The 231,777-nt window shown below is 38.5% G+C and overlaps 6 protein-coding genes and 1 long non-coding RNA gene across 13 annotated transcripts; 3 read left to right on the top strand and 4 right to left on the bottom strand.

Annotated features, from left to right (window-relative positions):
- Window positions 1-12,991: 12,991 nt before the first annotated feature.
- On the bottom strand, window positions 12,992-22,652 carry LOC124222652 (transient receptor potential channel pyrexia). Of its 4 annotated transcripts, none has more exons than XR_006884059.1 (2): window positions 21,455-22,652; window positions 12,992-13,507 (listed from the first exon to the last, which is right to left on the bottom strand). XR_006884059.1 is itself a non-coding variant. In XM_046633852.2 (2 exons), exon 2 carries the CDS (start codon window positions 17,984-17,986, stop codon window positions 14,978-14,980), a length of 3,009 nt encoding a protein of 1,002 aa, XP_046489808.1. In that variant the 5' UTR covers window positions 17,987-18,033; window positions 21,455-21,637; the 3' UTR covers window positions 14,582-14,977. The 4 variants fall into 4 exon arrangements, 3 of the variants coding, with proteins under 3 accessions (XP_046489808.1, XP_046489810.1, XP_046489809.1); XM_046633852.2 differs by lacking the exon at window positions 12,992-13,507 and adding an exon at window positions 14,582-18,033 and having other exon boundaries at window positions 21,455-21,637; XM_046633854.2 differs by lacking the exons at window positions 12,992-13,507; window positions 21,455-22,652 and adding exons at window positions 14,582-18,033; window positions 20,406-20,468.
- Window positions 22,653-23,054: 402 nt separating this feature from the next.
- Window positions 23,055-24,410, top strand: Polr2M (RNA polymerase II subunit M). Its single transcript, XM_046633855.2, has 4 exons — window positions 23,055-23,286; window positions 23,359-23,614; window positions 23,691-24,059; window positions 24,138-24,410. Exons 1-4 carry the CDS (start codon window positions 23,135-23,137, stop codon window positions 24,348-24,350), a joined length of 990 nt encoding a protein of 329 aa, XP_046489811.1. The 5' UTR covers window positions 23,055-23,134; the 3' UTR covers window positions 24,351-24,410.
- A 155-nt stretch (window positions 24,411-24,565) lies between these two features.
- Window positions 24,566-27,119, bottom strand: RpL13A (ribosomal protein L13A). The gene is made up of 6 exons (XM_046633856.2): window positions 27,011-27,119; window positions 26,372-26,502; window positions 26,066-26,175; window positions 25,270-25,415; window positions 24,946-25,068; window positions 24,566-24,698 (listed from the first exon to the last, which is right to left on the bottom strand). Exons 1-6 carry the CDS (start codon window positions 27,029-27,031, stop codon window positions 24,615-24,617), a joined length of 615 nt encoding a protein of 204 aa, XP_046489812.1. The 5' UTR covers window positions 27,032-27,119; the 3' UTR covers window positions 24,566-24,614.
- Window positions 27,120-28,206: 1,087 nt separating this feature from the next.
- LOC124222657 (uncharacterized) lies at window positions 28,207-30,874 on the bottom strand. 3 transcript variants are annotated; one of them, XR_006884062.2, is made up of 5 exons: window positions 30,796-30,874; window positions 29,915-29,954; window positions 29,664-29,842; window positions 29,462-29,570; window positions 28,207-28,899 (listed from the first exon to the last, which is right to left on the bottom strand). It is a non-coding gene; the product is annotated as an uncharacterized lncRNA (long non-coding RNA). The 3 variants fall into 3 exon arrangements; XR_006884063.2 differs by lacking the exon at window positions 30,796-30,874 and having other exon boundaries at window positions 29,915-30,350; XR_006884060.2 differs by lacking the exon at window positions 30,796-30,874 and having other exon boundaries at window positions 29,664-30,350.
- A 2,301-nt stretch (window positions 30,875-33,175) lies between these two features.
- On the top strand, window positions 33,176-46,224 carry Chd64 (calponin 3). Of its 2 annotated transcripts, none has more exons than XM_046633857.2 (4): window positions 33,176-33,400; window positions 45,247-45,383; window positions 45,503-45,707; window positions 45,818-46,224. In XM_046633857.2, exons 1-4 carry the CDS (start codon window positions 33,347-33,349, stop codon window positions 45,986-45,988), a joined length of 567 nt encoding a protein of 188 aa, XP_046489813.1. In that variant the 5' UTR covers window positions 33,176-33,346; the 3' UTR covers window positions 45,989-46,224. The 2 variants fall into 2 exon arrangements, with proteins under 2 accessions (XP_046489813.1, XP_046489814.1); XM_046633858.2 differs by lacking the exon at window positions 33,176-33,400 and adding an exon at window positions 36,144-36,288.
- A 163-nt stretch (window positions 46,225-46,387) lies between these two features.
- On the bottom strand, window positions 46,388-48,313 carry mRpS6 (mitochondrial ribosomal protein S6). Its single transcript, XM_046633860.2, has 4 exons — window positions 48,125-48,313; window positions 47,759-47,898; window positions 47,422-47,583; window positions 46,388-47,336 (listed from the first exon to the last, which is right to left on the bottom strand). Exons 1-4 carry the CDS (start codon window positions 48,167-48,169, stop codon window positions 47,240-47,242), a joined length of 444 nt encoding a protein of 147 aa, XP_046489816.1. The 5' UTR covers window positions 48,170-48,313; the 3' UTR covers window positions 46,388-47,239.
- A 23,180-nt stretch (window positions 48,314-71,493) lies between these two features.
- Window positions 71,494-230,564, top strand: dpr12 (defective proboscis extension response 12). Its single transcript, XM_046634921.2, has 7 exons — window positions 71,494-71,546; window positions 158,079-158,176; window positions 176,680-176,870; window positions 179,388-179,549; window positions 200,834-200,968; window positions 223,336-223,549; window positions 228,326-230,564. Exons 2-7 carry the CDS (start codon window positions 158,101-158,103, stop codon window positions 228,445-228,447), a joined length of 900 nt encoding a protein of 299 aa, XP_046490877.1. The 5' UTR covers window positions 71,494-71,546; window positions 158,079-158,100; the 3' UTR covers window positions 228,448-230,564.
- Window positions 230,565-231,777: the final 1,213 nt, after the last annotated feature.

The following is a 231,777-nucleotide window of genomic DNA, read 5'->3' as shown; positions in this document are numbered from 1 at the left end:
GAAATCGATTGGGCGCAGTCCCAATACGCTGCGATCAATGCATCAAAAGTTACAGCCAAAAAACGAGAACCCGTGTTTTCGACATTTCTCAGCAGGTGCATTTTCCTTCGTAATTTCTCTCCTGTTGATCCCACGCTCTTTTCGCTGCGTTTTCTGAGTTCCTGGAGGTCCAATTAGTCAGGTAAGAGTCATACCAAACGAATCTGAGACCTAAAATTTTTGGTCGAAAAATGAAGAAAAAGTAAGGCTAGCCCCTTTGCATTTTTTGCGACAATTTTCGCGATTTTGAAAAGTGCTGGAATAAATCAATTGTGGCACGATTCCGACGAAATTTTGCAAAAGAAATCGATTGGGCGCAGTCCCAATACGCTGCGATCAATGCATCAAAAGTTACAGCCAAAAAACGAGAACCCGTGTTTTCGACATTTTTCAGCAGGTGCATTTTCCTTCGTAATTTCTCTCCTGTTGATCCCACGCTCTTTTAGCTGCGTTTTCTGAGTTCCTGGAGGTCCAATTAGTCAGGTAAGAGTCATACGAAACGAATCGGAGACCTAAAATTTTTGGTCGAAAAACAAAGAAAAAGTGAGGCTAACCCCTTTGCATTTTTTGCGAAAATTTTCGCGATTTTGGAAAGTGCTGGAATAAATCAATTGTGGCACGATTCCGACGTAATTTTGCAAAAGAAATCGATTGGGCGCAATCCCAATACGCTGCGATCAATGCATCAAAAGGTACAGCCAAAAAACGAGAACCCGTGTTTTCGACATTTTTCAGCAGGTGCATTTTCCTTCGTAATTTCTCTCCTGTTGATCCCACGCTCTTTTCGCTGCGTTTTCTGAGTTCCTGGAGGTCCAATTAGTCAGGTAAGAGTCATACGAAACGAATCGAAGACCTAAAATTTTTGGTCGAAAAATGAAGAAAAAGTAAGGCTAACCCCTTTGCATTTTTTGCGAAAATTTTCGCGATTTTGAAAAGTGCTGGAATAAATCAATTGTGGCACGATTCCGACGTAATTTTGCAAAAGAAATCGATTGGGCGCAGTCCCAATACGCTGCGATCAATGCATCAAAAGTTACAGCCAAAAAACGAGAACCCGTGTTTTCGACATTTTTCAGCAGGTGCATTTTCCTTCGTAATTTCTCTCCTGTTGATCCCACGCTCTTTTCGCTGCGTTTTCTGAGTTCCTGGAGGTCCAATTAGTCAGGTCAGAGTCATACGAAACGAATCTGAGACCTAAAATTTTTGGTCGAATAATGAAGAAAAAGTAAGGCTAACCCCTTTGCATTTTTTGCGAAAATTTTCGCGATTTCGAAAAGTGCTGGAATAAATCAATCGTGGCACGATTCCGACGTGATTTTGCAAAAGAAATCGATTGGGCGCAGTCCCAATACGCTGCGATCAATGCATCAAAAGTTACAGCAAAAAAACGAGAACCCGTGTTTTCGACATTTTTCAGCAGGTGCATTTTCCTTCGTAATTTCTCTCCTGTTGATCCCACGCTCTTTTCGCTGCGTTTTCTGAGTTCCTGGAGGTCCAATTAGTCAGGTAAGAGTCATACGAAACGAATCTGAGACCTAAAATTTTTGGTCGAAAAATGAAGAAAAAGTAAGGCTAACCCCTTTGCATTTTTTGCGAAAATTTTCGCGATTTTGAAAAGTGCTGGAATAAATCAATTGTGGCACGATTCCGACGTAATTTTGCAAAAGAAATCGATTGGGCGCAGTCCCAATACGCTGCGATCAATGCATCAAAAGTTATAGCCAAAAAACGAGAACCCGTGTTTTCGACATTTTTCAGCAGGTGCATTCTCTTTCGTAATTTCTCTCCTGTTGATCCCACGCTCTTTTCGCTGCGTTTTCTGAGTTCCTGGATGTCCAATTAGTCAGGTAAGAGTCATACGAAACGAATCTGAGACCTAAAATTTTTGGTCAAAAAATAAAGAAAAAGTAAGGCTAACCCCTTTGCATTTTTTGCGAAAATTTTCGCGATTTTGAAAAGTGCTGGAATAAATCAATTGTGGCACGATTCCGACGTAATTTTGCAAAAGAAATCGATTGGGCGCAGTCCCAATACGCTGCGATCAATGCATCAAAAGTTACAGCCAAAAAACGAGAACCCGTGTTTTCGACATTTTTCAGCAGGTGCATTTTCCTTCGTAATTTCTCTCCTGTTGATCCCACGCTCTTTTCGCTGCGTTTTCTGAGTTCCTGGAGGTCCAATTAGTCAGGTAAGAGTCATACGAAACGAATCTGAGACCTAAAATTTTTGGTCGAAAAATGAAGAAAAAGTAAGGCTAACCCCTTTGCATTTTTTGCGAAAATTTTCGCGATTTTGAAAAGTGCTGGAATAAATCAATTGTGGCACGATTCCGACGTAATTTTGCAAAAGAAATCGATTGGGCGCAGTCCCAATACGCTGCGATCAATGCATCAAAAGTTACAGCCAAAAAACGAGAACCCGTGTTTTCGACATTTTTCAGCAGGTGCATTTTCCTTCGTAATTTCTCTCCTGTTGATCCCACGCTCTTTTCGCTGCGTTTTCTGAGTTCCTGGAGGTCCAATTAGTCAGGTAAGAGTCATACGAAACGAATCTGAGACCTAAAATTTTTGGTCGAAAAATGAAGAAAAAGTAAGGCTAACCCCTTTGCATTTTTTGCGAAAATTTTCGCGATTTCGAAAAGTGCTGGAATAAATCAATCGTGGCACGATTCCGACGTGATTTTGCAAAAGAAATCGATTGGGCGCAGTCCCAATACGCTGCGATCAATGCATCAAAAGTTACAGCAAAAAAACGAGAACCCGTGTTTTCGACATTTTTCAGCAGGTGCATTTTCCTTCGTAATTTCTCTCCTGTTGATCCCACGCTCTTTTCGCTGCGTTTTCTGAGTTCCTGGAGGTCCAATTAGTCAGGTAAGAGTCATACGAAACGAATCTGAGACCTAAAATTTTTGGTCGAAAAATGAAGAAAAAGTAAGGCTAACCCCTTTGCATTTTTTGCGAAAATTTTCGCGATTTTGAAAAGTGCTGGAATGAATCAATTGTGGCACGATTCCGACGTAATTTTGCAAAAGAAATCGATTGGGCGCAGTCCCAATACGCTGCGATCAATGCATCAGAAGTTACAGCCAAAAAACGAAAACCCGTGTTTTCGACATTTTTCAGTAGGTGCATTTTCCTTCGTAATTTCTCTCCTGTTGATCCCACGCTCTTTTCGCTGCGTTTTCTGAGTTCCTGGAGGTCCAATTAGTCAGGTAAGAGTCATACGAAACGAATCTGAGACCTAAAATTTTTGCTCGAAAAATGAAGAAAAAGTAAGGCTAACCCCTTTGCATTTTTTGTGAGAATTCTCGCGATTTTGAAAAGTGCTGGAATAAATCAATTGTGGCACGATTTCGACGTAATTTTGCAAAAGAAATCGATTGGGCGCAGTCTTAATACGCTGCGATCAATGCATCAAAAGTTACAGCCAAAAAACAAGAACCCGTGTTTTCGACATTTTTCAGCAGGTGCATTTTCCTTCGTAATTTCTCTCCTGTTGATCCCACGCTCTTTTCGCTGCGTTTTCTGAGTTCCTGGAGGTCCAATTAGTCAGGTAAGAGTCATACGAAACGAATCTGAGACCTAAAATTTTTGGTCGAAAAATGAAGAAAAAGTAAGGCTAACCCCTTTGCATTTTTTGCGAAAATTTTCGCGATTTTGAAAAGTGCTGGAATAAATCAATTGTGGCACGATTCCGACGTAATTTTGCAAAAGAAATCGATTGGGCGCAGTCCCAATACGCTGCGATCAATGCATCAAAAGTTACAGCCAAAAAACGAGAACACGTGTTTTCGACATTTTTCAGCAGGTGCATTTTCCTTCGTTATTTCTCTCCTGTTGATCCCACGCTCTTTTCGCTGCGTTTTCTGAGTTCCTGGAGGTCCAATTAGTCAGGTAAGAGTCATACGAAACGAATCTGAGACCTAAAATTTTTGGTCGAAAAATGAAGAAAAAGTAAGGCTAACCCCTTTGCATTTTTTGCGAAAATTTTCGCGATTTTGAAAAGTGCTGGAATAAATCAATTGTGGCACGATTCCGACGTAATTTTGCAAAAGAAATCGATTGGGCGCAGTCCCAATACGCTGCGATCAATGCATCAAAAGTTACAGCCAAAAAACGAGAACCCGTGTTTTCGACATTTTTCAGCAGGTGCATTTTCCTTCGTAATTTCTCTCCTGTTGATCCCACGCTCTTTTCGCTGCGTTTTCTGAGTTCCTGGAGGTCCAATTAGTCAGGTAAGAGTCATACGAAACGAATCTGAGACCTAAAATTTTTGGTCGAAAAATGAAGAAAAAGTAAGGCTAACCCCTTTGCATTTTTTGCGAAAATTTTCGCGATTTCGAAAAGTGCTGGAATAAATCAATCGTGGCACGATTCCGACGTGATTTTGCAAAAGAAATCGATTGGGCGCAGTCCCAATACGCTGCGATCAATGCATCAAAAGTTACAGCAAAAAAACGAGAACCCGTGTTTTCGACATTTTTCAGCAGGTGCATTTTCCTTCGTAATTTCTCTCCTGTTGATCCCACGCTCTTTTCGCTGCGTTTTCTGAGTTCCTGGAGGTCCAATTAGTCAGGTAAGAGTCATACGAAACGAATCGGAGACCTAAAATTTTTGGTCGAAAAATGAAGAAAAAGTAAGGCTAACCCCTTTGCATTTTTTGCGAAAATTTTCGCGATTTTGAAAAGTGCTGGAATAAATCAATTGTGGCACGATTCCGACGTAATTTTGCAAAAGAAATCGATTGGGCGCAGTCCCAATACGCTGCGATCAATGCATCAAAAGTTATAGCCAAAAAACGAGAACCCGTGTTTTCGACATTTTTCAGCAGGTGCATTCTCTTTCGTAATTTCTCTCCTGTTGATCCCACGCTCTTTTCGCTGCGTTTTCTGAGTTCCTGAAGGTCCAATTAGTCAGGTAAGAGTCATACGAAACGAATCTGAGACCTAAAATTTTTGGTCGAAAAATGAAGAAAAAGTCAGGCTAACAACTTTGCATTTTTTGCGAAAATTTTCGCGATTTTGAAAAGTGCTGGAATAAATCAATTGTGGCACGATTCCGACGTAATTTTGCAAAAGAAATCGATTGGGCGCAGTCCCAATACGCTGCGATCAATGCATCAAAAGTTACAGCCAAAAAACGAGAACACGTGTTTTCGACATTTTTCAGCAGGTGCATTTTCCTTCGTTATTTCTCTCCTGTTGATCCCACGCTCTTTTCGCTGCGTTTTCTGAGTTCCTGGAGGTCCAATTAGTCAGGTAAGAGTCATACGAAACGAATCTGAGACCTAAAATTTTTGGTCGAAAAATGAAGAAAAAGTAAGGCATTTTTTGCGAAAATTTTCGCGATTTTGAAAAGTGCTGGAATAAATCAATTGTGGCACGATTCCGACGTAATTTTGCAAAAGAAATCGATTGGGCGCAGTCCCAATACGCTGCGATCAATGCATCAAAAGTTACAGCCAAAAAACGAGAACCCGTGTTTTCGACATTTTTCAGCAGGTGCATTTTCCTTCGTAATTTCTCTCCTGTTGATCCCACGCTCTTTTCGCTGCGTTTTCTGAGTTCCTGGAGGTCCAATTAGTCAGGTAAGAGTCATACGAAACGAATCTGAGACCTAAAATTTCTGGTCGAGAAATGACGAAAAAGTAAGGCTAACCCTTTTTGCATTTTTTGCGAAAATTTTCGCGATTTTGAAAAGTGCTGGAATAAATCAATCGTGGCACGATTCCGACGTAATTTTGCAAAAGAAATCGATTGGGCGCAGTCCCAATACGCTGCGATCAATGCATCAAAAGTTACAGCCAAAAAACGAGAACCCGTGTTTCCGACATTTTTCAGCAGGTGCATTTTCCTTCGTAATTTCTCTCCTGTTGATCCCACGCTCTTTTCGCTACGTTTTCTGAGTTCCTGGAGGTCCAATTAGTCAGGTAAGAGTCATACGAAACGAATCTGAGACCTAAAATTTTTGGTCGAAAAATGAAGAAAAAGTAAGGCTAACCCCTTTGCATTTTTTGCGAAAATTTTCGCGATTTTGAAAAGTGCTGGAATAAATCAATTGTGGCACGATTCCGACGTAATTTTGCAAAAGAAATCGATTGGGCGCAGTCCCAATACGCTGCGATCAATGCATCAAAAGTTACAGCCAAAAAACGAGAACCCGTGTTTTCGACATTTTTCAGCAGGTGCATTTTCCTTCGTAATTTCTCTCCTGTTGATCCCACGCTCTTTTCGCTGCGTTTTCTGAGTTCCTGGAGGTCCAATTAGTCAGGTAAGAGTCATATGAAACGAATCTGAGACCTAAAATTTTTGGTCGGAAAATGAAGAAAAAGTAAGGCTAACCCCTTTGCATTTTTTGCGGAAATTTTCGCGATTTTGAAAAGTGCTGGAATAAATCAATTGTGGCACGATTCCGACGAAATTTTGCAAAAGAAATCGATTGGGCGCAGTCCCAATACGCTGCGATCAATGCATCAAAAGTTACAGCCCAAAAACGAGAACCCGTGTTTTCGACATTTTTCAGCAGGTGCATTTTCCTTCGTAATTTCTCTCCTGTTGATCCCACGCTCTTTTCGCTGCGTTTTCTGAGTTCCTGGAGGTCCAATTAGTCAGGTAAGAGTCATACGAAACGAATCTGAGACCTAAAATTTTTGGTCGAAAAATGAAGAAAAAGCAAGGCTAACAACTTTGCATTTTTTGCGAAAATTTTCGCGATTTTCAAAAGTGCTGGAATAAATCAATTGTGGCACGATTCCGACGTAATTTTGCAAAAGAAATCGATTGGGCGCAGTCCCAATACGCTGCGATCAATGCATCAAAAGTTACAGCCAAAAAACGAGAACCCGTGTTTTCGACATTTTTCAGCAGGTGCATTTTCCTTTGTAATTTCTCTCCTGTTGATCCCACGCTCTTTTCGCTGCGTTTTCTGAGTTCCTGGAGGTCCAATTAGTCAGGTAAAAGTCATACGAAACGAATCTGAGACCTAAAATTTTTGGTCGAAAAATGAAGAAAAAGTAAGGCTAACCCCTTTGCATTTTTTGCGAAAATTTTCGCGATTTTGAAAAGTGCTGGAATAAATCAATTGTGGCACGATTCCGACGTAATTTTGCAAAAGAAATCGATTGGGCGCAGTCCCAATACGCTGCGATCAATGCATCAAAAGTTACAGCCAAAAAACGAGAACCCGTGTTTTCGACATTTTTCAGCAGGTGCATTTCCCTTCGTAATTTCTCTCCTGTTGATCCCACGCTCTTTTCGCTGCGTTTTCTGAGTTCCTGGAGGTCCAATTAGTCAGGTAAGAGTCATACGAAACGAATCTGAGACCTAAAATTTTTGGTCGAAAAATGAAGAAAAAGTAAGGCTAACCCCTTTGCATTTTTTGCGAAAATTTTCGCGATTTTGAAAAGTGCTGGAATAAATCAATCGTGGCACGATTCCGACGTAATTTTGCAAAAGAAATCGATTGGGCGCAGTCCCAATACGCTGCGATCAATGCATCAAAAGTTACAGCAAAAAAACGAGAACCCGTGTTTTCGACATTTTTCAGCAGGTGCATTTTCCTTTGTAATTTCTCTCCTGTTGATCCCACGCTCTTTTCGCTGCGTTTTCTGAGTTCCTGGAGGTCCAATTAGTCAGGTAAAAGTCATACGAAACGAATCTGAGACCTAAAATTTTTGGTCGAAAAATGAAGAAAAAGTAAGGCTAACCCCTTTGCATTTTTTGCGAAAATTTTCGCGATTTTGAAAAGTGCTGGAATAAATCAATTGTGGCACGATTCCGACGTAATTTTGCAAAAGAAATCGATTGGGCGCAGTCCCAATACGCTGCGATCAATGCATCAAAAGTTACAGCCAAAAAACGAGAACCCGTGTTTTCGACATTTTTCAGCAGGTGCATTTCCCTTCGTAATTTCTCTCCTGTTGATCCCACGCTCTTTTCGCTGCGTTTTCTGAGTTCCTGGAGGTCCAATTAGTCAGGTAAGAGTCATACGAAACGAATCTGAGACCTAAAATTTTTGGTCGAAAAATGAAGAAAAAGTAAGGCTAACCCCTTTGCATTTTTTGCGAAAATTTTCGCGATTTTGAAAAGTGCTGGAATAAATCAATCGTGGCACGATTCCGACGTAATTTTGCAAAAGAAATCGATTGGGCGCAGTCCCAATACGCTGCGATCAATGCATCAAAAGTTACAGCAAAAAAACGAGAACCCGTGTTTTCGACATTTTTCAGCAGGTGCATTTCCCTTCGTAATTTCTCTCCTGTTGATCCCACGCTCTTTTCGCTGCGTTTTCTGAGTTCCTGGAGGTCCAATTAGTCAGGTAAGAGTCATACGAAACGAATCTGAGACCTACAATTTTTGGTCGAAAAATGAAGAAAAAGTAAGGCTAACCCCTTTGCATTTTTTGCGAAAATTTTCGCGATTTTGAAAAGTGCTGGAATAAATCAATCGTGGCACGATTCCGACGTAATTTTGCAAAAGAAATCGATTGGGCGCAGTCCCAATACGCTGCGATCAATGCATCAAAAGTTACAGCAAAAAAACGAGAACCCGTGTTTTCGACATTTTTCAGCAGGTGCATTTTCCTTCGTAATTTCTCTCCTGTTGATCCCACGCTCTTTTCGCTGCGTTTTCTGAGTTCCTGGAGGTCCAATTAGTCAGGTAAGAGTCATACGAAACGAATCTGAGACCTACAATTTTTGGTCGAAAAATGAAGAAAAAGTAAGGCTAACCCCTTTGCATTTTTCGCGAAAATTTTCGCGATTCTGAAAAGTGCTGGAATAAATCAATTGTGGCACGATTCCGACGTAATTTTGCAAAAGAAATCGATTGGGCGCAGTCCCAATACGCTGCGATCAATGCATCAAAAGTTACAGCCAAAAAACGAGAACCCGTGTTTTCGACATTTTTCAGCAGGTGCATTTTCCTTCGTAATTTCTCTCCTGTTGATCCCACGCTCTTTTAGCTGCGTTTTCTGAGTTCCTGGAGGTCCAATTAGTCAGGTAAGAGTCATACGAAACGAATCTGAGACCTAAAATTTTTGGTCGAAAAATGAAGAAAAAGTAAGGCTAACCCCTCTGCATTTTTTGCGAGAATATTCGCGATTTTGAAAAGTGCTGGAATAAATCAATTGTGGCACGATTCCGACGTAATTTTGCAAAAGAAATCGATTGGGCGCAGTCCCAATACGCTGCGATCAATGCATCAAAAGTTACAGCCAAAAAACGAGAACCCGTATTTTCGACATTTTTCAGCAGGTGCATTTTCCTCCGTAATTTCTCTCCTGTTGATCCCACGCTCTTTTCGCTGCGTTTTCTGAGTTCCTGGAGGTCCAATTAGTCAGGTAAGAGTCATACGAAACGAATCTGAGACCTAAAATTTTTGGTCGAAAAATGAAGAAAAAGTAAGGCTAACCCCTTTGCATTCTTTGCGAAAATTTTCGCGATTTTGAAAAGTGCTGGAATAAATCAATTGTGGCACGATTCCGACGTAATTTTGCAAAAGAAATCGATTGGGCGCAGTCCCAATACGCTGCGATCAATGCATCAAAAGGTACAGCCAAAAAACGAGAACCCGTGTTTTCGACATTTTTCAGCAGGTGCATTTTTCTTCGTAATTTCTCTCCTGTTGATCCCACGCTCTTTTCGCTGCGTTTTCCGAGTTCCTGGAGGTCCAATTAGTCAGGTAAGAGTCATACGAAACGAATCGGAGACCTAAAATTTTTGGTCGAAAAATGAAGAAAAAGTAAGGCTAACCCCTTTGCATTTTTTGCGAAAATTTTCGCGATTTTGAAAAGTGCTGGAATAAATCAATTGTGGCACGATTCCGACGTAATTTTGCAAAAGAAATCGATTGGGCGCAGTCCCAATACGCTGCGATCAATGCATCAAAAGTTATAGCCAAAAAACGAGAACCCGTGTTTTCGACATTTTTCAGCAGGTGCATTCTCTTTCGTAATTTCTCTCCTGTTGATCCCACGCTCTTTTCGCTGCGTTTTCTGAGTTCCTGAAGGTCCAATTAGTCAGGTAAGAGTCATACGAAACGAATCTGAGACCTAAAATTTTTGGTCGAAAAATGAAGAAAAAGTCAGGCTAACAACTTTGCATTTTTTGCGAAAATTTTCGCGATTTTGAAAAGTGCTGGAATAAATCAATTGTGGCACGATTCCGACGTAATTTTGCAAAAGAAATCGATTGGGCGCAGTCCCAATACGCTGCGATCAATGCATCAAAAGTTACAGCCAAAAAACGAGAACACGTGTTTTCGACATTTTTCAGCAGGTGCATTTTCCTTCGTTATTTCTCTCCTGTTGATCCCACGCTCTTTTCGCTGCGTTTTCTGAGTTCCTGGAGGTCCAATTAGTCAGGTAAGAGTCATACGAAACGAATCTGAGACCTAAAATTTTTGGTCGAAAAATGAAGAAAAAGTAAGGCTAACCCCTTTGCATTTTTTGCGAAAATTTTCGCGATTTTGAAAAGTGCTGGAATAAATCAATTGTGGCACGATTCCGACGTAATTTTGCAAAAGAAATCGATTGGGCGCAGTCCCAATACGCTGCGATCAATGCATCAAAAGTTACAGCCAAAAAACGAGAACCCGTGTTTTCGACATTTTTCAGCAGGTGCATTTTCCTTCGTAATTTCTCTCCTGTTGATCCCACGCTCTTTTCGCTGCGTTTTCTGAGTTCCTGGAGGTCCAATTAGTCAGGTAAGAGTCATACGAAACGAATCTGAGACCTAAAATTTCTGGTCGAGAAATGACGAAAAAGTAAGGCTAACCCTTTTTGCATTTTTTGCGAAAATTTTCGCGATTTTGAAAAGTGCTGGAATAAATCAATCGTGGCACGATTCCGACGTAATTTTGCAAAAGAAATCGATTGGGCGCAGTCCCAATACGCTGCGATCAATGCATCAAAAGTTACAGCCAAAAAACGAGAACCCGTGTTTCCGACATTTTTCAGCAGGTGCATTTTCCTTCGTAATTTCTCTCCTGTTGATCCCACGCTCTTTTCGCTACGTTTTCTGAGTTCCTGGAGGTCCAATTAGTCAGGTAAGAGTCATACGAAACGAATCTGAGACCTAAAATTTTTGGTCGAAAAATGAAGAAAAAGTAAGGCTAACCCCTTTGCATTTTTTGCGAAAATTTTCGCGATTTTGAAAAGTGCTGGAATAAATCAATTGTGGCACGATTCCGACGTAATTTTGCAAAAGAAATCGATTGGGCGCAGTCCCAATACGCTGCGATCAATGCATCAAAAGTTACAGCCCAAAAACGAGAACCCGTGTTTTCGACATTTTTCAGCAGGTGCATTTTCCTTCGTAATTTCTCTCCTGTTGATCCCACGCTCTTTTCGCTGCGTTTTCTGAGTTCCTGAAGGTCCAATTAGTCAGGTAAGAGTCATACGAAACGAATCTGAGACCTAAAATTTTTGGTCGAAAAATGAAGAAAAAGCAAGGCTAACAACTTTGCATTTTTTGCGAAAATTTTCGCGATTTTCAAAAGTGCTGGAATAAATCAATTGTGGCACGATTCCGACGTAATTTTGCAAAAGAAATCGATTGGGCGCAGTCCCAATACGCTGCGATCAATGCATCAAAAGTTACAGCCAAAAAACGAGAACCCGTGTTTTCGACATTTTTCAGCAGGTGCATTTTCCTTTGTAATTTCTCTCCTGTTGATCCCACGCTCTTTTCGCTGCGTTTTCTGAGTTCCTGGAGGTCCAATTAGTCAGGTAAGAGTCATACGAAACGAATCTGAGACCTAAAATTTTTGGTCGAAAAATGAAGAAAAAGTAAGGCTAACCCCTTTGCATTTTTTGCGAAAATTTTCGCGATTTTGAAAAGTGCTGGAATAAATCAATTGTGGCACGATTCCGACGTAATTTTGCAAAAGAAATCGATTGGGCGCAGTCCCAATACGCTGCGATCAATGCATCAAAAGTTACAGCCAAAAAACGAGAACCCGTGTTTTCGACATTTTTCAGCAGGTGCATTTCCCTTCGTAATTTCTCTCCTGTTGATCCCACGCTCTTTTCGCTGCGTTTTCTGAGTTCCTGGAGGTCCAATTAGTCAGGTAAGAGTCATACGAAACGAATCTGAGACCTAAAATTTTTGGTCGAAAAATGAAGAAAAAGTAAGGCTAACCCCTTTGCATTTTTTGCGAAAATTTTCGCGATTTTGAAAAGTGCTGGAATAAATCAATTGTGGCACGATTCCGACGTAATTTTGCAAAAGAAATCGATTGGGCGCAGTCCCAATACGCTGCGATCAATGCATCAAAAGTTACAGCCAAAAAACGAGAACCCGTGTTTTCGACATTTTTCAGCAGGTGCATTTTCCTTCGTAATTTCTCTCCTGTTGATCCCACGCTCTTTTCGCTGCGTTTTCTGAGTTCCTGGAGGTCCAATTAGTCAGGCGAGAGTCATACGAAACGAATCTGAGACCTAAAATCTTTGGGCGAAAAATGAAGAAAAAGTAAGGCTAACCCCTTTGCATTTTTTGCGAAAATTTTCGCGATTTTGAAAAGTGCTGGAATAAATCAATTGTGGCACGATTCCGACGTAATTTTGCAAAAGAAATCGATTGGACGCAGTCCCAATACGCTGCGATCAATGCATCAAAAGTTACAGCCAAAAAACGAGAACCCGTGTTTTCGACATTTTTCAGCAGGTGCATTTTCCTTCGTCATTTCTCTCCTGTTGATCCCATGCTCTTCTCGCTGCGTTTTCTGAGTTCCTGGAGGTCTAATTAGTCAGGCAAGTGTCATACAAATTGAACTTGAGACCAAGCATTCTCACTTTGACGTCATTTTGCGAGAAAAATCTATCGAGCACACTTACAACGGACTGCGAACAGTGGTTCGGAAGTCTCAGCCAAAAATTCTGAAAATCATCCCCGGATCTACGCTTGAAGGGGAAGGAAAATGACAAATTCATAACCGCAAAAGTTTGTGATTTTATTTAATCTCAGTGTATGACAGTAATATGGCTGAATTTGAGTACAAGTTTTTGTATGTCATGTCAGTGTATAGTATATTCAAAAGTTACCAGACCGTACTGAATTAAAAAACTAAGAGAATTTGCCTCAAAATGAATGCAATATACATTACTTCGAGGAGAATACGACAAATATTGAATGAGATACTTGTTCTCTCAGTTTCCTAATATAATTTGTTTTATTTTTCACACAGTTGTAATGCATCTCCGCAGTATACAACATTTTTGCTAATTCACTGTCACTTCTTTATGTCACTTGTATCAAAATTATTAATAGTCGAATTTTCCTGTATATACTTCGTAGTTTGTCAGCTGCTGATCCTACGCCAGCTCAAACACCCGTTTTGCAAGATAAGGCAGTTTCTTCGCTGCTCGCTGTTTGCTTTCTACGTCTTTCACTTCTTTCTGAGGGTCCAAATCGTCTAGAAAGGGTCGTACAATTGATTTTGCGACATCAAGCTTTTCTTTTTCAACATCACCTGAAAAGCAAGGTTAACCCGATTAATCCTAGTCTTAGTTTTCAGTTTCTCATTCATTCTCGTACAACTTACACTTATGTAAAATATAGTAGTAGCTTTGCTTTTTTCTTATTATATTCCTGAATATTGAAATGGAAATATTCTAGAAATATTTCATATATAACATGTCACCCCTTTCGAGTTTTACTGAAAATTTCCACAATATCCATTTTCGAATAATTCTTCTGATGCTGGTCCAGTTCTTTTTCTGTCTTCTTGAATCTCCACGAGACCGATTAGTCTAGAGAGGGTTGTACAACCATCATTTTTGCCACAAGAACTGCTCGCGTACAGTTTAGAGGCGCTGCGAGGAACTTAAAAAACTGACAACTCGCAAAGTCGAAATACCTTTGTATTACTTTGCAAGGGTACGTCGAAGGGATCCCAATAAGACAAATTTTTCGCTCTGAAAATTTCAGTGAAAACAGACTCACCCTGCTAGATTTTTTCGTTTAAAATAAGGCTGACTTCGAAAATTTCCAGAATTTATTCACTAAGAATATTCAATTTCATATATCGATGTGGTTTCGTAAAAAAAAATCGACTACACGCAGTTCAAGGACTTTGCAGCCAACGGATTAAAACATCAATCCGAAAAATGTAAAAATTTGGTCATAATAATCAATATATCCGTCCTTCAACACGTCTTTCACGATATTTTGAGCATTTTATGATCGCGAATAAGATACTGCAATAAGAGAATGGACGGATCAGTTCTTTGATTGCATAATTTATTAAAAGGAGTTTGGCAATGTTAGCTAAAAGTTACAGCCGAAGAAAGGAGAAATTTCGTCTTATCCCTGCGAATGTTCATTCTATCATACTCTTTTGTTGATTCAGGAGTTTATGAAGTCTACGAGTCAGGCAGATAAGTTCAGTGCACATCGAGTCTGATACAAAAATTTTACCGCTTCAAATTCCCGACAGTTCTAAACATTATTAAGCCAACATTTCGTTTCGTTTGTCACGTGACGAAGTATATCTGTACGCGTTTAAATATCGCCAGGTACGAATTACAAAAGAAATAACACAATGTATGATAAAAGTGCTTCCATTCCGTGCTTTAATCTGTTTCAACAAAAATACATGCCTATTTACAATATTTGTTGAACAACATTACTTAAGTACCTGAAATTTGAGTATAAATGGCTCATCTCAGTCAATTGCGATTCTTTTAGCTACATCAAGTTCATTGTAAAATCATCAAATAAATTCACGACATTGGTTTTTATCTTAGCTCAGTCAAACCAATCAGTTACGAATCACAATACGTAATACAAACATCCTACGCAGACGGAGTTGTTAAATACGATACAGATAATATTTTCTAATATTAGTATTACATGGAAAGTAAAGTATTTTCAGCACACTGTTATCAGTCACTGGAAAGTTGACCTCACATGACGTAATTATAAAAAATATATCACCAAGTCAGCGATCTGAACTTTTCACGTTTTCTGAACCGTTTCTCGAATCCATCGCCAAGGCGACTACCAAATCTTGAATGAGCTTCTGATTTTGGTCACATATTTTTTTGAGCTCACAAATTTCCTCCCTCAATTGACTTATGTCACCGCCCGAAGATCTTTGAATCGTTTCCGGCTGACTAGACGCCCTGACGACCGCGTCGTCCTCGTCATCTTCGATGTGAACATCGCGTCTCAGCGTTGATTCGCCATCGCTTTTTACGTAAGTGTAAGTAGTACTGCAACTCGCCCTGCTGCGAAGAGTTCCGCCAATCGGTGTGGACTTCCGGTCCCTAGCTATCCTGTAAGCGGAGGCAAGGACGTCGGGCGGAAGTCTCTTCTCCCTGGGATTGAGAGGCCGAACAGTAAGAACGACCCTGAGGGATGGAGGTAGAACGAAGGCCGTCCACTTGAGCATTCTGATGAGTCGCCGAGGCAGAAGACCGAGGAAAAGTGCGGTCTCGACCTCGCAGATGAGCTTCGTCTGTCTGACGAGTTTGGCAAGGCCGGCCGTCTTCTGGAGGCCCTTGATGTCGTGTACGGCGATACCGACTAGCAGATTCATCAGGACGATCGTGACGAAGAGGAGAAAGAGCAGAAAGCAGAGCTGAGCCGAAACCTGTAAAAGGACCCAAGACGACCCGTTGGACTTAGCCATGGTCTCAAGGCCGTCATTCCCAGGAAAGAACAGGCTCTCGAAGTCAACCTCGCCCGTCATCATCACAAGTACCTTGATCAGCCCGGTGTGGGGACGGCTGAACGCTTTCGATTGAGGAAACATAACGCAGAAGCTGGCGGTGAAGCCGATCAGCAGACAAGCATAGGCCATGAGAAGCTTTATGACTTGGGCCTGAATGCTGGTGAACATGGCGACGTAGGCACCGAACATCGGGAGTTGTCCGATCATCAGCATAAGGTTCGTCCACCCGCAGAGAACGGCGTAGGCACCAATGTGGTTCTGCCAGCTGTAGGTTCTTCCAGTGAATATGAACGAGCTGGCGAACACGCTGATGACGACACACCACTCGACGAGATTATCGACCTGGGTGAAGAACTGCCGGACAGAGACGAAGGTCGAAATCCCTGCTACCTTCCGCAGCACTTCCAGCACCGTGAGTATCGTTAACGCGTACCACGCGATCTCCATGACGACCGGATGATGGTACAATATCTCGTTGATGATACTCGTTGTCGTGTTGTTACCGGGCTGTCGGCCCTCGTCGAACACCCCCCGACTCTCGTTGTAGTAGTTATGAGCAAGCGCAGTCATCACCCAGGCGGTAACGACGAGGACGTAGAGGAGGTAGAAGAGCAGCCTGCCCACGTAGTACTTCCTGATCTTCTGCCACTTAAGGTGAAGGAACGACTGGCAGAGCGGGTGTTCGAGGACCTCCTTGTACCCCTCGGTGATGAAGGTGGCCAGGTAGCCGATCTCGCTCTGCCTACCGTGCTGCAGGAGCGGATGAAAGTCAAGCCTTAGTTCGACCTCACCGGTGGCCGAGCCGTGCTGACGTAGTGCGATTGAGCTGTCGAGTTTCTCCTTGAAGACATTGAGGGAGGTCGGTGTCTTTCTGAGTATTATGGAGAGCGCGGTGGTTCCACCCTTGGTCTTGGCGCTGAGGTCAGCGCCGTTGAGTATCAGGATGTCGACGCACTGGGACAGCTCGTTAATGGCGGCAACATGGAGGGGTGTGTATCCGTATTTGTCGGCCTTGTTAACGTCCGCCTTCCAGGCGACGAGGAACTCCGAAACGTCGAAGGCAAGGGTGGATCTTCCCAGTGCGACGTGGAGCGGAGTGCGTCCGTCGTTGTCCTCGTCGTTGGGGTTGCTGCCGCCTTTCTTGAGCAGGACCTTGACGCCCTCCAGCGAGTGCGCCCTTGCCGCCAGATGAAGCGCTGTCTGAGCGCGATGGTTCTTCAGGGTGGGATCGGCCCCGTGGTCCAGAAGAATTTCGAGATTCTCGGCGCAGCCTGCCTCGGCCGCGAGGTGTAGGGCCGTATCACCCTTCCTGGTGGTCACATCGACTTGGCAGCCGGCCTGGAGAAGTGCAGCGAGACATCCAGGGTGGTCGCGATCAGTGACGTAGTGGATGGGCGCGAGGCCCGCACAGTCGAGGGTGTTGAGGTCGGGATTTCCAGGAGCAACGAGCCGCAGGACCTCGAGTGCGTTGCTCCTGGCCGCGCAGTGGAGAACGGTGTCATCGCCGGTGGGTACGACCTGGGCCACACCCTCGTCCAGGAAGAACTTCGCCACGTCGTAGGAGTTTCCAAAAGCCGCGTACTGGAAGGGAGTGTACATTTTTCGGGAGTTAACGCGGGCCCCGTTTTTTATCAGAAACTTAACACCCTTCAGGGAGTTACTGAACGCGCAGAGATGCAGGGCCGTCAATCCCTGCTCCGCTTCGGCGTGGTTCACGTCGACTTCGGCTTCCAAAAATTTTGGGAGGAGCTCGTCGCGGCCAAGGAAGCTTGCGTAGAGGAAGAGCGCCTCGGCTTCCACCGACTTGCAACTCTCAAGGACGCGTCCGATGCTCTGGTCGGTTATTCGGCCCAACTCGACGTCCTCGAAGAGCTGCAAACGCCCCCCGACACCCCTCATGTGCTCGGTAAGGATGCCCTTGACGGTCTCCCTGCAGACCGTTATCACGTAGTTAGACTCCTCCGTAAAGGAGCTTTCGCTCAAGCACATCGAGTAACAGTGCGGCTCTTCGACCGGTGGCGGTGTTCCAAAATCCATGCAGTGTTCCTCCGGTAACCATCCGTCCTCTACGGTCGCCTCCTGTTTCACCAGCGAAGAACGATCGTGACCTCCTCCTATCCAACGCGTCAGTAACAGTGACGTCGCTGTTCTCCGGTTCAGCTTTTTCGGCGTCGGTGACGCCACCGCTTGTAAACTCGAGGTTCTTTCCAACTGCACCCGCTTCTTTGGGGGCGGCAGGCTTGGCACTCCCGGTTGCTTCTCTCCGGCGCCCATTTTTCTCGTTTCAGCAGATTATCTACATGCTGCCGGGAATCTCGGACCTGAAAATCGACGTACACGGATATTAGATAAGGAAATTTGCGACCATCGCAGAATTGTTATACGATAATTGGCGTTAAAGATATCGATGCAGTACACTGTAAAATACTAGTTATAATCGCATCGACAGCGCAAAAACGCTCCACGCGTACATTAGAAACTATAAATATAAATACCAAATCGTATCATACAGAAAAGTAACGAAACTAGTCTACACAAATTTCGTTTCCTCCCAAAGTGCACTTTAATCGGAATGGGGGTATTTTTTTTCTTGAAATCGGTTGATTTATTTACAAATGGATTGATTCAATAACGCTGAGGACTCTGTGAAATAATTATGTTGAAAATGTTACTTGGTACTTTGAGGATATTGTTAGAGTTTGAAAATATATTTTACCTTATAATATTAGAGACTGGGCACTCGAATATTTGTGTCTGTAAAATAGGTGTTGTTCTTCCGAAGGATTTATGTGCACTGACTTCTCACAACTTGCTCGGGGAGGACTTTGAACGTTGACGGAAATGGGCAAGGGCAAAGAAGTGTGGTGTAGATAATTTTAGTTAATTCAATTGGCCGAAGAGGTTACTCATGGAAAGGAGTGGGAAGGCTCGAGAGGTCATTAGTTGGAAAATAGTGGTAAAAAGATTAGACATATCTCAAGGTTAAACTCTACCCGACCCTTCCATACCTGGGCGACCAATTAGTAGATCCGATTTTAGAAGCGGTTCCCTTCTTGGTATAATTACAATAGATGCAATATATCGCAGAATACTGCTGAACGGTTATATTGCAGAATTTGAATAGTTAATGAGGTATACCGGTTAAGCTACATGACGATTAACGATGTTCGAAAAGGTCGACTTATGGTGTACGAATATGCGTCCTTAATAGGTTAAAATTGAATGCTACCTGAGAACAGATCTAAAATGCGCCGCTTTCCCCGACCTATAATGCGATGCGATTCCAGATATAAGTTAAAAAAAAAAAAGAAAAAAATAACTCGAGACCGTGGGTATGAATCATAATCGCAGGGTTTACCATTCTAGACTAAAATGTATACCATACAGATCGTACAACTGACTGTTATTAAATTCATACAACAAAACTTGAATTGATTTCAATTGCTGTTAAACCGTCGATTGAAATTTGTAGTCTACGTCCAATCAGTGAATCCAATTTAATTGACAACAGTTCTTTTCAATCTGAATTTCAAAGCTACCGGTCAACAGCATCAGAAAGGCCGGTATGAGTTGAATTTCACAAACTGCGATGAAACCGACGACCAGGGCGTTCGGATTAGAAACAAAAAACCTGCAGTGAAATTTTCTGAAAGATGTTTCAATCTGTTGGTAATTCGTAGCTGAATTAAAAGTCAATATTTCGAATGACGGTCAATGCACTAAGACGAGTTTCGGAAGGATGCGGCTCTGATTCATGTTGCCTCGATTATCCTTATCGTTGTTTTGAAAGAAATCGCATTCCAGTACTTTCCCATTCAAAAGTTACTCACTTCGGTTCCTCTGACCTTTGAATACTCAAATGATTCACTGTTCGTGTCGGAAAAGCCAATTTATCACGACATTTGCTTGGATCCCAAACCTTACCGTCAGCCAAGTTATGCGCACATGAAATCATAATTAATGGACAAAAGAGGACACCTGTATTGTATGTACAGAAAAATGATAGTTTACGAAAAAAATTGGTATTCATAAAATATGATTAAATTACGTAAGGCTCAAAATATGCACAAATTTATTCCTGGTGCTTTGCTATATTCGAGTTCTGCTAATTCGACCGTAAATTAAAATCGTATAATAAAGTTCATCGGGTATTCCAAAATTCCAATCGCCCACGTGAGAGATTCTCTACGCGGTTTTTTTTTTTTTTTAACCGCTGACGCGTGTCTTAAGAACTTATCTGGCGTAGCAAGGCATAAAATTCGGCAATCGAATCATCGTCTATCAAATGCAAATCTCGACAGACGTTTGTATTTTACCTACGAACCGAAATACAGTGGTTAAGTCAATAAAGTTGTCCGTGTTAGAGCCCATGTTTCCGCGAATAGTGATTGGATATTTCCTGTACATCATAAAAATCCTGTTTAGCCCCAAATTCAGAATCATTCGCGCTATTATAGATAATGTATGAATTATGGCGTTACACCCGTTCACAGCATCGCATATTTGACGAGATATTTTCAAATCTCTGTTGTTTCAACTGCATGGAAAATTACTGTGCGAAATCCTTATTAATCATATTCAAATTAAATGCGCAATAACTGTAGGTTGAATATTTGAAGTATAAACGCAGTTTGCAAGAATATGATAAATGAATGCACAAACCCAAAAAAAAAAAAATAAAAAAAAAACTAACCACAAGACAGTGCCGCTAATAAGTTGATCCTCAAGATGCTTATTATTACATTGATCTTATTCCAAGAAGTGAAACTCGCCTGTGACATTAGCTCAATGTCTATACACAGCAGGCTTCGTAATTCTTGCTAATTTTTCCTCTTCTCTTTCAACCCATACGCCAATGGATTGATCAATGCAAACTGACGGCTGTCACTGACATATTTTCACATTGTTTTTTTTTTTTTTGGAAAATCATTGAAATTCAATAAAACCACCAGAATTTTAAACATCCGAAAAATGTGTTCCGTTTCTGACTTTCGTGACTTTTTCTGCATGAAAGATTATCGGGAATCATGAGTAAAACAATTAATTGTTGTGTTAATACCGGATCTTGGTTATTCAGCTACGCACCACGCGGAAAAACGTTCTTCCAACCACTTGACGTCAGCGAATAATTCAGAGAAGAAAATCGAATGGCATCATTTCTCATAACGTGACGTGTGTTTAAATTACAATTTCTTGCAATGAATACGAAATAAACACATTGCGAGACCGTGTGTACGTAAATTTAAGCATATTGTTGACATGTCCGAAAGACCGAAACCGTTTCATCTCTAGGCCACATCTCCTATTATTCGTTTATATAGGTCTGTAAACTCTACGGAAATAAAAGACTACACTAAGGTTTGTCCACGGCCAGCATAATAAATCAGCATGGGACTGATTTGGCTCGAGGTCTGACTTAAACTAACGGGTTCCTCTGAACCATTCATAAATAATAGCTGAAACGTTCGCTATATACACTGTCCCACTCCGACTCATTCGACCCGATCTTTTGACCCGAAAGAAAAACCGAGCCCATAACAACATCGCAATACGTGTATACAGTGTATATGTATATTGTTTGCAAATTGGAACAAACATGGAGAATCCTGTCGCGTCATACACGTTTAGCACTATAGTTAGAAACTGTAATTTTTACCGGATACCGCGGACGATTTATCCTGATTTATCATTTAATCCAACCGTTTATAACGGGCACTGATAATTAGCTTGCCGCGTACTTACCGTATGAAAATTATTGCTGGGTGGAACACGATCGTTGTAACAGCTGACACGAAAACGATTGTGCGATCGTGTAGATCGTGGAAACCAGTCGCCGGCATGACCACCACTCCGCTTCTCTGCATAACCAACCGTCCACATGATACGAGAGTAGGTGGACGAACACGGTACGCTGGTAATAGTGAACAAAAATTTGACGTAAACTGTATTCCGCAACAGTCTGATCATGAATGAATGCAGGGAATTTCCACTGACGGTACGTAACGAGATTTGTTACGTTATTTTGTAATGGATGCAGAGGATAAAAACCGGAAATTTGTTGCCCACTGACTGCGAATAGTTTCTATGTGTACAAGGATGATTGTCGAGCTGTATTTTCCTTTCTAATATAACTGCGAACACCAGAGCGGTAGAGGATAACGCGATAAGTAATTTCGATTCGTTGCTCAGTCAAGGGTCTGAGAAAATTCTTTACACGTTACGGTTAACAAATGGAATTCACGGTCATTAACGTGCCTGTGATTTATGCAATTTAGCTGTATTATACAGCGAAACAATTCGCGTTCGTATTTGTTAGTCGTGTGTGATATTTATCCGTCTATGCGGTATAGATATACGTAAAAGACTGACTACCTTGGATTAGGTGGTGTTTAGATGTTTTAACTTATTGCACGTGTTCGTTTAAGGAATGAACAATTATCATTCCTGAATTATACCACGAGGATCGTAGAAACCGGTCTTTCTAGGAAATCAAAGAATAGTTTTATATTCCCGTCACATTGCTTTCATATATACAGAATTCTTCTTATAGCCTGACATTTTTTCAAATCAAGACAATCTTTACAAACCTAACAAACTTTTATAGTATTTATAAATTCTCCTTGTAATAGGACTTCGTGATTTTATTTATACGAAAGTTTTCATCCTTGTTAACACGAGCTTTGAAAACTGAAACTTACGCATACTTTGATCACACAAAAACTAGCTTTTTTTCTCGGATCAGGTTTAACGAATGTTATTTCTGCTTATAGTATTCAATTTTATTCGATTATAAGCCTTAGATAGCCATAAGGTTTGATATAAGATATACACATACGTACCGTCTGCCTTAGATCGTTCATCAACTGCAGTCGCAGTCCGTTAGATTTCAAGTTGAGAATCTCCCTTGAAAAGAGGATTTGATCTGGGTTACTGCAATTTAAGTACAAAGATTGAATACTGTCCAAAATTCAAATGAGCATTAAACCCACCTGAAAAGAGAAGCATATAAGCTATTTTGTTACAGCACTCGGTCATTGTGTAGTCGACGTTACGAACACTTCGTTCAACTTATTTTTGAATTTGTAATACAATAATTCAAGATTACTGCTAATTGTGTTTCTTCGCTTCTCTGATTTTTATTTTTATTTTTTTGCTCATCATCGTTATAAATATTCTTATCGATTTTCATTCGAGTTAAAATAGCAATTTTGATAACTGAATTAATTCGCGACAAAACGCGTTTGCCCCTAACCACCAAAAACCGTTTATACACGAACGTGATTTGGGTAACCTGCAATCAAAGAGTCGCTGCTTCCTTTGCTGCGATCACGCAAATCCTAATATAACCTCAAAAATCGCGTCAAACGTTGCAATTGACGTTTAACGTCAGAAGAGAGAGGTAAGCCACAAGCACAGTACGAGATGTACCATGAAAAAGTAGTAGCGAAAGTTCCGGGCGCAATTTTGCCGCCTTCGATGCGAGAGAATCAAGGTTACATCGATGATCTCTCCTCGAAGCAAATATTCGAATTGGAGGAGCTCTTGGAGCGGCAAAACAAGCTGCTGAGAAACGAGTACGTGTTGCGCGAAGCGCGAGGTTTCTGTCACAGGAAAAATCCCTAACCTCGGCGTTATTTCTGTTTCAGAAAGTTCGTGGCGAAACTGCCGGACAAGGGCGCGAAGATAATAAATTTTCGGGATAAAATACAGCGAGAATTAAAGTCCAAGAATGATATTGAGAGGGCGGGTGATCTCTTCTCGAGGCTCAACATCGCCTCCGAAGGCAAGGCAAAGATGAACGAACTCGAATGGACTGGAAAATACACCGAGGATCGAGGAACTGTAAAGGTCGTCCAGCTGGACAGCGACGACGAAGACGATCCCCTGAAGATACTCGCCCAGGTTTGATTAGAGATATTACCCTGTTCGCATCGCCCTTTCGTGTCGATTCTTATGAGTAAAAAGATCAAATTTACAGCCCACAGGGAGCGGCACGCACAAGAAAAAGGTGGTGCATCTGCCGCCTGAGGAGAGTCTGATTACACCGGAAGACTTTAAGGAGATTGAAACTTTCGATGACTCAGTCAGTCTTGAGCACGTTAAATATATTCTGGGAGTAGTCGAAAGGCCCAGAGTTAAGGGTGAAAAGGAAAAGCACGAATCGTTTAAACCGTACAAAACAACCAGAAGCAACGTTCACGATCCTTCAAACGAACTCAAAAGGCGAAAGCATCCGCACTGGGAAGTTACCGCCGCTACTCCACCCCCTTCGATTCATGGAACGGTCAAGGAAGTGAACATAACAGAATCTCTAAACTTGCAGAAGAAACAGGCTGAAAAATTCCAGGTTGAGAATCGGTGGATTTTAATTTGATTTCTTTTTAATAGCCTTCTTGATTCTAATTCCTGAATACTTTCTATGCAGGAAATTCAAACACAAAACGCAATCATGAAACTCGCTGAACAATTTACTTCGCAAATTGGCGATTCGGCGCCGCGTATGGTGGGAAATCATCGTTCAACGATCTCGAACGGCAGCTCCTCAGATTCCGAGGGCAATGATGAAGAAAACGAAGCGCGCGATGATGACGACGATGACGACAAGGCCGGAACTGTTACTTACATGATCGAAAATTAGCCATTTAATTGTGATGTATCAATTTTGTAGAAATAAATGAATGAATATATTTTTGCAAAATTTCCCGTCGGTTCATTTATTCTCCGTGTTGGTAAATTAAATTTTTAGCTAAAAACGTCAAGAAATTTAAAGAATTTTCAATTTAGTTACTCGTGAAAAATTCTATGATAATTTTGTAAAATTAAAGGCATGAACACGATTAATTTACAGTATGATTTTGTTTTAGACAAAACTTTATTGTGTCTTTATTATATAATGCAGCAATTAGTTGTATCCAAAGCTGTTGATGATCTTAGTATAGGGTGCCGTGCTCTTAACAACAGCTTCTCCAGCTTGTTTCGTAAGTTTCTGTAAACAGCAGTAAAAACACAGGCGATTGAAGATATGAAATGAAATATCGATGTAGTACTTTATCGTGGAAAAATACAGGAACATTAATCTCAGCTATAAATTTTCACCACTGTTGCGGAATTATTCACCCCTCAGTCGCAAATTACAATTACATAACGTAACGGAATGCTCATTTGTACGGCACTAAGCAGAAGTTCCCTGTGGTACGAATGAAGAAAAAAAAATACATAAATCATATACAAACCTTAAGCTTATCCCTCTTCTGCACTTCAAGGATGGATCTGACACGCCTCTTGTTCTCCAGGGTGCGTACAACAGCCTTGTACTTCCATCCAACCTCGTGGGAAAGTCGACCGACATGGCAGTACTGAAAGAGAAATGACAACATTTTTATGTCAAGTTGCAGCACTTGGCGATGATTCAAGTTCACTTGTCACCAAAACTCAGCAAAGATTGTCAACAAACGTGGATCACTCCATTTTCAGTCGCAAATTACCATACCATCATTGTATGTAATGTCGATATATCGTTGAAAAATGAACAAACAGAAGTATAAGATAAATTTCACCTTTCTGCCAGGCTTCAAGCACATGACTCGCATCGCTCCTGGAACGACAAGGCGTTTCCTGCGATCATAAGGCGGTGGGCAACCCTCGTAAACCTTTAATCTCCTAAGAGCGTCCTTGCCCCTCTGGGTTTTGTGTGGTACCATTCCTTGAGAAATCCAAGTAAAAAAAAAATTTTCCTTTAATTCCGCGAAGAGCGATTACTTTGTAAGTAAATAACAGATATGAGTATCTCATTAAAAACACTTGGTTTCATAACACTATCAAATAATGTAGGTAAGAAGTTGGATAATCATTGGAAGCGATGACATTTAAGCGAATAGTTTCGCAGTTTACAAATCTACATATTTTTCAGAGATTGAAGTTACTAATGTTAAGGTAACACAAGAGAAAAATAACTATTTTGTAACTTTGAAGTTACTAGCGTAAAGTTGTGTTTGCAAAATATCAATAAGTTAATGCCATGGTACAGATCGCTAAATTTTAGACAGTTTGGAATTTTTCAGAAAAAGTATAGTTAAAGTGTTGCAACATCATATATTTTCGCACGAACCAGACGCAATTCCAAACAATCGTGCTTTATCCCAAATGAATCCGACGATTAATTGGCTCCGATGAAATCAGAGGAAAAATATTACCAGTGATCAAACTACTCGCGACATACATAAATAAAAAATCGAAGAATCATTCGAGAAATAACAACCGTCAGGATATTAACAATTCACGGTAAAAACTTTAGAATGAATGCAAGACTTTCACTCTTTGTAGAAAAAAATTTAAAAAAAAAAAACAACATACCACGCACGGTCTTCCAGAGGATTTTGCTCGGGGCACGGAAGTGGAAAGGCCCACGCGCCGGGTTAACGTTACACCTCTTGCGGAGGAAAGACATGAACTTCAATTTGTTCCTGTAACAGAAAGAAGATGACGCTTTGCATTAGACAAAAATCCAAATAACGGTGCGCATTGTCCGATGGAGGTTTGGGAGATCATTGCGTATCGTAGTTTCATATCACATCAAATAATGTAGGTAAGAACATTGTTAATCATGTGGATTGTTCACCACTTTTTTTTATCTAATCGACAAAGAGACAAGTTACGTACCTGAAAAAGTTTCCGGATATATTGAGCTGCTCGCTCCGAACAACGATGACTTTGTTGCCCTGCAGAATTGTTTTGGCGATGATAGCGGCCAAGCGGCCGAGAAGATGGCCACGGCCATCTATCAGTATTGGCTGTAAGAAAAAAAATTGTAAAGAAAGATTACTTGAAAGTCAGTTTTCGACTGAAGGTGGGCGAAGTTAGAGGCAGAAATTTCACAACGGTTCGCGGCTATCGGGCGAGAAGACAGAATCAGTTATCAACGATTCGATATTGAGGCGCACGTGTTAAGCGTCATTGTCAATTTTATGGTTAGAAAGAATTTTCAGTCGGTTCGATCAGCCGATTCGACCGAAAGGCACGGAACGAAGAGGAAAAATAACCCGAAACACATTCGCACAAATGTGACGATCCAGCGCGACTCGAGAACGCGAAATATGCGCAGGTTAAAAACAGCAACACGTGTAAACCACAGCCGTAAACGAAGTGACCAGCCGTACATTTTGTCGGAGTAAAAAGATCTCCGCGGAGACTGAACGCCGTTCACTTGGCTTTTCAGTGTCGCGGCTATGTTTTTCGCACGATTATTAACCCTCGGGATCCCCGTTTCGCATTTATAACCGGTAATTTTACTCTACAAACCTTTTCACTGAAGCCAGTCATTTTGTTACCCGACCGGAAAAGGGTCTACAGAAGTGAAAGGAAGTCAGAGCGGCCGGAAACGGCCATTAAAACGCGGCGCTGTCGGCGCAGATGCGTTCAGCTATCGGCTAATGTTCTGTGGCTGCGTTCAGATCGAATTTCAATTCAAATTCTGTCGCAAGTGGCCGTGAGGATTTTATTTTACCCGTTAATTGTGCCGTTTCTTTGACTCGCAAAGACGATGATTATTTGACGAAACTACTTATAGGTCATTATCCAAAATTCGGGGTACATCTTATCGATCGATATTGGTCCCATCGTCCATGATTGGAGAAAGTGTGTAGAGTCTGCGAATCGCGAACAGCGAAACGATTATTATCGATCGGTAAAATGTATGCCCAATTGCCGCAATGCAGGCGTTTTTCGTTGCATGTCCCCTGAATTGCATAGATGCAGGCAAATTAAACTTGCGTTGCATTGTTTATCGGACATTTCCACGAGATAAAATCCAGCATACACGAAAATAAGGTACTCGGTCGATGTTTTTAATGGAAAACTGCAGCAATTATCGCGTCGTGCTCAGCTACAAAGATAGCAATTAATACTTGTAGGTAGGTGAAAGCTGCGTTCGAAAATCGCTCACCAAATATTCACTGCACTGTTATGTCAATAATTTGAATAGAGAGATGAAAATATCGAAACACATTACAACAAGACCTGCCATACCGACACAACATAGCGTCGAGAATCGATCGATGCTGCCACTGTGCGACTCGAGGCCAAAGGCTCGATTCTTGACTCCTTTTTAATTCAAAAGAGAACCAGCGCATAAACAGCGAGCCTTTTCGCTTATGTATATCGCCTGCTGCGATCATACCGCACTCACACATATTACTATAAGAGTTATTATATTATATCATCGGAAACAGGAAGCACTGATAATTGAAACTGGGGCGTCGACAAGGAGAGGATAGACACTACGGTACTTATTACAAAGTAGCTGAAAGGATATCGTTATACATACGTCTGTAAAATATGTATACATAATAACATCGTGATGAATATAATGTACATAAATACACCGTTACACGCATATCATAAGCAGCTCGAAAAAAATAACGTGTATTACACTACGCTGTTTGCGGGCGCTGTTCTCGTTCAAGAGAACGACACGCCCAAACGATGCAAAAGTGTCTGTTAAGTTAAATTATTATTCACAGCGAAATATTTGCATTGTTAAGTAACGACGATACTGCCGCAACGGTTATTAACATACGAAGTACATTCTCATCGACGCGACGTTCGGTTCTTTTCTTACAGATTCCCAGTGCAGTTGATCGTTACGTAAATACTAATAATAATTAAAAAATAATTTAATTATCTACTTATATCCATAATCTGTGCAATTCATAGAATATGATAAATTAGTCGTCGTCTAAATCGACTATTATAATCATCATCCTCGCGTCACATACGATTTTACCTCGCTTGCAGAGCAGCGACTATTTATTTGTATAACGCGTTATGCATATCGATGCAGCTTGCCAATATAACCGAACCCGATGCACGCCCCTGCAGTAAACGATTTCTGTAAACCGCATTGCGAGTCTGAAACATCTGCACCCTAAACCAACCTTGGCACGTGGCTAATTCTTCCTGAAGGCTGCTCATCCACCAGGCCATCAGGCTCATCTGCACCCTCGCCCCAAAAGCATCGGCATTCCTGATCGCCATCCTCTTCCGGTTCCTTTTTCAAAGCCCAGAAAGCGCCAGATGTTCGACGATCATTCTCAGGGTCGAACGCTCTCCTATGTTATGTTTCTTCGACCCGCCACAAGCATCGTTTATTTTGAGGAGCAACAAGACGCGGACGCTTCTTCATTTTTCCCCTATTACAATAAGAGAGATTTTTAGTTCCGGTTGCCGCTCAGTCTGTAACTATTTTCATTTTATACCAAAATCGAAAAATCTAGTTCCAGGTAGAAAATGAAAATTAGTTTTCTAGCTGTTACGGAAAGTCTAGTTTCCGTTACTATTCTTTCTCATTACGATCACTGTTGCTATATTTTCTTGCAACTGTTGCGAAAATTTAATGCTTGTGCAACGATAAATTGACGTTAAAGCCTTATTTGACTAAAAAAGTAGAAACTGAATTTGCGTTGCAATAACCAAAAAAGGATCGATAATAGCTCGTTTTTCGTAACTCCAACAATATTCAAACAGTTTTTCAAACGATTCCTGTTTTACTGAATTTTTCTAGTTACCGTAATAAATGAAATTTTTCTCAGTGCAATCAACGCAATTACAAATCTAGCAAAAGTCCATCCGCGTCGTGTGTGTTTAAAAATAAATCTCGTACCACTTTTCGCAATTCTATTAACGACTGACTGAGTCATCCTCGCAAACTTGTACAATTGTTCCGTTAAACAAGCTCTCAAATATTATATGTACCTATAATAATCATCCGTTGTACAGAGTCCGAGGAATGGAGATCGTGAATCCACTACGCCACTAACGGAATTCGCTTGCACAGCTGGATACAAGAATTTACAGAGAGACTCTAGAGGCGTGGAGTGAAACGATGAGAATTATTATCACGGTAAAGTATATCGAGATTTTTTATTTTTTTTTATTTTTTTTAACAAAGGTTTACCATTCACTCGGCGAGAATAACGAACCGACGCCGCTGCAGAGACGCTTCTTGAACACCCTGTACATTCGTCTACAGGATGTGCATCGGCATTAACAATCAGCTCAGCCATAGTGAGGCACCCACGTGACTTACACGGTTCGACTTGAATTCTTAAGCCAGTTTCCCGCGGATGAAATCACCTGCCGAAAACGTGAAAAGGCGAGTCAGGAAAAAGAAAAAATGTGCACCGCGTGGCTCAATGATTCATTTACCAGCTAAAGTCCCCTCTTTACGGTGTATTGTAGAAGAAATCTGCAAATTTTTTCCATTACTTTCAAAAACCAAAATTGTCTTCACCCGTGGTGTACGAATCAGTGGCATACTTCAACTTCCACAAGTAACGTAAGAATTTGAAGATACGTTAAATTTCTTCAGGATTATCGTACACGCTCCAAGGAATAATCGTATATACACATACGCGTACGGTACGGCGAATATTCCTTATTGAATTACAGGCATAATGTCATAGCTGTTGGAGAATATTTGTCGTCGAATAAGTAACACGCGATAACAATAACAGTGTGAGAACGAAGAGACGCGCATACTTGTTCTCGGTTCATTATAATACGTTACAAGAGGCGAGTGTAACGGCAAAGCCGTAGCTTTATATAGTCAGCTTTCTGCGGCACAACGACCGACGATATTGTAGCTTCGTAGCTTCGATGCCTGTACAGAGGATCTCTCTCGACCTTGAGACCGCTTCTTCGCGAAATGCTGCGAAACCGTGCCTCTCAACCGGCTCGTTTGTACATCGTGCAAATTCGTACTCTTTGTAAGACCGAGTGCTGGTAATATCGCAGAAATAAACTATACACTGCCCCGAATGATATTCGTTATTTATTAGAAATTTTAAATAGAATATTTGGAAGATAGAAAAAAAATTGGAGGATAGTTTCCAGGACTATTTAAAGACAAGCAAAATGTCAGGGATATTTCCACGATGACCATTGAGGCGAAAGAAAATTTGATCAACGAACTAAACGAACTTCGGTGTCCCGTCTGCTCGATCCTTCCAAATTCTGACTCATATTGACGAGTAGTCCTGCGCTTGATTATCCTTCGGGTAGATATACGTGTAAGCTTAAACTCACACCTTTCGGATGCTCGCTCCGAGGGTCCGGTTGACACGTGTCCCCCTTTTTTCTCCTCTCTTCGAACGGGGTCGTCGAGTTCGTCCTGCAGGCAGCGAATATACCAGATTTTAAAACGAGTTTTACCTCCTTTCGAAAGGAGAGGAGGAAGAAGAAGAAGAGGAAGAAGAAGAAGAAGAAGAGGAGGAAGGAGGAAAGGAAGTGGAAGAAGAAGCAGAGGCTTGTACAGGCCTCGACCAAAGTCCGGGCTTTGGGTACGAGGCACACTGAGAAAAATTTCATTTGTTACAGTGACTAGAAAAATTCGGTAAAACAGGTATCGTTAAAAAAACTGTTTGAATATTGTCGGAATTACGAAAGACGAGCTACGCCTAACCATTTTGCGCTATCGTCGATCCTTTTTTGGTAATTGAAACGCAAAATCAGTTTCTGAGGTTTACTCTACACTTTTAGCTAAACAAGGCTTTAACGTCAATTTATCGTTGCACGAGCGTTAAATTTTCGCAACAGTTGCAAGAAAATCTAGCAACAGTGATCGTAATGAGAAAAAACAGTAACGGATACTAGACTTTCAGGTACCAGATAGAAAACTAATTTTCATTTTCTACCTAGACACTATGTTTTGTCGATTTTGGTAAATAATGAAAATAGTTGCAGACCGAGCGGTAAACGGAAATAAAAATTTCTCTCGGTGCAGAGTCGTTACCAAACGGGGGTTCTATGACCCATTTATGCCCCCTCCCTCTTTCTCTCTCTCTCTCTCTCTCTCTCTCTCTCACTCTCTCTCTCTTTCTCTACCTCGGTTTTACTCGTACGTAACCACCTACGTGCATATACCGCACATTCTTTCTCTCCTCGCGTTATCGAGTAACGAACAACGAGCTGTTGCTGCTGCTGCTATGCAGCATTTGGACCTCGAGAAACCTGGTGTAACAACCCCGTCCTTGTCCCGACGGTCAAGTGGAATGTCAATCCCGCGATTAGAGTATTATACGCAGGAAACTTGACACGCGTAGCTCGGCCTGCGTGCACGCCTTTTAGTTTAGTTATATATTATGAAAAATATATCCATTCAGCGGGAATTTACTATATGTATATACATGTATATGCGCAGGAATTTACTATACATACATATATATATATATATATACACATATATGCGTGGCTAAACAAACAAGTCCATGTGTATATTGCTTATTCGCCCTCGATCTGCACGTTTCCGCCGCGTATAAGCTACTTATCACGTATTATTATTGATACGATGTATGTACGGAGGTACATGAAATTTTCATGCTACATTGGACTGAACATTCTCTTCGTTAAAACCTTACCCTAACATGATGGAAGTAACGTTAGGATTTCACGGTCTGCAGGAATATAGTCGCGATACAAAACTACGATAATTTAATCGCATCCGCAACATCTATACATATATAGACGGTTATATACTGAGAGAAATTTTTTGAAATATGCAATTCACCGACGGGTGACGAGAAGTCAGCCTATAATTGAGCGATAACCCGTTCGCATTATTATCGTTTTAAATAGTTTCGCGAATTTCGCTGAAATCAGTCTACAACGTTATAAATTAGCCAAGTAATTGAAAATGCGACGATTTTTCATTTATATTTACGTACGTAACCACATTTTTCGCGACAAGAGGTCAAAGCTCGTGAGTAATTCCGTATTTTAATGACGATGAGTATACACGATCGAATGAACGAAAACTTTGTGAACTTTTGAAAAGCGCGCAACGAATCGCGACGTTGAATTTTTCAAGCATAATATCGTCTCGACGTTCGCATGCCTATATTAAGACATATTGCAGACTTTTCTGCTGGAATGAAAACAGTTTCTCAATACCATCCACGTACAAGGCTAAATATACGATATTTCCAACGTAACGAGACGTGCTCCGCGTACGGAATCATAACGCGATGGTAAATTTATTCGACGAACAGACGTGAATTCGGGAAGTGAAACCAGTTTCGCGTGAAAATAATTATCCCCCTCGTTAAATCGTCCAAACGTACGATTTAAATTTGGATTTAAAATAACGATAAAACGAAGATCTAGGCTACGTTTCACGTTTGCGCGACCTTTGAATCGTGCACGATATATCTACAGGAAAATTAAACAGCGTTAATCCTTAGCGTTGAATTCGTATTTTGACAGTTACGTTCGCGGCAAGGACCGCCGGCACTCCGATTGGCGGCTGTTGAATCCGTCACGTCACCGGCGGCCAATCGAAGCCTCGAATCGCTTCCCACGTGACCCGGGAGTCCGAAGCATCCTCGCGATTGGCTCTCGAGTCGCAGCTGGAGCTGCGAAGAGGAGGAAACGGAATCGTGGAAGCCCGGTGCTGTCACCTTTGACGGCGAACAGTAGAGTTGCGACCGTTGAAGCGGCAGCTTTGTAAAACCCGTTTCATCACCTGTTTTTCAGTGTTTAACCGTAGTACCGCAGTGTTATTTCGCACCGTTTGATCCTACGCTAAAAAAAAAAAACAAAAAAAAAAAAAAAAAGAAAAGAAACACAACAACAACGACAACAATGGCTAACAACAGAGCAACCAAGTCCGGATTCGCCGCCGAAGCTCAACGCAAGGTGAACACACGACACGATTCTGCGTTATCTTTACACCCGTTTCTCAATTTCAAATCTCGATATCGCTCCGGATGTATCGTTAAAATATTCTTTTTTATTCGGAACGTTTAACGCGGGATGCTGGATACCGTGTATCCCCGATATTTGGGGTGGAACACTCGCTCCTCGTGTAGTCGAGTAAATGTAGGTCAACCGAGAAATCGTTATTTCCCAGATACCCCGAGGCTCCAGACTCTCCGTCGCCTCCTGGACCAATTTCCCGCTTTTTACACCCGCCCTCGCAATATCAAACGGCTTGAACCGCATGTTCCGTGAAATTTTAGAAATCGGTTTATTCGTCCGGTTCACCCTCGTGCCGAATTTAATCACTAGAAACGTGGTGCTTTTCCGATATTCGCGGCTTTGAGCATCCCCGTAAGACTCGAAGAACGATTGAAAAACGTACGTCAGAATATTTGACGGGGAACAATACACCGAGTTTCACTTGATTTTACGGACAGGTGATTTTTCAATCTAATAAAAATTACGGCCTACGAGACAACTAACAGTAAGTTATTACATATTAAAAATGATTGGTCGAAAATTGGTCAAATATTGTTTTCTTTTTATTGATTGTTTAAATTGTTGCAACGTAAGTTATTATAGTTACGTTTTACTACGATTCGATGACTAAAAATTTTCACACACGTATGTATCAAATATGATATGAAAAAGTTTTTTTCCTTTCAATGAAAATATACCAGATTCTCGAATAAAATCAACATTTAGTTGCTTTGGTACGCAGTTTAATTTCTGAACGGTGTGACGTTAAATTCGCGAGATTAAAACAGTCGTTTCGCGAAACTGCTAAATTCTCTCGTGATTAGCTGACAGAGATATTGAGAAAATGTGAGAAATCCGGAAGGTAGAAATTCACCACCCGCGCTATTTAAAATTCGCCAATTAACGGGTGAAGATAATTTAATTGCGAGGTAGCCGGTGAGTTTCGCGGCGACCCAGTTTTGCGATTAACGTGTAAAAGGGATTATTCTACTTTCGTTGCACGTAACTTAAGTACGAGACCCGGTGACCATGGAACACTTTTTCATCCGTTTACGGTGCGGAACGCTGCTCATTGAGCGGCTGCCGATGATCCAAATTATTTTCAACGTCAGATTAAACAACAGGCTTGCAAAATGCGATTTTCGATTGAGTATTTGAATGAAATTTTTTTTTTTCCATTTTTAGGGGTGCACAATGCAGTGCAAGCCAAAATAATGAGGACGTATTTTTTGTTTTTCGTTAAGAACGATAATTTTTCATGTCATAGGTGATTGAATTTCACTGATTTTCATATATATATAGATATATCTTAACATGGGTGACGTCACAATGTTATAGTTTTCAAAGTTTTCAATCTGTTATATTAATGGCAATTTTGATTCAATCGAAAAAATAAAAAATACGTCCAAAATATTTTTTTCCAATCTACAAGAATATGAAATAAAAAAAATTCATTCAAACAGTCAATTTTGACTATCGATAAATTATTCCCGAAGAATATTATTGCAAGTATTAGGCGTATCAGTCTGGCTGTATTATGCCGCGATAATTTTTGATAGGTTTCCGATATTAAGGTTGAGGATTAACAGTCTTTCCTTTATGTATAATACCGGCAGTAGTAATCGACGTCCAATTGCAGCCGGAGAATTTAATCGCGAGAATAAAATCTTTATATCTACAAGTCGAAATCTAGAGAGTGGCTTATCGCTTCTAGAAAAATTTACAACGGAATCCTAGTTATATGTATATGTATATATATTGTGTCATCGCTATATCGAGGAGTGATTGAAGTATTCCGAAGAAACACCCGACTTCGGTAATACTTGAAAGAGGAAATTACGATTATCAGGATCAAAGGTGGAAACGAGATTACTTTTCGCGGTTTTATCCACATCCTGAATACCGTAACGAGGATGAATTCTCGTAGGAGAAAATTATCGGTTAATTGTAATTGAATTAAAACCGCACTTGAAATACATCAGTGTCGATACACTCAGAGAAATTTTTAGCTCCGGTAAACGCTCAGTCCTCAGCTGTTTTCATTTGTTACCAAAATCGACAAAATATAATTTTAAGTAGAGAATAAAAATTAGTTTTCTAGCTGTTACCGGAAAGTCTAGTATCCGTTACTGTTCTTTCTCATTACGATCACTGTTGCTAGATTTTCTTGCAACTGTTGCGAAAATTTAACGCTCGTGCAACGATAAATTGACGTTAAAGCCTTGTTTAAATAAAAAAGTAGATTAAACCTCAGAAACCGATTTTGCGTTGCAATAACCAAAAAAGGATCGATAATAGCTCGTTTTTCGTAATTCCAACAATATTAAAACAGTTTTTTTTTTAACGATACCTGTTTTACTGAATTTTTCCAGTCACCGTAACAAATGAAATTCTTCTCAGTGTATATCGTACGAATTACGATAATTTCTTATCGTCTTTGGAACAATTTCACCGGTTCTGAAAAAAACATTTAAAAAAAAATAAATAAATAAATAACCCGATGAAACGTGAATAATTTCTATAATTACAAAATGACGCAAACGCGGAGCGTCGCGAGTGCAAATAATCGCATAGACCAGCGAGCGTGAAATCGGTAAATCTAATCGCATGTCACTCGCACAATGTTTGTTGTATGTAAGGTGTTGCATGTGTGCGTCGTGTCAAAGATACGCAATCTGCGAATATAAAGATAGCTAAAATCGCGAAATACTGCAGTACGATTGCCTATTTCCTCAAAGAGGTGTAGTCCAGTTGAATTGCCAACATCGTCGCTGATACATCGTAGATATTGCAAACGTAATTACGTATATTCGAGAAACTTTGACGTAAACATGGCGTCGAGAAAAGTAAGTCGTTTTCCATTTGCGGTTTATTAATCAGGTCCGATCTGTTCGTTACCTCGTCGACTCAACGTTGTACGTACAAACGTGCATGTATTTGCGTCAATTTCCGTTCGCGGAGGAATTAAGCCGCGAAATGATATATCGAATCATTTTTCATTACCGCAAACTTGTAACTCGTACAACAATTGTTCCACAGTGTCTATCCATATAAGCTTGATTTATTTACTTGCTAAAAATTATTTCGCCGCGGTTAGTGCCGATTCTTTCCGTCCTTCTCTTTGTGTCAGGATAATTTATTTACCGTCGCACCTGCTGAATTTAATTACTAACAGTTTAAAAGATAAGAGCACTTAAGCGTGCAAAGAGTTTCTGACGTAAATATATAATAAATATATATATATATACGTGTATATTTATAAGCCGCGATAAAAATAATTTGGCGAAAATGTACGATGGCCGGTTAAACCTTTCGTTACATTTAATCAACGTCCGAGGTGAAACGGTAATTAGCAATTAGTCCGACGTCGACAAAGCGGCTCTTCGTACACATTAAACACATTATACACATTAAAGTGTGCATTGTACACACAGCACAGAGCCATAATACCGATTGGACAGACTTCCTGTTTTCCATACGGCAAGTACACACATCGACATTTGTCGGAAGTTGAAAGTACGAAGCTAATTTGTAAGCTCAGACTGCGGTTACGCCTCGTTATTTCACCTTCGAGGTAAAATTATCGAATAACGATCGAACCTCGTGTTCGCGGAAGGTGTCTTCCGCGTAATCTGCAACGCGAAGGACAAGTCCCGTCATTCGGCATGCAGAAAGCTTGTAGAAACAAATTATAAGCATAAGCAAAACTAACAACAAATCAACGTACATTAAAATTAAGGTTGAAAAATAATGAAAAGTAATGACCAGAGAAGGAGATAAAAAATAGATAAACAGGTAAACAGACCGAAAGGGAGTACAAAATAAAGACGGAACAATAAATATGATGAAGAAATAATGAGCTGAAAAACTTGACAAATTAAATATATGAATAAGAAAATTATAAATAAAAAAATTTTAAAAAGAGAGAGAGAGAGAGAGATAGAAAGAGGAATAGATGTGTAGACTTAAAGTTTGCCATATAGGGGGGATTCTGGCCCTATGAGTCACCCGGATATCGTTATTATACTATTTCATATCCAACTCGACGATTTACTTAATAATAATCATCATGTGCTTATAAGCGTACAGCTGTACAAACTTCTACGTTTATACACTGTATAACTTATATAGTTTATATATATATATATATATATATATATATATACAGTCATGGCCAGTAGTCATTGCCACCGATCAAGACAGTGACAGAGAGTTGCCCGAATTCGGTTGTAGAAGAGTAACCGCGAAATCAATCAGTGTTTTTTTTTTTTTTTTTATACATGCTTTTTCTAATACCGTGACTGTGACTGCCGGTTATTCCGATTTTCGATTAATTTTCGTTTCTGTTGAACAGAAATATGAAGAAGAAAAAAAAAAACACAACACCATTTGTAAGTTAAAGTCATTCATCTGACTCACGCGGCAAGTTTATAATTAGCCAACTACTTCATCAACGTAGTATCAAATTATACAATTACTATCTTGAATTGCGGTTCGTCGGCCGTTGTTGTACATACATGAATTGATTATTCTAATTAAAACGTAAGATGTATGTTTGCTAAGCTATAATGATAATCGAAGAATGAGAAGATATTATTATATACATAGGTGTAATTAAGTTTCTAAACGAATTTCTAACGTAAAAGTTTTCGTATCTCGATTTCTCGCGATAATTAGCCGACTTTCGTGCTTACCGATGTCTTCCTATTTTTTTTTTTTTTTAATTTTCTTTATTTTTTTACTTCGACCCGGTTTCGCGTTCCCCGAACTCATTCGAATTAATAACCAATAATCGGTGATTAACGCGAAACTTCCCATCACATTTAACACGAAAATAACCGACCGTCAGTTATCGCCGAACTGTTTACGTACACCGAGAGAAATTTTTATTTCCTGTTACCGCTCAGTCTTTGACTATTTTCATTTTTTATCAAAATCGACACAATACAGTTCTAGGTAGAAAATGAAAATTAGTTTTCTAGCCGTTACCGGAAAGTCTAGTATCCGTTACTATTCTTTCTCGTTACGCTCACTGTTGCTATATTTTCTCGTAACTGATGCGAAAATTTAATGCTCGTGCAAGAATAAATTGACGTTAAAGCCTTGTTTAACTAAAAAAAGTAGAAACTGATTTTGCGTTGCAATAACCAAAAAAGGATCGGTAATAGCTCGTTTATTCGTAATTCCAACAATATTCAAACAGTTTTTTTAACGATACCTGTATCACTCAATTTTTCTAGTTACCGTAACGAATGAAATTTTTCTCAATGTATGTAGTAAATTATCTATGTTCTACGTTTAATCGCGACATATGTTAAGAAATAAAACGCTCTAATTTTTATAACATCGTTCGGTTGTCAAGGTTTAAAGAAATCGACGACGTGTTGAATAATAGAAAAAATAAATAAATATAAAAACTACAATCTCCAACCAGCATAAAAACGAAGAGAGTCGATTACAGTGAATAAATATATTTCAACCCTGGATTTCCGTCGAGTCTGGTGCTCCTGGAGATAGAACGAGGTATCCCAGACTGTATTACGTGTAGACAGTGAGAAACCGGTATAACAACAAGCATCGTCTTTCTTATCTGAGAGCGCGGCTGGCCGAGGGGCAAAGTCTCTTTTCCCCGATAGAGATTCGAAACGATTCTCACAAGCGTATCCTTCAGACAGTGTTTCAGTGCATTGCATGTGTTTCGTGATATGCCGAGCACACAAACCCAAGATCGGTAGATGATCCATCCGCCTAACCGAATGTTTAAGGCTAACGACTTGCAGTGCGTTAAACGTTCAACGGTGCGAGTATTTCGAATTTGTACGTACATACGTGTACGAAGTATTACAGGTATATGAAAGCTTGTAAGATAGGCCTGGAGGTCTTTTCATCCGCAAAAACCATTTCGTAATATTCATATTTCAAGATACAGACGCGTTATTCTATTCTATTGGTATTCAATCGCGTCGTTAAATTTCGGCGAAGATTACTCGACGAATATACAGTGACGTTATTTTTATTTATTTATTTTTTTATTATTGTGGAAAGTGTTGGAAGAACATTCGAAAAATTGAAAATAATTCTTGCTGGATACGCGGATGAAATATTTTATATAGAAACGAGAATTCCGTTACGTTGAAACTCGTAAAAATTTCAATCTTGCGCTCAAGCTCCAATTTTACTTTGTTGTTTTTTTTTTTTTTTTTTTCTTCTTTTTCTTTCATTTTTTGCCAGCCGGCAACGTTCGTCCTCGGATTTTCATAAAAGTTGAATTTTTAAAAATTAATCTTCGTCCTCGCGAAAGCCTCTCTTCGTATATTTAAAAACATCGTCGGGGGATTTCGATATTACATATTTCAAAGTTCAGGAAGTCGATAAGTTGAATATCGATATTCTTTGGTTAATTATTCTTATTCCCAAACAGTCGCATTGTATATAATATCGGATAAATAAATTGAAAGAAGCTTATATTTCCAAGTCCCTGTCAATGATTTTAGTGTTAAAAATTTTTCTTTCAATTACTTGTCAGATACGACCAAACGATTCGTTAAGTTGCTAAAAAAATCATCAAAAAGGTATCGATATTCAACGGTAACTCGATCGACCGACGAACCATTCATCGAACCTTTTGAATCTTGTTAAAAAAAAATTTCATTGTGTCGCAATTTTACCCTTCAGACAGTGATTATAACACTACGCGATAGGTAATATAACAAAAAACAAGACCGTGCGATCGGACCAGTTTGCATACTCGTAAAAAAATCGTGTCCTAATAAGGATCTAAAACGATCCAAAGCCGCGATGAATTCCTGTTACGAAACTGTTGATTCGCGTCGTATCAACGATCGCGAGACGATTCGTGTCAGTATTGGGTTATGTAACATAAATGCAGGTGAATTATTAACCGAATTAGGATCTCGTTCTCGTTCAATCAAGTCACGCGTACACACGTACGTTGTACGTATGTGTAAAATCCAAATCAATTCCATATATATACATACATATATATATATATATATACGTACATCGCGTCACGAGAGTTAAAGACATCAGCAACGATGATGCCACCGAATGACCGAGTTTTTTTTTTCTTTCTTTTTTTCTTTTTTTAACACATGGACATGTACGTATTTAAACACGAAACGATTTGTCGCATGTGGGTCAACGATTTTACACTCGGGATAACAACCACACAAATAGAATTGTACCCACATATACGTAATAATACATATATATATAAATATATATGTGACGCCTGAACCCTGTGTAAATTAATGCCCGAAGCATACTAGCGTAAACGCAACAAGCGTGTATGTGAAGACACTAACGTTTGAATCATGCGTATGTGTCATTACACGTGCCTTATACATACCGGGAGGTCCGTTTAGCTCCTTTTACGGACTTCTCGAGATCCGAGACCGCAAACTCGACTGCCTCGACCCAGCATCAACGAGAGAGAGAGATCTTTAGAGTCTCTCAACTCGAGCCAATTACACATTATATGTAATTTTTTTTTTTATACAATCAACAGTTTTCGAGTAATATACTTGATTACACTTTGGAAGTTTCCGATTTCCGCACACATTATATTACCGAATGCTAACGTCTTGAGCGTCGTCGAATGAAAATCTAAAAAAAAAAAAGTGTTGTAAAAGTGTCGTTTTATTTTTCAAAACAAATTTCTTAGGAAAATATTTATGCGCAAAGGCGAATGTTTACCGAAAAGAAAAAGAAAAAAGCAACGTTACTCGCGGCCCTTTTCAATTAACCTCGTCAATCGTTTCTTTTTCATCCAGCTTGAATTTTTTTTCGCACATCTTTATTCTTATCGGACGATATTTAAGATCTTTATTATTTACTCTCGTAATGTATTGCGTATACCTGTCACGTCGCGCGACCCAGTTTTTCACGCAAAATTTAATTGGAATCAAGTTTTTTCACGAAAAGAATTTCCGACTATACATATAAAGCAGGTATTCGATTATAATATAATCTGAACACCGTGTCGTCGTATATACTCTGCTTGCATGTACGTATGTATGTACATATGGTACATTTATATCAATAAATTTGAACCGATAAGGCAACGCCGAAATTCCCCGAGGCACGCACTATATACATACCTAACGTATATAACACGTTACATATTGAATGACACGATAAATTCACTTGTACGAAGGTGATAAGGAGACTTGGAATGATATTAATATCGCGTCTCGAACGATAAGAGAAAAAAAAAAAAAAAACAAGAGAAACCGAAAGCAGAGAAAATTCCATTGAAATTTCAATATTGCACAAATCGGATATCGTGTGTACAGAGTTTTCCGACGGTTCAATACCGCAAAATGACGTCAGGAGAAATTCCACTTGGATTTTTCGTTTCTTTTTTTTTTTATTTTGCTTTTAACACCGCCACGACACATGTTTATACTTTACATACACCTGCATACGAACCCATATACATGGATATGCGTGGAGTTTATCGCGTTCGGATGCATCAGTCGACGGCACGCAGTTGAGTGTATAAAAAGTATAATATCTTAGGCTGCGTGGCACGTCAAAGGGTATAAAAATTTCAATATCATAGTTAATGCCGTTTTTTTTTGTTTTTTTTTTTTTTTTTTTTTTTAAGAATATAGCTGCGGCAGGTTATACAAAAATCCGACGATGCATTTACAGCCGAGAGTATAATGCCGCGTGTTTATCGTTATCGCTGTGACTTTTTACGCGGAGTTTCGATGAAATTTTCGAAAACGTCGATTACGAAGTCCCGGGATTTATTCACTCTTCGTTATTTCATCTTACTTTTTATTATTCCTATTTTATACAGTCTTAAGAACGTTACATGGATATATTATATGCGTTAATATACTCGCGAATCAATATAAATGAAGAATCGACGCTACACCGATAGTGTTTCAAATTCTTGACCAAGTAATAAAACGAAGATTATACGTTTGTACGTATGCATATAAATTCATCAATTTTCTATCCACGATCCAACGAAAAGAAATAAAATTACAAGTATCGCGATAAAATTAATTATACAGTGAGTATAAAAATGTTTTATTATCACGCATAGTATATATACATATATATATATATATATATATATATATATATGTATAACATATATCTGTAACTGTTTTTTTATAATATTACAGTTGCCAGAAAGTTTGTTTTAATTAAAAACACGCTTGCCGTAACATTTTTAGATATAAAATAAAATTCTCCACGTTATACGAAAATTTGACTTTCGCTTATATCGGATCGAGACTCTTTTTTTTTTTCTCCAATCGTTATTAGGACTGAATTTCCACATATTTTATTTATATACGTACGCACATATTTGATATACTACGTAGCGATTCTCCTAAGGCAGGTTTAATGTTATCCAAACGCGACGTTGCGTTTATATTAAATATCTCGCAACTTCGTCGAAAGTATCCAGCCGAGTATTTAATATCTTCCCTTATACAAATCCGGCAACTTTGAATATCAATTTTTAAATATTATGATATTATACAGAATTCAGCCGGTTGAGTGTAACAACGAGGGAATAGTTGAGAAAAAAAAAAAAAAAAATGAATCAATTTCCTTCAAATTTTACCGTAATTTATCGATCCGTTACTATATTATTTACGTGTAAGGATATGAAAAGAAAAAAAAAAATGTTTTAAATATAATCGCTTTACTTACGATAAGATAATCGTTAATTTATTATTAATTGATACTACATCTGCATTACGTTTATATATACATACATATATATATATATATACATATGTACATAAATAACGATTAATTCATATCGCGGGAATTATGTAACATATTTCAGTTAGCCTTATCATTCGGAATTTCTTCCAACACGCGCAACATGTATATGTGTATAAACGCACGTGTCTTTCATTGAATATGTACACGTAATGCCGACGGTAAAAATAATAATAACAATAGCAAAAACGTATGCAAGCGAAATCGCGAAAAGCTAAGGAGAGCGGATTGCGTCAGGAATAAAAACGTGCGTCGGTCTAACTTGCTCGGATCCTGATAACGCGAATGTCTGACCGCATATTATGAGAACATCCGCCGAACTACTCGCGTAATAAAACTTTTGACGATCAGGGTGGAAACAGTGAAAAAAAAAAAAAAAAAAATAGTAGTAGAGAAGAAAAAACATTTTTTCAGTACTTGGAGCTGATGTAGAAATTCTCGTTTCTTTTTGTTTTTTTTTTTTTTGTATTACTAATTTTACTAATTTTTGAAAAAGGACGAATATAAAAACGATTTTTTTTTTTTTTTTACACCGCCAAGTGAATTTCGTAATAATTTTCATTAAGAAACGGATTTGGCATTATCGTCAAACAAGCGCGAACTAATTAATTAATTATAATCTTTGACAATGAGGTTAGTCGATTTTACGCATTATTATATTCATGAATATTTATAGTCGCTGTTTTTAAAGATAACCGGATGGTTGTTTCGCCATTCTGCCTGTAAGGTCAAAGGCGGTGTCAAAATGTCGTAGAGAATTTTACGGCTCGGTAAACCGCAATTTCATGCTTCGATCGCGTTGAAAGGAATTTTACTTTTACGTTTAGATTTAGACGTGAATTGCTTCTTGCAAAAATTAGACGTGACGTTGATCTTCAAGTCTCAATTTTCAAACGCGCATTGCATGTGACTAAAAATTTCGTAATAATTTTACCCCTCCTCTTCTTTCTTTGATATGTGTATATATATATATATATATATATTTATTTATTTTCTTAAAAATTATAACGTCAAGTTTGCTCGACACGTTCTTAAATTCGTACCTCGTAGAAATTTGCCGATTTACGTGCGGGAATATCAAGATTTATTCATTTGTTGTTTATAATTATAAACGATATCCAACGGAATTAATCATTTTCACAATTACACCGATGAAAATATCGTGAAAATTGGCGATTTCATTCCGCAAAATGTAATTAAAATATTTATAATTTATTCTAGTTGTATCAAGCGTAATATTCATTAAAATACAGCAACGACGTTCTCAAGGATTCTTGTAAAATGTAACTCGTCATCGATTTTGCCACGTGATGTCACCGTCTGGGAATATGAGTCATGCTCGATGGAATGCAGCCGTTGGCATAACATATCTTTTGACGTCGTTCACGGGGCCAACGAATTCTTTCCGCGAAATATCCTTCGTTAAATTATACCTGTGAAATAACGTTTCTGTGAATTTTTCCCCAAGATGCGGGAGAAAAGTAAAAAAAAAAAAAAAAAAAAAAAGAAAAAAAAATATTTCGTTTTCGGGTACGAATAATTCCAACCGCCAATCCAGTAATCCGATAACTATAATTCCCTCGTAAAGTGTCGCGATATCGTATATATATATGAGTGTTGTTACAATTTGAATAATAAAATAGAAAAAAAATAAAAAATATGTAGACAATCGTGATCGATATCGATCGATATCGAATAACAAAACTAGGACGGCAGTATATAACAAGATAATGTTTTAGATCGGTTAGATTTTAGAACTCATATAATACCTATGCAGAGTAAAGTATATTATTTTTAGAGAAAACATTCTGTATTTTATTTACGTATTAATTTTCTTGGTCGATTATCAATATATGAACGAGAAAAAGAAACATAACCGCCTAAATGTGTACGATTTTAATGAAGATTTGACAATTTTTTTTCTACTATTGAAAATCGATTTTCTACTACACGTTCTTAGCCTAAGTATCGACACGATATTTGACCGTCTATTTTAAAACGATTTTTTTTTTTATTTTTCTTTCTGTTTTCAGATAAACAGTAAATACAGCGAGGAATTGGCCCAGGAGAGTTTAGAATGGATAAAAACAATAACCGGCGAGGACATAAACACGAGCGGAGACATGGACAATTTTTACGAAACCCTTAAGGACGGAACTCTCCTCTGCAGGTGAGAGCTTTTAAACTCAGGCTTCGAAACTCGTCTCGAAATTTTCAGTTGAAATAATTTGAAAACGAAAAACAAAAAAAAAAAATAAATAAAATAAATAAATAAATTTAATTTCGCAGATTGGTGAACAGCATCAAGGAGGGATCGGTTAAGAAGATAAACAACACCGGGCTGGCTTTCAAGTGTATGGAGAACATAAACGCGTTTTTGGAAAATGCAAGAGCTCTGGGAGTACCGGCCCAGGAAACATTTCAGACCGTCGATCTATGGGAAAGACAAAATTTAAACTCTGTCGTAATCTGTCTCCAATCGCTAGGCCGCAAGGTGGGTGGATAATTTTTTTTTTCTTGATAAAGATTTTGAGAATAGGCATCGCTTGAAAAATACGTAAAAAAAAAAAATAAAAAATAAATTTATCTTCATTTTTACCTCAGGCTGGAAATTACGGCAAACCGAGCATCGGGCCGAAAGAGGCTGACAAAAACGTGCGAAACTTTAGCGACGAACAGCTCAAGGCTGGTGCTGGTGTGATAAGTCTTCAATACGGTAGCAACAAGGGAGCAACCCAGAGTGGTATCAATTTTGGAAATACAAGACACATGTAAATCATCCCGCCATCCTGCTCGAGCACATTTTCCAAAATTCAGACTTCCAAAACCGCCTTACAATTAGACAACTCTCTCACACACACACATGTAACTTGATTAATTTTACATTCAAAGGACACGGAACGTTTCGTACATCCTTTCATATCTTTTTTCTCCCCCTTTTCTTTCGTTTCCCTTATTATTTTTAAATATATATATATATATATATATATATATATATTTTTTTTTTTTTTTTTCTTTGGTTCGATAACGAGAAAAAAAAAACAACAAACAACGAAGCTGCGACGTTTGCAATCGCTATTCAAGTTTACTTAAGATAAATTGACGAACATAATATTGCAACGTTTCACGAAATTTTTCATTTTGCTTCAAAACTTTATCTTTTTCTTTCCCCCGTTTGTTTTCAATCATCTCCTCACGACGAGGCAACGACGGAAACATGTTTGCGACACGATTCGCGCGATAGCGTGTAACAACAATTAACGATTACGGAAGTGACGATTGCGCTTGAAGTAATTTGGTTTTTTAATTTAAAATTTACGCGTTGCAAAAATCTTCCTAGTCGCTTTACGTTCTCGTTGGGTTCTCTAACGCGAGGAGATATTCATGATAAACAAAGATAATAATATTGCCATTATTATTATTATTAATAATATAATAACGATTATTATGTTATATGATAATCATACTATACACTATAAATAAGATAGAAAGATTATTTACCAAGTATTTTGTACAAACTCTTTTTTGGTGGTTATATATACTATTATCAGATGTAACTTTTAATAATGTATTAAGAAAGATTATAGATTGATAAATCAAACTATAGATTGAAAATGCGAAATGAAAATTGGGAATTGCGTTCATTCCATACTTGCGGAGAAACTAAGTACTCTTAATTTAAAATCGACGGTAACATTATTTTTATCAACTGATATTATTTTTTTCACACTTGTTGCACGTTGCGAAATTTCTGAAAAATTCAACGATAAGAGAGAAATCGTTTTTCCGAAGGTGTACAGAATATCATAGCAATGCGCGTAACGTTCAGATACCGACGACTATGCGAGCAGTTGATAAAACAAATAATTTTGAGACATATCAGGGACCTCGACTTTATGCGTAATAAATATATTCTACGGTCACGTACACAATCAGAATTACAACGTGTACAACATTTATGTACAAAAAATTACGTTTTTCATAGACGAGTATCACCGGTTCAAGGGAATAAGTTGTTGAAAAATTTTATTTCTGGAATGGATAATAATCCAAGCCAGTGTTGTAACTGAACTGTGGTTTCTTCGCCTTCTTAGCCATTTCCAGCATTTTCTGTACCTCGCTCCTGAAAACGAAGCAAACATTTTTTTCTCAATCAGAAGTCTGCGACGATGAAAGGTTCTCGCATTCTCTTTCGCTCAGCTCCTCACCTATAAGGCGGTGGCTTTATCTCATCGGCCAGAGTGCAGGCTTCGGGTGGCTCGCTATCTTGTTTGTAAATGCGTCTCCTGACGACATCCACGTCTCTGCCAAACGCCTCGTCTAAGTCAAAGATCCTCGACGGCGGGGCATCAAAATAAATGATGAAATAGCTGCAAGAATAGATTACCGACGTCGATAGCGATCGTGTGTTATTCAAGGATATTTACGGTATAACCGAAAAAAGTGTCGGAGCAGAGACGGCGACGCTGTTTTCCTGGTTTGAGAATGTAAGCCCGTCTCCTGCTCTCGACACTTTCTTCGCTGGGTTCGATATTTTTCTCATACTTTGCCTCTCTGTGCACCAAACTGTGAGCACTTGTCTTAAACGGCATCTTCTTGAACCCCAGACTGTCGATTTTCCGGATTATGCCTCCGGTGCTGAAGATTGTGTTCGCCGTCCTCTTCAGAGTCGACACGATATCGGTCTGCAAGAACAAAAATAATTTCACGACTCAACCGACGTGGATAATTCCAAGTTCCGAGTTACATTGTGAATAATTTCACAACATAATCGACGCGGATAACTAAGAATTCTGCACAAAAAGCACAAATTCGCAACATGAATGTTTATTCAAAGTTGTAGGTTATGTTGCGGTGGGCTAAGTATTAGGTTATGTTAAGCAGAATTAGTCGAAGTTAGCCACAACAAACCTTTGGCATGACGCGAAGGAGCATCGTCAGTTCGTATGTCGGCATTTCGGAGACTTTTCAGGTTTAATTCTCGCGCGGAATCAGAAAAATTACGACAATCCGTCCGAATGAAATTCTTGTGTACTCCGAAACGCCGAAACGAATTCGGTATTGATCAGTGCTGCCAACCACACTCGCGTCGACCACGCTACTATCAACTGAACTTTTAAACGGATCTTATATTGTGGCGCCATTTAGCGGCGCGGCGGAAAAATATTTGCGGAATCGATATTAAGCGTGAAGTTTGAAATTCGAACGTCTGAGAATTGGTTCCGATATTTTTTTTCTCGATAAGTGTCTTACAAGTAGAGTTAGAAATTTTCCGATAACCGACTTCAAGTTAGAATTAACGCATATATTTGATGGATGATAAAATTCTGTCGCAGGGTTTCAAGAATTTGCAAAATTTCAGTTTGCGATAGAATTCTGAATGCCAAAATTTCAAAAACTTTCTAGAAACATAGAAGACTGTATTATAAAATAATATTACTGCATCAAAAAATTCTACATTTAGAAATTCTAACTTTTTGAGACACTCTGACCTAATTCGGATCAATGACAGTCTACGATAATGTTTTGCTGGTTGTCAAGTCGTACGACGGTTTGATCGAAGATATTTTTTAGGATAAAATTATTTTCACCGATCCCTCGAATTTCTTCCATCGAGTTCGTTCGACGCCAATCGCTAGTAATCACCTGACATTATATCCATCGTTATGAATTCTGAAATTTCATCATATCCAATCAGAATTCAGGAGCCATTCGCATTACGAATATTTCGAGGGTGGCTCGTGATAGACAGCTGGTCGTACAGTTAACGAGAGGATAAAGTCAAACTCTGGAGTGTAAAAATATATATATAATGTTCATTAATGGGTTTCCAGTTGCTAACTATATTTTTGGAGTCATAACTGAAACAAGTTTTCCTTCTATGGAAATTTTATGTGTCTATGATCAACGTATCGTTCGTTTCTCCTGTGACTTGCGTCGCTAATCATTGGCACATAAAATTTACTTAGAAAGGAAACTCGTTCCAAATTAAATTCCAAAAAAAAAAAAAAAAAAATAGTGAGCCACTGGAAACCTATTAATGATCATTACCGTAGACATACCAAAGTCCGCCTGTATTCAGGCAACTGAGAGTAAATTTTACCGATCGACATTTATCTCATTTTTCACGATTCGCCGACACTCTTCACTCGCCAACGAATCGTGGAGTTTGAAACAAAGTCGAGGGGTGAAAATGTATCCCGGATTGCATAAATGCAGGCGATTGAACATTAGAGTGGTCCTTATTCAGGGTGTTGACGAATTTTTGCCAGACCATCCCCGAAATCAACTTAAAATAATTCGAAAACAATCGCCTAATTTCTTCAGATTTTTACATCAACTCTAAGATAGTCCGCATTGTGATCGAAGTTTCTTGTGGAAATGAACACGGGTAAAACTTTTTTTCTCAGTATATATTTTATTGCAAGAGTAATAATGTTCGAAATAATCTGTAACCGCGAGGTTTTGGTGAGAATTAATGCTACTATCTGGGAAAAAATACACATCATCGTACCACGCAATCTAGACGAATTGCACAACCTCGAAACCTGCCTTTTTTTTTTTTTTATTCAGAGGAAGTGCAATTCGTCTAGATTGCCTCGTACGACGCTGTGTATAATTTTTTTCATATAGCATCAATACTGCCGACTAAAACCTCGCAGTTACAGATTTTTTGGAACATTATTACTTTCACGATAAAATATATAGTGCGAAAAAAAGCTTTTCTCGTTTCACTTCCATAAGAAACTTCGATCACAATGCGAGCTATCTCAGACTTGCTGTAAGAATCTGAAAAAATTTGGCGACTCTTTTTAAATGATTTGAAATTCATTTCAGTGATGGGGCGGTAAAAATTCGTCAACACCCTAAACAAGGACCACCCTATTGAACATACATGGAATTGCCAATGTAAAAATGCATGTATAAGTTCTAGTAGAAAACGGTCAATTTGAGAATAATGACAAAAAAATGAAATAAAAAAAAAAAAAAAAAATAGGAACAGGAGAGGTGTGAGAAAAAAAAACTGAAAACTTACATTCAAACATACACCGCGGGTATCGTTCAACAGGTAATTTATAACCGGATCGATGGTTCGCGCACAGGTAAAGTGCACCACTCTAAAGCTACGTTGCACGCCTATCCGTCTCGTCAGTTACTCATGAATACTTGCGACCCGTTCTGCTAGTACCCGCAATAGCATTATCCTTATCGACGATCTCGATCTTCGGGGGTGAGTTTTAACCGGATGTTAGTGACGCTTTTTACATCCGTTTTGCACACTCATCGATACTAATCATTCGAAGTGCGATCCTTCACGGATTCGTGGGCGGGAAAAACTGTGCCGAAATTACACAGTATATATAAATTATAGGAAGTCGGACTTTAATTAGGATAAATAATCAATGTGCAAGGCCATGTTAACACCGCTGAACAAAAATTTTCATTTTTTATTTTTGTGCCTGGGTTGGGTTCATTATTATTTTACTGGGCATACATCAAGACAATGGAAAAAATATATACACCCCCTCCTATTAAATTTTGCTTTTGTTGCCTTAGGAGAAATAATTTTTGCCATCACAAGTCTGTAGAGATTTTGTGGCGGAAATAGTTTGACTTTGCTATTTCGAAATTGAAGAGAATCTATATGATTTTAATTGTTCAGTTAATAAAAAAAAACCGAAGCAATATTATTTTTTTAATAAAAGTGATTTAAATACTAAACCAATGTTTGTTTAATTGTTATTCACAATAAATGTATGAAAAAATGGGCAATTTTTCTTAAAATCCGGAACATCGTTCTGGTTTCTACAAAAGCAAACCTTATCCAATAAAACAATTTTTTTCTTTCATTGGTTACGTGGAAAAAATCAAAATTTGACGTCTATAACCCAGACTCTCAAAATTCGCGTTGACCGGTGTAATCGTTTATTGAACAGTATTAATTTCAGCTCATTGACAGGTACGAACAACACCGAAGAAACTTGTGAAAACGATGCAAAGTAACGTCAGTTGGTCCTAACAATAAGATCTCATCGATTACAGTCGAAACAAAGAATATACGACTAAAATTGCGTGTCCCAAATGAAGATCATCGGAATACTGACTTATAAGAATGCCAACCGGTTCTCCGCTCAGCAGTCACCTGGCTAAATAAAGAAAATTTACGGCACCTCAGGGATCGACTTTAGCACCTCGGCCAGAATGAATACTTGAAGCTTGACCCTCGGAAATCGCGCCCTCAGCCCCCGGAGGCAAAACGTTAAGGTGAACTGAGCGGTGCTTATACTGAAGGGTTGAGGGGCCCTCGGATTACGGGGGATGAAAACGAGGGGAATGCAGGAAAGAGCGAGCGAGCGGTGGGGTTGGAAAAATAACGAACACGTAAACCCAGTGATGAAATAATTAATCGTTAATCGAGTCTTTCCCCCGGGGAAAGAAGTGAAAAAAATTCCGGCTAGGCGATCTCGCAAAATTTCCCAGCTCATCTACCGGGTGGAAAAATTCACCCCGATCAAAGGTGAAAATTTACCGAGGAAATAATCGCCGATGAATTTGGTCCTCCGGACGTTCCGCAGCAGTCTCGATCCTTCGACCCTTGAGCCCCGGGGTCAGGGGTCAAGTGCCGGCACTCGGTACTGACAAGGTCTAAATAGACGCTCGTGTATACCTACAACTACGCGTGTACAAAATCTCACCCCCGTCCATAGGGGTGGGTGGATGAACGAGGAATGGCGGGTGCCGTTTTGCAACGACGCCGCGACGCGGCGACGACGGGACGAGCATAATTGAAATGCCAAGGGAAATGGGAAGAAGCAGACGCGTCACGGGGTTCGTACCCAAGATTCTATCCTGACGGATGGAAAAAGGAGAAGACCTTATGCTAAAAGCCACATTCTCGTTACACGCTGATGCTGCCGCTCCTGTCTTGGGAGGGTTCGCTTTCGCGTGTAATATCCTCCTCCTGTTCCAACCGGATTAGAAATAAGTTAATTAGGTTTTTTTCAACCGGCTAGCGATGAATTTACTCGCCTGACAGGAATGTCTCTGAAATTATCTCTACGAGCGTTACATTCTCTGGAATTTCGTATTGTTCCCATTTTTTGACGGTCGGGTGAGAAAGAATTTCAGAAATTCCAAGTTTTCCGAATCAAGCCTGCGCGAGTGGAAATAATAGTTGGGATTTCATTTGTCATTTTTCAAATTGCCCAGAAAATTCATCGTCAATTCTTTGGCTCAATTCCAATTCAATTTCGACTGTTGGTGGGCAAGTAATACGAGATAATGGAAAAGCGTTCCGAAAGATACATCTGCGGGGAATTTTGATGTCAAATTTCGACCAATTTCTTAACCCAGAGACATGATTTTCCCGAGGAAAAATCGCGACATATTCGCTTTTCCGTAGAAACTTTATAACAGTCAAACGGATCGGACGAGTAACTTGTTTGAACGATTTAAACAAAGGAAAAAAGAATCGGCGAACCCTAAGATCTTCGCTTCGAATACTTCGTTCCGATTTACGATTCTGACTTGCGTATCGGCGGGTATGTATACATATGATACGTGTTCCCATGCATGCACGTTGTGCACATAAAACGACCCGGTACATGGACGATAATGTACATACGCATACATTACGCTATGTATATATATACGTCGTATATTGGCCTACCTTATAGATATTCGAGTACGCAGGTGGATACAGGCGGTGACTACGACTTTGGTTTCATTCTTTTTTCACGTGGAGTCTTGATAAAGAACACGATACACGTACGTACAGTAGCGCTCAAAAGTATTTTGACAAAGATAGTATTTGAGTCAATTACGTGCAAGAATAAGCTACAAAAATCAGTAATATTATTTGTTGAAACGAATTCGATGTTCTACACAGTTGTTGAAAATTGTCTCTCGATTACTCGGAAATAAAGTTAAAACAAAGAAGGGTAAGAAAAACGATTCATCGAAGTAATAACGAATTTCATATTATCAAAATACTTTTGAGCGCGACTGTATGTACGCAGGAAAAGAGCACCGGAGTGATCAATATTTTCTCTATTTCGTCGATGTTAACTATCGACTCTGGAAGGTAAATAGTGTGAGAAAAGCTACTGGGGTTGTGATTTTAACGGCAGTTCTTAAACTCGAAAGCTTCCGAGAGAATTTTCCGCGTATAGACGGTTTGCCGCTTGTCTAAAAGTCGATATGTTCATAAAAATGTGAAGATACGAGATACCGTATAATATTTTCTCTTGCAATCATTTTCATTCTTCTTCGTCACACGTCTTGAAAATCACGGCAAAATCGTTAACATCCCCAATCAGGCTCATCTCAATGCCCGGGTGCAACGAAATGCTTTAGAAATTGAATTGGGTATAGCCAGCGGAATCAAACACCCCTGAGAAACTTCTCACCCGATTAGTCGTCCCTTTCCATTTCCGTTCCCAATCCCGTTCCGCCTTCATCCCCTAAAGAGAAACCGTCGATCGGTCTGGTAGGGTCTTTAATTTTCGCACCATCCACCCTCTAACAAGTGCCAAATCCTCAGGTGGTACAAGTAGTAGCGCATTGAACTAGCGAATTTTCAAAATATTTCAATTTATGCATTCACACCCGGCAACAGCTATAAAACTAACTTTCATTTTCTCCCTAGAACTATATTTTGTCGATTGTGGTGAAAAAATAAAAAAAAGGTTGCAGACTGAGCGGTAACCGGAACTAAAAATTTCTCTCGGTGCATGCAGTCAAGAGATATTTCAACCGAACTTGAACATCGACTTGATTCAATGCTCCAGCAGCTAAATTTTGTCAACCCCAATTATTGTCTGATATAATTTTACCATCGTCTTCACGTAATCTGAGAAAATAATTATCGAAACTTTTCGATAAAGCAAAATACGAATTAATATCAGCATACGGAGTCGGAGAATGGATATTTCATCGAATCCTTGCGAGTTCAAATGTCGCGAAATCTTTGACTCGGATTACTTAGCCGGTGCTCCCAAATTGCTTCTGCGACGAAGCAAAAGGGGGGTGAGGAGGGGGCTTAGCTTTGGGAAGAGGTAAGCCGAGTCGACGTCAGAGTGTTTCTCCGACAAGATTACCGAATTTTTTTAACAGGTTTATCATGGAAATTTCACCCAGATCAAACAGAATCCACGTTACATGGGTTTGCGCCGGTTTATAATTAGCTACCCGGCTGCAGGGTGCGGCAGCGAATTTGTTCGTTGTGCCTTTGATAAAACTCAACTTGGCACGTGTGTGAATCTAAATGTATAACGCACAACTAAGACAGCTTTTCATTCCCGTTTCTCAGCCAACCGGATTATAAAATATTCGGCAAAAATTCACGGATTGCGTCGTGAACGCGAAATTTATACGGCACCGGTCGACGATTCCTACAAACACCCGAAATATATCCTTTCACCTTATGTAACTTTGTATATAACATTCGTCGTAATATTTGATAAGTTTTACGAATATAAAACTATAAACTCTATATTCGCTTCTGCGACGCGGCGAGACCCTCAGGATCGATTTTACATCCCCAAATAGCATAATGGCGATACTGTACTATGTATCATATTTATTATAGAGATTGATTTTTCCGTGTGTTTCTGTTTCAGTACCCAAAATTTATTTATCCAAGCCGAAATTTCAGAACGGTGAAAACAAAATCGAACTCTCCCAATTTTCAGTATCTTGTCGTTTTCTTTCTATATGTAAAAATTGCAAGACACGAATTAACATTTTTTTTTTTATTTATTTTTTTTTTACTCAAAGCGATGAGGCAATTTATTTTACAGTATTGCAATCTTCGCGAATCATGTAAGCGTGTGAAAATTTGTGTCTTTTCTTTCGGCATGAATTACAACAAGCCCTGCAATTTGACGGTTGCAAAAATTGTTAAGCTGTCGTTTGATTTCAGATTTCGAAACATTACCAAGCCTCGTTATTCAAATATATGGTTTAACTATGCTTTCTTCAAAATTGTTTGGAAATGATTAAGCAGATTCGTTCAATTTCACAGTCACTGATCGAGACATATCTTCTTTTTTTTTTTTCAACAGTTAGTTGAATGTTGCGATATGCTGATCACGATCACTATCCGTACAATGTTGTAAAATTGAATATTCAACGATGCAGAGTACGCTGAAAAAAGTGTTTCAATAGACTTTAAAAAAAAAAAAAAAAAAAATAAAATAAAATCTTAAAAATAAAATCACCGATCGTAAAGCGAGATCTAACGAGTTTACCACAATCTTATCCTGGATTACGAAGAGATTTCAAATAAAGCCTCGATATCCAAGCTTTCGTTTACGAATCAAGTATTCAATCTGTTTAATAATTCGATAAACACTTCAATACTTCTCAATTCCTTTCATTCGGATCTGATCGTTTTCACCGTACGAATTTCGTTCAATCTTAACGAGTTTGCAGACGGGTCCACAGGGTGAATAGGAGGGACGCCGTTGGAAGTAGATAGGTGGTGAGATATGGCGATGTGAGAGAGGAGTAGTCAAAGCCACGTTAAGTTAGGCCTTTGAAACGACGGGTGAGATTATCCGCGGGTTTTTGCGAGGCAGGTGCCGCGGCGTCACAGCGAAGGAATAAAGGAATGACGGAAGGAAGGAAGGAAGAGAATCGCGTTGAGTGACTGTAGGTCACCGGGGATCCCTTGGGAGGATCAGGGTTCCGTTTTTGCCTAATTTTCACTGCATGAAGTTAAAACCGGGGAAGGAGAGACAAAGAGAGATCGAAAAAGAAGGAGACAGAGAGAGAGTGAGAGAGAGAGAGAGAGAGAGAGAGAGAGAGAGACGAGTTGCGTCAAGCTTTCCCCGGCTTCTGCAAGCTCTCAACCAAAAGCTCGACGTGGGTCGCGGCCAGAGCTCAGCGGTCAAGTGACACGGGATTCAGGAATTTTCACTGCACCGCGCGCCGTGTTCTTTGCGGTGAATTAGCGAGGACTTTTCCCCCAGAGGATTAGCGGCTTCTGTCCTTCGGATTTGTTATACGTACGATGTATAGAAATTCCTGTACCGAGAATTTTCGGTGAAATTTCATACTGAACGCCGGCAGACAGGCAACCAAAGCTGTGATTCCCGTCAACGCATGTTAGGAAGGTATCTCGGATTGCCTATTTTTCGGCGTTATGTGGCAGTTTTGATGGAAACCTCTCTGAGCGCCGGGAGATAGGCAACCGAAGCTACAATTCCCAGCCCCGCATATTAAGTAAGTATCTGGGTTTGCCTATTTTTCGGCGTCGAGTGGCAGTTTTCAAGTAAAACTCTCCATTGTAATTAATTATGCGTTTGAACAAGGGAAAAATTCGCAGGCAGATATTATTCATTAATTGCAGAATATCGGTGCTCCGATATTTCAAGGACGGGGAATGGAGGGCGTGATATTCTTGTACAGCCGTATGTTGCAGGCACAAAAAGGGGCCCACGAAGAAAAGGAAAAGAAGAAAAGGGGGGAAAATCGACTTTCTCAATCGTGTCAAGGCAGTTATGCGCCGGCGATATTTATACGCCTCGAAATCGCCTCGGCTGTTTCACGACTTGCTTGCCGACTGTGCGGCTCTTGGCTATTGCTTTTTTTCATCCGCAGCGCGGTTTCCGCAACGCAAAAACAAAATAGCTCACCTAGATTTATACAAAGCGATGAATGCATGTGGTTGTAAGTCATTCTACGAACTCTGCATACATACACGATATGCTAATTTTGCGTTAGACTGTACAGCGTAAAATATGTTACAGTAAATTTTATCGATTGAACAGAAGAAGAAGCTGAGAAAATAAAATCAGACTTTGAAATACGAGGCTGAAAAGTTAATTACCCTCGATAAAGTTTTCAGCGGCAAAGAATAATCCGACAATTAACTCGAAATTGTTTTCAGATCATTCGATAGAAACGATCTCGTTTCAATGCACAGTCATTTACTAGGTTTCGAAATATTTCACAATTGTACATTCATATTATCTGATTGAATTTCATGCAGTCATATTTTGCGAATCTTTGTTAAATTGTAATTTCTTTTTTCCTTCAGATATTATTAAATTACGCAAATAGAAACTCGCTCAAGTATCCGCGATGATTCGTGAATATTATATCAGTTCAAATACATGCAATCACATTTCGAGATGAGGGATGAGTTTGGCATTATTATTGCTTATGCACGAGGCCAAATCGTACCCTCAAAGATTAAAAAGATATTATCTTTTTTAAAGTCTCGAGAAAATTTACCCAACAGAAGTTAACGACATAATCATTCCACGTGGTGGTTTTTACAGAGGAATAATTATCCGGCTTAAGAATTTTTTACCTGCATTTTCTCTCTCTCTCTCTCTCTCTCTCTCTCTCTCTCTCTCTCTCTCTCTCTTTCTCTCTCCGTGAAAATTCTCGTCGCTGTATGATATATATGATCGTTAATACGGCGCGGGCAACATGTAAACGTATAATATTCGCACAGTTTTTTTTACCGCGAGGAGTAAGAATTCGTAGTCTTGCCAAACTTCGTTGTGTATATTTATATTATTATTGTACCTGTGTCAGAGTTAATGAAAACTCAACGTCTCCCTGTTATCGCACCGATCGTAAACTCATTTTCAAGGTTTCAAGCAAGGTATTTCCTCTATCCTTTTTACGTCTCCTTTTCCCCCCAACCTCATTCTTGCCTCCCTGCGTTATTATACTCGTTTTTTACTCAGCCTCGGCTACAGAGACATCGACACGTAGCCGCCTGCCCAAAACGCTCCGCACACCGAGGAAGAGAGACGTTTATAAAATCCCAGCTTCGCGAGCAACGACAGAAGTAAGGTGAAATTCCCCGACGAAGTTCCAGTCGCAGTAATTATACTACGTGAATACCAGCTCGTGAAATATTACAAATTTTCTTTAACAAATTTCAAATTAAGCTAAAGTGTTGAAATTGAATATCCGTTACTCCGATTATTAACATTACTACGATTATTGCAAAAGTTTAAATTTACAACAATGAAATTTGGTTTAATTTTTTCTCGATCAACGTTAGCGATATGATAAAATTATTTTCCAACATTTTAGGAAAATCCCATTGTACAGTAAAAATTTGTAAAGAAAAAGTTGACTCATCGTACAATAATTCGAGTTTCAATTACAATGTACAAGGTAATTTCTTCATTAAACTTACAAAAAATTGTTCGTTTTTTTCTTTTCGTCTATTTTTCTCCGGCTTTATTTTCTTCTTTCGCAAGATGAAAAATCCCGAACATCGAAACTCGCGTTCGAGGCACGCGCCGCAGAGGCTTTGGGGGTGACAACGCGTTGCAATGACAGAGGCAAAATATTCGCTGGCACTTATTCTACAACGATCGGACAGCCGAATGACCAAAAATGACACGGCAACTTTTTCTTTACATGCACTTAATGATTACACGTATTTCAGTGCGGTGGCAAAAACAGAATGCAGGGGGTGAGGGGGTCAAATTTTTCGTCTAATGAGCCGTTAATACGGCAAAGCAGGTACGAGATACAAGGTGTAATGTATATATATATATACCTATAAGGTACAAGCACCGTTGCAAGATCAAAGAAGCTGTCGAGAGTAGATGAGATAAAAGTTTCGACATTAAACACCTGCGGCGGCACCGCCTCGGGAATTTCGCAACACCGCCAAAAGCGCGTTGTTCTCTTTTTATCCCCCCCCCCCCCCCCCCCCTCGAATATCTCTTCACTCTGATACAAACGACGTTATCAAATCCACCCTACGTGCTACTTTTTATGCCGCCCGCAATGACGTTTATATGCATTCGCGTTAATCGAGTCTCGCAAAGTTTATCAAAAGGCGGGGGTAGCTTTGTAGGATAATAAGATACGTAATTTTTCATTCCAATTTCGCAGGTCGGATTTTTTTTTTTTTTTTTTTTTCGATTCGGTTTCACTTTGCAAGAGAGAGAAAGAGAGAGAGAGAGAGAGAGAGAGAATAAAATCAAGCATAAATTATCACACGTGTGATTATCCTTGTAATAATATACCGTCGAGATATACGGTTATAAAATTTCATTGAGTGTTTTGCTAGTTTTCTACCCCCCCCCCCCCCCCCCCAACATCCCCCTTATTTTCTCGACTTCCGTAGGTGAACGCGAGCGTTTGTAAAAACCGATATTAACACCAAAAATCGTGGCAATGATTTCATATAGGCGGTACAAATTTTGGCCAAAGACAAAGACAGCGGCGAGAGAGCGAGAGAGAGAGAGAGAAAGAGGGAAGAAATAAGGGAGAGGTGTGGCCGTATGCACGAAACGCCGGAGGGGGCGTAATAAATTCTAATTGAAAATCAAATTCCTTTTGTCCGGCTGACTGCACGCTACACGAGACCATTAGAAACCAGCCGCGCCTTTGTTCGGAGTACTTATCATGCTTTTTAAGCTGCAAGCTCGCGGCCTCCCCGCGTATTATATAATAGCTCTTTTGACCGGCGCGGCGCGTCGAAATAGAGATCCATCCGAGTGTTTTTCTGTTTTCTTTTATCCAGTTCATCCTTGCTTCTCCGCCGGTTTCCTTCTTTTCTTCTCCAGACACATCAGCGGACAAAAGGCGCCGAGACCTTAGATTGAATAATCAAAAGAATCTTTTCTGCCTATTGGAAATTCGCAAGGATCCTCGTTTTAATTATTCGCGCGCAAGTGATTTGGAGAAGTTTTTTTTTTTTTTTTTTTTTTTCTTCTTCTCTTTACAGACTTCATTACATGCGGCCTTGAGTAATTAAGTGGAAAGCAACTGAGACGTCGGAGAAAATTAGATGAAACCTCAATTCGTTGACTAAATATAAAATTTTTGGAAAAATTTCACTTTAATACGAAAACAATTGGAAAAAGTAAAATAATTCAGATCAATTACGCTGTGTTTAATTTTTAATAAAATTAAGAAAGATCGATTCTGTACAATTTTCGGTTTCGTCAAGCTTCCAAATCACTGTTTCGTCAAAACTTAATCAAACGGGACTGATAATCGTTAGGCTTTATCAATATAGAATTGATTCTCCCCAAGTTGCCATATACAACGATTAATATTCAACAACGTCGATACGTTTTCCTGATAGAAATATTTTGCGTGAAAAAAAATTCGACTACGTTGAGAATTCGTTGAGGAATATAAAACACCGTCAATCTAAATAGTACACTGAAAAAAATTTCATTTGTTACAGTAACTAGAAAAATTCAGTAAAACAGGCATCGTTGAAAAAACTGTTTGAATATTGTTGGAATTACGAAAAACGGGGTACGCGTAACCATTTTTCGCTATCGTCGATCCTTTTTTGGTAATTGCAACGCAAACCCAGGTTGTGAGGAATGAGTAATGAGAAAGAATAGTAACGCACACCAGAGTTTCCGGTAACAGCTGGTAAACTAATTCTCATTTTCTACCTTGAACTATATTTTGTCGATTGTTGTAAAAAATGAAAATAGTTGCAGACCGAGCGGTAACCGCAACTAAAAATGTCCCTCAACGTACCGAATAAAACGATCCAACAACAAAGTTCTTGAATTTTAATTCCTCCCGTGTCGCGTATATCATCGTTGACCTCAGTCGGGGCTTTTCAACCCTTCCTCGACTTGGATTGTTCCTTTCGCTTTCCGAGAGTCGACGGCGTGGGTATATACCAGTTTAGACCGTACATCAACTCCAGGGCACGGTAACCAGTGTCAATTACGAAAGTGCAGTCAGGCAGCAGGAAGTCAAGGCAGCAGGGGCAAGGGGTGTTGGATCGGTGGATAGTTCTGCACCAGCCGAGCCGCAAGGGACAATGGGCGAGGTACGCATAATTGAAATGCCAGGGGTGGAGGAGGAGGAGGAGGAGGAGGGTTCTATAAACGAGCATGGCAGGGAGAGTCAAGCGATCGCTCGTAATTGTCCTGCTAGGACCAACCCCGGGCGATTAACGCCGGCGTTCTAATTTCACGCCAGCCCTCGAGGAGGAAGAAGACGCGACTCGCAGGGTGAACGTCTTGGCCGTGGGATAGCACGGAAAACGCCCAGAACCCGGCCCTTTTCCTGAGTAGTTCTTTAACGGGCCGACGCGTCGGTGAACGATAGCTATGCGTCACATGCTCGAGGAGCCAGAAGCGACTCGTTAGTCTTCCTCGGGGATGAAAACCCTTCGACGTCACTGCCGATCCCGGATCCTTGTGCCGAGGGGTTGAATCGCCGGATCAAAGTTTCGGCATGCGCCGACGTTTCGTGACAGCGGAACTCTTCTCAAATTATTTCAAATCCCCGCCAGAGATGTTACGTCAATTTGTTATTCGGGCATATACTCTTGACGCGAAATGAAGAATTTTTTATTATTATACACTTCGGATGTATTTTAGGATAAGCTTTGTGAGATATTGAGGAATTTTGTAGAATCATTTGAATCGGATTTCGTGGAATCTGAAGAACAGTTTAAGCGTTATGAATCGTCAAGTTCCGCAAACTGTCGTTAGGTTCCACGACGCGCGATCAATGCTTCGTATCAAGTTCATTGAAGCATCACAAGATCTTATAAAGTCTTACGAAGTTCCAACATTAAAAGTTTCACGAAGCTTCATCAAGTCTCGTAAAAGTTTCAACTAGTTTCATAAAGTCTTATCATGTTACATGAAGTATTATCGTCAAGTTTCACAAAGTTGTATCAAGTTTCGCAAGTCCCGTCTTGTTTCTTGAAGTATTATCATCAAGTTCTACAGTGTTAAATCCAGTTCCACGAAGTGTTGTATAAAGTTTTACAAAGCTTCGTTTCAAGTCCCACAAGATCCCACAGAGTAGACCCAGCAAGTACGATGAAGTATTGTCATCAAGTCTCAGGAAGTTGTACAAAGTTTCGTAAGTCCTATCGCGTTTCCTGAATAATTACCATCAAGTCCCAAAGTGTTCAATCCAGTTCCACAAAAATTCCCATCAAATTTCACAAAGCTTCGTTACAAGTTCGATGAAGATATATTCATCAAGTTTCACAAAATTGTATCAAGTACCCAGCGCGAAATCTCTTGCAACATCACCAACTCAAGAGAAGTTTCATGAACTTAGCGTGAAATCTTGTCAAGTTAGACGAAATACGTTAACGCGGTGAACATGTCTAAGTCTTGTGAAGGCAATTATAAAGTCTGTGAAATGTCACGACGTTTCGCACGTAGTCTGAAAGTGTAGGGTAGATACGCGATGGAATTGTTCGAAGCGATCGCTCTCTCAACCAAAAAAATTCGTTTCTTCGTGACTACGATTCGTGAACATGGCTATACGGTGGCGGTTTCGAGTCGTGTAGAAAATTCCGAAAGGGAGGAGAAAAAAAAAACCGGCAGGAAGAACAAAACACGCGGAGTAGATTTCCGGGCTCGCATGCGAAGATACAGTCATCGTTGTAGCGGTCGTGTAGGTAGAATATGCCGTAAATATAGGAGGCAATTAACCCTTAACTACCGAATTACAATCCCCGTCGGCGCAGCATCCCCCCCCCCAACCTTGGGATAACAATTCTGCGTCAAAGTTATCCGATCGATCGGGATTCGACAGGGAGTGCGCGATTAAAAGTCGACTACCACGGCGGAACGACTAATGTACCGAGGGCTGGGCTTTCCATTTTGCAAGCCACGTGTATCCCCGGCTTCCTGCTATTTAATTTAGCTCTGCCAATTAATTGTTTCACACGGTCTTCCATAGCGCCCGTGAACATTATCCAGCGTTAATGAACGCTCGCAGATTCTCGATTGGACGGGTATGGAAAATGGCCGTGGATAATACAGAGATTCCGTTTCATTTTCCAACTTGCATTAAATTACATCCGATAACAATTGCCCCGGCTATCAATTCCAACTAATTCAAACCAGTTCCAGAGTCCGTTTTCCTCCAACTCTCACCACAGGTTTCTTACATTTGCAGCTTGCCCAAAGCACGTGGGGACGATAACTGAAATGGTCAGTGTTTTCCGAGGGTCAAAATTTGAAAGCTCCATCAACCATCGATCCCAAAATATGATCAACAATTACGCAAGTAAAAAATGCCGGCTTGCTTTTTGCCTTGGTCTTCCAAAATTTCAGCCTTCACAGGCGTAAGCCCAAGTCAGAACACGCCATCTCGCAAGTTGTTTGTAACAGTTTCTTCCCGCCATACAGTTATAGCGAAGAGCTTCGCGAAGCTTTACGTATTGTTCGGGTATAATAATGCGAGGTAATTCATTGCTAGACAGATTTATGGATAACCCTCTGGAAAGTAGGTATAGGCGATAAGACGCGATTAAATTTTGCAGTAATTACACTCGTTACTCTGATCGCGCGGAGAGAGAAAGAAAGAGAGGGAGAGAGACAGGCGGACCGAAAGTGAGACCGGAATCCTAATGGAATATCTCCTCCTTTCCTCCTTCGTTCGAAAGCCAACCCATACGTAACTTCCATGTTCCAGCCGTAGTTTCGCCCGCAAAGTCACAGTACAGTTCTAACGTTGGTGGTGCACCGGAGAACAAGGATGGCGATAGGTAAGCTATTCCTGCTATAAATTAAGTTCACCCGGCACTTGTGCGCCGCATAGTGCGATAGGTACTACTTAGCATGCAATTAAGCCCGGTCACGCTGTTTATTAAAGTCCATGGTGTTCCTTGTTCAGGGTGTTGAAGAATTTTTTCCGCCTCGACCTCCCAAATCAACTTCAAATTATTCAAAAATAATTCCATAATTTTTTTTTTCACATTTTTACCTCTACTCCAACAAGATAGTCCCCGCTCTGCGATCCAAGTTTCTCACGGAAATAACATGGGAAATTTTATTTATTTTTCTTTCCCGGTGCAAATTTTATCGTAAGAGTAACATTGTTGAAAGAAATTTCAAGATTTGGAGCAAGTGCAACAATTCGTCGAGATTTTCTTGTACGAGGATGTGTAATTTTTATTTAATTTTTTTCAAGATAGTAGCACAAATGCCCAACCAAGACCTCGCGGTTACAGATTTTTTTAAAACTTCGTTACTCTTACAGTAAAACATGTCATACCGGGAGAAAAAAAAGTTCTTCCCACGTCATTTCCATTAAGGGTAAACGTGTGAAAAAAAAAAATCAAAAAATTCGCCAATTGTATTTTAATAATTTGATAAAAATTTGAAACTGCTGGGGAAAAGAAATATAGAACACCCTACAAGTAAGGTCCACCCTAATATACGCTAGCGAGTTGCCGAATGTGAATCCATAGAAGTAAAAGCGAGCTGTGAAAGCGTAAGAAATTCTTCGTAACATGGGAAGTTCGGAGGTGAAGAGAAATAGGTGGTCAACCAGCCGGTGCTGCAACCAGTGCGAGGGAGTATAAAAACGGTACACGAGAAGTCAGTCTCGGTCCAAAGTTCTCACTCGAGGATAAGTTTCGCGCCTCCCTCCCCGAAATTCGTTCGGGGTAAAATCCTGAAAGGCGATACGGAGGCATGCAGGATGCTCCTCCGGCTTCTGGACGAGGATGAGAGAGAGAAAGAGTTTGTCGGGCGTCGAAGTCCGGGACGGGACAAACAGGACCTGGAGGTTGCCGGTGGCGGTGGCGGCGGCGGAGTTCCGTTCTCGATGGAGGTTGGTCTGCGCGGATTTTAGGAATCAATGCGTCGGGGCGCGTCGGGACGCCTGCGCCACCTTCCGCCCCCGCCATCCCCGTCGGCCGACGACGTCCCCGCGACGGCGCCTGTGCACGAGAGACGGATAAAGCAAGCCCGTAGGAAACGAAGCCAGGACTTCGCGAGGACAGGAACCCGCGTTTCGTCGTCCCCCGAGTTCGGGCACCGGTTCCTCCGAGGATCCTAAAGTTTCACGGAAAACGCGCTAAAATCGCCGCAACGCCTACCGCGACAATTATCTTGTAGCGTTCGAAAACAAGCGGCAAAAATCGGTTAATATATACATATATGTATGTATATTGTAAAACAAAAAAACACGCAAACCTTAGTAGACAAACACTCGGTACAACAACAAAGGTTGTCCAGCAGCTGTGAACACCACTTGACAGTGATCGTACGCCTTGAATTAAACACAGTGCACCCGTAAAAACCAGTGACAAAGTGCAACGATTTTGATTTCCCATTTGTTGCTTTACCTTGTGAAATGAATTGCCGTTAATCGCACCGCTCGATTCACTATACATAATACATTATTTTTCACATCTTTCTTCGATTTATTGTTTTGTTTTTTTTTTCAAAAAGCTAAAAGTGACGTCGTACGAGTATTGAATTATCGCGAAACAAAGAGCGAATGCCGAAGGTAGAATCTTTACCTTGGATTAATCAGTGTCGACGCACCGCGTCATTTTCGGCAGCTCGTGAAAGTGTGCATCTTAATTAGTTGTCGTTAGTGAAATCGAGGGGTGAATATTCGTCGAATAGTGGTACGGAGGTCCCGCGGGCTACCGCAAGAGTCCCGGAGGTGGAGGAGGAATGACGGAACCCCGGAAGATTCGACCCGTAGAGGGTTAGCGGCATCCAAGGTGTCATCCGCGAAGAGATCGGCCTCCGGACGGCCCCGAACCGCCCACCAACCCCAGACACAGTGAGTGATTCCTCGTTTCAACAACCCCGGCGAAATCCTCAGGTCCGCAGGTGCGGCTAACCGTGTCTGACTTCCGTTTTTTCCCCGTCTATTTTTCTTCCCTGATCGACCGCTCGACAAAAGGGGTGCAGTTTCAAGTATATCGGAGTGAGCGATGTGTTCCCGAGGGGGGTTGACCGACGAACGGATCACCCTCGATGATGTAATTGAAATGTAAAATGGTGGGAGGACGTCTAACCAAAGGGGGGGGGGGAACTGTTTCAGCGTCGTGATAAATTCGACAACCCCGCGACGCGACGGCTGCGTTACTTAATTTGGTCACGGTCAGAAAAGTTTACTCGCGCAGATATCACACGCTTCGAGAAATTACTTATCCTTGTTTATCGAAAGGGAAGTTTTCTTTCTTTTATCTTCTTCGTATTCCCATCATTTTTTATTCTCAAACGGTATATCCGATCTCGACTCGCCCGAGTAAAAGAACAAAGAACGGTTACAAGGCGGGGGGGGTGGGGGGGGAGGGTAACGAATTTTTCATCCCCTTCTCACGCGATTCGCGCGGGTTATATACTTCGACGGACAAGTTTACCCTGACACGGGAAGATGTGGGATATTTTAAGTACACCTCGTGCGGGGCTCTTCTTCCCCGAATTACCGGGGCGATGAGGTTAAAACTTTGTCGTAATATGCGAGGCTAAGATACGGGGGTGGGGCTTAAATTTGTTGTAAAAAAAAAAAAAATATTTAGTACGGGTGTTTACCTGCACACGGATAATGCATGGTATGCGCATACCTGTGTATATAATGTACGTGCAGGGTGTAATCCGGGGGACGAGGATGAGGAGTAGGAGAGAAACCGGACGAACCGGAAAGCGTGGGTGCGGAGTGAAAGAATGTGAAGAGAAAATGAAAAAAGAAGAATTAAAAATGACGACGAACGAAAGCTCGTTTGTCTGAAATATCGCCCGCGGGGCAGGAGCTTGCAGGTTAATCTCCCGCTCTTTCCGTAACGGAAATAAATATCCGGCGTCACGTCTTTTCAATTATTACAGCCCGTCGAATCCTTCGTTGAATTCGGTATCCTATCGGATCGGTTTCGCAACGATTCGAGGGAGGAGCAACGAGCCGGGGAATCGGAATCGGTAGAATGGAAATAACCGATTCTTCGACCCTAATCGCGAACAGCATCGTCGTAGGAAATTATCCCTCTCGAAACTCGACGAGCGGTTATTCTCCTAAACATAATGCCCGAGACCCGTCGTCTTGTTAAAAGTATTTGCTCTACGAGCGATTCCCGGGTTTCCAAGGGTCGCTTGAGCTCCCACCTTCTCCACCTCCTCACTCTCTCTCTCTCTCTCTCTCTCTCTTGTACCCTCTCGGCATTCAACGTGCTTGGGTCACGCAAACTTTAGCTTAGCCCAACAAATGCTTTTCAACGCGAACGGGGCGCCGGCCGAGCGACCCACCTGCACACGTTTACCATAAACCATGCGGAGTGCCAAGTTAGAAACGATCCAGGGAAAGGTAAACGCCTCGTCGAGCCTCTCGCTTCGAGGGCGAACCAAACTTGTCATTCTCCATCCTCACCCCGTGGGTCCCAGGGTGGAGGTCGGGGACTCTGAGGATCGCGATATATGGATGGACCGTAACGGTGTACCGACTCGGGAGGGACGATCATTTTCAAAGTTTCACCGGAGGAAAATCTCATTTATCACAGTTACCCGGAAAATTTGCTGCGATTATATAATATATCGATGCTGCTACACTGAGCGGAATTTCATTTTTTTACGGTAACTTGAAAAATTCAGTAAAACAGGTATCGTTGAAAAAAAACTGTTCGAATATTGTTGGAATTACGAAAAACGAAGTACGCCTAACCATTTTGCGCTATCGTCGATACTTTTTTGGTTATTGCAACGCTGAGTCAGTTTCTACTTTTTTTTAGTCAAACAAGGCTTTAATATCAATATATTGTTGCGCAAGCATTAAATTTTCGCAACAGTTGGAAAATATACAAACAGTGATCGTAATGAGAAAGAATAGTAACGGATACTAGACTTTCCGGTAACAGATAGAAAACTAATTTTCATTTTCTACCTAGAACTGTATTTTTCGATTTTGATAAAAAATGAAAATAGTCGAGGACCGAGCGTTAACCGGAAATAAAAATTTCTCTCGGTGTACACTTCATGCCGCGTTATTTCAACGTTAAATGTATTTTTTCATTTATCAATTGCATTTATCGTTTCACCAACATCAAATTATCCCAATAGTTACAAGAAAATATAATACGACTGACTGTGATTGAAAAAAATTTTTAAAATCTGACAACACATACGAATTGATAATTCTTGTTACATTTGAAAAAATTAATTTCATTATCTCCGAGCAGAACATAAGAAATAAAAAAAAATGGTTAAGAACTTATCGGTAACGTCGAACGGAAATTTCTTTCCCTGATACGAAAATCAATCCCTTAATCAACGATCATTTGTAAAAAGTTTAATAGAGGATTAAAATCGTGACACGAAGTCAAAAGCTTAATCGAAATCAGAGCAGAGGATAATGGAGGTTGGAATTTTCAGCCAAAGATTTATAAATTCACTTAATTGAATATGGATTTAAACGACTATAAACTTTAATCTCTAAAGCACCGAATGTTTTATCATCGTACCGATAAAAAAAAAATTATACATAATCCAGATACAAGAAAGGCCAGAAATCGGGACGTCAAATCATTGATTACAAAAAGACAGGAAGAGCATGAAAAAAATCAGAAGAATCAAGGACATAAAATCATCAATACCCGAATAATAACCAAATCAAGTTTTATATTCAGCCACGAATTAACACTTTCAGTCACGCGATTCAGTTTTTCATTTCACCTAAAAATGCATAGACTAAGAATTTCGCATAGAATATTAGAAAAAAAAAAAGAAAAAAAAATATGATGTCACTATAATGGCTTCTGTGACTGAAAGGTATGACAATTTTCCACCTTTTCGCTAACGCAGAGAACAAAATTCATTGTCGCAACGTCATTGACAAAACGCGTGAAGTTAGTTGTTGTTATTATCATTATTGTTACTATTTTTATCGTTGCAAGTAATTGTTTTCCCGTTTCTTTTTTTTTTTTCTCCCTTATTCCAGCCCCACGCCGCTGTCCGCAATTCTTATTTTCACCTTAATTTTAGGGTTAAAATCCTCCGGACTAGGGGGTAATTGTTTCTTGAAAAGGCACGCCCGCCGCACTTTGAAAAAAAAAAAAAGGGTTGATGGGGGGAGGGTAAATAACGTCGGACACACCGAGTTTCGCGACACCTCCACAAAGAGCTTTACCTCACCCAGAGCAAGGCACATACATATATATACATATATACACATATGCATACCTTTATATACCATACTTATTGTGTGTAAGTAAACGGGCGCTTCGATGAAAGATTGAGCACGCCGAATGCCGGGGGTCGCGAAGTCTCTCCTCGTTCCCGTTTCCTGGAGCAGAGGTTGGAGGTGATATCAGCGTTGCAGAGGCCGCCGGGTTCAACTTTAAAGGAACGCCAATTAGGGCCGTGGCTCCTTGTAATTCGACTATCGCTCGCTGCCTTTTTAAACCAATTAACAATTCGTTGAGAAATTATCGAGAAGAATCTCGACGGGGAGGGAAATTGTGTGTGAGGGAGAAAGTGAGAGCAGGATGGAGAGAGCGAGAGAGAGAGAGAGAAAACGGCGAGACAAGAGATAATGAAAAGAGATTATAATGCGACGAGGGGTGAAAAAGTACGACGATCGAAAAGATAGTCCGACGGATATTACGCGGAATAATAATTACACGGCTAAATTAACGCCACAGTTAATTAACACTTTAATTTGACAACAATAATTCATTACGATTGATTCGCCTGTCGCGTAATTTCAACTTCGGTTATTACTCCGCCAATCATTTGTACGATTACGTTTCTTTTCCCCCGATTCGTGAGTGCATCGGCTTTATTTTTCGTATACTTTCGAGTATCAGAATCTGGCTTCAACGCATGTTTGCAGAAATTGACTTCGAAAACGGTGAAACAAATTTCGAACGATGTTAAAAAAAAAAAAAAAGAATAATAATAATTCTCCGGTAAAAGAAAATGAATTCATTGAATCCTGCTGCCAATTAATCAATCGACCGAATAAGCCGAGCCTGTCCGTCTCCCCCTCTTCAATTACAACGACTCATCTGGCTCGAATTTGCATTTGGAACGATGAAAACAAAAAAAAAATTCATTTTTTGTTTTTTACCAATTTTCGCTTTACGATGTGTCAACGTTTTTGCCACGGCTTGAAACTGTAGTGGGTGTAGAGAGAAACGAGGGTGACGGTTATTTTTTAATCAATTATTCCTTTTTTTTTTTTTTTAATTTTACACCGTTCTTATCCGATATCGATCAATAAATCGATAATAATTATCGTGATTGCGAATATTATTCACAAATCGAATAATGATTATTATTTCCGGCGGTGACGGGCGATGAAATAACCAGGGGTTGGGAAATTTGTGCAGGGGGGAAAAAAAACCGGTAGAACGAATACAATGACGATAACAAAAAAAAAAAAAAACTATGATTATTGTCGCTTCGATTTGATTGTTGCAGCGACATTTTTTTCAACTGTCTAGAGATGCGATACGTGTGAAACAATATCCAAGTTTTGAAGAAAACTAAGCGCGTAAAATAGAGGAGAAAAAAAAACGTGGGGAGAAAAAATTGCTAATCAAAGCAAGGACGAAAGTATTTGAGTAGCCAAGCTTATATTGTCGTTGACTCTGTACGCCCACATGCCTTAAAAGTAAGGAAGTGAAAAAAATTTAAGTATATAGTTAGACGTTAAAAGAGCAAAAGAAAAGAATTGAAAAAAAAAAACGTAAATGCGGGACCAACGAAAAAGCTGCATTATACTTTTTTGTAGAAGACACGATCGCATTAAAGTTTTTCAAAGTTTTTCATTTTATACCAAAGTCGACAAGAGGTGCGGCAATTTTTCAAACGAGAATGAGAAGAAGAAAAAAAAAAAAAACTTTCAATGGTACAAATTCGTGCCGTTACTTTCAATTCGTAACTCGATACATCGACCTGATAAAACCCTGAGAAGTTTTGTCGAGGTTGAAAGAAATTGTTGACAAAATTTACAGAGATTCGTATTGAGGGGAAAACAAAAATAAAAAATCGTGTGATATCTATCAAATGCCATAAGAATTGACAGAGAAATTTTTTAAAAAAGGTTAACTCTGTTTTTTATAATCCAGGATACGTAACACGCAACCGGAACTGAATATAGAAATGATGAGGAAAAGAATTATCCAATACACGATTTTTTATTTGTGATAAATTTCATTCTAATCCAACAACCTAGTCGTGACTTAAAAACGTTACACGATGAAAAAGGATGTGTCAAAAAAAAAAAAAAGGTGTAAGTCAAAGACAAATGAAACTTCGACGAATAAAAAAAAACTAAGAATAAATACAAACTTGAGAATAAAAAATACCATCGGTGTCTTGCAATTATAATACATGGTGTATGATACAAGTGAGCTGTCTGGTATTCGCGAGTGAAATTGGAAGAGAAAGAGAGATAGAGAGAGAGAAGAGTTTCGAAGAGCCGTGAGTTCGTCTCTTCAGAAACGTCGAGATCTGGTACTTCTTTGGTAAATGACAGTGAGTATAAAGCGGAAAAGCGCGGACTGCACGAAAAGCTCGGATGCAGTCTCGGAAAGGGAGGGGGAGGGAGAGAACCGATGGAGCTGCGAGTGGAACATAAAGAGCCCGAAGGAGAAAGAGTGAGCGAGAGAGAAAAAAAATAAATAAAAATAAAAATATATATATATATATATATACAGAGGGAAACGTTGGTGCATAGCCGTGTATCTACATGCAGAGAAGAGGGTGAATCGCGAATAATATACGTAGGTGTATTTGAAGCGGGAGAAACGGCAGTGATCCTCTTTCGCAGTAGCTTGAGAGGCATTCTATTCGGCATTAAGTGGATATTCGCTGCTACTGCTACTGATGCTGGGAATAGTGAGCCGCTTACCTTGCCCGCGAAATATTCGAGCTTGAAGAATCGTTACAAACAGACCTGGCGGGTTTTTATTTCATCCGTGAAACAAGATTTCGTGTTATTACACCGAGATGAGGGGAGAATTCGTTTACACGCACCCGGGGAATTTTAGGTGAATAAGAAAATGAGAAAATACGATAAAGTAGAATGAGCGCGAGAGGGGAAGATAAGGGACGAGAATTATGGTTGGACGAATTGAATTCGTTGAACGACAACACAGGTTACAGGGTCGCAGTTTGAGTTCCAAATTTGAAATTTTTCTAATTACGAATTGTTCGCTGGGGAAACTTCGTGTAAGGATATCAAACTTCGGAGAAACGACAAAGTTACCAATGGTTGGTAACTTGACACCTCAAAGTTTCGAAATTCAACATACGATAGAGTAAAAATATAAAAATATACTCACACAGCGTAATTTACTCGGCTAGTCGGTGTGAAGGATCAGAAGAAGCGAAAATTGGAATGACCACGGGATTCCGAAAGTAAAAGTATCGAAAATCGGAAACAAAAAAAGATGAAAGTGCTGAAATTTCACCGAGTCAGAAATTCACGGAATTGAAAACCACCGATTATTCGGTATTTCGATGTTTCGGATTTTCAAATTTTCTCCTTTTCGTACCATTCGAAACTTTGACGTTTCGTCAGAGCTCGATTTCTTCACTTCAAGTTTCGCCACCAAGAAATTCGGAATTTGGCGCTTCCGAAAATTTTCAAAGTCGGAATTTCAACCCTGACTCACGTTTTTTGTAACTTGCGATTTCTTGTAATGAGAATGTTATCAAAAACGCTGTCCGCTATACTTTTCATGCATGCGTAGAGACGCAGCTTTTCAAAGTGTACAGGAACAGGTTATCTTAATGCGATAGTCGTTAAGGTCGTTAGAATCCTGTAACAAAGTTGGAAAGAACATTTTCCCAGTCGAAGGATAGCATCGCGTCCTTTGAAAGTCCTCGTCACGCCAGGATGCTCCGCAAAGTTGAGTAAATAACACAGTTTCAGTTTCGGTCTCGGCTTTTTTTTTAGTTCGTTTCTTTCTTTTTTTTTGCTTTTTTTTGCTTTTTGTCGGGGATCGAGTTTCGAGTTTCTAACCGCGTGCGAAACGGCACAAAAGAAATAAAAATAAAAAGGTCAAAAATCGATACATTTTATCAATTTTTCTTAGACGAAATAATTATCACGCATTGAGCGTTTCATCGAATTATTATATTCCTAAGTTGTACTAACTGTGATATCGTTTGAAAAATATGGCAATTTAGAATACTGGACTTGTGAGGCAAAAACTCACCTAGACATCGATATTTGTTTAAAATCGTTTCAAATTTGATGAAAATCTAGTAAATTCGTTCGATTTCGATCTATGATAGCTCATTTTATTCCGAAGACTGCAATTTTTTTATTTTTTTTTTTCTCACAAAGTCACTGAAACGGATTTTCTTTCTTACGCAGTAGTCGATTCGATATTGCCATTCGTTGTAGTATCGAAAAATTGGATGTCCAGCGATACCAGCATGATAGAACAAAAGTATTTCATTGATTTTGAAGAAGGTATTCTGAATAAAATGAGTCGCATCTTACAGTGAAATGGTTAAATCAACCAGACTTTCAACAAATCTAAAGCGAATCAACACAAAGCATCGACGACTATACTTTTTCTAACAATTTATTCATTTTCTATCTTTGTATGTTTCATCGTCAAATTTGACAAATAGATAGCAACTATACATCACCGAAGCCATACCACCAAGAGTGTCGAATAAAATTCCGTGCATTAACCAGTCATGTAACATCTGGTACGGAAATTAAACTTGTACACGAAAGCGTTTCGATTGTCCAAAACGATAACTATCGTATTACTATTTATCGATATAATTCGATGACACGCCAGTGATTGACAAAAAAAAAAAAAAATTTCCCGTATTCACAGAATTGAATCTCTGCTGCACATAATTAGTCACGAATCATCAAACAAGCTACGATAATCGTCAACAATCATTCAAATATTATAAATCAATCAAATTCACTTCCTCTTGTGAAATTATCGTCGATATTCGACATCGATTTCAGCCGCCAAGTTATACGCCGATTACCTAATTTATTGGGCTAAATTCTACCCACCGATGTAATCTCAGTCTATTACGTATGTATGTATGGGTATGTAAGGGATCGAGTGTAGGAGGGTGGTATTCGTACACGTACATGCAGCCTACCAGACCCGTGAAAATCAAAGCTCTGACTCTGGCTGTCTACAAATGTTTGACCGAACAAACCGGGCTTCCTGGTCTTCTCCTTCAACAGGATTTGCGGCTTGAGGAGCTTTCACGAGCTTCTCGTGTCCGTCGGCTTAATGAAAACCTCGCAGGCGGCGTAGGTAGATTTACACCGAAAAACAGCGATTTCAACCGAGGAAAATGAGCGACCCCGATAAATACGGTCACTTGGAATCCGTTCGTCGAGCGAATTACCACCCCACCAAGCTATTATTATTATTATTGTTGTTGTTGTTGTTGTTGTTGTTGTTATCGTTATTTAACGGGAAATGAATGAATTAACGAGAGAAAAAAAAAAGTCAGTTTGAATAATTGGAATTGAAAAGAAAAATAACGACTAACGAATATCCCGACAACTATATGTATAGAGTGATTAGCTAACGATCGAATGTTTTAACGCGCATGCGCTAAAATTCTATAGCAAAAGCAGTTGTTTCGTCAGGGGTACCAACATTTTTCAGGTTACATACATCGCGGCGACCTGTCACCTGAACTTAAGACGGTCGGTCAACCTGATAAAACAACGATTAGGCGCTAAAATTTTAGCGCTTGCGCGTTGAATCGTTTGACCATTAGCTAATCACTCCGTATAGATATATTTATGTATATATGCATGTATGTATTTGGAATAATAATTAGCAGTGCGATATTATCTGTTTGATTTTAATTGTATTATACACGTTAAGCGTACAATGCAGAATCCTCGCTGTTGGCGTTTGACAGTAAATAATATCATGGTTGACGTTATATTTGGGCAGAGTATGCGATGAATAAAACGAAGTGTAATGTTTACCTACTCGTCGGATATAACTGTTGTTTCTCTTCACTGCACGGTTATCTGATTGATCCGTGAATAAAATAACTGGCTGCACCTCCTCTGGCAGGAGAATTTTATTTTTTTATTTTTAGTATTTTACCAAATGAAAAATTTCAAAACAGTCAAGGATACGTGATGAAATATTTTTTTTCGTTAAGATTAGGTCGATTACATGAAAAAATGACTGGAGCTGAGGATAAATAATTTTTTTTCGTTCGGAGACGATGATTTTCGCGACGATGTGAAATTTGAAATTTGAAACGTACGATTTTACAGGCTAAGAATATGTCCGAGCAAAATTTCGACGAACCAAAAGTTTGAATAACAAGACAAGCAAGGATTGATAAATCGTTTACAAAAATTGCGATTCGGTAACAAAATGTTAAATCATGGAGTTTGAAATTCACATACCTTTTTACGAACAACGTCAACGTCAAACAAGGGAACCAATGTGTAGCCTGTTCAATAATGCCATTTTCCGTGTGTGTTTTCACACGTTATCGTTGCTAATTTCAGCCTCGTTTCTTTGCATTAAACAATTTTCCGCGCTACATCAGTGGCAAAACAGTCGACGGGTTTACAAGAGAAAGATGAAGAGAGATAGAAGTATGGTCGGATGAACAGGCAACAAGGAAAAGGCGACCGCTCATTGCGGGTGGATAAAGCGAGTGCGGACAGAAAGGGGCAAGTAGACCGTAGGAATAGGATAGGTACGTGTAATTTGCGGGCAAAAGATCAAACGCGGGGTAAATACGGTCTGAAAGCTGTTGTGCGCTTGGAATTGACAATACACACACGAAACCACGAATAACGGGAGGAGCTTTCTCTCGTCGCGTCGTCGTGCACTGCCGAATCTAGTTTGAGCCTCGTTGAATTTGGTTTTCTACTCGCCGAGCTGGCGCTGCGCTCCGAAAATTGAGGGTAGCTAGGGGGGGAGGCTCGGTAGGATCTCGCGAACGTCGAGCGCCGATCAGCTCAGTCGGTAAGTTGGTCAATTTTCGCGGAAAGGCCTCGCGAACCTCCGGCACCGATCAGCTCAGTCGGTAAGTTGGTCAATTTTCGCGGAAAGGCCTGGCATACGTCAGGCGCCGATCGGCTCGGTCGGTAAGTTGGTCGATTTTTCTCGGTAAGATCACACGTGCGTTAAATGCCGATCAGCTCGCACTCGTGGAGTGTGAATTTGTACTCGACGGCGGCGTCGCGACGCCACGGCCTCGACTAGCCGTCCATCTGATAGGGCGAAAATGACAGTTTCTTAAATCGTTACGCCGACCAGACACGATAGAGTCGAGAGCCGGCCCCCGGGGCATTTTACTAGGATAACCGACTGTTTGCTCGACGTCTCGGTGCGTGTTTGTGTAAGTGTCTGCGTTTGCATTTGCGTTCGTCGATGTGTAGCGATGCGCACGCGAAGCTGCTTCCCTTTTCGGTAAATAAATTCCCCAACCCCCTGCCGCGTCACCGTAATTACACTCACCGTAGACGTAAGACGGTGTCAAACCCCTTCAACTTTGTTCCAAATAATTACCGAATAAACCAAATGCTCAGCTTACAAGTTTCATGCTAATCTCGCGTCTCACTTCACGCTTGTCTTCTCGCTTTAGGTGTTGAAAATTCCCCAATTTTAAATAATTATGTTTCGTCAAGTGATTAATTGTTAAAAATTCATAACGTACATCGAACATCCCATCGATGGTAGACAATTCTTCTCGACCGTTCGACAATTCCACAATTGTCAAAATGACCACGTTCAAAAGTTCAGGGTGTGTGAAAATAATCGCACCGACTTCATATTCCATCCAATTTCTTCGAGCATTGAAGAGGTCACGTTTTTTCAGCCTGGCAAAATTCGTTTACGAGAAGGAAAAAATTCAAACTAATATAAAAAAAAAAAAGAAAGAAGAATGGTGCAAGAAATACTGGAATCACGAAAAATGCAGCGATATTTTCTAAGCATTACGAGAATCCCGAAAGGAGTAACCGACTTCTCGTTGGAAGAGTGGTTGCACCTTTAAAATGGTTTTACATGTACCTACATACCCTCAACACTTGCCGTAGCAGCGGCAGGCGATTACGGGGTTGCGAATAGCAAGGAAGTGTGTTAACAGGTGCGAAGGCAGTCACACAGGCAGGTAGGCAGGTGCTGAGGCACTTGCACTGAAGCCGAAAGAGAAGAAAAGAAAAAAAAAAAGTTTACGACCGCACACACACACACGCGCACACACACGCGTGGCTGTAACGTCGGTTTGAACCAGCTCGACGACGGTACGACGTCCAACTCGCGTCGTCGCGACGCCGACTAACGACGTACGGCCAATTTGGTATCGTGTCAGATACACGACTCGATAGTCTGACATCGAAACCCCGCAATATTATGGTTCTCAAAGTAAGTTTCTTGCTAAGGGGGCTTCAACGTTGCCGATGATATTTTCAAAACTACAATCTAGCATTCAAATAGGCCGGAAGATGTCTCAAACCAAGGAGTCGACATTTTTTTAGTCCAGACGATCAATTCAGCCAATGGGCCGATGAAATGCAAACGATTGGGTATCTAAAAACCGAGGATTAAATTATCAGAAAAATTACAACAAGTGTAACGAGTGTCGTAGCTACTGGAAAAAAAAAATTAAACAATTCAGGTTACCGTGTCGAATTGTTATGAAACAATTCGAAATGTCAGATTTATTTTTACGCCACAACACGATTAATGAGCATCGAATTAAATTTTTTCGTAAACAGATTCCCTAAAATTTATAAAATATGAACGTTGATTTCATTTTCTTAAAACTGACGAAGGGGAGGTAGTTTTATTTTTATAGAGTTAGTTTTGGTATCTTCTTTGATCCAAAATGAATCAAAGCATCGGGGGAATATTGCGACTTATGTCCACCTGTGCCTACCTTAATTAAGACCGAGCCCGCTCGCCTCCTAACAGGGTTAAAATAAACAGGCTTAATAGAATTATGGACCTTCCGGTGCCCTAATCCAGTGGCAAAGTTGCCCGAGGCTACACATATATTGTTTCAATAATTTAGGAAAGTTCGAATTCAACAGAGTGGTCACCGCCCAACCGCACATATATAGAGAATAATATTACGTCCCGGCGGTTTACCGAAAGCCCAAAAATTTATTTAGACTCGATTATATTACAAAATAGTTTTGACCCGGCTGATTCGGCGATAAAACCCCTTCGAGAACACCGAAGAATGGATTATAAGCCCACGGGCTTATGTATTATACATATAAACGCTATGCTGTGCCAAACGTAATATTGGAAGAGTCAATATAGCCGTGATATCAAGGGTGAAATAAGCGCAAGAACACAAGAAGGGAAGGGTTGTTTTCATAAGGCAGGTTTAAGTTTTTATGAATTTGAAGTTTGTAACGTCGTTATTGCGAAGATGAATTTTCGAAAGAATTCGTTACTCGGCACGGCGTTGTCCGAGATTCACGAAACCACGTAATCAAGAAAACCATATCCCAAATCAAAATTTACAAACTCAAAAAAAAAAAAAAAAAAATTATACATCATTGCCGCTAACTTCAAGCTCGATAATTTCGTGGCGTTTTTTCGCATTGGAAATGAGTTGACAAATTTTCTTTGGTCAAACCACGTGTTCCCTACACCTGATGCATGACAAGTTCACATAAAGTACTGGATAAAAGAAGGAACACAAAGAGAGAGAAAGGAATGGGGGGGAAAATGGGAAAACCGACCCTTCCAGTGTACCGATGATAAGTATCATATCCCGCAGCGATAAGCCGAAATTGAATTTCTCGTTGGTCTGATTCCGAGGGCTGGGTCAGCGCAGCACGGCTGCCGCAACAGTAATCGAGATAATATTAACGCCTGAGCTTATCTGTATCGTTGGAAAATAAAATTGGAGGTTATACTTTGCCGATTAGGCTGACCCGCTGTTCAGCCCTCGGACTTCTTGCGTGCGACTAAGCACCGACTTGCGGAAAACTTCGATCCGGCCCAACTACAGCCTGCATCGTTACACCCGTTTTCTTTCACGTAAATATATCGTTACTGCCGGCAAAGGTTGCCGATAATGCAAGTGGTTTCACGTCGTTTATTGAATACGAACCGTGTAAATCGGAGAAAAGTGAACGGCGATTTGCGGCACGGTGAAAAATAACTAAATAAAAGTCTCGGTAGGGTCCCGCGGAGATCGAACGCCGATCAGCTCAGTCGGTAAGGTGACGCGTAAGTTACGTGCCGATCAACTCGGTCGATAAGTCGATCGATTTGCTCGTTAAGGTCTCGCGTGAGTCAGGCGTCGATCAACTCGGTCGATAAGTCGGTCAATTTTTCTCGGTAGGATCTCGCGTAGATCAGCCCAGTCGGTAAGTTGGCCCAGTTTTCTCAAAGAGCGCGGCGAAAAAATGGGCGAAATCGTTTTGAAGCGGGCATGAAATGCCGGGGTGAAGGTAATAAAAATCAGACCCAGTCATCGGCGGAATTACACAACTGGGCAATAAAGCCGCCGCCGCCGCCGCCGCGCAAAGAACGCACTCGTATCAAGACTCGCAGGTTCCTCGAGTCTCGACTTATTCGCAAAGCTCGCTCTATACCTACCGAGTCTTTATTTCCCCGAGGACCTTTCGAGCAGTTTATCGTTTACAGGAGGCGGAGGCTGTGCGGATGCGAATGCTTCACCTCAGCACTAACTCCGTTCGCCCGGGGGTTCCGACGTCACGCGAGCCGATTATCGCTCTCCGTGAACCCCCGACGTGAAAATTGCGATAACGACCGCGCAATCAAAATGCAGGGACACGAAAAATGGAAAGATTTACACCGACTCGAGCTTAAGTTTCTTCCGTGTGCAGCGTAAGATATCTTTCTTCGCCTCGCGCGCAAGTCAAAAAATATGAATTATTTTTAATGTTGTTGTTTTTTTTTTTTTTTTCTCTTTCTGCAATATGAAAAACGTAGATTAGATTCCAATTTTTCGCGCCATTTCCTTTATAATTTTTTTCACTTGTGACGAGAGAAATAAAAGTTAATAAAAATAAAAAATTCCTTTCAGACTACATATTTTACAATAACTACAGATCGTATTTTTTGCTTCACCGTGACAAACGACGAATGTAAAAATCTACTACGCGATTGAATTTCACTGGTTCTGATACATTATGTTGTAAATTTATATGGTCCAGAATGTGCGACTTTCATACAACGTACCCTTTTCAAGTATCTCGAGTCTGTTTCAATTTTTATTGAAATAAAGAAAGAGAACGAAATATCGAGATATTTCTTCTCGCCAAACTCTGCTAGAATACGAATTGATAAAAATCTTGAAAATATAAAGATATAGAATAGAAATATGCGTAAAACTTTTTCGTACAATCGATTTCTGCACAGGTACTCGGTAACTTTTTGCGGGCCAACTTGTCGATAGCAGTGTAAAAATTCGTCGAAGGAAACTGCTCGTAAAATATACTCCGAATTTGACAAAACGTTTCGTTCGTGCGTTTACATTTATTGAATCGACGAGTTTTTTTTGTTTTTTATTCACATCTTGCCATTGACAACGAGAGCATTGGGGTAAAACTTGACTTTCTTTACGGCGGGAAGGGGGATTAAATTGCAAACGAAAATTTCGGGTCACCGTAACGTACAGCCGCGTGTTTAAATTATTTCATTGATTGGAGAGAAGCTCGTCGGCTTGATAGCTGACAAGGAGGAAAAGGTGGGGGAGAAAAAGGAAGAGGAGGGTATGGTTCTGATGGAAATAAAGGTTTACGAGCCGGCGAAAAAGAGAGGAAGAAAAAAAAAACAACGACGATTTTCGCAGGGATGTCGTGTGTCTCGTTCGGTTGTCGTCACGACAGCTTTTCGTGCTGATAAACCGACGCTTACGATAAGGGCGATGATACCATACGGATATCGCTGACGAGTGTCCAGATCTCATCCGATACAAACAGTGTTAATGGACTTTTTTAATTTTCGCTATCTGTCTCTCGTCACCTGCTATTTATTTATTTGATCTTTCTCTCTCTCTCTCTCTCTCTCTCTCTCTTTCTTCACGAGGAGAAAAATCCCGGTTCATGATTTAAATCGCGATGTCTGTTTCGTTTTTCACACCTTTTACATCATATAATAAATCCCGCATCACGCAGAGGACGGAGAATTCAAATAAAAGTCTTGAAACTTGAGACGAGAGAAATAAAAGAAAATAAAAAAAGAAGGAAAGAAATAAAACAACATTTCGCTCTCGATTTTTTTTCCGCGAACATCGAGGAAAGATTGTGTTTAAAAATAATTCAGCACGATAAAATTCCATGTACCAGAATAATATTTATACAACAAGAATTCTTGAAGCTAGATCGATTCGTAGATGATATTTTTTTGTTCCTCGGTACTCCGTCAACTTATGACGGAAAAGAAACAAGAAGAAACTACGGTCTCCAATTCGTGACGTTTCCTGAATCTGGTAGCTAATCCGTGGAAAGTTTTAGAGCGAGCGCAGCTTTCCCCATTGTGTGGAAATAAAATGGCCGATCCAAGACCGGAAGTAGCGGTTTGTCAATTGGTCGGGGAATGTCTAGAGTCACGGATAGAAACTCCGTCGTGATTTTGTGCGGCACGTTTCCGATTCGATCTCAACGGAAGTGCTTCCAAGAGTTTTGCAGCATCGGTACAGAAGCTCTGAGTACTTGCAGAGTCTCGGGACTGTTTTCGAGTAAGTTTGACATAGCGAGGAGGACGGTTAAACGCGCAGATGTGCAATCCTCTCCCGGTCTTCTTTGTAAGCTCCGAGAACAACTCTGGGTATAGAAGCGCGCGACGACGCCTTTCTCGAGAGCTTTTTCTTCTTCGGGAGAAAAGCTCTCGACGCAGCCAAGCCTCTTCATTCGATGCGATTTTTACGGGTTTCAGTCTCACCGCGGAAGTTTCGCCGGTCAGGTGAAGAAAACTCCCATCCAAGCGGATAAAACGAACAAAATCAGGGATAAGCTTCTACCAAAAGCTCGAATTTTCACGGGCCGACGCACCGTTCTCGAATTACTTATGTTTACTTTTGCGGCGTGCAATGCCGGTCGATCAATCTGACCGACGCGACGAAACGAAACCGAAACCAGTTTCCTCGAAAATCGCAAACCATTCAAATCACCCCTCGGCCATTTTTAACCCATCTCGTACATTCGATAAACGGCAACGGAGCTAAAAGTTGCCCCCGTCGTTCCAAGTTTTTTGATTGACGCGTGTCCCCGACAAAATGCAGCCCGCGACTTTGACGTGCCTCGAGATTGATCGATTCTGTTCATTTCGATACCACGGTTCATTTTTTTTTTTTTTATTCGTTTTTACCGTTTCGATTTTTTTTTATTTTTTCATTTCATTTTTTTTACACACATTTGCGATTTGCACCGGTATATATATTCACTTCCCGTTGAAATCGAACGGTTTTTTCTTCGTTAGGGGTTATTTATTTACATTCGTTCGTTTTACGCACTTGAAATATATTGAAATTCAAAAAATTTACACGAGTCTTAATGTTTCACCGTATATACGGTAACTTCTTGTTTTCTTCTCTCATGATTTCTCCAACCTAGAAACTCGGTATAAGATTTCTAAGAAAAAAAAAAAAAAAATTGAAAAACACTTTTCGTTCGAATAAAAAACGAGATAACGAATAATGAGGGGTATCCATCTGCTGTTTTGGTGTAAATGAGAGTAGGAAAAAAAAAAAAAATAAATAATTCCCAACAAGTTAATTAAAGATTTTACATTATCATTCCGTCTCGTCGCAGTTGGTATGAATTTCCAATCTGATGTAATCAGAGGAATTTCACAACAGTTGGAGAATTATTGGTAATACAGCTGTCCGCTAGTGACGAGGGCTTTGGATGAAAGGCCGTCTGGATTGACCCGTCAAATTCCCCAATTTCGAAACAACAAGTTTTCGACGGGTGATGAGATTGGAGGAGGGAATGACGAGATGACGAAGAACGTTGGCGGGTGGATGATTTGTGGTTTAAAATTAGAAGACCCGACCGATTATCTCGTTTTTGCAGTATCGCAACACAACAGAGGTAGGGTTGATACGTCTGTAGAGCCGGGGATCGTGTGAAAAGAATTATAAATCTCACCAATTTCAGATAATAAATTTGTTCGGATGAAAAAAAACGTCCGAGGGACAGGGTATAACCTACCGGCTTAAATTCGGCAAATTTTTTTGCTCCTCAAGTGTAAAAAAGAAGACGCGATAACGGTCGACCGAAAGCTTGTGTAACATAAAATTTCTCATTCTCACGATTTTTAACCGCGCAAATGACTCTCGTTATTCATTCAACTAGCAATCCCTTTTTCAGAGAAATTCTATTACGCGAAATCGTGATCGTTATCGATGCCTTGTACAACCATCGGACGCATACATAAAACAGCAACGATACAGAACAGATTTCAAATTTAAATTAGCTTCAATTTCAGTGAAAAAATTTACCAACTGTATTAGTAAGACAGCTACTTTTCTCCAAATAATGTTATCAATTACGTAACAAGTAACTGGTTAAAGAAGCTCTCGAATAACACAGCGCATAATTTACAAACCTGCACTTGGAAAAATTCAGTAAAACAGGCAGCGTTGAAAAAACTGTTTGAATATTGTTGGAATTACGAAAAACGAGGTAAGCGTAAACATTTTGCTGCATTGTCGATCCTTTTTTGATAATTGCAACGCAAAATCAGTTTGTGAGGTTGACTCTGCTTTTTTAGTTAAACAAGGCTTTAACGTCAATTTATTGTTGCACGAGCGTTAAATTTTCGCAACAGTTGCAAGAAAATCTAGCAACAGCGATCGTAATGAGAAAGAATAGCAACGGATGCTAGACTTTCCGGCAGCAGCTAGAAAACTAATTTTCATTTTCTACCTAGAACGATATTTTGTCGATTGTAGTAAAAAATGAAAATAGTTACAGACTGAGCGTTAACCGGTACTAAAAATTTCTCTCAGTGTTTTCAAAAATGTCATACCGATTTTTAAGCGTTTGTCAAAGTTAACGATTGCAACTTCTTATTTTCAATCTTCTTTTTTCCACATGCAAATGCCTCGCCTGTCATAACGTAAATTTTTTTTTTTTTTTCCATTTCTTTCAACTCCAAGCCTCGGTATCTTACGCCTGATAACGAAACTGACAACTGCGTAATACGCGCAGTATTCCGCAACGATGGCAAAGTTCTGATTGCGAGAAAGGCGAGAATGTGCGCAACCTGAGCTTCTCTCTTCACCTTCAAATAGCTTATTCCCACAAGCGTCGAGTGGATGTGTGTGTGTGCAGCCATTTGTAAGTGTATACAGGTATACAAGGTATACACGCGTCTGCATGTACATATATATATATATATATATATATATATATATATATATATATGTGCGAGTTTGTGCATCCGATCGTATTGTTCGCGAAGCAAGCGATCAACCGTTCTCCATAGTCGTTTGTTTGTTTGTTTCCAAGTGAAAACGGTTTTCCAATCCTAGAGCCTCGCGCGTTGTGCTCTCCATAAACCAGAGCCTCGCGACGAGAAACGTTATCGCTGTTCATCCCCTGCGGCAAATCGAGTTCCACCCCTTTGTATCTACGTACAACATACGATTTGTATCTGGGTATATAATTTAACTAATACGTATAACGTCGGTATGTTGTTGAAATTTTTTTTTTTTTTTTTTATCAATAAACATTTTAACGTGCTGCGTGACAACTTCTTTTGTACTCTCGATTATTCTACATAATATTCGTATCGAAGAAACGATTATCCAAAAAAACAGCTCGCGCTCGTAAATATTTTGTACAAGAATCTTTGTTACAAATATTCGTACGTTTGCTATTTATTCTTGTACATGTCGGAATGACTTTTCTCTGATTAACAGGATGGAGGATTTAATTAAATTAACGAAACGCGTACGTATATTTGCATATAAATTGCATAATGACGCGAAAAAATTACGGAAAAATCGGTGATGGCGGAATTTTTTTTTACACTACGCATACAAAAAAGTTCATCATTAAAAAGAAAAAAGTCCACCAGGTTTTAATCGATCACTAAAATTTTACAATTCCGAACTAATATTTGTAAAATTGTAAAATACCAAATTACCAAAATGGTAGGTTAAAACGGACATTCTTCTTTTTCATCTCATACTTTTTTTTTTTTTTTTTTTTATATAAATAAATTTTATCAATATTTAAAAAAAAATGGCCGATTACTTTAACGACGCATGCGAGCAATATTGACGGGATTCTCCCCGGCTTATCAAACAAACATGCGGATTCTATCGGCGAGTGTACGTTTCGCCGTAATTATTCGTGACAGAAGAGCGATACGGCGAATGCTTGACGGGGTTACGTTGAGGAACGTTTAAAAGTGTGTAATCAATGAATTAGCATTACCGCCGTATCGCGAAAATGCTCATCCCGCGCTCCGACACGCAAAAGTGAGTTAATCACGCCGTTAAAATCTATCCCCAGAATCGGAATAATTGCAAAATAGAGGGTACGTCAATAATAATTATCCTACGAACGATTATTTTCTGTTCTCAAATTGCGTAAATTCGATTGATTCGTTCGAGCTAAATTCAAATACGTAAAAGTTTCACGAAAATTGCAAGCTTCTTTTGCCTTGTAGTTGTTGTTGTTGTTGTTGTTGTTGTTGTTATTGTTATTCTCCGTTAGAAACCGACGAAGGAAAAAGATTATAGGAATTAAAGGTGAAACTGTAAAAAGCGGCGAGTATTTCACGGTATAAAAATTCAAGCTTATAGCGAGGATATCTTAATTTTTTTCTTTGCCTAGATTTCATCCCCTACAGCGTAATTGGAAAACTTCTTTCTCGTTTTTACTATTTTTTTTTTTTTTTGTTTTTTCTTCTCACTTTTGTCGACGAAGGATATTCACGCCTTAATATTGCTATCAGACTCGACGGTCTGTGCGCAACAGAAAGTCTACAGACGCTCTTCTCGGTAAATACAAACGTCTTATTCTTTCGAAGCGTCTGTCTGACAATCAGCCAGTTTCTCTGCCTAATAACGAAGCAGCAGCATCGATGCCAGACGAAAAACGAATTTTTTTTTCCTCCATCCTCATTCTCTCAGACCGATCGTCTCTGGCAGCGGTTAAATCTCATTTTCCATGCCTCGGGAATTGTTCGGACGATCGAAAAATTCGACCGTTTAATAATACGTAATAATATAACGATAACGAGACGAGGATGAAAAGGAATCTTGGGTATATCAGTGACGCTGGAATAAAATTCGTCTTCAATATTGCTGGGGTAGAGATTGGAAGGAAATGATTTTTTTTTTTTTTTTTACAACGTGACACGTTTTATCGCATTGGAAAATGTTGCACGTATCACTTCTGGAGTCCCATATTTCTTATTATTTAGGGGGCAGGGTTGATATTCCAAATTTTTTTGCGGCGAAACTTGAAGTAAATAAATCAAACTTTGACGAAACATCAAAGTTTCGAATGGTACGAAACGTACGACGCTTTTAGTTCCGTGAATTTCAGGCTTGAAACTTCCCCATTTTGATCTTTCTCTGTTTTGGATTTTCGATATATTTACATTTGGAATCCTGGTAATTCCGATCTTCGGTTTTTCTCATTATTTACACCCACTCGTTGAGCAAACTAAGCTGTGCGAGTATATTTTAATACGTCAGAATTTTACTCGACCAAAACTTTATTTATCAAAGTTTTGGCACTATCGGAACTTTACTTTTCGTAACTTGAACTTTCGTAATCTTGCATTTCGGAACTTTGAGCCCTCCGCTTTCCGACCATTCGAAACTTTGCCGTATCTCAGTTTCTCCAAAGTTTTATTTCTTTACTTCAATTCTCGCCAGAAAATAATTCGAAATTAAGAGCTTTCGGAACTTCATCCCCGCCTCATATTCAGGGCTCGATGTCTGGTCTTTTATTTACCTACTAAAACATATCAAGAATTGAATAAAATCATCGAATCGCACCTCGAGTACTTTTTTTTTCATAGTACCAAACAGATTCGCACGGCTGACCAATCACGGACGCCCATCACTTATCAGCTGTAAACATACGTTAATCGTCAAGCATTCCGCGTGCAGTTCTACTTGCTTCATATTGCACACAGATTTTAGTTTCTTTCCTTCCATTTTTCCTTTCGTTTCAAGAAGTACCTTGAATACAGATCGGAGCGGGTGGAAGGCGGTACACACTTTATACGCCGAGAATGTCTCCTCGCATCTTTTGTGTCCTTGCAGCTTTTATATACACAAAACCATTCGTACAGCTCGACGAGATCAGCCCGTACGAATTTCTTGAGGGAAAACTGCCGGCGTATATCCGGCCCGAGACGGAGATGGCAGTTCTCTCTTAGTTTCCCTTCCGAGAACTACGAAGCGCCGTCGACGAGATGAAAGATGCAAACTACCCTACGCTTACGTAGTACACGATTATTCCAAACTTCCGTCACCAGAAAAATTTTCACGTTTATACCGCTTACGCGAGACTTGTTCTCCTTCTTTTTTAGACGCATCTTTAGAAAAACACAAGAAAAAACAAAAAAAAAAAAAAAAATGGTATGAAGCATTCGCGTACCTAAAAGCCAGTTTAATCGCTCAGAAGATTCAGCCACTCAGCAACGTCAGTTTTATTATAAATAAATATTTTTTTCAATATTTTGCTACACTGAGAAAAATTTCATTTGTTACGGTAACTAGAAAAATTCAGTAAAACAGGCATCGTTGAAAAAAACTGTTTAAATATTGTTGGGATTACGAAAAACGAGGTACGCGTAAACATTTTGCGCTATCGTCGATCCTATTTTGGCAAGTGCAACGTTCTGAGGTTTGCTCTACTTTTTTTAGTTAAACAAGGCTTTAACGTCGATTTATCGTTGCACGAGCGTTAAAGTTTCGGACCGGTTACAAGAAAATGTAGTAACAGCGATCGTAATGAGAAAGAATAGTAACGGATACTACACTTTCCGGTAACAGCTAGAAAACTAATTTTCATTTTCTACCTAGAACTGTATTTTTCGATTGTGGTAAAAAGTGAAAGTAGTTGAGGACTGAGCGTTAACCGGAAATAAAAATTTCACTCAGTGCAGATCGTTGGTTGTACGAAGTTGTATGAAATTGCATGTATCGAAAGAGATACAACAAAAAAAAGTTTCAACATAACCGAAAACGGAGTTGAATAAGTAATCGAAAATCGTTCGTTATCGATTATAATACGAAATTCGACCTTATCTAGATTCCGTTTCAGGTACTTGAGATATTTTCAAATAATATCTCAGATTCTTGGTACAGTAATTCGAAGATCCTATCCTTTTAAATCATTTTATACTTTAGACACTATTTTAGAATATTTCCAAATAATTCGATCGTACATTGTCTGATATAATTTGATAATTATTCAGAAGTTTACTTCAGGCACTCTAAATTCGCCTGGTTTTCCAATGTTTCCAAAATACACTTCCAATTTGTATCTCAAATCGATTTTCTCCATCGGCGCAACGGCTTCAGACATTCGCGACGTGTATTGCTTGAGAAAAAGAAAAAGTTGTCAGAGAAAAAAAAAAAAAAAAAAAACCCGTGAGGCCGAGACAAACAAACCAATAGACAGTCGAAACGTCGGCGGTTTGGTGATCGATGTTCCTAATCGCGGTGCGAACGTCCGGAGGATTTCAGTTCAGACTGTAGGGTCGGATTCGTAGTCGAGGAGATATTGGACTTTTGCGGGGTTTAAATTCCGGCGAAAATTGGCTTCGCGGCTAATAATAGAGAGGCCCGAAATGCCGGGCTCAAGCTCCGCTGTCCAAGCGGTACGGACGCACACTCACTTTCGAGGTGAACCCGACTCCGTGTCTACTGCTGCGCGTTGTTGGGGGCTGAGTCGATTTGCCCGTAACAACCAGCGAGTAAGGTCCGGAGGATCGGGGGTTATAGATACCGGCACTTTCCCTGGATTACACAGATTGTGTGTGTATGCACGGCCGACTCGCTGACCGTTCCGACAAGCCTTCCACGCCTTCTACGTACTGCAAACAATGACCGTAAATAATGGATTTTCGATTAAATAGTTTCTTTTTTACCCGACTGATTCGAGTGTAATTTATTATTTTTCCACCCATGAACGACGCGATACAATAACAATTTATACGATTAGAGTATAAATTATTACCATTGCATTACTGACCCAGTAACCTATCTCATGCGATAAGTGAAAGATGGGTGAATATTTTCTATAAAACTATAAAAATTATCAAAAAACTTATTCGCTATTGGGACTACGTACTGAAATTTAAGAAATTTTGGTTCCAGATGCGACGTTTCAAAGAAGTAAGAAGAAACAAAAATTAACTTCTACCGATTCGATCGATTCGTGTTTTATTATTTTCTTAGACGCAATTAATCGATGGATGGATTATTTTTATCATCCGCTCCCCTCGAAAATCAGCTCTAACGAACTGTCTGAAAATATTGCGGGAAGGAAAGAGAGTTGAAAAAATGTCCTTCATTTGTTTCATTCGTGAAATAAAAAGAAACTCTCACTCTGAAAAATGGTTAGAAATTATTTATTGATCCGTTTTAAAAATATTTCATTCGATACGCGTTCGCGATTCCAAAAGAAATGCTACATTTTGTTGAAACGAGTATTCTTCGACGATTTGTTGTTTCTTTTTTTTTTTTTTTGTCCTTTCATGTCTAGAATCGGAATTTATTTCATCACCGTGAAGGTGCGGGTGAAAGTGAATTTTCCAAACAAAAATCGTTAGTCTGTTCTCTTGGAATTTGGATCACTGAAAAAACTTGCAGGTCCGTATTGTATAACTCTGAAATTTTTAGACATGTTTGAATAATCATAAGAAAATGAACGGTTGTAGAAAAAAATCTGATAAAATTCGAGAGCGTATTTTTAAAATTCAAAAATCGTTTGAAAAATCCTGAATCAAATCAAAAGTTGTGAGGGAAAATCGTTAATCAAGTTGACATAGAATGTTCCATATTACGCTAAGGATTCAGTGAATTTTTACTAATTTTTCATTGATTTTCAGTGTATATACAACGATTTTTTTTTCAGTGATACAATACAGACTTACATTACTGAGTTTGCACCGATGCAAATTTGTATATCGGAAATATTGCTACGATTTTTCAAAAATACGTATCAACAAGTTGCTTCGTTAATTCGTTAAATATCATATACATTACAAGTGACAAAAACTTGCATGTACGTATGATCGTTACTTTCGGTTAGGAACTAAAAATGAAGACACACCGAGAAAAATTTTTAGTTCCGTTTAACGCTCAGTCTTTGACTATTTTCATTTTTTACTACAATCGACAAAATACAGTTCTAGGTAGAAAGTGAAAATTAGTTTTCTAGCCGTTACCGGAAACTCTGGTATCCGTTACTATTCTTTCTCATTACGATCGCTGTTGCCATATTTTCTTGCAACTGTTGCGAAAATTTAACGCTCGTGCAACGATAAATTGACGTTAAAGCCTTGCTTAACTAAAAAAAGTAAAAACCGATTTTGCGTTGCGATAACCAAAAAAGGATCGACGATAGCGCAAAATGTTAACGCCTGCCTCGTTTTTCGTAATTCCAACAGTATCCAAACAGTTTTTTTTAACGATACCTGTTTCATTCAATTTTTCTAGTCACTGTAGCAAATGAAATTTTTCCCAGTGTAAAAATTGGTCCTCCTTATTTTATTCGGAGCAAAAACGTTAAGGAGGGAGAGAAACAGAGACAGAGAGAGAGAGACTCTCAGCGTAATTGAAGCCCGGTAAACAACCCCCTCAAACGGCTCGCGTATGTACGTACACACAGAGACCGCTTTGCGAGTGAAGCACAAGTTTGACGCATGGTTCACGATGTGTGCCTACGCATTGAGCAGCGTGTGTGGATGTCGCCGGGTAATGTTTCATCAGGGGAAGTGCACTGCATCGGGGGAAAGCTGCGCTAACGAGCTTTTAAAGCGTTTTCTCGTCTGCACTCCGAGTCACCGAAGATCGTCGTCGTCGGGTTCTCCAAGCTTCGACGGTGGTTGATCTCGCTGATTTCATAACAAGACGACTGGTATCGCGCAACGATCGTCGTTTCAATTATATTCCCTCTCTCTCATTTCTTTTTTTTTTTTCTTCACTCATAATTTCGTTCAAAGCACGGCGTAAAGATTCATCGACCAACCTTCCCTCTCCTCGATATTTCCACATTTTGCGTAGGGAGGACGAAACAAGTGTGGGAAAGATAGGAATTAACCTGCTTACCCCTCTACAACGGTGTGATTATCACGAGCATGGGGTGTGAAGGGTGAGGGAAACTGCTATAACGTTTCATTGCGCAGTGGTGGGCCCTTCATGACTGACGATCGGTGAGGGAAATTAATTCTCCGCAACGCAGAAGTTGTTGCCGGGCGTAAAAAAAGGACGACGAGACGAGAGGTGTAATAAACGCTAGGTGTCACGTACGTGTATATCTACACACATGTACGCGACGGAGGGTTGAAAATATCTGTAAAGAGATTTATCGTTAAACTCTGTAGCCTGGTTAATTCAGTCTTGATAATTATAATTAATTCGGTGTGTCGAAAACGTGATAAAGACGAAAATAAACAAACAAATGAATTGAAAAAAAAAAAAAAAACGTCAGGAAATAAAAGCTTCGCCTCGTTGTACGTGAGACGCGGAGCTTAGAAATATCGTAATATCGCGATGCGTAAAAGTTTCCGCGATTCTCGGTCGGCAGTTCGGGACCTGACGAATCCGGTACGGTAGTACGGCATACATTTACCGAAATGGGCATAACACACGATATAAAACCCGGCCGGAAAAATTTCACCGCCGCCGCGGCGAAGCATCGCTGGCTGTAATATATACCCTATAAAACATGTATATACTCGTACGTATGTATTGTATACGTACATGTATACATATATATATATACATGTATATATAGACGCACCTCTCACACAACGATGAATTACCATAACGTAGAATTCATAGAGAAGACCGTAAAGCGGTCGAAACAGCCCTCAGTTTCAGGTCATGGTAAAATCCCAGCGGTTTGCGGACCGACGAGGAGAAGCGGTAGCGCCGTCTGGCCGCCGGTATCTCTAGACGTAAAAATGATCGAGGGTTCTGCTTTCGGAGAGATAATCTGAGGGATGGCGGGGGGGGGGGGGGGGGGGAGGCACAGAGAGATAGAGAAGAAGAAGAAGAAGAAGAAGAAGGAGAAGAATCGCTTAGGGTACGAATTTTCGCTTCTAGTTTTCGCCTTGTTCGCGTGCAGTTGCTCCTTCTTCTTCTTCTCCTTCTTCGTCTTCTTCTCCTCGTCTATCCCATTCTCTCTAGGGCGAGGTTTGCGACGTTTGTGCAAACAACTTTGTTTGCCGGCAGGGTGGCGGGAGGGGGGAGGGGGGCGGATGAAGGGACGCGGGGTACCGAGGTCGTAGAGGTCGTCGGGGTCACCGAGCGGGTCGAACGATGCCCGGCGGAACCGAGCAGCCGTTTGAAAACGCGTCGCGGTCTTGCGGTGCGTGAAAATTTCGCAAATCGATATATTAACCGAGGGTTAAACGCGGCCGCCGCACACGCGACGCGAGCTTTTCACCCCCCGTCGCCGCCCCCCCCCCCCCCCTCCCCCTCCCTCGCCCGTGCAACCTTCTGCACTACGTGATTATATTTTTGCACATTCACACACCGAATAACTCTTACACGGTCTGAAACTCTGGCGAAAAATTACTCTTACCTGTTAGGTGTACTCGAGCTTTCGTTGGAAAAAAAAAAAAAAAAAAAAAAAAAGAAGTCGCCACTTCCCTGTTTCTTATTGCCAACCGCGCGCACTTTCTAGTCGCTACCTGACTGTGAGCTTAACGAGGAAACCGCGTAGAGGAATTTATACCTAGGGTACGTGTAATATGTATGTGAGAAAAGCTCGCATACACCGTTGCAAGCACCAACGTTGTACTATATTTTCTGGGATAATCCGCACACTGCGGTGAGGCTGCTTGTACAGACCCGAGCTTGCGATTCGCGACAAGGGTGCAGAGAGGCGTAAGCTTTGCTACTGAGAAAAAAAAACCTGGTCCACTTTTTCTCTGTGTTCAATGTTTCTTTTTTTAATCAGAAGTATACGTCCTGTGTATATACGTGTATGCATAGGTTTACGGTTTTTTTTCTTCTTTCTATTCGTTTTTGCTTTCTTTTTTTTTTGCTTTTCTATCTCGGACACGGTTTGTTTCAGCCTCGCGTGAAAAGCAAACATTGCTGGAAATTTGACTTTTATGATATACGTATACTGAGTAAAATTTCATTTGTTACAGTAACTGAAAGAATTCAGTAAAACATGTACATATTGTTAAAAAAACTGTTTGGATATTGTTTGAATTACGAAAAACGAGGTACGCGTAAACATTTTGCGTTATCGTCGATCCTTTTTTGGTTATTGCAACGCAAAATCAGTTTCTTCGGGCTACTCTACTTTTTTAGTTAAACAAGGCTTTAACGTCAATTTATCGTTGCACGAGCGTTAAATTTTCGCAACAGTTACAAGAAAATATAGCAACAGTGATCGTAATGAGAAAGAATAGCAACGGATACCAGACATTCCGGCAACGGCTAGAAAACCGATTTTCATTTTTAACCCAGAACTGTATTTTTCGATTTTGATAAAAAATGAAAATAGTTAAGGACCGAGCGGTAACCGGAAATAAAAATTTCTCTCGGTGTATATTTTATTACATTGTATACCTATAAATGCATTTTACCGCTGGGAGGAATTATTTCAATTCGAAATGCCGGTTCTTTTCTCAAGAATTATTGTTTGCCCATACGATGAGGATGACTAGACTAAGACTTAGGTATAAACTCATGCGCTATTACTATACAGCCATCATTTGCGTGAAATTCATCTCACGTGCAGGAATTTCACGCTGGTAGGGAAAAAATTATAACTAATAAACTTGATATGTTTTACGTTTTTTTTTTTTTTTTCAATGGAATAAAGTTCATGTGATGGGTAACTTTCTAGACGAATGTATCACCAAAAATTGATACGTGGAAGTTTTTATTTAGCGGTATAATTCTACGATTTTTCTGCTAAGATTGTAGAGAACAGGAATTTGAAAAAATAATAATAACGTTATCGTAGTTGACGGAATATTTGAAAGTACCATGAATACCGTTAACAGTTGCAAGACACTCAAAAACTTGAAAAGAACAATTTTTAGCCCGTTACAACAAATACTAACTGTAACAGTAAAAAAAAAAGATTTCAAAATTTCCTACAGAAATGCAAATTACGACAAATATATTGTGAATCGTGCGAATATTGCACGAAAAGTGATCCTGTCTCAATATCAAGGAAAGAAAGATTGTACATTATGCAGCGGGAAAGGTGAGAAAGGGTTGAAAAAACTATCTGAAAAGAAAAAAAATTTAGGTAAAAAAGAAATGAACCAAAAATTTACCTCCTCCCGCTCAGAAGCTGTAAGGCAGAAAAAAACAAGGAAAGTAAGAGAAGAAAAACAGTAGAAAAAGACAGAGAGAGAAATGTGTAAAGTGGTAACTGGTAAAAAGCGGTCAAAAAAATAAAAAAAAAAAAAAGCAAATGAGAAAAAGTTTAGCTACACTGAACAATATATATTCATGTGCATCCCCGCACCCTCTGATGTATAATCAACCGGGTGTGTTGAAGAGATAATTGGTATCAAAAAAAAAAATACAAATTTCCCCACAGTAGGCATAAAAAAAAAAAAAAAAAAAAAAAAACAAACGTCTGAAAACATGGATTCGGACCGGGGCCCGGGAACCGCGCACACCTTCGAGCGTGTCTGAAGCATATTTCAGTCGGTTGCAGGAATGGCGCGCGTCGGTCTGTTACCCTACGCACGTTATGTCATAACGCACGCAGTTCCAGGGTTGGTGTATATTTATAACGTGAGCCACAGTCTCGGGGTCGCGTGTGGTTTGCGTTAAAACGCAAGAGTAACGGGTTGCCCTGGAAACCGGGGTGAGCCAGGCACCCCAATGCGCTGCACCGTATGTGTATGCTCGCTTCGTTTCCCCGCATTCCACGTCGTACAACGCATCGGCATCGCCAATTATTGCGGTTGCGAATCACGCGGCGTAGACCGTGAAACACGCGTGATCGGTTCAACGCAACTTCCTGCTGGCTAACTTCCTACCGTCTAACTTACTGTCGCCTAACTTCACCGAGTCTAACTTCATTGGGTCTCACTTCATTGGGTCCAACTTCCTATTGCTTATATTCCTACTACTTCACTTCTCAATGTCTAGCTTCCCCCTGTCTAATTTCTCATTCCCCAACTTCAATGTCCCCGACTTCATTGGGTCCAACTTCCTACTGTCTGACCTCTCAATTTCTAGCTTCCTCCTGCCTAACTTCCCAACGCCTAACTTCATCGTGTCCAACTTCATGCTGTCTAACCTCTGAATTTCTAACTACCTCCTGCCTAACTGCTTACCGCCTAACTTTATCGTGTCCAACTTCATGCTGCCTAACCTCTCAATTTCTAGCTTCCTCCTGCCTAACTTCCCAACGCCTAACTTCATCGTGTCCAACTTCATGCTGTCTAACCTCTGAATTTCTAACTTCCTTCTGCGTAACTGCTTACCGCCTAACTTCATCGTGTCCAACTTCATGCTGTCTAACCTCTCAATTTCTAGCTTCCTCCTGCCTAACTTCTTACCGCCTAACTTCATCGTGTCTAACTTCCTACTGTCTAACTACTGAATTTCTAGCTTTCTCCTGTCCAACTTCGCACTGCCCAACTTCTCAATGCCTAGCTTCGTCCTGTCTAACTTCCCACTGGCTAACTTCGTCATGTCTAACTTCTTGCTTCCTACCCGCACCGCGTCTAACTTCCCACTGCTTGAATTCCTATGATCTAACTTCTGACTATTGAACTTCGCGATGTCCAGCTTTTTACCGTCCAACTTCGCGTTACTCACCGTTCTTCAACATCTTATCGTCTAACTTGACAATTCCTATCTACCTTTTCTGCGATCCAGCTTTCCTTTGTCCAACTTTCGACCGTTTAATTTTTGACGGCAGCCTCGGCCCAGCCGTACGTAGAAAAAAATAAATACGGGAGTGAGAATAGCGATGGCGACGTCGCGACGGCGGGCCAACTGCGTCACAGACGCCTACCCCTTATGCCTTTTGTGGCAAGGTACACACTATACACCTTTTAATCCGCCAAGCCTCGAGCCGAGTTCACCTTGGCGTCAAATGTTCCCACTTTACAGCTTTTAAAATCCCTTTTCACGGCTCTTTCCGGCAGGCACAAGTCCTTGATAAAGCGATGACTGAGTTGCCGGGAAATCGGTAGAAAAGGACGGGGGAGAGGGACGACGAAAAAGAGAAGAATTTTATTTTATCGATACACGTTTACGTACAGACGTATGGTATATATACCTATATGTTACACGCATCCGTAACAAACTTCCAACTTGAGGTATAACGGGCGGTTTAGAGTGGGGCGATTGAAACGAAAGTAAAGTAAGGGAAATAAAAGAATAAGAGTCGCTCGTTTCTTTTTTTTCTTTCCTTCTTCTTCTTTTTCGTATTCTTATTCTTCACACTTACACACTTTTCGATTACTTTTTTTCATTCGCAAAATTTCTCACAGACCGCAGACTTTTGCCACCCTCTCTTGTCCGCGCCAAACTAATCCAATAAAGATCGACATACTTCTGTGTGCTCTCGTGTAGAATCTCGATAACTGATTGTGAGCCACCCTGCGCATTTCTCATCATAGCCCAATAATTCAACCCTCATCCACATCCAAAAATGTCGTATCAGAAATTGCGATGCTGCTTCAGCACGTTACGATGGTGGAAAATACATCACGTATAAACGCTAAATATATATATATATATGTGTGCGTGTGTGTGTGTGTGTGTGTGTGTGTGTGTGTGTGTGTGTGTGTATAGTATGTACATTGGGGTGGACTTTTTTTAACCTTTTTTTTACGTACATTTCGAAAAGTTAGTTTTTAGCCTGAAACGAAGCCTCGTTGAAACGAAACTCGATAGTCAAATTGTAAAAGGTGACTCATCCGATTTGAATTTATAAAACACTCTAAACCGAAATATCTCGAAAACCGTACAAGTTGGAAAGCTGTTTTTGGTTTCATTTTCATCAGACGATCAAAAAGGTGAAAACTGCTTTAAACCCGAACGTTCATCTCGTATTCGATGCGAACGTTTAAAGTTGAGAGCATTGAATAAATGAACGAAGATGCTCATTACCTTATAAACTTTTATCTCACCCGTGTTCCAAGCTGATACAAATATGAGTGTACAGTAGTCTCCACCTTTTCTTTATAAAAAAATTAGATCATCTACAAAATAAAACCAGAAAACAGCTTCCCAACTTCCATAGTTTTCGAAATATTTCGGTCGGAGTGTTTGAAAATTTCAAACCGGGTGAGTAACCTTTTAGAATTTCGCTACCGATTTCCGGTTTCACGAGGCTATACGGTTGCGGCTGAAAACCAACTTTTCGAAGGTTACGTAACGAAAACATGAAAAATATAAAAAAAAAAAAAAAAAAAAAAAAAAACGTTGAAAGAAAAAAACCACCCTATCGTATTAGACACAGTTTAACCGTTGCTTTGTTGCAATCTTTATCGCGTCGATATTTAGAATGGACCGCCATAGATACGTTCGTGTTTTTGATTATCCCTCGGCCGACGGACGCGGACGGGCGGAGAAAGGGCTTCTTGATTAATGGAAACAAACTCGCCTCTATCCATACTTATATTATATTTATATGCATATACCAACGTATACGACAAGCTTATGTATCGCCGAGGTATATTATTGCGTCGTTTAATCGATACGCATCGACGCTCTGTACCCCTGTCGCAAGTTTCTCTTCGCCTCGTTTCGTACGGCTGCCTACATACTCATTTATATACACATGTTACATGTATATGTAATATGTACGTATACAATATATATATATATATACGTATAATATATATGTAGAGAGGTGGGGAGGTAACGAAATTTGTATTGAAATGAAATGATGTATCGCGTGACTGTCGGTGGGCACGGGTATCTCACCCACCTCTCCGGGGCTTCGTAACGAGGATAATGCGGTACAAATGTAGACATTGAGAAGAAGAGAGAAGAACGAGAACAAGAAAAAAAAAAAACGAAAAAACGAAAAAATATTCTCCGTCAGTCATTTGTCCTTGTCGATAACGAACACCGAAAGAAGAACCGAAACGGAGGATAAGAAAAATTATCAACCGACAGTATTTGCGGTAAAATTGCAGATATAACACAGATATAACATTTCTTTTACTGCAAACTGAAATTTTTTGGAAGCACAGATATGTTTCACAGATTCGAAATGTTTCAATATTTGAAACTTCGACGTCGGGTTGAAAAAAAATAAATAAATAAATAAATAAATAAATAAATAAATAAATAAATAACATCGAATTATACATATTTCAGGCATTGGCAAGTGATGAAAATTTTTAACCGTAATAATTCAATGCAACAATCGACGAACTTGTTTTCTTTTTAATAACATTGAAACGAAATTTCAGCCAAAACAATCGATCGAATTTCGAGTAGAATATAAAATTCTCTGTTACCAAACAGCGTAAAAATTGATCGCAAGCCGGTAAAACTTGAAAATCGTTTAACTCAAATTACAACCTGCGTAAGATCGACGAAAAACAATCAAACTTGTTTGTAACCATCAACTCATCGGCCTGTCTTCTACAAAATTCCTGACAACCAACTGCCGCCCTTTTGTCGCGTGTCTAACAGCGTTGAGCTTTTCGACTGCAGGGTTGTTTCCTTCCTAAAGAACGAATTTTCATACAGCTAACGACAGAGAATATCCCTACGAACAAAGCGAATCTCATTTCAATGAAACGCGTTCGAAGCATCCGACAATTTTCCGGTAGTTGAAGGCGTGTATAAAACACGATTAAAAAACAAAACGCAAACAAGTGTATAAATACGAGGTCTCTGTTAAAGGCATAATAAACCAACCGGAAGGCGGTACATCTTTTTATTATTATTACCATCATTATTATCATCATCATCATCATCATCATCCCACCGGTTAATTCCACTGCGTACCTATTGTTTGTATAATTGCATCTGAAACGGTTGTTTGGTTATCTCAAGATGAAGCCCTTGGTTTCTTTCCTTCCGTTTAAACTCGTTCGTTCCGCGGCTGTTTTTCGTTATTTACATTCAACCGGATGGAAAGAATTTCTACCGCGTTGTATCATCCCTCTCCACCCTTATTCAGCCCCCCGAAGCGGGGGGAGGGAGTGACAGTGGGGCGAGCGAGCGGGTTGAGCGGAATCCGATAACGCGAAGTGCGCCGGAAGTGGACCCACCCCCACCCCCACCCCCACCCCCTTGCCGCCCTTCAAACCCCGGAGGCTTTCACTCCGTGCCAACTTGCCCTGATCACTGAAACTACCGCACCCTGCTAGTGTCTCTGGGCGTTCCGAGGAAAGCTGGATGCATATTATCGAAAACCCGTGTGAAGCACAGAGCGTCGATCGTCGTAGATGAAAAATATAACGTACAATAATTAATTTTTACATTTATAAACTTGCCCGTCTGTCGTCGATTCTTTGAAAATACACGGGTTGAGGATGGAAAAATTTATTGATGATTCTCGGAAATTTTGCGGGGTTCGATGACGTGTTCCGAAAATAAAAAAAAAGTAAAGAAACAAAAAAAAAAAAAAAGTACCGGGGTTAAATCTTATTGTCAGTTAATTTTTTAACAAGGGATTCAACGGCGATATTTCACTTGACCTTGAACCTCGTCTTCGAGGTCATCTGGAGATCGACTTTGACTCGTAAAATGGCGACACCAGTTTTTGAGGGCCAGAATCGGAATGAGCGGTAAATCTTAAGGTTATATTTTTGGTAGATTTAAACTTGGCGATTTGTGTTTTTTTTTTTTTTTTTTTTACGTTCGTTCCACCGAATCCCGCGAGATCTCTACGGGTTTTCTGCATACGCGTACTTTTTCCTCAGCCCTGTATAAATGCTATAAATGCATAACCGGCAGCTGCTTCGGGTTGAAAAATTATTGAACCATAAAATGTGATAAAAGAAACAATCTCGCTGAAGCTGTAATTTGCTACGGTTACGTGAAAGTTATCATGATGCGGTAAAAACTGTTTAAACGCAGAGATTTTATTATTAAAAATATACCAGATTATATCAGAGAACTTGTGAAAAATATCTCTACTTTACTCTACCTTATTATTTTTTTTTTTTTTTTTTTTTGTCATCACCCAACATTTCACGCTGCTTTCATTTCATTCGTAAATGATAAATCCTGAAATACGATTTGAATTCCAGTTAATCAAACTCGGTGTAAAGGATTTTTCATCTTTTTTTTTTAAATTATATTTAAAAATTAACGATCAACTGCAATTTGACTGTTCGAGCATCGGTTTAATTACCTTTCTATTTCGCCAAACTTTCCACCCGACGACGTTATAATAAACGAACCTCGGAAATTTATCCTTTTTTCATCAATCCTGGCGCACAATACCGTAAGTTTTATAGTCCTTATCCGACTGCGAAATGAAAATTTACTCATTTCAGCGTGCCCATCTGTCACAGGGGTGTATTATATACAATATATACATACATATGTATACATACCTGAACAGTGTATATATACACACATATATATAATTACATACGCACAGCAATGAGAGCGAATCACGATGCGGATAGCGAAGACTTCCTTCCTCGATTTCATTCCTATAATAACAACACTTCCGGTTGTGATACCTAACTAACTTTGACGTTCTAAGAATTAACGTCACGTGACGCTTAGACCGGCAAAACTTTTGCTGGTATATGGATGAATGAACGGATGGATGGATGGATGGATGGATTTCTGCCGAGGGGAAGAAAATATAGAAATATAGAGGGTAAACTACCACCGGTACGAAGGGTGTGGGGCGGGGGGGGGGGGGCGTCCTAGCGGCGCCGCGACGCCCCCAAATATTCGAAATTGGCTTCGGGGCTGTCACTTCCCTGTACGCGGGTACGGCCTGCGTACCCTCCCCCCTCCCCAACCCCCTTCCACGATTTCTCTCCTTCTACCTTTCGCCAAAAATCGAGGGAAAAAAAAAAAACCCCCGTCTTCCAAACACGCGCACGTATTCCGGAAGGGCGTGTCGCGGTACACGCGCTTTATTATTTCTGGAAAAGGGTTTACTTTCTTCGCGTTTTTCATACACCTTACAATATATACCCCCGGTTTTTTCTTCCCTTCCCCCTTACACGCTTAAACACGCGCGCGCGCGCACACACATCGGCATCCAGCGATCCCTGAGCTTTCAAATGTCGCGCAGCTGATTGTCGTAAAGAAAAAAAAAAAAAAAAAAAAAAAAAAAAAGAAGCCTAAGGGAGGAGTGCAAGTAGAACGGGCGGAGAGAAATGAAAAAACGGGGGAACGGGCGCGAGCGAGAAACAAATAAAAGAGGGGGAAAAAAAAAAAAAAAAAAAAAAAATACGAAACAGGGCATGAGGAGGAGGAAAAGAAGAGAAATATCGGAAAAACCCAGGCGTCCCGTCGCTTCCCGCTGCCGCCAAAGCGCGTTAGGTGTGTGTGTGTGTGTCTGTATATATATATATAGTTGGCTTTAACAAGCTGACGTTTTCAGCGCACGTCTTTTCTACCCCCCCCCCCCCCCCCCCCCTCCTCTGCCGCCGTCCACCTTGCCGTCATTATCATGGATAATTTGAGGAGAAAAATTTACCTTTAACTATATGTATATATATATATATGTACGGATGTACCTCTCTGTACACATAGATACTATAGATATGTGTATATATATATATATATATATATATACATATATATTGATGTAGGTACGTATTTCGCATAAAATTGTCGAGCCAATCAGTCGAAGGTACAAGCGTCTATCTTTCTCTTTCTATTTCTCTTTCTCTCTTACGTATGTACGTGATGCAAAAACCGAGCGTAGAGAACGGAGTTCGTATAAATTTCCCCCCGGATTATACCCACTCCGTCTCTCTCTTTCTCTGCCTCTGCATTTCCTCTAAAATATTCAGCTTGCGGAGGAAGGTGGTATGACGAATTCTGCACCCTTATTTTTCATACGAAACCAAGTGTATGCATGTATGTAATTTATAAATGTAAAGTCGTACTGCGTGTGATGAAAATTTTATACAGCTCGAGTTTCGAAACGAGCTCCTTTGTGTAATTTTATGTAGGTACGCAACGGCGGTGTTTTTGTAAAATTTTATTCGAAATCGTGTAAGGATCGTGTAAATCATCCGAATGATGATATTAATCCATCGAAATCTTTTCCACACTTGGGTCAATCAATATTTGGCAATTTCTTACACGTGAGAAGAAGTTTAGAAAAAAAACAGTGGAAATTGTGGCGAGATAACGTTTGGCCAATTATCGTGAATGTTATTCAGAAATTTCAATATCGTATCTAGCCGATTTGATTTTAGTAAATTACAACACATTTAATTTACGAATAATGAGGAATTTTGTATTAGTTACAAATAATGAACTCCCGTATTATTGATAAACAAAAAGTCGATTGCAATGTTGATACGCAAGAATCGTACTTTATTTGTCTCAACTTACGGTTTTGAAAGTTGAACAAGAGATACTGTTTCAAAAAAAAAAATTCAAACCTCACGTTCCAAGGGCCAGATTCAATCGTTTGTCCTAATCGATTGAATATATCTCCAAAACCATGCTACCTAGCAGATTAATTCTTCGGGATTCGATGATTTATGACTAACAGAATCTACCGAAGTCACGAAAATCATCGAAGTCTAGAAAAAAATAACTTTTTCGCGTGTATTTTTACCATCCTCCAAGCCTACGCATCACCGACACGATTCGGGCGATGATAACCTCGTTCTATTGGGAAATGTCATCGTGACGTCATCGCTCGGTTATCGGCGCCATTTGATCACCCTATAACCCTAACTTTTTAATTTTAACGGAGGCAAATCGTAATTCTTGAGATTTCAAATGACTCGTGCAACATAAATTAACGAAACATAATCAATGATATACCCGTTCAACCATCCACACGCGAAAAAAGACGTTTCAACGGTCAGCCGTCAGCCTGTTTGCATTGGTTTGATTTTATCCCACCAGATGACGCGCTGCAAAGTGAAAAACTGAACACAGGCGTGCAAAGATAATAGAATTAGGTGCAATAATCGCTCCGCAAAGGAAGAATCTGTAATTTTTGTTAACTAACGTACGATCTTACAAAGTAATCCCTTCCGTTCGTTTGTTTATTTGATACAGGAAGAAGCAGGTTGGGTTTACTCGGCCGGTAAAGCTAGGAGAATACTACATTACCTTAAGGGAACGACGCAGTGCGTGTCCCAATCCCACGGATTAAAAAATGGAAGAAGAAAAAGACGTATAAAAAAAAAAAAAAAAAAAAAAAAAAAATTATAAAAACAACGTAAAATCGCGGCACGTACCCGCGTTGAACGTTGAACATAAATATTCCCCATCGGACGGGTATCGTTTTATTGGACACCGAGCGGCCGCGGGTTAGCCTCTGCAAGTGGGTACTTGGACAGCTGTATAATAATAATATTGCGCTATATTTCAACCCCAGGACGTTTTCCGTGGCATAAGGGTTGCTTGTGGTTGTCCGGAATGGGTGAGGTGGAGTGAAACACATGCTATACGTAAGAAATGCACCCGAAAAGTTGAGCTGACTTGTTATGCTATCGTGCGGGCAAAGAGTAGAAGCTCGACGTGTAATCGCGAGCCGATCGCATCGGCCTAATTTCTGTTTTAGTTACTTCTATATATATATATTTGATTTTTTTTTTTTTTTATTCGTTAATTTTCTTCTCATTCTACTTTCCTCCACGTTTTCTTTCTCACCATTTTCCACTGCCCGTCGGTACGACGAAGTATGTGTAACGAATTAACTGTCACCCGACGCGGGGTGAAGTTCAACGAAAATTGAATACACGCGCGTCTCATTCGCTTATGTACATGTATATATTATATATAGTTTTAATATTTTTCTACTCTTTTTACTATTTTTCAACAAGCCCGCCTTTTCCACCCATCTAGATATAGTCGAGGCTTGTGAGGTGTTTGGACGACAAAGAAATCAATACTTTTTTTTTGATATTATCACGCGTTAATCGTACTTCGAGTATTACAGAAATTTTCAGTTTCGTAAAACAAGATGAAATATTGAAGAACGGTAAACGGTAATATACTGAAATTATATAAAAATGCTTGGATAAGGGGTCTTCGGTTTAAGTTGTTTCAAAAACTTTGTCTTTCCGACTGCTCATTCTATCGAAAAGGTTTTCTTCGAAAAATTTCCTGAAACACTTGTTTTTTGTTTTTTTTTTTTTCATCGTACCGGTGTCGTTGTGTATTTAATTTTTGCAAAATAAGACTGATACTTATTATGATCAAAATATGTCTATGGTATTAATTTGACTAGTGGTAAAATAAAGAAAATCAGTTTCAATGATTTTGTAAAATACAGTATTTTGTATAAAAATGAGCTATTACGCAGTGAGATCGAACGAATTTGCTACATTTTTTTCTTAAACGATTTCGAACCGATTTGCCAAAGCATCGATGTCTGAAGGCTTTTGTTAATAACTTGAGTATTTTCAATGAAATCTTCTAATAAGTATACTCAATCAACAAATAAACCTCCTCAACAGAGCAAGTTCGAAAAAAAATATATATACATATAGCGTGGTGAAATACAGACGCATGGTTAAAGGATATTCTTATATTTCGCAAAGGCGCTAAAAGTATTACAGATGAAAGCGATCGAACGGTTATATTTCTATAAAACAGGTGAACCGAAGCGAAGCGACGATATTCCTCGGTTATTATATCTCTCCTTGACAAATTGCATATTTATTGGTTTACTTATCACCTCCCTCCCTCCCTCCCTCCAATATTCCAACCCAACAGCAAACTTCCCTCCGTGACTTATTTTTTTTCTTTCATCCAGGAACAGACGCCGTCCTCACGCACCTGATCCCCAATCCTTCGAAACCTGTTTCGTCGATCGACGATCGATAAGGATGATAATGCCTTCTTAAGGTGTGACGATAAATCAAGACGGCGAGTGTATTTTTTCCTCTTATATCTTTCCACTTTTCACACCACCCCTCGCCCTTTCTTCGATTTTACATTTTCTCATCCTCTTCCTCTTCTCGTTGCTGTCATTGTTATTTCCAACGATAAATTCACACACACCGCGGCGTCGTTGTTGCTACCGATCGTATTGTTTCAATCGCGATTAGTCGCAGGCTGCTGTGAGTGAAACATCGCCACTCTAAACGCGCCATTCTGCACGTCATAATCGATATTTGAAGTGGGGAGGAAATCGTGCTTTTGAGCACCCTCGTTGAGAATATTTATTTTGTGATTTTTTAAAAAAAAAATTTCTTCCAACGGCTACTCGCACTTGGATTTGTAAAAACGTTCACGTTTCTCAGAATTGACGTTAAATTTTCACTCCAACTTCTGTAACGTAGAGATTGCCGGAAGAATAATATTCCTCTTCGATACCTGTACCTATAATTTTACAAGAAATAGTAAATTGTGGATAGAGAAGGAAAGATGGTGAAAATAATTTTTGTATTTCAATGATATTGCGTATTGCGTTGTACGAGTGACAAAAACAAAAAAAAAAAGATTATGGGCTGCAAAACTGAATAGAGCATATCGTTAATTGATATTCCCTGCACAATAGCGTTAATGTTTTAGCGATGTGTGTATAGATGAAAATGTAAACGGAATGTATGCGTGCCGTACAATAATTAACAGATTCCAGATACTAGATCGGAGACAAATATTTACACATGTCGAAACGAACGATCCATAACGGATATCTCGTGTCTCCTAACTATCAAAAAGGGAATATAATATACAAGAGATATCGTTTCCGGTTTACGAAAACAATTCGACATTTATTCTCGATTCGATTCCGAGACCACGCGAGATGGAAAAAAGAGGAACAGAGGAAAAGCAAAGGAGAAACTGGCCGACAAAGAATAACCGGAATAGATGGTAAAATGATATCATATATATATATATATATATAGTTTTTTTTTCTCCCTTTCTCTCTCTCTCTCTTTCTCTTTTTCCCGGAAAACGGCACGTGGGGTTGAAAATTGACGGTACAAGGTGCGTCTTACGGTGGTAGAAGGAAAGCACGGGAAATTTCGGTAAATTTATTTTCAAACCTCTGAAGGGTGGCGAAGGGAGATAGGAAACAGACCGTAGACAAATGAAGGAGAAATATAAGGAGACAAGGGTACGACAGAGACGGTTAGGAAGGATACACGAAGAGCCCTTCGATTCTTGCTGTCCCATCGCTTTACCTCTACACGATTTCCACTTCTCTTTAATGGCTCGGAAATAAACATTTCGTTTCCAACCCGTCGCGGTATGGGAAAAGAAACTAAACGAAACGAAACGAAACTAAACTGAACGAGACGAGATGAGATATTCGGAAAACAGGTGTCTCTTCTCTTTGAAACTATTCCGGCGTGTAGGAAGAACTTTACGGATTAACTCGCTGCTGAATCTGCTTTGCTTATAAGCCCAGTCTATTTTATGGTAGGTAGTGAAGAAAATTACAAGGCACAATTTCTCATCGAAGTTTGAAGTTTGAAGGGTTCAAGTTTTGTTTTTTTTTTTTTCTTTGCGTTGAAAATTTAGTAGAACTTTGGCGATTTTTAAGTCAGGAAACAATTGATTCATCAATTTCCGAAAGAACTTTCTGGAAATGTAATAAATAATGCGATAAGCCATTTTTTTTCTCTATGAAACATCATTTGTTCGACAAGACCTTGCGCCATTTTGAATGAGTATTATTACGGAATTTGAAAAGTTCCGGAAGTGTCTAATTTCGAATTATTTGGTGGCGAAACTTGAAGCGAAGAAATCAAACTTTGACGAAACATCAATGTTTCGAATGGTCCGAAAGCTCTTTGTATTGGATTTTCCATATTTTTACGTTCGTAATTCTGGTCATTCCGACTTTCGGTATTTCTCATGTTTTACACCCACTCGTTGAGTAAACTAAGCTGTGTGAGTACACTTTAATTTTCCGAATTTTACTCTATCGAAATTTTACTTTTTGCGGAACTTTGCTCTGTCGTAACTTGAATTTCCGAACTTTTAGACGTCAGACTTCCGGCCATACGAAACTTTGTATCTTCTCCAAAGTTTGATTTCCTCACTTCAAGTTTCGCCACCAAATAATTCGAAATCAGGCGCTTTCGGAGCTTTTTAAATTCGTAACTTCACCCCCGCCCCCAAAAACGAGTTTTATTTTTCAACCCGGGTGGTCTAGTCGTCCAATTAAGTCGACCGGGTCTCACAAAATTTCTCATAAGACAAGAGACGCGTCGTCGATCAAGATCTAAAAAATCTAAAAATATCAAGGCGATGTGACAATGCGACGAACTAAATGCGAGAAGCGACATTGATTTTTCCGTAACTTTTGCGATCCCGGCTTGTTTTATTCACCCACCCGAAAATTCTTTTCATCGAATTAAAGATCTCGCTTGCGCGTCGAGTCGAGTCGTTTGTTCTCCCCAGGCTTCAACTTTTTTTTTTATTCTCTTCGGTTCCTTATATTTCCGCCTTTTTTCAAACCCCTAGGCTTATGACGTTCGGACAGGAAGCGGTTCGGACGATAAGTGAGTTTTAAACGCGACCGACTCTCCGGGGCTTCCCGCTGGTCGTTAGTAATTCCTGCGGTGTCCAAAAGCGCGGGTATTCCCCCTGGGTGAAGGGGGGGAAAAAGCACCCAGCCTCCCTTAGTCGGTGGCGGTGTGACACGGGCAGTGAAAAATGGTCGCGTATCAGTGACACTGTCGCCTCGCATCGCGTTTCCGTCCGATCGATGAATTTCTACGAGACATTTCCCTCTCCTTGTAAGCCTTTCGACAAAACAACCCCTCGTTAATTGATAAAAATTCACCGCCACCTTTCGCCCGAAAAATATTCAAATACACACGTCACAGGCATTGACGCTGAAAACGAAGGAAGAAAGATGGAAAGAAAAAAAACGACAAAACACATTCCACGAGACCCAAGTTTATCATCGAAAAATTGCCCGTCAGAGAAACACGCGACGCGGTTCGATTTGGTGACAGCGGTGGGATTCACCGCTCAGTTTTCAACGCTGTTTTTTGCACAAAGCTCGACGATCAATTTCAAACGAAATGAAACCTGCACTTGCATTAGAGGCAACCGTACGTCGGACAAGATTGAAACTGAACACCGAGACGGTGAATTGACAATTCCGATGATACGGGTCTGCGTGGAAAAATTTTAGGCACATGTTCGCAAAACCTGAGTGCCGTATAAATTCTTTATCGGAAAAAAAAAAAATTCGGGAAACGAAAAAACCGTCACCTCGGAAAGGAAAATAAGAGAAACTCTTCTTCAATTTAAAAACACGTTTTATCACTCACACGTTCGTTTTTATACGCACCATTTTCGTACGCGTTCGTGCGTGATTGTTGTCGAATAACCTGCGGCAAAAAAGCTTTTTCACTTCTCTTCATCCCGTTGGTTTTTCCACACTTTCCTTCTCTCTCTTTCTCTCTCTCTCTCTCTCTCTCTCTCTCTCTCTCTCTCTCTCTCTCTCTCTCTCTCTCTCTCTCTCTCTCTTTCTGTCGCTCGGGACTTATATAGCGCAATAAACTTAATTACCTTATATCAATGGAGAACCGGATTCGAAACGAAAGTAGATGTGACCGTGCGAAACGGTCGTCAATATCGCCTGCTGCTCTCGGGTGCGAATGTTACAGGTGTATGTATGTAGAAAAAAAAATAAATAAAAATAAAAAAATAAAAAAATAAAAAAATAGAAAAAAAAAATTCAACGCGCAGAGCTTGCTGTAATCAGAGAATTTCCATTTCCCCGGGCAGCTTTTTCTAACTCGATTAGTTACGGATGCTGAAAGAGTTTCAACGTGTGTAGGAAACTGGGTTTCAATTAAACCCACAGTGCACAATATTTTCTGCAAAGGTACCGACGGCGAGTGTTTCGATTTACGTGTTGCACAGATGCATAAAAAACAACATTTGCATTATCGAACCGCTGCCTCCGCGATGCTTGTAACAACTTTTGCGAAATGAAAATTAATTGTGCCCATACATCGCAGAGTGCTCGGTGCGTAACTTGTGTAATATTGAATAAACTAACAATTAACGATTAAGGAAGAGGAAAGTGATTGAGACGAGAAAATAACAGGGGGGTGGGGGAATATTTTTAATACCGCGGTAGAAAACTTTATGACACAAGTTTAAAAACTTTCTTTCAACCCTACTACGTGCACATCGTTTAAATGAATTCTACGCAAAACATCCGACGTTTTATTTACAAGTAGGCAATAACTAAAACTCTACCGGCTCGATTTTCCAACGATTATAAAAACGCTCAACCAGCTCAACCCCTTCAACTCTACGCGATCGCTACCGTTATACAAAGGGTGGCGGTGCACAAACACGAGCAGCTTGTTATCAAAGCTCGGTGAAAATTTATAATAATTACGTATAGGGTGAAGCATATGAAATCCCTGCCTCTGCACGTTCGGCAATTATTTGGTTTACGGAATCTGAATATATACTATATACGGCTCTCGGCGATTTCACTGTAAACCTCGGGAAACCACCGACGAGTTTCGAGAGATTCAACGACCGGATTTTCAAGGCGAGGGGGAGAAAAGAGAGATGAGAGATGAGAAACAACAACCCAGTCTCACCCGAAGAACGACATTTATTTCACAAGTTTCCATTTATTATTATTCATTTTCTTTCTTTCTTCTTATTCTTCTTCTCGTCTCGCGTCGCGGATTATTTATTATAATTATACGAGACGATGCAGTAAAGCTCGGTTTATTTTCACATTGTAATACGATACATCGTTCATGTATATATAATATATATGTATATAATATATACGTAATATGCGAATGAAAATATATTATACCTTAGGATCCGAACGAAATTAATTCGTATTAGATTATAAAGCAATATTCTTCGGGGTGATTGCTGAAGCTGGAAAAATAAAATAATTATACCTCTGTGAAGCGCCTCGTTCGAATCGCCCTCCCCCCCCCCCCCCCCCCCCCCCCTTTCGCCACTTCGACGCCGCCAATCAGTCGGAACAAATTCAATATCTTGTTTCGAGGCGAAAATATCTAGCTTGCCTGTGCAGCGACACTGCTCTGAAACGGAACGATTGAAAAAAAAAATTTATCGTTGTCAATTTTCATTCGCTATTTTCTGTTCTCATCTCTAAATCCACGAAGACGATATTCCGTGACGATGTTGACTCTAAGAATGTTGCCAAAAAAAAAAAAAAAAAATACAAATATTCACACCTCGATTCCAGCAGTTTTTTTACAATTGGAATTTTTTGCAAGATTTTCATCGACTTATTTCTTCTTCCATCGAACGCACAACAACAACAACGCGTCGCTTTATCCATATCAACGTGTATCCATATCGTATATATTACGGATCCTGTGAAAATTTCATCGCTCGTAATAATCGGAAAAACATCATTTCTTAATGACAAAATAATAATTTCATCACGATTATTCTGTTCTTGTACGCTTTTTACGCATACAAGAATTGATCTGTCGTTTATTTTTACGCAGTCACGATTCAGGTTCGCGAATTCGTTTTGTCTTTTGTTTAAAAAGGAAAAAGTACAAGTGAAACAGTAATGATATTTATGACAATAATAATAATAATAATAATAATAATAACAAGAAGAAGAAGAATGAATAAGGTTGTATATTTGATTCTGTTTTTGGCGAAACCACTTATCTGTTTTGCTGATTCGAGCACGTCGTTATTAGATGATCATCTTCGAATGGTTCAGCGCAAAAATCGTACCTCTGTAACACTTACATGTATAATAAATATGTATATATTTGTATATATATATATATAATATAGAAAGAGCGGCCGTCGAGGGATTTCAATCACGTCAATCGAGTTCCGCGATCCGACCGATTTTTTCCTCCCTCTTCTCCCCCCTCCCCCCTCCCTTCCGCAGGTCCTAAAAAACCCTTGGTATTATCTGCTTTTCGTTTTTTTTTTTTTTTTTTTTGTTTTTGTTTTTGTTTTTTCACCTTTCCCTCTTCTCTCCCTCCTTTCTTTTTATCTTTTCTTCGCGAGAAGGTCGGTAGGTACTCAAGCCGTCTTTGACCCGGAGGAATCTTTCGCCGGAGTCATTCTTCCACCCCTCGCCCTTCATTCTCTCTTTCATCGTTTATAACGGTGAAAGTCTTAATTATCACCACCGACCTTCCGGCGAACTGTCGTGACCTGTCGTATTGCTCAAAACGTTACGCGGTTATGTAATACATACATAATTTATATGTATCGGGGTGGTTTGGATTGAATATTTTTTTTTCCCGCCGTTTTCTGACATTTCATTTTGTAGACGATCAAATTTTCTATGTGAATAACAAGGCGGAGAGCTGCTTTACACCCGAATGTTCGTCTCGTATTCGATGCGAACGTTTAAAGTTGAGAGCATCGAATAAATGAACGAAGATGCTCATTATACCTTATAAACTTTTATCTCACCCGTGTTCCAAGATGATACAAACGTGAGTGTATAGTAGTTTCCATCTTTTCTTTATAAAAAATTAGATCATCTACAAAATGAAACCGGAAAACAGCATCCCAACTTCCATAGTTTTCGAGATATATCGGTCAGAGTGTTTGAAAAATTTCAAACCGGCTGAGTAACCTTTTAAAATTTCGCTACCGATTTCCGATTTCACGAGGCTTCGTTTCTGGCTAAAAACGAACATTTCCAAGGGTGGTACGTAAGAAGGCAAACAAAAAAAGTCGAAAAAAAAACGACAGTAATATACATATATATATATATATATATATATATATATATATATATATATATATATATATATATATATATATATATATATATATATACAGGGTGTCCCTAAATTGCCTCCCACGGACTAGCCAGCATGATACCTCGTTAAAATCCAACCGAGAATTTTTTTTCCGGAAGCTCGTCCGACGCGTAGTTTTTGAATTATAAGCGATAGCGCTAGGCCAATCAGAGTGCACCATTTCATCTAGATTTGCCGCCACGGATATTGCTGTTTTGTTCGTCTGGGTGAATTATTATTATTCGTTTACAAATTAAATATCGGCACCTCCCCTCTCTCCCTGTTGTACCCCTTCTCGAGCGCTGACCTCGGTATTGTTGCCGCGGCATACGCTGCCGGCCGCACATCCATGGGCGCACACTTGTGTGTGTAAACAGAAGCGCATCCTCAAGCATAAGGGGTACAGCAGCGAAAGAGGGGAGGTGCCGATATTTAATTCGTAAACAAATAATAATAATTCACCCAGACGAACAAAACAGCAATTTCCGTGGCGGCAAATCTAGATGAAATGGTGCACTCTGATTGGCCTAGCGCTATCGCTTATAATTCAAAAACTATGCGTCGGACGATCTTCCGGAAAAGAAATTCTCGGTTTGATTTTAACGAGGTATTATGCTGGCTAGTCCGTGGGAGGCAATTTAGGGACACCCTGTATATATATATATATATATATATATATATATATATATATATATATATATATATATATATATATATATATTAGGCTGATTCAAAAAAAACGGCTAATTTTTTTTTTTCAAAATCCTCACATAAAAACTTCCGAGAAGGTGTGAAAAGACGCCTGTAAAAAGCAGAGCCCTTAATATTATTATTAAGAGGTCGCGCATCGGGAATTTCTATTTCCCGTTTAAATAACACAGGAATAATTTTTTTTAAATTTTGCAATTTCGTATTTTTGCAACGGCTCATTGAATTAGCGGACCAAAGCATATTTTTGTAGGAAATTTGACGCTCTACAAAAAAAGTCCTTACAAAGTTTTCGATAGTCACACTCCTTCAAAAGTTATTTGAGGTCAAAGTTGAACTTACAAAAAAATTCAATGTTTTTGTTTTTTTTCGATGATACTATGAATCTTTTCTGATTATTTTGTTATAAAGAGGATAGATTTTGGAACAATTACATTTTTAAATAGTCAAGTGCATCAGTTATCGATTCTCCATGATAACATGTTTATTATTTAACATCGCATTTTTGTAAGGTAACTTTATATTGACTCGATGGGAAAATTAATGATTGAAAAAGCCCAATTAGAGTAAGATATATTTATTAAATATATCTTTATAACAAAATAATGAGAAAAGATTCATAGTATCATCGAAAAAAAAAAAACATTGAATATTTTTGTAAGTTCAACTTTGACCTCGAATAACTTTTGAAGGAGTGTGACTATCGCAAACTTTGTAAGGACTTTTTTTGTAGAGCGTCAAATTTCCTACAAAAATGTGCTTTGGTCCGCTAATTCAATGAGCCGTTGCAAAAATACGAAATTGCAAAATTTAAAAAAATTTATTCCTGTGTTATTTAAACGGGAAATAGAAAATCCCGATGCGCGACCTCTTAATCATAATATTAAGGGCTCTGCTTTTTACAGGCGTCTTTTCACACCTTCTCGGAAGTTTTTATGTGAGGATTTTGAAAAAAAAAAATTAGCCGTTTTTTTTGAATCAGCCTAATATATATATATATATATATACATTTCCTTCTCATTTTTTTCATTACGATTCGACGCGGACAGCGACAGAGAATCGGAGGGTTGGGGGGGCGTCGGGAGAAAGAGAAAGGAAAAGAAAGAAAGATAGAGGCAGAAAGGGGTTGCCCTTGGGTGCGATGAGAGGATCGTTACCGACCGTCATCGGTTAGAATCATCTTTGTCCAAAAACCAAGGGTAACATCGTCACCACTGATATCCACCCACCCCTGCAGTGCTAACGAGGTAACCGCCCTCCTCTCCCCTCCTCACCCCTCCGCTCTTTTTCCCTTACATTTTTCACTGATCCCGCACACCGGCGCACCCGGCCTCGAATCACTGTTTTCAAGGGTTTTCACCGGCGGCGACAGCTTCGAGAAGCTCGACCAGGCGGGGGGGGGGGGGGGGGGGGGGGGGGAGGGATGAATAGCGAGGAAAGAGTGGAAATTGAAATATTGACAGTGAGCTGACTCGACTCCTCCTACTTTTATCCCTCCCTCTTTCTCAACTCTTTCCATTTTTTCTTACGTTTTCTTCGTTTGAATAAAAAAAAAAGAAAAAAAGAAAAAAATTTTATTCCGTTTTCTTCTACCTTCACGCGAGTATGCAGAAGTTGAGAAAGATCTTGTACAGTTTTGGGCTCGTTATATTATCTTGTCTGGGAAACGCGCTTTTCTCCCCGCTCGCTTTCTTTAACCCTTGGGTGTTTTTCTTTCTCTCTCTCTCTCTCTTTTTTTTTTTTTTTTCTTATCGCACCCGCCCATTTTTTTTCGTCAGCTTTATTTTTCATTTTTAACCACCCCCTTTCACACACACACACACACTTTTATATTCAGGCTCTGCTTGCCAGTTTATACATGTATATATATATATATATATGTGTGTGTGTGTATGATATATATCATCATTAGCCGACGCGTGGGGTGTATTACGTGTTTGCCAACAAAACGGAACGAAACGAAACAAGAAGATACAAAAAGAAAGAGAGAAGAAGAGGAAAACAAAGGGGGGGGGGGGGGGGGGGAAAGGTCTAACAAGTAAGAAAGTTCAAAAGAAAGTGGGAGCGAAATGAAGAGAGGGAAAAAAAAGAATCATACTGAGAGACGGAGGAGAGAAGAGAAAAAATAAAAAGTAAAAGTAAAATTCCAAGTTTACAACAGCCGGTTCTGTGTCAGGACGTTCCACGATATACGATAATTGTATTTTTATTCGTACGATAATAAGAAGAATATCAATTACCGACAATATTAAATAGTGAAAAATCAATCGTGAATCCTGTATAGATATAGAGAATGAGAAGAGTTGAAATGTTTTCTTTTTTTTTTTTTTTTTTTTTTTTTTTGTTTTAACACACGCGTGAAGGTATGAAGAAAATACACCGCATTACGTAACAAAAAATAATATCACGTGTAGCTGTCGAGCGGCAAGCAACGTTTTCGAAATTGTTTCACAGGCATATTGTACGGTACGTGTTGTTTTTACGTATTGTTCGCTACGCCGAGGTGTTGCCAAGCTGATGAATAAGTCAAAAAGTTAGTTAGTCGGTTAGTTAGCCGACGGTTATATGCATAAGTCAAACTTTACGTAGTTGAATATTGTGGTACTGGAATTAATTCGTGAGGTTTTTTCTTTTTTTTTTTTTTTTTTCTTCTTCTTCTTTCACGAAAACAGATTTGTAAAACGCTACAAATTAATTACAACACCCGATACATGACGCAGTTTATTAGATATACGGGTCATATATGCATACACACACACACACATATATATATATATATATATATCCTTTGTGTATATATGTATATAATTTTAATATTAATATTGGTAAAAAAAAATTTTTCTTCTCTCACCCCTTAATTTGACTCGGAATATTAAAAAATGATTATTAAAAGTGAAATCCGCTCTTAATTTCAATATAAATCGTGCCCCAAAGGCACTTTAAAGGAGTTAAAATCGAATTTATCTTATCAATTTTTTGATCAATTTGCATATAAACAATGAAATAACATTGTGTGGCAATTTAAACTAATCTATGTAAAAGTAATTTTACCGCATTCCGCACATTTATCTGAATTTCTTGTGGTTATACGGATATTAGAGCAGTGTAAAGGTGAAATGCTGAATTTTTGATACGTTGTTAATCGCTAAGAAATACGTAAAAAATAAACGTTTTTAATTAGAAAAAATGAGATCGTTGGATTTGAATTAAAGAAGCAGAAGTGAGGAATGTTTTAAGGAAAATTTTTAATGTGAAAAAAAGGTGAAACTTGTACAATGATGAGCTGGAAATCAAAATTTAACATCTCCGAACATAATTATTGCCAATCTAGCGTTGTGGTTTTTTGATCCGATTATTTTTCGATTTCCTCGTATCTGTTTCACGTCAAAAAAGCAACGCTGTCGAAATACGGATAACGGCATTGATTTTCTCAGGAAAAACTATGCAAAACTTATATTTTTCAAATTTTTTACCTCCGTAATTACTCCTAATCGATTTTAACTCCTTTAAAGAGCCTTTGGGGCACGGGTTAATATTAAAATTACTAGCGGATTTCACGTTTGGAAATCATTTTTTAGTATTTCGAGTCAGTTTAAATGGCGGGAGAAAAAAAAAAATTTTTCCACCAATATTAAGGGCTACCCTAATATATGTATATATATATATGTGTGTATATACCTCGAAATGCAATAAATTATTATTGTTTATGTCTATTTCCTTTTCTTTCTTTTACTACGATCTTCTTTCGTCCGTCATTTTCCGAAATTCAAATAACCTAGCATTTTAGGAACGGTTCATTGACGCAACGAACGTGATGAATTGAATTACCATAAAACTAGTAGAACCCAATGAACGTGGATGAGTAGTTTGCATACGTGTACATGCATGCATGCATCTATATGTAAATATACCTCAACCGGTATAATGTAAATGAAATAGGAAGCTACTGTCCACGCTTCGGTCAATTTTCTAATTACAGGCTATGCGGGGCTGAACATTGTGTGTGAAAATTACTCCATGCGCACACATTTACCCAAAGATATATATTTCACGGGTCTGTAATATGTAGGTAATTAGGTACGCGTGTACATAAATGAATTGTTATCAAGCATTGGTCAAACTGGATAGATACGTGTGATTTAATTTCTGATTCAACGATATATCTCGATTGACGTCGGCTCAACCTTTGCGATTGTTGGGATATAATGCAGATTGTTGTTGTTGTTGGAAAGAAATTGATTGAAAAAAATCGTCAACTTTGAAGGCACAATTCATTTTCGAAAAAGTTACCCCATTTACGCGTGTACACGTTTCGCATAAATTACGAGTCTTTATTGGGTCGCTGATTCCGAATCTGAAATAGGATCGTAAAAATTCAAGATGGGGGATCAAATATGGCGGATGAAAATTTCAAATTCCATCAAATGCGGAGACAAAACTCTGTTCGGAAGTTTTTGGGATCTGGGATCAGATTTTGATGATCTGAGATGAAATTTGAAACGTTCCTCCACCATGTTGGATCCGCCGTATTGAATTTTCGAAATCTGTCGTCAGATTCGTGATCAGCAACCCCAAAAACCATGGAATGTTACAATATCTTGTTATAAAAATTGACTGAGCACAATAACAGGTGACTTAAAGACTTGATATCAAGTAGCGGTCAAAGTACAGATTAAAAGTATGAACTCTGAATTTTTTCAGAAATCTTTCGACACATGATTTCATCGCGACAATTCACCCGATAAATTCATTTCAACAATGTTTTAATTTTACGCGCCCGCGTGGCATAAAACGTGGACGACGTGTGAAAAAAATTACTTTGACAGAAAAATTTTAGATTCTCTTGTGAACTACTCGAGAGTATATTTTTTGGCAGATCTTTCCATACCCCGTTTCGGTGTAGTTTCGATATAAAAAAACGCAGAATGAGGCAAATGCGATTGCTCGCAAACAAAAATAAACAACCTTCGGATGGATCGTAAAGTAGAATTTTCATCTATTCGAATTCGTAAATGCGAAGGATCAAGAATCAGAACGGTCAGAACTCCGAGTAGTGATCTCGTAAAAGGCTCGGAATATAGAATTACGTTATATCAGAATCGTCGGAGTGAAGAGTCGCAATATATCAGAAGAGTCGATAACTCATATCGTATTAGAAGCCAAGAAATATAAGTTTATGATATAAAATACGTATAGGTGAGAAATTTCACAGTTTCACGTAAACAGTTACTTGCAACTTTTGAACCACTTTTCCGCCCACTGAGAAACTTACAGACAATCTTTGGTATCGACAAAGACGTACTGTGTAAAAATTTCAGCCAATTCGATCGGACCGCTGTATTGTTACAGAAGATTTTCGAACATATTTTATCGAAACTGTGACTTAACGTGGTGCGAAAAATCGCGGAAAATAATTTTTTCAAACTTCGTACAAATATGCGAAACTTTTTACAACTCTCATCTGATATCCGAGCTAGATTAACTTGAGAAAAAAATGAATAATCGTCAAAAGTCGATTTTTCGACTAGCTGTGGTAAGATAACGCTTGGTCAAGAAAATCTGGATAAGTTTTATATTCGATGCTTTCAATACGAACTTCAAGTAAAAGTAAAATAGCGAAAACATGAAAAGTGGCGAGGGTAAGAATCTCGTTCTTTCCTTCGATTTGACGTGGAATCCCTCGCATACGCTAATGGACATGTATCACGTATAGTGTACAGTATAACATACATGAATAAATATGCAGACACTCGTTATTCATACGACATGGCATCATTTCGATTTCAACTTGACAGTTATTGAATATGAACGACGAATAGGTAAAGTGTTCCGATATTCAATTTGCGTGTTAGTGTATGTGCGTGTGTTTAATGATGCGTAAAGCCACGTACGTTAATGCAATATACAAACTTCCGTTTCGTTTACGATTAATGAAAACCCCGTCACGCCGTTGGCCTTAATGCCAACTCGTTCACCCTCCACGGCTTATTTATCCACATATACATGTATATAACTGTGTAATTTATATTCGTTTATTATTTTTATACACACCGGTGACGTTCATTCGTTGGTAGAAAATTTATTCAACCGTCTGGAGTTTCGATATTAATAATAAAACTAATTTCCGAAAGTGCCGGTCGGAGGCGATAAGCCGCAGCTGATCGGACGTTATTAAAGCGAATGAATTGAGAAACCAAGTAAAATTATTATCACAAGTAATATTATCGATAACGCGGAAGGCTCGTTGAAACTAAAGAAAGAAAGAAAGAAAGAAAGAAAGAAAGAAACAAAGAAGGGGGGGGGGGGAAGAGAAGAAAAGAAAAACATCAACAAAAACGAAAGTAATAGATTTCAACAAAGAATAATAAAAAATTCAACTCTCAGTTATTTCGTTAAAAATAATTGTTTCTTCGTTCTACTTTCAACGATCTTCGATAATTCCTTGCGAACCCGCTTTGCTTCTCGGCGTAGAAAAAAAAAAAAAAAAAAAATAGAAAAAATCGAACATCATTCCTTTATCAGACTTCAGTCTGTTACAATGAAATTCAAACGATCATATAAATTCCCCTGCGAATATTATTCTACGAGGCGTGGCTTTCCCGACAAGTCTGGCTCTGTCTTTTATCGGTTCATTTCCTGTGTAGCGAATCTCGCGATATCTCGACTGTATTTTCCTCTCTCTCTCTCCCTCTCTCTCTCTATATCTCTATCTCTATCTCTATCTCTACCTCTATCTCCTATTCTCCAGCAAAGTTTCGCGGAATACCAATTTCTACTGACCACTTATACAAGAATATTAACCCACCCTCACCACCCGTATTTCCGTTACACGTAAATTTCCCAAGCATATTCTTATCCCATAGCCAATAATACAATCGACGCGATAAAGGGGAACGGTGTAGGATGAAGGGTTTAAGTGACGAACCGCGAGGAGGGGAAGGACGAGGTTTGTAAGTGGGTATCCTTGTTACCTCTGACGTCACACCCGACGTGTACATATATTTATACATATATATGTATGTATATGTCGTGATTACGTGAACACACACACACACACACACACACACACATATATACGTATATAAAGTTGGTGACGCGAGCAGCGGAAGGGGGTGAAAGAGGAGATGAAGGGGGGGGGGGGGGGGAAGGATGGGGAGGATTCCACTTCTCGGCGGAACGAGGCGCGCGATCTAATCCGAAGTTAAATTCCCCCCCCCCACCCCTTCAACTTTCGCTGACTGCCTCGATTCCGTATGTATGCACACGTAGAATGAACGTGACTACGGTGTATTTATAATTAAACGTTACGCCTTATACGCCTATAACGCGAACTTCGTCGCAATTTCGGCAAGAAGAAAAAAAGCAAAAACACACACACGCATATATATATATATATATATATATATATGTATACACAGGGCTTCGAGGGCGAAGCTACGAGGATTAAATCACGCTTTCAAAACGCAAACCTGTATCACCGAATTCCAAAACTTCTATACATACCCTCGCCGCAAATGTTCCGCACATGATGATAACGTTTTACTTCGTTATCCGAAACGATCGTTCGTTCGATATGCGCAAGCTTGGTTTCTTTTTTTCTTCTTTTTTATTGTTTGTTTTTTTTTTTTTTTTTTTTTTAGCGCTCAAAAAATCACTAGAAAAAAAAAGAATTTCAAAGACCCGGGTTCGAGATATCGTTTCTCACCCATGTATAGCCAGTGGCTCGTTCGCGTGGGGATATATATAAGTATACATATGTACGGGTCTGAAGTCGCATGTATACATAGTTGATTAATTAAAATTAATTGTCTAATTAAATTTTGCAATTAACATGAATTAATTAATGCTTCGCGGTAGTAGTGTATAAGTATTCACGTTTACCTATCACCGAGTTACACGTTCGAAGCCAATTTACAATTTACGAGTCAAGACTTTGCTATTCCATCAAGCTCCGGGAAGAGAAAGATAGAGCGAAACGGAGAAGCTATAATTCTATTCGTTTCCGTCAGCTATTTATCGTAATGCGGTGTCCGTTCTTTATTTTTTTTTTTTAATATTTTGTTCTACGAAATTTTTCGCGAATGGATTGAAAAGTTTCGAAGGATTTTTACTTCCGGAGTTTAAGGAAGAGAGAAAGAGAGAGACAGAGAAAGAGAGAGAGAGAGGAATTATTCATTCTTTGAATATTAAAGAATTTTGGTGCAATAAAATTATTTATACATGTCCGGAGAATTACAAATGGCGGTAGAAAAAAAACAAAAAGAAAAAAAATAAGTGGCTTCAGGTTCCAAATTCACAGAGAAAAAAATAAATAATAATAACCAATTCGAATTGTTAACGAAAAATTTGTATTCGTGATTAACGATTTAAAGGCACTCGGTTATCGTATTATGTGAAAAAAATATGTTTTTTTTTTTATTTTGAATCACTGGAGTGAATCCATTATTACAAATTTCACAAGTCTGATCTTGTATTCGTTATCGGTGACCCACGACATCTCTGCCTGCTAATTACAACCAAGATCCGAATATTTTTAAACTTTTTTTTCGAGATATTGGATTCGCCACTTTGAATTTCACAAATCTGAGCTCAGATTCGTGATCAGCCACCCAAGACACCTTCGAGTACCAATTTTTATAGAAATGCAAATTGTTTTAGTTTTTTGTTTCGGCCCATTAAGTGCGCCAAATTTGAATTTTGCAAATCTGATTTTAAATTCGTGATTAAAATCGAGCCAAAGATACAAAAAAAAAAAAAAAAAACGATACGGTAACAATTGTCATTCAAATCCCCATTCATCCATTCTCAAGATGTCATAATTTTCATTTCATTTTTTACAATTTTCTAATCCAAACAATTGAAACAGTGCTAAACCGATCAAAGCCAAAATATAATCGTTACCAAGTTTAGAAAAACCGCGTCGATTGAAACGAAAATCATCAAGATCCAAGATCTCGAAAGTTTGATACCAAGTGAAAGCTCAAATTTTCATTCTCGGTATGATCGCAATAACCTCCTTTTTTGTCCACTAGGTAGAAAACAGAGAAACGAAAAGTTGAAAATCGCGCGTGATCCATAAGAAGCGTTTCCTGAAATAGACGCGCGCATTTTCAAACCCCGGCAGATTTGTGTACTTCTACATATGTATACATACGCACAATACATATTATACGTACGCACAATGTTTTGCCGTTAAAACGATAAAAGTCACGATTTCACACACCACATGTATATACATATATACGTGTATAATATATTAATATATGTATTATTACGATATGTAAGCCAAGCGCGTAGCCAACGAGGCGATCCTTTTTTCCTGAAGGCGAAAAAGCGGAAAATGCTGCAGAAAAGAAAAAAAAAAAAAAAAAAACAAAAGGAGTGGTCGGAGGGGGGCAGGAAAAGAGCCGAAAAAAGATGAACCAGATTAGCGGTTTGACGTTCGAAGCTTTGCGGGCGAGGGGAATGCGAACTGTATACGGTTGGTTTTAGGTCCGGTTTTTCTTTTTTTTTTTTTTTTGATTTCTTTTTTTTTTTCTTCTATCCAACCCCTTACGACCGAACGGATGAGCTAACTTGTGCAGACTGCTAGGCGCGGCTGAGGGGGCTCGGGAATTAAGATACCAACCCCACCCATCCACCAATGGCCGTAGGGAAGAACTTTACCGCGGCGATATTTCACCTCGTAACGAATTTTAATTAGCAGCCTCGATGAGTTTCGATTACCTAACGGGGTGGTGCCTGAAAATATTTCACGTCGAGGGGTGGTGAAAAATATTGCCTGTCCACACGGCGCGCGGCGTGTCGTCAAACGAATGACGGAGACGATTCTAATTCCTTCCTTCCTTCCTTCCTTCTTATCTGTGTCCCGTTTGTTTCATTCTTTGATTTCTTCTTTTTTTTTTTTTTTTAAATTTTTTTCTCGCCCCTGTTTCCACCAACTTCGATATCCCGTCGTTAAATTCGAACTTGAGAATAATTTCTCCCCGCTATATTGTATACGTGATTTGTAAATTATCGATATCCCATCGCGCCGCGCTCGGTCCTACGTGATAGAAACATTTATACCGCAACGAAGTGATCGAGGTTTCGGAATATTTCGATCTGCGAACCGTGAGAACATATAAATAATTTCAATCTACGATATACTTGGCCAAAAGTTAATTCCGTACTTAATTGAAAGATGGAAGAAAAAAAAAAAAAAAACCATAAAAAAAAGAAAAATCTTCCCCTAAACTTACGATTCGTAGAAGTAGATTACATCGAAGAATTCCAATTTTTTAGACTATTTAGGTTGCCTCCAAGGTTCTAATTTTTATGGGTTTTGGGTGGCACGGTTTCGCTCCTCAACCGCAATGTATCTACAGATATACGTATTACGGATATTTGCCCGAATCCCCTACAGCTTTTACGAGCACTCTGTTAAATTCCTCGGTACCTGTAACACCCCCACCCCCACCCCCTGCCCCCCTCGCCGCTCCCCCCGGGGCGGCAGCGGGAGTTGAAAATAAATTAGAAGTCTCAGAGCGGACGGGATACATCCTCGCTCGCTCTCGTCTGTAACAAGGACTGGATAGCCTAGATTTTCGGAAAGGAGGAAGAAGGGAAGGAAGGTGAAGAAATGGTGGAAATAATCCAAGGATACCAGGACATCTCCCGCCCGACTCGTCCGCGGGACGCGTTTCTCCGGGCCGCGGCGGCCGCGGCAGGATTTCCGTCCGGGAATCGAAAAATCTCTCGGTAAAAAGAAGTTTATTTCTCTGGAGGTTTCCTCACCTATACGTATACTCAACCTACAAACGCGGATCGGCGGCTAGAGGGGGAGGGGGCGGTGGCAAGGAAAAGACGAAGGGTTGGCTTGGATGCGCGAGGATTGCCCCGCGTTAAAATTTGATCGAAACACGAAATCGAGCCACAAATTTCGCCCGCGCGTCGAACATACGCGGCCAACTCGTAACCCATTATTTTACACACACAAACACCACATATGTATATATATGTATGTATATCCTCCACCTCCCGTACATTTACTTTGTGTATTTTTTATTTTTTTTTCGATTTTTGTTTACTTTTTTGACATTTTTTAACTCTCCCTCCGTCCCTCCGTCCCTCTCTCTCTCTCTCTCTCTCTTTCTCTCACCTTCTCTTTGTACTCCTCTCGATTTTCATGATCACTTATATGACGGTACATTTACACAGGACAGACACCCCGGCGGAGCTTGCATAACTTTTCAACGCCACCAAAAGTGGCATTGATTGATGAACAAAGGACGCCGATTGTTTTTTTTTTTTTTTTTCCTCTCCCCTTTTTTTTGTTTTCCAACAACGTTCTTCATACACTCCAAAGTTACGATTATAATGACGGCGACGACGATGATGACAAGTTCGTTTAAAAGCTCCTTTTTCGAAAGGGAAAGAGGAAAAAAGCTCCGGCGATCAAGTGTATTTATATTGGATTGAAAATTTCGAAAATTACCGAATTGGGATAGGCTTTTGATCGGCTGTGAGAAAATAGTCGTTCGAACCGCTGACGATTGGAAATTTTCGTTCTTTCGATCCGTCACGTGATCGATCGGCAGTAAATTTTTTTCTTCCTGAGAGGGAAAGAAATAAATACGAGGTAGCACACCGGCAGAATCAGCAAAATCAGCAGCACACCCTAGGAACGGTTAGCTTTCGGCTATTCCCATATCAGTTTTCGCATGACGTGGCGCATATCACAGTCGAACGATTGCTATTATCCGAATTGCATCTTTGACATTACCGCTACAGAGCTACCGCTGCTAATATTGCTGGTACTTAAAATTTATACACCGACGATAAATAGAAGATGAAGATAGTAAAAGGGTTGGAGCTGTGTCTCGGAAGGGGTGAGGAACAAGAAAAAAAAATAAATAAAAAAACAAAGAAAGCGAGTTGGCCAAAGATTTCGCGCTTATTGAATGAGAGAGCGGTGAGTGAAAAAGGAAAGAAGAATGAGAAACGAGACAATGGTTAAACGGTGGAAGATGCGGATGCGGAAGAATAAAAAGCGCGGGTTCAGGATCGAAGCCAAATCCACGAAGGCGTACACGGACTGCAATGTACGTGGTGGCTCTTCATACCGGGTGTAATAAAAATATCCCCGCGACATTCAACCCTGAGTTATAACCGTGGGGTAGGGGGTGGTTAGGGGTGGGTGAAAATCAATAGCCGAGCGGTAAGACGACGGTCGGGATCTTTTTCGCTTTTGCGAAGCCGAGAAGAAATTGCGAGGTCGAGAGTTGAGAGAGATCCGAGATCCCGGAACCTGGGGGTGGATGGGTGGGATCGGCAGGGGCGAGGCTTGCGAAGGGGATGGAAGGGGGAGGGGGGGGGGGGAGAAACGGGAGCGTGATAAGTTATCTGAAGAAGATTCTCTAATGCTCGGAGTCATCAGCCGACCAGCCAAGGTATTATCTTTCGGCCTAATCCTTTGCTTCGCGTTTTGCCGCGGGATAAGCCATCCGTTGGTAGGTGGGTACTTTGAGAAAACTTGCTTTCTTACCCCGTCCCTCAATTTCTGACAAAGATCCTACCCGGGGTGATAATCGCAAACGTGCAGAGAACTCGCCGGTATCGCCGAGTCTGCGAATTTACTACGTCATAAGACTATGGCTTTGAACGCCTCCCGCTGTCGCGGTTCGTCTTGGCTGAATTCAATTGCAAGACGCAAAGCCGTTCTTCTTGTTTCCTTCTTACACTCGTTCGGTAATCGGTTAGGAAATTTTACACCGCGCGTGAAGCTGGCAGCCTCCTCGAGAACGAATGGGAACCAAGGTTTAACGATAAATCAATGGATGGTAAGAGGGGAAAATGCGATTCAAAAATCTCCAACAAATGTTACGGTATGAATTGAACCTTAGAAAATTCCAATCGCACCGTTAGCCGTAAGGATATCGACAATTTGAGAAGCGGTTGTTCGATTGGAACGTTGAAAACGTTTAAACTTGCTTGTTATTTATCCGATTTGAATGGTTTTCGGCTCGCTTCGTTTATCGCAAAGATCTCAATTAGAGCGAGTGAAAATAGATTGTTGCAAGTAAGGTACAAGGGTTGTTTATTCGACAGTTATAGCATATTACATGTAACTATACTACGTTGTAAAATTACTTGAATGTTTTTCAGACAATTTTTCGAGGATCCGGTCACCGAGAAGAAATTAGAATCGAATCGAAAATACCAGAATTCAATGACGTTGAATGGTTCTAATCATAAAACCATTTCTCCGTTTGCCGAACATCTCAGCTTCTGTTGTTCAAACTTGTCGATATATTCATTTCAATAATATATTAGGGCAAATTTTTTCGTATTCGTGTTGAAAATTATTCGCGTAAATAACATTGCCGTATGTATATATATATATATAAATGTATATTCGCAAACGGTGTTGATCTCTTCGCCCGATACTTTAGTCCTGAACTATTTCACAGGATCGAAGATTAAATAGATTACCCAGATTACCTTCGAAACGTCTCTTCAAAGACAAACCACTTTGTTATCACTTGGGCAGGATCGACGTTCCGTTCATGAATATTCGATGAATCGACGTCAAGAAATGATTGAAAACACTCGTCGACTTGGTACGCGTGGAGCACAAATATTACGCGCGATACTCCGATGTTTGCATTGAACATTTGACTTGGCGGAAAAGCGAATCGCGACGTGTAATTGAAATGATTCGGGTGTGTGTTCGCGGTATGGCGGAATTTGCTGCGCAGCGATGTGCCTAGCGAAGAGTCACCCTCGGACAGGTGATTAGGATATCGCCATTCGTTATCGCGTGTCAACCGAAGCCCCGAATTCCCTCGCGACAGTTGAAGCTCCGAGGATCGTAAATATTTGCCAAACCGAGTCGTCGCCGATCCTCCACCCTCTTCTTCCCTTCGCCCCCGTTCTTACCAACGACGACGACGACGTCAGAGCCGCTTAAACATTAGCGCGATTGCGCCCTCGGTTGGCTCGTTGAAAAAAAATAAAAAAACAAAAAAAAAACCGCGCGCTACAGCGATGTCTTGACCTTTTGAAGGCGTACATTTTTTTCCTGCAGTCAAATTCCTTGAAACTTGGGTATATAAGGATTTTCGAGCTTGCCCGACACAAAAATAGGGGCGGATCTGATACGGCGGAGTAAAAATGTCAAAATGATCGGAATGGGCTCGAAAATGCACGCTGGGGGTTTTTTGAAGTCACCAAATATCATCCCGCAAACACCCGAGTAACAAATTTTATATGTTTAGATCACCATATTGGAAACGATATCTTGAATTTTGAAATTCTGACATCGGATTAGGTTCTAGCGGTTTCCGAAAATCTCCAAGTAACAAATTTCAAGCGGACAAATCAGTTTTTGTATTTTCAGTTCGCCATATTGGATCCGCCATCTCGAATTTTGAAATTATGACATTGGATTAGTTTCTAGCGACCCTGAAAACCCCCGGGGGACAAATTTCAAGCGAATAGGATCAATTTTTATAATTTCAGTTAATCATATTGGATCTGCCGTCTTTAATTTTGAAATTCTGACATCGGATTCGTCTTTAGCGACCCGGAAAACCTCCGAGTAACAAATTTCAAGCGGACAAGATCAGTTTTTATAATTTCAATTTGCCGTATTGGATCCAACATTTTGAAATTCGAAATTCCGACATCGGATTGATTTTTAGCCACCCGAAAAACCCAATATTACCGAGTTCCATTTTTCTAGTCAATACAACCTTCCCACGATTACATTTATTTCGTAAAAACAGACAATTTCGGAAACGTCATAATCCCTCTTAAAACATCAACATCGACGTCTCAGATGTCAAGTTAAATCCAGAAAAAAAAAATCACATCGATATCTCAAAAATTGATTGTAAATCTTGAATAACCGATCAAAAAACAGTGTCTCGTGTACCTGCTAGACGCTGTGCCGCAAAGCGTTAGTTGCCGAGAAGCGTGTAATATCGATGGAGAGTGAAAATGGAAACGAACGAGTAACGAGCAGCCCCCGAGTTCCCAAAATGTCATAAATCGACTTCGGGGTGTTTTCGACGCGTGTTTGTCAAAATGAACCGTGCGGTATTTCAAACCGTTGAAAAATTCATTCCGGCATATCGTCTTCGGCCCATCGGTTCTACTCGTGATCGAAATAAACCACCGGGGACCATCGGAGAAACGGACGAATGATATAGAATCAAATCGATATTCACCCCGACCATCGGCTTTTCCCTCGCACCTGTCTACCCATCTCGCTTTTTCTCCCCCGTCTCTATCTTTCTCATCACCACCACCACCACCACCACCATCGACGTCTGCCACGAGGCGTTGCATTGATTCCTCGTTGACGTGTAGCCACCGAACGAACGCCGAAGAATAATTTCATCAAATAAACGTCCCAGTTTCCGCCACCGCTACCTCGATCAAACACACCGCGCTGTGAATTCTCTTCCACAGTCTTCGCTCTCGAAACGAAGCTCACCCCTGTTACAAGGAAAGTAACACGTATAAGTAATGTGTGTATAACACCGGTTTTCTTTATTCTGCGATACGTTTTATAGTCCGTGAAGAAACGATAAAAAATATCCCAAGACTTCACCCCTAAGAAATAAGGGATGCAACCCCAAATGGTAAAAATACTGCTCATATCATCTGTTCGTCTGTTGAAAGTGAAGAACGCCCGATCGGTTACGTCCAAAAAAATTTACACCATTGTCGAAAATCTCAAGAAGTCAAATTTTCGTTGTAAACTTTGGGGGCGGTTTTCACCCCTCAAACACCGAATTGGCACGTAAAAAAAAAAAAAAAAAAACACACGTGTCTAACGTTTTCATCGTGTGCTACAACATATCACAGAATGAGATGAATTCGCGAGGAAAAGCAACTTTTGTGCTTTTATGTCCCTTGTCACAAGAAAAGCATCATCCCAGATCGATCTCTCCGATTTGATTTCTTTCGTAATATATTATAATAGACCAAAGACTACGCGACACGTATTTCTTTCATCCGCCATTAAACACGTTAAAGGGGATGAAACCACCCTCTAAGGTAAGGCATGTCAAGGGGCGATTTGGCACTTTCACTCCCAAGAACATGACATTTTTCCAACCGATCCAACCGGGAAAAGTTCTCCCATAACGAGAAATGAAAAATTTAATTTTCTGAGGAAAATAAAAAAAAAAAAAAAAAATACTCCCAAATCACTCCTTGACACGCCTTACTTTGGAAGATTGGTTTCGACCCGTTAAAGTGTTTACTGGTGGATAAAAAAAAAAAAAAAAAAAACACACACACTTGCCGCTTAGTTTTCATATTCCACCACAACGTATTACAAAAGAAATGAAATCCGACAGTTCGACCTGAGATACCTTCCTTGTCAGTTTCACTGACCGTTTCAAAGCGCAACTTATTTCTATATACATATTTCCACTCGCTTTATAGACAAAGAATACACGAACGAAGACGAAGCGCGCAGTTTTACCAAAATTCGTCTCACCTCCGTGACTCAGGGAGTATCTATGTCCTGTATTGGTTACTCGTAGCATTTTTAATGTCCAACGTCCAACGAATGTTTTATCGTTACTCGGAGAACGCGAAGGTAAGCACGCGTAACGCGGTCTGTCCTTCGGCAAATCCTCGTACGGCATTGCGTTTTTGTTGGCGACCGTAACATCAGTCGTGAACGAAATCCTCTAATGCCGCATGAACTTACAACGTCACGCTTGGCACGTTCATACATGATACCCACAGTGCTTCTGCATCGTGTGTCTACATACCCATGCAAGCACGGAGGGACAGAAGATCATGGCTGCACTCACCTTGCTCGCGAGCTTTCGCGTTCAACGAGCTTCTCTCCTCTCCGCAACCTCGGCCATTCATGCAGAATACCTACACTACTCTCTCTCTCTCTCTCTCTCTCTCTGCCTCTGCAGTTTAATGCGCGCAAAGCATACACGCAGCTGCATTTGGGGCTTCTGGAACCGTAATACATGTCTGGTTGTATCAGGCACGCAAGAACCGCAGCTTACAGAGCATTACACGCGCATCCGCGGTTCAAACAATTCATTATACCTGCATAACGCAAGCTTTCCTTTATCCCTACGAAAGATGTATACTCGCAGGTATACAAATACCTTGACGAATTGATAAAAATTGTTCAAACATGCGATTAAATTATAGTTGCACGCAAATTTATTCAACATCCAATCATTTTCTACGGTACGAATGATCGATTAACGATATTTTGTAAGAAATTTTATCGAAAGAAAACAACAAGAAATAAATAATAATAAAAAGAATAAACACAGCAACGATAATTTCAACTAAGCAAATAAATTATAACGATAACAAAATAAACACGAAAACAATAATCTGTTAATTATCGTTCGACCTTCTCGCTACAGACGTTAATTCTCCTACACGTAGAGAAAAATCTGAGAAAAATTACCCTGCTGTTACTATAATCGTGATGTAAAACACACCTAATGAAGTTTTTACGGTGCTGCGTCAGAAAAATGCGTCGTCACATTTCAAATTTTGTGCTGCCGAAATATATAGTTTCCAAGCAAGGTAGTAATTTTTTTCATAAAAACCTAAAATTTTTGTAACAAGCATCAATAAAAAATGAATTGGGTGTCTTTTACATCACGATCATAGACAGCAGGGTAATTTTTCTCAGATTTTTCTCTCCGTGTACCGCTTACTAATAAATCCTCTTTTCAACCGTCCGGTCTCTCAGTTAATCCAAATCATACAGACAATTTAAATCGACACGCACGCATTGCGCGCAAAATCAATCCAACAGTCACAAATGTACTCGACTTTACAAAATCTAAAGTGAAGTAACCCTTGACAGACGTCCTTCGAAAAATCTATCTTCTCTCCCATCAACTTTGTCTTCTTCCGCTATACTTATCGCTACCGGAAATACGAACATGGATGAAAAACTTGATACCCAGCCGATGTCGAAGCATATATTATTACATTATATAATAGGCGTAACGTTGAGAGCGCATTCCATCGCAATATTTTTCCCACCTGCAGCTAATATCCCGGGAACGTATAACGGAGGTTATAGAGAGTAAATTAGTTATCGGTTAGTTAGACGTGTACCTTGGTGGTCTAGCCAGCCTAGCCTCCCACCCTCGGTAACTCAGGATCAAGTTTGAAATCGTGGCAAATTTCGAACGGTGAACGCGATGGAATAGCTCGGATTATACCCGTCAGTTAGTTTGTCTGTCAGGTGTTCAGGGTTCGGAAACTTACCGTAACACGCCTGCTCGTCCCTCCCTCCAACCCTTTTTCACCCCGTGCCCAACAATAGCTCGAATCCAAAGTATACGACGCCACGTCGTTTCAACCCTTTGAATTAGCGCCCGACACGTATCTCGATTAAATTCGTCGATTTATAAGACGCGGAAAGATCCGAGCCAGCCGAAACAACCACCCGATGATCAAAGTTTTCAAACAGACAGTTAGCCGTAAGCCTCGGAGGGTTTCGGACTTGTTTCGAAGCTGCTGCTACTCGCGAGGATGTCGGGATATTAAATATAACGTAAAACCTAGGGGATATTTTGTTTACTTTTGTTTTTAAAACTTATTCTTCTTCTTCTTCTTCTTCTTCTTCACCGTCTCGTCGAAGATCCCCGCCATTTTACCCACGTGGCAATTTTTAATAACACAGCTGTGTTCGGGAGGGTGTCAAAAGCTTCGGTCTTCGATCTGTCATTCTTAACCCTGTTGAGCCAAGGTATTTCCGAACGACGTCAACCCCCCGTCACTCCTGCCGGTTGGTTATACATACCACGGACGTTATACGCCTGACGGACGATGTGACGGATGTTTGAAATACCGTTCGCCAAACGTCGTCTGTACCTCGTTGTTTTTTTATTTATTTATTTTTTTTTCCTTCATATTTCCAATATATCCGTTTCAATCGAGGATACAAAAGCTTGCGAGAGATAATATTTCACTGTCATGTTAATAAGGGAAGAAAAAAAATTTACCACACCTCGATCGAAAGATTTTCTTCGCATATATCGTATAACGCAGTTTGATCAACTTTCGCGCGTTTTCGCATAACAATACGATCGGGTTTTACAGGATTTCGTATCAGGTAAGAAACATCTCAACGACCAACCAATTTCCACCAATTCACAATTTTAAGCCCATAGACCGCCGGTATTTCAAAACGAAAATTACCAGCACATTCAGACGCGTTGAACTGTCTGAAACTCTCCGAGTATTACAAAACACGCCAGGATGTACATACATACATACATACATATATATATATATATATATATATATATATATATATATATATATATATATATATATATATATATATATATATATATATATATATATATATATATATATATATATATATATATATATATATATCTCTCCTAATATCTAGTCCTATATTTTGTGGGTGAATCCTTATCGCGCTATGCGAATTATACACACGCACGCACACTTATATATATATATATATATATATATATATATAAATATCACTTCTCCCAGGTGCAAAGTTTCCCCGTTATATAATCACGCGTGTATAATTGCAACACCCCCTAAATTCCGTAAGATTCGAGATATATAGGGGTGGAAACTTTTGCGGTTTATAAGGTCTCTGTATGCCTCTGTGTGCGTGTAGATGTAACACACGCTCGCCGCTAGTTAATGCGCTGAACGTAAAATAACAAACAGGATCACGTCGCATAGAGAAATTGGAACAAAAGATATCGAGAAATGACACGAGAAAAATCAAGAATGTTGCAAAATATTTTTTTCCATCAATTCAGAACAAAAATTATACAAATAATATAAAATCTTTCCAGTAAATTGATCCGTGGGAAAAAGTATTCGTGCAAAAATAATTTCATTCTAAATGTGCCGAACAACAAAATTAATACGACGTTTGAGAAAATGTTTCCATTGTGCGTTACGATTAAATCGAAGCGACAGGTTGAATGAATAACAATTATGATCGAAGGAAGGTTTGGAAATCGAGACAGAAACGACGACGTTGTTGAAAAAAAAAAAAAAAAACTTTCTTTCTCCTCCCTCAACGCCAAGGACATCTCGATGAGAGTTAATTTACGATCTTACGATCACGGAAATGTAGATGTCGCACCGTAAACGGTACAAGGATAGTTATACAGGTCACATAATATACTAGATAATAGCTATATACATCCGCACAGGTATACGAATGTGTTGAAGGTAGATGCGAAGGAGGTTTCGGTTCGGGAGAGAAGGAGTCCTCCTCTCCCTAAACTTCTGTAATATTAACAGAGATATTAATAATAATGCGCCGTAGCTCCGAGGAGTGTCAGGAGTAGGGACCAGGAGAGAGGACGAGCCTGCAGGTATACGGTTGTGACAAAAGGGCCTGCGAAGGGGCTTCGAGAGGACTCCAAGATCCTGCCACCGCACGCACACACACCTAGAAAGGTTTACGCGCGTCCTCTTCACCCTAACCGTTGCGTTGGTTGCGGAGTTTCGGGTTCCTCGACGAGGCGTATAAAGTCGATAGAGGCGCGCAGGCGCCGGCTGCACGTTCGGTGCAGAAATACATCCCTCCGCGAAATTTGCCAAAGGAAGTGTAAGGAGCCGGCTTGGCCAGGGCAAAACAACCCCTGGCGCCTGCCCTAAATATCGTAGAACGCATAAATCCCGGATAAGCGTGGATAGATACTGAGATAGAGAGAGAGAGAGAGAGAGAGGGAGGGAGGGAGGCGTTTATTCATCCGAGGATAAGTCACCTTGAACGGGCGTACGCTGAGAGAAATTTTTACTTCCGGTTACCCGCTCGGTCCTCAACTATTTTCATTTTTTATCAACGATAGCGCAAAATGGTCAGGCGTACCTCGTTTTTCGTAATTCCGACAATATTCAAACAGTTTTTTCAACGATGCCTGTTTTACTGAATTTTTCTAGTTACTGTGAGAAACGAAATTTTTCTCAGTGTATGAATGGTACATAGGCAAAAGAGTAAAACGGCGAATAACTTGTAGGCTAAACAACGAAGAAACGCAAAGTTAATATTCATCGCTGAACGAAGAAAGTGGGAGAAAAATGAGAACAAAACTTTATGGATAAACGAGTAGATGGATAAAAATAAACAAATGTACAATGCAACAATGTAAGAAAATAAATAGAAATATACATAAGATGTGTAAATAAAGAGAGGATAATAAATAAATAAATAACTAAAATAAAGATAAAAGAGACGCGCTATTTCGTTGCTAATAATATTACCCTTCGCTGTATAAAAGTATTTTTTTTATTCACGGTACTTGTTCGCTCCGCAATGGCAAAACTATCGTGTTATTGCAACGGACGTCGGTTTTTGGCGCGGAATTCTTATCATTTCGTACGTCGTTCGGTGAAACGAAAAAGTAAGGAATTAAAAAAGAAACCGATTGACCGAGAATGCGAGAAAATTCAGCTTTCTTGGAACAAGAAATATAAATTTTTCAATTTCGATGTGAAATCTGGATAAGAAAAAAAAAAAAAAGTAACCTTTTCAGCGACGAGAAAAATCATACGCGAAAAATGTCTCGGCATGTCCAATATTCCAGACATATCAAAATCTCAGACGTATTAAGCAATGAAAGGATGGGGTAGACGGGGGTTGAACTCATCCGCGAATTGCGAACTTACGTGCATATATTTCAAGCTTTTCATGCAAATCCACAGCCAGAGAGTCGTCTCGATGTAAAACATAAACGAGGTATAACCGTGCACGAGACAAGATCCTCCAAAATGAATAAAAATTTTAACAATCTTCGGAGCTTCTTCTCGTCTACCGCTTCTTCCATTTTTTTTTTTTTTTTTTTTTTCTTTCTTTTCATTCTTCTTCCACTTTAGTTCATTCCGCGACAAAGCAAACAAAAATCGCGTCGTCGTAGTACTGGATTTAAAATCACCGAGCACGGCGTATTTGTCCCTTAGAATCCTGATTATCCTTATATATTTATGCTAAAAGAAGCTCTCTCTCTCTCTCTCTCTCTCTCTCTCTCTTTCTCTCACTCTTTTTTTTTTTTTTCTTTCCTCAAATACCAAAAGTACGGGTTCGAAAAACAGGATAAACCTTTACATATCTGTAACACGTAATCCAAGTGAACGTATATCCCAATCCCAGCTAATAAGTCCGTTACGATTTTCAAACTGATCGTGTTCGAAACGAAAACATGCCTCAGCCCTTCTCTTCCCAATAGACCGAACAAAACCAGAAAGAAAAAAAAAAAACACAAAACCAATAAATAAAAAATACAATACTCGGTGCTTTAGCGTTGCAGGCGGTACAAATTTAGCCTGGGGTTAACTTGAAAGTGGTTCAAAGTGGCAGAGGGGATGAAACGGGGGGTTAAAGATAGCGGCTCGTTCTCTCTCTCTCTCTCTCTCTCTCTTCACCCGGCGTGTCGGGTTGGATGTGATAAATATACCCGAGGTTTCGCGAATTGCACAAACAAGCGAGTAAGTATCGGACGCAAAGACAGATCGCGTAGGAGAGGCGACGGGTGTCGGTTTTTCGTTTCGATCGGTATGACAACGTAACACCGGCAGGAACCATTCCGTGTTGGAATTTCGTGACATCCCTTAACCACGGGGGGGGGGCGTTTTACCAGGGGTAAAGATTGCGTCGCATTCTGTCTTTGACAGGCATATCAGCTCGCAGCCGGCAAACGGTGATAATAGACCGGATGTCTCTCTCTCTCTCTCTCTCTCTGTCTTGCCACGTCTGCTATGATTGCTGCTGCAGTAGCATCTTCTTCTTCTTCTTCTTTTTATTTTATTTTTTTTCTCACTTTCGTGTAATACCGAATCAATAGACAATTCCCCCCGTACAACCTTCGGAAATAAAGCTTGTACAGACCTACGCCATAGACCTTCGGATCGAACACCGCAGATATTACGTATCGGAAGGAAGATGAGGAAAGAAGAGAACGATCGTGTGCAAGGAATATGGTGTGTGTGTGTGTGTGTGTTCGTGTGTGTATATATGGAAGACGTGAACCAGCAATAAAAGCTAACACACCATCCCGTACCCTCCCCCAAGAAACGCCCGTGTCATTCATTCTGTCATTTTCTACGACCCACGTGATTTATCCATTTAGTTTCACCCTCGCACGTTTATTGGACGCGAGTAATGGTCTCGTAAACAGAACAAAATAAAACGAAACAAATCAAGAGAGAGAAAACAAAAAAAAAAAGAGAAAATAAAAAAATAAAAAATAAAAAGATAAACAAGAGGTACACGCATAGATGAGCGCGGAAGAGAAGAGGAAGATGAATGAAGATATGAGGCTCGAGTTAATAACGTTATATATATATATATATAAATATATATCGAAACATCAGGTGTAAAAAAATTCATTACAGGTAGCATAATTTTCGAATAACTTTCGAGGTATTGGCATATCGAAATAATATCATGCTTTGTTTGTCGCCAATGGTGTATTGAATTTCGAACATCACTCGAGACGCGAAGTTGTAAAGATTTTTCCCAAAGATGCATCGTCGAACGTCGTCGTCGCCATCGTATGAGAATAGAAATTAATAGCCCCAGCTATTCACGGGATAAATTTTTTCTCCGACGTAAAATTTTTTTCGTACAAACCATAGAAGAATATCTACTACCATCATCCGAAGTCATCAACGTACCGCCGCCAAGGTAGAAAAGGATACCTCTCGTCGCTAGCTCGCTGCTATCGACTTTGCAGAATAGATGTTACATTTACCTTGTAGGTGTACAATGCATATGTATATATATATATATATGTGTGTATACGTAACGTATTTTATAAGGTGAAAAGGAATTTTTAGAATATAGATCCTAGATACACGAGCCTTTTCACCATTCTGCCGCTACACGTGTATACCATTGTAATCTATAGCCATACTTTACTCTCACGAGATTCATTTTTCCTCACACCCAGAGTATACTAATACATTATACGTACACCCGCGTGTTTATCGAACTTATCAAACTTCGACGCGATCTTTTTAAACTTGGTCATCGTCACGCGCAATGCTCGTAATAACAACGTTAGACGTATGAAATTGCACATTATCATACAGGTATGCAACATACGTCGCTGGAATGGATGAGAAACTTCTTAGAAATAATTTGCGATTTTTCATCGCGGCAACCCTTAAAAAGTTTGTTCAAGTTGAAATTTAAATAAAAAATGAAATCGAAAAGAAGTCGAAGTCAAGAACTGAATATATCTACTTTAATTTTGTTTCTTTGTTTTTTTTTTTTTTTTTTTACTTTGTTACCGCACGAAACTGGTATGTAACGATTATTACGAAGTTTCCTTATAATTTTTGGCGGTCACGCGATTTCCAGGATTAAAAATTTATACCTTGTGTAAATAACGACAGTTGCCGGGGTGAATAGATTCGTGATCCGTGAGAATATTGGCTGATCGGGCGAAAATAACTTTCTTTTTTTTTTTTTCTTTTTTCTTTTTTCGGTACCCCACTACACCCTCCCCCCCTCCTTCCCACCCGAACGCGATTATTTTCTCTTTCCATTCCGTTCTACTCTTTTCATTCTTGGCGATGGCGGTTCCGCCGGTGCGGTTCTTCTTCTTTTTTTTTTCTTCTCTTCCTCCCGCCTTCTGGCTTCTCTTGCTCTTTTTCCCATCTACGTCCCGCTTGATCCGCGAAAATTTTGCGGGACAACTTTTGCCCGATAGTCCTGCAACTCGCCAAGGACTTATGAAAAACTTTTTTCCGCGCAAATATCACTCCTCTCTCTCTGTCTATATATATATATATATGAAATGTACGTATGTACAAAGAGTTTTCAGCCGTATCCGGTATCTTTTTCGGTTCGTGTAATCCACCGAAAAAGGCCACGTATGAAAAAATGATGGTAAGATTCTCGCGTCTTACGATACACGCGATTCAAATCGGCTGCAAAGATTTTCACGGAAAAAATTTTTACGATCCAAAAACAAAAGATATTTTCAGTCGCTTGTATATTCGTATACGCGTGTCCAAGTTTTCGATCTATAGTTTCGGAGTATCGTGTCTAATTGGTCAATTTATAGATCGATGTGCGAAAAATAATTGAGCAAATATTGGTACCGAGTACACACGATAGACGATTTTATTCGTATTATAGAAAATTCTTCGATTTTGTGTCAGCAATGCAACGTGCACAAATTATAATGCACACCACATCACCGAATGCATTAATTAATAATTATTGGAATATGTAGAGGGATGTAAAGAGCTCGATATGGATTAATCACACATCTGATAATAATTGTTTAATTAACGCAATGCAACGCGAGGACTTTTCCCTCATTCATGGGGATGTCGATCCGTTCCGAATAGAAATTGAACAAGAAGTTTTCAATTACGCTGCATGCAGCGGTGAACCGGAATAGGATATGGGATCGTATATCGGATGCTACGGTACAGCCAAGTCCTTACTCGACGATTTCTAACTGCATATCATATACGAGGAAAAGGTAACGCAATCATCGTGCATAATATATATATATATATATATATATATACCATTAAGGCGAACCAAGAAAACTAACTTATGGAATCTATGGGCTCAGAAGGACCTATTTATTGAGAAAAAAATTCTTCCGTTTGGGAAAATTTTTAGCTCAATTTTAAAAGGTGTCGCTGGCCATTTGAAATTTCCCATTTAAATAACGCGCGAAGCATTTTTTTTTTCTTTTTTTTTTTTTTAATTTAAAATTATTACTCTTAAAATACGATGTATAGTTAGAATGTAGCCGAAGGACGTGTATTTTGAATGTAAAAATCGACCCTCTTACAGGGAGGAGTTAAAGTTGGTATAAAAATCTGAAAAATTTTAAGGATATATTTTTGAATTATTTTCGGCTCATTTGGCGGGTGTCCGAAGAAAAATTCGTCTCTTGCCCTAAACGAGCGCCACCCTAATATCGGCGGTGTACAAAAATACGATGGACCAAAAAAGTCGACGGGACGAAATCCCGAAAGTCAAATTACAGACTTTTCAAAAACGCGGCATGAACATAAATACGAAAAGCAGTCTTGTATGGATATAAAAAAATATAGAACGTAAAAATGTATGAATAAATTTATTAAACCAACATTTTTCTTTTTTCTGTCTTTTTTTTTTTTAGAACGAGCACGATCGCAAATGACAAAATATTGTGCATCGCGAAAATATCGAAGAGTCAAAATGTCGACGTTTTTTTTTTCGATTTTACGAAGCATCAGCCGCTCTCAATTATTAATTTCGGACCTTTCATTTTTTCGTATCTCCGCATTCCGTGCGCAATCCTTTTTTTTTTTTTTTAAATAAAAGAGCGTTAGTTTAAATGAACTTTCGTTTATCGAATATCTCAATTTCGGTCGACTGATCATTCGTTGTTTTAAAATTCGTGTATCGAAAAATTTCCGGTTTTTGACAAATCGTCTTTCGGAATTTTGACCCCCCGGCCTCTGATACGTTTCGAGAATGACCTCGTAGAGTGAAGATAATCGAGAATCTCCCGGGTCAGACCGAGGACGAAAGGCTGCGCGTTAAGTGCGCATAGACGATGAAAATTACACACCTCGACCAGACTAGACGATGAAAATTAATCATCTCCATCGGTAATTAGTCGCCCCTCAGAGCCTAATTATCGAACCTGGGCGGGAGGGACGAGATATGGGTGGCGCCTTTCATCACAACCGATACGTTAATTACCTGAAATTCTTCTCTGTCGCCAGGGTGTCGAAATTATCCAGATAACTAAGTACTGTATATTTGATATGTTTTAAATTTGGTAAAAAAAATAAAAAAATACATTTTCGGGCACTAAAAAAAAAAATTCCAATCTCGCATATCGCGTCGCGCGCGGATATAATTTGTATAATTGAATGGAAATCTGGGCGTCGTCGCGACGCGTGGAAAAGGGATGGTATGAAGAAAATTTTTTTTTTCAAATAAAACAAAAAATGAAAAAAGAAACGAAACGTTTCACCGGCGTGTGTCTCCTTAGCGACGCGTACCTACGTATCAAACCAACCCTCCTCCTTCTACAATACCAACCCCCCCTTTTCCCCTATATAACCACAGACTTCTTACACGCGGTGAAAGAATCTTTGAGCGCGAGTATAGAAGTAGGTGGGCAGGTATAAGGTGGGTAGATATAAGACGGTTAGTTGGGTATATATTTCTGCACCGCGCGTTGAAACTTTTTCGACGAGCTTGAAGTTTGCCGCAAGTCTAGGTATACGTGTACATACCTACAAGGTATAGCTGCCGGGTACGAGCTGCGGGGTAGACGACACACACACGCGCGCATAAGTTTTACATATGAATACATACCTACGTCTGCACACATACCATACACACATATGTATATATATATAATATATAAATATATATATATATATATGTGTGTGTACGTTCGCGGTCACGGAAAACTAAAAGTTTGATTCGACGTTGCTTCCAAAAGTGGTGACGTAAGGGGATGAAAACGAAGTCGGGAAATATCAGTATTATGCGAGAATAGTTACCGATGGGAAAGTATAAAGTATAAGGTATACATACGTATGTATATATATATATATATATATATATATATATATATGTGTGTGTATGTATGTATTATAGAGTACCCGGCGTGAAAGGGTAGGGTTCGAATAAAAGACGGTAGGGGGGGGGGGAGTGAAATGAAGAAGCGAAGGAAGGGAAGGTAAGGGTGGGTGGAAAATGGCGGAAAAGTGGAAAGAAAAATGGGCCGGTTCGAGCCGAGAGCCAAGGCGCGTCTCATTACTGACGGCTTTTATTGGGTTTACTCCGAGCATTGTGAAGCTCACCCTGCAAGCCCACCCATTGTGTCCTAACTCCCTCCCTCCCGCCCTTCCAGAAGCCGGGGGGGGGGGGGGGGGGGGGGGGGTGGCAAAGAAGCGAATAGTAATTATAGACTCGCTGAATCGCATTCAACTAGATCTGCTTCGTTTCGTTGCTCAACTACCCGTTTATAAACCGTAAACGTAGTCCGATGCAGCCAGTTTCGTTGTTTTATCTCTCTCTCTCTCTCTCTCTCGTTTACCCGCACTGAGAGAGATTTCATTTGTTACGGTAACTGGAAAAATTTAGTAAAACAGGTATCGTGAAAAAAAAAAAACTGTTCGAATATTGTTGGAATTACGAAAAACGAGGTACGCGTAAACATTTTGCGCTATCGTCGATACTTTTTTGCTAATTGCAACGCAAAATCAGTTTCTGAGGTTTACTCTACTTTTTTTTAGTTAAACAAGGCTTTAACGTCAATTTATCGTTGCACGAGCGTTAAATTTTCGCAACAGTTGCAAGAAAATATATCAACAGTGATCGTAATGAGAAAGAATAGTAACAGAAACAGCTAGAAAACTAATTTTCATTTTCTACCTAGAACTATATTTTGTCGATCGTGGTAAAAAATGAAAATGTTCAAGGACAGAGCGGTAACCGGAATTAAAAACATCTTTCAGACTTTTAAGTCGTAACTCTCGCAGCTTTGGATGAAGAAGTTGAAAAAAAAAAAAAAAACTGAAAATACCCGTGAACTTCGAATGCGAAAAAAAGAAAAATTCACACTCCGAGTCGAATAAGAGGTAATTATTTCAAACGAAAAATGTTCGATTTTTAAACCTGTTTTCTTTTTTATTTTTGTTTTACGAAGCTGCTCTTGCACGCGTACCTTTTTGCACCGAATGCATTTGAAAACTGAAATTAATTCACACGCATACGTGGCAAACAACAATAAAGCGAGGGAATAATTTCATAATCCAGAAACGGTTTGCGTATTATCATCTTGTGTTATATAATATCATGTATTCAATGCATTTAGCGCAAACCGTGTGTATAAAGTACACCGCAAACATCACCTGTCGTTTTTCCCACGGTGAAATACATTCACCAATTTTCTTTTAGCGTCATAGATATAATATGACCTACGTATATACATATATAGCATATACGTATATATATATATACACAAGCACAGAGTGGAAACAGGAAAGTGGTTGTTAATATTAATCAAACATTGAATAGTAAAAATTCCATTCCACGCGCCCGTAATTAATTCTCGTCCAGTGCATCATAAACTGCGGATCTGTGGCGTGGCGCGTGCGCGGGGGAAAAAAATTGAATAAAAAAAAAACGCAAATACAAAAAGCTAAAGAAATTTCGGTTGACGGGAATATCGAAGAGCAAAAACAAAAAAAAAAAAAAACAAAAAAAAAAAAAAAATGGAAAAGTAAATTCCGCGCACAACTTATATTAAAAACGCACACGCGTCGCGGTTTCGCGCGTTGCGGATGAAACGCTAGAATTCGAGTGTGTACACCTACGCAACGTACGGGTAAAAATTCAATTTACATTTTTCACATTTATCGAATCCGTGGTGAATGTGTTTCTGCTACTACGTTTTATTTCTCCCTTATTTCTTTATTTTCCTTTCGATTTCAATCATCGCGATATAGCATACGTGTATATGTACATATATACATGTACAGGTCACGCATGTATTTACGACATTTTTCGCATACATACATGCAGAGTTTTCCTACCTTACACAGATCTCCTCCGTACCGTAGGGTAAAAAAAAAATAAAAAAAATAAAAAAAAAAATATAAGGGATGAGAAAATGTTGTAACGTATACACGGCGTATAAGGTTTATACATTCACCTGCATACTGGATACAACGCATGGAACGCGAATATACATATATATATATATAAATAAATATAGGTATATATGTATTATACATCGATAGCCAAGAAAAGTATGGTGTGTTTGAATAATGGTGGTTCGATTTAACCTCCCCGCGGTCTTTCATCTTTCTTCTCTCCTTTTTCCCTTATACCTACCATTTTTTATTCTCTTCCTCTCGCGCTTCTTCACCCCTCCCTTACTCCGGCCATTCCTTTTTTCTCCCATCTTTCTCTCTCCGCTTTGTTTCCCACCTTTCAACCCCCTTCTCTCTCTCTCTCTCTCACTCACTCTCCCATCACTCTCTACACCGCGTATAGACGGCGAAATCAAGTCGAATTAATTAAACGAATGGTCGTGGAAAGGCGTCGTCGTCGTCGTCGTCGTGCTCGTGGGGTCGGTGATTTGGTTCGGTTTGCAGGCTTCGTGCGCCTCGGCTTTGTAGGCATGTACATTATATACATATACATACAATCGACTTATATACATACATATATATGCCTATATACCTATATACCTATGTAAAGATGGGACGGTTACTGTCTCGTATCGCGGGACTCTCTTCTTGATAGAATGTTTTCCCTCGAAAGGAATCTTTTCCCAGTAACCACTACCACCACCACCATCATCTACCCCGTTCGAATTCCCTCCCCTACTCCACCTTCGCACCCCCCGCCCCCCTCCCCCACCTCTCTCTCTCTCTCTTTCTCCAGCTCTCACCTTGACTGACTTTCGTTTCAGAGTCCTTTGCACGACTCATTACCGTTAAACGAGTATAATTTTTCAAGCGACGTCTCTCTCTCTCTCTCTCTCTCTCTTTCTCCTTTTTCCCTGTAGCCGCCACGGTTCGCCTTTCTCGTCCCTCTGCCACCCCCTCCTCGGCCCCCCCGACGCCTTATTCCGGAATTCGACGATCAATGAAAGTCCAATCCATGACGTCGAGGAACCCGAGAACCCCGCAGGAGATAGAGCAACCAACAGGGTGGTTCGAGGAAGGGGGGCGGGATTCGACAGAAGCAAGGATCGCTACTCGCGGGGCGAAGGATATAAGCGAGAAAGAGGTTACAGGAACGAAAAGCTCCAGTCCTCTATCCTCGGTCCCTGCCGTCCTTGTCTCTCTCTTTCTCTCTCTCTCTCTCTCTCTCTCTCTCTCTCTCTCTCTCTCTCTCTCTCTCTCTCTCTTTCTATCTATCTCGAGACGTTGGGGAGAAAATTGGGAAATAATGATTCTGTCTCGCGAGCTTAGGGAATACCTATGTTTAGATTTTAAACCCCGCCATAAATATCAAGTTCTGAGGGACAGGGGGGGAAAGTGGATAGTCGATTTATGCCCCGCACCGCGTTTTACATCTCTCGATACACACGTATGAGTGTGTGTGTATACCAGGGGTTTTCTGTAAGATTCACCGTTCAACGCCGGCAGATAAAAGACCGAAGCTACCTTTTTGTGTCGCTGCGTATTCGAGTTACAGCTTCATTTTTCATTACTACGTGATTGAAACGCAACTTCGTTTCTTTTGTTTTTAGTTCCTACAAATTTACAGTGTGGCTTCATTTCGTGCAGTTTATACATACCCAAAATGCGACTTTATTTTCTACAGCCACATACTTGAGTAGTAGCTTAATTTTGTACAGCTACGTATTCAAAATTTAGTTTCACATTGTAAGGCTACGGTGAATTGGAAACATAGCTTTACTCTGTACAAACACACATTTGAAATGAAGCATCGCTTCGTGCATATACTTATTTAAAACGTAGCTTCAATTTGTACGGCTATGTATTCAAAACGTAGCATCACTTTGTACAACCATACACTTGGATTGTAGCTTAACTTTGTACAGCTGTGACATATTTGAAACATAGCTCCATTTCATATTGCTACATATTCCAATTGTGGTGGCTACATTTTTTCACAACCGTATGTACAAAATTTGGCTTCATTTTATACAGCCCACGTGACTGAAATGTAGGATTACTTTGTTCAGCTACATATTAAAAATGTAGCTTCGTTTTTGCGTATTGAATACGTAATTTTCCTCCGTAAAGCTGTAGTACATTGAGAACGTAGCTTTAATTTGCACAACCACATCTTCAAAACGTAGCTTTACTCCATACATCCACGTATTCAAAACGTAGCTTCATTTCATACTGCTATATATTCCAAACGCAGCATCACCTCATACAACCATATACTTAGATTGTAGCTCAACTTTGTACAGCTAAAACATATTCAAAACGTAGCTTCGCTTTGTACAACTATAACAGATCCAAAACAAGTAGTTTGATTCGGTATTGCCAGGTATTCAAAATGTAGCTTCATTTTGTAGTGCTATACAAAAATGTGTCATTTAATGTAGTGTATGTACTTAAATTGTAGCTATTAACTTTGTACAGCTACGAAATATTCAAAACGTAGCTTCGCTTTGTACAACTATAACAGATTCAAAACAAGTAGTTTGATTCGGTATTGCCAGGTATTCAAAATGTAGCTTCATTTTGTAGTGCTATACAAAAATGTGTCATTTAATGTAGTGTATGTACTTAAATTGTAGCTATTAACTTTGTACAGCTACGAAATATTCAAAACGTAGCTTCGCTTTGTACAACTATAACAGATTCAAAACAAGTAGTTTGATTCGGTATTGCCAGGTATTCAAAATGTAGCTTCATTTTGTAGTGCTATACAAAAATGTGTCATTTAATGCAGTGTATGTACTTAAATTGTAGCTATTAACTTTGTACAGCTACGAAATATTCAAAACGTAGCTTCGCTTTGTACAACTATAACAGATTCAAAACAAGTAGTTTGATTCGGTATTGCCAGGTATTAAAAATGTAGCTTCATTTTGTAGTGCTATACAAAAACGTGTCATTTAACGTAGTGTATGTACTTAAATTGTAGCTATTAACTTTGTACAGCTACGATGTATTGAAAACGTAGCTTCTCCTTGCACAACAATAACAAATTCAAAACAAACAACTTGACTCGATATTGCCACGTATTTAAAACGTAGCTTCGGTTGCCCATGCGGCGTCGTTGAGCCTCGACTTTCACAAACAACTCTCGTTGCAAGCTTATCCATGTAACAAAGACGTTCAATGCCGCACGTAAATGCACACTGCAAGCTGCCAAGCTCCCACATAGATCGTATCACGTATACCGGTGGAGGGGCTTCTTGCGCCAGATAAAAGTATTCGACTAATGGGGTACGTACTCGTTAAAGAGTGTGCCTGTGCAGAGAAAATCCGACGCGACGTCAAAGTAAAAAACCGGCACCCGACAGCGCCGTCTCTCAGTCCTCCTCCACTCACTTTAACGGTGAGAAACTGGCTTCAAACGTATCGACATTCCCCGTCGAAAAAAGCACGGCTACCTGAAAGCACGTCCCCCTGCAAGTCCCTTTCTGTACTCATCGCTGCATCGCACATCTAGAGCAACGGCTAGATAGAAGTAACAAAAAACCGTACCGATATTCAACGCGTCTTTAAAGGAAATAGGGGAAGCGAAAAGCTTTTACAATGCCACACATTTTAACGAGCCCTGATTCTTATTGTTGTTATTATACTATTCAGCCCGCTATCGTCAGATATTTCTTTTCCCGTGCGAATATGCAGCAGGGTGGGTTCGTTTTCTTTTCTCTTTTTTTTTTACTGTGTCCTTTTTTTAAACCGACACTCGAAAAATTTGTGACAAAATACAAATTTCCAGAGTGCAGGATTTAATATGGGATCATAATTAACGATGAATCGATATGAATATGATCCCATTTTCATCCCGCTTTGAAAACTTCGGGATAAACTTCGGCGTGTCGACTTTTTGTTGCAAAAATACACTAATGAAAATCAATTCTTGATCATTGGCATGTACGGATCGATAACAATGTAAAAAAAAACAAACATATTTCTCGGTTACTCCTGAAAGTCTGCCTCGAAACGAACTTCGCGTTTGGAAAGATCAGACTTGCTTACAAAAAAAAAAAATTCCAAGTCGTATCAAGATAAATTTCCTAACCAATGTGTGCAGTTCATAAACAATACGGCCTAAATATTGGATAATTTTCATAATCAATGTCCACAGAAACAAGTGCATCGAAATTCCAGTGATATCAAAATTTCTACCCAATAAAGCTGTTCGAAAGTTGACGATATCGTCGGGCCGTGTACAACGTACAAAAAAGGATCGATGGAAAGGGACGATAATTCACCTTGTCTGTATGAATTATACACGTGAAAAAAAAAAAAAAAAAAAAAAAAAAAACCACAAAGAAATAAAAAAGTTAGAAAGAATCAGACGCCTAACGGAACACGTAAAACGCGTTCGTCTAGCGGGAATAAAAACTCTTGCGCATGCGCAAACATCGTGTGATACATATAGCGTATCGGTTAATTAGGGTAATTTACCAACAACTCCCGCAGCTAGCGGACATTGTTAATTTATTTCACCTGTGTAGTAGGTACGGGATGCACGCGAAACTCGAGCGTAGTTCAGAATATCGTAGTACAAGAGATTGTAATACACGACGTAGAGGCGCCGGCCGCATCTTTCACCCCCATCGTGGAAATTTAGCCGTGAAATTGATGCATTAAAATTCTACGAGGAGCAGGGATGCGAGTTATTAACAGGAAGGGTATACTCCTTCAACTATACCTCGATACCGTGCATAATGTACCTCACGAGTATACGCGAAACGGTGAAAAAGTTGCGGACAGCAATGACAAGTTTTCTCCAAGACGACGCGCCGTTGCCATCCACCCCCCTTTTTTGCGTGAAAAACATAAAAAAATCTGAATTATACAGAGTGTCCTGATTTAAAATACGCGTTACGTTTTCATACGATTCAATGGTTCACTGAGAGAAATTTTTAGTTCCCATCACCTCTCGGTCCTTAACTATTTTCATTTTTTACCACAATCGACAAAATGTGGTTCTAGGTAGAAAATGAAAATTAGTTTTCTAGCCGTTGCCGTTGCTATTCTTTCTCATTACGATCACTGTTGCTAGATTTTCTTGCAACGATAAATTGACGTTAAAGCCTTGTTTGACTAAAAAAAAGTAGAGTAAACCTCACAAACTGATTTTGCTTTGCAATTACGACGCTGGACCGCGTGAAAAAAAATTCTTCACGTGTTCCACCCTGAACCGTACAACCTTTGTATCGCACATTTTCCAATTGAACCATTATGTCAACCGAAAACGTAACGAGTCTTTTAAATTGTGACACCCTGTACATATACATAATATAATACATAATATACTCGTATATAATTCCTCCGCTTTTTTTTCGCGTTATATAATTAGCGTACAGTCGAGAAAGAGGAAAAAAGTCGGAGCCCGCGAAGGCTTGTCGTTGTAAAAAAAAACTTTCAAGTTCAAAGTTAAAAATCTCAATTCATCCCCATATTTTTTTTTTTTTTTTTCTCTTTGTCCCCATTTCTTTCCCTCGAGCTAATTATATGCACCGGAAACTTGAGTTAATTGAGACACCGCAATATTCTGGCATAAAATTTATACATGTACGTTGTACATATACATACATATGTATACATATACGTATGAAAACATATTTCGTGTAATATTTTCAAGCGATAAATGAGATGAGAAAGGAAAAAAAAAAAAAAATTGTTCCCAATTAATTTCTACCGCCTCTTCTTTCTCTCGCGGTGTGATAATTTCTATATTATTTCACACAATATAACGTGAATAATCATTTCATTCTCATTTTTATGTAATATCAATTTGCATCATTATACCGCACTCGATTTCGCGGTAACCGATTCATTGTTTTTTTTCTCTTTTTCATCACACATGTAATTACCGAATCTGCATTTATTCAACCCTCTCGTACGCTGTAATATATGCATACATGATATTAGAAAAAAAAAAAATAATAATTTCACCGTCGAATCAAGGATGCGTACAATGTGAATCCATAACGTAGGTATACAATATATACGATGTATCCCGCACCTGCGGTTACACGTATGTATTATCCGTGGTAAAATGAACGCTAGATAAATCTGAATATTTATCGTAGTCGCGCGGTCGGTTGGTAAGGGAGGGGGGGGGGAAGAAAAAAAACAAAATATTGAATAAAAAGATTGAGAAGAAAAGAAAAGAAAAAAAAAAAAAAAATAGAACGAAAATTACGCCGGCTAACGAAATACGTACCTACATACATATGTATGTGTGCACGTGCGTGTATTATACGATTGCAAAATTGAAGCGCCGGAAAATTCCCTGCGGTTCGGTTGCTTGTAAAACGTATACGTACATATACACACACATATGTATATATATATATATATGTATATACGTACGTTATACATACATCGTGAACCGTGTGAAACAATTCTCGAGAATTAGAGCATACGAATAAACGAGAGAGAAAGAGAGAGCGAGAGAGAGAGAGAGAGAAAAATAGAGCAAAGGAAATAGAAAGATGTGGAGATTTTATTTGAAAACTTTACAAAATCAAAAACTATAACAAAAATGTACATGGTAGAATTTATTTACGACCACGTTTTAGGATTTTTTGATTTTTTAAACTTAGCTTTGACTGTTCGGGTTTAAAAAGTTGAAAAATATGTATATGTATATATATATACTGCGACTGATTTTAATAATAAGACGTCAACCTGATTTAATTTTTTTTCTTGTCCCTTAGCGCTCCTTTCTTGCATAATCTTTTCAATTCTTTCGAGTTTACTTTTATTATTTTTCATCTCCCGCATCCCTGAAATTATTCTTCAACTTTGCAAAACTGCAAATGATATGTATTATGTGTAATAGATGGACAACGACAGGTCTGAACGACTGCGCGAGATTATCTTGAGCAGTTTCAGAAAAAAAAAGCTAATAACCGAGTAGAGTTTTTCTTCTCCTCAGTTTTTACTCGCTTGGATAGTTATAATGTCTGATACATAGTTACGGACTCCAGACTAGAAGAACTTGGATTATATAATATGCTTGTAGACGGCTGTATTAGGCGAAGAAAAATTCAGCGGCAGAATTATCTTTTCCAAAATCTTTCATACGTCACGTACCTACTAATTGGTATGCGTATGGAACAGAATTTCTTGTTACAGGAAACCCTTCTAGGCTAGCGATGGTCACTAAGCAAAAAATAATCGATTCATCTATTAATCCAGTCGATAAAGATAATTAATCGAACGCGAAATGATAATTGAATCGGTAAGTTTTGATCGATTAACCTTTCGAGAATAAATTTATATTTTTCGATGACGATGAACGCTCCGGATCTAAATAAACCTGTCACATTTTTTTTGTGTTACCGTTTCAAATGTACGATTCCAATCTAGCTGAAACAATTCAGGGGTATGCTTTAACTATCTTAGAATTGTGACAGTGTAGTATAGAAGTATTTATAAAGATAAGTCATAAATATGAAGAATAAAAATCTGGAAAAGGTGAAATTTTTGAAAATTTACTGTTTTGGAAGAAAAAGATGTCGGTTAAAATGATCGGATATGTTCCGTAAAGGTTAATCGATTATTTTGTAAATTTCGGTACGCAGTCTCAATAGCGGAAAAGTTTCTTTTACTTTTTTTTTTTATTTACAGTTTTATTCACTTTTTACTTATTCCATCGAATAGTTGCTCAGTAAATAAGGCGATAATAATTTATACTCTAATCACGTAACTTGATTATTGTAATGGCGTCGTTCATCGGAGTAAAAAACAAAAACCGATTGCGAGGAAAAATAATCGATTATACTCGGTTAGACGGGGGAAAAAAAAATCGACTCAATCGAAAATCTATTATTTTTTGCCATCCCTTACGTTCTAACGAAAGGGCGACTTCTTTTTCAATTTTCTACCGATAAATGACACCGTTCTAATGTTCGTTACTGTCCTATATTAATTTTTAAAACAAGAAAACAACAATTTCCCGAATATTCACACCTCGGAAAACACTTTTTCAGCAAAAAACCAAAAGTTTCAAAACTTCCGTGTATTGGCCCAAGTTCACAAAGATTAATTTAAGATTTGATTTTTCCAAACAAAAAATGTCGTACTTTCAAGAGGCGAAAAAATATCGACTATTTTCGTTTCTCCTGGTTTTTATGATGCCGCATATTTTTTTTTTTTTTCTCGAAACAACGTTCAAGACAATACCTTTTTGTTCTCGATGTTTTTTTTTTTTCAAATATCCATTTATTCTATTAGAAACTTAGCCTTGAATATGAAATTTTTCAAACCGACCGAGTGATTCTGTCCAAACGAAGGCGGTTTATTAAAAAATCCCTTTAGGAGTATATTTCCAAACTCAAAACCTTTTTGGAAAAAAAATATATATATATATATATATATATAACTCAAATTCCCGACTCCATCGATTAGGCTTGGTAGTTTCTTTGTGAAATGTCCCGTAATACAAAGACGGTGAAAAAAAAAAAAAATAAAATAAAATAAGCCGCGCCATTTTCGTCGTATCTTACAAAATAAGCGTAAAGTTTGTTCGTTAATTGAATAAATTTAAGTTCGAAAAAATTCTTATACGTAATTTCGTATTCACGGTCATTACATTTGGACATCTTGGTCCTTCGCATTTTTCCACCCCACACGATACAAACGCGATAAAAACACCGCGCAGCATTAATATAGCCCCGGTCATCACTTCGAGATGACCTCTTACGATTCCACCGCAGCGAGACAATCGGAATAGCCTAGTTCCAAGTTACGACTATGCCATACACGCCAATTGTCCGGCCCTCAACTGTCCAACATCACTGTCTCTGCCTGTTCCGTCCGACACTCGGCGATAAGATTAAACAAGCATGTCATTGAAAGCTCGTTCAATCTTTCAATCGAATCTCGTACACGCGTTCGTTCCCACCTGCTCGTAACTTTTGCTTTCCTTCTTTATTTTTTCTCTTCGATTCGTCGCGCGTATTATACGTACAACTCGATTTAATACTAATCCGACAGACTGTAAGGCGAATTGAAAAAAGAAAAAAAGAAATCACAACACGGTTATGATTTTTTTAAAGAAATTATTCATGTTAAAACAAACAAACAAAAAAGAGGAAGAAATAAAACTTTGTTCCAAATTTGTACACTTCTCGTCGAAAAAATATACCGAATTCCAATCCATGTATACCTGGTATACAATATATAGTCAGAAAAACTTTAACCTATCTAAAAATCTATAGAATTTTCTTCTCAGCAAACAAATCCTTCACCGACCATAGATTCGATGGGTCAGTTTTTTTGGCTCACCCTAATACACACACACACACACACACACGCGTACGTGTGTACTCTGTTTTTCAACCACACTTTTTTCCATCCACGTAATTCGATGTTTCTCTTTTTCGTCGTCCATACCATGGACTATACACACTATATTTTATATCCACCATCTGATTGGACGGTACAAAATTTCGCACCGAAAACACACGCATAGATACAGTATACGGTATAGTTTATGGACAGAATCGGGGCTCGGAATAAACGCGACAGAGAATAGCGAACGAAAATATCGACCCGCAGTGCGGGATGAAAAGAGAAGAAAAACAAAAAAAAGAAATAAATAAATAAAATAAAAAACAATAAATAAATCGGACAAAAAAAAGGAAACGGTGAAAAGGGTTAAACTCAAATAAGTCAAACGGTTCCGTTTCGTTTTAAAACTATCGTCACAGTCGCGCTGCAGGTGCACGAATGTAACAGTTTAAATGTTTACCGGTTATCGTACAGAAGTTTATACAATAAAACGAAATGTGTGTGCAAATATTTCACCCGAACGAAGGGTGCAATATGACAGTATGTACATCCGGCATTCGTTCAAATATATATATATATATATATATATAACGCAGTACATGTAATATTAATATTATTATAAAACCGTATTTTTTTCGTTTTTCTTTTTTCTTTTTTATTTGTCGATCTCGCACTTCGTAAAATCATATTTTTCGACGTAATGTTGAAAAACGTGAAAGGAAATCTCCGTGCCATTTTTTTCATACGTTGCGGCATCGAGTATTTTGTATTCGCCAATTTAATTAACAAGTAAGAAATCCAAATCCGACGGTTGGAGTTAAATAATAATCACTATATATTTGACAACTTGTCGTACGTTCTCTTCGAATCCGAAGCGCGTCGTGGAAAATTTTTAATCGCACTCAATTTTCATCAATCTTCACAGACTCTTAAGAACTTGAATGGAAAGTTATTATTTGAACAAAAAAATAAAAAATTATTCAACGAATAAACACCATTTTTAAAGGATCAAAACCTGAGGCACGAAAATGTTCAACGTAAAAATACAGTATTCGTGAAAACAAAATATTTGTTTGTACTCGAAAAATTTTCCATCAAAATTTTTGATATTTTTATTTTTCCTACAGACAGTCACGTGCATCGAGTTCGAAAAAATTTTGCCGAAACCAAAATGACCTACATTGTATACATATATTGATACGTACGTATATCATAGAATGAAAAAAGAAGAATTCACCTCGTTAAAAAAAAAGGGATTTACTATTCGTCGAGTAATTTACAGGAAAATGGAAAAGCGGCACGTTTCCTTTCCGTTTTTTTTTCTTTTACTTTTTCTTTTTTGTTCAACTTCTTGCCAAAAATTTCCCAAACGTCTGAAATTTAGTAAATAAAATTTTAGCCAAGTCATATATTCATATTCAAATGTTACATGCACACCTTGCACACCGCTGGGATAAAAATTATTCTTATCTCGTTAAAGTTTATTCAACGCAATAAAACCCCACCGTTTGCCAAATTTCATCACTCAACGATTTACTGCGCGCAAAGAGTGTATAAATAAGATTATTACATACGTATGCATTTACATCAGCTGTGGGTTAAGGCTCGAAATTTCACTCGACAGATGGGTATAAATTTAACACGATGCTTAAGGCAGTCCGCGAGATTTGTATACATATATTGTGTATATGTACATATACATATATATATATATACCTCGAATTTCGCAGATATTAGAGAATCCTCCGTTACGTATAAGCAAACTTTTTTACTTCTCTCTCTCTCTCTCTCTCTTCGCAGAAGGCTGATTCTCTCTTCCCACTTTTTCTTTATTTCATTTCATTTTATTTGGGGTAAAGTCAAGGCGAGGGAAATCTGCTTCGGTCTCGTTCTCATCTCCGCATATATACTGTACGTATATACACGATATATATATATATATATATATATATATATATATATATATATATATATATATATATATATATATATATTAGGATATATATATACGTATATACGTATGTATGTATGTATGTACATGGAAGGTGGGAGGAGTCCTCATTTTAGTCGTCGTTCCAAGAATTAGGATAATTAGACGCAATCCTGACTGGAATTAAAGTTGGGATAAGATTACTACCGCGAGAGCTTCTCTCCCTCTCCTGCTATTCGTGCTTTTTGCCTCAACCGACTCTACTTTTGAAGAGGGCTGCTCGTCTCTACCCGCCTCATCTTTATTTTTCTTTTCCCCTTTTCCCTTGTTTCATTTATCTTCCTTTCCAACCGCTATTCGTTCGTTCATTTTTTCTACATATATATACATACATAACGCGTAGTATCGAGACACAGAATAATCGCGAAATATCCTCGCTTCGCACGTTCTCCGCATGACAAATATACATATAAATAAATAAACTCACCTACGTATATGTCTGTGAATAGCTGATTAATTTCTTTTTTTACAAATACTTTTACAATCGAGAGTGTTTTCTTTTTTTTTTCTTTCTGTCTTTTCGTAACTTCTCTTCTTATCCCAAATGATATATATGTATAATAAATATGTATGTATATTTCAGCGGAAAATTGAAAATTAATCCTAAGACTCTCGTTCCGGTTTTCTCGTTCTCTCTGCCGCGAGTAAAGCTGTATTATCAAGTAATATCATACTCATCCCGTTCTACCCCAATCTGGATGTACTTACACTACGTTAAATGTACACCAAGCTCTGAGGGGTAGGGGGAAAGGCAAGTAATTAGTGAATAACGAAACGATTCGAGTAAAAACAAAAAAAAAAAAAAATTTACGAAGTCAGGAACAACGGCAATAGTAATTACAAGGCAGCGGGGGAGGAATTTAAAAAAAAGAAAAGGAACGAAAACGAAACGAAAAAAAAAAACAACAACAACAACAACAAACCATGCACAAATAAAAAAAGAAATATCCAGCGTAAAAAATGAAAATGAAAATAAGAACGAGATCCCGGTAAGCTCGTTAGTGGTAATTGGGTTGACAGAAAAGAAATGAGAAAGAGAAATTAGCGTGTTGCTGGGGTTGTTTTCCCTTTGGTTTCCGCGTACACGTACACGCGCACACACACGCGCGCACACATATATATATATATACGCATTACATAATACAACTCGAAGAAGGAAAATGTCACGGGGTGCAAGGAATCTGGGGAAAATAAAATTAAATGAATGAATAAAAATATCAAATGACGAGCAAGACGAACGGTGAGAGCGAAATGAAAAAACGAAGGAAATAAAACGGAGGAGTCGAGAGTGGTGAAAGGAAAAAAAGAAATGAGAAATTACAGAGCCAAATGAAAATTCGTTATTGACAAAAACTCGGCAATGCAGGTCTCGCAACGCACGTATGTAAATAACGTATTTTCAAGGTACGGTAGCGTAGTTTTTAATTAAAAACTTTCTATATACATGCGTATATATATATATATATACATATATATGTAACTGATGAAAAGAAAAATTTCAACATCAATGATCAAAGTGAGTTTGGAGTGTCGGAACGCGTAATGGAATACCAAGATCTCGTGTTACCAGTATAATTTATACTTGAGAATTACTTTCGAGGATCTCTCGTATACAGCGCTACAACCCCTGTATTGAAATAAAATATTATACACGTACCTAATAATAATAATAACAACAATATATATATATATATATATATATATATATATGTGTGTGTCTAATGAAAAAAAATCCCCTAGTTAGTGAGAAAATAAGATTAAACTTTTTCACACACACACACACACACACACACACACATATACGCATCATACGTGCAACAAACTTTTTCCAATACATATTACATACGTATACGTAAAATATATTATAGAGGCAAAAGAGAGAGGGTGCGAAAGAAAAAAATAAAGGAAAAAAAAAAAATGATACGTTTGACAGAAAAACGTGTAAATAAAACAGTCCAATAACGAAACGAGTGAAATATATATGTGACGTAGAGATAAAGGGGGTGTGGCAATTTGGCGAATGTACACATATACAAATGGTATACAAAATATCCCCTTCGCCGTTCCTCTTCTAACGAGTTGATTGGCAAATTTGACGCAAAGTTCAAAAGGCGTCTCCGTACATACACACACGCCCAAACGCAAGCGCGTCTAAGTATACGGGTGAGGTATTCCAACCCAACTAGAGAAATGATTTTCCCTCACGTATTTCGGTTTTGTGCATAATTTTTTAACACCATTTTTCTAACTCTGAATAAGTACTCCTCAAGTATTTGAAGAATTTTTTTTTTTCCAACCGTTAATCGTTTGTAAATATTTAAGGGTCCGAAGAGAAAGGCATTTTTGAAATTTTTCAAGAATTTGTCAGATATTCTTCGATCAAAGACGAACGTTTTATACGAAATGCGGAAGTGGAAACTGTACTTATTTGCCTAATTCGAGATAAAACGAAATCCCAAATTTTCTCAACTTTATATTTTTATTGATAATTGTACATTTTTGTACATGTATAATCGTACGCTTGATGCCTATGAATGAATAATTACGAGTAAAGATACCGAATTAAGGAAATTTGGGATTTTTTTTTTCCTCAAATTAGTCAAACAATTATAAAAACAAATAGTTTCTAGTTCCAAATTTTACCTAAGACGATAGGATGGATGAAAAAATCTTTGACAATATTTTCCGAGTATTTCAAAAACGTCTGTTTCTGACATTTAAAAATTTCCTGAAATGATTAAAGGGTGTTATTTAGAGTTAGAAGAATTGTATGAAAAATGGCAAGGGAAAATAATTTTTATCAGATCAACCTAGAACACGTCGTATATTAGTTTATTATGCAACAAGGGAATAATCGACTTTTATTCCTGCATTACATATCGTACTTTATTCCCGGCTCAACCTCCAACCACATTATTGCATTTCAAGTGTTTTTCTGTTATGTGTAAGCGTGGTCTGTAACTCCGAAAACTCTAATATCATTGAAAGCTTATATTAATACAAAGAGATGTAGTTCGAAATGTAGGAAAGGAAGAGAGAGAGAAAACGAGACAATTGAAAGAATACATTACACTAATCAACAAAAATTTACTTGTTCTATGTAACATGAAAACTTAAAACCGATTGCGTTAGCAACAAGGTTTATCATAATAGAATTAATATTAAAATATTACAGATACAACAGTTTTATCGCAATACGATTTTCTTAGCTTTTTCCAAAAACACAGTTTTTATCAACAAAACTGAGGTTATGCACAGTGTCACGGTACACTGGTCAACAAAATTTTATAACGGACAAAGTTCTTACTAATTTTGAAATACCGATCCACCCTCATTACGACACCATACATTTATATTCGTGATAAAATTCAATATTTACGCTTTCGACAAACCTTTTCTTATTCGGGGTGTTTTGTTATTTATCGCAACTAACTGACTAACCGGTACTTGTTGTAAATTAAAGAAAATCCCCCGATCGAATCAAATTAAATATGATTTAATAACGAGGGTGGATTCTGTGCGTTTAAAAATTAGCTCTCACTTTCCTTGTTGCAAGTTTTTTTATTTTATTTTTTTTTATTTTTTTTTATTTCTCACCAAAGTTACGCTACACGCGTGTAACTTGTGACGTTGACGCGTATCGGCACGCGCTCAGATAAAGGGATGAACGAGTATTTAAAGGGAGGGAGGGTTAATTAATTCGACTATAGAATGGGGGCGGGCATTGTCGCGTGGTCGTATAACACGCCTGTTCGCAAGCTCGTTCCCTCGTTTTCCTGTGACACAAGGCATCCAAAGCCAAGGTATAACTAAACTAAGGCTAAACTACCGTATGCTCCTAGGCCTGGGACAACAAAAGTTGCTCGTTATTTACCAAACCCTAAACGATTTTCAACCCTAATTCCGTTGTAGTAAGGAGAGGCGAAACGAGCGCGTATGGGAAACGACGCGGTGGTAAACAGGCCTACGTTGATGGGGGTGTGGGGGTGGTTTCGAGGGTGGGAGGCGTGACTAGGCGGCCTCCTTAATTAAGGCAAAGCAGGGAGACAAAGGATGAATCCGCTGTTCCGTTGAGCAGACGGCGAACTCGATCCAGAAGGGTTGAAAATATATCTGTCCTCCTCACTTTTTACCTCGTATTATTTCCCCCACTCACCCGAATCCCCGCAATTATACGGATTACAAACTTATTATACGCATGACGTAAACTTTGCTCACAATATTTTACTACCTAATATATTCGATCAACGTAGCAAAATCGTAATCAATTTTTTTCAGAATTTTCACCGCGTTTTAACCGGAAAACGAAAACTTGTTCAAAATTGGAGAAAAACGTTTATCTTTGATCTCGTGAAATGCAGGTGAAGGAAAAAAAAAAAAAAAAAAAAAAAAAAAAAAACACAAGTGTAAAATCGAAATGAAATATAGTTAAAAAAAAAAGATTTGAAAACGCATGACAAAGATCTATCGTTTTTCGTTTTGCTTTTTTTCAGGTGGATTCGGAACGCACCGAGGATGCAGGACCGTCTCTCCTGGTACATGGTCTTTTTATTCCTGCCGACGATTCTGCTCGCCACTTCGCTCGACAAAGGTAAAAGAAAGAAGGGAAAAAACAAGAGAAAAAAAAAAATAAATAATATATTTGAAAGAAGCAGAAAACACGAAACGCAAAACGACACAAACACGAGTGGGAGAGACGGGAGGGGGAAAAAAAAAAATAAATATATCACCGTCAAAATTAAACGGGATCAAAACGTCGATCGTCAAAAAATACACCCACAATTTTAATTGGATCGCTCCGTGAATTTCTGCTCCCCCCCACCCCCACCTTTTCCCCATCAACGATCCAAACATCAATTTTCTAAAATCAATTATTTCCCCTTACGGCACAATAGACACGGCATCGAGTTTCACACGCGTTTGTAAATCGTAAACAAAGTAACTCTCTTCACCCCCTCCCGGAAATCTAAATCATTTAATCTCAAGACCTTCTATTATACAACTCGCTTGAATCGTATTTAACAATAAGAGACTTCCCTCCACCCCTCTCTCGTCGCTCATTGTCACTGTCTTTCCGAGATACCGTCGTGTTATCCCAACAAGACGAATAATCCTTCGTAATATCCAAAGTGTCAAAGCCTCGTTCAATCTCCTGGCAGTCGTCTTGTAAATCTTATATACGGCCACAAATACATTTATATATATATATACATATACACATACATTATTATATGTACCGTATACATGTATAATTAGAACACAATGTGCTTCTACAAGATTAAAACAACATAGGATATACTCGACGAACGAAAAACAAATATCAATGCGCGTCTCGCGCAAAACGTCCCCGATAAACAAATGATAAAAAAAAAAAAAAAAAAACTACAACGTATTTTTCCGTTTCTCGTTACTATGTGCGATTGTAATAGATTAGATGCTCTTAAAGTATAGTAATAAAAAATATGCAACCTACAAATTGTCATAAAACGCTAACGATGCCAACAATATTTACAAAGAGAAAGAAAAAAAAAATTTGCAAGGTTAAAAAATTCAAACGTTAAAATCGTCGGAAAATCTATCCACTGGTGACAAAATTCTAGTCGTTTCGCAGTTTTCTTTCTTTTCGCTGATCACCGATCGAAGTCCCACGGCGAATCTCTTCTCTATCTATAATTCGATATTTCTTTCTTATTTCTTCTTGCCAAATTATCTTTCTATCGGTTCGAACATGATTTTTTTTCTCTACGTACAGATGCTATTCGAATAGATCAAACAGTCAAGTGTAAATGCAACAAACAAAAAGGCAAGAAATTCTGAATCCTCAACAAGAACAACATCGAAAAAGAAAGTCACATAAAAAAAAAAAAAAAAAATCGAAAGCATATATACTTAGATAATTTTTTTAAAAACAACAATTTTTACCGGCAAACCTCTGCAATCCTCCACTCAGTTGGAATTCCGTTGCGGGTAAAAAAAAAAAAAAAAAAAAGAAAAAAAAGAAAAAAAAAATCTCTTCCGCACCTATGGAAGGTTAGTGGTAAAAATCGCACATTCAACGCGCATCGCGAGCATTATACGCAGACCGCAGAGAATTGCCGTGAATCGTATAATATCCGTATACGGTGAATGCATATATGTATGTATATGTGCAGTTTTACGCAGGGGGCATAAAGCACCCTCTCTCCGTTTCCTAACCCCTCGATTATTCTCGACGCGGGTAAATATAACGCCACGCAATTCAACGTCATCGCGCACATTTATATACCGTCTATTACTGCAGAAATGTGAAATTTTTTTTTTATTTATTTTTTTTTTTTTTCTTCCGTATGCGTGCGCGGTTAATTTCCGGATCGTTTAGCGCTCGGCGGGTACTTTTTCAGGGTTGCAAATAAAGCGGGTAAGAAAACGACGAGGGGATGAGGGGAGGGGAGAGAATACAAATAAACGAAACATAGAAAAAAAATTGAAGAGAAAAAATATGTATGCAACAACAACAACAACAACAACAACAATAATAATAATAATGACAACCGCGGTAGCGTGATTCGACGAAAAGAATGACAGGGGGTGGATAATATTGATGATCGTGTGTTTATTTCCACCCGTGCGAAATATCTGCGGACAGATTTGTGAGTGAAAGTGTGATGAGGAATGTCGGCACAATAATCGTTGAGAGAACTACGAGCAGCCTGATTATGGGAATGAAAAGTGAGGAGAGGATGTTTCTCATCATTATCCACTCGACCATTTTTTTTTGAAGACTTGAAATTATTAAAAAAAAAAAAAACTATTCGATAACAGGAGTAGATGGTTAAAAATTTACAATAAAAAAATTTCAAGTCACAGTCAATTCGGTGTGTTCAAAATCGTATATCATGCAAAGTCACGTGGGGGGTGAAGAAAAAAAAAAAAATCATACTTTCGACGATAAGATTGACGAGATAAGATGAAAAGAAATTTCCCCCAATTACGTAACCAAAAAAGGAACAGAAAATCGTTCAATCTCGAAAGAGAAAATAAAAGTTGACACTTTTCGTCGGTTGCATGAAATATTTATAACGAGTAAAGTGCGGGATAAATTTGCAAAATCATTCATACAGCTGAGCGGTGAGATTCGAATATCAACTTTTTTCCACGCCAGGATGAAAAATAAAAGATAAAAACTAAAAAAGCGAAGGAAACAATCTCACGACGTAGAAACGAAAATGCTCAAGTCACCCTGCAGATAACTTGGCGCTGTCGTAAAAATAAATTTCGAGCTTTCAAATTTTTCTTTCCCATCTTCTTCTAATACCCATATTACATGTCCTTGCATTCTTCATACAATATGAGACTTTTTCCATTCCCATGTAAGTGTAGTTAAAAGATCGAATTTCTCGTGTTCCGAAGGGAGGGGGGGTGGAAAGAAAAAAAAAAGAAAGAAAAAAATTTGCAACACCGGTCTCTCGACTGTCGTGTCTTACCAATTTCTTTTCTCCTATCCACCTATATAACACAAACGAACGTGACTTGTCCCAAGAATCAGAGGATAAGCTGGAAAAATAAAAAATAGTAAAAAAAAAAAAAAAAAAAACAACAACAACAAAAAGAAACGAAAAAACTAGAGGTAATCGTGCGGACAAAAAATTTTTCGTTCTACGTAATCGTCGAAAAACGACTACGTTTCGTTTTCTTTTTCTTTATTTTTTTTTTTTCTATTTCAAAGCTTGCGCCGCATACGAAATCACTGACCGCGAGAGACGCGTGATGATAAAACGAATCTTAGAAATTTGAGACACAGGTTGGTGAAATTTTCACTTGAACCTTGTAACCCCGACATGTATATATTAGGACAAGTAATACATACATAGATCATAAATAAATATATATATATATATATATGTATATATATGTATATATACATACGTGGTATAGGATCGTGAATTATTCAGGTGACCGATGCAAGTTTAAAGTTAATAAATTATACAGGGACGGTTAAAACGTGTATGCATACATACATGCATGCATCCATATATATATGTATAATACATACGCTTGAGGTACAGCGGACTGCCTTTAAATGGAAATATTTATGACTGCGGGTCGCACGGGTCAGAGGGTGGTTAATCAATTCGAAACCGCGTTAGGATCCGTTCATTTTTGGTACATACATACGTATATAGAGGCCATTGCATGCGCCGGTAGGAACAAACGGCGTATGTTCATGAGCTGCCGAGCATATGTGTTCCACGTGTGTATACCCGGACGTATATGTTCCATATACGTATGGACATGACGGAGAAGGCTAGTCCGCGGAGTCTCCCACAAATACATATATATATATATATATATATGTATGTATACTTACGACACGCATACGTACGTGTTACGTAAATAAATCGTCGAATAACGCGCGGACATCGGATAAAAGGTGTACCAACCACACGCGACCCTCGGTTGCTTATAAATACCACATGTGTAAATCAAACTGCGCACGCGCGAGTTTTCAGCCGTCAAACCTTGTTCCCGGCGGCGATGTGGTCGAAACACGAATTTTCGAGGTTAGAATCTCAAATAATTGAGGTGGTGTCTCGGAAAGGTTTGGGAAGCATTTGTTGTCGGGTCGGAAAGTTGATACTTCAGGGAACGATCGGAATTCAATGCTTAGGCTCTTTGAAAATTCAAACGTACACATTTTCCGTACGTTGGCTCGCCTGCATTGCGGACATGAATATTTCGCCGACCAATGAGATTAAATTATTTGGCGCATGCGCGGTTGATTTTCAACTTCCAAGAGATTGTCCCGATATATATATATATTTACGCGTATTATGTACGGTTATTGTTACAATATGTAGTTTACGCACGCGTGCACAATTTAAAAAAAAAAAAAATATATATATATATATATATATAGTATACATATACGCAGAGAATGGAAAAATGGTAAAAACAGAAGAGTTTACCTGATTTTCGGAAAATTGACCGAATTTCGGAGACGCGAGTGCAAAACCGAGTACCTGGTGTATAAGGTGTGAAATATTGTTTCAACTTCTCTTTTTTTTTTGTTTTTTATGCAAAACAAAACACGGAGGAGAACCAAAAAAAAAAAAGGAACGTCAGCGACGATTTTTATCCCGCGGCTCAGTGCAAATATCGATCGGGCAGGCGTATATATTTTACCTACGGTAGAAAAATCGCGAATATAAGTATCTCGCGCCTGTGTTGCCGATACGATTTCTCGCGTTTGCGAGAGAGCCGCACCGGCTGAAAGTTTCGTGCATGTACAAACGTCAGCGTCTGTTGTCCGTGTACGAGGAATGCCGATTTACGTGCGACGCTCGCTATCGAAGATTTTTTTTTACTATTACTTATTAGGGTGTCCGGTGTTCAGGGTGTTGACGAATTTTCACAATCACACCCCCACGAATCAATTACACATTGTTCAAAAATAATTGCATAATCTTTTCAGATTTTTATGTCGACTCTTCTTGTTTAAAATACACGTCTTTCGATCACGTTCTCGGTATATATTTTATTATAAAGGTAATAATGTTGAAAAAAAATTTAATTTTTTTCTCCTCCATCGCATCAAACACTAACATTTCACGGAGTAAAAGCTAAAAAGTAAAACTTTTTCTTTTTTGAACCACCCTAATGCATATATACTCACGGTCACCGTATGTAATGTACATATATATGCAATATACATACATATATATATATATATGTACATGTATATATACGCATAAGATACAAAAGCTGGTAAAAGTTTTGCTCCGAAAACTGTTGGTCAACACGCTTCTCAGCCCCGAAACTCGCCGTAGGGCAAAAGTAGATGAGAGGGTCGCACAGAGCGGAGTCGAGAAACACGGAATTTATTATCCTCTCCTTTTATATCCAAACATATTATTCTGAAGCCCCGTTTTAGGGTGGGTTTGGTCACCGCTAGCGGTAATACAAGTCCGAAATTTTGTTTTACCAATTTCACAAAATCGCCTGTCCGTGTAGATACACGATATAATGATAATAATAATAATAATAACAATAACAACAAAAACAACAACAACAATAGAGAAAATTTTGAGTTACGAATAACGAAAGTCAAATATAACGATAGTCAATTACGGATGGATGTATAATTCTTGAAATGAAGGATCATGGTTTATTTCAAATTGTCAATATCGTGGTGAAAACATTGGTTTCGATTCTATTCTCGTTATTTATAAGCCGCTGCCATTTTTAGCTATACGATATATTTCAGCTTAGTTTTGTTGAAATTTTGACGAATTAATTATTGTAAGTAATCACAATGACTGGTGAAGTTCTTTTTTTTTTTTTTTTCTTTTTTTCTTGTCGATCTTCCCCGATTACAGTTTTTATATCACATTCGTTGAGGAATTTTTTTGTTTTTTTTTTTCTTAACGTTCGCCGAATACCGACCGCAATTTCTTACTTCCAGCTGGCTCGTTAAATATTCAATCAAGTATGAAAGATCGATGTTTTTTTTTAAAACCGAATTCTACGCAAACAGTAACGGTGCTGCAACTCGATTGTTCAAAATCAAACGAAACACACGGCAAAATTTTCAAAGTTGTTCAATTTTTCCGATTCAATTTCATGAATGACGAAAATTAACGTCACGACGCGACATTTCACGTCTACTATAATATTGCACGTATGAATTCTATAACAATAACGAGAGCTGGCGATTTCGAAAAAAAATAAATAAAATAAAAAATCGTCAACCAAAGTTTCAAAGTAAAGCAAGGAGAAAAAAAAAAAAAAAAACGAAAACGAAAAAAATCTCCGAACGCGATTTCGCGCCTACCGTTACACACAATACATGCGTATGTATAAATAATAATCTATACCTGGTATACTGTATATGCGCGAAACGATACGTGGTCGTGAACGGAAGTGTATATTTGCCGTTGACATTTTCCGTTCGATTTTGCCCGTTTAAGCTTTACGACTGGATGAGAAAAAAAAAAAAAGTAGCGATGAAGGGGGTGGTGGGAGGGGGGAGGGTTGAAATGATCCGGGCAGGAAGGAGCGCGAGGGTGAAAAAAATATCGTACGTTATAAGTATAGCAGCACTCACGTGTGTCGTACGAAACGGAGGTCGAGGATGGGGGGGGGGGGGGGGGGGGGGTGAAAAAAAAGAGGCGAAGCGAGACGAAGAAGCAGAGTAGAAAAGATAAAGAGGGGGTAAAAAAAAAAAAAAAAAAAATCCACCCGACGTCTACTTTTACGATTGCAACGCGGGGCCCGTACGTAGACTTTTAGACCCAACACTCGCGGGTTGCTTGGATCGGGGATAAGGTGTGTGTTTTTTGCGTGTATACATATGGGGCATTCTACGCCAATTCGACCTGGGTTTTACCCTTGACCTCTCAGATTTTTCCGAAAAAAAAAAAAAAAACAACAAAAGACGTTAAAAAAATTCGAAGCGAAAGTAATTTTACTACGAATGGTTGCTGAAACGTTTTTACGCGTCGCGTGGGATTTTTGAAAATTTTTTCCCGATTTTTCGGCAAAATTTTACCATCTGCGATTTGTTTTTTTTTATTGGCAAAATCAAGAAGGAAAAAAAAATGTTGCGAGAAATCTGAAAAAATGTTCAAAAATCCCACGTGACGTATAAAAATGTTTCAGCAACCATCCACAGTAAAATGACTTTCGCTTCTAATTTTTTCATCGTCTTTTTTCGGAAAAAGCAAGAAGAGAAAATCGGCCCACTCCGGGTCCTGATTTGAAAATTTTGAATTTTTTCAAATTTTTAATTTTGGTCGGTCGATAAGATCGTTTCTAAAAGCTGTAGAAAATTCCGTTTGAGTCGAAAAAAAAAAACAAAAACCGAGTACCTTTCGAAGTGAGAAGAATCGTAGAAAAAATGGCGTACCAAATCTAAGAGGTCAAGGGCTGAAACCCAGGTCGAACTGGCGTGGAATGCCCCATATACATGTGTGTAGTTACGTTTGACGTAAAGGCAGTCTATACGCTCCGTACGATACGAAGTAAGTACGTAATGCGCGTGTCTGCGTGTGTGTATAGATGTAGGTTTATACGTAAAATATAAATCAGAGATCTCATCTTAAGTGCGTCCCTGCATCTAGGGTCCATCTTCGCGGCTCTACGGGTATTACTGGTCCTTCCTCGCCCTTCTCTCCTCTCCTCTCCTCTCCCCTCCCTGCTTAGCGAGTCCGTAAGGCTAATAATAAAAAAAAAAAAAAAAAAAAAAAAAAAAAAAAAAAAAAAAAAAAACTCATAAGCCACCCTGATAAACTTGTCAACTATATATACGCCAGATCCGCGAGGCTCTGGTGGTAGGTAGTTTGGTATGGTAGGGTTTTTGGGTATATATATACCCTACGATTCATGTAATGAATGAGGGGACGTCGGTTTCGGATGGAGAAGCAAAAAAAAAAGGAAAAAAAAAAAAAAAAAAACGGGAGTGAAAGAGAAAGAGAGAGGCAAAAAGCAAAATATCTCGCAAAAGAGGGAGGAGAAAGATAGAAAGAAAAGAAAATACTCCTTGCTCTCTCGCTCTCTCTCTCTCTCTCTCTCTCTCTCTCTCTCTCTCTTTCTTTCTCCCTCTCACCCGTTCACCTATACGTACATATAGGTACCGACCATTCCCGTCATCTCAAAGTTAATCCATCCACGTTACCTTCCGATTCGTATATAATAAATGTCTGAACCCTTTTTCTGGAATCGTAAAGAAGAACAAAAAAAAAGAAAAATATATACGAGCCAGAAACACAGTTTTTCCGCGATAATTCTTATCACCGTAAAAAGGGAGTCGACAGTGTCCGGGCAAACTTTCGCAATGATCTGGAAAACGATGGATTGAAAAGTTTGAAACTGTTGGCGGGACTTGGCAGACGAATGAAGGATTTTCGGAAATGAAATTTCCGAAAGAGAAAAATCATTTTTTTATTTCGATTCAAACGTAAATATACAAAGTGGGGAAAAGATATAATCGTTTATTAAGAAAAAGTAACAAGGAGGAGAATACGTATATATAACGCTTATCGGTAAAACATTGAAAATTGATTAATTTCACGTAGAACCGGAATTTCAAATTGAACGATACATTGCAATATTTCACGAGCGTCGATTCGTTGTAAAATTCTTCAACACTGAAATTCTCTTCTATCCAACGGTCGCGAAATCATCGCGCGAGTTGATCGGATAGACCGTCAGAAACTGAACACAGAGATTCGTTGTAAAGAGAAAGAAAAACTTACTGCCGATCAGTACCGATACTTTTCGTACACCGCCAAAGGCGAAGATAAGTAATGAATAAAAAAAAAAGAATCCAGGCCACGAAATACATACCTAATTCCAATTTCGGTATAAAAAATTAATTGGCAAATATATATTATATTGTGTATACACTTCATTTCGTATTTTTATTCATCCCCCCGCTTCTGGGGGCATATGTGTGTATATATATATATATTTTATATGTGTGTATATATATATAATTAAGAATTTTTTTCTCAGTAAACAGGTCCTTTCAAGACCATAGATTCGATAAGTTAGTTTTTTTGGCTCACCCCGATATACATTATATATAATAGATATATACATGTATATAAAGCGTTAACGTACCTACATGTATAATTACTGTTTATATACGAACGTATTATACCGTTTTTACGGTAATGACTTAATTAAAAACCATGTCCTCCGCCCCGGTCCGCCAAGACAAAGGCTTTGATAATCGCAACGTCCTTCCTACTACCGACCATTTGCCTCGAGGAACGACGTGGAACGCAACACAACGTAACGCAGCGTATGTACAAGAGTTTCGAATTTCCCCTGGGATACTTGGGAAAGACGGCGAAAGGATATTTCGACGCATACGGACGGCCGAGCTGCGAGAATTGCACGTCGGTACCTTAACCTACGCATATATATATATATATATATATGTACATATATATAATATACATACTATAGTATCCTAATATCCTAGTCATTTGGTTGTTTGATCACGACGAAGGAAAAAAATAAATTAATTCGAAATCGATTCGTCGACACGGTACTAAAAACGATATAATTTATGCGAAACGTCGCGATGAAAACTGATAATTCGAAAGGAAAATTATCCACGAGTAATATTCTTTTACGATCGAACGAGGAGAAGAAAACGAAAAAAAAATAAATAAATAAAAGATAATGAAAAAATTGGCTGTAAAATGTGAAGTAAAAATCGCTACGCAATTGTACGTTTAACAAAGTATAAAACGGAGAAAATAATACAAGGCGATGGTGTATCGTTCGCTGTTTAATCAACCTTCAGCGAAACGTTATACATAAATATTATACCTACATCCATCATCGCGTCGAGTTTCACCACGCGAAACAGTAATTACGGTATTAGTTTGTAGTAATAAAGAAGCAGACAGGGGTGTAAATAAAGGAATTGAAAGAAAGAAAACAGAGAAAAAGAATTTGAACAAAAAAAAACAAAAAAAAAAAAATTAAGAATAAACTCACAGTTACCTCGAACACATTTTTCATTGCCAAATTGTATGATAAAAAGTTTTCAATCGCTGGCTCGAGGCTCTTTTCTGGTTCAACGAAATCTCTCTGTAATCTACTGGTAGACATTTTCAACTATAATATAAGAAAGGATAGAGAGGGAACGAATGGGGGGGAAAAAACGTACGAAACTCGATAGGATCGAGTAACAAATCGTAAGTTCGCGAATGGTAAAACATTTAATTGACTCTCTGGTAGGTAAAACAAAAAATAGAAGAAGGGTGGATTGTCTGGGCATTGCCAAGAGAATCCACATCTCTTGTATAAGTCGCTGTCTTTTTGCAACGAGAATACGTGGGACGCGTCTACTAACGGGAATGGAAGATAAGAAAAGAAGAGGTGATAAAAAAAAAAGGAAAAACTAAAAAAAAAAAAAAAAAAAACAGAGAAAGGAATGGAGAAAAAGGAGCGAGATCCTTAGCAGAGAAGGAATAGATGTCAGACGTCCTTGGCGAATAGAAAACGTGGGTAGATTCAATCCGATGACCCTTGACATGGTGGCACAATCGGTAAGAGCTCGCCACGTGGAAGAAATCGATAATCGTGCGGGATGGTGTCTGTTAATACCCATGTGAAATAGGGGTGAATGTAGAAGAATAAGAAGAAGATGTACCACCATAGGCAGCGACGATTCTGAGCCGTTAAGAGGAACGTCCAAATTTCGATTTTGACAAAAATATTGTATACATCCTTTGGGATTCGATGATTTATGAGTAACGGGATCGAACAAAGTCGTAAAAATCATCGAAAACGATAACAAAATCACACGAACGTGAAAACTCAAGAATTACGATTTGCCTTCTTTAAAATTAAAAAGTTAGGTTATGTGGTGATAAAATGGCGCCGAAAACCATTCTCTGACGTCACGATGACATTTTGCCAATAGAACGAGGTTATCATCGCCCGAATCGAGTCGGTGATGCGTGGGCACGGAGGATGGTAAAAACAAGTGACACGGAACACGGGAAAAATTAATTTTTTCTATATTACGCTGATATTCACGACTTCGTTGGATCCAATCGCTCATAAACCATCGAAACCCAAAGAAGAAGCAATCCGCTACGTAGCATCGTTCCGTGCAAATACAATTAACGTATCGTCAAAATCAACTGAAACTTCGTATTAAATGTTCCGTATCGCGTGTTGCCAACGATATTTCAAGACAAGAAGCAAGTCGAAGTACAAGATCCTCGGATCCAAGCATAAAGGATCAGCCTCAAGTTCCTCCTCGACGATCCTTTCCTCTGCAGACTTTTCGTTCCATTTTCCGCTTCACCTTCTTCTGTCGTCGAACGTTCTCCTCCGGGTGAAGACGAACTTTTCTCAACATCCGCGCGGCTTCGTGGAAGGAGCGAAGAAGTTGTTCACCTCGGACAACCACCACCACCACCGCCACCACCGTCATCAAGAGAGCTCCGCATTGTCCCCGTGGAAACAAAAGAGGGGTGAAATACGTATGTATATACAAGCAGTGTATCGTTGTCTCCGAAAGACCGGCAAAGACTCGAGAGGTCGCGGCTGTTCGGGTTCTCGAGTGTTTCGGCGTCTGCAAGCACCGGCGGATCCCTCGGGCTCTTCGGTTGGCCACAAGAGGTGGAAGGAACTCCACCAGGAACCAGAAGCGCGGCAGCCAATTCAAGTTTGGTCACGTACGGAGTATCCCGGTTCCGGTAGCCGATTTCCCGCTAATCTCTTTGTCTTCGTTTTCGCCACACCCACTACTTTTTCTTCCTTTTCGCATCTCGACCAAGTATATTTTTTACAACACGTAACATTGTATTCCGCGTGGCCACGCATCACAGGGTGAAATAAATATCGTACGCGCAAAACCGCTTGCAATTACCACTACTGTATTAATAAAACGTAATTTTGCTTCCGAGAAAAGCTCGACGACCGTAACGTTGGTGAGAAAAAAAAAAAAATTTCGACGCAACGTTGATACAAACGAACAAACGGATACTTACTGTAATGAAAACCTGATTGGCTATAGAATCAAGCTTAGCGAAACACTCTCAACCGATTTCTTACATAATGTAGAAAAAAAAAAAAAAAATGTAGTAGTCTCACAATTGTAAACAATCGACAACCTCCTTCACAAATAAAAAAAAACCTCGCAACTGTAGCGTACAAAATTCAACGAATATTTGTCAAAGATCCAAGAATATTCATGTATACATAAAATATAACATCATTTCTAATCACCTAAAATTTTATCAAACCAGATTCTACGTATCGTAAATCACGTATTCAAACATGTTAATAATTTTTTATCAATGAAGAACAATCCATTGAAATTTGTGCGTGTATACAATCGAACCCGAGTATAACAAGCATCGGAGACTAATTTCCATCGGTGGAGAAATTGAGGTTGTTGGTATTTATTAATTTTTTGTTTTATTTTATTTTATCATTTTTTTTTTTTTTGTTTCATTTATTTATTTTTCTTTTTTTTCCCCGCGTGGCGTGTATTGAATAATTGGAACCCGGTCAAGTGACATCGAATACCAATCTCGTTTCACACCGCTCGCATCCGTCAACGTTATCAACGTTTTCTGTCAGCGGCGAACACATGCACCCGGTCCATATCAACTCAACTATTTGCCCGACCGAAGTTTCGTACATACGCAGTAAGAACAATACAGAGCTAGAAGCTAATTTGACGCGTGCAGTTACGGGGTGATTTGTGCATTCGGTATGCGAGCACATAGATACATAAATACCGCGTGAAACGCATACATGTATTATCTAAACTGCCGAATCACTTCGAAGATTGGATTAGAAAACGTGTAATAGAAATGATAATAAATGAGAAGAAATATAGAGCGAGAGAGAAGAATGAGAAGAGAAAGTTTCAATGCCGAAGAATCCCGTGGAGAAAAGAGATTGGCCTGCGATTCTTTACAACTCCACACAACCGCCACGTGTGTGTATATACATACATATGTATATACATATATATACATACATATATATATATATATATAATATATATATGGAATTCCACGCCAGCTCGGTAAACTGTTGTCCCTGACATTTTTCAATTTCACCAAGGATTTTTCCTACTTTAGTACGACCGTTGAGAAAACTTCCGTAAAATATTTTCACCATTTTTTTTTTTTTTTTTATTAATCACTCGTCTTTAACCTGTGATTTTTTCAAACCCATCTCAAAAACGTCCAAATTGATTTTTATGAAACAAGAGAAAGAACGTTTGGTTTCCAAAATGAAAAATTGTCACGAATATTCAGAGTGGGAGTGGAGTTCGTTTTTTTTTTTTTTTTTTTTCCATCTTCACACCCGTTAAAAATCTATCGTAACACATACCGCATCTCCAATTTGAGAAGTGATTTTTTTTTTTTTTTTTTTTTTTATCGCTTGCTCCGCTTCCAAAACGTACTCAAGATTTTTATTAAAAAAATGTAATAATAAATGTTTAACGCGTACGAGACTAGAAAAACAAAAAAGATTCAAAAAAAAAAAAAAAAATAGAAGAAATTACTTTGAAAAATAAGAAAGAAAAAAAAAAAAAAAAAACGAGGTTTCGCTCCGAAACTTGGGTGAAAGTGTTACATTCCGGAAACAAAATGACTGTTTATTTTTTTTTCCCCCCTCCCGTTTCATAAGAATCAATTTGGATATTTTTAAACTGGGTTTAAAAAGTCGTAGGATAAGAAAAAAAAAAAAAAAATTCTTTTTCCGAAGCTTTCTCAGGGGTCGTGAAAATGTAGCAAGAAATCATTGTTGAAATTAAACAAATTTCATGGTCAACCGTTAGCGTTAATTTGTAATCTCGATTGATAATTTTTCCATTGCGAATCAAGCCCGCGTCGGTTTTTTATCCCGTTGTTTATTATTTGCACACCTCCACGTATGTTCGCCTACGTATTAATGAACAAGTTGGGTATATACAAATAAATAGGTAGGCACGTATTACATGGGTTTGTGTGTATGTATGTATGTACGTATGTATGGATGTGTGTATGTATGGATGGATGTACGTACGTACGACGGGATAACCGAGTTTTGGTGGCCGGATGCCGCGGCTAACGAGGTCGAATCGCTAAGGGTTTCGGGGCTCAAAGGTAGGTAGGTGGAGGTAATATAAGGGGAACAATTTTCGTCCTGCAGGATGAACCATCGAACGCGATGTTACACACACACACACACACACACACACACATACATATACATATATATATATATATATATATATATATACGTTGAACTTAATTAAGTTGTTCCCTCGTATCAAGATACGATTCGCTCCCGTTTCTACGAAAACTTTTAACTTAATCAAAGAGGTCGAGACTTATCGAATTGCTCTAAAATTTATGATCCAATCTAAGCAGGAGGATCCGTCCCCTTATACAACGTTTATTTTTCTACCACCCCCCCCCCCCCCTTCCCTACCTACGCTGGCAACGTAACCTACATCATCCCTACTCGTACCTACACCGACATCCGCGTGCGCGTTGGCAGAGGACGTGCGTGTATACATACTAACCGGAAGTACGTATTAAACCGGCGGCAAGTTCCCGCGGAGTTAATTAGAACCGTACCAATAAGGCTTTCAAGTTTTTCTTTCCGGTCATGGACCATCGGGGTAAAACGATGGTCAAAAGTTGAGTGGGTCGAGTTGAAACGACTCGTTTTATTGCGCGTAAAAAATAACCCTACGGTCCAGGGTCCAGGGTGAATAAGAGAGAAAATCATGCTGTCGCGTCGGGGTTGATCGTATAATTCAAGCAGGGTGAATTCTCTTCAAATCACTTTCAGCTATGGTCGAATAAAAAAAAGAAAAAAAAAAGAAAAGAAAAGAAAAGTACACGTTTCGTCACTTGGTAAATATTCGCTCAAAAATTAAACAAAAAACTTTGTCCACGCGACTCGAAGCCCGGAAGGAAGGAAGGAAGGAAGGGAACCAGTTTGACACAAAGCGTCGTTCTCCAACCTCCCCCACTCCTAGTTTACTCTGAAAATTCTTCTTCTTCGAGTTACCCGTTAAAGAGAGCATCAACCGTTACGGAGTCCTTTCTTAATTACTTGTTAATCCATGAGCCGGTGTTGGTTTCTCAGCGTGAAGTCACTCAGCCGAGAATATAAGCCTACAGCTAAGCAATTATGAACCCTTATATACATTATGCAAAGTCCCGGTTGTTGTTCGCCAGTTTCGTTCATCCGTGTTCCCAACTGTAACATCACTTCTTCTTCCCCTGACCATAACTGGAGTAACTTTTCCCAGTTATTGAGGCTCGGGTTTAACTGAAGTAATTCGAGAGAATGACAGGGGGGAAAGAATTCATTCACGCGGATGATCAAGTCTGACAATAGAGACGAGAGTGATTGAAAGGGTATAATTATCAGGATATCGTCAAGCAATAGTATTATTGCTCGATACGGGATCCCTAGGGTTGTCCTTAAGAATGTCCATTTTTAATTTCGACCGACTCGCCTCCCAAATTAGCTCCACGTGATTCAAAAATGATTCCCCAATTTTTTCAGATTTTTATCACAACTCTAACCCGTGCCCCAAACAGGGTGGATTTCCCCATTCAACCCTTTTCAGGGGCGCATCAAATCTACCAAACGGATTTGGATGAAATTTGGTGTAACGGGGTTTTGCGGGTCGCTGACTACGAATCTGTACTCAAAATTTCAAAATTCAAAGCGGCGGATCCAATATGGTGGACCAAAACCCAAAAAGTCACTTGATATCGCCATATCAGATCCACCATTTTCAATTTTGTAATTTTGTAAGTTCAGATTCGTAATCAGCGAACTCGAAAACTCCCGAATACCAAGTTTTATCGGAATCAAATAGCTTTTTGGATTTCGTTCCACCATATTGGACCCGCCATTTTGAATTTTCAAATATCGAGTTCAGATCCGTACTCAGCGACCCGAGAAATCCGTCGATAACCAAATTTCATCTAAATCCGTTCGATAGATTTGACATGTCCCTGAAAGGGTTGAGTCGAATCCACCCTCTTTGTAGCACAGGCTAGAATTGAGATAAAAATCTGAAAGAATTGGGGAATTATTTTTCAATTATGTGGAACCGAATCGAGATTAAAAAATCACCTTTTTAAGGACCACCCTAGATTTATACACTTTTAATACCCAATGTGTATATAAATATACATATAACTCAGATCGTATACGTGTGCTGTGCGTGTAATACAATTATAATAAAATTTGTTCGAGTGTGACGAAATTTTACATGGTATATAATAGAAAAGAAAAAGAAGAAGAAGAAGAAGAAGAGATGTTGAAATTCAATATCTCGCTTGTTAAAAATACGTGTAAGATATCTCTTACTGTCTGACTTTCTTTTGACTATTGATATTGTGATTCATACAAACGAGTTATACACGGTGCCTGCTCATCTCTCTCTCTCTCTCTCTCTTTCCCTCCTAAAATTCAAAAGTGAACTTTCCGGGGACCACCCTATCCGGTTGACAATAACTAGATAATAGCCAATAGGTGATATTATCGTACCGTGAAATGGTTTCGTCTCCTCGTTTCAAGCGGCAAACTTAAGAGAGTAGAAGCCATTTGTCAAATAAGAGAGAAAGCTGCTCGGATCGTTAAGTGTAGTCAAGTGAGCGGGTCTTTCACCACCTGCAGTGATAGGCGACGTGCGTTCCCTCCTCCATTATATCCACCCCGACACGCCAAGTGGGTTTTGTAATATTCTCTCAAACTGTAACATCCTCGTTCACACCGGGGCCAATTTATCGTCACCCTTTACCACTGTGTAATTCCGAGTTCAAAGACCAGCGAACAATGTCCCGAGCTGCTCCTTTTCGCTTCAAAGATACGCGGGCGCAAAACGCACGAACCGAGGAGAAACGTTTCTTACAATTAATCCGACTGTGCGCTCTCAAATATTTTCCCACACATTGCGTACGATAATATGCTCGTGAGTTTGAAAATGAAAATGAGTTTTCTGCAATGAGGTTTATTTACCAACGACGTAATACTAGTGAAAAAAAAAAAAAAAAATAAAAAAATCACCAGAGATTTTGCAATCTTACGCATTTTAAAAATATAATTACGTGCAAAACGCTGTTGCTTCATAGTTTGCCGAGTGTGGAAATTCTTCTGAACGATCTGCGAAATAAAATGAATTTATTCAAAAAAATTTCTCGCCCTTACAAAAATACATATGCGAATTTTAACGATCTTATTTGCCGTGAAATTTGGGATACGAAAGAATACGTCAAAATTATCCAACCGCATGGAAAATTATTGCCAAAAGTATATTGCAATTCTTTACATAATTCATTGAATGCAAAACAAACGAGAAAACGAAACAGAGAATAAAGGATGAAAGATGCGGAACACAAAAACCGTCATTCTGTAGAAGCGTTTCGTGCATTAGCATAATTATCAATTATTTATAAAGAGTGTATAATATAGCAAAGGCCGAGCTGAGAAGAAACTCAAGTATTGGGGTGAAAGTAAAGGGGAATTGGATGAAAAAGAATCTGTCTGTGTGTGTGTGTGTACATAAATATATATAAATAAGAAAAATATGTAAATGAATGTTGCCTCCACGGTATTGAAAAGGAAAACAAAAAAAAAAAAAAACGATTGTTTATAACCTTTCAAAGAGAAAGATATAAAAACGATAAAGTCGTCTGGTGTAATAAATTTTCATTGTAAATACATACATAGATTATATCAATACATATATACGCAAGCCTTATTGCTTTTCGTGTTCAATCTTTTCTTGTTTTTTTTTTTTTTTCTCTCTCTCTCTTCTCTTACGTTTCTGTTATCCAAATTTTTGTATATTGCACGAACACGCAGACGAAGGTATAAAAATTTTTTTAATATTCAACCGACGCGTCTCCTTTGTGTAAAGTTTGATTCAAATATACATGAATGCCTAATAAAATGGATTTGCAGGGTTGCCAGGGAGTCAGGGATAAAGAGGCCTCCTCCTCTCGCACAAAAGAGTAATAAATTTCATCTCACACTTTCACACACTTATATATATATATATATATACACATATCCCACAACAACCGAAGACTCAAGGATGAAAAACTTTTAAAACAAAATACCGATATGTAATATACGCTCGAATGAGGGAAAGAACGATAGTTAGAAAAGTAGAACGAAAAGGAAAACAGCTTTTTCAAGCCCAGTCGTCGCCGTTGTTTATTATTCACGCTCGTTACGAATCCTCAACTTTGCCAATCGCGAATATCATCCACCTGCCCTGCGCCCCACCTATAATTGCCTAATTATTACGCGGGAACGAGCGGCACCATGCCGTGCCAATTAGTCCCACACAGTCGGTCGAATGGCGAGAGGGTTGAACCACCCTCGAAATATACCCCTGACGTTGCACCCTCTTCGATCCGCGTTATCGTGCACTGAGGGAAATTTTTAATTCCGATTACCGCTCAGTCTGCAACTATTTTCATTTTTTACCAAAATCGACAAAATATAGTTCTAGGTAGAAAATGAAAATTAGTTTTCCATGTTTTACTGAATTTTTCTAGTCGTTGTTCATTTGTTTATTTCTCGCTCTTGCGTGTTTCGCAGGTCGTCGAGTACCGTACAGCATGGCGCCGGAATGGAGAGCATTGTGGTACAGTAATTTGGACGAGTTGCAAAGGGTCAACGACGCCAACGACAACAACACGATATCAAACGTGACCGTTCAGCTTGGTGGAAACGCCTTTCTTCACTGCAAGGTCAGAAATCTTGCTGAACGTACGGTTTCCGGAGCTGAGGTTTGTTTCTTAATCACAACCTTTTTACATTTATAATCGTAATTTAACGAATAGATATCGTCAATATTTATACTTGAGTATAGGTGTAACATATAGCGGGTTTCGAAGTTGAGAATTTTTAAAACTTCCGAAAACGCCTAATTCTCAATTATTTCCTCGCGAAACTTCGAGTAAGGAAATCAAACTTTGTAGAAACAACAAAGTTTCGAATAGTCGGAAAGACGACGGCTTAAAGTTCCGACGTGCAAGATTTCGAAAATTCGTGATACGACGGAGCAAAGTTCCGAAAAGTCAAGTTCCGAATCTAGGATTTCGGACGTAAAAGTATCGAAAATTCAAAACAAAGAAAGATCAAATTATTGGTGAAATTTCACCAAGCCAATAAATTCCGATGTTTCAAATTTAAAAATATTCTCATTTTCGCACGTTTTGACATTTTGTCCTTTCGGACCTTTTCAAATTCAAAATTTCAACCCCGTCCCGTATAATATAATTACATTAGGCTCTACAATTTCTTTCCCCTGTAACTTTTTGCTTCATATCTTTAAACCGTTTTTCATTCTCCTTTTACTTCTTGAATTGCACACGTCATTTCTCATATTTCTTCACTGCTAGTGCAGGGCAAACACTCCCGGAAGATATTACACATTGCCCGAAACGATTTCCAGTTTTTTTTTTTTTATTTTTCTTATTCTTTCCATACGAATAGTCGAGTGCGAATGAAATTTCAGTTGTTATATATCACGATTATAAAACCGAGCTTCTAACAATATCACTTATAAAGTCAATTGAATCAAATTTGAATCGGTGTAATGATAATAATAACAATAACATATCATCTCAAAATTACAATATTGGGTAAAAATCAAAAATCAAAAACAAAAAACAATAAACAAAAAAAAAAAAAAAAAAAACGAAAGGCAACTTTCACGCAACATGTAACAGAATAAATAATATTTTCGTTGGTTTTAAATGAAATTGATGCTGCTATTGCGGTTTGCGGTTTGAGGAAAATATGTATATATGTATGCGGTGGAGAAAAGACGTAAAGAAACCAAAAAAAACAAAAAAAAATGAATAAAATAAACAAATAAATAAAAGAATAAGTAAAAATCTGAATATGTACCAACGAAAAATTCACGCTTCTCACATGCATTAATTATGCATACAAACATACGCATACGTGACACACGTGAGCATAGAAAATAAGCATCCAACAAGCAGAGAAGAAACCATTTGAAACGAAAACCGTCGTTCGTCCCGCTTGCCGGCAATAAATTTCAGCATAAAAATCCCTATTTCTCTTGCCAAATAGTAAATATCCTGCAGCAGGACGACGCGGTTCATTCTTGTACGTTATACGTAACGTGAATATGTATACCTACACAGATTGTGTACGAAAATAAACGTGTATGTGCATAAATGCGAAACAGAGGGAGGAGACATAGGAGCCAAAATTTGATAAACAAGAAAAAAAAAAAATATATATATATATATATATATATAATTTAATGAAGAAGAATAAATAAAAAAAAAAAGAAAAGGAAAACAAATCAAAAGTTTAACAGATTTATCGTTGTAGAGATACTGAAATACGTAGATAACATTTCTCTTACCCGTTACAATTAAACAATTAACCAAACTTCGTGAAATTTTTTTTTTTTTTTTTCTCTCCTTCATTGATTAAAAACGTAACTGTATCGGTACGTATACTAAAGTTTGATCGTTTCCGATCAGAATAATGTGTTTGTTGAAATACATGCCGACATAAATTTTTTTAATATTAGAAAACTTGCAGTTGTTTTTTTTTTTTTTTGTTTTGTTTCTTCATTACGACGAATTTTTGTCTTCTTATTTTTCAACAAACACATCAATCTAATCGGAAACGGTCAAGCTAATATACGTACCAATACGGCTGAGCTTTTAATCGACGAAGAAGAACAAAAGAAAAAAAAAACAAAAACAAGAAAAAACCGTGTCCGAATTTCATGAAATTTTGATAAAATTGAAATTACAAGTGCAGACGTTATTGCAACGACACATGTTTGGGATGGGATCGTTATCTCACAGCTTTAGGATTGTATGAAATTAAGTGAAATCTAATTTACTCAAAGTCAGCAATGTAAATTTATCTACAATCAGCATTTTACGGTATGAAATTTGGGTTAGCTAGAACGATGATGCTGAGAAGGGAATGTCGTGTATATATACATACACGTACATTCAATATATATATATATAAAACGGACGAAAAGCCCCACGGGGAATGATATCCGTGGAATCGGTGAGTTTAATTCCGTGCGAGATCGGAATCAAGTGAATTAATAAACTTGCAGGGCTTGTGTGTGTGTGTGCATGTGTGTGTGCAAAGCTTGAAAGCCGGGAATTGGAATGAAATAACCTCGTGACAATCACTCCACAGCTTTCGTATCGTAAAAGCTCGTTTTTTTTACGATGTGAGGAAGTTCGAATCAATATCAAAGAAATATATTAATTAATCGTGATAAATATTTACAGATATCGTGGATCCGCCGACGAGACTGGCACATATTGACCAGCTCTATGTTTACTTACACAAACGACGAACGTTTCCAAGTGTTGCATCCCGAGGGTTCCGACGATTGGACGCTGCAGATAAAATACGTACAAAAACGGGACAACGGCACCTACGAATGCCAGGTGAGTGAGCAAACGGTGATTTCTGAGTGCCTGTGTCTCACAATTATTTCGTAATTCATAAATTAGGGCCAGGATAATATATGTCTGCACGTTAAAGATTACAACGTATGTACGTATAATATAGACCAAGATATGAAGAATAGAAACTGCATTTTTTTGCACCAAACATCATACTTTATGTAAAAAAAAAAAAAAAAAAACCAAACGACGAATGAAAATCATTGAAATGAGAAAATATGTATTTGCATATCAATCCTGATCCTATATATGTATATAACGTATAATATTACACGCGAGTGACATAATAATCGATATTAGTCCCGAAAGATAATTGATGAATATTATGACAAGCATAATGTGTTAAGGAAAATTGGCTTCATTGAATTGATCGATCGATTTCCGTTAGCCTCGTTGAATATATATATATATACATATATATATATATACGAGTAAAATACAATAGGTTTAGGTACACATGCGTATACTTTATACGAAACAAAAATGAGGAAAGAAAAGAAGTGGAAAAATAGAAGAAAAAAAAAAAACGACCAGACAACGGGAGAGGAAGAGGAAAAGTAAGGGGGAAAAAAAAAAAAAAAAAATTCAAAGACAAGCTGTAGTGGAGTGAAAAATTCAAATACTTCCGAGCGAGGAAAAGAGAAACAAGGGGGAAAAAAAAAGGACGAAAGTATCGAAAGAAAGGAAGAAAGGCAGAGAGAGAGAGAGAGAGAGAGAGAGAAAAACAAGAAATAATAAAACAAAGAAAAAAAAAACGAAATACCCAACAACAGAAGCGATAAAAGACGGGGAAAACTTTTCAATCGATGGTGTCACGATAATTTATTATACCGTGTACCACGCGTCGCGATACATGCACACGATATATCCGTACCTATATCACGTTATATTATGTACAAATATATTTACGCAGCCTTTCGATAATCCAAATTTGTGCGCGCGTGTGTTAACGTACAGCGAAGCGTTGTTTCGCGTCGGAAAGATAGATTTTTATCAGCGCCAAGGGAAGAAGATTGTCGTCGTCGCGAGTGTTTGTCTCTTTGTGCTTCCCCCGCCCCCCTACCTAAAAATTTTTTAATTTTTTTTTTATTTCTCTTCCGCGGGCGAGAGAATAGTAGAAACAACTCGAAAGTTGAAAAAGCGAAGCACCGCGGACGTTCTTGGTAAAAAGAAACAGATGTACGAGAAGAAGGGGGTGGAAGATGTGAAAAAAAAAAAAATAGAAGAAGAAGAAGAAGAAGAAGATACACTGTTAGATAAGGGGATGAAAAGGAAAGCGATACAAAGGACGGTAAACCGTCGTTGTTTTTTTTTTTTTTTTTCTCCGTCGGGCAAAAGTGGAGGATAGAAGCGAGTCAACGACGTGAAAGAAAAAAAAAAAAAAAAAAAAAAAATAAAGACAAATGAAAGAAAAATATAAATAAATAAACAGGACGGACGAAAGAGAGAGAGGGAGAGAAAGAGAGAGAGAGAGAGAGAGAGAGAGATAGGGAAAAATGAAGGCAGGGACAAAATGTACGTATGAATATTACGCCTGGCAACAGCAGCTACTTCCGGTCTCAATGGCCCACGAAAAAAACTCTCTCCCTATTTCTTCGTCTCTCAGCCCTTTTTCCCCTTTCGCACTTGAATTCGCCCTGCTGCATTATATACATATACATACATGTATATATATATATATATACACACACATATACATGTACGTATATACGGTATTAATATAAACGATTGATGCCTACATCTGCGACAACAGCCGACTTTTTCTGCACCCTCTTTCATCCCCTTCGCGTTCCTATTTTTTCTTATTCCCCCCTCGCTATGTCATTTCCGCTAATTGAAAAATATGTGAAAGATATGACGCGTTGTATTACGCCGTTCATTTATCAGGAACAAATTACCGCAGCGATTTTAAATCGGTTATTGCAGTCGGCAACAGGAAATTATCGGAAATGGAAACTCGATCGGTGTGTATTGTTTGTTTCATTTTTCATTTTTTTTTTTTTTTTTTCCTCATCAATATTCGGAGAGGTGGAATATCCAATTCGATTAAAAGAAAGTACGGACCGTGTTACATTTTTCAGCGATTGTCAGTTTTTTATAGTATTTTTTTCTTTTCAACGCAACAATAAATCAAATATACGTATAACATATATTATATATATATATATATATAAAATTACAAAAACGAGCGACTGACATTTGTTGACGAAATATTGTAAATTTCCAAACATTTGGATATTTTCAGCTGCGTAAATAAACCTCCCGACATTACAGCATTAATTCCCGAATTCTTGTATGTCCGGTATTCAGAAATACACTTGTAATAAACACACGTCATTTACGGTCAATATTTATACTTTACTTTGAAAAAAAATAATTGCAACGCTTGACGTGTATAATAAAATGCACGATATTAAGTCTGTCAATTAAGACATTCCGTCAGATTCTTTCTTCCTTCAAGAGCAAATAATATCACGGATATATTTCCTTCCCACCTACCAATACAGTAGTAGGTACGTACTTTTTAACGCAATATACACATATTGGTGTAGATTTATTTATATCTGACCTCGTCGGGGCGGAAGGGCGGTAAAATAAACAAATACACCGAATGGTAAAAGCTTCCTTTGCAGTTTTCAGCCGGTTGATTGCCGCATCTCTTTTATGTATATATATATATATATACATATATATATTTATATCTGTGTGTGTGTGTGTAGCTACACTCGCTACTCTGGCAATCCAGTTTCCCTCTAACCCAGCGAAAGGCTGGGGCGCTGAATTGCCGCGTAGTTTCGAATCAATAAAACGTAACTGTTTAGTGTTTATGTGCCTGAGTAATGAAAATAAAAAAATCAGCCAGTTCGACGTAATTCCTAAGTACGTATAATATAATTCTCTCTCTCTCTCTCTCTGTATCACCTTCTCTTTCTCAGCTCTTACAAATATAACACCTATATACCAATTTTCTTCATCATCCCGTTTCCAAGTACACATCACGTTTGGTTGCCTACCACCGAGGAGAAAAAATATCGGTAGTACAGACGTAACGAGTTATCGATAGTTACCTCGTTTAAAGTCCTCGCGACTGATCTGTAACTGTCCCGTGTTGTCATGTTGTGTAAAATTGGCCCATCGGTTGTTTCGTTGTTTATAACCTGTGCTAAGGGTTTCAGCTATCGCATTCCGGAGTCACGTTAAAATGATCATACGCCTTGAATCAAGTGATAACGGAGGACTCGGTACGTCTGCTTTATCGATATTCGTTCCCCTGAATGATAGGCAACCCAAGACACCGAGGCGTTTGTTTGAGAAAACGTTCTGTACATAGGCGTGCGCAGTCAGGGTGAAAATTGGTTCCTATGTATAATAAAGTGCAGGCTACCCAACGACTAAATTGAGGTGTAAGATTGATAAACAAGGATTTGATGGCCCCAATTTACCCTAATAGAAACAATTCCGTCTTTATAGATGTATATACGTATACATGTATACGAACGGATTATATAGAGTTATACCCGGGCATGTAAGCCAAACTCGACAAAATTACCGTTCCAAGGAGCAAAAAGCTGATAAAGTATAATAACAGGCAAATCAAGGGCGTAAATGTATGTACCTGTACCCTCTACCTAATATAAAGCATTGAACTCGACGAGGATGAAATACGACGAGGTCTTCCGATCCCTTCGTCAATTTTTCCTTTATTATCATTTCCTTTTTCCCCCCGTTCCTCGATACCTCTCGCCTTTCGTAATACTAACGAAAACTTCGACGGCTTAATTTCGCGGCCATTTATTCTCTCGTCACGAATACATATATGTAATATACTTATATACCATTATATGTATATACATATACATACATAAATGTATACATACAGTTTCTACCTCTACCCGTCCGGCGTCGGCTTCCACATCGAACAGACTAATAAGCGAACGCGAATTAAGAGAGGATAAGTGGAGAAAAAGGGGGGAAAGAACCGTTGGATTAAGCAAGGGTGATGGGAAAAAGAGCTGAGAAGAGGAGAAGAGGAAAAAAATTCAATCACCAAAAACGATCGATTCACCCATTCCCCTTCTACTCCAATCGCGATTATCGAAACCCTGGCTTCGAATCTCAAGGGGTTATATACCGAGTCTGAATTTCTGCAAAAATCTATTTTCTTTCTTTTCAATTTCATTTTCGTAATGTGCTAATATTCGAGTATATACAGAAAAAATTTCACGTCGATCCGACAAATATTCTCCAAGTTACGCTCGCATTTGCAAAGACGCCCCCCGGAGCGTTTGAAAATGTTTTTGAAACTTTGAACTTGTTTTTCTCAAAACTGTGTTTTCAAATTTGGTGAGCAAGATTTCTCGAAAATATTTGAACCAATCATTCACAAATTTTCACACAAGCTTTACCAATATATTTTTCGGTCCCTGATCGAAGTTTTTTTTCTCACCGTCAGATATTTTCCATTTTATAATCAAATTGGGCAAAAATTTTTATGGACAATCGAAATTTTTTTCTTCGCAGTTTTGTTAAAAACAAATATCTTGTTTATTTCCGACGATTCAGCCCAGAAACATCTTATAACTCACCGCAAAAGGTCTTTTTTTTCTTTTAAATGTGCTCCCGGAGATCGGCCACAAAGCAGCTTTAAAAATCGTTATTTTTCCAAATAAAAAATATCAAAACGACGTTCAACGTTACCACAATACGTATAAAAATCTTTATTATACCAAATTAAAATATCTCTTTATGAAAAATCGCTTCATTTCGTTCTCCTAACTGGATTACAACCCATTAAACAACCCTTCAACTGTACAAAACAGCCCTAAACTTAAAAACTTTCGAAAACTTGAGTCGGGTAATTTTTGCATCTTTGTATCCCTTCGATCCTCCAAATGTATCTACGTACGTTTGGTAATTCAGACACACTCTCGTCTTTTCCTCCACAGCTCGCCTTCCCCTGCCTGCATCCCTTCATCTCTTCGTGGCAGAGTCTTTCTTTTTCCCGTGAACGTACCCCCGGGAAATTATAAATGTACGACACGCGTACAGAGAAAGTATCACCTCTAGTGTCTCCCCATAAATTCCCCCCCCCCCCCCCCCCCCCCCCTCCTCCTCCAACAGAAACAGCAGCTGCAGCACCAGCAGCAGCGTCCTGCACACCCCAACCCCTGAAAGCGGCACTCGAACGGCACCATCGTCTTGCAATTTTAATATTCCCCTCTCATCTTTTCAGGGATACCAAACCAGCTGTAATATATTGTCCACCGGGGCCATTTCCGCGTGCTGCTTCTGTCCATGTCAGCCGTGTGGAACAGTTTCGAATTCGTTCCCCGCTGCAGCGAAAATTCCTTCCGTTATACACTTCGATATTTCTATTATTGGTTGTACCGCTTCACCAGCCGGAAGGCTTTCCACCTCTCCGCAACACCCTCTGCCTCTTCCACGCTGCAGACCGAGGGCGAAATTTTGCGGAATGATTTCAATCCGGGAAAAGGGAGGTTAAAAAGAAAAGAAAAAAAAAAAAAAAACTCATGTTTCGACACCAAGAACCGCAGGTCTTCGTTTACGTACAACTGTGAAACATCGCTTTGGTTATATAACGGAAACGGGAAAGAATCGTGATCGAAGCCATCTGTTCGATAGATCGAAGCACGAGAAGCCGCCGGGTATCGTTCAAATATTCGATGCAGATTTTTTCGCCAATGAAAATAAATATTTGAAAACGTTTGATTTTCAAAATTCCCTCTATACTCGTCGTATTGAAAAAAGGTCCCAAGAAACGTCCACATTATCACGATGTCCGGTGATCCTGTAAACTATCCTTCAAGAAATTTTCACCTATCCTACAAATATTTGATTTTTAACGTTCTCGAATATCCCAAAAATGACCTGAAAATATCCTTGACTATGTTACGAATTCTTTACTCTACACCGTGAATTTTTCAATACCTAAACATCGATATCCCTCCTACGACATGTTGAGTGGATGTTTCGAGACGATTGCAGTCAGGGTTTCCCATGTTTCCATTCAACGCGCTATAAACCTTGGAGAGGATGAACTGATGTAGGTTCATTTACGCCAACGTTCTGGTAACCAGCTAATCGAAGGGAGGTTGTATATATATATATATATATATATCACAGTGCAGGGGATTACCGAGTCCGGATGATTGAAATATCCCGAAGCAGGATCAGCCGAGCGGTAACTTCCTTCGATCATCTGTTACATACTTCCCGGGCTGAACCTCGTCCTCGCGTGTCTCGTAATTCGAGGTCTCATCGAGATGGTCAATTATAAGGGACCAACTCCTCAGCTCCGAGGGTCCTTCTCTCTATAACCTTGTACCGAGGAAGGAAAGGCGTTCATCCGGCAACGTTAGTGGTGGTGGTGATGATGGTGGCGGTGGTGGTGGTGGTGGTGGTGGTGGTGACGGTGCCGATGTCGGTTCTGCGGTATCAAAATCGAGCCGCTTTGCTCCACGGTCTTGGGTTTAAGTCTTGCGGTTACGCAAAATCACCGACGCGCTAAGATGCTTTGAGCCTTTTCAAATTTTAAGGCGACTCGTGCGAGAATAAGGTCGTGATCTCCTCGTCCAAGGTTCCATATACTTGTACCTACTGTAGGACGGCCGTATAAACAGACGTGGTGCTTTGAAGAACTTTTTTCTACAACGGTTTTAGTCAATTTTTACAAAACTGGGACACAACGCTTCTGCGTCGAGTGTTGTATGCGGTATAAAAAGATGAAAAGAAAGGTCATACGGGCGAAGGCGAAAATTCATCCGACAACTATATTGTTGTACAGAGCGTTTCGTAGTTACTTGCGAATAGTAAGACCGAAAAATGAGGATAGTTCCTTTTCCAACGCAAATATATCGAAGAAGCTGAATTATACGACAAAACTGGTCAATTATCCATTTCGGGAATACAGTTTTGTTGTATTTTGTTCAACGTCTTTGGGATCGTTGATTAGCTGTCAGGATGCCTAATTTTCAGAGACGCTCAAATATGTTTCCTACAGTATTTCGTAAAGTAAAGATAAGCCAAAATTCAGAATCGTGAAAAAATCAATGAGGATTAACTCCTTAGCAGTGTGGCAAAAATGATATTTTCGTGTCATTTTTGTATCCGAAAAAAAAAAATATGTCAGATTTATCCTATAATTTTGAGTATCATGGTTTTTGAGCTCGCCGAGTTTCTCAAATTTAAAATCAGATTTTACAAATTCAAAATGACGGATCCGATGTAGGGGAGAAAATTCAAAAAAATTTTCGAATCTAACTAAAGTAAGTATCTCAAAGTTTCTGAGATCGCTGAATTTGGATCTGAAATCAAATTTCCAAAATTCAGAATGGCGGATAAATTATGGTAGTTGCCAATTTGAATTTTGAGTGAACTTCATCGAATTGACTTAAATTCGAGCACCTAAATACGAAAAAATATCTAACACGGTATAAAAAATGATATAAACATTAACCGTAAAATTTTTAGTCCAAGTCCAATTACTTTTCGAAATTTTCACCGCCATTTAGAATTTTGAAAATCCGATGGCAGATTCGAATTCAACCTCCTCAGAAATAATAATTCCCCAAGCAACAGTGAAACCGATAAACTAAGAACATGTTTTTTTTCAAACGCTCACACGTGTGTCGCAAAACAAAAGTGGAACAACTTTTTTCTCACCCACATTCATAGGATCAAACAGGCCGAAACAGACTAGTTCAAATTCCAACGATCCTACACGTATTTTCGTTTTCTGCACTGTCATACCTGATACCAATTTACATTGACTTATCAACGTCTAGACTTTCATCTGCATTTTCGAGATTCTCCGAAATACATATATTCGCATTCTACAGAAAAATTCCACAGCATGAGCATGGATAGAGACAAAGAAGCAGGCCAAATACAGAAGAAAGTAAGTAAGTAAGTAAGGAAGGAAGGAAGGAAGGAAGGAAGGAAGGAAGGAAGTGAGAAGAGAGGGTTGAAGGTTGAGGGAGAGAATATAAGGGGCTCGTCTTACTCATTAATATAGATAACAGTTTGATGAGCGAGCAGCCTTACAGCCAAGCAGACGTGGAGAGTTTCCGGCGTACGTATCTTCGAGACATCGAATCAGCGTGATTTTCGCTGCACATCAAACGAGTATATAATGCATGCGTATGGATACACTTACGTACTCGTATATATATATATATAAACCGGATTCAACGTCGTTAGTGTGCAAAGTTGCGAAAGGTCGTTGAATGGCCGCGTGTACAAGGTTAGAATTTGCCTCGAAATGCGAAGGGTGCTGTAGTCAATTCTCCCACAGCGGTGAATAATAAGACATCAATCCTCCACCCCGCTGCTCGATTCTGGGACGGTGGGCTGTCTGCTCTTCTTTTAATTAAATTAACCGAGGGCACAGCATCGGTGCAACAACATCACCATTCGGCAATAAAGAAGAACAAGACCAAGAAGGAGAAGAAGGAGAAGAAGAAGAACGTGAAAAAGGAAAATCACAGAATGATAAAACTGAAGCGACATATGAATAGTACATTTAAACGGATGGATTTGAGCGGATTATGAGTCGAGGTTCGTTGAGGATTTACGATTGTATAAACAATAAAGAAGAGAAATAAAAAAAAAAAAGTTTCGTCCTGCGTTCGCATGCTGAGAAGCAGAAAGAATCAAAAGCAAACTAATTACGATGAGACAATCAGCGAATTGCTGTATAATATGAGTCAAGGGAGTCGTTTTCATTTTCTGGCAGAAAAAAGAAAATCAATATTTGTACACTATCGGTAACGATATAAAAAGGAAAAGAAACAACAAAATTAAGTACAGCCCGATGAAAGTTGCAATTTTTTTTCCCCCCAACATGAATAACTAAAATAACGAGTAATTTAGACAATTTTCTTACACCCCATTTTCTTCTTACTGCTTTTCTCCTACTTCTGAATATTTATTTATTTTTTTCTTGCGCATAAGAATAATATTATAGAGATGAATGCAAGGACGCGATTTTCTGGATCATATACCGTACAAAAGATCGACGAAAGCTCGTATTATCATGTCTACGTTATCATTTTTGCAAACGAGCACGAAAGTAGCGACGAGATAAAAAACAGTGACTTTTTTTTCTATCCCATCCCGAAGCCAGATAATAGACATATTTTCTCCTCTTCATCTCTCGCCTTTTTCGGTTTATCTTCATTTTTTTTTTTTTTTTTACTCCTCTGTCTGTAATCAGTGAGATCTTCAACAAAATATCTCGGCGCGAGGGTGAAAAGAAGAGCGAGAAGAGACGAGAAGTAGAATAAACGAGCGGTTACCGGCGCCGATCCGAATGGTGGTTTTGAAAAGAAACGGCAAGGGGACAAGTAAAAGTAGGGGAAAAAAAAACATTCGCGAAAAATAGGGATGAAAAAGATGCACGCATATATTTATTCATTAGGGTAGTCCTTAAAATGGTGATTTTTGAATTTCGACCGGCCTGCCTCCCAAATTGGCTCCACGTTATTCGAAAATAATTACCCAATTTTTTTCGGTTTTTTATCACAACTCTAACCGGTGCCCCAAAGAGGGTGGATTTCCCCATTCAACCCTTTTCAGAGGCACATCAAATCTACCGAACGGATTTAGATGACATTTGGTGTAACGGGGTTTTGCGGGTCGCTGACTACGAATCTTTACTCAAAATTTCAAAATTCAAAGCGGCGGATCCAATATGGTGGACCAAAACCCAAAAAGTCACTTGATATCGCCATATCGGATCCACCATTTTCAATTTTGTAATTTTGTAAGTTCAGATTCGTAATCAGCGAACTCGAAAACTCCCGAATACCTAGTTTTATCGGAATCAAATAGCTTTTTGGATTTCGTTCCACCATATTGGATCCGCCATTTTGAATTTTCAAATATCGAGTTCAGATCCGTACTCAGCGACCCGAGAAATCCGTCGATAACCAAATTTCATCTAAATCCGTTCGATAGATTTGACATGTCCCTGAAAGGGTTGCGTCGAATCCACCCTCTTTGTAGCACAGGCTAGAATTGAGATAAAAATCTGAAAGAATTGCGGAATTATTTTTGAATTATGTGGAACCGAATCCAGATTAAAAAATCACTTTTTTAAGAACCACCCTAGTATTTATACACTTTTAATACCCAATGTGTATATAAACATACATATAACTCAAATCGTATACGTGTGCTGTGCGTGTTATACAATTATAATAAAATTTGTTCGAGTGTGACGAAATTTTACATAGTATATAATGAAAAAGAAAAAGACGAAGAAGAAGAAGAAGAGATGTTGAAATTCAATATCTCGCTTGTTTAAAATACGTGTAAGATATCTCGTACTGTCTGACTTTCTTTTGACTATTGATATTGTGATTTATACAAACTAGTTATACACGGTGCCTGCTCATCTCTCTCTCATCCCTCTCTCTCTCTCCGTCACCATTCCATTTCACCCCTTATCCACACGTATACACACAACCGCAATTTCAACCTGGCACAAAGTCTTTGAGACAACGTATTATAAAGCTCTTCTCCTCTCGGTTCCTCCTCCTCATCCTCCTCATCCTCCTCATCCACCTTGTTCTAAAGAGTCGAAGAAGAACCTTGTTATAACATAACGTCAGCGAATCGCCCTTACAGTATATACCAAGATCAAATACACGCGGCGTATATTACATGCAATTAAATATAATGTAATATACGTGAGCGCGTTGTCGCTCCAGAGAAAGAGAGAGAGAAAAAAAAATAAATACATGTGTAGGTATATATCGTACACGGTTCAAACGACACTGAAACCGGAGAGGTGGATAAAAAAACAAAAAAAAAAAACACATACACACACACACACAGAAAGATAAAAAATAAAAAATGAAGAAGTTAAACAACTCAGCTCAATGCGACGATTGAAAGACCCAGCTTATATCCCTCTGCGTAAAATGAAATGGTGAAATGAAGGACGAGGTAGAGATAAAAAGCAACAAAAAGTAGACAACATATCTAACAAGACGCAAACACCGATTACGCAACAATTCCTTTCCGATCAAGAAACGTGCCGCGCATCGCGAAAGGATCGTTTGTTTGCCTTTAAAACTTTTGTCAGAACCTCGTGTCTGTGTGTTCGGAATTGTGTTTTTTTCTTTTATTTTTGGGTTTGCACAAGAGGTTGCGAAAGAATTAAAAGAAGATAAACATCGCAGCGGCGTTTTCAGGATACCCGATGGAGTGCGGAGTAGAATAAGGAGCTGAGCCTCCCCATGACAGACAATGAATGTATTCGAGGCTCGAAAGCTCTCTCACTCTCTCTCTCTCTCTATTTTCTATCCCCAACCGTAGCTAAATCCCGGGCTTGAAGCCGTCCTTAACGAGCCCATGTGCATCCCCTTGGAACAGACCGTCTTGGACCTAAGGAGAATTCATAGTCACGAGTAGCTCGAGGTGCGAGGTTTGGGTGTAAGGAAGGCGGATGGAAGATGGTAGGTAGCAAACACCCACGTTCACGTCCACGTCCAAGTCCAAGTCCACACGACCACATCTCGCCAGAAACCCGCAAACAAACAGCGCACCTTCACACTGGTAAAGGTGTTGAAAATGCGAGCCCAGCAATCCGGCTTTGCTGCACAAGGAGCGAATACATGGTGTATATATTATATATATATATATATATATATATATATATACGACAAGACAAAGAGGGTCCAGCTAGAGATGGATGAATACTAGAGGGAGAGAGGGTATAACCAGGGGGTAATTAGAGAGGGAATCAGAGAGAGAGAGAGAGAGAGAGAGAGAGAGAGAGAGAGAGAGAGAGAGAGAGAGAGAGAGAACGGTTGAAACACCCACCCAAGATGTTAATTTGTAGGCTCAACCAGCCCTCCTTCATCTTCATCCCCATCTCTCGTTCGTTCCCCGAGTGTCTGCGGCGAAGAGTAGATGGATCTTCTCCCCCCCCCCCTTTCTCTCTCTCTCTCTCTCTCGCTTTCTGCTTACATACCTAGACAATTATGTACATACATAAATACATGCATAGTATACGACGATATACAGTTGCAGAGTTATTTTACAGAGACGGCGGCATGCGGCAGTAGCACCTATAACTCTATATATTAGTAGGGAAGTGTAGGGTGTAGGTTGTAGGTATACAGGAGCTGAGAGTCTGCAGGCCGAGAGACCCCGAGACGCGTAGTTACGGTAACCCGCTTTCGGTGCAAAGATGATTAAAATATTAATAATCCCTTTTCCAAGTAAGAGAACTCTGCGCGAAACGCCACGAGCCGAGCTCCTTATTATCTCTTCTCTTCTCTTCTCTTCTCATACTCTTCCCTCTGTAGATAACAGTTATTCAAAAACTCAACATCTCTCTCTGTTGTCCGTATATTCGCTGATAACTCGATAACTGCCGTACCGATTTTCGTAATTTTTTATTCTCTGGATAGCCACGACGTCCGGCTGTATTTTAGGCTTCACCGCGTTGCAATCGTATCAACGCTTTCGAAGATATAACGATATTTGTAAACCTAGGCGGAAGATCATCACACACACACACACACACTTGTACGAACGCTGCTGACTAACAACAAGCTCTTACGAATAGAGGAAAGTTAAACTTTCACTGACACCTTCGTTACGTTCGCGACGTAAGGAATATTTATCAAGATTTTCGTAACTTGAAGGTTTGAAGATGTGACTCAAGTTTTTACTATCTTAAAATCAAAAATTACTGCTGCCACCTTTTTTTTATCTTCTAAAGGACACTTGAATGTTGACCCAAACAAAGAAAAATAAAAAAATCAAATCAAAATATTAAATTACTTCGTCGCAGTAAACAATTTTCAGTTGGGGTCATCAACGATCCCAAGGTGCCAGCAATGTTATACGAAATAAAGGTTAATGTCTAACATTTTTACCACAAAAAGCATTTGAAAATATTGTCGAGTCGAGTTACTTGTATTATTATTATTATTATTATTATTATTATTATTATTATTATTATTATATACGACCTTCGGTGGTAAATTATACGTGTATCGAAAAAAAATACTGTACATGTAACACGTACATTTTTTTCCCCTCCTTTATATACAATAATAATGAAACACCGAAAGAGGAGACGGAGCTTTGGAAGCTTTACCTGTCAAACGCGGCATATATATGCGGGAGGTTTTTTTCTTTCTTTCTTTTTTTTTTTTTTTTCTTCTTTCCTTCTTTGTAGGCGCTGTGAATTTTTCCCGGATCTAACGGAACTCGAAAAGTAGATGATAGCGAGTTGGAACGGCTTGGAAAACTTTTATTGTCGGAAAGTGATGTCACATACATACAATGAGCAAAGGAAGTATTTTTGCCATCTCTCGTCTCTCCGTAAATCCCACAATCAGAGCACGGAAGAAAATTCCGCTACGTCGCTAACAAGCTGTTTTCCCGTTTCGACGTATCTATTCATGTAAATGTGCGTTACAGCTCGAACAATCTCACAATAATGATAATAATAATAGTAATAATGATAACGATAATAATAACAACAACAGCAACAATAAAAAGACAAAAAAAGAAAACCTGTCAATTATCAGACTGAGCGATGAAATTATTTTGTCGTTGCTCTTTTTCCGTTCGTTTCGTATCGAACAAATTTAATTGACTCGTAAGGTGAAAGAAGAAACAAAAAAAAAAAAACGAACGTAATAAAAATACTCGTTACGCCATCGTATATATATGTATACGCATTTGGTCCAATGAAATAAACACGCGACAAATAAATAAACAAACAAATTCCCTGCTCTATGGTTTTTACGTATGTTTTTTCTTCTTTTACCAAAACTGTTAATTTCGGAATCGAACAAAAAATTTGAACAAAAGAAAAACGCACGCGCACACACACACGCACACACACACGCCCGCACGCACGCACACAAATAAGAAAAAAAAAAACAGGCTTAAACAAAATTTATACCCAAACGATTATTCACGCTCGGTGTGAGAAAAAAAACTTTCAATCAATTTTTATGAAATAAAAATGATGAGCAAAAGAAGACGACAAAAAAAAAAATCAGCGCCTCACAACCTGCGGCGAAATAAATTTCGAGCCACCGAGAAGAGCTGCCGCCGGGGGTGTGGAAAAATCAGGGCCGGCCTTCGGTGGGGGCGGGAGAAAAAATAAATAAAGAACTCAGCGAGCGTAGGGAGAAGTTAACAGGCGAAGCGTGCAAAGCGAGGCTCAGCAGCGCGAAAAGGCGGCGGATTAAAATTCAAGACAAAGATCTCGAGACATCGAGGCAAACCAGCCAGCCGGCGATATAATCGGGAGAGCCCGAAACCCTGCACCCTCGCTTTCTCTCTCTCTCTCTCTCTCTCTCTCTCCCTCTCTCTCTCTCCTACCCTTCGCATTTCCCTACTTGCGTGGTTAAGTGGTGTAACAGAAGACATAATAAGCGGATAATTCCGTTAAACGGATTATGTTAAACAGAGCGAAGAAGCTTGTTGTTGGGTACAGGGATGAAGGCTTTGGAAAGGGATGACCGCCCCGGTGGAATAAAGAATGCGAAACACGGCTAGCGGAACGTCGGTTCAACCAAAAACCGTCCCGTCAACTGTTTTCACAATTCGGACAACAACGTTTACAGACATAATAGGATTCGTGGTCGGCCGACGTTTCAGCGAGAATCGTATGTTATGCGAAATTGAATTTTCACCGTTTCCCGTTTTCTTGATTTTTCACTCTTCTTTGTCCATTTTCATCTCCGTTTTTTTTTATTTGGAGAGGATTTATTCTACGGATCGTACAACATGCTAAACAGCTTTACAAAATTTTGGAAACAAAGATAAATAAATGATCAATGCAGATATTATATAAGGCCGGTTCTGCGTACAGATTCCGATACCGACATTCTTAGTTGCTTCACAGCTCAGACACAAACCAATTTTTTCAGGTAGAGATTATTCCCGTACTGTTTAACTTTACCGACCGTCGATAAGGTCATCAAAAAAAAAAAGAAGAAAGATGGTTTGCGTCTGAGCTGTGAAGCGGTAAAAATGTCGGTAAGATGTCAGCATCGGAATCTGCACGGGCAACCGGCCTTGTGTATCTACTTATAAAATGACGATTCGAAAACTTTCGCATAGTTATAAAGAGAAAAATAACAAAAATAAAAAAAAGAATTAAATCCTGCACGAATTTTATCAACAGATTTAAAAAGAAAAAAACAGTTTCATCGTCAATAGTTTCAGAGCAATAACACTGTTACATCTGCATAAAAATCAATTATTTCCTCCAAAGTAATTGGCCGAAATTTTTATTTCTGTTTTATAAACGAATTTTAAAAGTCACGATTCCCGGATAAATTTTCAATCACATGTGAGCTTTGCATCTAAGATAATAAAAAAAAAAAAGAAAACTGAAAACTGTTCGTACCAGCTTACATATTTTAGTAAAACCTAATATTGAATACAATCGTAACGATGTGCTTGTATAAAACTATTGCAGAACCGTTTCGATATAACATATAATATACTATGTATTATCGACAAGTCTACAGTAAAAATAATAATAATAATAATATAATAATAAATACGATAAAAATAATGACAAATCGAAGAGCAATCGAAATTTCACATCTCATTTGAATACACACGTGCAGAGATGATCGTGTACGATACATGAGAGAATAATAATAATACCTTGTGTATACGTACATACATCGAGACGTACCTACACCCCTATACAGCGAAGCCATTCGACGTTTCGCAAAGTCGTTAAAAAGCTCTTTTACATCTTTCCTGGGAAAATTTATGAGTTGTTTTCCAAGCGAAGAAATTATATAAAAAGAAGACGCGCGCCTTTTACCGGCGATTATATTACCAAAATATTTTATAACTTTATGTACACATACATAATATAAATATATATATCTCGTTATATTTTTCTCAACCCCGTATTACATTTGTAAATGTTTAACCCGATGAAAAGATCGCGTGACACTCGCAGTTTCAATCCCTGCAAATATCATTTCATCATATACGATGAATACTTGTAAGTTTCTCTCCGAGGATCCAAGGATATCAATAATAAACTATGCAGCTAACGTCAGACGAGAAACATATGTGGGTGAAGAAAAATAAAGATTGTAACGTATAAGGTACAAGAAGCTAGCCGACATAACAAGTACCTACACAACAAGTAAAAGCTTCTTCGTCAAGTGTCCTGTTATTATATTTATAATTATTCTTTCACTCGGGAGAGGAAAATATCAAGATTTCTTTGAGCGTATTTATTTCGTTTACTTTCGTAAAAGATACCGGTTTTCTTTCCTTGTTAAACCTATAAGAGTAACGATATTACAATTACGAAGAATATTGCAATTTGCGTAACCGGATCGAGATATTGTTCGCAACTTTGTTTACAACGGGTGTCGAAAAAAAAAAAAAAAAAACATCCCTGTATATTGCGGAGTAAGAAAGAAGAAAACTGGTGTTTAATTTATTTATTTTTTGTTTTTAACTCGAAGTTGGGATGGGAATCAATTTTACACACGGCGCTGCATTTTTTTAAAATTTTTTGTATTTTTTTTTCAAATGGAAAAACTACAAACTTGGGAGAAGAAAAATACGGTAATCATTGAGATCCCATTATGGTGCGATGCCTCAAAAATCACATTTCAAATCATAGAATATGTGTGAATTTTTCGAGATTTGAACAAAAAAAAAAAAAAAAATGGCGCTCTCGAAATTGGTTTACTATTTTTTTCTTTTTGTCTTTTCAAGTTTCACCGGCGGTTAAAAAAATCTGAAAATATAAAAAAACCCGTTTGGATCGGTAAAAACACCCTACTAAAAAAAAAAAAAATGACTAAAACCAAAGGGCCGAGCGAGGTGTACGGACGGCTAATTCGACGCGGAATGCCACGTACAAACACATCAAGGTTCAATATTCTTCACCGAGCCTACATACAGTTATAGGCGAGATTCCAAGATTGGAGAAAAAAAGAGTACAGGTATACATGCATGCCTATAACCCGAAAGCGCTGGCGAGGGAGCCATGAAATCGTCTGAAATATGGCGTAAAGTAGAAAGTTAACATGCATACTACAATATAGCTACATGTAATACTTTGTACGTATAATTGTAGAGAGTGGGTACAATGAGTCCACAGCCGGGTTGGATATCGCGCGAAGCGCGTAGATATATAATATAGTTGCCGGGATTTACGGGGATGTGGGGTAGACGGTGAAAATCTCGGGGGTTGAGGTTCAACCACCGAAACGGCATAATCTCTCTTCTCATTGTTTGGTTATAACCACCGCTACGGTTAAACAATTTCTTCAACTCAAGATACTTATCTCTCGCCTGTTATCACAGTTATAGAACGGTGCGCGCACAACGTGATAGAATACTTCCGCAAAATCTAACCCCGTTCGTTAGTACATTATACCGGGACGATCTCTTGAAACTTGAGAATCAAACTGCGCACGCGCGAGCTTTCAGCCGTCGAACTCTGTTCCTGGCGGCGATGTGGTCGAAACACGAATTTTCGAGGTTAGAATCTCAAATAATTGAGGTGGTGTCTCGGAAAGGTTTGGGAAGCATTTGCTGTCGGGTCGGAAAGTTGATTATTCAAAGAACGGTCGGAATTTAATGCTTACGCTCTTTGAAAATTCAAACGTACACATTTTTCGTAGGTTGGCCCGCCTGCATCTCGGACAAGAATATCGCTGCGGGAAGATTTCGCCGACCAATGAGACTTAATTATTTGGCGCATGCGCGGTCGGTTTTCAAGTTTCAACGGATTGTCCCGGTACACACGTAGTTACCTTATACCGGTGTAAAAAGCATCAAAAATTGGATTTAATTTCAGACACTCTTAGAGTAAAAAAATATACTTCGCTAACGATACTTAAACTAAGATGACGAATAGTATTTTCTTGTGAATATTTTGACAATAGAAAAGATAACTTTACGTCAATACGTCAAGTAACTTTGCACAAATCGAGAATATTCAAAAATTTATACACTTTTATTACAGATATTTTTCTCAATAGTAAAAGACACCCTTGGTTCTGACAGATCGATCCACGCGTAACGACTGAAAACCGCTCCGTGCGAAATGATTTCAATTTTTTTCACCCCCAATTTTCTTTCAACCCTTTACCTTTTTCACCACCTCCAACGATATCTCGCTCGTACAAGTAGGTTATAGAGGTATAAGTTTTGTCTTTTGAGTGATCGACGGCAGCGGGCGCAGGTAGTATAGGTACCTACTTATAGTCGAGAGAAGCGCCCCCCATCCACCCCCGAAGCTTTTCGCCGTTGAGTCAGCTTACATCTACGCGTGACGGGAATAGGGATACTCGACCCACGTGCCGAGGCCCGACTTTGCGGGTTTTCGGGTAACGTGAACCCGAGACTCCGTCATCAACCCCCAATATTCGATACCTCGCCGCCACTCACGGCCCCGCGCGAAAAAAAAGAAGGGAAAGAGAAGGAGGAAAAGAATAAAAAAAAAAAAAAAAAAAAGAAAACGTAAGTGGGCATATCGAGGGTTACCTACCGCGATTCGACGACATTTTTCCCGCGGTTTACGGCGGGATTTTAAGCCTTTGCCGTCAAACGTCATTCTGCTGAGTCAACTTTTGTAACACGACAGTATTGCGTGTATGGTTTTTTAAGGGTCGCTGATTGCGAATCAGGTTTCAGAAATTTCAAGACGACGGATCAAAATTTGAAATTTGATCCTGAGGTTTTCGGGATCGTTGATTGGACGCGCTGTACCGAATTTTCGAAATCTGATTTCAAATTAGTAATCAGCGACCCCGAAAACCCCTGGACAGGGTTTTTTCTCCGTATTCGAACGAATTTCAAACTTTAGTCCGCCATTTTGAATTTATTAAATCCGATTTCAGATTCTTAATCGGCCATCTTGAAAACTTATAATTTTTCTAAACTATAATGTATACGTGTAGAGGGGTGATTTTCTCGGCAATGAATTATTCCCTCAAAGTTCACGATTTTTTTTTCAATAAATCTGTTTCTAGCAATAATAATACGCATTATATCGCAATAATTACTCTCGAGTATTGAAAACCTATAGTATACTATTAGTATACTATCGGAACTAGCAAATAAACCAAAAAGAAATATGTTGAACAGTTTTGTAATTATACAAAAAATAGATGTAAATTAGTTGGTAACAATATTTATCATTACGACTCGAAGGGTGAATGATGCAGGAAAAAAAACGAAAAATCGAAAAGATATCGGGATAATCGAAAAGAAAAAAATTATCATTAATAAATGGAAACATTTTTACGAAGCACTTTTCATAATAACAAACATACAACACTTCAACTTTTTCATGTATATTTTTTTTTCTTCATCCGCCTTGTGAAGAATTCAAATCAATTGAATGTATTCTTTGTATTCTCTGGAAGGAGCTTTTACGTATAGAACAGGAGAAAAAAAAAAAAAAAAAAACATACCGAGAAAATAAAAATTACAAGTGTTTTCGAAAACGTGAAAATTTGATTCGCAAAATTATCAAAATGTAGAAAGTTCGAGTGGAGAAAATTGAATATACAGAGAGATAAAATCTAGAAGAACAAAATCTAGAATCTGTAAACGATTCTATATTATCGATTTTTCTACTTCTCCATAAATCAACTTTCTACATTTTCAAATTTTTCAAAACGAGTTTTCGCTTCTGAGAATATTCAACATAGTGGCCTTTTCATTTTTCGATCTTCCTGTATTTTCACCTCACCAATCGCATATCGCATATTTCAAAAAACCGTATTTCGACTGTTATATTAATATATTCTTTTTCAAACGCGTATCGTTGAATAGTCAAGATATATTGACGGAAGAAATTCCCGTCTGCTGAGATTTTTTCACGCGCATATTTAACACGCCGTTAATTGAGAATGAGAATAAAAAAAAAAAAAAAAAAGGCTGCAACTGTCATTTTTTTTCTGTTCATAAACAAATATGCGGCAAAGAGAAAATACCGTTTTTCCGTTTTTCGAAATTCCTTGTCGCACAGCCTCAGACCCTTTTTTAATTCTCCTCTTTAATTACGCTGCACGTTAAACAAAGTAAAAACAAAAAACAAAAAGCGACAAAAAAAACGACAGAGCCAAAATAAAAATTTGCCACTCGCATTTAGGAGCATAAAACAGGTCGCGTGTATAACGCGTGGTGTTTTGCAACGCGCATTGATCATGCAAATTTGTTATACGAAAGAAAGGTGATGAAAAAACGTTTGCAAGCTGGATTAAAAGCCCGAGTGTTCCGCCGGTTCGCCTTCCACTTGACATACTATATACGTTTTGCGTTTTTTGTACTTTTTTCACCTTCCTCCATACGTGGGCTCACCCTTTATTTCCAACCCGACGTTTCGCCAAGTTTTTTGAAAAATCAGACGAAAAGGCACGAAACGCTCTTCTTGTAGTTCTTATTCCTTTTTTTTTTCACATTCAAGTTCTTCGTACAACCTTTTCTTTCTACGCACGTTTCACAAAACGTAACACAATTATACGATGAGTGTAGATAATAGGGGCGGGGTTGAAATTCCGAATTTTAAGAATTCCGAAAGCGCTAAAATCCAAATTTCTTCGTCGCGAATCTTGAAGTAAAGTGATCAAACTTTGAAGAAACATCAAAGTTTCGAATGTTCGTAAGCCCGACGTTCAAAAAATTTTGAAAGGTCAGAATTCAAAGTTCTCCAAAAGTGCAATAGCGAGAAAATTTAAAAATCTAAAACACCGAAATTCCGAACGATCCAATACTTTCAATTCCGTGAATTTCTCGCGCTGTGCGAGTACATCTTAATTAGTCGAAATTTCACTGTATAAAAACTTAATTTTCCGTCATTTCGCTCAATCGTAACTTAAACTTCAAAACATATCGAGCCGTCTGCATTCCGTCTTGCAATCGAAACTTTTTCTTGTTTCTTCAAAGTTCGACTTGGCCGCCTCAACTTTCGCCACCAAATAATTCCGAATTTATCATTTTTCGGAACTTTTCAAATTCGCAACTTCATATCGGCCCCACACGTAACACACGCGTATCTAGCAATAAGCCTGTAATTAGAATTACTTAACGCAATGATAATATTATTGCGCCACAGCCGGTAGGCGGGATTAATCGAGTTGTACGCGTGTTTCGTTTCCTCCTGGGTATATTGAAATTCATATAATACAAAGATCTGTGCGCGTGTGCGTTTGTCGTTGATATCGTTTCGTCTAATTGTAACACGTTTCTATCCTATGCTCCAGGTGTCGACCAGCACCGGTATCCTGTCTCACTTCGTGAATTTGAAAATCGTAATACCGGAGGCGTTCATATTGGGTAGCGGTGAGCATCACGTCGACGTTGGATCCATAATTAATCTCGTTTGCATTATCGAGAAGGTGAGTTAATTATCCGCACATACATATACATATATATATATGTATATATATATATATATATATCGGTGTGCATACACACGCATGTAATTTACTCGTTATAACCCAGCAGTAATTAAGCTTAGATATATGGATGTGCACAAGCTGACACCGCCTGACAACTTCCCTTGCATAAATAGCATGCATCACGTGTCTCTTCGTAACAATTATCCGTCATTTCATCTGTTCCTTATTCACGTAGCTATAATTGAACCAAACCACGGTAACGAAAATTATTATAGAATCGAGCACATTTATTTATATATTTTTTCCCCTCTCTCTCTCTCTCTCTTTCTCTCTCTCTCACGTATTCGTTGAAATCTTGTTATTTAAATAATTAAAAAGAACAGACAACCGATCTAACCCAAAATCTGAACGGTTCTGAATTTTGAAAAGCCGCGTCGAAATCGAAATCGTCGAAAGAAAGAAAATTGATCGCGTCCGTAAACTCGCACACACAGACAGACATCGATCGAAAAATGATCGGAAGTGTTTCTCTAAATTTCGAAAAGTCAGGATCGATTGAAAATTCACGCTTTTCATTTTCGGCTTGCTTAAAACAACCGTCGTTTTTCTCTGAAAACGGTGAACCGGGGAGTTGAAAAAAGAAAAAAAAAAAAAATTTTTTAAAAAGAAAAGCTCTGCGCGTAAGTTCCTCCTTACCACGAGTCTTCGCGAGAACGATCCTTGCAGGTATCGCATTACCCCGTACGCGTATACAGGCTACTTGTCTTTCACCCGCCTTCTTTTACCATACATATTGTATTTTATACACTTTGATGCATATACATGTATAAGTATAGATATATCAGGTATACACGAAGACCTTGTTGGTTAAGGATGGCACAGCGGGTATATCCGTGAAACTCAAAGGCCATTTCGAGCAGCTGTCGTTACCTCTACATCGGCAACAAAACCTCTGCAGATGCCTTCGAACCTTGTGCGGGAGTTGCTTTTTCTTTTATTTATTTATTTTCTTTCTTCTTACGATCGTAGTATAAATTTCAACATCGCGAAAAAAGGGGCATCTGAATGAGGGAAAGCTTTTCGCTATTTTTTTTTTTTTTTATCAACAAAAACAAACATAATATATACGATATAATCAAAAGTATCCCGAAAATCGTCAAAAAGAAATTTATAGTTTTTTCACACGTGTTAATGATATTCCCATCATTTTTTTTCCTTCTTTATTTTGCCAATAAAAAAAATAAATTGCAAATGGTAAAACGGTTCCGAAAAATCTGAAAAAATTCTCAAAAATCCCATGTGACGTATAAAAATGTTTCGGCACCCATCCACAGTAAAATGACTTTCGCTTCTAATTTTTTTAACGTTTTTCTTTTCGGCAAAAGCTTGAAAACAGTAAGAAGGGAAAATCGGCCCAGTCCGGATCTAAGCTTAAAAATTTTGATATCTGACGCAGGATTTTGCAGAATTTTTTCAAATTTTTAATTTTCGTCGGTCGATAAAATCGTTTCTAAATATTGTAGAAAATTCAAATTGAGTCGAAAAAAAACAAGAAAAAAAAAACCGAGTGCCTATCAAAGTGAGAACAATCGTAGAAAAAATCGCGCGCCAAATCTGAGAGGTCAAGGGTTAAAGCCCAGATCGAACTGGCGTGGAATGCCCCATATACAAGTATAAGATACAACGAAACTGATCTCGGAAATGGCTGGATGAGAAAATTTTAAACTTACAAAATTTTACAATCAAATAATGGGCATGAAAAATTGCCATGACCCATTTAATTTCAACTTCCGATCCTACCGGAAATAAATCGATTCTCAATCTTTTACCGCCAAGCATATACCTTTCCTACATACGTTCGTCTACGTATTTCTTAAAAATTTTATAAATTCTTTTCCTCTCCTTCCAACTTTCCTTTCAAAACTTTTCCATTTGCCTGCCAAGTCATATCAGTTAAAAATTTTTCCCTCCATCGTTTTTTCGCCATCATCGCGAAAGTGTGTCGTACAGATCGACGTAATTCTTTCCTTTTCACGGTGATAAAAAGTATCGTGAAAAAACATCAGAACAATACCATTACTCGGAGAAAAACTTTTCAAAATTGATAATATAAATTTTTCAAAATATCCGCAAGTATACAATTTCGGAATATTTTGCTGGAATCTAAGATTGTCGTTAAAACCTGGTGTTTATCAATTAAACCTACAGATAGCTACGAGAGTGTTTAACTAGTGCATACATCGAGATTGAAACTTAAGGCGAAACGTTGGTGAAGTTGTACGCGTGTAGTGAAATAAACCGAGTTGAGAAGAAAAGCCGTGCAGGAGCCAAACAGCAATTAGCGTAATTAACCCGAAACTGATTAGCGAGTAGGATACCTCATCAAGAAACACACATACTTCGACTTTAGTTTTCGACTGCGTAAAACACGCGTCTATAGAACGAAACGATACAAAGGGCACAAAAGGGATCCTCGCAAATTCTCTTCGCTGAAGTTTCTGCTTTGTACCAAAGTGTTCGGTCTTGTACAAGTATTTGATCCTTTAGTAGGTATATCAGTTATTTACCAAATATCAGAGAGAGCCATTCAATTTTCTCTTATCGTCGAACCGCTGCTGCTGCTGCTCCAATTACGTAAAGGTATGAAAAGTAAGAGAAAAATAAAAATAAAAATAAATAAAAAAAATAAATAAATAAAGAAAAAAACCAAGACGAAGCCAACACGAGCCCCGATCGATCCTTTTATCCGCTTAACGAACCGACGCAATTCGAACTTGGGCAGAGCTGCTGAATGAAATCGAAAGCAAATGTCAAGAGAGTTCGATTTTTTTATTTTTTTTTTTTTTTTTTTTTTTATTTTCCAAGCTCTGAGAGCGAGGGATAGGGAAAAAAGAAACGAAGGGTGGCCAATTACACGAAGAGGAGACGTCAACGCGTTCGAACTCGAATTCCAAACCCACTCACGAATCTCGAGGAGACCTTCTGCAACCGTAGAGAGAAGGACTCTTCTTAGAACTTATAAGGTCCTAACCGAACTTAACGCGACTTAACTCGCCTCAACTTCTGAGCTCTGACGTGACTTTTATCGTTAAACACGTTAAAAGGGGAAAACTGTCCGCCTCTTTAAGATTCGAAAATGCGAAACTGGATATATGCAATTTAGTGACGTTTACGAACGTGGTCAAAGTGGCGACAATTAAGAGATAGTCGCATGTTTTCAGAGATTTGTACAATGCCAGATTGAACGAAGTAAGATTCGCAGATTCGTGGTAGAAAATGGAAGAGAAAAACCCGAGAACCGGACACGTTGGAAGTACGATTAAAAACGATCGTGACATAATTCTGGATCTATTCTTTGCCGGGTCGGTTAGTTATACATAAAATACCATGTACAAAGACTAAGTCGAAAACGAAGTACGATTATTTGAACCGACAAAAACGTCACCATAAATTTTAAGTGTTTAAAATATCACGATCATATGTTTGAGTGATTGGAATCAGGATTGGTTGTAGAAACTGTTGAGAGGTATCGTACTGTGAATAAAAAAATATCGAATTCAGAGAGAAAGATCAATTCTAGGTAAAATGGTGCATTTGTGAGGTGGTGGTAGAACTGCTCCTAAGAGATGAAACCACAATCGAAATCATTAAAATATCCGTAAGGGTGAAAATTGAGTCCGAAAATGAGAGAAACACTCGAACGTAGCCAACATGGTTTAAAATCGACTTAGACCTTGTGAAAATGAGTTTCTGATCTAGAATCATCGCCCAAATAAGACGGTATTCTCTCGGTGATAACACAGGTCTGCAAAAAAATATATATTTGTTTTCATCCGCATGGGATGTTTTTGGTAAATATTACGCTTTCTAGTCTGCTGAATCCAAATATGACTTCCGTTTGACTCCGTCGCTTACGGTATTTTTGCAAAGTGCGAGGTGTTTGCATTAAAAAAAAAAAAAAGCATAAGAATAATGAAAAAAACCACCATTTCATCACGATAAACTGAACAATATTTCTTGTAAAATTCTTTCGTATTTTCCCCGGTTTCGGTGAGTAAAAATCTTGTAAGAACCAGTATTAAAAAACCTGTGCAATTTTTTAATTGCAAATCTGTATAATCGTTGCATGCAAAATGAAATCGTACATACAGTAATCTACAAAACATGATCAAACAATTGAACTACAGTTGATACCGATCAGAAATTGTCAATTTAACTCCGTGCAAAAGTGAAGATTGTCAATAAGTATTGAAAAATAAGAAGAAATAAACGAATTCCACTGTATGCAAAAACGTTCCGACTTTTTACAACACAAGCGTATAAACTTTTTCAATTTACATTTACGTTTCGTGGCAAAATTCCGGGTAAAAAAAAAAAACAAAAAAAAAAAAAACCTTAAGAAAGAAAGAAAGAAAGAGTTACGATATTACAACTCGTAACAGTATTATTTGTACACGCTTGTACGTTCCGCGAATGAATCGAAGTGAGGAAAAAATGGAGAAAGGGAATGAAAGGAGAGGGTGAAGAGAAGAAAAAGAAAAAAGAGAAAAAAAAAGGTAACGCGAGAGAGACGATAAGGAGGTACAGCCAAGGAACGGCAATTTCCGTGAGCTTAAAACGATTTACTCGTTGAAATTTGGCCTCTTGTAGTCACTCGGGGAAATCGAGTCGTTAAAAGTTCCCACGGGACACTTCGGGGGCCCGGGAATGTATATAGCTCGTGTATAAGAAGGCGACCGAGGAGGTGGTATAAGGTCTTCGCCTGGCTACCCGGATGACTTCCTCGGTAAGTGATTGACTCGACCCCTTCGAGCAGCCCCTTATTCAGTGGCTATCAGATTGACGCCCTTCTCTCAGTTTCATTTTCTTCTTTCTTTCTTTCTTTCTCTATTTAAATTTTTTTTTCCTTCCTACTTTATATATACATATACATATATATATATATATTTTCTCACCCTTCTTACCCTCGTTCCTTACCGTTCATCCGGCTCTTTATAGATATAATACATAGATATAATGAGAGTAGTTTTAAAGGCGATGGCTTCAAGAAGCTTTATTCAAAAAAAAAAAAAAAAAACTCGCATGCAATAGGAACAAGAAAAAAAGAAAGAAAACGCGGGCAAAACAGCAAAGTAATTCGAGTGAACCAACTGCTCGTTACAAGTACAGAAAGACTGACAATTAAAATGGAAAACAAACCCGCAAATACCTCTCTCTTCTTCTCCCTATCCGATGTTATACGATGTCAAACTACCAGATCCGTAGGTAAAAAGTTAGGTGAGGTTATAAGTCGAGTCAAGTTAGATTGGGTTAGGTTAGCTTAGGTTCGTTTAAGTTGGGTCAGGTTACACTTTTACAGGATACGGTGCAACCACCCCCCCCCCCCCCCCCCCCCCCAACAGACCTTGTTTGCGGCAAAAGCTCGTCGTCGAGTGTCTTCTCTTCCTCCCTTGCAGTTCTACCGTACAGTTTCAATGAACGTGCAACAACGCGAGGTTGTACAGGCAGTCAGGTACATAAAGTCGAGTAAAGTCAAGTGGAGTAGAGTAGAGAGTCGAGTGTCTCTCTCTCTCTCTCTCTCTCTCTCTCTCTTTCTCTCTCTCGTCATCCGAGTGCAGAAGCTCAGCTCTTCCTTTTCTCCGAATGTACTACACACAACTCACGTAGATGATAATATAACCTACGGTAGTTTTGTTTCCCGTCCGTTAAATATCCTTATATAGTCCGGCAATTGTGTAACGAAATTTAACCAGGCGTCTATTGCATCTCGTTACGCACGCCTACGTTAGTTTTACAATTTTTCTACGTGCAGTATTCGCAGTGTTGAAAGTCAGGTAATTTTAGGGGGAAATAGGAAAATGCTTTTTGCGAAAATGAGGAATGTAATGGGTTTGCAATATTTTTTTCGTAGTACCGGACAAATATAACGAAATCAAACACACACGCTAGGGTGGTCCTTAAAATGATCGATATTTAATTTCAAACGGCTGACCCGAAAATCGGCTCTCCGCATCATTGAAAAATAATACCAAAATTTTTTTTTTCACATTTTTTTCGCAACTCTAAACCGTGCCTCAAAGAGGGTGGATTCCGTTAAACCCTTTCAGTGGCGCATCGGATCTATCGAACGAATTTTGATGAAATTTGGTTACGGACGGATTTCTTGGGTCACTGATTACAAGTCTGAACTCAATATTTGAAAATTAAAAATGGCGGATCCGATATCGTGGAACGAAATCCAAAAAGTCAATTTCATTCCGATAAAACTTGGTACTCGGGGATTCCCGAGGTCGCTGATCACGAATCTGAACTGGAGATTAGAAAAATTCAAAATTTTGGATCCGATATGGCGATATCAAGTGACTTTTTGGGTTTTGTCCACCATATTGGACCCGCCGCTTTGAATTTTCAAATTTTGAGTACAGATTCGTAATCAACGACCCGCAAAACCCCCTTACGCCAAATTTCATCTAAATCCGTTCGATAGACTTGACGAGCCCCTGAAAGGATTGAATGGAATCCACCCGCTTTGGGACACGGGTTAAAGTTGAGATAAAAAATCTGAAAAAAAAATAGGGAATTATTTTTGAGTCATGTGGAGACGGAAAATTAAAAAATGACCTTTTCAAGGGATTAGCGAAAAAGGTCAAGAAATTAACGAAAAACGAAGTAAAAATGGAAAGCAGAGGCGGAAAAGCTTCACCCTTGTAATCCTACCTTACGGGCGCAGGACAAGGGGTTGATACACGATAGGTATACATATATTCATACTTGTACCCGCCGCCCTCGGATTAATGAAGCTTCTTCAAAGAGCGCTGGTACACAGATACTTCTGTACATGTGTGTGCGTAGGATTACCTGTACAATACACACTCGCTACCATATATGGCGACATACGTTACACACGGATATGACGCGTATATAAATATGTATAATGTGTAATTTATGTACACACGTGCATTATATCGATTATAAATAATAACTTCATAAAAAGATGACGTGTTTAATTAGTTTTTAAGTTTCTCTTGCATTTTTCCCTCCTTTCTACACTCGGAGAGAACTTTATGCTTATTTGAAACAAACAATCAATTTGTCAGCAACTTTTTTCGCGGGAACACGACATTTTTTTCAAAGTACCAAAGTCAATGAAACAATTGTTCCAAAATTTCTATAATCATTTCTATTGAATAAATATACTTATAATCACGACATCTCGATTTTAATCCAGTCTATTCGATGAAACGATACTCTTTCCGTGGTATTATCAAAATATTGAACACGCTCCGGTAGATTAAACTAAATCGCTTCGTACAGTTCACGAAATCTATTCGGTGGATAAGGATTAGTAAGATTGACGAAATCGTGAGAGCTACTAATTGATTGACGCTATCAAATAACACTTTACGTCGTTAATTTGAAAGAATTTTTGTCGAAGTGACAAAATACTTTGCGTAACGCGTTAAAAATCCTTTCTCGCTAGTGAAGTAAGATTAGCAATTATTGGCAGGGGTTTCGGGCATCCGTCCGGTATACTCAGCAGAACAAAATCATTCGTGATCCAACATCGTTGAATCGACCTGTCAATTCGCAACGGCATATTTCTTAGTCATTGTTCGATGTGGCGCTTAATTCGTGCGGCATAAATTAGAATAAAACGATAATTTTATCAGTCACAACGATTAAACAATAATTTTCCAATCTTTACGAAATGATTTCGCTTTTCAGAACTGATTTCGCAATCGGAACAAAATCTATGAGATTCTGGTGCTAGACCTTTCCTCAGACGTTACCGAAACATTTAGTTTTCTGCGCCCTGTGAAATCAACTGCGCTTTTCGGTTGCGTGTAAATAATGTTTCATCGGATGTACGTTAACCCTGAAATTTCGTTACGACGATAAAATTTTTTCTCCGAGTATACCGTAAGAACGGTACTTACTCGTATAGAATTGTACTAACGAGACGGAATTCGAGAAGCATTAAATGCCTCCCTCCGACCGGCTTGTCATCGCATGATAAAAGGTTCGATATCACGAACCTGCCACTTTTGAGGCGACGATTAATTGATAAAGCGCGGATATAAGGTTACAGCTGGTAGTCGGGCAGGTAGGCGGGTCCATAAAAAAAAAAAAAATACAGTAATCTTCGTAATTTCATGTTTATAGGTCTAAATATTAATTGTTATCGCCTTTGGTTGTAATAACACGTCACTCGAGTGACTCGAGAATAATTCCCTTGCGCCCTGTAAGTATCGATTCGAACGCAACCCTTGCTTACTGTAACATGCCTTGTAGGGTAGATACGTACCTACAGTATAAATATTCACCTAAATATTACACGACACGTAGCCATATCGTAAAAGGGAACTTGCAGCCTCTGCGAATCGTTGTAAACGGCAAGTACATATTATTATGATAAAATTCATTTCCGTGCAAACCTTCGCGTCGGATAAATTATTATCGCAAGCAACGCAGCAGCTTTAGTAGCAGCAGATTAGATTATACGTGAATAAAAAATTCCCTTTATTCTCTTTCGTGTATAAGATACGTAAGGACGTACAAAAATTTTCGGAACGTTGTTCGTGGGGTAATAATTCATTCTTCGAATTTCGAAACTCTCACCGTTATGCGATGATATTAAAAAATTTTCTTATATCTTACATGCTACAAATGGATCCACGTTACGATTGAACTTGCTCGCTATATTTTACCTACACTGAGAGAAATTTTTAGTTCCGGTTACCGCTCAGTCCTTAACTATTTTCATTTTCCAACAAAAAAATTCTAGTATCCGTTACTATTCTTTGTCATTACGATCACTGTTGCTAGATTTTCTTGCAACCGTTGCGAAAATTTAATGCTTTTGCAAGAATAAATTGACGTTAAAGCCGTATTTAACTAAAAAAGTAGATTAAACCTCACAAAATGATTTCGCGTTGCAATTACCAAGAAAGGATCGACAATAGCGAAAAATGTTTACGCGTACCTCGTTTTTCTTACTTCCAACAATATTCAAACAGTTTTTTTAACGATACCTGTTTTAGTCAATTTTTCTCAGTGTACATTATAATCACTTCTGGGTAAAATGTTTCAATAGATCGATTTAAAATGAAAAAATGGAAAATGCTTTTAGAAAAAAGTTTGAATTAAAATGGGTAAATGTAAATGGTTTACTTTGAGAACATTTAAAATGGTTTATAATAATGCAAAATGATTTACGTAACGAAATCATTTTTATATCCCATCTGTAATACAACATATATGTCGATTATCGTTTTTTTATCGTCCATGCTTCTCCTTCTGAATCGCATGATCATAAAACCGTAGGAAAATATTCTGCTGGACGCTGCTGGATAATAAAATGCTTCAGTAGATCCAGTTAAAATGAAAAATGAAAAATGAAAAATGCTTTCAAAAACGTAATTTAAATGGGTAAATGTAATTAGTTACTCTAAGAACACTTGAAATATTAAATGCAAAATGCCGTTTACATTTTAAATGCCTATTTCAAATGAAACCATTTCAAATATTACCCAGCCGTGATAATAACAACGATTTTAAACGATAATAATTTTACACTCGTGTATATCATAAATAATTGATCGTTGCTAATATAATACATCCCACAGCTCAGATATAAATCAAACAAATTAGCTTGGATCAAACAATTCTATTATTTGTTTCTTTTTTTTTTGTTTTATTTTCTTTTCAAGTTCATACCGCTTTGCAAATTAACGAACAAAATTCCTGTTTGTTCAAACGGTGAAATAAGTAAAATGAGAGATAAAAGAGAGAAGGCGGGAGAGAGAGAGAGATAAAGAGGTAGAAATCGACGGCATCGAAGAGAAGAAAAGATCCGTGTGCGATATGAAGACGGGATACCGATTTCCGGTTCCTCCGTCATCCCGGGTCACACGGTACTATACGTACAGCATAAATCCAGCGATTTCAAAGCTAAGGTCAAATCTCTCTACGGCAGGTAAAATCCATCACTATTGTCAGCCGAGGTCGACGAGTCCCTCGTCATCGTGGCTAAAATCCCTTCAGGAAAATCACAAGAGAACCGAGTTTCGGTTCGCCGCGGTTTGCCGGACGGACGGTGAAAACGTCGAGCTTTCTCCCCCCCCCCCTCGCTTCTGCGAGAAGTAGACTCTGCAAGCTGACGCAGCTGACCCTGCAAACCTTTCGGTATACAACCTTTGCCCTCGATAACAGTCGATCCCATTACATTTAACGCCAACCGGGTAGACTTTATCGAGCATAAACTCGGCACGCGAATCTCCGCTAACACACATATACGGCTAGGATGTATTCCGATGGATGTGAAGCTACGGATGATGACGATGACGATGATGATGATAGACGATTCTCCTGCAATTATGTACAATGAGAAGAATTTCATTTGTTGCGGTAACTAGAAAACGTCGGTAAGACAGGTATCGTTAGCAAAAAAGTGTTTGAATATTGTTGGGATTACGAAAAACGAGCTATTATCGATACTTTTTTGGTAATTGCAACGCAAAATCAGTTTCTGAGGTTTACTCTACTTTTTTAGTTAAACGAGGCTTTAACGTCAATTTATTGTTGCACAAGCGTTAATTTTTCGCAACGGTTGCAAGAAAATCTAGCAACAGCGATCGTAATGAGAAAGAATAGCAACGGATACGAGACTTTCCGGCAACGGCTAGAAAACTAATTTTCACTTTCTACCTAAAACAACATTTTGTCGATTGTGGTAAAAAAGGAAAATATTTAAGGACCGAGCGGTAACCGGAAATAAAACTTACTCTCAGTGTAGGTATCTACGATTCGCCAGCCGATTAAGTGCCATGGTTTCATTCGTCACAAGTTTTCTCATAATTTTCCATTTTTTTTCTTCTTCGTCGTATTTTTTCCCTTCGATAAGGGATTTTTTGCACATACACACAGTTTTTTCTTCCGAGTAAACGCCGCAGTATGTTGTGTTGCCTACCCCGAGGGGAACAAATATCGGTAAAACAGACCTACCCGGTCATAATCACTTGGGTCAAGTCGAGTCGTATAATCACTTCAACCTGACTCCGGAATGCGATCACTTGACGTTTCAGCATTGGTTACAAACGACGATGCAACTGCTTGGCCAAATCCAAACGACTTGGCAACACGATCAGTTTCAGCTTCAAACGCGCTGACCGCCGATAACTCGGTAGGTCTGTATTACCGATATTTGTTCCCCTCGGTGGTAGGCAACCAAACATACCGCGGCGTTTACTCGGAAACATCTAGTACATATGTAACGGTACAATATGTTACTTTCACCTTGCCCCTGGCGTACAAAAAGACGACAAACGCGACGTCTCGCACAAATTTACGAGCGAAGATTTTTTAAAAGGTCGGTAAAGAGATATCAAATCAAAACCAGAGAATCATGAAATTTGTCTGGTTGTAGGTCTGATTACACCGGTCGACACGAGTTTCGAGTCCGCGTTCCAGATGTCAAATTTGAATTTCATTCACGTAAATAATAAATAAATTTAAAAAAAAAAATAGCTTTGTTCGTTAAATTTTATTTTTGTAGAAAACAAAACGATAAAAACGTTTTCCTTTTTCTTCTGAATATGCTCCCGCATTATCCATCAACCAAAAACTTCAAGACTTGCGTATCAACGTAAAAAAAGAGAAAAACAAACTTTAAAAGTAATAAACAGAAGTTTTGATTATAATTCGATGTATAGAATCGATATTTATTCATTTCGGTAGAAACTCGATAAAAAAAAGAAATTCTTTTTTGTTTTCTTACCCACCAGTGTTATTTTCTCCCTACGTTAGCCGAGATATTCTATCGCGATGATTCATTCGCAAACTCCATTGCATCAAATCACGTAAACAGAAGTTTATAACACACCAGTGTAATAACAATATTATTTAAAAAACAACAACGACAGCAAACAGTCTGTGACCAAGTTCCTGTATCTGCTGTGGCAATATGTACGGACTTTGCGCGGACAGACAGAGACTGTTTGCAGTAAAACCTTTCAAACTTCTGTCTCCGTGGTGGATCCAACTCTATACACAATCCAAACATCCCTGTGCATCTATTTACCCATGTGTACATGTGTACCTAAAAACTACGTGCGACATACACACACACATACGTGTTATACACGTGAAAAGACCGGACCTGTGCAAACCAAGAATAAACACGTCGACAACTTGTAAAGTTGACATTCTCTCTGTCCTGTATCTTTCCCAGTCCTTCTCTGTAAAAGAGAATCACGAAGGTTCGAGATCGACGATAAGATCGCAAAAAGTGTAACTACAATTTTATACGGTATACAGTGGATCGTCCGATTTTTTACTTGTTATACACTCTTCGTTTTCCTTTCATTCTATTGCCATCTTTTAAATGTTATAAGACAGTCACTCCCGACTGCAGGTACAAACAGAGAAAAATACGTGAGAATTTAATCTACCGTTTCAGAGCTTCGTTGGAGGTTTTTATTTATTTTTTATTTTTTCTTGCCTCTTATCCGCTTCTTTGCCAGTACCACCATACACAAATCCTATTGTCAGGATATTGTAATCAAAAATGGGAACAAGAAGTTTGAGAAAATTGGTAAACTTTGCCTTTATAATCCAGAACCGTAAGAAAAAAAAAATATAAAGGTCCAAATCTTAATTTTCAACGACATACTTGGAGATTCGTACAAACTCATTTCTAGTTTGTGTCAATAATTAATTTGAGCTTCATGATCCTTGTAATTTACACAATATTTCGATCAGAAATAAACGGCAAGGTATTTGTGATGAATTTTTTTGAAGAATGAGAGAATTTTTTTTTCCTTAAATTCACATTGAAAAATGTTTTCGATAAAACTAAAATTGAGAGATTGTTTGTTCTTCTTTTGTCATTTTTTATTTATTTATTTATTTTTTTTTTTTTATTTCTTTTTTCGTTAAATTTGCTAATAATTCGGGAGTAAAATTGTGCAAAAAAAAAAAAAACCTCAACGTGAAACTTACTTGGATACATATTTACCAGCGCCTTCCTGTTATTCGTCATCGAAGTATGACGTAAATTACAAATTATGAAGCTGAAAAATAAATTTCGACAAATCTCCAGGACCAAAAGTGTGACCGGAAATAAAAACTTAAGATCCGGCGATTATCGAATTTTCTTTATAATTAAAAGTCAAGCGGTAAGAAAATATCTATAATCAAGCTAGAAACCTTGACGATTATCAATTTATAATAATTTATACTGAGTGGTATTTTTACGTCGATAAAAATATGAAAAAACGTAAAATCTGAGGGAAGATAAATACCGAGACGGGGGCGGGTGGTTTGTTTTATTTTATGCAAAATCAATGAAAGAAGCAATAATACCGTTTGAACGCATAATACCCGTAATATCCGATACTCCAAGTTTAGCATTACAATAACGAGCAGGATTTACGATAATTTTTAACTACCGTCAAAGATCTTTGTGCATAAACGGTATTATATAAGAACTTTGCATAATTTAATAAAGATCGGTTTAACAGCTCTCGACTCCTTCGTGTCTTTATCAAGATATAATAAATAATATCATGGCTATGTCACACCGTGCCTATGTATACATATAATATGTATATAATATATATATATATATATATATATGTATATTACATATACGCAATAAATAGACTGCGTACTGCACTTCATCATCAACTTCAACACATATATATATATATATATTAGGGTGTTTCAAAAAAAGACGAATTTTTTTTTTTTCTCATGGTGTTCAAAAACTGATAGTATACCTGAAAACAAAAATTTTGGCACCAATATGAGCTCTTAATATCAATAGTAAGGTTTGCCTCCATCCATTTTTTTATTTTCCATTTAAATAACGCGGGAAAATTTATTTTTCATTTTTGCATTTTTATTACTTTGGAACGGTTCATCGTAACAACAAACTGAAAAAAAAGATTTGTAGGAAATTTCACGCTCTACAAAAAACGTCTGAAGATCAAAGTTCCTCAGATCAACCGTTTCAAAGATATCAGCGATCAAAAATAACACTAATCAAAAATTTCAAATATTTTCCAACAAAGCTACAAAAAAATATCATATGCCATATTTATATTATTTTTCACGTAAAATTACTTTAATTCTGTTAACCTGAGCCTGGAAACGTTTTTTTTTTTTTTTTTTTTGCTAATTAATTCAATACTTAACTCAGGTTACAATAACCGCACAGTGTAAAGAATCGATTGGAATATAATTATTCATTGATAGAATAAATTATCCCACTGCAGGTAGATATAAAATATAAAATTAAACGTTAATCAATATTATAATAAACATGTATCACTATTATAAACTGAATTATTCAATTATACAAATACGATTTGACTAGCCGGTCGTATTTGTATAACGTAAAAATTGTCCTCACCGTCGGTGTATGATCGCGTTATAAATACTACAGGCACGACGAACTTTATAACCCCCGCGTAATATATCAACGTCAAGTCAAAACGTCGCTGCACGGTTAACCATTCATGGTTTCAAAAGAGTGAACAGCGATTACGTAACTCGGGAAAGGGACAAACAAATCTGGCGAAAGTAAAAAAAAAAAAAAACGATACGTGTAAACGCAAAATCTGAAATTCAACGAGATACATACGTAAAACACATTATTATACGCGGTTGTATATATATGGTATATGTACAACAGACCGCATAAAAAAGTCTACTGTTCTTTGTTTCTTTTTTTTTTTCAAAATTAACGTCGAAAATATTGTTCCAAACGACGGAAAAAATATATTGTCCAAGTTTCAGCACTTAATATTAATATTTACAAGTGCGTCATCGGGATTTTCTATTTCCCATTTAAATAACGTGAGAAATTTTCTTGTTTTTTTTTTTTTTTTTTTTTTTTTTTTTCACTCGAAATTTGAAATTTCACAACTCGTCAAGGCATCGGTGTACCGATAAGACCGAAACGTGTATTTCTAGGGAATTCAACGCTCTACAAAAAAAGATATCCTATTATTTTATGATGAATCTACCCTTTCAAAAGTTATTTAAGGTCGAAAGGTCTCCAAAGGACCTTAAACAGCTTTTGAAAAGAGCAGATTTATCATGAAATGATAACAGACCTCTTTTTTTTTATTCATAGAGTCCTCAATTCCCGTCGAAAATATGTTCCGGTCTTATCGGTAACGCTGACGCGTTGACGACTTATAAAATTCCAAACTTGAAAAAAAAAAAAAAAAAAAAACCATTATCCACGTTATTTGAACAGAAAATAGAAAACCGCAACGATGCACCTCTAAATATTAATATTACAAGCTGAAACTTGGACATCCATCCTTGTTTCGTCATTTGTCACAATATTTTCGACTTGAATTCGAAAAAAAAAAATAAATAAAAATGCATAATGTTACTATAATGTACAAATGTACAAACGTATAATTAAAATTCCACCGGCAGAAGTCACGGTGATTACGCATCACTCGAGCTTCGGTTGTATTTCTGTATTTCGGTATAATATCAGCGTGACGAAAAAAAAAAAGAGAAAGAATACCTATAAAGAAGAAAAAAAAAAAAACATCTCTACACAATACCGCGTACGTCGCGTCGAGATTCATCAATCACAACAGGAAATGGGGGTAAAGCAGATCGAAGGGTTCGTGCAGGATTTTGTCTCCTTGTTCGCGTTTCCCCCTTTTCCCAAATCATGCGAAAGATGGAACGAAAGCCAAAGTGAATGTACAAGGGTGAGGAAATTTGGGCGAAACCGTCGCACGTTCCGTAATCGCGTATCTATACGGTCGCGAGTGCGTTATTAGAGGGTGTATTACGCACGTGTGTTGTGGATAGTTGGGGGGTTGCAATGATATATGTACGTATGTATATATATACATACATACATATATATATATATATATATATATATATATATATTATGGTATACAGGGTTGATATCCTTCGTCTGGTTCGGATCCACAGGCGTAAGAGGCATAATATTGTCACGAATGAGTTATGACCCGACACAGGGAGAATAATAAGGATCCGTACACGGTATGATCCACATAGGGTGACCCATGCGATATTAACCCTCAGCCAGCCAACATGGACGATATCGTCAACTCTCACTTTTTCTCACTTATCGGTGTCTCGGGAATTTTTCATCGTTCACCAGTTTCTACTACTTGACTAATTGAAAATCAGGTAATACTGGCTATCGGAATAACAAGTAGGCACCTGAAATTTTTCAAAATCCCCAAGTGGGTTAAAAAAAGTCAAGGACAAAATCGTCCGTGTTTACCGGCAATGTCGGTAAAAAACCACATTACCGACGGATGGTTAATTTTACAGTAAGGAACAAACGCGACCTGCAGAACCATTCACAATACGATTATGAAGGAAGATCCAATATCGATTTTGACGATAAATGAACATACCTCCGAAACGATGCTACGTGAAGGATTAATCCTTTGGGATTCGATGATTTATGAGTAACAGAATCTAACGAAGTCACGAAAATCGTCGAAGTATAGGAAAAAAATGACTTTTTCGCTTGTACGTGTCACTTATTTTTACTATCCTCCAAGCCTACGCATCACCGACTCGATTCAGGTCATGATGATAACCTCGTTCTATTGGGAAATGTCATCGTGACGTCACCGCCCGGTTATCGGCGCCATTTTATCACCACATAACCTAACTTTTTAATTTCAAAGAAGGCAAATCGTAATTCTTGAGTTTTCAAATTACTCGTGTAACATAAATTAACGAAACGTAATCAATGATATACCCGTTCGACCATCTACACGCGAAAAGACACGTTCGACGGTCAGCTGTCGGCCTAGTTGCATTAGTTTGATTTTTTTCCACCAGATGCCGCGCTGCAAAGTGACAAACCCAATATTCAATGCCAAACCCATATATGCAAAAATAATTGATTCCCGTGCAATAATTGCACCGCAAAAGAAGAACCCGTAATTTTTGGTAATTGACGCACGATCTTATAAAATTATCGATCGAGTGTGTGAGGCTGGATAAATGATAGTTTTCGTTTCGACAATCGACCGACAGAGCGCGCATCAATCAAATACACACAAGATCCGTCGCTAAGACTGTCATTCCCCCATTTATAATATACGTCATATACCATACATATATAATTTATTCTCTACATAACTAATTTACTCTCCCCCGGCAAAATTTCTATCATATGCATATAATACATCATACGCACAGATGAATTTGGGTTACATGCGTGAACGGCAAAGCATTTAACGTATGTATGCATAGGTATAATACCGTCTAAATTACATCTGTTCGTTGGATGGTTATACAAGGATCCGAACCTGCCCTTTGCTCCTCTCATCCTGGCTGTGTCCTCGCAGGACGAACGATCGAATCGGACCGCGAATAGAATCCCATCTTTCATGGTTCTGGTAATTAAGAGATTTCCGATCAAAGGGATAGTCTAGTCGACGTTGGACCTTCTCCTCCACCTCCTCTCGTCTTCCTCTTTCTAGTCTACCACAAACACGTAGACTCGACTCAGGTTACAAACCGTACCTACAGTTATTTGCATACAGATATATACGTACGAGCTATCTAACCAATTAATGGATCCAGAGACAAATTTTCTTGGCGGCTGGGACATATTCCAACGATTCGAAAACCACCATCATTTATCATTGAAAGTGGAGCTTTAAGAATTAAAAATTGTCAACCGATTTCCTTCCTCGTAGAAAATCGCAAACTTTAAAATTTTTTAAGAAACATTTCATAATATATAGTGACAAGTTTTAAAATTTTACCATAAACTGAAGAAAAAAAAAAAAAATAGTCGACTTGACCATAAATTGAAGTCTGAGCTTGAATAACTTTGGAATGAGTCAATTTGTCAAAAAAAATAACAAGAGACGCATTTCGTAGAGTGTTCGATTTCCCATATAAATATCTACGAGTCAGTTAGATTTGTTCATCGGTTTGTGAGCTACGAAATTCTAAACAAAAATATAACACATACATATACATCCGCATACACTTGCATACGTTCGCATATCGGTAAAAAATATTTTAACCGTTATTATTATTATCATCGTTGTTATTTTCGTCGTCGTTATTATAAAATAATTTGTTTTCATGAAAATTGAAATGAAAAGAAATAATCAAGGTACAAGAAAAAATAATCATTGAACGCCAAGAGAAGCGGTTTTCTTTACCATATTCATGACCGATGGAGAAATTTTCTCCAACCTATTCGACGAGATAAGATACAAAAAAAAAAAAAAAAACAAAATAACATCGTTTCAACTACATTTAATCTTCGTTAACTACAGTTTTATTTTTAAAACTTTCGTATTATATCATATTTTTGTCTTTACAGCTATTTGACTGGACTGTATTTGACTACGTTTGATACATCCGACACCTAGTAGTAGCGCTCAGTTTGAGGTCAGACGATCAAAACGGGAGACGAGCCTCTACGATTCATCTTTTTCGTTGCTCATTAATTTGTATAATAACAAACTCAGTAAAAAAAAAAAAAAAAAAAAAAAAAAGGAAAAGGAATATTAAAAAACCGAAACGAGATATCCCGAACTGCAAAATCGAAATATTCACGAGAAACAACAAGACACAAACGTTTATATATTCGACGTGTAAAACTTTTCCATAATTGAAAAACAATTATTGTATAACACGAAAGGCGAGTTTACACTGTACAAAGAAACGAGCATTCGAACAAACGAGACGTATTTGTAATTACGAAACGAAGAAAAGACGACGGATCGTTTATGGGGTTTCGATATATTGACGAAATGAAAACCAGGAAGTGTATTAACAACGGTGGGTTACGTGTGCAGGGTAACAAGTTGAACAGAAATTGCAGTTACGGTTCTAACAAACACTGCAGCAGCACATTCATTTCCGCAAATCTATTATGCATGAGACATAGGTGTATATATATATATATATATACATATATATATATACCTACCCTGAAAAGCAAACCTCTGCAGGTTATACATGTATATTTGATGAATAGGAATTATCGATTAACGAAGCCCTCCCAATCAGCGGATAATTTCCTATACGTTTATAAAGGTAAAAATAAAAAAGAAAAAGCAATGGTATATAATTCGTAGAAAGAGATGAGAATTACAGAAACTAATTGAAAAGTTACTATTTTATTACAAATATGTACATATATATATATTATATATGGATTAGGGTTAGCCAAAAAAACTAACCTATCGAATCTATGGTCTTAAAAGAACCTATTTAATGAGAAAAAAATTCTCCCGTTTGGAAAAATTTTTTGCCTCAATTTTAAAAGGTGTCGCAGGTCATTTGAAATTTCCCATTTAAATAATACGCTAAAAATATTTTCCAAGCATATTCTTGCAGGGCATTAAATTCTCTAAAAAAAGATCCTGCAGTTGATTTTTTTTACTCGAAATCCGTATACTTACGGCAGCCGTGAAAGTCGAAGAAAAGCGGAAATATGCAGTATAGCGTTAATAACAAAATTATAATCGAACTTTAACGAAAAATGAAGAACAAAAACAATTTATTTTGCAAGCAGCGCAATTAAATCGCCAGCAATATCCTAATTGTAACGAACAAAGTTTTATCAACAATTAGAAAGAATATTAATGTTTAAAAGTGCAATAAAAAATAAATGAACGAGTTGAAACTCTACTCCTTTGACGAATCTAGTTTATAAACAACATCTTTCGCACACCTTGTTTCATTTTAGTTCAAGTTTTTTCATTCAGTACGGATATTTTCAATCGTAGAGCCCGGAAAACTGCATATTTCTGCTTTTCTTCCATTTTCACGACCCGCAAGTATGCGAATTTTTCAGTCTAGAAAATCAGCGCGGGGATCTTTTTTAGAGAATTTGATGCCCAGCGAGAATATGCCTTAAAAATTTTTCTATCTCAAACGGTTCTAAGGTTATAGCATTTTTAATGAAAAAATAATTTTTCTCGTGTTATTTAAATGGGAAATTACAAATGGCCAGCGACACCTTTTAAAATAGAGCTAAAAAAATTTCCAAACGGGTCAATTTTTTTCTCAGTCTTAGGTCCTTTCAATACCATAGATTCGATATGTCAGTTTTTTTGACTGACCCTAATATACATATAATTTGAAAATAAAACTTTTTGTATTAAATATCGATGAAAATCCGGATAAATTTCGATACGCATTATACTTAATCTACGTAGGTATTATACCTGTAATCCTGGTGCGAAACGAATGGAAATTAATCTCACACGAATATTATAAATCCTGTTGCAATTAATATTCTATGGATATTCGCATCACGTCGATGTGTGTACAAAATAAAATAAAATCAGTTCCTCCATTACGTGTATAAAAAATCGTGTGTAAAATGAACCAAAAAAATAATATGGACGAAATTGGCAGGATGAACGACACCCAATTTCGCGACTTCACATACGCGATTGCATTTTAAATTCTTCAACTCTAACTTGATCCTTCGATACGATTTTACCAAAGTTGCGAAATATTAAATTTTTTTTTTTTTTTTTTCATTCCACGTTTTCTCTCACACGTGAACTTCAACCTCGTTAAAAATTTCCGTCTGTAAAAACAAAACGTCGCAACGTATCTCCAAATGATCGTGAAAAAACACGCACACACACACACACACACGCGCGCGCAGGCACTCGCCAACGCGCGAACAAACAAACAAATAAAAAAGAAGAAATAAACAAAATAAATAAATAAAACGGAATCTCAAGCTCGACTCGGTTCTCGAAGGATCGAATTGATCGTTCCAGTTGCGTCAAAGACCCTCCGAGGATTTAAGCTGATTGGCTTTGAATTATTGATGGGCAATCCTGTATCAGTATGCCTCGTCCTCGTCCTCGTCCTCGTCCTCGTCCTCCCCTTCCGTCTCCTTCTTGCGAATTGTCCAACGTCGACCCGAAAACTGACCCGAGGGTTGTCACTTTGCTTGCTCGTCGCTAGGGTGCACATATATATATATATACATATATATATGTATATACTTTCAACCTATACATACATATATGTATGTAGGCAACGTACATGTTCGTCCTTTGCTTCGCTTTTTCTCCCGCTATTTTTTTTTTTTTTGTTTTTTTTTTTTTTTTATTCGTACATCTATTTATTTTTTGTCCCTTCGTACCACGCGCGTTCTTTGATATCTAAAACCTTTTTGAAGCAAAACTCTTACCGATCAATCCGTCCCGTCCATCCATTTATCCATCAATCGTTAAAATTTCATTTCCATCCCCCCCCCCCCCCCCCCCCTCCGACAGGGTACTCCAGTCTCTTCGTTTGATCGTAAGAAGATTGGTAGCGAAAAAAAAAAAAAAAAAAACGTCTAAATTTCATTACGAAATAGGCGGAGAAAAACATACGGGAGTATGGAAAGAGGAGCAAGGAAGAATGAGAAGCGGAATATTGATCTTTCGGATCTCTGTTCGGAGAGATATTTCAGTCTCGAGAAACACTTTTGCCCCGCATCACGTGTAAGAAAAGAAGAAAAATAATAAATTGTCAACCTTCGCGATCTTTATTGGATGATAATATTGTTGTTGCGACGTGGCGTGTTAATTAAATCAAGGATTTTCGAGGGATACCGCGACTTGCAGACAGGGCTGATTTATCGTGTCAGATCAGATTTTCCCGTATCGCACGCAGGTTGTATTAAAATAATATCGTTATATACCTCTGCCTAATAGTCGCTCGGATGCGAACGTGCAACACTAGGAAAATTGAACGTACAGACACGGGTATAACGGTGACCCACATTGATAACCCGTGCAAAAAAATCACCTGTCATAAATAACCCAGTCGATGACAATTCAAGACAAAAATAACCCGACCGAAAATGATCGAGACTCGAACAAAAAATAACCCACAAAAAAAAAAAAAAAAAGAAAACCAACGCACGCAAAAATAACCCGCGACGAGAATGACCTGCGCAAAAAAAAAAAAATAACTCAAACAGAAATAACCCAAAAATACAAATGACCACGACAAGAACAACCGTCACAAAAATAAATTGAACGAAAATAAACCCACGAGAACATAATTTCCATCGAAATAATTCAGGATAAAAATAACCCCGAGACAAAAAAAAAAAAATGAAGAGTTGCAAAAAAAAATTGTCGAAAAATGTAATTACGTCAACGATGGATCAAATCAACTAAAGTTAAATTTCGCGCGTTGTTTTTTTCTTTTTTTTTTTTTTTTTACGTCGCGTGGATCATTTACGCCGTGGTCATTTTTGTTTGGGTTATCATTTCTAGGTCACCCGGTCCTAGTGCCAGGTATAACAACAACGATGACTGTTCTTGTTGTTGTTCTTGTTGTTTCAGAGTCCGTCTCCGCCGCAGTACGTGTTCTGGTACCACAACGATCGTATGATTAACTACGACAACGCCCGCGGCGGTGTCACCGTGGAAACGGACCAGGGACCCCGAACACAGAGCCGACTAACTATCCGGCACGCTGTCGAAAAGGACACGGGGAATTACACCTGTAGCGCCTCGAACACGGAGTCGGCCTCCATCTTCGTATTCGTCACCGAAGGTACGAATAATAATCACACGATTCTCACAGTTTACTATTTCTCGTACGGATTTTGGCCAAATAAATTTTACAACGTATCCAAGTTTTTTTTTTACAACATCCCAAAAGGCAGTTTTTTTCACCAAATTTTTTTTCCGTCCTACAAGTCTCAAAACATCCCAATTCGATCGGATACTTTCAACTACGCCCAAGTTTCGTTTCAATTTTCATATTTTTTTTTTCTCTACGTCCGTTCGCCTCTTCGTAGAGAGAAAAAAAAAGAAATCAATTCTCGGTATCGGAGAATTTTGAAGAAAACCGCGAGTGGAAAAAAAAACTGCCGACATTTTTATTTGTTCGTTTATTTTTTTTTTTTTATTCACCGCGATCACAGTTGCAAATTCGGTACTTTTAGACTCGTTCCAGTAAAATCGATGGATCAGTGAAAGATGGAAAAAAAAAAGAAAAAAAACCAACATCCCGATAATTTATCAACGGATTTTCACGTTCTTGATCTCGATCGAAACAGCGTCCCTTACAGCTTACTGTTGAAACTGACTAAATTTTCCAGTCCAACGATGCATTAGTTTTCAAATTTATACAAATAACAAAATCAAATCAAAACAACACGTTTCGCTTGTCAATGTGTCGCACGATTCGGTCAAATAAATCACTCGTTGTCCCGTAATAAAAGTCAAGATCAAAGCGTCAGTTTTCTTCCCGAATCAGAATAACCAGAAAAAAAAAAATAATAACTCTCCGGTTCCGCCAAAAAATTTTCTACGAGTAAAATAATACCTGATGCAAAAATTCATCCCCCCCCCCCCCCCCCCCTGCCGATAATTCCTCAAGTCGATCACTCTCGTTTTCGGTGAGACGGCTCACTCGCTCGCTATTAACCCTCAGCGCCATCTGCCGGCTGACTACGTGTATCATACAATATCGAGCAACGCCCGGTGAAAGATTATCCAATGCCACCCTATAAGCGTACATATATATACGTGTATTTATATATACGTGTAATACCGAAAAGCCCAGAAGCGTGTTGATATTCGAAGAGAGTTTAAGGGATAAGAACCGAAATTACGTTTACATTATACGCGTGTATAAATATATATATATATATATATATATATATATATATATATATATATATATATATATATATATATATATATATATGTATGTATGTATATACAGAGAGAGAGAGAGAGAGAGAGAGAGAATGATAATAAGATGTAAGCATAAGTAAGCGGTGTTATAAGTATAATAATACAATGATGTGCAAACAATAAACGTCTAGCTGCATGAGGCAGGATATGATTATATATATATATATATATACCTATCATAATTGTTTTCACCGGCGCTGCGACGAGCAAACAGCTTTAATAAATGGAGAAACGCAAGAGGGAAAATTAATGAGAGGGAGAGAGAGAGAGAGAGAGAGAGAGAGAGAGAGAGAGAGAGTGAGAGAATCGGATGTACAAAACTTGTTCAGACTTACTAGTCTCACTTACTTGTAATGTACTCACTTGCAAGTATATATCAATTACAACGGTTTATACATACATACATAATACATGCATATGTGTGAACCAATTATTTTCACATATACGTATATCCTTAGATTATTTTATTTTCAACCTTGTATGGGAGTTGAAAGAAATCAACTTGATCCGCGTTATATTTTTATCAAGACAATAAAACGAACAACGAATCAATACACGCGAGAAATTAATATAATACTTGTAACTCGTCTTGTACAAGAAAAGGTCGGACAAAAGTTTTACGTCTTACGTATTATCCAGTGTATCCGAGGCTTTATTCTTTTTGTTTTATTTTTATCAAAAACGAATAAGAATGAAATAAAAAAAAAAAAAAAAAACCGTCGCGTTATACGTAACATTACAACTTGTCAGTTAGCGTGAAATTATAATTAGTAGTAATTAAAGGATAACAAGCTCTGTGCGCAATTATCGCTACAACGATATATATATATATATATATGTATGTATATATTATACCTTTGAAAAGATTTCGATCGAAAGAAATATGCAATATAAAATAATTACATTACATAACTTGTCGTGATATTTTTTTTTTCTTTTTTTTTTTTTATAACTCAATAAAGTAACTCGGAATACGGTACATATACAAAGTACGTTCGATATTTTATAATTGACAATAAAGTCGCTGTGCAAGAAAAACTCGGATTAAAATACATAATGGGTTGCGTAAAAAGGTAGTCGGCAAACTAATTTGCGATATCAACGATAACAACGGTATTATATTTAAATAAGTATTCAGTTTTCTCCGGGTAAATCTCGAATTGAATAAACAATTAAAAAATCAAAAAAAATAAAAATAAAAAAAAAAAAATTCGCTACAATTCTTCTCAATTGTTCAACGTATAGTATAACCTACTGTACTCATCGATGACCCGGTAATTGTTTCGTTCGGCAAATCACATCGCTTGCCGTTGACTCGTCGTTTTTTTTTTTTTCTTTTTTTTCTCGCACTCGTTTCCTTCTTCAAGAAATGTACAACACGTGCTTATACTGCTACCGTCCTCGTACAAAGGCTGCTGCATCTCGCAATTCGAAAATACGATGCCGTAAATAAACACGCGACGAGAAATAACGAAGCCCGCATCACGATTGAAGTACAACGTTACGGGTATACTGTAATAAATTACATTATATACATACTATGTTAGGTACATGTTACACCTCATGCAATAAACATCGCGCACCGTGCAGTTTAACGTCATATATACCGAATATATTATGCAAAACTATTTTTTTTTTTTTTCTTTTCTTCCACGTTTCCTCAGCCAGCGGTAATAATTTATGTAACATTCCATAGCGTCACACACCGAGCGTACATATATACATATATATATATATATACACACACACTATACATATGTATAAATTGTGAGTGCACGATTCGAGAAACAAAAGGGGTTGTGAAATACCGACCAAAGAGAATGAAAGAGTGAACATGGGCAAAAAAAAAAAAAAATTTATACATGTATATGTATATGTATATATATATATATATATATATGTGTGGTACTGAGCAGCGTTTATCATTCAAGAAAAATATCACGTACAATAATAAATGTACGATATAAGAAGCGTAGTTGGACAAACGTTGCAGACCTTCGATGATATGGAAAAAAATATAAATGGATAGAATACGAAAAATTAGTATCTTTCATATTTTGCTTGCTTTTTTTTTTCTTTTTTCCCTTCTACTTTACGAAACCCGTACAAAATCTGCGATGATCGGCAAGAGAGAGAGAGAGAGAGAAAGAGTTAAAAAAAAAAAGAAAAGAATAAGTTGACATGTAAAGATGAGGGAAGAGAGTGTAAAAAAAAGAGAGGAGGGGGAGGGATAAAAAATGAATCCTCTCTTGTCTACCAAAGCAACACTGGCAGCGCTCGATGAATAATCACAGCAATCTTGAATAAACTCGCCACTTTGTATTCCAGCCTGTGCTGTCCTCGAAAGCTTATATATATATATATATATATATACAATGTGTATATATATGCATATACATACATACGTGTAATATGTATAATAAGGTACGCACACATATATGTATATACATCTGTAGATTCATGAATTTGTGATCGAAAAGAGCGCGATTAAAAAGTAACTGACAAGAATTTGAATTTCCTGAAATTTTCAATCTAATCAAATCGTAACGCGACTGTAAGTACTGAAAAATCGAATTTAATATAAGTTTTAAAAAATGCTAAATTTACATTTTATTACATTCTCTCACTCTTGATTCAAGTATCGTATCTCTATCTTACAATCCGATCTAACCTCGTTGTACAATTTACAGATTTGAATAAATCTATTTAGATACAAAGTAATCCCCACATCTGTAAGTTTAAGTATATAATTTAGGTCCTTGATATTGGTGAGAAAGAAAAAAATTTTCACTCACCCCTTGAATTGACTCAGAATACTGAATAATGATCATTAAAAGTGAAATCCGCTTTTAATTTTAATATTAACCCGTGCCCCAAACGTACTTTAAAGAAGTTAAAATCGATTTTCCGATCAATTTTTTGATCCATTTGCATGTGAACAATGAAATAACATTGTGTGGCAATTTAAACTAATCTAAAAGTAATTTTACCGCATTCCGCACATTTGTATGAATTTCTCAAGGTGATACGGACATTAGAGCAGTGTAAGGATAAAAAAACTGAATTTTTGATACGTTATTAATCGCTAATAAATACGTAAAAAATAAACGTTTTTAATTAGACAAAATGAGAGATTGTTTGATTTGAATTTAAGAAGCAGGAATAAGGAATGTTTTAAGAAAAATGTTTAATGTGAAAAAAAGGTGAAACTTGTACAAAAATGAGCTGTAAATCAAAATGTAACATCTCCGAACGTAATTATTGGCAATCTATCGTTGTGATTTTTTGATCCGATTATTTTTCGATTTTCTCGTATCTATTTCACGTCAAAAAAGTAACGCTGTCGAAAAATATAGATAACGGCATTGATTTTCTCAGGAAAAGCTACGCAAAATCTATTTTTTCAAATTTTTTTTTACCAATAATTAAGGGCCACCGTAGTATGTACGTGTATATAAATGTTTAGATACGTATAAATTATACACGATTAGATCAAGTTAAACGGAGATCAGAATTAGATACCTTCACTGTTTTCTTTTCTTTCTTTTTTTTTTCTTTCATCCCCCTGACCGTAAAGGACAAACAACGCTTTCACGTAACGTAACATTTTCAACTCTTTTTCTAGGTGACAAGATGGCCGCCATACAACGGCGCAAGACATCGGGAACGAAAAGGAACATTGGAAATTTAGCCTTAGTTTTAATGTTCATCGGGGTCTCCTCCCCATTAGCCTCGCTAGTCCGATAAATCTAACTACTCTATCTCGCCAATTGTCCATTATATTATTATTATTATTATTATTATCATCACCATCATCATCATTATCATCATCATCATCATCATCATCATCATTACTACCATAATCATCATCATCATCATTATCGTTATCATTATTACTAATATACCTACGTCACTACCGTTATTGTAATTATTGTTGTTGTCATTATTATCGCCTCTACGCGTGTTGTCATCTGCGTAAATCGTTGAATTACAATTTTAACTGAATTCATTATGTTTAAACACAGCAACACAGGCGACCGCGACTTGACGTTTAGCGTCGTTTTTTCAACGTTGAACAAAAAATAATAATACCAAAAACAACAATAACAGTAACCAAAATAATAATAATAATACACGAAACATCCTTTCATATGTCTTTTCCTTCGTTATTCTCAAATCTTCACATATTATATACACTTGTATATGGGGTATTTCACAAAGTATCGATCAAGATCAGAAACTGATATTTCCGATTTGATCCAAATATTTTTCTACGAAAGTGCTGGTCGGAAAACAAAACCATGTTTATAGAAAATGGAAACAAATAAAAGAAATCACTATGTCGAGACCGCCCCTTTTCTAGAATCTGAAAGAATTCGGGAAATCCTTAGAAAATATGAAAAAAATTTTGAACCCCATTAATTCTCATCACGGCGAAACTTGGATCTTGGAAATGACGAAAATCTCGAAAAATTACTTACGAAATGCATTGTCGATACGAAATTGAACAAGAAGAAACCTTGCTTATAATATGGATGGAAAAAAAAAAAAAAATCACAGCCACAGAAATCGATTCGAAAAAACAGTGATTTCTGAAACTTTCGTAAGTTTCTATATCCAACTTTTGCCGTGTTGAAATATCCGTTTTTTAGTCGGGCTAAAAAAGTTTCGTCATATATTCCTAGAATTTTCCGGAATTTTTTCAGATCTTAAAAAATGGGAGAATCTCAAAACATGTTATAACGTCTAAATGTCAGATACGAATGATTGTAAAAATTTGAAAATAATCATGGTTTTGTTTTTCGACCAGTAGCTACTTTCTTCGCAGAAAAAAAAGGTTTCATTCAAATAGAAAATATCGATTTCCGATCTTGATCGATACTTCCTGGAATGCCCCATATATCTATCCATACTACATGTACAATGTACGATAATAATTCTTCTTCGATTTTTTTCGCGTCCTTATGTATACATGCATATGTGTATTCGCGTCAATTCATCATCGATATATTACGTTGTTACATTTAACATAACGTACTACGTGTAATATAATTATAAAATTATACTATACGTATATTTATATGTATACATAACACGCGTATATAGACGCGGAGATTGAATTTCTAGTACCAACATTAAGGGGATGATTAACCCGTTGATTCGGATTATAGGTTATGGAAACGTCATTTACTTTCTTTTGTAAAACTTTCCGCACCGATTGCAAAGCCGAAAACCGCGCAGAGAAATCAAAGTTCTAATCGTACGTTTTCTCAAATTGTTAAACAATTTATAAATAATGAATGTATCGCAGAATCTCATAAATTTTTCACATTATTCGTAACAATATTTTTTTCCATCAATTTACTCCGCACCAAAAATATAAAGTTGTTTTCTTAAAAAATGCGATGTTTACGATGAAATTACATTCGGCGCGAAGATTCCTCTCCAAAAAGAAAAAAAAATACGAAACGATGTCCTGACTATATTGCCTTCATTTCACATTATTGAACTATATTTTCGCGTAAAATAGAAGTAAAATTTTATAATAAAAATAAAATCCCGCGTCACTGTATAACACAAATAATATATACGTATGGTATAATAATTATTATACAAAATAAAATAGGCTCTAACGTACAGACTGATCGGCTAACGGTCGAAAGATCTAACGCGCATGCGCTAAAATTCTTGTTACAAACAAAAGCAGTTGTTTTGTCAGGTTTGCCAACCGTCGTAAGTTCAGATGGACGCGTCACCGCAACGTGCGTAACCTAAAAAATGTTGCTCGTCCTGACGAAACGACTGATTTTGCTCTAAAATTTTAACGCATACGCTTTAAATCATTCTACCGTTATTTGATCACTCTGCAGTATATATATATATATATATATATATATATATATATATATATATATATATATATATATATATAGAATAATAAATGAATTGTAAGAAACGGAAGGAACGAAAGAGAGACAAAAAGAAAAGAAATGGCGTGCATAATATGTATATCTGATGTTGAAATCAGGAAGAATATATATATATATATATATAAAAATTATACGATTTCAAGATCATTGAGGAGTGGCGGGGATTAGGAAAGAAAAAGAAATCTATCACAAAGGCGTCTGTATGTATATATATAATAGTAATAATAATAAAAATAATAACAATAAAATAGTAAATAATAATGATAGTAATAATTAATAAATCAATTTAATCTTACATCTGTGAAAGAATAAAAATTAAGAAAATACCGTCATTTCTTTTCAAATTTTCTGAGCAATAATTTCTCACTATATAGGATTACCTTCATCGTTATCGTCGTTGTTATTATTATTATTTAATTTTTAAAAAAAACTTTACCATCAAGCACACGCAATTGATAGTAAAAATAACAACAGTAATAATGATGGTTTGAAAAACAAATCGCGATCAGAGGCCGTGCGATCGTCGCTCGATGCGTCGTATATATTTATAAATTGTCTATAATATTAATATACATCCGTATATATACGTTATGCATGCGGTATAATTTAATAATACACATTGTATTATCTAATGGTATAAGAACGAATGCGCGCCATCATGCGACCTTTTACCACTAAGGCGTAAAATTAGAAAGGCGTTTTCTTTCCTCTTCGTACCGACGCGAATGAAGAAAAAAAAAAAAAAAAAAAAAAACAACAACAAGAGGATACATTCAAAAACGTTGAAATTTAACAATGGACCAATTAACGATAAAAGGTCGTAAGTACTGTCGGTTACGCCCTTTCGAGACGAATTTGATGAAAAATAATCACCTTCAATAACCGATTATGTTTTTTTGAGAAGATAAAAAATTTCTCTCGAACTCTATTTCCGAAATCGACGTATCTTTACGTCACAAGGATGAAAGTAAAAATAAAAAAAAATTGCGGATGCGACCTTACAACGCTACGTTCGATACAATGTTTAAAAAAGAGAATGTAAAATTTTTTCGAATTCTTCCCTTTATCTTCCCGAAGGTTTTTACATCATTTACGAAAGCTAAAAATAAAAAACAAACACAATAATGACGAATACGCGACGTTGTAA

Source organism: Neodiprion pinetum, chromosome 7 (genome assembly GCF_021155775.2).
Source record: "Neodiprion pinetum isolate iyNeoPine1 chromosome 7, iyNeoPine1.2, whole genome shotgun sequence".
NCBI classification, from domain to species: domain Eukaryota; kingdom Metazoa; phylum Arthropoda; class Insecta; order Hymenoptera; family Diprionidae; genus Neodiprion; species Neodiprion pinetum.
This window is presented reverse-complemented; position numbering and strand designations above follow the sequence as displayed.

Excerpts from the sequence above, each read along its gene's own strand:
- LOC124222652 (XM_046633852.2), bottom strand. The coding sequence starts at position 17,986 with ATGGGCGCCGGAGAGAAGCAACCGGGAGTGCCAAGCCTGCCGCCCCCA.
- Polr2M (XM_046633855.2), top strand. The coding sequence starts at position 23,135 with ATGTACCATGAAAAAGTAGTAGCGAAAGTTCCGGGCGCAATTTTGCCG. Across the intron at positions 23,287-23,358 it reads AACAAGCTGCTGAGAAACGA|AAAGTTCGTGGCGAAACTGC; the intron begins GTACGTGTTGCG and ends TTTCTGTTTCAG. Across the intron at positions 23,615-23,690 it reads CCCTGAAGATACTCGCCCAG|CCCACAGGGAGCGGCACGCA; the intron begins GTTTGATTAGAG and ends TCAAATTTACAG.
- RpL13A (XM_046633856.2), bottom strand. The coding sequence starts at position 27,031 with ATGACTGGCTTCAGTGAAAAG. Across the intron at positions 25,416-26,065 it reads CCTCTGGAAGACCGTGCGTG|GAATGGTACCACACAAAACC; the intron begins GTATGTTGTTTT and ends GGATTTCTCAAG. Across the intron at positions 24,699-24,945 it reads AGAAGAGGGATAAGCTTAAG|AAACTTACGAAACAAGCTGG; the intron begins GTTTGTATATGA and ends TGCTGTTTACAG.
- Chd64 (XM_046633857.2), top strand. The coding sequence starts at position 33,347 with ATGGCTAACAACAGAGCAACCAAGTCCGGATTCGCCGCCGAAGCTCAA. Across the intron at positions 33,401-45,246 it reads CCGCCGAAGCTCAACGCAAG|ATAAACAGTAAATACAGCGA; the intron begins GTGAACACACGA and ends TTCTGTTTTCAG. Across the intron at positions 45,708-45,817 it reads TCCAATCGCTAGGCCGCAAG|GCTGGAAATTACGGCAAACC; the intron begins GTGGGTGGATAA and ends TTTTTACCTCAG.
- mRpS6 (XM_046633860.2), bottom strand. The coding sequence starts at position 48,169 with ATGCCGACATACGAACTGACGATGCTCCTTCGCGTCATGCCAAAG. Across the intron at positions 47,584-47,758 it reads TTGGTGCACAGAGAGGCAAA|CTATTTCATCATTTATTTTG; the intron begins GTATGAGAAAAA and ends CTATTCTTGCAG. Across the intron at positions 47,337-47,421 it reads ATAAAGCCACCGCCTTATAG|GAGCGAGGTACAGAAAATGC; the intron begins GTGAGGAGCTGA and ends CTTCGTTTTCAG.
- dpr12 (XM_046634921.2), top strand. The coding sequence starts at position 158,101 with ATGCAGGACCGTCTCTCCTGGTACATGGTCTTTTTATTCCTGCCGACG. Across the intron at positions 200,969-223,335 it reads TCGTTTGCATTATCGAGAAG|AGTCCGTCTCCGCCGCAGTA; the intron begins GTGAGTTAATTA and ends TTGTTGTTTCAG. Across the intron at positions 223,550-228,325 it reads CTTCGTATTCGTCACCGAAG|GTGACAAGATGGCCGCCATA; the intron begins GTACGAATAATA and ends CTCTTTTTCTAG.